The sequence below is a fragment of the Budorcas taxicolor genome, chromosome 19 (genome assembly GCF_023091745.1).
Source record: "Budorcas taxicolor isolate Tak-1 chromosome 19, Takin1.1, whole genome shotgun sequence".
Lineage (NCBI taxonomy): Eukaryota > Metazoa > Chordata > Mammalia > Artiodactyla > Bovidae > Budorcas > Budorcas taxicolor.
Window position 1 is genome coordinate 24,467,042 of NC_068928.1, and position 288,358 is coordinate 24,755,399.

Here is a 288,358-nt window from a genome sequence, read left to right on the forward strand (position 1 = left end):
TCGGAGCCCAGGCTTCTAACCACTGTGCTATTCTGCTTGTGCTGGGTTCCTAGGCAGTGCAGGGCTAGTTTCCTAACCTGGTTCTGACTCAAAGCCCCTGCTCATGACCGCTGAGTTATACAGCCTGGTGATAGCTCTGGGAAGGGGCCAACATGCTGTCAGCATCCTCTTCAAGGTCCCTGCAATGGCAGTCACTCTTGACTGGGGAAAGAACCCCACCCGAGAAGCCCACAGGCTTTAGTTTTTAATCTTAGCTCTGCTGTGTTACCTAGGACAAGTGACTTCACCTCTGTGAGCCCCAGTTTTCTCAGCTGTTGAATGGGTAACATTGCAGTTCTCATCCCACAGGCTTTCTGAGTGCGGCACGAGCTGGTGTATGTACAGTGGCCAGTAGGGGTCTACTGGGCTGTAGATGCTCAGGGCCCATCTTTTTCTTGTGTCCACTTCCAAGGACCCAGCCTGGTTCTACCCTCTGTTCTCCAGGACAGTCCCCCAGTTTTGATCAAACTGTCTGTGACCTGACCAGGAAGCTGGCCAAGGGCAATACCCACCCAGATCCTGGAGGCAAGACGCCAACAGGCGGGAACAAAGAATTTTCCATGGCTCCGCAGTTAATGAGGAACTGACACTCTTCGGGGCCTCAGTTAGTCTTTCATCCTCCTCTCCTTCCCTCCGATTTCCATCACTGGTGATATTTACATTGGAATGCCTCCCAGGACTTCAGGAACCCAGCATAGGCAAGTGGAAAACAATAAAAAAAAAAAAAGAGAGAGGTGTTTTTTTTTTTTTTAATGTAGTGTTGGCAAGTTTGCACTCTTGGTTATAAAACATATTACAAAGCAGCAAGTATCAAAACCAAATGATTTTGTGTTTAAATCAATTCAATTGGGTTTCTGTCAATTTTCAGACACTGCTAAAATACAAAGATGGGAAAGATGTGATCCCTTCCTTTAGGAGGGTCACTGCCGGGCTGGTACATTCTTAAGTAGCAGGTACCGAAGCATATGTGGTAGTTAAGAGTACTCTCGCAGGAGATGGACCTGGGATGAAACTGCTACTAATTACCAGTCAAGTTACTAAATGAGTCTCAATTTCATCATTTGTAAAATGTGAATAACAAGACCCACTTCAGTGGACTGTTGTGAGTTTAACTGATAAAATATATGGCATTATTAGCTAACCCAACAAAGGTGCTTTCTTTTTGCAAACAGAGCCCTGGATAATTTCACTCCCGGTAGCACGGATTTTGCTCCAACCTGGTGCATGAATCATGAGTGATTTAAGCCAATTGCAAGCTTAAATCCTCTTTGCCAGGTAATGGCTTTCTCAGTTCCCTGACTGCTGAGGGCAGCCAGATGACCGACTTAAGGCCAGAGAAGTCTAAGCAGACACCTGCAGAGGGCTTCCTGGATAAAATGCAGATGATGAAACCATTGCTTTCCCTGCTTCCTCCCTATGAAGAGTTTGGATGCCTGGAGCTGCAGCAGCTATTTTGTGGCCATGAGGCATCCCAGTTAAGGATGAGAAACCCACTTTGAGCGTGGCCATGTGAAAGGAGTTTGAGGTTGGGAGGCATTGCTGAGCTGCACAACAGCCTGAGGTTGCCCACACCCAGATTTATTGTTCTGAGAGGTGATTTTAAAGCCCTTTATTCAGAGCAAGTGGGAGATGAGTTATGTAAATGGTAAATGGTGTAGGTCACCCCACTTGCTTTTCCACTCAGTAGGTCAGTGGGAGAGATCTGTGAATCTTCTCGGCCGAGCATCTCTCAGGACCTCAGGGTGCAGATAGCTTTGCGTTTGGGCTTCACCGGAGAAACCAAGACCGCCCCATGCCTGGCAGGAAAGCCAGCTGGCTGAAACCACCGACAAGCACCGGGATCTGGCTCCCCACCCCTTCCTGGAGGGTTTCAAGGGTAATTTCACTCAGCCTCAGGTGTGGCCTTATGCACGTGAGCCGTCTGTGCATCTGAATCAGAACTGCTGCAGGAGCCTAGTACCCACCTGGATGGAACAGCTGAGGTGAAGCCAGCAAACGAGGGGCTGCTAGAGGTTTCCCAGGGAGAACAAAGGGAGCGAAAGGGAGAAACACAGTTCATTTAGAACCTAAGGGGTTAAGTACAGTCTGAATTCATGAACCAAGGCTGTGCCTTACCACAGTCTGCCTGTGGCCTCACGCAGGTCCTAGTCTGGACTTCGCTCAGGCTCTGGGGTGAACGGCTTGACATCTCAAAAGCTGACCCCATTTCACATTGTGTCAGTGAAGACAGTGAGGGTCTTGAGCCGGTGACTACAGGGGCGCCCAGCCAAGGTGAACCCCAAGTCTCAGTCACCGAGGCTTTCAAGCGTTTAGCTACCTGGACTGTAAATATTCTGAACTGGGTTTTGGGGGCTGCATTTTTTTTTTTAAAAAGGAAGCAGTGTGGTGCAGAGGTTAAAAGCGCAGACCTTTTCTCTGTGTCACTGTCTGAGAAATGGGAATAATGCTAGAACCCACCTCATGGGGAGGCGGCAGCACTGAGCGTGCGACCTGCCCTGAAGCACTGTTTTTGCAGTGCAGCTCCACCAGCAGGCAGAGGAAGGTGTTTGGAGCATAGACTAAGAAGGGGTTAATGGACACAGTGCTCAGCCTTGGGGAGTTGTGGGCAAGGAGGGTGTGGCTCCGTCCCTCACCCTGAAAATGACGAAATAGTAGAACCTGGGACATCTGACTTGGAAAGACCTCTGAGTCCTCTTCTCACATCTTCTCTTCTCGTACAGGTGAGACTTGAAGTCCAGAGAGGCCAGGGAGTGTCCCAAGGAGAAACAGCAAGGCCACATAGAGGGAAAAGGGGTCAGAGTCCTGAAGAAACAGGGCCTGCTGTCCGCAAGAAGATTCATGGGGGCTGATGAGAACGATACATGTTTGTGTGAGGACATTTGCTATCATAAATGTCAAGAGAACAGCCACAGAATGGGAACCACGGCAGAGCCACAGAACAGGAACCCTGCGGGATGGCGATGCTGGTGGCAGTGACCTCACATTCTTACTCATGTATGGCAATGCTGGGAGCTGGCACCAGCTGGACCTGTGCCCACAGTGGAGGGAAAACCCGTCCCCCCAGGTGCACCCATGGCAGGCTGTGTCTGGGGAGGGCATAGACTCTCCCTTCTAGTGAAAGAACTGTAAATTATGCAGCCCGAGGTAACTCATATGCCTACTAGACTAACATAAATTAGATGGAAGACTAAAGCCCAGTCCTGTCAGGGGCCAGAGAAAACACAGGCTCTGGCAGGCTCTAGGATGTGCTCATTAAAACAGGGTCTTGGACTTCCCAGGTGGTCAAGTGGTTAAGAATCCACCTGCCAATGCAGGGGACACAGGTTCCATCCCTGGTCTGGGAAGATTCCACGTGCTGCCTGGCGGATAAGCCTGAACACCACAGCTACTGAAGCCTGGGCACCCTAGAACCCATGCTCCATAAGAGAAGCCACTGCAATGAGAAGCCCGTGCATCGCAACAGAGAGTAGCCCCTGCTCGCTGCAACTAGAGAAAACTCACATGCAGCAACGAAGACCGAGTGCTGCCGAAAGTAAAATTAATAAATTAACTAAAAGCAACAACATGATCTTCTCTTTCTGGGAAGCAAGCTAGCCCCATGCAGCCTGGACTGTACCCTTTGATCTGGTCTTTCTAACCTGAGAGTGTAAGCTCTCCCTGCCTCCCCTCTCCGCCCACCACTCCCCTGTCCGCTGCCCAGGACGATGTTGAAACCGTTTCACAGCCCCAGTGCCAGGTTGTGTGTGTGTGTGCGTGCGTGTGCACACGTAAGCGTGCATCATGCTCCCTCCTTTGTCTTCCTGAGCTGAGTCGGCTCTGGATCTTTCCCTCTGACCCAGGGCTCAGCCCAGATCTCAGGAGATTCTCATTGTGATGCCCTGATGGCAGCCCTAGGGTTGACCAGTAAGATGCCGACCCGACACCATGGGCCCTGCCAGCCAGCTCAGCCCATGGGCCCAGCCTGAGGAACCACATGTCCAGTCATCCCCCAACCAGCCTGGACACAGGGTCCCTGGGGATGGGGGGCACTCCAGGTGCCTGGAACACCACCAGGTGCTTCAGCTGCCTCTTTGGTGAACTAGATCATCACAGAGCATCCCTGCCTGGGAACTTGCACTGCCCACCCCTCCTGGGAGAGAAGGGCCGGTCTGCCCTCTGGAAGGGAGCCCACTGCAGGCTGCAGGGCAGGTATGTGGCTTCTCCAGAACTCAGCAGGGCTTGGACCAGCAGGTAAGTGGTTGCAGAAGCTTCTCCCAGCTGCTGGAGAAGACACCTGGCCTTCTCAGGAGCAAATTCTACTATGGTTCTGAACAGGGACAGCAGTGACCTTGCCCCAAGCTGAAAGTATGCAGCCTGCCAGTGACCGTGAATCAACCTCCGGGGCTTCCTCTATAAGAGTGCACCCCGCGGGAGGAGAGGTTAAACAAGGTCCCTCCCGCCCCCATCAGAGATCAGATGAGAGGAGGAGATGTGGGGGAAGGAGGACGGTGGAAGGGGAAGCGGAAGCTGGGGCTCCCTGAACACAGCTGCAGGCCATCAGGCTCAAGTCTCAGCCAGCTTCCCGTTTGTTGGGGGACCTTGGGCAAATCTTGCCTGTCTTCAGCCTTCCGGACTGTTTTGAGGCCTTCCCTTCTCCAAGGGAACTAGGGGCACTGGGCATGTTCACACCTCCACCCGGTCCCAGGGACAGAAATGCAGACAGGTGATCCAGCAGCTCCCCGGCCTGCCCTCAGGCCCCTCCTCTTCACTCCTGAGACTTAGAGAGTGAATATGCCTGGATGCACCTGGCCTGGATGCATCTGGCCTGGGAGCTGGGAGATCCTCATTCCACTCCGCACCTGCCATGCAAATTCTGGCAGATCCCAGCCCCTCTCTGGACCCAGTTCCCCCCTTGCACAGTGGCTGGGGTTGGGGATGTATAGGAGGGATCGGGTGTCTCTAAGGCTCTCCCCTTTCAGTTCCAGGCTGTGATGTTTCACACTGTCTGGGGCAGACACGTGTACTCAAAGGAAACCTTGCACAGAGAATCGGTAGGAGGAATAGGGGTAGGGGCGGAGATGGGGCCGGGTGCCCGTGGAGCCTCAGTTGCCCCGCTACGGTCCCGGAGTGGACAAAGCCCTGCCCAGAGACTGGGTCCTGGGCAGTCCCTGCCCCTGTAGCTGCAGTCACCTTGCTGGCCTGGACACAGTGGGGTCTGGACAGGATGGATTCCCCAGTCTTTTGTTTTTTTCTAATTTTTAAAAAATTTTTGGTTATTTATTCATTTATTTTTGGCGGTGCCATGTGGCATATGGAATCTTCATTTTCTGACCAGAGATCAAACCAGCATTGGAAGGTAGATTCTTAACGACTGGATCTCCAGGGAAGCCCCTCACCAGCCCTTTGAATCTCACTTACTTCATGGCCTGGAGAAGCCTCTCCAGCTGCACCTTGGACCTACTCATGCCTTGGGACCAGGCACCTGCCCTGCCCTGGCCCCCCGACACCTGCACCAACTATCGCCCAGCAGGGTCTCTCCTGGTTCGCCTCTTACCCCTCTAGCCCAGCCTTCTGGATCACCTCAGCCCTCTTAGTCTAAGTAAAGAGTGAGTGATGTAGGCCACCAGGAAGCCAGTCACATGCCTAGGATCTTCCAGAGGAAAGGAAGGGGCATCGGGAGGCTCCCAAGTCCAGCAGTCTGCACCGGACGTGGTGGACAAGTCCTGTCCCTTTCAATTTCAAGGGACACCAGCCTGATTTAAATGGGCCAAAGCACAAGTGGGAAATTTATTGGCTCGTTTCTCTGAATAGCTTAGGGGATGAGATGGCTTCAGAAATGGCTGCATTGAGGGTTCTCAAATTATGAATCACAGAATTTGTCTCTCTCTTCCTCTGGGTTTTCTCTGTGGTGGCTCCATTTTCAAGGGGGTTCTCTCCTCTTGGTGGTAAAATGGCTGCCAGGAGCTCTACACAACATCTCACTTGTGTGGCCACCCCAGAGGAAGGAGATTCTCTCTGCCAACAGTTTCACCAAAAGCCCTGATCTGAGTCTCCTATCCTGTGCTCCCATGGGACAGGGGTCCTGTGTCCATTGCTGAACCAATGCTTGTCATGTTCCAGTTGGCTATACGGAGTCATATGCTCTGAATCAGGGAGATGGGGGAGTGGGAAGGGTGGCAAGGTCCACACAAGGACAGTCGAGATACTGAGGCTGGAGGAAGAGATGCTGAGCAGGCAGGAACATGAAAGGCCACCATGGCTGTGGGAGAATGCCAGGTCAGGGACCTCCGCCATGGACACAAGAGGGCCCGGCTCTGTGTGAGCCACTGTGATGGTCCCAGAGAGAAGAGGAGGGGGCTCCTGGCCAGCCCCAGGCTCTGCAGAGCCTCAGCAGCTGCACATTCCTTGGAGAGGAAGCATAAGGACACAGAGTGAGTGCTGAGCACAGAGCAGCCCAGAGACGAAGCCTCGTGGGTGACAGAGGGCCGAGCAGGGCTGGTGGCCTCGGCGGACAAGTCTCTCTCCTGCGAGACTCTTGAGGGCCATGCTGTTTGATCCTTATTTTTTGAAACAGGAAGTGATAGCTTCCTAGGAGCAAACCAACCTTATCCCGAGGTCCCAAGATGGCTCAGGGGTCCAGCCACTTCCAAAGGCATGTGTTACAAGTCACACGAGGAAGCCTGATTAACAGAGCTGCTTCTAGCCTCCAGCTGATTCATCATCCACTTAAATGAAGGGATCCCTGATCAGGCCCTGAGTAAGGGAGCACAGGTGGTGTGTCATGAGTTTGACCCATCCCACCAAATCCTTCTGTTTCTAATACCGTCCGAGTGGGACTGTCTCCCAAGTGCTAATACCACCATGTGCTAATACCTCCACGTGCTAATTATCTCTCATGGGCTCACACATTCTGTGTGCCAGTGTCTTCCAGGTAGTAGCATCTTTCTGGGGGTTGCGAAGGGCTTTATTTATTTATTTTTTTATATTTATTTTTTTTAATTTAAATTTTATCTTTTTACTTTACAATACTGTATTGGTTTTGCCATACATTGACATGAATCCACCACAGGTGTACATGAGTTCCCAGCCCTGAACCCCCCTCCCACCACCCTCCCCCATATCATCTCTCTGGGTCATCCCAGTGTACCAGCCCCAAGCATCCTGTATCCTGTATCGAACTGCGAAGGGCTTTAATGAAAGTATAGAAAGCAGTACTTGGAACTACACTCAGTGTCACCTGGGTATTGACGACTCCTTGCTCTGAGCAGCCGTCAAGGTCAAAGTCTAGAAGACCAAGGATGAGGGCTGTCCCTGAAGTGTCCTCAACATGATAGCTCAGGAAGAAATTCCTGCTGTCCCTCTGCCAGCCTTTCTGGCTGGGAGAGCAGGGAGCAGAAGGGCTAGAGCCTGGGTGCTGTGCGTGCCCTGGCTCACGGGTGACCTTGGGGAATTCCTTGAGTCAGACCCCCTCGAGCCCCCTTCAGGCCCTCTGGATCTGTGCTGGCAGTCTCCTGGCTCCAAGGTGAGCCCGGGCCAAGCCACAGCCTCCCTCCTCTGGCCTCCAGCTGCCACCTCCGCCCGGCGGTTCCCATGGCGGCGGCTCCGGCGCTGTGTTTACTCTGCTCTGTGTGTGCGATTTTTCCACAACCGGCCATTGGGAACACAATGCCAGCTTCCTCCCAAGGAGGTGCTGAGAGCCCACGCCCGCAGCCAAACAGTGGATGTGAGTCCCCACAGGGAGATGTCTCAGACTCCCACGGCCCCCAGGCCTGGACCTCAGCTTTCTGAGAGGGGTGCAGAGAGCCCGGTTAGGTTGGGGCTCCATCCCCAGAAACCTGTGTGAAATCTGCAGCAGGTCGCCCACCCTCTGAGATGACTCCCAAGCTGTAGTGTGGGTCATGTGCTAGCCTGGTGGCCCCTGTGAGGCCCCATGAACCCACCCCCTGCACCCCCCGGATCCCCCCTGTGGAAGGTCTGCCTCGGCTCCTCCCAGAGGGGCAGCCCATGCCAGGCATCCCCAGGCACGGGGATTCCTGGCAGCAAATGCTTCCTGCCGCAGCTGGCTCCCAGCCAAGTGCAGCCTGGCCATGCTCAGGTCAAAGCAATAGGCTGACCCTCACCCTCAGCCTCCCATCCCCAACCGGGAGCAGCCCCAGGTTAAAATGCCAAGACACAAATCCTAAGTGTCACTGGGTTTGGTGCTCATAAGTGTATATACCATAATCGTAAAAAACCTAAATATGGAAATAATCAGAAAACAAGTATCCTTAAACATCTTGGGTTTCTGGCATAAGAAAGTTACACTTGGCCGGCAGCCTGTGCTGGAGTAATCTGAGCACTTTTTGCCTGACTTGACTCCCTTTATCTCCACTGAGGTTTTCCTCCTTCGACTGTTTATCCGGGCTCACAGAGGCTAAGTGACTTGCCCAAGGGCACATACTTGTTTATGGTAGGCTCAGGAGTTGAACCCTGATGATGGTCCCAGAGCCCAACCGTCGCGGCTGCCTGGAAACGATGACATCTATTGTTTTGAGGTGTGCGGGGGTGGGACCAGTTTTTTCCAGGAGCTGAGAACAGTCTGCCAGGCAGTCTTAGCGTAGCATCTTCTAAGGGTCCTTATCCTCAGGGCCGGCCAGGTTGGGTGAGTGAGGGACCCTTGGCTCCAAGTCTCCTCCTGTCTTCTGCCTCAACCTCACCCCAACTCCAGACTCTCGGTCATTGTTGGGCTCCCCATCCTTCCCAGCCAGCCTGCCTCTGGTCCCCACATTTCAATGCCCACCCGCCTCCCCCAGCTCATTTCCTTGCCAGCTTTGTCTTCTTGTCCTATCTTTACTCATCATATTCATTTCTCCTAGTCCGTCTTTCTTCATCTTCCCAGGCTCAGACTATCTTGGCCTGAACTGAGTCTGGCATTTAGCAGACCTGTCCTTTCCGAAATGGTGCGACTGTGCCCTTTCTTCAAGGTTCTCAGGCAGCTTGGGAGACACCCAGCCCAGGGGTCTGTGTGGCTGGGACAACTGGATATTCACATGCAATAAATTGAAGTTGGACCCTTATGTCACACCATATACAAAAATTAACTCAAAATGAATCAAACAGCTAAAAATATAAATTCCTAAAAGAAGCTGTGCATGCGTGTTCAGTCGTGTCCAACTCTTGAGACCCCGTGGACTGTAGCCCGCCAGGCTCCTCTGGCCATGGGATTCTCCAGGCAAGTATATTGGAGTGGGTTGCCATAGCCTGCTCCAGGGGATCTTCCCGATGCCAGGATCGAATGCAAACATAGGAGTAAATCTTCATAACATTGAAATTTGTAATGATTTCTTAGAGGTGACACTGAAAGCACGAGCAACAAAAGGCAAATAGATAAATTTTATTTCATCAAAATTAAAAGCTTTTACACAGGAGGCAGGAATACGTAATGGAGAAAAGACGGTGTCTTCAGCAAGTGGTGCTGGGAAAGCAGGACAGCTGCAGGGGAAATAATGGAAATAATGAAGTTAGACCATGCCCTCACACCACACACAGAAGAAAACGCAGAATGGCTTAAAGACTTTGAGACGTGACACCACAGAACGCCTAGAAGAGAACATAGGCGAAATATCCTCTGACATAAATCACAGCAATGTTTTAGGCTCCCAGGCAAAAGAAATATAAGCACAAGTAAGCAAATGGGACCTAAGCAAACCTATCAGCTTTCGCACAGCAAAGGAAACCATAAACAAAACAAAAAGACAACCTATGGGATGGGAGAAAATATTTGCAAATGACGTGACTGACAAAGGTTTAATTTCCAAAATATTCAAAAGTTCATACAACCTAAGGTAAAAAACAACAAAACAACCCACTCAAAAAAAAAAAGGGCAGAAGACCTAAATAGGCATTTCTCCAAAGACATACAGATGACCAGCAGACACATGAAAAAATGCTCAACATCACTAATTATTAGAGAAATGAAAATCAAAATTACAATGGGGTATCATCTCATACAAGTCAGAATGGACATCATCAAAAAGTCTACAAATGGGAATTTCCTGGTCGTCCCGTGGTTAGGACTTGGTGCTTTCACTGCTGAGGGCTGAGGTCAGTCCCTGGTCGAGAAACGAAGATAAGGCAAGCCGTGCGACGAGGCCAAAAAATAATTTACAAATAACAAATGCTGGAGAGCATGTGGAGAGACGGAGCACTTACACACTGCTGGTGGGGATGTCAGTTGGTGCAACCACTATGGAAAATAGCATGGAGTGTCCTTAAAAGAACTCAATATAGAGTTGTCATATGATCCAGCAATCCCACGTCCAGAAAAGATGAAAACTCTAATTCAAAAAGATACATGCACCACAATGTTTACAGAAGCACTATGTTTAATAGCCAAGGTATAGAGACAGCCTAAGTGTCCATGAGCAGATGAATGGATAAAGAAGATGTCCAAATATGCATACATAAATGGAATATTACTCAACCATAAAAAGGAATGAAACAATGCCATTTGCCGCACGGTGGATGGACCTAGAGATTATCATACGAAGTGAAGTCAGACAGAGAAATGCTATCACTTAACATGTGATATCACTTTTATCGCATACAATCACTTATACGTGTAATCTAAAAAAATGTTACACATGAACTTATTTAGAAAACCGAAACAGACTCACAGACATAGAAAACAAACATATTAATAGTTACCAAAGGGGAAAGGAGAGGGGATGGATAAATCAGGAGTTTGGGATTAACGGATACACACTACTATATACAAAACGGATAAACAAGGACCTACTATATATATAGGGATCGAACCCAGGTCTCCTGCATTGTAGACAGACACTTTACCGTCTGAGCCACCACGGAAGTCTGAATATATAGCACAGAGAACTATATTCAGTATCTTGTAATAACCTATAATGGAAAAGAATCTGAAAAAGAATATATATATATATATAAATCGCTTTGGTATAACCTGAAACTAACACATTGTAAATTAACCATACTTCAGTATTAAAAATTAAAAACTTTAATGCATCAAAGAAACTATTAGAGTAAAAGGACAACCCATTGAATGGGAGAAAATATTTACAAATCATATATCTGATAAGAGTCTAGTTTCCAAAAGACACAGGAGAAGCAGGAAGTATCTTACTTTTACTCCAAGATTTTTTGGAGACCACATTCTTTAAATATTAAGACATATTAGTAGAGAATGCAGAACTTACACAAAGTTCTAGCTACTGTGGGAGACCTTAAGAAATTTGGAACGTGATGTCAAGCATATAGGGGGAATGTGAGTTCAGCTTCTTGCTCTCCTGCCGACAAGGGGCTCATGTAGGAGAGTTCACAAGATCTGCAGGGCTCTGTGGATGGAAGGATGCAGAGGACAGCCTTAGTGGGCAGACTGGGTGGGAATGCCACAGGCATGGTCAGCCACCAGGAGGAAGCCTGGACCTTACTGGATCTGTCACACCGTCGCTGGGCCTGGCACAGAACCTGGCTCACTGGAATGATGTGGGTCACATACCCAGCCCTGGATGAATCGTGGTAGCAGGGGAACAGAAGGCTCTGATTGGCCAGGTCTGGGTCCAGGCCAGGAGCAAGCATCCTGCTGGCTGAGTCACAGGGAAAGAAAAACTTTTGCGAGGACTTCCCTGGAGGTTCAGAGGTAAAGAATCCACCTGCCAATGCAGGGGACACAGGTTTGATTCCTGGCCTGGAAAGACCCCACATGCCACGGGGCAACTAGGCCCGTGTGCAGCCACTACTGAGCCTGCCCGCCTAGAGCCTGTGCCCCACAAGAGGAGCCACCGCGATGAGAAGCCCGCGCGCCGTAACAAGAGAGTAGCCCCCGGTCTCACAGCTAGAGAAAGCCTGCGCACAGCAGCAAAGATCCAGCACAGCCATAAATAAAGTATTTTTTAAAAAAGTAATGCTTAAAAAAACTGCAAGAGGAGGAAAAATAGCAAGAACAGGTGTTTTACATAGTATTATATCGATACATGTATACTTACTCACATGAAAACGTTTACAAGGTATTACTCAGTGAGAAAACAAATCAGAGTGTCAACAATGTTTTTGCCTATAGGGAAAATATCACATTTGCAGTAGAAAACATTGGTCATCTCTGGTGGTGAGATTATGGGAAATTTTATCTTTTTGCTTATCTGTATTTTGAAAAGATTTTTTTACAAAAAATGTGTAGCACTTATTAATAAGAAAGGAAAATAAAGTTTGTTTTTTTTTTTAAACAAACATAAAAAAACTCTGTCTATTGTGAGAGCTTGCTTTTTCAAGTTTTGTTTTTAAATTTGTCACAGGGTTTGGCTTTCTGGGCTCCAAGCTGGAATATGCGGCGGGTTTCCTGCTTGGGGAATTGTGTTTTTCCAGGTTGCCTGAGAGGCACTGGGAGTTTGGAATAAACAGGAGTTGCCCGTTTCTCATGGAGCCCTGACCCTGGGCAGCGCCTACACCTGGGTCACCATGCCACCCTGGATGCTGAATCCCACCCACCAGGCCTCAAGCTTCTATATTTAATTTTACCCTTATCTGCATGAGCTGTTACTCACACAGTTAATGTTGTAAGACTTTTCCTTAAGGGTAAAAATATTTTTCTTATATAAATGGGATTGTTGACATTATTTATAACTCATTTTTTTCATTAATATGTCTGTCTTTATGCCAGTATCCCATTATCTTGAAATTCTGTTGCTTTGCAGTAAATTTTGAAATTGAGAGTGTGATTAACATATATATAATTGATTATATTAAATATATAAAATCAATTACATATTCAATCTATAATTAATATAATTGATTATTTACATATAATCTATTAATGTATATAATAAATTATATTACTATATATTTGTCATGAAAAATCTGAAAATGAAATTAAGAAGCCAATAAAAAAAAGTCTACAGAATCAAGAATAATATAATACTTAGTGAATTTAATAAAAGGAGTGCAAAGTTTATCATGTGAAAACCATGAAATGTTGAAAGAAATTAAAGATCTAAACAGACTTTAAAACATTGCATATTCATAGGTCAGAAGACATTGCTATTAAGATGGCAATAGTCCCCAAACTGACTCACTTTCATGTAAGTTTTATTTAATTAAATTAATTAATTCAATTGAATTTCTATGTTGATCTTATATTCTGCAACCCTCCTGAAGTCATTTGTTAGTGTTAGCAGTTTTTAGTGAACTGTATCGGATTTTCCAGATAGAAGCCCACGTCATCTGCAGATAGGCAGAGTTTTACCTCTCTTTTCCCGTCTGCAGTCCTTTACTTTCTTGCCCTGGTTGCCTCGTCTAGAACCTCCAGGCCAGTGCTGAGCAGAAGTGGTAAGAGCGGACATCCTTGTGTTCCTCCTGATACCGAGTTGAACCCATCCAGTCTTCCGCCAGAAAGTGTGATGTTAGTGGGTTTTTCATACATGCCCCTAGAAGACTTCTTCTATTCCCAGTTTGTTGAGTGTTTTAATGAAAGTGTTCAGTTCAGTTCAGTCGCTCAGTCGTGTCTGACTCTTTGCGACCCCATGGACTGCAGCACACCAGGCTTCTCTGTCCATCACAAACTCCCAGAGCTTTCTCAAACTCATGTCCATTGAGTTGGGTGATGCCATCCAACCACCTCAACCTCTGTCGTCCCCTTCTCCTCCTGCCTTCAATCTTTCCCAGCATCAGGGTCTTTTCCAAGGAGTCAGTTCTTTGTATCAGGTGGCCAAAGTATTGAACTTTCAGCTTTAGCATCAATCCTTCCAATTAATATTCAGGACTGATTTCCTTTAGGATTGACTGGTTTGATCTCCTTGCAGTCCAACGGACTCTCAAAAGTTTTCTCCAACACCACAGTTCAAAAGAAAGAGTGTTGGATTTTGTCAAATACTTTTTCTGTGTCTTTTAATGATCCTGTGTTTGTTTTTTTTTTATTCTATTGATATGTGCTATGCTAAGTCCCTTCAGTCGTGTCCGACTCTGTGACCTCATGGACTGAAGGCTGCTAGGCTCCTCTGTCCGTGGGACTGTCCAGGCAAGGATACTGGAGTGGATTGCCATGCCCTCCTCCAAGGGATCTTCCCAACCGAGGGATCAAACCTACGTCTCTTGCGTCTCCCGCCTTGGCAGGCCGGGTCTTTACCACTCGCACAGCTGATATGATGTACAGCATTAACTGATTTTCAGATGTTTTCAGATGTTAAAACAGCCTTGTGTTCCTGTGATGGTTCCACTTGCTCATAGTGTATAATTCCTTTATATGATATGGATTTGGTCTGCTAGTATTTTGTGGAGGGCTTCTGAATCTGTGTTCATCAGTGATATTAGCCTATAGTGTTGTCTTTTTTTTTGCCTATAGTTTTCTTCTCTGGTGCTATCGTCACAATTTTGGTGCTGGTGATACTGGCCTCATAGAATGAGTTGGGAAGTATTCCTTCCTCTTCCATTTTTGGAATAGTTTGTGAAGAATTATTTGGTTTTAATTCTTCTTTAAATTTTGGTAGAATTCCGCACTGAAGCCATCTGGCCCTGAGCTTTTCTTTGTAAGTAGTGTTTTGATTACTAATTCAATGTTTTGTTAAAGACTTTCTATTTCTGGAAATACCCTGGCAGTCCAGTGGTTAAGACTTGGCACTCTCATTGCCGTGGGCCCAAGTTCAATCCTTGTTTGGGGAACTAAGATCCTGTAAGCCACAGCAGTACCAAAAATTTTTGTTTTTCTATTTCTTCCTAAAGGTAGTCTATATCTTTATAGGAATTTATTTGTTTCTTCCAAGTTATCTAATTGATTGGCATACAATTGTTCAGTCTTCCTTTATAATCCATTCTATTTCTGTAAAGTTGGTAATATTGTTCCTTCTTTCATTTCTGATTCTAGTAATTTGAGGGTTCTTTTTAATTTTCATGGTCAGTTCAGCTAAAGTTTATCAATATTGTTGATCGTTTCAAAGACCTAGGGTTTAATTTGCTCTTTTTTCTCTCTCTGCTTTTCTATCTCTATTTCCCACTCCAGTCTTTATTCTGCTTTCTTTAGGCTTAGTTTGTGCTTATTTGACCATTGTCTTAAGGGAGAAGTTAGGTTGCGGATTTGAAATCATTCTTCTTTTAATTCAGGCTCAAAATTTCTTATAAGTATGCTCTTTGGTGTTTTATTACCTTCATTTTCATTCAATTCGTTTTCTAATTTTCCTTTTGATTTCTTCTTTGACCCATTGCTTATTTAGGAGTATTTTCATATATTTATGAGTTTCCCAAATTTCTTTCACCAGAATTACTAAGAGACACATTTGTGGGATTTCCTTGATGGTCCAGTGGTTAAGACTCGTGATTCTACTGCAAAGGGTGCAGGTTTGATCCTTGATCTGGGAACTAAGATCCTGCATCCCACTTGGTGCAGAAAAAAGAGAGAGAGAAATTTGTGTTCATGTTCTAAGGATACATTCCTGGGTGTGAAAGTGCTGGGCTAAGGGTAAATATATTCAGCATTTGCTTAGATCTCACAGAAATGTTGCATCAGTTTGCACACCCACCAGCAATGTGGGAGAGACCAGTATAAGGTAGCATTTTCTAGTTTTTGTGAACCTCCGGGATAAAACAATTGTTTTGAATTACATTTCAATTATAAATGAGCCTGCACATTTTTTCAAGTGTTTTTTGGCCAACTATATTTCTTTCTCTGGAATTTATGTTGATGTGAAGTAGGAATCAAACTTTACTCTGCAGGTGGCATGGGTTCGATCACTGGTCGGAGAACTGGGATCCCATAGGCCATGTGGTATGGCCAAAAAATAAAAAAAAACAAACAGGCTTTTCAGATCCGCCATCTGTACTGGAACCGCAGCCCAGAAGACTCAGCACCATCCGCCAGACACCAGTGCCTCCCACCTGGAAGTCTACACAGGCCCCTGGATCAAATTAATCCACCAGGGGGCAGACACCAGAAGCAAGAGGAAGACCCCTGAAGCCTGCGAAAAGGAGACCACTGACACAGAAAGATTCTAGAGGAAGAGATGCAAAGTCCGGCCTACCTAATACAGTGACCTGAAAGGGCCCATTTTTAGGAATCATCCATGAGCCCCAGAAAAGAAGGCCTTCTCTTGGGCATGATCTGCATATGAACCCGGGGGCACACCTGCGCTCACTGAATAACAGACCTGGGCTATTAACTGCTGTAAGGCCCTCCTGGGCGCAGAGATGCGGCTGACTGTGCTGTGGCCTAGCCAGCCTGTAAGTGTCATCTAGTGAGGTTGGCTGGCAGGGCCCCTGCAGGCACTGGACACCACCACTGCCTATCAGTGTGGGAAGAACTGGACCTGGGAGAGACAGTGAGGACTTGGAGCAGGGGCTGGTGCAAGGTGCTTTATTTAAAACTTACTGTATTGAAGTACAGTTGATTTAAAATATTGTGTTTATTTCTACTATATGGCAGATATATATAAATTACATATATTATATATATTACAAGCCTATATATATATGTGTGTGTGTGTGTGTGTGTGTGTGTGTGTGTGTGTGTGTATAGGCTTCCCAGGTAGCTCAGTGATAAAGAATCCGCCTGCCAATATAGGAGACGCAGGAGACGTGGGTTCAATCCCTGGGTTGGGAAGATCCCCTGGAGGAGAAGAGGGCAACCCACTCCAGTATTCTTGCCTGGAAAATCTTATGGACAGAGGAGTCTGGTGGTCTACTGTCCATGGGGTCACAAAGAGTCGGATGTGACTGAGTGCACACACACACATATACACACATATATACACTCTTTTTCGCATTTTTCCATCATGGTTTATCCATGAACAGGATATTGAATATAGTTCCCCATGCTCTGCAGCAGGAGCTTGCTGCGGATCCATTCTATGTACAATAGTTTGCATCTGCTAACTCCAAACCCCCATCCCTCCTGGTGTAAGGTTTTTAGACAGGGAAAGGTAGTTCCTGCCCCTTCTGAATCCCAAAGGGCACCCCCTCCCAGTGGAGATCCCCTCTGGCTGGTGACAAGAGCTAATCAGCCACCTGTGGGAGACTTGGTTGTGCTCTGGCTTCTGCTGGTTCCGCCTTGATGAGCTGGCCAGCCCGGCCCTGGCTGTCATGGGGAGGACGGGGAGGGCCCATCTCCATACCCAGCCTGCCGGGCAAAGGGAGCACAAGGCCCCCAGGCCAGCATGACAGGGTCCACCCGGAAGGGGACTCTCAGGGTCAGGAGGCAGGCTTGGGAAGGTCAACTGGCCACCCTCTCAGGAGGGTCTCTCTCCATGGCCTGTCTCAGCGAGGGAGAATTTTGTCATGAAAGCTTCCTTACAAGTCACTTTTTCAAATAACTTGCTGGTAAATTAGAAAGATGTCACCCACCTCCTATTACAACTGAGTTTGCTCAGTTCTCCACACATTTCTATCCATGTTTGCCTTGTGTAATTTCTGGTGGGATTTGGTACAGAAACCTGTTTTAATTGCAGATTACACTCTTTATCCACAGAAAATATTGATCCATAAAGTGGCATTTGGTCCAGTTTACTTTTTTTTTGTCTTGAGTTGCACTGCCTGGAACTAAGTGACCCTGATTTGCTGTCTGCATCTGCTTCATATACTTGTCCCCATTCTTTTCCGTGTAACCTTTTTGTTTTCAGATCGGTTGTTTGGGGGTGTTTCTCTTCACTTCTGCGTGGGGGGTGTCTACACTCGCTAATGGAGGAGGGGCACACTGCCTGACCCAGCAGCTGAGCGGTCGAGCATGTGCTGGTGCGACCCCTGGAGCGCCTGTGTGGGGTTCTCCCGGCACGTCTCCTGCCCAGGAGTCATGGACGCGGTGCTGGGCCCACAGCTGCGAATTCAGGGTCTCCCAGGTAGCTTTGTAAACATGAAGTCAGATCATGGCTAGAAAACACCAGTTAACAACACAGGGAAGAGTCCCATGAAGAGACAGTGACAGGCTCTCAGCACTGGGCAGTCAGTGGCAGGCAGCGGGCAGGTTGGAAAGGAGAGGAGAACCTTCACTTGGTTCTTCACCTTTATCTTTGTAAAAGCCCAAGAGGGAAGCAGAACAGGGGAGGGAGAGGGAGGGTAGGGAGAGACAGACAGACTGACCTGGAATCTAGCTTTGCCCAGAGCCAGGTGCAACTCTTGGACTTTTTCAGGTTTGTTAAGTCAATAAATTCTCTTTTTAAAATTAAGTTAGTTTGGAGAGGGTTTAACTTGCAACTGAAGAAATCCCAGTAAATCCAGGGCAGTGCCTCCAAACTGAGTTTGCAACCTCACTGAGCAGGAGCAAGGCTCTGTTCAGTACCAAGAATCCCTAGAAAAGAAAAGAGTAACTTGTCAATGTTTGCAGCTTAATGCCATCCGTGGCTTGACTGGACACTGTCAGGGGTCTCTCCAATTTTATGTCAGGAATTTTTATGTATTTGCTTTTCCATATATCGTTCATAAGGTATATGATGACACAGAATGACATTTTTTCCAACTATTGGAGCCAAATTGTTGCCTAAATTTAGGTCAGAATTTTTCAGCTCCAAAAAAACATTTTCTCTCTCATTCTCTCTCTCACACATACACACATGGCTGGAGGCTAGTGATTCTAGGGCTCATGCCCAGTGTAACTAAGAGGTCAGGTTTTTCCTTCTGCCCCTTGTTTTTGTCCATGGCAGCAGGGCTGCTGCCTGAGTGCCAAGCATGGTGCCCTCTCTCCACAAAGGGAACAAATAGGGGCCGGGGCAAAATCCCTTCCCCTCCCTGCAGGCCTCAGCTGAATTCTCTTCAGCCTGACTGGGTCACACAGCCACCCTGGCTGCAGGAGGGGCTGGGAAAGTGAACATTCAGCAAATAGAAATGAGGTTACCGAGAGGGACTCAAACCAATCATGACTTTCCTCAGGAGCCAGTGGAAGGTCCTACCTTTCTTGAGATTAAAGCATCACCAGTCATCACCTGCAACAAAATTGGATTCTGTTAGCAGGGAAGGGAAGTGGGTGAGACAAGGTCGTGAGTGGCAGACAAGGCATCATCAGAAGGGGTGCTCAGGGCCATGTTTACGTATGGCCTCAATCTGGAGGCTGGGTTTTTTATTTTTAATAGAAATTTACCATTTTAAATAAAACATAGTCTGGAGAATCTAGTATATGAAAACAAAACACTGGGGACTTAAAATTCTTGAAAGAACAGAATTTAAAGCAGGAACTTGGGTTTTTCACCAGTGGTTTATTTAAAGCACTGATACCTAGCATGCTTCTGACTGGTTGAGTGATCTTATTCATTGAATGAATGAGCGAGCGCCTGCCATGGTGACAGCTTGGGGGCTGGGCGTTAGGAGAACTAGGCTGGTCTGGCCCTGCCACTACTTCCTGTGCAATTTCAAGATGACCTCTCAGAGCTTCTCGTTCTTTCTCAAATGAAGAGGCTCGGCTGGTTGAACTGTTTCTTTTCCGTTCTGAAAGGCTTGAGTTTGAATTGCTTTTGACCTCTGTGACCTTCTATTGTTCGTGCTTTGTCACTCAGTCGTGTCCGACTCTTTACAACCCCATGGATTGTAGCCCGCCAGGCTCCTCTGTCCATGGGATTCTCCAGGCCAGAATACTGGAGTGGGTTGCCATGCCCGCCTCCAGGGAATCTTTCCAACCAAGGGATTGAACCCAGCCAGGTCTCCCTCACTGCAGGCAGATTCTTTACCATCTGAGCCACCGGGGAAGCCCAAGAATACTGGAGAGGGCAGCCTATACCTTCTCCAGGGGGACTTCCCGCCCAGGAATTGAACCGGGGTCTCATGCATTGCAGGCGGAATATTTACCAGCTGAGCTCCCCGGGAAGCCCTGTTGTGTGCTCATAAGCTAATCTCCTCTGCAGCCTCTCTAGCCTAGCTGAGGCTCAGACAGATTGAGCACAACTCAGGCTCTCGGGGCCAACTTTAAAGACTCAATGAATAAATGTTGCTCAGGCAACACTGCCTGAGTATCAGGCCTGAATATTCATTGGAAGGACTGATGCTGAAGCTGAAACTCTAGTACTTTGGCCACCTGGTGCGAAGAACTGACTCCTTGGAAAAGACCCTGATGCTGGGAAAGACTGAAGGCAGTGAAGGAGAAGGGGATGACAGGATGAGATGGTTGGATGGCATCACCAGCTCAATGGACGTGAGTTTGAATAAGCTCCGGGAGTTGGTGATGGACAGGGAAGCCTGGCCTGCTGCAGTCCATGGGGTCGCAAAGAGCCGGACACAACTGAGCAACTGAACTGAGGCAACACTGCAGGATGTGAGACGGCCAAGGTGTCACCAACAGGCCCTAGGTGGGGGGCTCGGGGGCTGCGAAGACCTTGGAAGCACCAGTTCTGCTGAGCCTCACACTGATCCAGTTCTCTCTGGCCTCAGGGTTGATGAGGGTCAAGGTTGGGTCTTGGGTCCTGTCCCTGGATTCCTCAGAAGGCAGGCTGGGGGCTTTCAGGGGACATGTCAGGTGCTTTCAGACCAAAACAGATGGGCCTGGAAGGTCGATTAAGTCCAGCCCCCACCAGTTTCTCCTCTCTAATTCACGAGACAGCCCTCAACACTAGGAAAGTGGCTGAGGAGGGGGCAGACCAGTGACCTGAAGGAGGAAGCAGCTCGAGACCCCAGGACAGGCAGACATTGGCCTGGTGTGGAGTCAGAAGCAGGTCCAGAAGCAGGCAAGGAGGAAGCCAGGCCCCAGAAAGGTAGCAGCCCTGTGATCAGACCACCTCTGCCATCCTCCCCTTAGCCGGCAGCACACACGCCTTGTGAGCTGTTAAGAGGTGAAGGAAGCCCATGATGGGGTTGGGGTGTGTGTCTGGAGAGGAGGTGACTGGGGTGAGAGTGTGTGTGTGTGTGTGTGTGTGTGTGTGTGTACGCACATGTGCGTAAACCTCTGAGTGACTGTGCATAGGAGGGACAGGCCCAGGGAGCAAGGTCTGAGGATAAGATCCCAGAGCACAGACCCAGGGAGGGGCAGGAGGAGCTACTGGGAGGGGGGTGGGAGCTAAGAAACTTTCTGATTCCTTCCCACCCCAAGGCCTTGGGATTCTAGAATTCCATCAGTACAGACTTGGCAGAAACTCCAAGCATCATATTCATAAGCAAGGCAGAAGGAGGAGAAGAAAGGGAAAAGAAGAAAAGCCCACACACAAGTGTACCTTTTTATATAGAATTTGTACAATATATTTCTCTTCATTTGCATATTTTACCCACAACTTAACATCCTTTTTACAGGCTGAACTTACTCAGCTGATATAATCAAAATTCTTTCTTTCAACCAAATAAGAAAAATTCAAAATCGTAAACCCGTAAGAAAACAAATTAAAAACGATGATGAAAATAAGTCACTCCCCGTAAGGAACAGCGTCTGTCTGTACAATATACATGGTTTGGAACAGATTTCTTTATAGATTAGGCACATGTTTCCACAACACCTTCATTCCTGCCAGTCCCACCTCACTCCAGGCAGTCCCACCTCCTAAGAAGGATCAGAGGGATGTCGGTCTAGATGGAAATCACTTTCAGATGCTGAGGGCCCGGCTGGGGACCAGGGGCGTGGGCCTGGCTCAGCAGCGCCACCCAGTGGCTGGTAGCAGAGGCGATGGGAGGCAGGGCGCTGGGCCGAGCAGGGCGCTGGCAGGAGAGCAGCAGTTGTGGGTGAAGGGAAAACCAAGGCTTATTCTATGCAGACTGAATACAGAGAGACCAGGGGCGGTGTACAGAGAGAAGCTCTGAGGAGTCCAGCGTTTTATTTACACTTTTATCTCCCTAGTGGGAGGATGGAGGGCAAAGCCAATGGCTGCTGCCATGAGGGGTATGACCCCTGCAGCTGCTGCCAGTCTGGGGGTTTAGGGGGGGCATGGTGAGGGCAAGCAGTGAGTACACCATCTCTGCATCAGTGAGCCCAAGCCTCTGGCAGAGACCTCTCCTTGCAAGCACAGTGATTTCTGTGATTTTCCTCATCACTGGGAGACAACCACCTGGGGCTGGGCGGTATGGACCCTGGGGCCTTCTTTGGGGATGCTAGCAGAGCAAAAGGTGAGAAGGGGTTTCTACCAAGCCAGCAGCGCTCGTCTACTCAGACCCCAACTCCACGGGAGACTGGGCCAGTCCCGGGCTGTGCCCATGTCAGGGCCTTGGGCTTTAGGTCACTAAGCCTTGGGTCCTGTTCTGTTTCTGTCTTGTGAATTCTCCCTTCCATAACAGCTCCACGTGCTTGGGGCTGGGCTGAGAATCCAATCTAGGGCTGCAGAAGGTTGCAGCAACTCCGCTTCCTGGCCCAGAAGGCAGAAGTGCCCCAGCAATAAGGAGATTCCAGGACCCGCAGCCTTGGGTTCTGCAGAGGGGGGGCTTCCGGGGCCGTGGCACGTGGATCTGCTCAACCCCGCCTGGCTGTGATGAGCCTTCCGTGGGTTTGGCCCTGTATGGGGGGCGACATGCTTGGGCCCAGATCCCCGCCCTTTAGTGGCAGCTGGCTCTAAGCTTCTTCAAGTGATGAGTCCCACTGAGGCTTTGTCCATGGCCCACTTGCCAACCCAGCCTCACACTCCAAAGCATGGCTTTGGAAAGAGGACAATCATCAGCACTTCAGGGCAAGACTACCACCACAGAAAGGAAAGTGGAAAATAGCATTCATTGGAACTGATGTAGTTATTGCTAGAGACAGGTGACAGCCAGATAACCATGGAAAGTCCCAGAGGCGGACGTGATGGATTACCATGACCGTGGAGCAGAAATACAACCATGTGGTTTTTTGTTTGTTTGACTTCTAAAATAAGATCGCCTCTGATAACACTTTTGAGTCTTTGGGTACAGACGCTGGAGAGTATTCTTCAAGATCTGCTCCTTTCACACAAACCAGTGTGTCCCCCTGAATGACCAATCTGCCAGTCTTGCCCCCCGAGGCCTCTCAAGGGAGTCAGTGTGGTTCTCTCTAAAAACATGAGGTGGAAACTGAAATATGTGTTAAAACAACAACTAAAACAACGCGGCTGAGCTGGGAGCCGTGCACAGTGGACGTGCGTGGCGGCCTGCTGGCTGTTCCCAAGGGCACTTGTTCTCACCAAGGAGTTCTCTGGGACGGCCAAGGCTACGCAGAGGCCAGCATGGCAGCAGGTCCTGTATTGAATGGTTGGGACTGGGTGGTGGCCGGGCTCTCACTGGTTTTGGTTTAGACAAGCCGGTCTCAAGAAGCAAAAGTGAAAGAAGAGCTCCCAGCCAGGCTGCTGCTGAAGGTCCTGCTGAGAAATGTGAGTCCGGGCAGACTCTGTCATCCCCTGAAGGGCAAGTGCAGGCAGTTCCAGTACAACGGAGACAGAGCCCTTCCCAGAGAGGCTGCGGCTGGGTCTTCAGGGGCTGCAGCCTCTGAACAACATTCCTAAAGGCCTGCAGCTGGCGCTTTCTGAATGATTTTGCATCACTCTGCTTATTCTTACATGCTATGGGACGTGCAGGTGCCTCGCTGTGACACAGGACATTCTCGGAGACGTGGCTGCTTGGCATTCTAGTCGGGGTGGAAGGGGGGAGCTCAAGGAGAGCCGGGCACCGATGCCACAGGAATCTTCCCGAATGAGTGCAGGCATCTGCTCTAAGATCCTCGTGGACAGATTAGCGAGTTCCATGCACGCCACATCAAGGGCTAACACTCAACGTTCCAGAGGCGGGTGGCCTTGTTTGGGTAGTTGATGGCCAGGCTGATAGCAGCAATGTTCTGCAGAGCCTGTGGAAGGAGAGAGTCATTACCATGGTCAGGAACTCATCACCTTCTGGGTCATTAAGTGCTGATAGAACAAGACTGGCAGCTGAGCACTGGAGGGGTGCAGGGGAGAGGCAGATGCAGGCCAGGTGGTACCCCTCACCCGGGGGGCCACAGTCTAGAGGGAAAGAAGCAGTGATCAAGACACATGGAAACTCCACGGGCAGGCAGAGTCCTCACTGCCCTGAGAGGGGAGCAGGGGCAGCGCTGGGGCTCAGAGGACACCTCGGGGGTGGGGGAGCTGGGAAAGCTCCAGGGAGGGGGACAGCTGCACAAAAGTGTGGACAGGGAGAAACAGCCAGTGGTGGGGCCCCAGAAGCAGCGCTGGGAGGGCAGCCGCCCTGGAGCCAGGCCAAGGTTGGTCTCCAAGCCAAGGCAGCAGGAAGAGGAGGGCGTGGATGGGGAAGAAGGGGTGGAGGCCAGGAGAAGCAGCAGAGCACTGGTCCACAGTGGACTGGCTGGGGGAAGTTAGGAGAGAATGAGGGTTAGAGACGGAACACCAGGAAAGGCAAGGGGGAGGGGCACAAGCGATGTTAAGCTTTCAGAGTCATGACTGTCAGACGTCAGGACTGTGTGCTGGGATCCCACGGGTTGCAGTGGCAGCGCCGGGAGGCAACTGACGGGAGCTGGGGTGGGGAGAGTCTTCACTCGGCCTACAGGTCTCAAGACAATTCACACAAACCCCTCTGTAGTGGACGGGGGGTGCCCACTTTTCTAAGCTGCACACTGACCCTTTTGTGTAGGAGGATGAACCTACGGTTTGGGAAAACCTGCCAGAAAGGGAGTGCAGGGCTCTGGCTGGGAGTCCCAGCTGGATGGAGGCCTCCTCGAGACTCCGGGCACACCTCTCCCCTCCTGGCGCCTCAGCATCCCCATCTGTCCACTGTGGATGCAGACGGCATGCTCTACCATATCCAAGGACTCTGAGCCTGAGGGTCTCACCATGGAGTCTGGGGCCTAGGAGCTCCCGAGACCCTTCCAGAGGCTCTGCACTGTGAAAACCCTTCTCACAACAATACCACTGCTTTTCTCACTTTCATACTCTCGCGAGCATCGACGGCGCGCTCGGCAGGTTACTGTGTGACGTCACAACAACCGGAAGCAGAAGCAGCTCCTCGAAGCCCGCTGTCTCCCATGAAGGCAGACAGGAAAGGGAGCTGCAGAAACGGAACCCAGCGCCGCCCTTCTCAAAAACTGTTTTGTCTTGAAACACAGTCGGTTTTCACAACTGTGGTGCTAAATATAATGAGATGATTATTTTTAAAAATAAATCGACAAATAAGTGTTTAATATTTCAACTTCTAACTTGATGCCTAAATTTATAATATACTCTCTAACAGTATATATCAATCTCTATAATGCACATAAACACAAGCTCTTGGGGATCCTCAGGAATGCAAAAGTGGAAAGGGGCCCTGAGGCCCAACAGCTGTCAGAGGAGTCTAACTCTATGGAAACTTTAGGGATTAGCCAAACTATAAATTTAAGGCACTGGTTGTTTTGGTTTCAAAGACACAAATTCTTGCTGGTGTCTCCTGACCGTACGGTTTACCATGAATGACACTGATAAATGGGGCTCGCTGCTGTCTGTGACACCAGCAGGAAGTGGCTGACTGGGAACAGAGCTCCGTGTAAACCCGGGGTGGAGCCTGCACCGGGGCGCAGGGAGCGGGGCGGGGAGGAGGCGGTACCTGCGCGGCGCAGCGGAGAAGGTGGTCATCAGTGGTTAAGGCCAGCAGGTAGTCCTGCAGCAGGCCGAGCTCCTGCGGAGAGAGCAGGGCGCAGCGGTCAGAGGCCACCTCCCGGGGATGACGCCCACCCCCCAGGGATGACGCCCACCCCCCAGGGATGACGCCCACCCACGACCCAGGACCACAGGAGCCTTGGTGGGACATGGCTGCTCGCTCTGTGGGGAACTTCACCGCCCACCTTCCTTGGGTGCCTCTGAAGGAGTGGGATGGGCGGAGCCACGTGTCCGGACTCACCCGCAGCCTTCTCACTATAAACCTAGGGGATAGGCTAGCGAGCTCTGAAAGGCCCTTTCAGCTCTCCTGGTCAATGAGTCTATTGTGCTGAGGCGGGGAAGAAAGGAGGAAGAAACAGCCCGTTGGTTTGTTTTCCCAAACTCATTGCTGTCAAGGGCTGTTTCCCTCTTTGGCATCAGGCCTGAGCAAACAGACAATCTCAGGGCAGACCCGGCTCCCTGGGGTGGGGCAGAAGGGAACCCCGGGCCCCAGGCCAGGCCCATCTCCCTGCGCAGTTCTGCTGGGACCCCAGTGACACCCCAGGGCTCCTGGCGGGGGGCAGAAGCACAGACCCTCACCTGGGCACGGTTCTCGGTGACAAAGAAGAGCTCGGTGAGCGCGCGATGCAGGGGCAGGAGGATGCCGGCCTGGGTCACGTCCTCAAACAGGCTGTACTCCATCTGGGTGAAGAGCTGCCACAGGGGCTTCAACAGCGTGAGGTCACAGAGGTCGCTGTGGGAGGAGGGGCGCAGCTTCCTGGGGTCATGCCCGCAGACAGAACTGCAGCTCTGAGGCTCCTTGCCACCCTGACATCTAGTAAAGTCAGGCCAAGCCAGTCCCAATCACCACCCCCCCCCCAACACCCCCTAAACAGCCCCAAATAGTTGCCAATGGCAAATAAGAAAAGGGGCAGAATCTCAACTTCAAAGCAGAACTCTGGGGACAAGGAGACCCTCCGGCACATTCACACCAATCACCTTAGTGGGTCTTTAAATATGGCTGTTAAGAACTTCCAATGACAGCAGGAAAAAACCACCAGATAAACGCTAAGTAGAAAAGACCAAGATACGCAACATAAAATTGCAAAAAAATTTTAAAATGCATGTGTAGTATTGTGTGACCATATTAAAAAAATCATAAATAAACACACCAAAAATCTTATCAGTGGCTGTCCCTGTCAGTTTTCTAGATTTTCTATAACGCTCATCGTTTTAAATAATCAGAAAGGAAAAAAACATCTGATTTAAAAGATAATGGCAACCATTGTTATGATCTTAAGCTCATAAAACAAGAAATATGCCTATAAAGTTGCTCAGGACAGAAATCTTTCTATATAAAACAGAGTCCTCCTCACTAGACAGAAGCCTCTTGAGATTGCACTGATGTTTTTTACTCAGAGGAAGATTGTACTTTAACTCCAGTTCAAAGTCCTTCCGAGGAGACACATTATGATTTCTTGGACACGATTTTATACATTTATAATCTACAATGTTGCCTTTTCTTTTTAATATATGATTTTTAAAAGACTCCTGATTATACATTTAAGTGTGATCCTGGAGCGAATCACTTTCTCCCAGAGGAATAAGACTTCATAATGTAAACCAATGAGAAAACATGGGTTGATTTAAAGAGACGGCGTCATGGTTGAGTTTTCAGGACAGCACTGGAGCAGGAAGGAAAACGCGCCTGCAAACTCATGCCTGTGGCAGAACTCAGGCCTGCGGCAGAACTCAGGCCGTCATTCTGTAGCCACCCGGCCCCTCGGGCTGCCTTTCCCCTCTGCCCGCTCCAGTCTCGGCCCCTGGGATCAAGGGGCTGAGGGAGTGTCCTTACGGGGAGGAGGGTTGGCGATGGCCAGCACACTGCAGAAATGCACCCATGATGCAGCCGGGAAGGGCCCTCCCGTCTGATGACAGGAGAGATGGGACACATGCTTCATACACATCACACCGTACTCAAAAATCAACTCAAAAATGCATTAAAGCCTTGGAGGTAAGACCTGAAACTGTAAAACTCCTAGAAGAAATCATAGGCTGTGGGTAAGCTCCTTGACATTGGTTTTGGCAATGATTTTTTTTTTTTTTTGGATTTGACATCAAAATCAAAAATAAACAAGTGGGACTACATCAAACTAAAAGGGCTTCTTCACAGCAAGGAAAACAATCGACAGAGTGAAAAGGCATCCTGTGGGCCAGGAGAAAGTATTTGCAAGTCATATATCTGACAAGCAGTTAATATCCAAAATACACAAGGAACTCATTCAACTCAATAGCAAAAGAGAAAAAAGAGAAAAATAGGCAAAGGACCTAAAGAGACGTCTTTCCAAAGAAAGCATACAGATGGCCAGCAGGAGCATGACAAGGTGCTCGATATCACTAACCAACGGGGAAAATGCAAATCAAAACCACAGTGCGGCGTCACCTCCCCTGTGTTAGGATGGCTTCCACGCAAAAGATGAGAGAGAACCAAAGCCAGCGAGGAGGCGGAGCAAAAGGAGAGCCCTGTACACTGGTGGTGGGGATGCAAACCGGCACAATTCGAAAAACAGCATGGAGCTCCCTCAAGAAACTCAAGGACTACCAGATGATCCAGCAATACCACCTCTGAGTATCTCCAAAATAAATGAAATCACTGTCTCAGAGAGATTATCAGTATGCCAGCGTTCACTGCAGCATTATTCCTAACAGCCACATGTCTGGAAATAATGTCTCCTGATGGATGAATGGGTAAAGAAGATGTGGTGAGTATGTACACAATGAAATATAGTTGAGCTATGAGAAAGAAGGAAATCCTGTCCTCTCCAGCAACAGAGATGACCCTAACAGAGATGACCCTGGAGGGCATTACGCCAAGTGAAGTAAGCGAGATAAACGGAGACAAATACCGCACGGCATCGCTCTTATGTGGAACCCAGGAACAGGCAAACCTGTAGAAACAGAGAGAGTGGTGGTTGCCGGGGGCTGGGAACTGTGGGAAGCGGGGAAAGGCTGGTAGAAACTTTCAGTTGTGAGACGAATGAAGTCTGGGGATCTATTATACGACCTGGTGACTACCGTTGAGAATAGTGTATAACATCATAACACAGGACAGAAAGTTGCTGAAAAGCACATTGCAGACAGAGGGTAAAATTTAAGCGTTCTCACATACCACAAAGAAGGTAAACATATGAGGTGATGGATGTTAGTTAACTTGACTGTGGGAATCCTTTCATAATGTATTGATATATTCTATACTTTTAATACACTACAATTTAATTTACCAATTACACTTCAGTAAAGCTGGGGGGTGGGAGGAAAAACTAAACTCAGTCTAAAATTTACATGGACATACAGGGTCAAGTAGCATCTTCAAGACAATCTTGAAGATGAAGAACCAGGTTGAAGGCTTTATACTGCCAGATACGTAAATTTGCTGTAAAACTATAATATATAAGACAGTATGGTACTGGCACAAAGATAACCAAAAAGACCACTGGAACACAAGCAATCAGGGATGGATCCGTGTGTACAAGGACACTTTTCTGTGACAAAGATGGCACTGGAGTGTGCGAAGGGAAAGATGGGCTTTAGAGTCAAATGGAGATCCATAAAAGAAAAAAAAAAACAGTAAAAAAATGTGTGTAAGAGAAGCTTAACTCTATCCTTCAAATCATGCACTAAAATTCATTCCATGTGGATTGTTGCTCTCAATATAGAAGAAAAAATAATTAAGCTTCACCTTCATGACCCCGAGGTCAAGTGAGGCAAAAATTTCCTAAACAGGACAGTGAAAGCTCTGTCATAAAGGAAACAGGTGAACTGGAAGACACTAGAACCAGAAACTTCTTTTCATTAAAGACACCACTAACAGAGTGAATGGCAAGCCTCGAAGTGGGGGAGATATCTGCAATACAAATACCCAGCCAAGGAATCGAATCCGGAGGGCAGCTTACCTGTGGGTACAGCATCGCACGATCCTCAGGAGCAGGTGGATGGCTTTCAACCGTTGATGACCAGTCTGGCGACAGGCCACACCCACCAGCCATTCCCAAATTTTGGCCAACGGGAGGTGTGGCACAACTCTTTCTTCTGACAGCATCTGCTTCAAGATCTCGAATCCTGGCAACCCCCACAAAACAGATATTTTAAAAAAGACATAAACTGCTCAAGTTTTAATAAATAGGATGAAACCACTATGCTCATTTAAATTTTGCCTAAAATTATGCCTTATGGAAAAGCAACATGGGAACATTTTCAGTTCTTCCTTTTTTGCAAAATATCCTGGTGAATTCTAAGAGAACCAGCATCTTTCCTTGGTCCTGACAGGTAGCTCCTCTTTCTGGCCATAGAGAAGTTACCACCTCCCAATTCTAGTACATTCACAAGTGATGCGTGTGGCGCTTGTGAGAAAAATTCTTTGAAGTCTCACAGAAAGGTATCCGCTTTGATTTTAGCGAAGACCAGTGACTTAACGGTACTGACACCCACGGAGTGTCCTGTGTAGGGAGAGCATGAGAATGGAGGGACCAGTGCACACACCTGTCTGGAATCGCCCCAGGTGTCCGGCCGTCACGGTGAATCTGTAGCCCCACTCGGTGTTGCTCATGTCAGAGGTGAAGCGGTAATACAGAGTGTCTCCTGGGCACACAAGAAGCACAGACAGGTCAGGACACTGCAGACAGGGAAAGGCCCGTGAGGACTTCCCACTGAACAGATAAAGCCCAGTTCCAAATCCTTCAACAATTTCCCTTCTCAGTACTTAGCATTAAGAGTCTGTATTATTTGGTACTTCTTTACTACCTGGAAGCTCAAAATCTTTCCACTTCTGTTGAGACCCACTGAAATTGTGTCGGTCCTGCTGGAAGTCACTGCTGCTGGACATGGCTAGTTCGTCACAGCCTTCCTCTGTGTTGCACTGAGGGTCGAATTTGATTGAGAGGTAGATGGCACCAGGAATGTGAACTTTGTCCTAGGAGGGGAAACAAGGACACGCCGTCGTCCTTGGTCACTGGACAGTTCCCGAGGGCTTCCTCATGCCATGTCCTGCAGGCAGAACTGTGCCCGAAGAAGCACTGAGTCAGGGCCTCTGCCTCCAGGAGCTCTCAGCCCGGCTGGGTGGGGAGGATGCACGCGGGCTGCCAACACGGCAGGAAGGACACTGTGCAGCCTGGGCACAGCTCAAAGGAGGGGAGGCAAGGGAGGCAAGGGCAGAAAAATGTCCCAGGGAAGGGATGCCCCAGTTGCTGGGCAGACTGAGGAGGACGGGAGAGGACTGTCAGGGAGGAAGGAATGGAGGCCGCGGCGAGACATGAGCACGTGGGGATGTGTTTCAGGCAAAGGAAACAGCACCGGAAAGCCTAATGTGTCCAGGGGACAGCAATGAGCTTGGGGTGTCTGAGGTAAAGAGTGAGCTTCGCATGCACACATGCTAAGGAGATGGGGAGGGGGTGACGTGACCCTGCAGAGGCTGGGAGGAGCAGATGGAAAAGGAAGGCCATGTGTGCTAAAATGAAGTGCCGAGACTTGTTTGGACAGCAAGGGGCGCCCGGGAAGGCAGTAAGCAGGAGAAAGCCTGGATTAGGTTTGTGCTGTACCAGGATCACTGCCAGCTAGGGTGCGGCAAGGCCAGGACTAGGGCAGGCCAGCACTGGGGGAGGAGACAGGAGCAGCCAGAGGGATCCAGAGAAGGGGAGGGTTGGGGCGGCGGCGAAGGTAAGGCGATCCCTCTGAGGTAGAATGTAGTGGCTCACTAGGTGTTTACAGGGCAGGGGTGGGCGGGGGGGGTGAGGGTGAGGACAGAGTCCAGGAACTGCGGGAGAAGAGGCTAAGAGGGTAGAGAGTGAGGAGGTTTATATTCTGTAAAACAAACTCTCAGCTGTCAACAAGCACATTCTAGATGAGTCTCTCTGTCACCCAACTACTCAGAACGACAGCTCCCATATTTTGAAAGGAGCTGAAGAGACACAAGCAGCATCAAGCCTATGAGGACCACTAGGCCACCCCCACTTCTGCCTCCAAAGGGGGCAAAGCCCTACCTCTCTCTGTCCAGGTACAGAGTTAAGGATAAAACAGATGAGGCCTCTCAGTTCTGGGTAATCAAACAAAGGGGAGGGAGTCCCCTAGGTGTGGCTGAGTCATCAGGGGAAGGATAGAGTGAGGATGGAACCCAGACCCACACTCAAAGTCTCTGCCAGAGACACGGAGGTCTCAGTCCAAGGAGCTCACTGCAGGACAGGTAATCTCTCCTCCAGCGTTGGGGGCCCTCAGGTTTTCTATCACAACAAGGTCAGGAGAAGAGAGGACTTGTTTGTACAGAATCCTGGGATTGGCTTCAGGGAGGTAGATGGCTGCTGAGACTAAGAGAGCACTTTCTAGGCCACGTCTGTCGGGTGGGGGGAAAGAACTGCAGGGGGCGGTGATGAGATTCGTGCCACTCGGCAACCCTTGTGGGTCCTGCCAGTCTCATGCCCTGACACTGGGCGAGGCTGGCCGACCCTGGCTCGTACCTCAAAGTTGGTGTTGTTGTTATATGGGTGTTTCGACTCCCGCACTTGCACCTCCATTCCTGGTTCCTCCATGAACTGGCAGGCAGCCAGGGCCATGGTTCCCAGCATGTTCTCCCGGCAGCCTTGAAGCACCTTCTGCAGGATCTGGTGGGAAACAGGCAGAGAACATGGCAAGATGATGGAGCTCAGCGGGAGACTGTGCCCAGGGCTCCTGAGCTCTGCCCTGGGTCCCCCGACTCTACACAGCAGGAGGTAGAAGAGATGCTCCCAGCCCTGTGAAAGTCTGCTAAGCCAGCACCACTTTGAAAGGCTCAGCTGAAGATTTGATTTTACAAACAAAAGATGGTCACCACCTGAAAACTTGAAGTATAAATTAGAGCACTGGACTGAAGAGAATGCAAAGGCTCTGTAAGATCCCATGTCTGTCGCCCAGCAGCTGGGAGCCTGGGCAAGCCTCCTGGGTTTGATTTCTTCACCAATAAAATTCTGCCTGGGTCATGATGTAACACAGGTGTAAGCGCTGGCAGAGTGTCTGACCTGGAGCAGATACACTAGAAATGATGGTTTAAAACAGAAGACATAAACCTTCCTGGAAGGTTTCCTGTATTATGGGAATAGGCTGTCACAGTCGTAACTAACCCTGTCCCCTGGACTTCATGCTGTGTGAGACCCCAGGGGACATGAGAAGAGACAGGCCAGCAAGGAGAGTTGGACTTCGAAGTCTAAAAACAAAAAAAGGAGACTGCAAGGGCGAGATTCGTGAGATTGTTATTTCAAATACTCTCCGAGCATCCAGTCTGCCTGGGCCGTGAGTTTGGCTCCAGGCCAAGACTTGGGAGACTTCAACTGTGACCTGAATCAGCTTTTGTGGGGTTCACACCTATCAGGTTCACACCTATCGAGGGGCTGAAGAGCCACACAGATAACCTCACTCCAGGAAGGGACTCCCTAGAGGAAGCCTGCTCAAACCCCGCCCCCCCCCAGGGGTCTTGGGGAGGGGGACAGAGGGGAAGAGGGAGCGGGGTGAGTGCCCAGCCCAGCTGCCTGGTCACCTTCTCCCACTGGTGCTTGTCCTCCAGCTGCATGAACATGTCCAGAATGTAGGTCATGTGGGCTGGGCCGCTCAGCTCCAGGATGTCCTCGCTCACCGGCACGTGCCCAGGCCACTCGGCAAGCAAGGACGCCAGCACATGGCGGGCGTACAGGACGGCCGTGGCCTCGTTCACACGGAAGAGGTAGTCCCGGACGGCCCTCTTGCTCTTGCAGTTGAGCTCCTTGTGCAGCAGGGCGGCGCTCTTGCTGCGCCGCTGCTTGGCGTAGCTCTGCTGCAGCTCGCCTTCTGTGCTGGAGATCAGCTTCTGGGTCACAGGGTTCGACTCGACGATGGCCTGCTCGCAGCGGACAGGCCTGGACTGCAAGCCCAGAGACCACTGTCACTGGGGCTGGTCATCCCACGACTGGGGTGGGGGGCGGGGGCAAGTAGACACCCTCCTTCCCAGGGGTGGGGTCGGTGGTGGGGCCCACGTACCAGGCAGGGCAGGATGATCATGTCTGTATCTACGGCCTTGGCACTCTGCTCGTCCAGTCTCAGACTCCGGCTGGGCTGCCACCGCTGAGCCAGGGTCCGGATCCTTTCGTCTGTGGTGAGCTCGTCCCCGTCAAACCTGAAGAGAAGGAAGGAGCACAAAGCTGGGCATCTGTGTTCCAGAGAGGTGAGAGTTTAACCTTCAGTGAAACTTGCAGAAATGCTAATCAGTTATTTTCCTGTTACTAAGGAATTAGGTAGTATGGTCCACACTTCCAACACCAGACTCACAGTGCTAATCTACCCGAGCAGGCATGCCCGGACGCCTGCAATGGAGATGGAAACTGTCCTTTAGGATCCATTCTCCCTTTCATTTAGAAACAAAGTTCCCTGAAGTTTTAGCAAGAAACACAATCACCCGGGTGGAGACATGGTTCCCAGTCCTCCCAACAGCTGGATACAGCAATGCAACCGGGGTCATGCCAATGGGAGGCCAGGGAGGTGATGTGTGCCACATTCGGGGCCTGCCCTCAAGCGGCTGGGTTAAGGAGGCGCTCCATTCCCTGCCTTCCCCCTTTCCTCTGGGCTGGAACTAAGAGCGGGTGTGGGAGAGCCTGCCCTGATGACACAGAGGAGGACAGCGCCATGGGGACACAAGGTCACCTGCGAAGCAAACTACCCATCCACCCTGGGCTGCTGTCTACCTCTGGACTGTGGCAGGACAGGATAACAAATTTCTGAGCCCTAACTGAGGTAATCCTGCTTCATTTCACAAAGGATTTGACGCTGTAGATAAGAAATACATATGGGAAAAAAGAAATACGAAATAACAAAAGAAAACTAAATTGGAATTGGAACTAAATTAGGATAAGAAGTCAAAACCAGGATGTGGGGAATGGAAGAGGAGATTAGATGCAGAAACATAAAATTCTCCATAAATTTAAGAGCTAGGCTCAAGAACTAGCTCTGAACTTCCTGGCCAAGATGAAGGGTATATTGTTTTAAGATACCTTTCACTGATATACCTTGAGGAAAAAACAAGAAAATAATACATACAAGTGAAAAAAAAAAGAATACTTTGACCACAATGTACCAGAAGTTCCTATTCTACACTGCTTGCTCCCTGGATTGATACAGGAGAGAAACCTTGGTGTCTATGTCAATCTCTGCATTCATAACTAGTTTACTTTAAGAGGCAGACTGCGAATATGAAGTTCTTCCTAAAGGAACACACAGTACAACTCAAAGACGAGCCATGCCACGCGGCGCTTTATGAAGACCTGAAAACCAGTTCTCCAGCTGCTCCTGGCCTCTCAGATCTTGTCAGCAGGAGGTAGACAGAGTCCCACCCTCACTTGTTTCCTTGCTCCTTACACTCTGGCTGCATCCTTACCTCTTCTGAACCTCCAGGAAGAAAGAGTCGGTCCTCTTCATCTGCAGTTCGTATATGGCCCGGAGTATGTGCAGAGGGGCATTGAGGGCATCATGAGCCATCTGGAGGCCACGAGGAAGAAGCAGAAGAGAGAAAATTTGAAGTGTTTCAACACATTACTGATAACCTGAACTCAAAAGTGATAAAACAATTATTTTCTACAGTTACTACAAGTTATAATCTAAGACCATCACATCACTTAATTTAACACCACACTTCATGCATATAAGATTATAAGCTCCAAAATATGGATTATAAAATCTGCATTACTATTATAAATCCAAAGGAAAATCTCCTAGTTCTGAAGTCCATGTTTTTGGTAGTTTACTTTTATTTGTGCCAGTTATCTGTGATTGTGCACTGCATTTGTTAAAGATTATATAGATGAGGGGGTACAGCATGCTATTTTAAAAAAGGAAGAACAAAGAAGCAAATAAAGATGATAATTAGAAAAAAGTTATACCAACAAAATGTAATGCTAGTAGTCAATAATTACTCACCAAATGGTATTTATTCATTGCTAGCTTTCCTGCAGTAGCTGCCTTGCCCTCAAGTATGACAACTGGCACATAAATCTAAGTACTAGACTTTCTTTTGATGTTTTTGAAAAACTGTATTTGCTTTTCTTACATCCGCCCCATAGTCTCTGTTTACTCTTAACATAGTTAGAGCCTTTGAAGCCCAAGCCTCTGCCCATTTTCACATCATTTTGAGGAAGAGTGGATTATCTAGGGAAAGTAAGGATGTACTTGAGAAATTATGAGGACAGATTGTCACTGGAGGCTTATGGATGGGCCTGACATTATATGCCAAACTTTACATATAAGTATTTGCACACGTAGTTTATGGGAGAAATGATCTAAAGTTTTTGGGTCCACAACTCCTAAACATTAAGAACTACTGTTGAAAGGGCTTTTCCCTCCTTCCAGGTCAGTTCCGTACAATATAGACTGAGTTTCCCAGAAGCGCATTCACAGGACATCAGCCTGAAGCATTTCCATGTGGAGGCTAAAACTCAGTCCAAGCCAAAGAGAATCCATTCCTGAGTCCCTTCTTCATGCCACACCATGACCTAGGAACATACCAAGAAACATATCCTGGTGGGCTCATCCAGGCTCTCGAGAGGGTCTAGCTTTTTCTGCTCTTGGTCACCAGGGCTGCTGGCCGACCGTTCCACCTCCTCCTCCTGGTCCCCTCGCTCGTCCAGCTCCAGCCCTCCATGCTCAGCCAAAGTGTTGATCTCTTTTTTTGAGGAGTACAGCATGATGGACAAAATCTAGATAGAACAAAAATCAGGCAGGGCAGGAACCTGAGTGTTTAGTGTGTGAGAAGACCTTTAACCCTCAAAGGGTAGAAAATATTTGACTTGACTCTTTAAAAAGACATCAGAATTTACAGAAAGAGTGTAAAATTAGGATTTCCTGGTGGTACAGTGGATAGGAATCTGGCTGCCAATGCAGGGGAGAAAGGTTCGATTCCTGGTCCGGGAAGATCCCACATGCTGCGGAGCAACTAAGCCTGTGCACCACCACTACAGAGCCCGTGCACCTCCGGCCCGTGCTCTGCAAAAAGAGAAGCCAGTGCAATGAGAAGCCTGAGTGCTCAACACAGAGTAGCCCCCCCTCACCACAACTAGAAAAGCCTGAGCACAGCCACAAAGGCCCACCACATCCGAAAAAAGTAATTTAAAAAATGTATTAATTAGTGGATATGGAAGCATGTTCAACTGTACTTATAACCAAAGACATGCTAACTAAAACTGCAAGGGACCTTTGTGTTTATTAACTTTGCCACTGACAGCGTAAATTGCTATCATCCTTTTAGAATGCATTTTGGTGAAATGTAAAGACCTATACAAATGTTCATAACCTTTGATTTTGCAACTCATCTTTTAGGAATAATGTAAAATGTGTAAAAAGTTATACTCATGATATAGTCAATGAAGCATTTATTAATGGCAAAAACTGAAATCCAGCTTTATGGATCATATGCAGCCGTTAAAAATGGCGGTTATGAAAACCACCCAACAACTTAGAAAAATGGCCATCACAAGACTTCAATTTATTTCAGTAACGTGCTCCCCTATACAATCCAAATCTATGTATGCAATACAGACAAAGAAGGAAAAAAATCAGAAAAGGGAAATACATGAAATACTAATAGCAGGTGTGTCGGGGGGGGGGGGCGGGAATTTGGAGTTTTTCCTTCTTTTCTACTTTTCAAATTTTCTCCACAAAAAAAATGTAAATTTTTGAATGCAAAAAATTTTAATTACGAATTTTTTCTATTTTAATTTAGAATTTTTTCTATTTTTGCTCTATTTCCTAAACAGCAAGAGCGGAAATGCTCATCAGGTTATCCTTGAATATGTTTCAGCATATTTTCCCAAAACCTAATTAAATCCTCTTGTGACAACTGAGAGCTGTTTCCTGGACTTCAGGCCTCTGTGTGACTGAGAATGGTCAGCTGAGCACCTCCCATACAGCAGCAGCCTTCCCTGCCCTGAGGCTGGCACTTGGCACAGAAATACCCCAGGGAACCACAGTAATTCCACTAAGAAAAATCTAAGGCTTATGGGGAAAAGCAATAAAATGAGTATTATCAACTGAAGTCCTACATAAAATAAACATAAGTGCAGGACAAATTTAGAAACTGATTTTAGCTCAAAGGAACTTAAAGGGGAAATAATAATTCAAGGGCAGATTTATTACCATGATATAATGGTCAACCGTGTGTTTCCACAAATTACTTCTCTTCCAATATTCTTTGGACAAACATCAAATTCATTTTCCCTGACAGGGGAGGACAGGTGTCATAATCTCTATTTCCAAAAGGGAAGACAAATGTAAGATACTGTTTTAACAACTGCACCGGATGAGAGTGCACAGGGCAGAACCAGCTGTGACTGCCTGGCTGCTCTGACTCCCAGGCCTGTAAATCTGCAGCAGGAAGCGGTAGCGGGAGTCCCCTCGTCCCTTACTTCCAGGTCCCGGAGGAGCCACGTTTTACTGAAGCCAGTCCCTTTGCTGCACTTTTTCACCAGTAGCTTCAGCAAATCTGTCTGTAGGAAGGTAGCGTGCGTCTCTTCAAAACCATGAACCTGCCAAACAGGAAAAGAATGATTCGCAATTGCCTCAGAGTGAAGAAAGTCAAGGGTCACTCAGGGAGAAGCAGGCCCCTATCGGAGCCCAGTCTCAGCTCTTGGCCCAAGCCCACCTTCTGGTGAAGATTCCAGAGTCAGCAGGAAAGATGAAACTCTGAACCTGAGTCGTAACCTAAGTCTGTCCACTCTCTAATTCATTCACTTGACAAGTATTTCTGAAGCCTCGTACATTGTACGTGCTGAGTCCTATGCTAAGAACAGAGGTTTTATGTCCCTCTCCTGCTCTCTGCCTCCCCAAAGCTTCCCACTGTCCTGCAGACTGAAGTCTGAGTCCCTGTTCATGGCTGACAAGGCCCCTGCAGGCTCCCTGCCTGCCTCTGTGTCTCCTCTCCTCCTTAGCACTGTCCCGAAGCCCTGAAGTGTTCCTTCTGCACCTGGAGTTTGCTCTCTCCCAGCATGCAATACTCTGCCCAGACTCCTTATCTACCACCTCAGATTTCACCTCTTCAGGAAGGCTCTTTCTGACTCCTGTGGTTTTCCTTGCAGGCTCCCTGGTGTCTCCCTCACAGTTAAGGCTGAAAGCTCCATGACAGCAGGGACCTTCTCTCTAGTTCAACACTACGTAATCAGTTCCAACTGGCACCTGGTGCTCAACAAATATTTACGGAATCAAGGATCCAAAGGCATAAATGGTCTCTGCCCTCAGGGAGTTTACTTTCCCAAACCTACTGTAATGCAAAACCACTGATACAGCAGGTTGTGGTGAATGCCATGAAGCCGACAAACAGCAGGTGCGTGGCCTCAAGCCTGAAACCGTGAACCCTCAGGGATGGGCCAGAGCCGAGATGCCACCTAGACCAGCCTCCCTGTGGTGCTTGGGTCCTTTCATGTCCTCCTTGCCAGTGCTGCCCAACTCACAGAACTCATAAGTCTTCCAGAGGAAATCCTTCTTCTTTGGCTAGTTCTGTTGGGAAGGTCATCCTTAAAGTGATCCCTCCCTCGTTCCCGATGCCCCTCAAGCAGTAGAAGAATCATGTTCCCCACAAGTCAAGGCTTCCCATCTCCATGTTAGTTACTGCCCAGCTCTTCAACTTGTCTGCCTTCTCTCACCCCAAATGCCAAAGTGAAGTGAAGTCGCTCAGTCGTGTCCAGCTCTTTGCGACCCCATGTACTGTAGCCTACCAGGCTTCTCCATCCATGGGATCCTCCAGGCAAGAATACTGGAGTGGGTTGCCATTTCCTTCTCCAGGAGATCTTCCCAACCCAGGGATTGAACCCGGGTCTCCCGCACTGTAGGCAGACGCGTTACCGTCTGAGCCACCAGGGAAGTCAAACTAATCATCGCCCAACGTGGGGCTTGAACCCATGACCCTGAGATTAAGAGTCTTGCACTCTACCGACTGAGCTAGCCAGGCTACAGATAAATGCAAGTGAAAGTCCCTCAGTTGTGTCCAGCTCTCTGCGACCCCATGGGCTATCCAGTCCATAGAATTCTCCAGGCCAGAATACTGGAGTGGGTAGCCTTTTCCTTCTCCAGGGGATCTTCCCAACCCAGGGATCGAACCTAGGCCTCTCTCATTGCAGGCGGATTCTTTACTAGCTGAGCTACTGCTTAAAGATCCCATAAGATGTTACTCTCCTTTTTTCTCCCTATAATGAACCAGAGGGAGCTGTGGTTCAGAGGGAAGCGAGAAACTGTTGTCAATTTTTCTTCTCATCTTCCAAGGTTATGTGCCCATAAGGTAGTAGTGCCTGGTTTCATGAGGCAGGACTGAAAAATTACAGAGAACCAACTACTGGGAAAATTCTGTTTCTTCCTTAATGATATCCTTGTGCAAGGCCCCAATCATTTCTAAAAATAATCAAGATCCTATGATCCTATTCATTGAAATCGGATGATACTTCCTTCTAGTTAATACCCTGCAGGTGTTAGATCACAGCCAGACTGATTAGCAAATGGAAGAAACTCAACATTACCTTTAGCGTTTTATATAATCCTTTGAGGGCCAGGGATAGGACCCAAGTTGCTTCCACTGCCTCGGGACAATGGCTGTCCATGCTGGTTTGCAGAAGGTGACTGGCAATAAAGGCAAAGTGCTGAGAGTATTGGCTTAGCTGGGCCTGGGAGTCACTGCCTTCCTGTCCTCCTCCTTTCTGGACCAGCTGGTAGTCCTTCACTGAAGGATTAAGAGAAAAATCTTAAATGTAGCCAGAGAAAAGAGACACATTTTGTTTATTAATATTTTGGCTATACTGTTTATAGGATCCTAGTTCTCTGACCAGGGATTGAACCCAAGTCCACAGTAGGGAAAGCCCCAAGTCCCAACCACTGGATCACCAGGGAATTCCCCAAGAGACACATTTTGAAGAGTAACAGAGAATTATGGCTGACTTCACAGCAGAAACTATGAAAGCCAGAAGAAAATGGATCAATATCTTTAAAATATGCTAAGAAGAAACTCTCAGCCCACAATTTTCTACCCAGAAAAATTGCCTCTCAAAGACGAAGTCAAATCACTGATTTAGACTTCCACCTTAAGAAACCAGAAAAAGAAAAAAAGAGCAAATTAAACTCAAAGCAGAAAGAAAGAAATAAATTAATAATGGAAAGATAGAAATTAATGGAACAGCAATCAGAAATAACAGAGAAACATCAAAGAAACCAAAAGCCAGTCCTTGGAAAATATCAAATAAATTGATAAATCTCTGGCTAGGCAGTCTATGCAATGAAAAAGAAAAGACACAAATTACCAAAATCAGGAATGAGGGAAGGCAGCTTATACCCCATGCTAGGTTCAGAGAAACTAAAGATGTACATTTTATAAGACCTAAATTTGTTTCATAAGTGAATGGAGAGATGTACCATGCTCCTGAATCAAAAGACTCAGTATTGTTAAGACATCATTTCTCCCCAAATGAATCTACAGATTCAATGTTATGTCAATCAAAACCCTAGCAAGTTCTTTCATAGAAACTGATAAGCTGATCCCAAAATTTAAACAAAAAGACAAAGGAACTAGACTAGCCAAAACAATTCTGAAGAATAACAAAGTTGGAGGACCTGATTTTTCTCTCAACACTCAGGAGAAATCTATAACACTCAAGGGCTTTCTTCTGGTGGCTCAGTGGTAAAGAACCCTCCTGCCAATGCAGGAGACTCAGATTTGATCCCTGGGTCAGAAAGAGCTCCTGGAGAAGGAAATGACAACCTACTCTAGTATTCTTGTCTGGGAAATCCTGTGGACAGAAGGAGCCTGGTGGGCTACAGTCCATGGGGGTCACAAAAGAATCAGACTAAACAACAACAGTCAAGACAATACGGCATTCAAGTAAGGAGAAATATACAATATACAGATTAATGGAACATAATAAAATCCATAAATAAACACCAAGATATATGGGTCAATTAATTTTCACAAAGTTACCAAGATGATTCAATGGAGAAAGAATAGTCTGTTCAACGAATGGTCCTAGAACAGTGAGATTCACATGTAAAAAAATAAAATAAACCTTGACTTTTACATCAAACTGTATACAAAAATAGCATAGACAGTGCCTAATACTGAAGCTAAATGATAAAGCGGATTATTTCAAGAGCAGAAGAGGGCTCATAATAATAAGACACTCCAGATCATTTGGGATTTGGCAAATTAAATCAAAAGGGCACTTTATGATATACTTTCACTGTCCTATTGATGAAGTTACTTTACATTCCTGTAGCCACCATATGTTTAAATTACCCACTAGAAAACAAATGATACTGGCAAATGGAAAAAGTAGATATTCAGAATCTAAACATCTGGCCAGTCCCGAAACAAAGAGTCATAACAACATAGAAAGAGCCTTCAAAGCGATCCCAACTCAACCACATCATTTCACAGATGAGGAGAAAGAAGTTACATGTCACTTCAGTTGTGTCCAACTCTTTGCAACCCTACATGGACTGTAGCCCACAAGGCTCCTCTGTCCAAGCGTTTCTCCAGGTAAGAATACTGGAGTGGGTTGTCATGCCCTCCTCCAGGAAAAAGAAATTCAGAGAGCTATAATTTGTTTTTTTTTTTTTTTAAATCCATGTGCAGGGGAAAGAACAAAGATATTTTAACTGATTATAGTGTATACAGAAAATTTGCTCTGATTCTTAGATAAAATAATTATGCTTGGGACCTGTTTTCCTCTTCCGGGTTTTGACATCGACGATCACAGCTCTGTTCTTCTCAGTAAAGTGCTTCAAGATGATCACATTATGTGGTTCATTGGCATTATCCATATACACACAGCGGGTCCCCACACAGAGGACCTAAGCACGACAGAGAAAGAAGAGGAAACTCAGCAGCACATAGAACACAGTCTCTTTTGCTCGTGCCGCTGACTTCAACAGGCAGTCAGGGTCAGGATTCTTCCCTTCTATAAGTCCAGGGTTGGCACAGGCCTGGCACAGAACTGGTTTAAGTGCTTGCTGAATGAAGCCATGTTTTCACAGTCTCCATTGTTCCAACTAGTTGAAAATTAGAAATGAGATCAAGCTGAAGGCCAAAGTGAAGAACAATCATACTTTGAAGTTCTCTGTAACTTATTAATAGGGTATTAGTTACCTATTATTCAAAGCCAACTACCGGCTAATAAAATGAGTCAAATGGCTAAACTGTTAAAATGCAAGTTGAACAAACCATCCCAAAATCTTGAGAATATACCAGTACTGTAAAAGCAAATTATGTAAGGGAAGAAAAAACTCCGCAGGATATATGCTATAGGGACTTTGGTATGTCTGATGAAGACAGGAAGAGGAGACCAGGCCTTCAGAGAGGTGTACCTGGGGGAAGCCAACCAGCACCAGCAGTGTGAAGATGTTGGTGTGTTTTAGCTGGAAAGGCAGCTGCTTGATGCAGTGGTCTGTGAAGGTAGCAACGACGTCTCGCCACAGAGGGGCGCTGTTGAGCGACCGCAGGATCTCCGCCATAGAACACGCCCAGTCCAAGCCCACGCGGCTGGAAGGCAAGAGCGCCCTCAGGTGGTGGTGCACAGGCTCCAAATGCAACGCACCAGCTCACCGCACTCCAAGGCAGACCCATAAACATGCCAACGAGCCATTCACTGATTAGTTTAAAAACTACCACAATGATGCTTTTCAGAAATGATAAGTGGGGGGAAAATAATCAAGATTTATACTTATATACTCAGTCTATCGTTAAGGTTTTAAAAATCTCTATAAATGGTCACACATGTGCACTTATGCACACTCATATGCATCCACAGAAAAGAAGCTTGGAAGGAAATATATTTTAAAAAGCACCAGGGAGTTCCCTGGTGGCCTAGTGGTTAGAAGTCTGGGCTTTCACTGCTGTGGCCTGGGTTCAATCCCTGGTCAGGGAACAGATCTGCAAGGGGTGGTGAGAGGCAGGGCTGGGTAGGGGGAATAAAATAGCACCAGACACACTGACAAGGTGCAAGGCATTGCTTTTATAATGAAAACAGATCTATTTTGTTCAGCCTCAAAGCCTGCACCTATTACTCCCAGGAAAAAACAAACCAGAATATATATCACTAGAGAGCTGAATCAGCAGACAGAACCCAGGTGGCAACAGCTGTTCTAACGTGGGTTTTAAGCACAGCTTTAATATCAGTTGATAATGTTGCTAATAAAACTAATTCTAGTCTCACAGAAGAGCCCTAGACAACACAGGGGCAAAGACAGCACCGAAGCACACTGAAATTAATCAACAGCCAGATCAATGACCCAAAGAAATGAACACCAAGGAGGGATAGAGTGGGGGTGGCTACCTGTCCAGACACACAGCCCCCAGGCTAAAGAGCAGGTGGGTGGTCTTCCAGCCGTCTGGCACGACTGAACTGTCCCCAGCTGCAAACAAGTTGTGTTTGGCTGAGAGGACCTTGGTCACGGCAGCATCTACCTCCGCTGGTAAAAGGCGGATGATTAACTGGCCGAGGAGACCCAGGGTGAGGTGGTAGGTTTCATTCAGGTGGCCTGCGTTTGAGATGACGACCTGGAACATGAGCGGGAGCACGTGCTCCAGGTCTATCAGGGGGACTGTGGGATCCTGTTAAGAGAGGAGAAAAATCTGTTCAATAAGACAGCTAGGTAACCACACCAACCAAACACTCCATTGTCTTCATGTATTATTTATAACTGGCCTGGTGCCAGGAGAATTATGCAGTGTCTTTCACAAATGGCTTAGGTACAATTGACTGTAAAATAAACATTCTCAGGCATCATCTTACAATCTTACTTCCAATTCATATTCTTATCCCAAGGACATACAGATGACCGCAATTAATATTTCAGTATATGGCTTTCCAAAAATTTTTTTATGCATAATACTACCCTCTCATGCACTCTTTCTCCTTTTATTTTTCCTTTCTCTCTCTCTCTCGTTTTGTCTCTTACCGAGTTTAAGGGAGGTAGCATGGCTGCTAGTAATCCCAAAATCCTCTTCTGGGAGCACTCTGCAAACACCTGCTCAGGGCTTGGAATAACTGCCTTTTCCTCAATGGGCTTCTGGGAGGATGCTTCTGAATTTTCAGCATCTGAGTTGTAAAATAGCAAGCTATCAGATTTTGCCAGGTTCCATGCATGTATGAAGAGGCAGGTAAATCACTGTACTGCCCTGTGCCACTACAGCATCAAGTCGAGACTTTAAAAACCTATTACTGAACAAGTCTTACTCAAGGAAGCCTGTCCCGATCACCCTGTTTTAATGTCGAGCCTGCCCTCCCATCTCCCCAAACCCCTCTGCCCTCTCCATTCCCTGCTCTTTTGTGCTCATGGCATCTAATTACCTTTTAAAACACCATATCCTTTTTTTACTTGTTGGTTATTGTTTGACTTCCCTTCTAGATTCCCCCTCTCCGCAGTAATGTATCACAAACACCTAGAAATGTTTCCGAAGCACAGCAGCAACTCAATAAATCCCTGACGGCTAAAGCAACTGTACGTGACCAGGATGCTGATTCTCAGCTGGGATCAGACAAGAGTGGGTTTTGATGATCTGGACTGACATGGAGTGTCAGACCGCTTCCTGAACTTAAGTCATGATCTGCAGAGACGAGCATCAGCCCCTTCTGGGACAGGGCAGGACGCTGGGTGCTCAGCCCTGCCTCTGTCACAGAACGGGCACCAGGGAAGGACCCTGCCTCCCCAAGGAGGAGGCTGACATTTGCTGCCAGTCTCCTCGGTCCACAGCACCTCCATCTCCTGGCTCTTCAATTGCCCTGCAACACAGCTCCGACCTCACTGCCATTCCCAGCAGGCAGCCCAGGGCCTCCACTGCAGGGTGCAAGCACCCCTCCACTTCCCTATTTCAGGGCTCCCACTCCCTCCTCGTCCTCCCTACACACCTGCCCCACAAGCTTCTCCCTGGATTCCTTTGGGGGTTTCCTCTCTGGGGCTTTGCTCCTCTTGTCCTTTCTGCCCTGGGTGCCCCTCCCCCCAACAGATCCCAGCACTTCTGAGGTCACATGCAGGCCTTCTTTACAGGGGCTTTACGTGGACACAACCTGTTCAAGCTGGATCCCCATCACTGCTACCACCCACTCAGGCCTCTCTTCTGGACAGAAGCACATCCCACCTCAAATTACAGTTACATGTACCCCTGTCTGAAACCCTCCCAGGCTGCAGGCCTCATGAAGGCAGGAGCTATGCGTGCATTTGTCTGACCTGGTCCCTGCTTCATCCCCAGAGTCTAGCACAGTGCTTGGCACACAGAAGGCACTCAGTGAATCAGGAAATAAACAAGATAGGAAATTAGATAAACAAGATGAAGCAAAGATGACTTTCGTGGTATCAGTACTATCTGAGGCAGAACTGAGAAACCATGCACCCTTGGGTGCTAATCAGTTACCAACTATGTGTAAGAGATAACTCAGAGATGGGTATGTACACATTTTAAGATGAAAGAGATCAAGGTAATTGTCAGAGTTTTTACCTGGAAGTCCTGTAGGTGTGCAGGCATCTGCAGGTGAGTCTGAAATTTGAGTCAGGCAGGAAGGATCCTTCCTTAATGATATACCTTCACTGGCCTTACTTCTCTGTTTGCAATCTAAAGGTCTGAATTCCTTAGGAGCATCTCTCTTCCCCTAAAAACAAATTAGAGAGTGAGTAAACTTTTATGTGAAAGAAATTTTTTTACATTCAGACAATTTAAAAAATCACTAGCCAAGGACTTCCTTGGTAGTCCAGTGGTTAAGAATCTGCCTTCCAGCGGCTTCCCTGGCAGTGCAGTGGTTAAGACTCCACACTCCCACATTCCCAGGGCAGGAGGCGTGGGTTTGATCCTTGGTCAGAGAAGCAGGATTCCACTCCCACGCAGCACAGCCAAAAAAAAAAAAAAGAATCTACCTTCCAAGGCAGGAGATACAGAAACTGCAATTTGCCACACAGAAGACTTAGAGAGCCAGGGGCAGGGTACCCTGCGGGCACACAGCTACTGATTTTAAAAAGACTCAAAAGGTATGGATATCTCAGGAATAAAAAGAATGCCCTGGGGGTTCCTTAGAAAAAGGCTGATTCCAATCCCTAGGCAGGGAAAGCCTAAGATAAGCCTGAAACCTCTTTTTGTATCAAAAATAAAAGAAGTGGTCAAAGAATAATCAAGACATAGCAAAAGACACAAAAGTGGAAGGAGCTTCCACTGGCCAAACATGGGACAACTTGAGCATCAAAATCCATAGTAAAACTAGGATTTTAATTCACTAAATTAAAAAATTCAAGTCTATTTTGATAAAAATAAGTGAGTAAGTAGATACATAAGGAGTGCCATGCTGACTGGTGGCACATTATAAGATGCTGGGGGCTCACAAGAAGATATGATTATTCTCAGGCTCAAAGGCGAAGAGAAGACTGCTGATTTACCCTGACCCTGCTGATGTTTTCCCTGTCCCACCACAATCTGTGGATGGGAACAATGCTGCCTGGAGAAGGGGTTTTGTGGTCAAAACAGGCTTGAGGGTTATTACGTCGCCTGTCCTTGTGCTGGCTTTCTGGCTGAACGAAGCTAATGGAATTTTCAAGCTTTTGCCATCTCTGCTTTTGTCCTCCTCTAAAAGACGACAGGATCCCAGGGAATAAGCACCAACGGGGATCCTTCATGACAGAGACAGGGGATAGAAACAGCAGCAGCTCCTGAGGCAACGCCGGGGCGCTGACGGCACCAACTCAGGCTCTGAAGGCAGCGTCATGGAGGCTCTGCTCTTGCACAAAACGATCTTCAGTGTCACTGTCGCAGGTTCCATCTGGACCCAGGAAGGCTTTCCTTCCACTTCAACAAGCACAGGTAAACACTCATAAACTACCTATGTAAACTACTTGGTAAGTACTAAGCACTTAGGATCACCTATTTGTTAACTGAATATAAAAGTGGTTTCACGTCTATAGTGTTCACCACGGGCCAGGAAGGAACCAACCTCTTTAGGTGTGTAATCTTACTCAGTCCTTATAAAAACCACAGGAGGCGGGGAACAGGAGTAGTGTACACCGATAGAGCTTACCATGAATGCTGCTTTAAGCACTCTGTGCATTTACTTGCTTTTGGCTGTGCTGGGTCTCAGCTGCAGTACTGGGGGGTCTCTGTTTTGGCATGCGGGCTTCTCTTGAGTTGAGGCACCAGGGCTCCAGAGCCCATGGATTCTACAGTTGTGGCGTGAGGGCTTCTCTCTAGTTGTGGTGCACAGGCTCAGCTGTCCCATGGCATGTGGGATCCTAGTTCCCCAGCCGGGGACTGAATCCGTGTCCCCTGCATTGGCGGGTGGATTCTTAACCACTGGACCACCAAAAACTTCCCTGAGGACTTTAGACATTAATTCGGTGTGTGTGATGCATGTAAATCCTCACAACAACCCTAAGGGATAGCTATTATTATTCTCCCTTCATTTTACTGATGAGAAAACTGAAGAGATGTGGTGATGTGCCCAAAGTCAGACAGAACAGGGACCCACACCCCGGCAAACTGGGTCACAAACCTGGACCCTTCACGTCGCTGCTCCGCTCCCTCACGTGACAGCTCTGGGATCACCTGTGACTGTGCACAAGAAAAGACTCTTACTTACACTGCGGTGCCCAGCAGGGCCTGCGTGGGCCAGCTCCGCGGCAGCCTGCACAGCTTTCTTCTCTGGCTGCTCCTCTGACGTCTGGGTGGGCGCGGTGACTGGCAGGGCCTGGTTTTCTGGAGGAGAGCCACCATCTGGCAATACACCAAGCAGAGCTAGAGCTTTAAGACCTAAACGTGGGAAGCAAAAAAGAGGATGGTTGAAAGTTTTATAAGAGGGTTATTCCCTGCAAATGCCATAAATCACTTTACTACCATATGCAAAGAGATGGCTGAGCTTTTCCACAAGCTGAACCAGAGTACTCAGTCCAGTCCCCTCCCCGCATCCCACACATCTACTCAGCTCCTGACTTCAGACACTAGAAGTTTCGATAGCAGGGGACACCTGTGCTTTATTAACAACACAGGACAAAAGATACAAGAGGACTGCCTGTTTAGAAAATCATAAACATGAAAATTTTATAGAGCCCTATACAACTAGATTTTTAAGTTCTCCCTGGCAAACAGTTAACAAGACAGATCTGAAGGACCAGTGTCACCCACCGCTACTTCAGCCGAGTCTGACTCCCTCACGTTTACTAGAATGAGGAGTTGGTCTGTTATTCTGGAAGGAATTTAAATGTCTCGGGAATTTAACATTCACATTATTCTTCTCCTTGGCACCCCTCAGTAAAATTAAGTCATCTAGACATTTTATTAGTCAAACTAATTTCATTATAAATAGCTCTCATTTAGAACACAGTTGTGTGGAAGTGGTTCTGCACTCCAGGTTTTTTGTTTTTTTGTTTTTTTTTTAAAAAGGCTGAATTGCTTTGGCAAAGTTAAGTCTGGTGTATTCAAATAATTTATCCCCAGACATTAAGAGTTTTAATTATTCATTTTTTTTCTCACCTTCACGAAATATTTTAGAGAAACTAAATGCTCCTTTAATGCCAATGTTTCTCTCAAATGCATATGCAGATTTAAAATTAAGTTCCGGGGGGACCTCCTTGTTGGTCGAGTGGTTAAGACTCTGAGTTGCCAACGAAGGGGGTGCAGGCTCAATCCCTGGTTAGGGAACTAGATCCCACATGCAGTGGGCCATTGCCAAAAGATTAAAAAAAAATCAGTAACAATATAAAAAAATTTTTTTAATTAAATAAATAAAATTAAGTTCCACTCCATGGTGAGCATCTCTTGTGGAAAACTGGATTTTGACACCTCCACACTGAGCACTGCGTTTCACTTCTGCTGCGGCTGTTCCTTCATGAGCAGTTTAGGGCTGGTTTGGTTTCCAAGCCTAAGGAATACCTACCTTTTCCCTGGTGAGCCTTCATCAGACAGTCCCCGACGAGCTGTAGGCACCGGCTCCGCAGGGTGGCGGCGCTGCTGCGGACCTGTGGGTCCAGCTTTTCGCCGTCCACGTCCTCGGCGCTGGCCAGGTGGGCGCTATAGAGAGCCAGGGCAGCGAAGAGCAGCCAGGAGTAGTTGTGGATGTAGGGCTGGATGAGCCTCTGCCGGTCGCTGATCCGGATGGTCACCATTGGATGGGCAGTGATGCTGTGGGTAGGCAAGTGGCTGCAAAGGCAAGATATTTTTAAGGCCTGAAGGCCCTTGTGAGCGTCCGAAAAGGAGAATGGGGCCTCAGGGGACCACATGCACGGTCACAGGTGGGCATCAGTTACCTCTAAGGCTGTTACTGAAAATTTAAAGATAGGTATTAGCCCTCTCTTCAGAAAAATTAATGAACACAAACACTGCACAATCCACTTCAGGATTTCACAACCCCTAAAAGACTGTCCATGGAAACCAAGTGAAGTAAGACTTCCTTTTTGTGAAGCTTCACAGGGTACGCTTATAGCATTTTGGTAATGTGAGGAAATGCCCATAATTTTTTGAGATGGATATGAAGTATGTAGGAAGGAAATGACTGAAGGTCTGGAATTTGCTTTAAAATACTTTTTAACAAAGCAGAAGAAAAAAAGAAAAATCGAAGCACACATAGCAAAATCTTCCTAATTGCTGAGTCTGGGTAAAGGGGACATGAAGATTCACTGTACTACTCTTTTTACTTGTGGGTATGTTTGAAATTTTTTATAAGATTTTTTTTAAAAAAAGCAAGTGAGTACCAGTTTGCTGGGCTGGAGGTCACGTGAGACATACCCGTAGGAGTATTTCTTGGCCGCGTAGCATCCATAGCACAGGTCAAAGTCATCGCATACATTGCAGTGCATCCTCCGGCCTATGATCAAACCCTGGCAGTGGTCACACGTGAACTCCATGTTGACCATTTCGTGGTCATCTCCATGACCCTCAGGCTTCACTCCACCTGGGGGAAGCACAGCAGCGTGAGGTGGACTGGGCGAAGGGCTCTGAGAAGGGCTGGTTTCCAAACCCAAACCAAACCCAGAAGCAGAGTTGCTCCCAACAGATCGCTCAGGATGTCAGGGACCACAGGCATCTTTCAGAGACTGATGCATTCTGCCCAGTGGTTCTCAGCATACAAATGATACTCTCGGCACAGAAACTTCTTAGCAGTGGTACCATGGGCTGACTTCCCTTTTTCAGTGCAATGTAGAGCCTGATCAAATAGATCACCAATTCCCATTATGACCTCCATTTGGCAGCACAAGTCGTCATGCCAATTTGTAAGGCATCTTCCATGAACCCTCCCCAGACATATCTAAGCATCTATTGGTGTATTCTTGTTAACAAGCACTGAGAACTTATCAGGTATTTGCTTTTACTTTTTCATTCCCGAATCATAGGTGAAAAGCGACTCCATAACCCCAGACCGACTGAGTGAGAAAGAATGTGAGTCATGAAACAGACTGACGGCTCTGGTCTCCTTCTCACTTTGAGTCCGGTGGGGCTCCAAGCCCCATCACACACTCTGCTGAATGTTCCTCACCTCTGACCCACTTCTGTTCCCACGGCCAGAAACCTAGTCCAGGCACGAATCCCCTTGTCACTGCTGTGATTTCCTAAAGGAAGCTCTTACATGGACAGCTTCCTCTAGCATTGCTCTGGTCATGTTAATATCCTGCTGGCAAAACTTCCCCTTCTGTTTGTAGACTCATTCAAATTCCTGAGACTGGCATCTCTGGATCCCATAACCTGGGCCCAGCTTGTCTCAATCCATCACTCAGCTGTGGACATTGGTAAGTCCATCAAAACACACTGCAGAAGCTCACTCCTCTGGCCCTGGACTCGCTCAGTCTTAGGATGACACACCCTCCACTGTTAACTTTCTTTAAAACCCAATTCACATTCTTAGGGGCTTCCCTCATAGCTCAGTTGGTAAAGAATTCGCCTGCAATACAGGAGACCCCAGTTCGATTCCTGGATGGGGAAGATTCACTGGAGACGTGATAGGCTACCCACTCCAGTATTCCTGGGTTTCCTTGTAGCTCAGCTGGTAAAGAATCCACCTATAGCGTTGGAGACCTGGGTTCGATCCTTGGGTTGGGAAGATCCCCTGGAGAAGGAAAGGCTACCCACTCCAGTATTCTGGCCTGGAGAATTCCATCAACTGTATAGTCCATGGGGTTGCAAAGAGTCAGACATGACTGAGTGATTTCACTTTCACATCCCACCTCCTCCACCAGCTTTCCTTCAACAGCAGCCTTCCCTCCTTCTGAACTCTCCCAGAATAATGTGCACTGCTCATCTGTAACTCAGCAGAGACACTCCTATCCTGGAATACAGCTTGCATGAGCAGGTCCCGTCTCCTGCCACAGCTGTAAATGCTTCTGGGACAGGGGCTGTATTTTGTACAGCCAGGCGATACGCACACTAACAGCACTCAGCCGCTAACTACTGTCAACCTGCTTTGTCTCAGCACCTGTGAAGTGAGAGGATTCAAGAATTTCTGAAGTTTGCTTGTGTGTATTTTACTTCTATAAACAGCCTGATTCAGAGGGCAAAATCATTTCCTGAAAACTCAACTGGATGGACATTCACTGGTGCTGAGAGTTTATCAAGTGTCTACACACAGTGAGGTAGAAGGTGGAAGCTTGTCAGGTAACAGAGCTCTGGAGTTTGTCACTCAGCTGGGGAAGTGAGGTCATATTTGCCGACAAGACAGAGAACACTGCTGGGCAGTGTTGTCACTGTACAGTGGAAGGTTAAAAAACGACAAGATCACAGAAGATAGAAATGCTTCTTCCTCGTGGGGATGGCACACTCAGGCCGTGAAGTTTACCTAGGAAGCAAGTCTTGCAGAGATCCATGTCGCTGCACTGCAGACAACGGTAGCGATGCCACGGGGCGATCTCATCACACCCATCACAGGAGATGTCCACATTTAACAGGTCACAATAGCGAGCAATAAACATGTGCATCTATAAGGTGAAATAAAACACAATCAACCAACAGACTTTTAATGTGGCCACTATTCATTCATCAATCCATCCTTCAACAGCTACTTAAAACACTCCTGGCATTGTACTAGGTGCTCAGATTGGGAGACTAAGGAGCTCAGTGTCTAGCTGGGAATTCCCTCAAACAAACAGATGACAGCATACAGTATGATGTATGGACAGCCAAATTCAGGAGGCTGAGAGAGCACGTGGAGGTTTCTCAAAAAGAATTAATTACTCAGGTGAGACCTGAGGGGCAAACAGGCATCGGCTGGGTGGAGATGAAGGCGATGAGCATGTGGGATAAAAGCAATAGGAAGTTCTGTGGGAGACCACAAAAGGATCAAGCCGGGGGCTTGTGCACTTGGAAATAATTCCGAATGTAGAGCACACTATGGAGCCAGGCTAACCGGATACAGTTAGAAAGGTTAAACTGCAAGAGGCTGGGATGGACGAGTAGCATGATCAGATCTGAGCATTCTGAAAGCTCCTCTGGTCACTGAGTGAGAATGGATCAGAGTGGGCACGACTGGAGCCATAGAGACTGGCCCTGACAGAGGCTGTTAGAGCAACCCCCTGACTGCTGATAAGGGCAGGACTGGGCAGAAAGTGAGACAGTGAAAGGGGGGCAGATCTGAGTGGTATTAGGAGGCACAGGTGAGGAACCTTGGGGGCTGGCTGGTTATGGGGGCCAGCGAAAGCCAAGGGTCAAGAACAACATCCAGATTTCTGGCTTGGGTACTTGGCTGGACAAGAGTCGGGTTCAGATACAGCAAACCCTGCAAGAGAAGCACTGTTGGCTGGCACTTTAGGAGAAAACTTTTCTGGGGAAAGACTAAGGGCCCCGTGTCATGAGCAAACAGTTTTATTGCAAGGTCCCTACAGGACGGTTTATCTTTATGGCCTGGAAATAAGGGACATAAATCACCGAGTCAGCATATAGCAGCAGAATACAGCAGATATGCCAAGCCACCTTAGGACTAGAGAATGGCTCCCAATAAGGTGTTAACATACAAGAGAGAAAAATCACAAAGGCCAAGGTGGTGTGTTCGATCCGAGCACCACAGAGAAGCTACATGAGCTAGGTAACTGGCACACAGTAGGCATATAAGCTAAGAAAATGCATGCATCTGAGGCAGCAGACACCTGGCATAGTGTGGTAGTGACAGATAAAACCCCAATGTGGAGACAGACGTGGCAGGCTGGCTGAGTCTGATGACGTGTGGGAATCAGGTAGCTGATTCTGTGCACATATGCGGCTTCCATGCTCACCAGGCGACCTTCTGACTGAAACGTGCCTTCCTGTGTTGCTTGCCTACAGGAAAAGTATGTACCAAGGACACCAGAGTCCAGGGCCTTCAGCAATTCTGTTTCTCACTGTAAATTATAAACTGGCACCTAATTATTTTATTTCAGCCTCATGAGCCAATTTCCTGTGAATCTAGTTCTAGGCGAGGGAGCCACTGCCTGATGTGGCCAAGCCAGGATTTAGGACCTTCGGGTTAAAAGACCAGGCTCAGTGACAGCCACTCACTAGGGTATTGACTGCCCCATGTAGCCCTCTCAGGAGAGAGCCTGCTGGCACGCCCCAAGGCAGACTTTCATCTCCAAACTCCCAGCAAATCACTTCAGATTACCCTCATTGAGAGATCTTACTTTCCTCTGCTTCTCTGGATCTTCCTGGGCTATTTTTTCATACCAGGCCTCAAACATGCCATCCTGACACTCATCCATCCATTCTGAATTCTGCTTGGCATCAGCAAGCTCATCTTCTTCACTCCACTGGCTGAAAAAAGGACATAAACAGAGAAAAGCATGCCTCTGCCAAAAATCAAGGTAAGTGCAGGTTAGCAGACTCTGTCCTACTGGTCTAGTACCCAAGACTCTTAGAGACTTCTGAGGGCAAGAGGGCAATCTGGTTTTCAAAGCTCCAGGGTTTGCCAAATGTTTGATAGATACATACCAATAAAAAAGGGGGGAGGCCCTTCCAGAGCCTACTACCATGGGTGAGGAATTGGAGCTTGAAAGGTTGTACCTTCATGGCAAAAACCCACTCAACAACCATTTGTGGTGAACCTGCGATGTGCCAGGCACCAAAACACTGGTCTGAACTGGACACGCTCGGCACACCCGAGTGGCGGCAGCATGAGAAGGGAGCCAGGAGACCCCAGGGTCTCGGCCCGCGCGGGCTGCTCTAAGACCTGGACATGGCACTCGGCCCTGGTCCTCAGTTTCCTCAGGTTTGACAAATAATCTCAGGGATTCCTCTTAGATGCAAAAGTATAGATTTTCATAATTTCAGTCAATAGCTTGCTTCAGCAACTGGAATTTTAAATACAAAAGCATATGCTCAACAGCAAATGCAAAGCATCTACCAACTGACAGAGACACATCCATTTGTTGACGTGTTCCAACTAACTGATTTCGGGGCTACTCACACTGAGCTTTGGGCCAGGGGCCGTGGGAACTGGTGGGGAAGGTGCAGTCCCTGCTCTCAAGACTGGCTCGTGGAGCGGCAGGTGAAGCTTGAAACAAGGAGCAGACTGATAGCTTAAAGCTGACCACCCACCCCTTCCTCCTATTGCGGGTCCCCTCCCTCTGCCAAGAGCGCCCTCTGGCAGCAAGGGCAATGGCTGAGGCTTGGTAAATGAGGAGATCACGTATTCTATCTCCTTTTTCCTACTTCTGAGAGAGGGAAAATAGGTGTTGACTCAGATCTTTCATTTCCTCCTAATTCTCTCCTCTTGCTCTTCTTTCCCCTTTCTCCTCTTTCTACAGACATGTGTGATCAATGTGTAAGTGGACTTGAGTAAGGTGGAAAGACGTTCATTAGATGTGGAAAGGAGGAACTTCCCTGGCGGTCCAGTGGTGAAGAATTCGCCTTCCAAAGCAGGGGATGCAGGTTCGATCCCTGGTTGCAAAACTGAGATCCCACAACCCACAGGGCAACTAAGCCTAAGCTGAAACCAGAGAAGCCTGTACGCCACAATGACAGATCCTGCCTGCTTCAAAGGAGATCCCGTGTGCTGCAACTAAGACCTGATACAGTCAAAAAAATATTTTAAAAAATAATAATAATATAAAAGAATAAGTGGAAAGGAAAAAAAAAACAAAAAACCTTTGTTACTATTTTTTCCCCTTATACCTTAAGTTCTTACAATGTACAAGAGGTTATAGTGGCTGGAAATCACACACACACAGAACAAAAAACTACAGCAAAGGATTCTTCAATTCAACAAGCTCTGAGGATCTCCACAAACAAGGAGGTTCCTCATGCTGAGTTCACAGCACCACTGCTACCAACTTATACACACCATCATGCCCCAGACACCATGCTGAACGCTGAGGAGAACTCTTTCATTCTTCACAGCAATCCTACAAGGTAGATACTGTGATTACCTCCAGTTCTAAAGATGAGGAAACTGAAGTACAAAGGAATTTAAATAGTTGTCCGAGGCCATCCAGTGAGGGCGTGGCAATGCCAGGATACCCCTCAGAGAGCCTAGCTCCAGGCCTGAGCTCTAACCCCTGTGCTACTGCTACGACCCCTGACCTCCAGGAGCGCCTGAAGAGATGGCAGACTGCGGATTGTGTCCTTACCTGATCACACTGTCATGGGCACTTATGTTTTCCTGCGACATTTTCATGAGGAGATCTGGTAACTGAATGTCAACAAAGAAGGTGAGATCACTGGGTTCCCAGCCCATGTCCAAAAGGTGCAGCAGGGCCGTCTGGATGCAGGACAGGGCAGGCAGCAAGGACCTGAAGAGGCCGTGAAGGTGAGAGTTACCAAAGCTGCCCATCACCCATGGGGATGACAGAGACAGTGGGAGTCAGAGACAGGGTATGTCCGTCAGCGGAAAGCTGAAGGGAACCCCAGACTGCTGGTTTGGGTTCCTTACGATATCTTTCCAAATTTCTCAGACTCCATACAAACCCTCTTCAAAGAACATCTTAAGCAAAAGAGTTCTGAAAGTATCAAGTAGCAAGGTTTCCACCCTGCCAGGACTACTACGGGAGACATTTTACAGGAAAGGCCTGAATAACACAACTCAGCTCTGATCAACAGCAAGATCAGGGCCAGCCACAACGAGCCCGGGTCATGCCGCTCAGGCGCAGAGAAGAGCCATCTGATTTGAGGTTATGTCTGCACCACTTACTATGGAGGAGACTCGGGGGTGGCTTTCAAGTTTTTAAAACTGAGATAATGGGTTACAGATTCTTAGATGAACCAAGACCCATCTGCTTTAAAAAACTGTATATACCATAGAGAAAAAAGGCTAGGAGAAAATATACTGATAAGTTAACATTAGCAACTAGCTCTAGATGGCAAGATTAGGGGTTATTTTTATTTTACTCTTTGTGCTTTTCTATATTTTTAACATTAGACATGCATTTCTTTAAAAGTCAGAAAAAATGGGAATGATTTTTCTCTAGAAATTATATTAAACTCTCTATACCTGTCATTTTTGCTATTGAATCCTTTGACTGCTTTGACCAAAAACAGAACAAACTGATAGTAAGTGTCTCGAATTTCTTTGTGTAGATCTGCACCACAGCCTTCCAGGTGTCCAAAATAACTAGAAACAGAAGACATGACCAGTCACTTAATGGCCAAAACATTTACTTAATAATCATTATTCCTTACACGAAAAGAGCGAAGAAGAAGCAAGCTAACGAAGTGGTGGAGAAACTTAAGTAAATATAACCAGTGCAGAAAGTGAGCAGACAAAACAGCAATGACTCATCTGCTTGTGTCAAGAAGGCCACCCACTAGGAGTAAAAAAAACCACCCTTCCCACCACTACCAGAGTGCCTGGTACTATGTGAAGTATTCTTTACAAATGTAATCCTCTCCTCTTATCTCCATTTTCTTGACATATTTACTTGGGTGTGAAAGAAGCAGTTCAGGGCTTTCCAGGTGACTCAGTGGTAAAGAACCTGCCTGCCGAAGCAGGAGACATGGGTTCGGTCCCTCGTACTTTGGACTTACTTGGTAAACTCTTTCTGGCAGGTGAGGAGTTCCAACAGGAAAAGGATGTAAGGTGGGTGGAAGCAGTGAGGCTGCCCAAGGGACTCCGTACAACACTGGATGATCCTCAGCACCTCGAGGATGCTCCAGGCTTGGGCCTTCCTCAAGGAGAGAACCTTTACAACACTGGAGACAGAACTCAAGTCAGGAACACCCAGAGCACTCGCAAGCTGGGGCAGAAAGAAAACAGACCCCCGCCCAGAGTTCTGAGGCCATATTAGTGAAAAGGAAATACTGTTGTGAGGCATCTTGTCTGCTGCTTTTAGCCATTACTCAGCAACATTACATGTCACCTCACTGTTTGGAAGCCCAATGACTCACGTTAAACAATTAATTGATTAAAAAGGAACTTTGCCTCTGTGCTAAACAGGACTAACTTCAGACAGGAAATTAAAACATGCAACACTTCCAGAGGTGTAGGCTCACTGACAAGTAATGTTGTCAGAAAACATCAAATCCAAAATTTCTCCCAGGGTTAAAATAAGACAGATTTATTTTGGCAGCTACCAAATGTTTCTTTTTTTTAATCCAAATAGTACCTTACTGAGATATAATTTACATATAGCATAATGTACAAATCTCAAGTGAAAAAAATACCTCTTTTTTTTGTTTTAAAAAGCTTTTTTCTTGAAGATTCTAAGACAAATCTTGGTCTGTCCTCCAAGTCGTTAGTATTTGCTCATTTTTATGAATAACATGAACTTCGAGTCTCTGATGAAACTGGATACCTGCAGGTGAAAAGAGAAGGTGCTCACCTCTCGTGGGAGAGTGACTGATCTTTAATGAAGTCCATGAGGTCCTTCAGCACCGGGTACTTCTCTTTCACAGTGGGCGCCGGTCTGGCTTCCTCCATCGAGCGGAAGGAGAGCAGCCGGAGTCGCCCCCGGGTGAAGGGAGGCCGCCGGGTGGGAGTGGAAGGTGAGGAGGGCTCCTCTGCTGGGACGGAGGACACTTCCAAGGCAGGAGGGCCACTGCTGGGGGCCAGCGTGGGCTGCACGTCCGGGCCGGGGCTCCGGTCTCCCGCAGTAGGGGGCGCTGCTTCAGTGGGTGACGCCGAGGCTTGGAAATGCTCTTCCACCACAGAGCTTGTTCTCTGGCGCTTGTCCAGTGGCTGCAGGTGATCTGTGTCATCCACGGCCACCGACTTGTCACAGCTTTCTTTTGACCCTCCACCCGTGGGCAAAAATGTCAATAGTAGAAGACTCTTCTGATAACACTCTTTCGCTGAATGCGAAAAAAGCAATAGGAGAATGAAAAAAAAAAGTCCAAATGAAACTTGTTGCCTACTTTGGAACTGAAAATAATCTACTTAAAGTCTACAATTTAGGACAGGAAATACCTCCAATAATACAGGGATGTACATGTCCATCGAGAGAAGAGAATCGTATTTTCTCTCATTATACATGTCAAAATCTAACACTATCAGCACACTTAAAGTTTTATTGTGTATATTTTCACACGTATTAATATAATATAGAGAGAATAGTACAAGGAGTCCTCCATGTACCCCTCACCCAGATTTAACAGCTATCAATTCAAGGACAGTCTTTCCTAATACCACCACCCCCATCCCCCTGACCCGCCACAACCCCCTGGGTTATTTCCACGCAGATCCCAGGCATCACATTATTCCCTCTGCAAAATCTTCAATGTATTTCACTAAAAAGAGTTTTAAGCAACAACATTACCAAGAAACGCACACTTTTTGAAAAACATAATGAGCTGTAGCTCATAAAGCACTTGGTGCCTCCTAAGAGAGGTATTTTTAAAAAAGGCTCCATGTGGATCATACTAATGAACAACTGGGCTTCCCTGGTGGCTCAGATGGTAAGGAATCTGCCTGCAATGAAGGAGCCCCCAGTTCGATCCCTGGGTTGGGAAAACCCCCTAGAGAAGAGAATGGTGACCCACTCCAGTATTCTCACCTGGAGAATGCCATGGACAGAGGAGTCTGGTGGGCTACAGTCCATGGGGTCTCAAAGAGTTGGACACAACTGAGCAACTGATGCACACACACAATGAATAATTAACAACTGGCACTTCCCTATTTGTGACATGTTCTTGGAAACATGGAAGCTTCTCTAGGTAAACACAGCTTCAACTAAACTAACCCAGAAGATGGGTCGCTGGTTTCCTATGAAATGGGAACGGAAGGCCCAGAGATAGACGACAGCTGCAGCTGGCACTCACCCAGGCTCTCGGGGTTCGCCTCAGCAGCTTCTGGCCCGCGCTGATCTTCTGCCTCACTCCCCAGGTTCATCAGGGACTTCTGCTTCATCTCTAACTGGGGGAGGGTTTGAGCCACATTGTTATGTTGTCCAGACAGGGCAGGAAGAGCAGCCACAGCAAACTATTAACACTTCAAAAGCACACAGTGTTGAGATCCCAGAGAACTTTATAGCCCTATGGTGAGGACACAGGACCGAACTGCTTTCATTTGTCCTAGAAATAATCCAGAATTTGAAGCTGCTTAAAGGTCTATCTGCAAAACTACCTCCTTTTCAACTATGTGTTATATGGGAGGGATTTGTAACCATGATCCTATTCTTTAAAAAAAGTTCTAGAACGCTGGAGATGGAGGGGCCCTTACCTAAAGCTAACCTACTAATAAAGAAGTGAGGTCTTGGTTAGGACTAGCCTTTAGGACACTGTGTTTCCACTGTAAGTGGCATGGGTTCGATCCCTGGTTGGGGAACTAAGATCCCACAAGCTGTGTGGTGTGGCCAAAAATCACACATGCAGTTTGCAGCAGAGGTTGAAATAAAGCTTGATCTCTATCCTGCTCTGAAGGTGAGGCTGCCTCTAAGTGACGCTAAGACTGCTGGGCAAAGAATGGTGCTTCTGGCACCAGCACAGGCGACAGTCACAGTGTGGGCCACAGTGCTGACAGCCCAGGCAGAAAGAAGACCAATGATGCATGGAGACCAGGGTCTTCAGAGAAAAGGCTGGCATCTTGTCCAGTCACCGGCAGTCTGTCCTGTGCTGAACCAGGAGCACAGTCTACGATATGCTTTGTCCCAGCTCCCAAACCCTTTTCACTTCGGCTGTCTGTGGGAGGGAGCTGACTTTATCAGACACAGTTTCTTTAACTGCGGGAGGAGAAGGGGGCGACAGAGGATGAGATGGTTGGATGACATCACTGACTCAATGGACATGAGTCTGAGCAAAATCCGTGAGAGAGTTAAGGACAGGGAAGCCTAGCGGGCTGTAGTCCATGGGATCGCCAAGAGTTGGACATGACTGAACGACTGAACAATTGCCTTGGGTTCTCTGTCAATACACTGTCAGTACACTGATTCTCTTCCCACCATTCTGATGATGCTATCTTTAAGTTTCTTTTGAGAGATCCTGTTCATCCAGGTCTCCACCTATCTATCTAGTCTACACTGAGCACCAACTATGTTCTCATCATCGGGGACTTTGTCCAAGGCTGTCTGTTCCTAGAAAAATGCAAATATATATTTTAAAAACTATTACCAATGATTTGAAGTCATTCTTACCTCTGCCTTGAGATGTATATTCTTTCATATTTATTAAATTCTCCAGCTAGATATCTTAGATAACCTAGGTGTCCTCATACTTAACATGTCCCAAACTGAACTTAGCTCCCCATTCCCAGATCCAAGACCATTCTTCCTACTCTGGTTAATACTTTTCCCACTCACCAAGTCACCCCCACCAGGAAACGAGAACAGTCCTAAATCCTATCTGCCTTTTCACCATACCCATCAATCACACAGTCTAATTATCTTACCTCCCAAGTAGCAGAAGCCATCCTCATTTAATTATCACAACAAGTCTCCTGCATTCAAGCTTTTTCTTTTCTTTTTTTATTTCTTGGCCTCACAGCATGTGAGACTCTAGTCCCCCAACCAGGGATTGAACCCATGCCCCTTGCAATGGAAGCACAGAGTCTAACCCGCTGGACCACCAGGGAAGTCCCCTCTTGCTTTCAATCTTATTATCCACCCTCTACTCATTTGAAGATTGCTTTCTCAATTATTATACAATATTTAAGATGGTTGTAAATATATATAAATAGTACTACCTACTCATCTCCACACCTAAGAAATAAAAAGAATTCTCCTTTACTTGTTATCATTTCCAGGCATTTGTGTAATTTTACTATGTATTTATGTATATGACAGAGAGATCTGGCTTATGTTTAAGTTTTATTTGAGGAATACCCTACCTATGCCTTCTACAGCTTGCTGTGTTTTCCTCATCATCACACTTGTGAGCGCCATCCCTGTTAATAAAGGCAGCTCTGCTTCATTTACTTTCACTGTAATATAGTACAGTATGGTAATATAATATCCCCTACGAATGGCTGTCTTGCTCTCCCAAGTTTATTGCTGTCACAAAGAATGCTGCAGAATCAGTCTTCCAAAATGCAGAAGGCCCTCTCCTTTGAGAAAGCCCTCCTCTCTGCCTAAAACCATCATTGGTTGCCCAGAATCAAACGCAATGCTTTTTCTCCTCATCTACCAGGTTAGGTTCCACCAAGCAGCCTTTGGGTTACAGAAGAAGGCAAGTAAGGGGGGCTCAACTGACTCCTGTGTACTCTGACAATCTAACTTTACCAAATTATGATTTCAAGGGCCCTAAATTATTTTTTATCATTTATCCATTTGCATCACTGAACTTTAAGTTCTGAAAAACATTCCTAAAGTTATATTCTTGAGAAGAGAGCTACTTACCTTAATTCAAAGATATGGTAGAAAAACTCAAAATATATAAAAATCACAAAAGAACATCTTACCATCCATATTCGAATTCCATCAGCCAAGGAATACACCTGTGCAAACTCCTCACTCAAGGCTGTCTTGCCCCCGCTGTTTACTGGGGAAAGGAGAGGTTACATTCAGTTAACACAATTCACTACTGCAACATTAAGCCCAAAGTCACTTCCCAATCTCTGCACAGGAAACCTCTTCCCCTGACACTTGCACATTGTCTGTGATAAGAGAGGACTGGGGGGAAAAACCATCAGTAAACTACAAACACCTGTAATGGGTTCTCTATGTTACTTCAAACTAACTTTTTTTCAAATGAACAGCATCTGAAATGGATACACTATTCAGGTAAAATATAAAATATAGTAAAAGCAAAATAAAAATTATTAAAAGTAAGAAATAATTATTAACATGAAAAAAAATTCAGGGTATATATTACATGAAAAAGGTCGGTTATGAAACAGTATATACAAAATTATATTATTTAAAAAGAGTATACAGGACTTCCCTGGTGGTGCGGTGGATAAGAATATGTCTGCCAACTCAGGAGACATGCGTTTGATCCCTGGTCTGGGAAGATTCCACATGGTGTGGAGCGACTAAGCCTAAGCCCATGCTCCAGAGCCGGTAAGCCACAACTATTGAGCCCATGTCCTGCAGCTACTGAAGACCATGAGCCCTAGAGCCTGTGGCTCCACAGAAAGAAAAGCCACTGCAATGAGAAACCCTTGCACCACAACTAAGAGTAGCCCCTGACTGCCACAACTAGAGAAAGCTTGCATGAAGCAATGAAGATCCAGCGCAGACAGAATAAAATAAACAAACAATTTCAAAAATAAAGTAAAATATACAGAGCATATATATAAAAACATGGTATGTACTTACACGTATATATACATATAACTAAAAAGCCAGGTAGATACAAAGAAAAATGTTCTTGAAGTGGTGAAATTATAGTCGATAATTACTTTAAGCTTTTCTATACTTTGTAAGTTTCTACATGAATAGGTATTATTTTTATAATTAGAAAAAATTTTTTTAAGTTTTTTTTTTTTGGTAATAAATCCTATGAAGTCTGTCCGTTCTCTTCATCTTAAAAGCAAAGGAGGGACTTCCCTGGTGGTCCAGTGGCTAAGACTCCACGCTCCCAATGCAGGGAGCCCAGGTTTGAGCCCTGGTTGGGGAACTAGATTCCACATGCCGCAACTAAGAGTTCGCACGTTGCAACTGAAGATCCTGCATGCTGCAACTAAGACCTGGCGCAGCCAAATAAACAAATATTAAAACAAATAAATAGCAAAGGATACTATACGAGAACAGGGTGACACTCTCTGTTGACCCAATGTTGATGCAATGAATTTTCTGAACACCTAGAATGTGCCAGGCTCTACATCAGGTACTGGGAATGCGATGCTAAGAAAAACAAACATGGCCCCTGCCCTCAAACAGCTTACAGTCTAGTTGAAAAATTCCCATACATTTCTAACTCAAAAAGGTGACAATTTTTTAGACAAAGATAAGCAAGTTAGCGAGGCAAGGACCACTCTCAAAGTAGATCAGTCTTGAAGAATCCACAAATAGTCCCTTAGAGGCAGGGACAGAAAGGACTGGGACCAATTGTGCCTCCTTCAAAGCAACAGCGGCAGGTATTCTAGAAACAACTTGTACACGGTGAAATAGTTCTTGTTCCCACACTTGATTGTGTGTATCTCAAGAGCAGATAGGTATGAACATGATTGGAAAAAGAGCTGGGGGACCTCTCCCCCAGCCGGAAACCTTCTGTATCTCAGCTTTTTACTCACAAGGCTTTTATCCTTCCACTGACAGCTTGCACAGGTAACAAAGATTGTCAAGTTCTCTTACTACAATTTGACTATGAGAACATATACTGAATTTTTTTTTCCCAAAACCATGATGATGTCAGTTCACCCCCATCCCATAGCAGAGATAACACTCTTCTGTGTGACAGCTGTTTCCTTACGTCACTCACGCTTCAGCATAATTTTATTTATTTGAGCAGCTTCTTAAAGGAAATATTAAGGTTTGAGCAAGTAATCGAGATGTTTTAGACCTCAGGAAATAAACTCTGCAATGTGAGACACAAAGATCTAAGCAATAAAGGTAGCAGTGCTAATAATATCCTTAGTAGTAATAATAATACTTAGAACAATAATCAATTAACTACTTACTCTAAGGAAGGAAGCATTTGTTTCTGATAATTTCATTGGCACCATGGAAAGAACAGACATCCTGCCAAAGTGCTTGGGACAGCCATACCCTGTCTTTACACTGGGTTTGAAATGTTTTTCCCCTGAAAGATTATGAGTAGGGAGAGACCCTCCCTCTTTGTGGTTCCTGTTAAGGCTCTAGTCTATACTTACTGTAAATACACAGAGATGGTATGCCTAGGGGACATGAGGGAAAGCAATGGCAAGGAGCGTGCTACTGACAAAGGAAGCTGAGCAGGGAACATGCTACCAAGAAGCCGCAAGTCTAAAGATAAGAGTTAATACCTGCATTTTTCCTCCTTGGTTAGTACACATTCAATAATCAAAACATCTTTGGTTTTGACTGGAATTTCTTAACATGTTAGAGCTTATCAACTCTGAACTTTACAGATAAGGATACTCGGGTGCAGAAAGGTTATCTGATTAATCTGAAGCTGCACAACTTCTAGTTTGTGAGCTGGAACTACAACCCAAGTTAAGTTTTCTTTCCATTAAACTTCTCAGCAGTCTTCCATGAGAATTCCGGATAAAGATAAATTACCTGTTGATGAGGAAACCCAAGGCTACTTGCTATATATTGCAATCTGCTGACTATAAATTGGTCACGAATCTCTTGATTGGCACAGTAGGAGTGACAAGATGAAGTCTATAGTTGTAGAAGGATGTTTATGTTCCAAAGTATTTTAAAACTTTCACTTAAGAAACGCTTTCTTAAAACTTAGCAATTGGCCTTCAGATCAAAAATATTCCCTGTAGTATAAGTTACCATATTTTTGCAGCTTCTCATATAAGTCTGGAGTGCGATACACCAGAGCAGCAAAGGTGGCGTTCACAGCTTGATCAATAGTGGAACCAGCAACTATATCTGTCTTTGGGGCCTGTTTTCTACATGCCTGTATGAATCCTTTGAAAAGTTCTGAATATGGCCCACAGAAGTTCTGGGCAGGATCTGACTGTGCAAAGTCAAGAAGAAATTGATGGCAGGGATCATCAGGGATGTTCTTAACCTGGGAACAATAAAACAAGAAAAACCATCATGTTTAACATATTCATTAAAAAAAAACTAAGTTTACTGAACAACTACTAGGCCAAAGCAGAAGTATAAAACACAGTGCATACTCTCAGGAAGTTTCAGTCTATTTGGGGGAGATCAGACAGACACACGGGTTATTAAAAAAAAAAAAAGTAAACATAAATAAAACGTTAAAAGCATTTAAACTACCACTACCATAAAGCATAGAGATTATCGAGTGCCAAATGCCTAGAAGGGACACCAATGCTGAGAATTCACAGGAGAGAGCTCCTGGCAGGTTAAAGTAATTAAGAAAAGCCTTCTGGAGGGGATGGGCTTTGGTCTGGACCCTGAAGACTGGGCAGGTTTGGCCCTGAGGAACACAACCGTTAGCAGAAGTTAAGAGCCAGTGGGGAGACTGACCTGGCCTGAAGTCTCAGCTGGGGAGTGGTGGGAACTAGAGTCAGATAGGTAAGGTGAAAGGAGACTGTAGAGAGCCTTGACTGTCACACTGAGGAGTTTAGACTTCACCCTGTGGGCAACGGGGAGCCATTAATGGTGCTTGGCAGTGGAATGACAAGATAATGCAGTGATTTAAAAAAAAACAAACAAACTTGGTAGGTACCAATGTAACAATGCAAGTGCAAGATGAGGGCCTGGATAAAGATGGAGACAGAGGAGACGGAAAGAGATCTCAAGGAAGAATCCACAGGGCTTGCAGCTGACTGGAAGGAAAGGGGAGAACAAGGTGGGGGTAAAGGTGATGCTAGGTCGCAGCGGCTTATGCCTGCGAGAACAATAATGCCAGTAACAGGAGCAAACAGTCTGGGGAGACAGCCTGGTTTTACACGTCTGAGTTAAAGGGAGTCAGAAAACTGAAATGGAAATACCTAACGGGAAGATAGGCATATGTGACTGGAGCCTGGGAGAAGAACCAGGGCTGGAAACTCATTCTTTAGGTTTTTCCCACACATATGTGACAGAAGAGAGGAGACAGGATAACATCTTGGTGGGTTGCAGGAAAGCAAAGAAAGCCTGAATGAAGCCCATTTTTTATAGAAGAAGGAAAAAGAGAGGTCAATAAAGGAGGCCAGGGGAGTAGAGACATGTAAGAGAAGACAGTGGACTGCCATGGAATACAAGAAGAAAGGGTCTAAAGGAGCAGAGATGTTAAGAAGAGTCCCTGGATCCAGCCACTAATTACTGAAGAACTGGGGTGGGGGATAGTGGGAAGAAGGGAGAAAATAGAACTGAGAGAGGGGGACAGAGAGATGAAAAAGACATAGTGGCCAAGCTTGTTTAGTTTATATTATTATAAGCCTAAATAATGTGCTACTGTCCCATGGAGAACAAATAAGCATAGCATGCACCATCTGTTCTTAAGTGTGACTCAGCAGGCACAGGAAATAAACTCAACTCATTTAAACAAGGCCATCAAGAGAGATTTACTGAGCACCTACTATATGACCACAGCAGAGTCTGCCAGTTGATAGTTCTGAACACCCGTTACCCTGGCCCCTGTGAGGACCCCAAATGAACAGAGGATAGTTTCTGCCCTCGAGGAGCTAATAGCTTCGTGAGGGGGGAATAAGATACATACACAGATGTTTATAATTTAAAGTAACAAACATTAGTAAACATTTATCATTCCAAATACAAAGATAAGTGAAAAGTAAATACCTCCTTAATATCCTGGGGTGGGTGAGTGGGCCAGCTTGCTTCTAATCCAAACTCTGGATGTATTTGGTGCCTGAAGACAGGTTTCCACAAGGGGGAGTTTAGGACTAATGCCATTTTTGCCTGAGGTACTGCCATGTTACTGCCTAACTCTGCAAAGAGAAGAAGGCGGCTTATGAGAGTTCTATTTTTCCCTTAATATACTGAGAATCTTTGAACTGATGAAGGAAAGGCTTAAAAAAACAAAAAACCTGGCTATTAAGACTTGCAGGGAATCACCCACATGTAGCAGAACCTAACTGTGATCCTTCATAAACACACACCCTGGTGAACTGAAACCATCAGGCAGTCCCAAAATGCTGCCATTCTGTATGACAGGTCCAGGCACAGATCCCTCTGAAATAACTAAGCCATGAAGCAAACTGAAAACAGAATGAGAACCATCTCTTGGGTACAACAAGAGACCTCTTAGAAATACCATGTTCATAATTTGTAAACTGAAACTTGTAAAAGGGCTTCCCTGATAGCTCAGTTGGTAAAGAATCCGCCTGCAATGCAGGAGATTCCAGTCCGATTCCTGGGTTGGGAAGATCCACTGGAGAAGGGATAGGCTACCCACGCCACTATTCTTGGGCTTCCCCTGTGGCTCAGCTGGTAAAGATTCTGTCTGCAATGCAGGAGACCCGGGTTCAAAAGATTCCCCGGGAGAAGGTAAAGGCTCCCCACTCTAGTATTCTGGCCTGGAGAATTCCATGGACTGCATAGTCCAAGGGGTCGCAAAAAGCATGACTGAGCAACTTCACTTTCACTTTCAAGCTTCTAAAAAGAATAATAGTAATAGAAAAATACCCACCATATATGTGTTTATGAATAAACAAAGAAAAAAGACTAGGTAGAAATAGATTAAAATATTAATAATAGCTATGTCTGGGTATTAGGATTAAAAATGCTTTTTCCCCTTAGCCTTTTTCCATTATGCAATTTTTTCCATGACATTTTACTTTAAAAAGGAGAAAAACTCAAGAAATGACACAGGAAAAAGATTACACTAGAAAGCTTCATTCTATTTGTTTCATTCATTCTTGGATGAATTTAACACATAAGTTGAAGAAATCACTTTAAGGTAAAATCCATGTTCACATATTTACACATGTTCACATAAATAGTCACATAATCACAGAATATACAATTAACTTATTCTGAATTTCTACCTTCTTGTTGGAGGGTATCAGAACTTAACAAAAAAAAATGAGGACAGTGTTGCCAAAACCAGCCCCCTCCCTGACTTGTCCTCCATAGACAGGGAAACCACTGTGGCCCTGGTGATGTGCCCCAGTGTCTGAGTCAAGCAACTAGACGAAACTGGTGTCAAGGGGACATTTTACTTTGGTTGGCTTTCAAGGAAACTGACGGAGAAGGCAATGGCATCCCACTCCAGTGCTCTTGCCTGGAAAATCCCATGGACAGAGGAGCCTGGTAGGCTGCAGTCCGTGGGTTCGCGAAGAGTCAGAACACGACTGAGCGACTTCACTTTGACTTTTCACTTTCATGCACTGGGGAAGGAAATGGCAACCCATTCCAGTGTTCTTGCCTGGAGAATCCCAGGGACGGCAGAGCCTGGTGGGCTGCCGTCTACGGGGTCGCACAGAGTCGGGCACGACTGAAGCGACTTAGCAGCGGCAGCAGCAAGGAAACTGAAAGGGAATTTTATCAGTCCCTCTGCTCTGCCACCATGTGGAGACATCTTACAGGACGGGGGTACCACTTTGCTCTTCAGTGTGGCTGTAGCAAGGAGAGAAGGGACAGTTCGAGGACTTACGGTGCACAGACTTGAGTGCCATGCACTGGGAAGCAAGGCGTCCCATCAGCCGGGACACCAGGAGCTGTAAATCCAGCCCCCAAGACACAGCGACATCAGGCAGGCCGTAGGCGGTGACGGTGAATTTGTAGCCCCACTCATTGTTGCTGCTGTCGGAGTGGAAGAGAAACTGCAGCCGGGGACCAGCCTTAAAGGTCACTTTCTAGAGACAAACAAAGTCATGTGGTCAAACCAATTAGAGAAGGCAGCATTTCAGTAAGAAGTGTGTTCTTCTTGACTCAAAAAAGCCTAAATTTAAAACTGGCTTATATTCTCACCATTATGTCTTATCACCCCCTCTGAAAGTACTAAAGGAGAAATGAACAACGGAGTAATGAAACAGAAAATTCACCACTGCACCTTATGAAGAAGCAAAGTTGAAAACTGCTGGTCGGTTTCCTAAATCTCAGATGCCCATCTGCCCACCACCTACTCAGCCAGAGACCATCCTGCCTGCTCCTCTGCTGCCAACCAAGACCGCTGACAGTGAAGCAACACTTAACTTCCCAGCCCCAGAGACCACGTGGCCCTAACTATGAGGGGATCCTGGCTTTCACCACCATGGCTGGGGCCTTGCTGGACCGATCGGCCCTTCTTACTAAGGATAACAATTCGCCATGTACTCTGGAGTATGTGATACAGACCAGGGGCAGCAAATTGTTCCTATGAAGAACCAGAGAGCAAGTTATTAGACTTTCTGGGTCATAAGTCTCTGTTTGGTGACTCAACCACTCCCCCACCATACCAATGCAGCTACAGACGAAACATAAACAAATTGCCATGGCTGTACCCCTCAAAAACATTAATCACAAAACAGGTGCTGAATTCTGATACGAACACTTGCTTTCACAAAAGTGTAATATAAGTGCTTCCCGTCAAGGACCATTATCTCTGTTATCCCCTGAGGCTGGTAACAGGAGAACTGCTGCAGGAGCAGGCCTCCTGTGAGTCTCTGGAAACACCGCTCACCTTGGGCCACTTGTCAGTGCCAACTTTCGTGTCATAGCGTGTTTTCCCACCTCTGGCGTCGGTAAATTCCAGATAATCATACCTGTGAAAGCACAACCTCTATCACTTTCCTTCTCTCATTTTTGATCCACTATTGCTCGGGGAGAAAAGAGCAGACAAGCTGTACCTTTTTTCAGTCTCACATCTCTCATCAAATTCCACCTCGAAATAGGTTGCCCCTGGGCTGACAAAGACAGACACTTCATGGCAGTTGTTTTCATAGTTGTGGGCAGACTCCTTGGTCCACGTATGTAACACCACAGGGCGTTCCTGCTGCCAAGTCTCGACATCCAGCTAGGCAGACAAACGAGTCAAGAGAGGAGGGTTTTTGTCACTCTACATCCATCCACACGCAGGAAGCTGGGTCCTGCATCAGCGGCCCCGATGGCAGCCTTTGACACGCCCACACAAATCACCACATGGGCTAAAACTACACCTGACGTTCTCATCTATGCATATCGACCAAGATACACTATACGTTTATTCAGCAGAGTAGACATGGGGTTTCTGTTCCACTATAGTTAACTCTGATTAGCTTTTATTTTTTTAATTATGACTATCTGTGAGAACTATTTCTTACAAACCAGTACTAGTGTTCCAGCAGTTTAAAGAGTTGACCTCCCTATTTGGGATGTTGGCAAACCTGAGCCTATCCTGTCTTCTCCCTCCTTTTTTCAGTCTTTGCTTTTTTTCTTTAAAATGGGCTTTTAAATATATGCCCTTTGAATTCCCCAGAGTTGTGAGATCCAAAAAAGACATTGAAAAAACTTTGAGTCCTGTCAGGCTGAGAAAGGAAGAAAATGCTTTTAAATAACAAACCCTCTAGTTTGCCTTTCAACAACAGATTTTCCCTTCTGGATTTCAATCTGATTAATCATTTATAAGGTTTTTATATAACATCATGTGCTACACAATGATGAAAGTAATCTATGTACAGCTTCCTCGGTGTCTCCTGTCTAATGCTGACCATGCCAAATCAACTCAGACTGGCAATTATCCTTGTTGGCAAAACCAACACTGATAAAGTTGATAAACACTGAAAAAATACTGGTAAGACAGAGGGAGCTCTTCTAGAGGCAACTTATTTGTGTAGACCTGTACTGAGTGGTATGTCTCATGACACATGGGCACGGTGCTCTTGAGAGGGGCTACAAGGCATGTTCAAATGCCAGCTCGAGGTACCTTGTTCACTCCTCCATCAGGGTCACTGCAGAGCTCCTTCAGCAGCTCTGTCAGGGCACTGAACTCTCTCAAGAGTGTGCAGTGTGAAATGTCCAGTGTGCAAAAGTCCAGCAGAAAGATCACCTGAAGGAAGATGAATGACGCACTCAGCGTCCGCCTCAGAGTCAGCCAGGGATGCAGATGACCAACCCCTCTCCCGCCTCTTACAAACGGCTGCCGTTCTGTCTTACCAGCTGGCGAGCTGCCATCGACAACACCGAGTTACATAATTTTTCTACTATGGTTTTCCCGCTATACTGTGACAAAAGGGATTCCAAAATCACTCTCATGCGTGCCAGAAACTGCCCCACATCTGCCAAAACATAAGGAGAAGAGTTAATAGTTTCTATGGTAGAAACATCACTTGCTTGGTCACCATCAAGGACAAAGCTGGAGAGGGTCACAGGAGCTGTGGAGGGACTTCATCAGAAAGACCATGAGGTCATCAGTGAAAGTGAAAGTCACTCAGTCGTGTCTGTCTCTTTGCAATCCCATGGACTATACAGTCTATGGAATTCTCTAGGCCAGAATACTGGAGTGGGTAGCCTTTTCCTACTCCAGGGGATTTTACCAACCCAGGGATCGAACCCAGATCTCCTGCATTTCAAGCAGATTCTTTACCAGCTGAGCCACAAGGGAAGTCCATGAGACCATCAAGTGTCCTACAAGTGTTTTCCGCTAGGAGGGAAAACCACTGCGAACCTCAGTAGAAGTTTACTCTTAAAAGTGAGGGATTTTTTTTTTTTTTTTTTTTGCCTTTGCTACTTTTCAATGGGATGGAGGTATGATTTTTATATGAAAGTACATGGCTGACCAAGCCAGTTTTGGTCTGCCTTTCCCTTTGTTTACAAAGGGCCCGTCTCCAGGTATACCATTCAACAGGCCAAACTTGAAGAGTTAGGACTCAATACTGCAAGCATTTTTGACACAGCTCTGAGATCAGATTTGATGGAACTGCTTTTTCCGCATACAAATTCCAAGAACTTGTTGGGTTTCCTATAATTTTCTGGGGATTTATGGGACATGAATCTGAAAAATTTCAGTATCAGCAAGGATCACAGAAGTGCTCACATATACCATAGATTTTGAAAGCTCAAGACTTCCGTTTTTAGATAACTTGATTAAAAGAGGGAAGACAGACTGTACTGAAGAGGATGGTACAGCACTCATCTCAGAGTGTTGTGTGACTGCAGAAGCAATGTTTGGGCTGTGAAACGACTCAGCCCCTCAATAAACACACTAGGGCACACTACCACCTTCAGAAAGGAAACTCAGAGCAAAAAGACACGCTACAGAATTCTATTTTAAGGGGAAAAAAAACAAAACAACAACAACCTGAAGACAGACCTGATTTGTAATAATGAAATGAAAACCACATACACTCTACAATATGCATGAAGTACTAAGATGAGAGCACACACACAGAGCCAAACCCAAACACCTATCTGTTTTCAAGGATTCTGTACGGACACTTACATCGGTCAGTGAGGTCGGCGGCAAGATCCTTGGCTCCAGAGTCCGTGCTCTTCAGCTGCAGGTAGCACCAGGAGAGCAGGCTGCCTTGGACAGACCAGAACAGGGAGGACAGCACAGAGCCCACCTCCCTTTGAGCTCCATCAGCCATCAGCAGCTCACACTGCACAAGAGGAGACAAACGGAGAGTGTTTACAAGGTCACTTGCAGAACCCAGCTGGGGCGGGGCGTTCTCTAAGAGAGCAGCTGTCAGAATGAAGAGATTTAGGCAAGTGGGGAATAGTTACGAGAGAGCTTTCAACCCCAAAGTGACTGAGAAAGATGGTACTGTGAAAACTCCTCTCTTGCCCTCTGGCTTTTCAGAACCTTTACAGATGGTTTTGACTCTGTGGGCCATCCCGTTCTGCCCCTTAGGAACCCTACACCCTAGTTATCTCACCTTTCTCTCTCTCTCTCTCTTTCTCTGTTTCTCTGTCTCTCCTCTCTCTCTCACCTTCAAAAATTCCTTTTTTCTCTGGCTCCTTCCTCTGAGCCTTCAATCAAATCTCTCGCATTTTAGATGGTCATGGACACATTGCTATATTTAAAACAGATAACCAACAAGGACCTACTATATAGCATATGGAACTTTGCGCAATGTTATGTGGCAACCTGGTTGAGAGGAGAGTTTAGGGGAGAATGGATGCATGCATATGTATGGCTGAGTCCTTTTGCTGTTCATGTGAAACTATTCCCAGGTGGTGCTAGTGGTAAAGAACCTGCCTGCCAATGCAGGACACGTATGAGACATGGGTTCGATCTCTGAGTCAGGAAGATCCCCTGCAGGAGAAAATGGCAACCCACTCCAGTATTCTTGCCTGGAGAATCCCAAGGACAGAGGAGCCTGGTGGGCTCCGGTCCATATGGTCACAAAGAGTCGGACACAACTAAAGTGACTTAGCACATGTGAAACTATTACAACACTGTCAATCGGCTATACACCAATCCGAACTAAAAAACAAAAAATTAAAAAACACCCATTTTACAAAACGATTCTTTATCCCTCTATGGCTCTCTAACCATCATCTCTATTCTCCAGTTTCTCTAGAGATAAATTCTTCTATCTACAAAGCACAAAATATGTTATTTCCATGTAAATGCCCCAAACTGGAAACAACCCAACTATCCCTCCAAAATAAAGTGGATCAATAAATCCCAGCAGATGTGTAAGGGGAACATTGTGAACCAGTGAAGGGTGGGGGAGGAGGGCGAACTACAGCACACACATCAACATGGATGAATCTCAAAAATGCTGAGTGAAAACACTTGTCCCAGAAGACTGCACACCATATGACTCCATTAAAGCCCAAACCAGGCAGAACGAGCCTGCTACGTAGGGATAACTAGAAACGAAAGCAAGGGTATGATGACTATGAACTTCAAAATGGTGGTTCCCTCTGGTCAGGAAGAAGGAAGGGGAGCCACGGAAGGGCACAGCGGGTGAGAACAGACTTCAAAAATACTGGGAACATTCTGGTCCTTAAAATAGCCATTTCTTTAAATTGTCCATCAACATACATTTTTTTGGTACATGTATTCCATTTGAAAGGGTTGCTCACACCTGCTGCCCTTGCCTTTCCCCTCCCTGTCATTCTACCCTTTCGGGCCCTACCACTCGCTGATACCGTTCCTCAAAGGCATTGGTCACTGCCCAGAGAAAGCCTCCCCATTCGACCTAAGTCCTGAGGGCTCTGCTGACTACTGTCCTTAAACTCTCTCCTCACTCTGCTTCTGTCTCTCCTGAATTTCTTCCTGCCGGGCCTTCTTACTCTCCTGGCCACCCTATCTACGTAGATGCCTACAGGTGAAGAGAGGTCACCAACATTTACGGCTTCAACCAGCGCTAGCTGGTTAATGATGGCAAATCTCCATTCCCAGCACTGACTCAGCTTGAGTGTTCAACGAGACTTTGTCACGTGAAGTCCTGCCAGACCAGAAACCCAATGTGCTCAAAGTCTAGCCGTGATCACTCTCCTCTTCAAATTCCGGCTCCTCCCCATCTTGTCACTGGTTACACATGCTGTTCTAGCAGGAACATCCCTCCCTCTCTGCCTGGTCAGATGCTACTGGTGGGCTCATGAGGAGCTCCAGTATCACCTCCTCCAAAAAGCCTTTCTCAAGCTTTTCCCCTTCATGTTAAAAAAGAAAAAAAAGGAAAAAAGTATTTTAAAAATCATTAGCACAGAAAAGAGATCATCCTTTCAGATTTGATCAGCCTGCAGATGTGCAAAGTAATCATAAATTTTAAAAAAAGTTATAAGTGATTTCCCACAGAATTCACACCATAAATACATGACTCTGTGCTGGGTTCACTGACTGACACCAGGGCACTGGTGGGTAAGTACCCATTCTTCTTCAAAGGGAGTCTTTATGGGCACGTTTGGGTATTTATTGCTGGCCGACTGCCAAGAGGCAGGGAAGCGTCCCCTCACTTGTTCGGGGCAAATCGTCCCCTTAGTTGACTTGGAGCAAAGGCAGGCGGGGAAGCTCTGTGCTCACAGGCATGGAGTTACAGTCACACCAAAAACGAGGGCTAAAGCGGAAGGAGCCATGACTGCTCCTCCCTGTCTCTAAAGAAGCCGAGGAAATGGAGCGGCACTGGTTACCTCTCGAGCGGCAACAGACAGCAGGGTGTTCATGACCGCCAGCACTTCGCTGATGTCCATGTCAGCCAGCTCGCCTTTCTCAGGCAACAGCAGAAGGCCGCCCGGATCCTTATCACTGGAAGGACACAAAGGAGTCATGACACCTCGTGTCAGGAAGGGGATTTTCAAGCTTTCTACCTCAAATGAGAACCCAGCAAGTTTTCAGTGTCAGTTCTATGGCATGTGAGGGGTTTGAGTCAGAAAAGGGTCAGGGTTCCAGTGGCGTCCGTGCCACTGTCCATCCACAAGTCCTTATGTAAGCACAGGCCCATAAATCTTCGAGTCCTTAGAAAAGATGCCAGGGAATAAACATGATGAATAAATCACCTTGGCTACCAACAGGAAATACACCTAATTTCATGACTGCTAATTTGACAATCCAGGCTAAATATTCCCTGCATCTTTAAAGGCTCTTCACATGAGCCCCAGGTCCTTTCATCATTCTTGATACTTGATTCTGAAGACATCTTATAGAATTCTCTAAGCCTGGTGTCCATACAAGGCACAGTCTACCTGCAGACAGCTCAGGCTTTAATCCCCTCCCTCCTTCAAGACTTCATTCCTCCAATAATGCAACCTATAGACCCATAAGCTTCCCTGGTAGTCAAAGCAGGTAGCAGTCTCCACGTCACCGCTCCCAGCACACTGTTTGCTGAACTACCGCTCTGTGCCTCTGTAGTTGGGCTTTCACGTTGTTGGGTTTTTAGACCAAACTCCTGCGGTTTCTATTTTTGTCTTCAAAAATTACGTAGAAACTGAAGTGTTCAAGGAGACTCCCAGTGAGCTCCACTCTAAATCGTCTTACAGTGACTGGGATTTGGAGCAAGCTCTTGACAAGACTATCTTTCTACCACTATTTTAGTCACGTCGAAGGCCAGTGATACCTCATTCTAGCAACCTGGCTGAGTGAGGGAAGCACATGGTTACTCCAGAAGCACCTGAAAGGAAGGGAGAGCTCAGGAAGACAACGTTGTGAAGATCTGTAGTATCGGACAGTTGAGAAGAATTATAAACTCACCTAAAATACGTGCAGAGGGAGCGGAAAGTGAGCTGCATGGACTGCTTGCGTTCCTGCTCGGTGACATGCTTCTAGAAAACAAGAAACTGCACATTCAGGAAATCTGCTCCATGGATGTTCCAGAGCACCTGAGCAGAACAAAATACCATGGCCCACTGTTCCCAAACACGATGAACGCTGGGGTCGGCAGACCACCTCATGGGCCGGACTGAGACCTGGCCTAGTGCTAAGAGGGAGCAGAACTCCCTGCCTAAACAAAAGAGGGCAGGCAGGTTTACTTCTGTTCACTGCTGAAGCTGACATGCTGAAGCTTTCCTGCAGGAAAGCCTGATGCAAATGTTTAGGAAGGTGACTTCCAAAAGATGTATACTTTCATCACTGGGCATGCCATCCTGAGAAGAGGGGCCAGAGATGGAGAGCATTTTTTATGAGCTTCCTATTTTTTTTAAAAACAGGATCTAAGCTTTCTCTGTGTAAGTCCAAATAGCCAATGGTGACAGTTACAGAAATCACACTCCCTGATGAGGCTCTGGGTTACTTTGTAGAGTTTTTTTTTTTCTCTTCTTAATTCAATAAACGTATTGAACATCTACTGCTAGCAAGGCATGGTGGGGGGCGATTTCCAGAGAATTTAAGACCCAAGGCCCTGCCTGGCATTAGAGGGTGGGAGAGAGAAGATATGGTCACAAAGGATAGCAGTTTAATTCATCTGCATGAGAAGAGAGAAAAAATACAGCCCTTAAGATAGATGGACAAAGGAAAACTTAATGAGCTTCTCTACTAACAGACAACAATGTCATTCAAAAGGTCGTGCATCCTCTTTCTATTTCTCTGTGTGGGACTCAGGCTAGCAAAAAAAAAAGAAAAATTTGCTCAGCTGCCTGGTAAACGCTTCCAGCAAACAAATAGGACAGAGACTCGCCCACAATCCAATGGATCATGTCAGCTGATGCTGTCAGCTGCTATACTCACAACGTGAAAACTGATTCAAAAGGAACCTCATGCATTATTGGTAGGAATATAACTGGTGCAGCCATTAGGGAAAACAGTAACAGCTTTTGAAAGTTCTCAAAAAATTAAAAACAGAACTACCACGTCATCCAGTAATTCCACTCCTCAGTATTTATCCAGAAAAAACAAAAACACTAATGAGAAAAGATATATGCATCCCAATATTCATTGCAGCATTGTTCACAAAAGCTGAGATATGTAACCAACCTAAGTGCCCATCAATGATCAGATAAAGAAGATGTGAAATATACATACATTTGGGCTCCAAAATCACTGCAGATGGTGACTGCAGCCATGAAATTAAAAGACGCTTACTCCTTCAAAGAAAAGTTATGACCAACCTAGACAGCATATTGAAAAGCAGAGACATTACTTTGCCAACTAAGGTCCGTCTAGTCAAGGCTATGGTTTTTCCTGTGGTCATGTATGGATGTGAGAGTTGGACTGTGAAGAAGGCTGAGTGCCGAAGAATTGATGCTTTTGAACTGTGGTGTTGGAGAAGACTCCTGAGAGTCCCTTGGACTGCAAGGAGATCCAACCAGTCCATTCTGAAGGAGATCAGCCCTGGGATTTCTTTGGAAAGAATGATGCTAAAGCTGAAACTCCAGTACTTTGGCCACCTCATGCGAAGAGTTGACTCATTGGAAAAGACTCTGATGCTGGGAGGGGTTGGGGGCAGGAGGAAAAGGGGACGACAGAGGATGAGATGGCTGGATGGCATCACTGACTCGATGGACACGAATTTGGGTGAACTCTGGGAGTTGGTGATGGACAGGGAGGCCTGGCGTGCTGCGATTCATGGGGTCGCAAAGAGTCGGACACGACTAAGCGACTGAACTGAACCGATACATACATCATGTGAACGAACGTGAAGTCGCTCAGTCGTGTCCAACTCTTTGCGAGTCCCCATGGACTGTAGCCTACCAGGCTCCTCTGTCCATGGGATTTTCCAGGCAATAGTACTGGAGTGGATTGCCATTTCCTTCTCCAAGGGATCTTCCCAACCCAGGGATCGAACCCAGGTCTCCCGCATCGTAGACAGACGCTTTACCATCTGAGCCACCAGGGAAGTCATAAAACCATAGCCTTGACTAGACGGACCTTAGTCGGCAAAGTAATGTCTCTGCTTTTCAATATGCTGTCTAGGTTGGTCATAACTTTTCTTTGAAGGAGTAAGCGTCTTTTAATTTCATGGCTGCAGTCACCATCTGCAGTGATTTTGGAGCCCAAATGTATGTATATTTCACATCTTCTTTATCTGATCATTGATGGGCACTTAGGTTGCTTACATACATCATACATATATGTATGTATGAATATTAGCCATAAAATCTTGCATTTGTGACAACATGGATGAACCTTGAGGGTATTATGCTAAGTGACATGAGTCATACAGAGAAAGACAAATATTGTATGATTTCCCTTATATGTGGAATCTAAAAAAAACAAGTGAACAAACATAATGAGACAGAGACAAAGTTATAGATACAAAAGCAAACCAGTGGTTCCCAGAGCTGAGAGGGGTGGAAGGAGGAAAGAAATAGATTATCGAGATTAAGACTACAGACTTCCAGCTGCGAATTAGTCACAGGTATGAAAAGCAGTGTGGGGAATACAGTCAATAACTCAATAATATTCTCATATGGTGACAAGTCACAGACAGCATGGTGATCATTTTGAAATGTATAGAGATACTGAATCACTATGTTGTATAACAGGAAGTAATGTAGTGTTGTAGGTTGATTATACTTCAAAAACAAAGAGACTCATAGAAAAAGAGGGTGGAGGCAGGGATGCGGAGAATTGGAAGAAAGTAGTCAAATGGTATGAACTTTCAGTCATAACACAGGTAAGTACTGGGGGTGTAGAGTACAATATGACAAGTGTGATCAACACTGCTGTATGTTACATATCAAAGTGGACGAGAGAGTAAATCCTAGGAGTTCTCATCACAAGGAGAAAACTTTTTTCTATTTCCTTGATCTTGTATCTCTATGAGATGATAGATGTTGATTCAACTTATTGTGATAATTATTTCATGACGTACATAAGTCAAATCTTTATGTTGTATATCTTAAACTTATACAATGCTGTATGTCAATTATATCTCAGTAAAACTGGAAGAAAAAAAAACACACCTGATCCCTCAAGCTGATATGCACGTTTTATAGACAGCTGAAAACAACCAAAGATCCTCTCTCCTCTCTGAAACCTTCCTCAACCACTTCACAGAACTCTCCTCTAAAACGCCTATTGCAACTTGGGGTCAGTTCTTCCTTGCAGCAGTGTCCCCAACTGTACTGCAGTCATTTGGCAACAGGGACCACATTTTATGCTTCTTTTACTCCCTCTTTTGTTTCTACAGGGCTTTATACATCTGACAGGGCACTTCTGTTGCATGTGCTAAGTAGCTGTTACATACAGAAATGCCTTTTTAAAATGCTGCATCTCGTTTGCTTCATCAGCTCTTCTCAGTAATTCCATTTAGTTGCTTGTCTAAACAGACTAATAATGATTGTATGTTTCATTCTTTCTGTTATTTTTAAAGTTTCTTTTCCTTGCCCTACAGCAGTGGCTAGGCCTTCTAATACTATATCAGGAGAAGCAGTGACAGTAAGCACCCTTGGCTTATAGCTCGTTCTTGAAAGTGATGAGTAAGTGATCCAAAGACCAGTACGTTGATTTTTGTAGGTTTTAGGTACATGCCCTCCACCAGATTAGGGGCGTTTGTACAGGTTTTGTTGTTTTAGTCATTACCAGAATTAAATCCTAGTAAAGTATCTTCTGTAGTTGTCAATATGATTTTTTCCTCTCTGATTTCATTGACTGATTTTCTAATGTTAAACCATCCTTTCATTCCTAGGATAACTCCAGCTCAATCATGATTTTGGGTGAGAGGATGCAGCTGAGGATTAAAACTTAATTGTATTTTCTTTATAGATATAAACTGAAATATTAACGAATACGTCAGGGATTTACTTTGATATAATAATGGTGTGGGGAGAGGAGTATGTGAGGTATATAATGGGTGAAACAAGTTTAGCTTGAGTTTGTAATTACTAAATCTAGGTGATGAGTACATTTGAGGGGTTGGAGGGACTGATATGTATTATTTAGCCTAGTTCTATATTTAGATTTTCCCATAATAAAAAGTTAAACTGTTAAAAAGAACATTTGGTTGTAGGCATGTCATAAAGATGAAGGAGACTAAACCCTCCCCTTGTGATCCAACAGGTTCTGAAATGGAGGTTGGGATTATCTGTCATCCCCATCTTGAGTATAGTGCTATGTCCTTAGATACCTGTGTCCCACACAAAAGTCTGCATACAGCAAGAATTAAATAAACCTTTGGGAAACTGAAACTGAGAGGATATCAGAGAAAACAAAAACTACTAAGTTTCATGCCAAGATAAGTCAAGAGTGGAATCTCCACTTTTAACATAAATAATTACCATCATGGTGAAGAGATGATTCCGCCGGGTAAGTCGATCAGGAAAGAAGATGGCAGCCCCATTGAGAAGGGTATTCCTGACTTCTTGTTTTAGTATTTCCATGGGCACAGAGTCTCCATCCAACCTATCCACCACTGATAAAAATGAACAATCAGCTTTAATATAGCCCATCTATTCACTTACAATATATATATTTGCTTTAGCCCATAAACTCACTACTAGAACAAAGAAATACCTCTGCACAAACTAGGCAGTGTAAAGAAATTATTTTTTTGTTTACATTTAACAAAAATAAAGACTCTATGTTCCAGTTTTTCTTTTATTATTTCTCTGTTCTTTTGAGACACAACTTGCAAAGCCTTAAAAATAACCAGATAATCACGTCTTATTCTCAATCAACATCACCATTTTCCCCCTTCAATCTATCAGCCTTATCCCTGTGTCTTAGCTGAAGTAAAGATTGAATGTTGTTGTTATTCCGTCACTAAGTCGTGTCTGACTCTTTGCGACCCCATGGACTGTAGCATGCCAGACTCCTCTGTCCTCCACTGTCTGTTGGAGTTTGCTCAAATTCATGTCCGTTGAGTCCGTGACACTATCTAACCATCTCATTCTCCACTGGAGAAGGAAATGGAAACAACGCCAGTGTTCTTACCTGGAGAACCCTACGAACAGTATGAAAAGGCAAAAAGACTGGAGAGTGTGATAAGAATTACTCTCAGTATAACACAACTACAAGCCAGAAACCAGGAGGAAGGCATTGAGGAGGACTAAACCCTGAGCTCCAAACAATGATTCAAAGAAGACTGAGGAAGCTCATTTTCCAAAGACACAGACCTTTTACTGGGTTTGCATGATCAAAGAAACCCCGGTTCTCTACAGAGAGAGGCCCTGCAGGCCACCAGAACAGGGTCCCAGTGAAGAGGAACCCCAATCCTACCATTGCACAGGTGCGCGTAGAGCTCCTTGGCAGCCTCCACTGGCCTAGGGCGCGGGCTTGGAGCCTTGGCGTCCTCAGCGGCGGCAGGAGCATCCCCTTGCAGCACTGAGAAGCAGCTCTGGAGGAGCTGCAGAAGCAGAGTTTGGGCACAGATGCACTCTTCCCTGGGGCTACAGAAAGACAAAGACCATCAGAGAGCAAAAGGGCCAGCTGCTTTTCCCTCGCAGTCCCATAGCTATCTACAAAGGACTCTCCCCACTAGGCATCAGGCTCAGTAAAAATACCAATTGAGAGGCAGAAAGGTGGAAAGGAAAGAACAGTGTACGAGGTATGGAGTCTGAAGACACAGACCTTGTCTGACTGCCTACTCTGTGGCAAAGAAATGCATTTCTGACTCTGTTTCATCAGCAGTAAACATGAAGACACTGTAATACTTGACCTGGCTTTTACAAGGTAATATAAAGGGCAAAATGCTTGCAAAAACACTACCCAAATGACGTATTTTACAGAAATGTAAGATATTATTTTCAACAATAACCAAATTTCTCAAATCAGAACAAGATAAACTAGTAGGAAGTAAAAAATCCTGGGGGGCAAAAAAAAGCCCAACTGCTCATTTAGAATAGCAAGACTCAAGAGCTTTCAGCTGTGTCTATATGGCTATCGTCTTTATCATCTGAGCCACGAGGGAAGCTCCACATGACTATCCTCTTGTAATAGATTCCGACTTACTTTTGCTTTAATTTACTGTAAAAATTCCAGAAGATCTGCAAGTCAAGACCCGCAAAGTCCAGAAAAGATTTGTATTTTAATCCACTTTCTTTCTGTTGTACCTAAAAAATAATAAAGACCAGAAAAAATAAAACGGAAAAATGCATTTTGAAAAATATCATTAACGGCTCATTTACTTCCCATTATTAAGGGGTAAGGTAGCTCCTTGTGTGAAAATCCCAACATTAACTGATGTGACCCTTAAGTGACAATCTGTGGACAACTATTTTTGGGTGTGAAACTATAAAATATGTGTATGTGTGTGTGTGTGTACATGCATGTGTGTGTATACATGCATGTGTGTGTATATATACATGTAACACACACACACACATCCCTGTGAAAGCTCCCTGACTTCACAGATATGACACCGGGGACATGAGGGAAGCTTTACTTGGTGATGACTACTGTCCAGGATCGTACTGCAGCTTGTTTTCATCCTTCCCTGAGCACAGGCTGAAAGATCAATCCTGCTGTAAACGCTCTTGCTACATCTAAGCGCCTCTCTCTCATCTGCTGTTTTCTGCTGTGACAGGAGAGCTCCAAACACCAAACAATGCACGTAGAAATGGAGTTATCAGTCTCTGAGTGTGCCACGAAGCAGAACGAAGGTGAAGAGGATACACTGTGCATCCCACACACGAGAGGCTCCATCAGATTCCTGAGACATAAGCCACATTCTCTATGGTGACAACTGCAAAAATCTTTGAGTGGGTTGTCACTGTGCTTTTATTAGTGACTGTAAAAGCTGGTATTGAAAACACAACGTTCACAGCAGCATTACTGACAATAGCCAAGATGCGGAACCAACCTAACTGTCCGTCAACGGATGAACATATCAAGAAGATCTGACGTATATATACATAGACACACACCGTGGAGTATTAGTCAGCCATAAACAGAACAAAATTTTGTAACAGCATGGATGGACCTGGAGTGTGTTACTCCAGTGAAGTAAGTCAGACAGAAAAAGACAAATACTGTAAGCTTTCACTTATATGTGGAATCTAAAAATGAAACAAACAAATATAATAGAACAGAAACAGATTCACAGATACATAGAAGGAAACTAGTTACCAGCGAGAAGAGGAGTGAGGGGAAGGGCAAAATAGGTGAAGGGGATTAAGAGGTGCAAACTATCAAGTATAACATCAATTTTAAGTTATAAGAATATAATATATATCAGGGAATATAGCCAATGGTTTATAATAACTTTGCATGGAGTGTAACCTATAAAAATATCAAATAACTATGTTGTACACTTAAAGCTAATACTGTAAGTCAACTTTTAAAAAATCCTGTTATTATTTCGGGAGTTCAAATAAAGAGACAGAACTCACCTATACTTCAGGAGTACTTCTAGGACTTATAGAAGACATAAATCCCATAAATGTGCTTTGGCTCCCCAGTGACCCCTGGCAACCACAGCTGGGCATCTTTAAGATCTCTGTGCAGGTCTATTCCAGGAAACCTCAAGAAGGTGATCACAGGCCACTTCATCTTCCACTTACTGATGCCATCAACGCCCCATACCGCACTCCCCTTGAAATCCCAACATCAACACAGCAGTGACACCTGCCATCCTCATTCAAACTGCATGGCCTCAGCAGGGTCAGGTTTCATGGGATGGTGTTCCTTCCCCCAAACACACCATTTACTTTTCCCAAAGGAATGAGGTTTAACAACTGAGTAAACGTTACCAGGTCGTGGGCGAGCTGCTGGATGAACTGAAGGGTCTTGAGGAGCAGTGTGGCCCCGCAAACACTCTCCTCCGTGCCCTTTCTGCAGTGAGCACAGACAATGCTCTGTTCAGCTTCTGCTCTCGCGGGCCGGAGGTACCCACTAATGCTCAAGCCTTGTACTCCCAAGCGCTCTGCCGACTCCTGGCGGGTGCAGAGGAACTTCACCATCAAATACTGGAAAGAACAAGAAAGACGTGATGAGAAGGACTCAGAAGCTCCAGGTACTGATGAGAGGGAGGTGAAGGTCATTCTGGGCAGGTCTCCTTGTGACTTTCATGATTAATGAGGTCTCACGACACCTAGCACTGGGGACACCAAGTGTAAGTCTAGAATCTATAGCAAACAGGAAAGAGACAATACAAATGCTGGAGTCAGGTTCTGGGAAAGATCACAATATGAAAAATGGCATTACTTCCTCTTCAAGGCAAAAACAGGATAAGACAGGATAAATTAGGGAAAGATGTCTGCTCTGTGGCTCAGTCATTTTGGTTTCTTGTTTGAAGTTTTCTCTTTTTAAAATGTGGGCCATTTTTAAAGTCTTTATTGAACTGTTATAATACTGCTTCTGTTTTTGTTTTTTTTTTCTTAGCCAGGAGGCATGTGGCATCTTAGCTCCCCAACCAGGGACTGAACCCACAAACCCTGCATGGGAAGGAGAAGTCTTCACCACTGGACCACCAGAGAAGTCCCAGCACAGTCATTCTGAGACAGAAAACAGCTATACAGTGAAAACAGTCCACGACTGCCCTAACGGATCACCTCAAAACCCTCCAATTACAGGAAACCTACATGCTGGGAGCCTAGGACACAGCCTTGTCTTCGCAAAGCTAAAGCCATTTTCAAAGCCCAACTTCTATCTTTGCTTATTGTAGTGAAAGTTCCTTTGTTGAGGATCTTTCAGAATCCACTACTCAGTTGCATAAATATTTACTGAGCAGCTACTATGTATAAACCCTAAAGACAGTTATTTCTTTTATTTGAGCTTCTTACTAAGATTTACAATGGAGGTTACAAAAAATTAAGTAGTCAGATAATCACTGTTTCTTTCACAGCTACAGGAAGACATCTCTCTTGCACTTATGCCTGGGGACTTAACTGTTCTCTCAGCCTGAGATGCCCTTCTCCACACCTCTCAGCCTGGCTGAAGAAGGCAGCGTAATCAACTTTCAATGCTTGGCATCACGCCAACTTTCCTGGGATGCCTTCCCTGGTGAATTCCAGACTGGGTAAACATTTTCCTCTGGGCTACAACACCCTGTATGTCTCTTTATCAGCCCAATCGCAGTGTCTCATATGTCTGTGTCTCCCACTAGACTCTGAAGCCCTTGAGGGTCATGATCATGTCTGATTCACCTCCAGGGCACCGGTGCTGGCATAGGTCTGGCACACAATGACCACTCAATAAACACTTAAAGACAAAAGGAGGGGATGGGACTTCCTGGTGGTCCAGTGGCTAAGACCCTGTGCTCCCAATGCAGGGGGCGAAGGTTCAATCCCTAATCAGGGAACTAGATCCTACATGCCACAACTCAAAGTTCCTGCATGCTGCAACTAAGACCTGGCCCAGGCAAATGAATAAATATCTAAAGAAAAAAAACAAAAACAGACAAAAGGAGGGGAGGAGAGGGGAGGTACGTGAAGGCCACAATTCACTGATGCTTACTTTGGCAACTCTGCACTGCTGCAACTTGACATCTGCTTCATCCCACTCTTCTTCCAGCTCAAACCAGCCAATGGGATCATCTTCACCAAGGATATCAGACGAGCAACCGATCCTGTAAACACAAAGGTACTCACAAAACTTTCTCCCTATTTCTCATCTTCTCAAGAGTCTAACAAATAAGGCACCACTTACATGGAACTTGGGCTTCCCTTGTGGCTCACCTGGTAAAGAATCTGCCTGCAGTGTGGGAGACCTGGGTTTGATCCCTGGGTTGGGAAGATCCCCTGGAGAAGGGAAAGGCTACCCACTCCAGTGGTCTGGCCTGGAGAATTCCATGGACTATACAGTCCATGGGGTCACAAAGAGTTGGACATGACTGAGCCACTTTCACTTCACTTTCACTTTACATGGCATTTAACTTGTTTAGATGGCCTGTCTGTTAACAACAGGCTGGGGTGCGCCACTTGGTGCCTGAGTATACAAGGGAGGTGCTGGTAACTTCCTCCCCACTTCTCAGCTTCCTTATCTGAATGATGGGAACTATTATTAGCCCCAAATATGACCTGAGAATTCAGGAGAAAGTTTGCTTCTCTGGATAACTGGATTATCTGAAGAATGAGACCTGAAGTCAAGGTATCTAAAATGAGCTATTCAGGAATAAAGTCCTACACAACAGCTGGTATGTGTTTCTGGAAAGAGTCAAAGGAGAGGCAGGTTCAGTTTTCTTTCCCCAGGACTGGCTAAAATATCCATGACTGGCTTGAGCTTCATACTTGCAACAGCTGAAGGGTAAAAGCTGGGGAGCTTTTGGATCCTGGAGCTCCAAAAAAGGAAAACTTCAGCCTTCACAGGCCTCAGGATTTTTTCTTATTCCTTAAGAAGTCCTTACAGGAAAGCATTTCAACCCAAAAGCTGAAGAAGCACAACTGTGTACCATTTCTTTTTAAAAGCTGGATACATGAATGGTACTTCCTTTTTAGGAATAAAATATCTGAGAAGGAGAAAATGGCAGTCTTTTCAAGTAACATTCCTAAAACTTTATTTAGTCTGTGCTACAGCTAACAGGCTAGCCAACACATGCATAATTCTGTATGGATTAAGATAAACAAACACAGGGATTTACAACAACAGGAAGGAAAAAAACAAAGGACCCAGAATAAGTTCTATAACAGAGAAAGAAAAAACGTTCTCTTCTGACCATGTCATTCTAAGCATGAAACACTCATGACATAGTTAAGCCTAAAACCAGTGGTATTCCATCTAAGCCCAAAATTGTGTCAATGACTCTTATCAGTATTGAGTGTTTGAAGACTTTTTAATTCACTCTGGGAGTCATCAAGGAAATCTGTGAGATATAAAGAGCTGGCAGGGTGTCAGAGAGGGGTAGAAGCAACCTTGCTTACTATATCAATTCATAGGCAGGGTGGAAAAAACAAAGCTGAATATGTATAGCCCTTAAGTATGTATAGCAAGCCCAAAGCTGGTCCCAGAGCATACTGACTAACTGACGTCTGATAAGAGGGCAGGGAAATAAAAAGGGCAAAAAGACAGATGTGTGTCTTGTTAACATTTTGATCTCCAAACTGGAGAGGGACCGATATTTTATGTAGGCCAAGTAAATGAGGATTTCAGAGTAGCTCAGACTGGAACCAGGAGCTAAAATCAGCAAGGGACTAAACCTGTGAATAAACCTGTATTTAGGTTAAAAAAAAAAATCATCCTATATAAGATGTGGAAGATCTTGTTTAACAGCAGGTTTAGGGAAAAAGACCTATATTAATATGTGCCAAGAGTGGGACACAGCTACTTAAAAGCAGTGTAATCTCTGATCATTATTTTAAAAGAAAAGCATTTTTAAAAAAGCATGTATGCATGATGGGAGAGAGATGCTTCATTTAGAGGGCTGGAATTCGGACCATTGAGTTGAGATTACAGCTGCAAGATTTCAATTGAACGAGTCCTCATCACTGAGATGCAGTGAGTGCTCCACCACTAAGGACATTCCAGGGAGGCTGAATAAGCATTTGTCAGAGATACCACCATAGGAAGCCCAGAGGAGAGAGGAAGTTTGTCTAGAACCTTGCTATTTCATGTGTGATCCATGGTCAGGGAGCACCAGAGTCGCCTGGGAGCTTGTTAGAAATGAAGGTCTCAGGCCCCACGCAGAACCATCGAATCAGAATCCACATTTGACACAATTCTCTGTGGTTCATAAGTCCATGAAAGCCCAGGAGTAGAGTACTCTGTGTTAGTCACTCAGTCGTGTCTGACTCTTTACGACCCCATGGACTTTAGCCTACCAGGCTCCTCTGTCCACGGAATTCTCCAGGCAAGTACAGTACTGGGTGACAGGAAAATCTCCAGCACCCCATTACCTATGAAATACAGGAGCAAAAAGAGCAAATCTCAGGCTCAGCTCTGTGAGTTTGCTACTACTGCTAAGGGAGGTAACACTGCCCAGGAGGTCACCGATGCCCTCTGCAGCTAAGTCCAACAGACTTAGCTTACTGCATCTAGGCTTATCTTACTAATTCCTGGGTGACCTCCAACAGGGCTGCCCACTCCCTGCCTCTCTAACCACGACTTTCCGTTGGCTTTCCTGCTGCTTCTCTGGCCACTTTTATCAGCCTTTCTCTGTTGCCCCTGAAATACTGGTGCCTCTCAGCATGTTGACCTCTCTGTGCTCTTCCCAGGACACATGCTCCTCCAGAATGATCTCTTTGAATTCATTTTAAACCGTTGCTGAAATGTTTCTGCTCTCTATGCCCTCAAGACAAAGTCTCTTCCAGGCTCCTGACCTGCTTATCCAACTAGCTGCGGGACATCTCGGAGGTATCCTATAGCCTCAAAGCCAACAGGGCCAAAACTGAGCTCATCATCTTCTCACAAACCTGTACTCCCTGAAGTATGTTCTATCTCAGAAAAAGGCACTACCAATGTCCCCCCTGCCAAGGCAAAACCCAGGACTCGTAGACACCTGTGCTTTCGCTCCTCTCCTGCTCTACATTTAGTCACTCACCAGGTCCTGCTGTTTCCCTGGCCGGCTACAGTCCATGGGGTCACAAAGAGTCGGACACAACTGAGTGACTAACATACACACACAGAGTCCTGGTGGTTCTACCTTCCAGCATGTCTGCAGTCGGTCCACACCTCTCCATTGCTCTTGTCGCAGCTCTGGGTGATGTCACCCATACTCTGGCCCCCAAGGTGACAGCAACAGCTTTACCCATTGCACCCTGCCCCCTGTTCACTCTTCTCCAGCCCTGCCTCACACAGCAGGCTCCAGAGTAGTACTTCCAAACCACACATGCGATCTCCTCGTTCTTCCTGAAACTTCTGGATAGCACAATCCCCACCGACTCCCTTCCCCTGCCCCCACTGCTTTCAGGATAAAGTCTCAACTCTGAAACAGAGACAAAAGGCCTTTAATGACCTGACCCTTTCCTCTCTCCAGCGTCACCTCACCCCATTCTCTGCCTCACCGTACACCTCAACAAGGTGTGGCTCGCCAGTCCCTTGAGTAGGCCAGACTCCACCTCTGAGTTCTCAACTCTGTTCTGCTCTTTGCTCAGGACATTCTTCTTCCACTACTTCAAGGGGTTAATTAACTTTAACTCCTCCATATTCAACACTTCCTCCAGGAAGCCTTCCCTGATCAGGTCAGGTGCTCTGCCTGCGCTCCTAGAACACCTGATCCCCCCTACCCACCTTGCCTGGACAGCACAGTGACTCTGCAGGCTTTACCATCTGTCTTCTGAGCAGGCTCTGTAGAGCAGAGACTGTGCCAACTTGCTCATGAGTGCAAGGCATCTTTGGTGCCTAGCAGCAGGCCGAGCAAATCATAGGTACTTAATAATTATTTTCAATAAAAGCACAAAAACAGGAGGAAGGAAGTTGGGGCTGGGGTACACTTCCCAGGGGCTAGATAAGACTAAAGACCTCAGGCTGCCCACAACTCACATGGATATCATTACCCAGCCATTTTGAAGATCCATATACCTGGTCACGAAACAGACCAAGTAAAAGTCTATGAACAAACTAAAATGCATGTCTTCACACATGCTGCCAGAAAGCAATGGGTGTTCCTGGCTACTAAAGACAGGTTAGTAGCAACTCTTCTATAAAGAAAATATGTCACCAGTAAGAGAATGTGCATTATCTTATTAACTAGAAAGATGTTTATTCTGTTCCTTACCTGCTTTTTACAAATTGCCTGAACTCCTGAAGCTTCCATTTGTCATATTTTTCAAATCTTTTGAAGTGTTCTTCCGCATGAAATTTATCAGAAGATGAATTGTAAGCAAACACCAAGCCACACTGGGCACCAATGCCACCACGTCGAACCTGGAAACAGAGGTCTAAATAAAGAACGTTGAAGGGGCCAGAATTTTGTGGCCATTCTGTTCCCATATAATGTGGTCAAATTCAAAGAGCTTAAAGCAAAAATGAAACCAACAAAGAGAAATTTCAAATACATTAAATCCTGGAAAAGTAAGAAAGTTGCTTCCCAAGAAAGGATTCCTCACCGTTTTTGATCCTTACACTTACACCATTCACAGACTTAAAATCTATTCATCCTTGTGCCCCTGTGTCTGCTACAGGCCTGACACAGAAAAACCACTAAAATCAATGAAAAGCCAGTGACATGGACTTCTGCAATGCAACCCTATTTTTAAAACTAGTAGTGACATTTCTGAAAGAAGACAGCAGAAGAATTACCATAACTCTGATCTGAGTAACTTGGAAGGCAGATTCAGTTCCTGTAGAAAAAATAGTGCTTGCTCTGGTTTTCCCAGTCTCTGTAAGAAAACCTACAGAAAAGAAAGACTAACATTAGGATGACTGATACATCTGTAATAACCCTGAGAACTAAGACCAACAAAACCAAGGCATATCCTTTGAGGCAGAGGCATCTAGCCCATCTGGTCCTCTCATAAAAATTAGAAAAAGAATTCCTCTCTGGGCAGATGCAACCCCGCTGATCAACCACCAGGTAACAGATAATGGGCCAGGTATAACTTCGTCAGAGCACAATCTTTTCAACTATACAGGCAACCCTGCTCTGAGGCAACAAGAAAGAAATTAAAAGTTGATAAAGATTGTGACTTTAATTCAAAGAGACAAAAGACTAGACAGTTAAGCATCTTTCTGAACCCTTCCTGAAGCCACGACTGATGTTTGGCTGGGCTGTCAGAGGCACGCAGACTGAAAGGCCGAGAGGAATCAGCTTCTCAGATGCTGTCGGGAAAGACCGAGTCTTCAAAATGGGCAAGGAAAGAATGTGTGTGTTGGAAAGTGTCCTCAGTCATTGACTCTTTACAATCCCATGGACTGTAGCCCACCAGGCTCCTCTGTGCATGGGATTCTCCTGGCAAGAATACTGGAATGGATTACCATTTCCTCCTCCAGGGGATCTTCCCAACCCAGAGACTGAGCCCACGTCTCCCGCGTTGGCAGGCAGATCCTTTACCACCGAGCCACCTGGGAAGCCTCCCCAAAGTGTTTATTTAACCCACTCTTTTGAGTTCTCTCCACCTTTCATTGTCTCTGAGCTACTTGATAATTCTATAAATTGTACAATATGACAGTAATGCAAATGATTCTTGTCCACAGAAATAAAAATTGTGTCTAAAGGAACACAGCTGATTATTCCTTATGAAGACTAACCAATTTTGCAGCTATCTGTAGATTCATGTTAGCATTCTTATTGGTCTCCATGAGTTCTTAATGAGTTCTCCTTTGACCTGTCTGTATAACATCCTAGTGGTCCCCTCCCTAAAGTATAATGTGAACATTCAAGTACTTTTAAGTTGTTACAGGTGACTGACACCTAGCAGATGGCAACACTGTAGTAAAGAAATCACACAAACGGTTCAGGAACCACTCATGCCAACTGAAGCACACCGGCAGTGAAGACTGCACGTCCTGAAAGTTTCAAAGACCACAGTGCGGTTCCACAGGGCCTCTAGTGGCCGTCTCCACTCACTGAAACCCCGCAGGTCCACCACTCACCGTCCCTCGTCCATGGCTCAGCAAGGAGGTTTTCAGGTCCTGACTTCTCTTCTTTTCCCTTGACATCACAGGCCTGAAGAGTCAATTGGAGAGGTTTCCCTGATCAAAGGAAAGAGAGAAAGCGAGAGAGCCTGAAGCTAGCACTATGAAAAAATGAAAACTAGAATGCTCATCAGTGGAAACAGAAAGCCTGTGGCCACCCAGATTGCTAACTAAAAATTGACCCATTTCAAAGCTAACATAGGAAGTAATATCAGATAAAAGGTGATACCACCCTTTTCTGCTCTCCTGAAAGAAACAAAGAATAAGTCATTCCAAAAGAATCACTCTAGAATAACAACCAGTCAGAAACAAGGCATATTGTAAGACACAGACTAATAACACAGACTTAATACAGTCGTGTGTTGAGCAGGAGGAGAAAGGAACTCCTAAGACACTGTTTGGGAGTCAATAATTAAGTTTATTGTAACTGCATTTAAATATATAAATAATGAAAAAACAAATATCATATATTAATGCATATTTATGGAATCTAGAAAAATAATACTGATGAACCTATCTGCAGGGTAGAAATAGAGACTCAGACACAGAGAACAGTCTTGAGGACACAGCGGGGGAAGGAGAGGGTGGGACGAATTGGGAGAGTAGCCCTGACAGACACACGCTGCCCTGTGAGACAGCCAGCGGAAGGTGCTGCGCAGCACGGGCCCAGCCGGGCGCCCCGTGACAGCCTGGGGGCGGGACGGTAGGGGCGGGGTGGAGTGGCGGGGTGGGCAGGCTCAAGAGGGAGGGGATGTATGCTCACTCATGACTGATTCATGTTGTCATATGGCAGAAAGCCACACAACAATGTAAAGCAATTACCCTCCAACTAAAAATACATTTAAAATACATCAATAAAATAAAACATACATAAATAATGTCTTGGGGTTTGACGTCTTATTTCTTAAAATTATCTCCAGGCAAATTTTGGAAGTTTTCAAAATTATATAGATCAACTTTTACTATAATGATCTAAAAACATTTTCTTTTGTTTTAGTAATGTAATGAAAACTCTATAACCCTATTAACCTATAAACCAAACAAGAACTAGAACATTATTAATAATGAACAGCCCCCCTAGGCGTTCCTCCCCGGTTTGGGCTTTCTGCCCAAATGACAGCTAAACTGAATCGAAAACTTTTCTGGAGAATATTTTCCAGATAGATCCCTCCCATCTGGCCATGGGTCCCAACCTCTCCAAAAAGATGATCTTCCCAAAACTGGGGAGGGGGTAACTGGATTTACATGATATCTATTCCCTGACTTAAAAAATTAAAAGTAAACTATTAGGAAATATTAAGGCAAAGGTACAAATATCATCTCTGGAGAAGGAAGTGGGAACCCACTCCAGTATTCTTGCCTGGGAAATCCCACGGACAGAGGAGCCTGGAGGGCTACAGTGTGTGGGGCTGCAAAGAGTCGTACATGACTGAGCAACTGAACAACAACAAATACCACAAGGAATGAGCACAGTGCTCTGATGGGATGGGATTCAGAGCTGTACTCTGCGGACAGAAGCTTCAGCCCCAGAGGCTAGGACGGCATGTGTCAAGTGCAGTCATCTGGGAGTAGCTGTACAGACTCCTGTGTTGAGAAGGATTAAGAAAGAAGCTCCAACCTGGATCAGTGGAAAAGTGCTAAGATGGACTGCCACTGGGCCCAGGAGGCAAAGTGGTGGCTGGCATGTATGTCTGCCCAGATATGTCATTTCAACCAGCTATCAGCTATCACCAGGATGCAGAGGGATGCATTCCAAGACAAGGGTCTTTGCGCCAGGTCTGGCTTTCAAATGGCCACCAAGCCTCAGTCATTAGGTCAGTAAACCCTGGGAGTGCAGTGCAGTGGACACTCACATTTCTTTTCTGCTAATGCATCCATAAATGAACCAATATCTCCCTCCTTCCCATCAACCCTAGTCAAAGAAGACATGTTCCTCCAGAAAGCACAGTATAAGTACAATGACCCAGCCCACAAACTACTACTCAACAAGATAAGAAGATGTCAGAAGGTCTCCCAGTTGGTGATGGTTTTATGCATCTTTGTGCACCTTGCTGAGGTCACTTACCGTATTTAAGGAGCAGGTTCTGCCTGACCGATGCCATGGATGAGATGAGGGATGAGGCATCATAGTGTGTGTCCAGGTGATCAGTGACAGTACATAGAGAGCTCAGCACTTTGGCAACACTTCCTCTTGCTAGTGCAAAGGCCAGAAGAGTCAGCTCCACCTCTGGTGTAGAACGGCAGCTACAAACAAAGAGCAGGAAACATTTCACTTCTTAAAACATGAGAAAACTCAGGTAGTTCAAACTTTGTGTAACTGATCACCAAAAGCAAAATCAACCTGCCATACGCTTCATCCATTTATCAGAAACACTTTTTCAAAATCCTTAAAAGATATCCTAAAAAAAAACTAAATCAGTCTGGAGGAATAGGAAATAAAACCCTCACCTCTGTAACCTTAATCTGTAAGTATAAAATAATGCTATCAATTTCAAGAAGTCCAACTTCATAAACCAAAAATAAATAAGCTGTTGCAATAAGCGCCTGCTATCAAGAAGTCTTGAGTAATCACCTGGCTTGCTCAGACAGCTAAGGGCTTTTTCCTTCAAGCACTGGTAACGTATTTTAGATCTACTCCATGTCACGCTTATCTAGTTTCTTAAACACATTACCCTGAAACTTTCAAAACTGTCTAGATGTCTCAGGGCCTGGTTTGTACTCTAATACAGTAACGTCCTCAGGGCTCGCTGTGACAGAGCTGAGTGTCCCCACACTAACGGACTCCTCAATCAGCTACCAGGGTGTCCTTTCCCAGGTCCATGGACAACCAGGCTTGTTAGGCCTGCCCATGGAAGCAAGCAGGTGCTGGGCTGGGGATGTGAAAGAACGGAGAGGCTTTGAGTTCTGGACTGTGACACCTCCGCCCTGGCTGAATCTGAGGACTACTCCGCCCCTACCCCCAATTCCTGAGGTCAGGGGACATTGCTAGTTAATGGAGGGCACCGTTATTTCACTTTCTCTTCAGTCACTAAAAAATGAAATACTGAAAAAAATTAAAAAAAAAAAAAAAAAAGACCTGACAAGCACATATGCCCTCTATCTGCCACCAACACTGGCCCCCCATCTCCCCCTACCCCACTTATCGACCTTGAGTTCTTACCTAGTAATCCTTATGAGGAAGCTGTCCACTTCTTCCAGAACGTTGGGAGACAGGAAAGTGGAGAAATCTGTAGATCCTGGCGAGAGGGACAGCGGAGGCATGTGCTGCAGTGCCTTCCTAGGAGTGTACGGTGCACAATCAGAACAAACCCGGGCCAACGATAAATGTTTTAATATAATTTTAGACCAAATAAAAATACATTGTTGGAAGCTTGTTTGGATTAAACTCTTACTAAGAAACAGTGTTCCTACAGAGAACCTGGTACCTAATATAAATCAGCCTTTTTCCTACAGGGGTCCAGTGCTAAACTGTTAAATGGGATTTCTTTTCTTTTTTTTTAAGAGTTCCTTTAAGAATTTCTTGAAGAGTTAAAGAGTTTAAGAATCTCTTAAAGAGTTTCTTTAAGAGTTTTCTTTAAGAATACACATGACTCTGGTATTCAGTTTGTCACTTCACGTGAAATTTTGGAAGTCGAGTTGTTTAACTCAGAAACACCTATTTTTAAAATTTTAGACTTGAGAACGGCATTCTGAATACTGTCTGTAGATAAAGAAGGCATCCAGCGAGAATCCACCTAACCTGTTGTGAAGGCAGTATCAGGCATATAAACTTTAAATATATCCGATCTTCGACAACTTGGCATAACTCCACAAAAACAAGGTAGGAAACTCATCCTCTTCTCCTTCCTGAAAATTTAGTCCACAGAGTAGGGCTGTGCAAGGCAAGCACTCTTGCGTGCCTGCGTGGGGTGCGTGGTGGCTCAGTGAGGTACTGGGGCAGGGTACTGAGCAAAGAGATAGCCGGGCATGGAATGCCAGCCCTGAGAAGGTAAGGAGGGAGTTCAGGCAAGGGCTGGGGAGCTGGGAGGCTGGTTACATGGAGTGGGACTCTTTAAATAAGTAAACATACTAGGGTTGATGGGAGCCAAGTTTCTCACAGTCATAGCAGGGAGCTACAAACACAGAAAGAGAGACAATCAGAATGAACGTGGTAGTACCGGCTTAGAAGTGTCAGTGTAAACTCAAGAGTTTTCAGTGCTACAGACAGAGAAACAAATGCAGCAGGCAATGTGTCTATGTATACACATGTGTCTGTCACTCATACACAGACATATATTTCCCAGCCGTGTCCACTGAGAGAAGGAACACGCCGACAGCGACTAGCTTAGTTTGTTCAGTTCCTAAACACAACTCTCCACTAAGAGTGACCACAACTCTTGAGAAAAAAGGCTAATTCTAGGACTATGGGAGGAACAGTCAAGGTAAGCCTGGAATATTTTGTTGTAAGAACAGTTCCAAGATGAGGACATGTCAAAGGACACACAAACCAGACTGTCTGAGTTCCTATCAGCCAAATCTGGGCCAATCTGAGAAGCAATGCTGTGATAGATAACAACGCCAGGAGTGAAATAGGAATCATGAGTCACGTCAAGTAAAGTATAATGAGGAATGTGATGTTTACAGAGTCTCCAAGTACCTCCTCACAAAATGTGAACTTGCACCGTCTGAAATGCAAGCACCAAGCCTTAAACACTGGACAGCCAGGCAAGTCCACCCTAACACTTTTTTAAAAGAAAATTTCCAAAGGTGCTTTACGTTAAAAAATAGACTAGTTTGGTGTCCTTGAAAAGATTTGACTCTTGCGAAAAGAGCCTTCAACCTAGGGCTGAGGTCCAAAGACCTCCAGCTAATCCACCACTGCTTGGTCATGTACCCCAGGAAAGGTCACAGTACACTTGACTGTAAAATAGGGATAATTTTTACACATACATATTACAATGTAAGTGGACAAAAAATATATAGTATCTGAAGGTGTTTTATCCCATGTAAATTACTATGTAAATGCAAGCAGCTGTTCCCCAGTGGGTAAGGGCTAGGAATGGCATTTGTGGCCCAGCCCCACCCTCCCCCAAGACCGAAGCTGAAGGCACAACCAGGAAACAACAGGGCACCCGAGGACTGCTGCTGACTGAGTCTTGAGGGTCAGAGGGCGCTCAACGACTTGTCCTCCAGGGCTGGAGAGAGAGCACAACGTGGCAGGCCCGGAAAGCACAGCGACTTACTGAGTGTTGCGCAGCACTGTCTGGACAAAGGCAGGATTTGTCTCCATGGAAGCCGTCACCAGAGATGTCAGGAGAGACCAATACCATATTGCAGAAGCATCTGAGACTGAGACCCCAGACTTCTTGACTCTCTGAAAGCCAACAGCCCTCAGACCGTGAATTCTAGTGTCACATCCATCACTAAGACAACGCTTTATGTTAATCTGGACATCTGTCAAGCGCAAACAACAAATTCAGTATTGGATTAACTTCTTCAGTTCAGCAAATGCTAGGCTTCCAACTAAAAGCAAAACAGTAATTCACATTTCAAAAAGAAAATGCTAAAGATACATTTTGATGGCAGAAATAAATGGTGTGTGCAATGGAGCAAGTATACAACCAATTAGTCAAAAGAGCAGTGACCAATCTAAGGAGTCAAAAGTATCACGTGCAAAATTAAGGGTGGCTTAAATCTTTACATCACAATGCTTCATAGGAATTTATGACTCTTGAAAATCAACACAAACTGTATTTTTAAAATCCTGATTAAACACATGGTAAGAAAACGTCTAGAATTTTTCCTAGAGTTCCAAAATTTAGATTTAGTTATAAAACAGCAGCTGGCTCATAGCCGTTGTGAGGATTTCTTTTTAATAATCAAGTCCAAATAGATGACATAGGCATGACTCACTTTTAAGAGCTGTCAGAATTTCTTATTTGGGTTGGAGAGGAGGAGGTGGGAAGTTAAAAAGGACACAACTTAGAGAAAAGACCACCACAGTGTAAGACAGGAAGCTGCTACTCCACAAGCTTAACTACTTCTTTGCCTAGGGGTGAGACACAAAGACTCTACCTCCCTAGGCCTCAGTTCCTCTGAGCAAAGTAAGAATACTTCTTTTGGCCCAGGAGAGCATTAGAAGAAATGAGACAAAACATGAAGCATTCCGGCTCCCTGAATGAAATAAGCCTGGAAAGAAATCACAGAATTGTGATTATTTCCAAAATGCTCTGTGTGAAGCAAGGTTATAATAGTATAAAAATGGAAACAACTGAAATGTAAGAAGCAAAAGCTTCTTAAAATTAAGGCACAATCTTAACAACACTAAGTAAAGGTGTGCATGGATGTACGGTAAGACCACGTTAAAAAGTTACAAAAGAGCATGAATGAAGTATCACCACTTTTGTAAAAAGATACGTAAAGATATGCATATATATGCAAACCTATTTTTAAGTTTTCTTAAAAAAAAATATATATGTCTGTCTGTGTGTATTTATATACATACACAAATATAAGAAAAGGTCTGGAAGGATGATCCATACCAATGAATTCACAGTTACAATCCCTGAGTAGTGGGATTTTGAATAATTTTTGTTTGTGTCGATATTTCTAATTTTCTAATAAGAAAAAAAATTTTTTAATTTAAAAAGATTTTACTGCTTTTGTATAACTTTTCAAAACACTGAATAGGTGAAATAATGACCACTTTGAGGTACATGATGAGAAGCAAATCAGATCTCCAAAGAAAAACAAACAGCCTTTCTACTTCAGAGATTTTCCTGCCAAAAAACAGGACCTTCCTTCCTCCCCTCCAGTCCTCTTAGTTAGAAGGGCAAGATGCCTCTTGGTTGACTCACAGAGCTGGCTGATGTTGGCATTTTCCAGCAGTGTCACATAGCCAGTGACATTGCTGGGAATGTGCACGTCGCGGACTTCCTGAAGATCGCCGGCCGTCCTCCCCACAGCTACGGTCACCTGCTGCGGCATGTAGCTCTGGTCAGTGGCCGCCACGGCAATGGACAGGTGCCTGAGTACGACGTCTGGCTTCATTTTTAAACTGGAAAACACGAAGAGAGAGTAGAAACGACAAATGTTTATACAGGCTGAGAACTGGCAGGGCCCACAAGTCTCACCTCCAAGATCTTGTAGGTGATATATACTCAAAGACTGACTCCCCTAAAAGCAACCAACTTGAAAAGCTGGCTACTAGTTTCAAAGTTCTTATGACCTTCCTAAGTTTCTAAAATTCCTTTCAGTTCAAGATCAATCTTCTAGTTCTTTTTTCTAATGCTTGTACTTTATTTATGTGAGTATTTATTGTTGGCTATGCTGGGCCTTTGATGCTGCCCGGGCTTTTCTCTAGTCGTGGCAAGTGGGGACTCCTCTCTAGTTGAGGTGTGCGTGGACTTCTCACTGCGGTGGCTTCTCTTGCTGTGGAGTTCAGCCTTTAGGGGTACAGGCCTCAGGAGTTGTGCCATGTGGGCTCAGGAGGCTTGGCTCTCAGGCTCTGGAGCACAGGCTCAATAGTTGTGGCGCACAGACTCAGTTACTCTGAGGCATGTGGGATCCTCCCAGATCAGGCATCGAACCCATGTCTCCTGCATTGCAGGCAGATTCCTTACCATTGAGCCACCAGGGACACCCTCTATTTCCTTTTAAGAAACCAGTACAGGCAGGAAAGTATAATATGAACATACTAATAAAATGCCTTTACCCAGTATGAAGCAAGTTCTAACTGTATCCAAAGAACTGAGTAGCTTTGCTCATGTATAGATGGCTAAAGAGCTTATTTATCCTTTATGAGAAAACAGTAAGTATTTCTATTTCCACCAACTGAAATCAGCCCATTATCTGACGGGACAGGTGATATTTTAGACAGCCACTTCAGAACATATAGAAACATCACGGTTGATTGTCATCAGCTTCACTTCAGGATTCTTGACCACCCATTCCCTCTTTCTCTACCAAACTGGCCAACTTGGTTGCATACACTAGATGTGCAGAAATGATCTTAAAATCACATCAGACATAAGTATCCCCTATTCCTTGTGACACTAACCTTCCTGAAAAACTAGTGAAAAAGATCTCAAGTCAGTATCATAAATACTAGTCAAATGTTAATTTTCTCCCTTAAAACACCAGTAAAGAAATTACCCGTATTTATGAATATAGAAACATGGTTATATAATTTCATAATTCTTTTAACTTGATTCTTATACCATCTTCACAGATAATCACAAGAAGAAAAGAACTAGGCAGTTAAGTTAAAAACTAGTCCAAAATTTTAAAAAATGATTTTTTTAACACAGTGACAGGGTAAGAGAAAGAAAGCAGGTAATTTACTTGGACCTTCACCCAAGAATCAAGTATTATGGCACCCACCGAATCCAGTGTGAGCGGGCACTGCCATCTGACTGCCAGTAGGACGAGGTTTCTCCATTTGTCATCTTGTCAATGTCTGCAGGGTTGGAGGATGTTTCTATATAAGCGTAGCACTTTGCGACAGACTTGAGTTTGTCCATCTCTGGGCTTCTAGTTAGATCTCCAGGGCTCTCTGTGAGAAAAGCCAGATTTTATCATGGCATCTTCTTCACAAAGCATTTTTTAAAAAGGTCATTTAAAATATCTAACAGAAATATTCCTGGTGCTTTGGCCCTAGAAAAATAAATGCTCTGTAAAAATCTCCTTCTAAACTGGACAACATGTATAAAGAAGAAATTGGCCAAGGACTGCTCCATGGGTTGGTGGTAGTACCGCATAAATCACTGATATATTTGCAAAACTAACCAAGAGATGAAAATGGTGACTTACAGTTTTAACTTCAGTTCAGTTCAGTTCAGTTCACTCACTCAATTGTGTCCGACTCTTCGCGACCCCCTGAACTGCAGCACACCAGGCCTCCCTGTCCATCACTAACTCCTGGAGTTCACCCAAACCCATGTCCATCGAGTCGGTGATGCCATCCAGCCATCTCATCCTCTGTCGTCCCCTTCTCCTCCTGCCCCCAGTCCCTCCCAGCATCAGAGTCTTTTCCAATGAGTCAACTCTTCACATGAGGTGGTCAAAGTATTGACGTTTCAGCTTTACCATCAGTCCTTCCAAAGAACACCCAGGACTGATCTCTTTTAGAATGGACTGGGGTTTTAACTTACATTTCTTTAATTATGAGTGAGACTTTTTAAGCCACTTGTTTGTAAGTCGCTTGTGTTTCTGAGTATGGCTTTGTCTATCCTCATCTACTTGTTACTGGGTCACAAGTCTTATCAATTTATACATTTTGTATATATTATGTAATGTATATATACACACACATAAGAAGTAATATTTACTGACTGTTTACTGTGAACCAGGCATTTTTCTACACATTTTCTATGTATTAATTCATTTTAGAGATGAGGAAACTAAGGCAATTAAGTAATTGCCCAAGGTCAGAGTTAGTTTAAAAAAAAAAAATACTGTCACAATGTTACAAAATATACCTTTGTTCTGTAAAATGTTATTTGTCTTTTGACTCAATGGCACCCCACTCCAGTACTCTTGCCTGGAAAATCCCATGGACGGAGGAGCCTGGTAGGCTGCAGTCCATGGGGTCACTGAGAGTTGGACAGGACTCAGTGACTTCACTTTCACTTTTCACTTTCATGCATTAGAGAAGGAAATGGCAACCCACTCCAGTGTTCTTGCCTGGAGAATCCCAGGGACGGCGGAGCCTGGTGGGCTGCCGTCTCTGGGGTCGCACAGAGTCAGACACGACTGAAGCGACTTAGCAGCAGCATGATATGTTTTCGCTGTACAGAACTTTAAATTTACATACAGTCTAACTTACTAATCTTTTCTTCTGTAGTTTCATGTCCTCCTTAGAGAGGTTTTCCCACGTCAGGGCTTTTATAAAGTGGAACTCCTTCCTTCTGCACTTTTTCCTACAGCTTTCTTTTTGGTTGAGCTTTTTAATCCATCTGAAATTTATTTGATTAAGTGGGGTAAGAATCTAGCTTTATTTTTTTCTCCAAATGTCTAACTAGTTCCCTAACCCAATTTGTAGGCTAATTCACTTCCTACCCTGACTTGTAATGCTAACTAACTACATCTGGTACCATGTTCCCACATGCAGCTGGGTCTATTTCTGGACTGTGAGGCTCCACGGACCTGCCAATTCGCATCATCAACTTTTGCTGTGGTCACCAGTGAGTCTGTAGTGGCTTCCCTCGTTTATTCAACAACTATTCACCGAGTACCTACTGTGTGGCAAGCATAGTTCTGGGTCCCAAGGATAACGAAGCAAATAAGACTGACAAAAATGCAAGTAAATAATAATGCTACAACTTCAGGTAATAAGTGCCATTTAGACTTTTAAACCTGCAAAGGGGATTGTGACCAAAGGGGGGAAGTGGTGGTCATGGGGGCATCAGTCAAGAGTAATGAGGAGAGGCCTGCCACATTCGAGCAGAGACTGGGTGATGAGAAAGCAGCTGGTTTAAGAATAAAGAGAGGGGGAGGGGAAGGAAAGGGAAAGGGAAAGGGGAAAGGGAGAATGGTTCACATTCTTCTGCTACAAACTGGTCACTATGTTTTCAGAAATAAAAGCAGGGAGGAGTGCCGGTTCATTCTGTCAATAAACACTCACTTGGAAGAAATGATCACCAGGCATCCTCAAGAACAGCCCCACCCCCGCGCACATACCCTTTTCTTTTTGTACCAGCTGATCCAGAGACTCCTTCAGAACAGAGGCCCTCATGGTGCTCATGTTATTGCAGTGGTCCAACATGGGGTAGGGGATGACGGTGCTGGAGAGCCGGTTGCGATGCAGGAAGCGCAGGATCATTGCCGCATGGACATCCAGGCCCTCCTTGGACTCTGAAAATATGTCTATGAAACCTAAGCAGAAAAAGTTCATTTTTGATGTTTTTGGGAACCTACCACAATAGGTTCCACATCCCCTGCTTGGTGGCCTAGCGGAATTATCTGAATCAAAAGCAGCCATTAAGAATCCTCTCTGGTAGTTTCAGCTTTAATCATTTAAAAATGTAAAGACGTTTTTAAGAAATGAACCAGTGGTAATCTCAATTTCAAAATTAATTTCACTGTAGTTTCACAGAAATTTTAGAAGACTTAGAATAATGATAATTTCTTTCAATCCAAGCTTCCAATTTTTATAAGTTTAATTTATAAATTTAAATACTAACTAGAAATTTTTGAAGAAGTTTTGCATATTGAATATAGGCTAGGAATAATGTTTATCACGTTAGAGTGTAATGGCGTAACTGCTTTTATACTAAGCTACAGAAAATAACAAGAATGAAAATACAACCATTAACCTGACCACAATTCTTGAGTGCATTTTATAGTTTTCAAGGTCCTTCCACAGACATCATTGCAGTCAGTCCCCATAATAAGTGGTGGGGGAGAGGGTGGGGAGGAGAAGGCACCAAAGGCTCTGGTGTCCTCCTCTTACAAGCGAGGAAACGAGGCTCGGGTGGCACGCCAAGACAACACCAACGGGAGGGGCTGCAAACAGTCCCTGCACTGCTTTCAAGCGCTGCCTCCACCATTCCAGTCTTTCCTCTGCGGGGTGGCTCCTCGGAAGTCTCCTCCATCTGTCCCTCCCTCTGGTCACTGTCCAGACTCTGGCCTCAACACCTCCATTCAAACACCCACCCGGATATCCTAAGTGGCTCCCCTGGCTGCATTCTGTCTGATGTTAACCTCAGTAACCTTTCAAAAACACAAAACAGGCCATGTCTGAACTGAAGTGAAAGTCGCTCAGTTGTGTCCGACTCTTCGCGACCCCATGGACTATACAGTCCATGGTATTCTCCAGGCCAGAATACTGGAGTGGGTAGCCTTTCCCTTCTCTAGGGGATCTTCCCAACCCAGGGATCGAACCCAGGTCTCCCTCATTGCAGGCAGATTCTTTACCAGCTGAGCCACAAGGGAAGAGGCAGAATGAGATGGGCCAGTTCTAGTGCACAATTTCTCCTCAGTCTCATGGTTAGCTTCAAAAATTAAAGCAGTTTCCTTCTGCTCTAATAAAATCTTTTTGTTTCACACTTAAAAGCAGTTTCTCCTGCAGACTTCTGGAATCCTGCTCTTGTTATTGTAGGTTCAGCTACAATAACATGCTTTCAACTGAGGTGCACATGACCCAGACAGTTAAATGAAGAGAGAATAAACACGGCAGCTTTTCCTGGAGCTCAGACATGCTTATAGATCTGGGGAGGGTTTTCTTTGTTTGTTTGTTTCTCTTTCACTTCCTAATTAAAACAAAAGTACATATATTATCATTGTATTACTGGATGAACTGTCACAAGCTGAGCACACCCAAGTGAGTGGCACCTAGAGCAAGATTCCAGAAGTCTGCAGGATAGACTGCTTTTAAGTGTGAAACAAAAAGACTGTATTAGAGCAGAAGGAAACTGCTGTAATTTTTGAAGCTAACCATGAGACTGAGGAGAAACTGTGCCCTAGAAGTGGCCCATCTGGTTCGGCCTCTACACAAAACCAGGAGGCCCTGGTTTGATGTCCTAAGCCCCAGAAGTTTATGCCATCCCGCATATCTCCTCTTACAGTTCTTCTTAACGGACACCTAGGGTAATACCCAGACTTCATGTGATGACGCTGCTGGTACTGCACTGATCTGCTCCGAACAGACTGATGCTTGTAATGGGAAAACTTTTATCACATGGTGAAATAAGTAATGAATCTGGTAAATGGGCTGTCTCTTTTTTAACCATTCAGCACTCATACAAAGAGATACGAAAGGAGTAAGTGTCAGTTTAGGTTAGACAGAGGGACCCAGAAAGTGGGATTCCACCAGAGAGGTGAGCTCAGCTCACCAAATTTCAGCCTAGGATTATGATTTAAAAAAAGAAAAACTCTTTTAAGTTAAAAGACAAAATATTTCAGTAGAAAGTCCTAAGTCACAACCCTGCTAGAGAAGGTCTAGACCCCCAATTAGGGATCTGGACCCCTAGTTTTTCTAGCCTAATCCCCACCGCTCCTCAGGATCACTCAGAGCAACAACGCACTGAGTGCTGGTGGATTCCCTGGTCACCACTCCTGTCCTCTCCTCCCAAAACACCTCTTTAAGGTGTTCAAATAAAGCCCCTGATGCTAGCCATATGCTGCTAATACAGAGGTGGGGGCAATACAAAATGCTAAAAGTTAGCTATGCATAATTTAAAGTGTAATTTTTACTGCCATGAGAACAGTAGAAAAATTAACATGTACAGGCCATCTATAATGCTCTATAAAAATTACATAATTCAAGACAATCTGAAGAAGAGCAGAAGTAGGCATTCTTCATTAATATACAGAAACTCTCCTTCCCTAGCTCAGTACATCCTCAGTAGGAAGCCAGAAAGGTCAATCAGAGTTACATTTATGGATCCAACGAGTCTATTTGCCTCCTTGCTGCCCGAGATCCTCTGTGCTAAATATTATGACTCCAACTGCACAAAGCAGAAAAGCTCCTGGATAAAATGAACGGAACCAAAAGGGTGATATGCCAAGTTTACTTTTTTCCTTTCAAACTCAATTGCTTTCTCACTAGAAAAAAAACAAGAAAAGGTAACTTTATTTTGATTCTGTTTCTGAGCTCCCTAAATAAAACCATCAGAAACTACAAAGTTTTTTCATAGCGACAATGCAGAGGTACAGTTTGATTTTAAGCTATTTTTATTCTCACGAATTTCAGAGCAATGGCTTTCTAAAAATTAAAAAAACTGGGTGCCTACCAAGTGCCAAACTACTAAATGTAAGGACTCAGCAGAAGTAAAAGAGAAGGTTCCCTGCCCTCATGGAGCTCATAGGATAAAAGTGAAGACAGGTATTTACAAACAAGTGAGTAATAATTAATTAACGAGAACAGTTAGATGTTGGAAAAAAAAAAAACAAATAAACAATGCTAAGAAAGCCTACAACTGGGGCCAGGGAAAGCTTCTTGAGAGAGTGAAACAGAGAGATCCAGTAAAGAAGGTGGCCTCATGACAAAGGTTCGTAAAGGTTCGTATAAAGAGGGGAGAACTGCTCAGCCACCACTGTGTGGGGAACACAAGAAATGATTACACTCAACACACATTCAGATCATGAGCTTAATGAAGGCTATCAGAAAATCATGACTATTTCACGGTGCCCACAAGCTTGTCTAATTACAACCCATATCACAGCAAAGCTCATTCTTCAGCAGTCAGCCCTCAGATGAGGGCCTCACCTGGAACAAGAGAGCACGCCTGCAGCTGTCTGATGATGTGGCTCAGCTCTCCCTGAAGGTTAGCTCCACTGGAATTCTTGAGGGCCTCCAACATGTTCTCAGCATCAACCGTACCATCACCCTCAGCATCAAACTGGGCAAAGGCCTACAAGACAAGAGATGCAAGAAAATCAGGTATGGGTTCCAAATTGTGAATAACTGACACTTTTTAAGACCAGTGATTTTTGTTACTGTTGTGGGAAGAGTTCATATATATCATTCAAAGAACAAATAAGTTCAGGACAGTAACTCATGATGTTCTGTAGAACGTGTGTGGACAAGTATTGCTACCTGTAGGCACAACATCCAACATCATCATCTTGTCTGTTTCAAGAGAGTAAGCCCCCTGTCCCAAAATAATTTCAGAAGAAAGCAATCGCCACAAAAATGTTCAATTGGTTACAAAATGCAAAAAACAAAGCATTGGCTTAGGGTAGCATCTCAGGTTTAGTAGGGCTTTCTATTTTAAACTCTCTTTGGACCCGAGAGCTAACTTGGTTTATCTACTTTACAGCCCTGTTTACACTAACCTTCAACTATAATCTAATTTCACACTGTTCATGTCGGGGAACCAGGTACAGCATGGGATTTGGCTTGAATCCTGCTGTCACTAACTGGCCATGTGACTTCAAAAACACACTCCCTTGCCTCCATAAGCCTCAGCTTCATTTTTTTGTTTTTGGCTGTGCTGTGCAGCATGTGGGATCTTAGTTCCCAGGTCAGGGATCGAACCTGTGCCTGCTGCATTGAGAGTCTTAACTATTAGACCGCCAGGAAAGTCCTTCATCATGTTTTTCCTCTGATTAGACCCAATCAGGAAAGCTGAGTTTACTTTGGAAGTCACACACCCAAAGTAAATAAGATAGAAGAGATCAGAAGAAACAGACAGTGATGAAGACGAGACTAGAAATTGCCCTGTGAGAAAAGCCTGGAATCTCCAGTGAGGAGAAAAGATGACTGGGAGTAACAGACTCCGTTTCAAACATCTGATGGGCTATTACGGGAAGGAGCAGTTATAATTAAGGTCATCAGATGGAAGCTAGAGGGAAAAGCTCATCATAAAGACGGATGCATCTGTTGTTGGTGGGGTGTAAAGATGGATTAGGAGGCTCCGGAAGGAATGCCCAACTCATCCCTCAAAGCTTCAGTTAGCAAAAGCTGGACAAGGAGCCATCAAGAGTGTTCACAGACGTCACACTAAACAAATGCATTTACCTCTGCTCCCTCCGGAAACTCCACTAAGACAATATTATAGAGGGAATTTTATTTTAAGTACAAGGACAAAGCAAACAGGAGATATTGCAACAGCAACAAAATTTTGGAAGCTGGGAGGCAGATGGATTTGTGGGACAACTGGATAAACTGGAATATGGACTGGGTGTTAATCAAACAGATATTAACAGGACAGTGAAGACTACTAACTGAAAAAACTAAGTTACAGAAGAGTATTAGAAAATGACCTTATGTTAGTTTAAACAAAAAGCAAATACGCACTTTCCACATTGGTACCAAACATACATAGATTTATCAGCAGAGAGTCCCTTGGACTGCAAGGAGATCAAACCAGTCAATCCTAAAGGAAATCAACTCTGAATATTCGCTGGAAGGACTGATACTGAAGCTGCAGCTCCAATACTTTGGCCACCTGATGCGAAGAGCCGACTTATTGGAAAAGACTTTGATGCTGGGAAATATTGAAGGCCAAAGGAGAAGGTGACGACAGAGGATGATATTGTCAGATAGCATCACCGATTCTATGGACATGAATTTGAGCAAACTCTGGCAGATGGTGAAGGACAGAGGAGCCTGGTGTGCTGCATTCCATGGAGTTGCAAAGAATCAGATACAACTGAGCAACTGAATAACAATAATAATCTGAAGAGTACATATCAAGATATTAATAGTGGTAGTATGCCAATCTACATATGTTGCTTTTATAGTGATAAAAGGGAAATTATAAACATTAAAACATCTGAAGCATACCCTAATATGAAGCGTAGAGCCAACGGGTGTGGAGGGAGGGAGAGCAGAAGCACAGCTTCTGTCTGCCCTGACGCCCAGGACGTGAACGCACAGCACCACTAACAGCTACATCCCAGCTCCCTCACCGTGTAGCACAGTAAGGAAACAGAAATACTGTATGATTCAAAGTCTGAGGGGATTAGCATAATGGTAACCCATTCAATGCGGAATGACAGATGGTTTGGGAAGCTCTGAATTATTATTTTAGCACTCACTAAATTTTAAGCAGTGCACAAACCATTTATTCCACATAACAGCAAGATTACTATTAACCTCCTCATTTTAAAGTTGTATATTTTACAGAGAGGTCAGAAAACTTGCCCAAAGTCATACAGCTAGTATTTGACTCCAAGGCTCCAGAGCTCATGTTCTTCACCACAACCCATTTTCCTTCCTTTGACCAGATAACCCCTAGGGTTCCTTGCTGTCCAAGACCAAGTGCTCAAAACCTCTCTCTCATCCATCCCTTTCCTCCATCTTCTAACCCTTGCTCTCGGCACCTTGAGCCCAGGCTTACTCAACATCAGCCCTAAAGCTGAGACTCACTCTCTCTAAACTGCAGGCAGCGCTCAAGCCCTACTCCCACCAAAACTTCTGCACTTCAAGTGCCACCTGCATCTCAAGTGCTGCCTGTTCCCAACTTCCCACACAACTCTTACTGTTTAGGGCTGGTAAAAATTCTATATGAGCAAGGCTGTATGAATAAGTGACATTTTTCTATTTTTAACAGACTCTGTTGATCCGTCAATAGTTAATGCATATGATCAAAAGAATTTTCAAACAAACGAAAAATAAAGACAGTTTGGGTGAGAAAAAAAAACCCATCAGAACAGTGCTGCTAACAGCTTCACTGAACAAATATGTAATTTCCTAACACTCAGGAAATTGTCCTTAAAAAAATGCAGAGGTTTTGAAACCTACCACTTAGCATCTAGTTAGTCTCACAGGAGCCAATTTACTTAGCACCTATTTAACACCAGCTGACAGGGAGCCACTTATGCCTGACCTGCGCTTGGCTCTGTGCATACTGGGATGTCAGGGTGGAATCCTGGCTCTCCAAAATCCCCACGGCCTAGGAGAAGACAGATCCACAAACCAGCAGCAGCAATGTGACGAGTGTGATCGTTACAGTAATAGAAGTAATAGCATAACAAGTGCAAGAGCTAATACGAAATTCCACAGTCCTAAGGCTGGTACCATCACTTTAACTAGACAGGGAAAGAGAAGTAAGGGATTTTGTTCAAAGTCACATGGTTAGGACTGGTAAATGATGGAGCCTGGATGGGAATTCTGGTATGATTTGGGACCCCACACTGTCAACCACTGTGATCTGAGCTAACAGACACTCTGGAGGCCAGAAGCCCAGGAGTGGTAGAGGCATTGGGGGAAATGGCCCTCAGAAAAATGGGGAGCCACTCAAGTTCCTAAAGCAAGACAGTACACAGTGAAGTGGTAGTCTGGAAATCAGGGAAAGGCCAAACAGAGCAGTGACCTTTCCTTCATAGTTCTCGGGGATCATGAAGCTCTCCACAAGAAGCCAATACCATCATGTCCCCCACAGCGAAGCATACAGAGCCAGGACCACCTCCAGTTCACCCAGGATGGTCCTCTCTGCACTGCCTCATCACTATCAACGGCCAGCGCTCACTGAAGACTTCCTATGTGCTGGAGGAGTGCAGGCAGGTAGCGGGGGCCTCGGCGCCTCACGCAGAGCAAGACCACACAGTGTGCTCTCAGTGTCAAAAGACCTGTCCAGAACAGGAAATAAGAGCCTCAAGGGAAGGAGTGAAAATATGACGATACAGAAGCCATCTGAATCACGCCACAGGACAGGCTTGGTCCCAACTGTCCTGACCAGGTGACGGGGCCACGGAGGGGAATCTTGGAGAATGCACAGAAGAAAGGTCCACACACCAGACAAGGCAAGCATCCCATGGGGGACAGAAGTAGGTGAGGTCAGACAGGGAGACAGGCCAGCCTGCAGCCTCCACCTCATTCCGAGGAATATATACCTGGCCCCTTTGGCAGTGAGGGACGCTTACAGGCTCTCAGCTGAGGGTAAGCCCGCTTCGTCTTCGTGGTGCACACACATGGCTCGCATACTCTGTCTTGAAAGGGCACAGAATTACATCCGCATGACTCTATTTGCATAGTTCTTGGGCTCAGAGCCATTCTAAATTAATCAATACTATGACATGATAATGCCAAGATGGTATTTTTCTCCAAATTTTCTCTAAACTCCAGCAGTGACTAAGAATCTTTTTAAGTTTTCACTAAAACTATATTTAACTGCTTCCTCAATGTCAATAAATATCTTCTTGGGAATTTTCTGGCAGTCCAGTGAGAATCTGAGCTCTCACTGCTGAGGACCCAGGTTCGATCCCTGGTTGGGGAACTAAAATCCCACAAGCCATATAGTGCAGCCAGAAAAAAAAGAAAGAAAAGGATTATCTTCCTATTAAAAGGTAACGGATTGAATATAAAATATGAAGCTGGAGAATGAGGACTGTCAAATCGGACACTGGCTCTGAGCAGGGACTGTGCTAAGACAAGAAATAAATGAATAAAAAAAAGTCCTTCCTTCAGACTTTACAACCCTACAAATTTCACAAAGCAGGCACCAAAGCTAATATGGCAAATTAATCAAATAAGACCTGTTCATCCTAAATCGCCAGCTTCAAGCCATCTGCTATCATCCTGTGCTCAGCGCTTTTTTCCTGCTCTAGAGCATATACATGACCTACTGGAAGCATATCATAGTAAGAGCACATATCTAATCTCTGAGTCAAATAAGAATTTAATTTTAACTCCAATCCTCTTCTGCATAGGAGTCAATTAAATCCAGCTCCTTGTGAGCAAATCAAAGACTCTCTTCCCATGGGCTACACCCATCAAGAGAAGAGGTGTGTTGTAACTATAAAATGATAACGTTTCAGACTTTGGTCCCCGGTATAACTTCAAGAATTTCTTTAGGACAACACCTCAAGCAAGCAAGGTCACAGGAAGGTGAAGGCAAGACAGCAAGATAGACATGGATGGCAGCAGGAGCTCAAAGAAGCAACACATACAACATGGAAATTCTCACCATTACACTAGTAAATACTATACCCCGATGAGAACCTGCTCTAAAATTTGGCACTGCCTGCTTCCTAGCCTTGTTCTCCTTCTGCTGCGAACTAGCCATGTGAGTCAAAGATGGCAAAACTGTAACCCAATATCTGTTCTCCTTTCCCTCAGTAATTTAACTACTGGTTTTTAGCTGAATATACGGCCATGGAATAAGGGATCTTTCCCAACCTCCCTTGCAATTAAGTGTGGCCATGTGACTGGGTTTGGTCAAAGGGGTTTGTGGCCCTCTCCTTCCCTTTCCAGCTGATTGTGGAAAGCAGCAGCAAAGGAGTCATGTGGGTCACTAAGTGGAAGGCGACTGTGGAAGACGACAGCACCAGATGGACAGAACCAGTCCCTGGCAACCATGAAACTTGCATATATCAATCCTGGACTGCCTACCTGGACTTTTACATTAAAAGCTTCTTTATTGTTTACAGCACTGATGCACTGGATTTTCTGTCCCTTGAAGCAGTTTGTAGCCCAAAGACATCATACCAGTCTTCCTGATTCTCTGTTCTGTGGACATGGGGCTTGTGCGCGTGACACCCTCTGTCTGAAACAGGGCTCACACCTGCTCCTCGTCTGCTTTCAGTCTTCACATCTGAGCTGGAAAGTTACTTTCTCAGGTATGTTTTCTTTGACACCCTGGATGAGGTCAAATACTCCTGCTATTGTTTCATTATGCTTTCCCTTGAATAACTCACCACACCTATAAATTGCTGGGTTAATGTGCATCTCTTTCAGTATTACTCTTTTTTTTTTTTTAATGTAGACCATTTTTTAAAGTCTTCATTGGATTTGTTAGAATATTACTTCTATCTTGCATGCCTGCTCAATTACTAAGTCCAGTCTGACTCTTTGCAACCCCAAGCAAGAATACTGGAGAGGGTGGCCATTCCCTTCTCCAGGGGATATTCCCAACCCAGGGATCCAACCAGAATGTCCTGCATTGGTGGGCAGATTCTCTACCACTGAGCCAGCTTCTGTCTTATGTTTTGGCCTTTCAGACCCAGGTCATGTAGGATCTGAGTTCCCTGATCAGGGATTGAACCATACTCCCCTGCACTGGAAGGTGAAGTCTTAGCCACTGGACCACCAGCGAAGTCCTAAGCAGTAGGTACTCTTTAAGGGTAAGTACCTTGCTTTGTCCACTGTCATTCAAGACCTTGGCACTCAGTATATGCCCAACAAGCATTTGCTCAGTGAAAGAAGAGATAAAGTCATTGCCCTTGCGTGAATTCTGGACCACACCGCAGGGACGTCTTGGCCTTACATTACAGGACTTTTGAAGCTCTATTCCTGTCAGACACTCTCACAACTGTAAACACTTTCCCTCCATTGTCTTTGGATCCTTCAAGATATCTGCATAGCTCTTTCTGACTGCTTCACTTTCTCACTATACGTCTAGGACTAGAGTGGAAAGTACTGGGAATTCCCTGGTGGTCCAGTGGTTAGGACTCTGTACTTTCACTGGGAAGGACCCAGGGTTTGATCCCTGGTCAGGGAACTAAGATCCCACAAACAATGCAGCCAAATAAAAAAAAGCAAATTCCTGGAGGTTGAGAAAAAAGGAGACCTTTCACTAGGTAACATGACTGACATTTTCAAAAGCCGGATGCCTTACAGGTATTCTTAAAAGGAAAATATAAGATACACACAAACTACATTGTCTGAACTCTGGGCATGTAGAGGAAAACATTTTTAAAATATTTGAAAAGCCTCTGGTTTTAAAGTGTAACCTAGTCTCTAATGGCATTAAAATACCTTGTCTGTTTATGTACTCATCCTTCATTGACACTGAATATACTACATGGTATACCCATTTTCACAAATTAAGTACCTTTTTGTTATAACAATGTGGACTTAATGAAAGAGGGCCTTAAGAAACTTGTAGTGTGACATAAGACAAACAAACAAAAACCAAGAAATCTGAGTGACAGTATCAGTTTCATCAATGACTCACAGAGTGATGCGGGATCAGTTCGCTTCTTAATTCTAAAATGAAGTGTCTGGTACAGATAATCCCTAAGATCCTTTGCAAGGAAAATACTTTGTTGCCATATCAGCTGTTAATCACTTAACAAAGATGATATTGGTGATTATGCCCCAAACTATATAATCACAAGTAATCACAGGAAACCTGGTATTTGCCCATTAGTTGTAGGTTCTAGGGAGGTTTAAATGAGACTAAAATATGATCCTTCAAAGATCTAAAAACCTATGTGGGTTTTGGAAAAGCTAGTTTCTGCGAGATGGGAATGGCTTTCAGAATGTGAATTTTTCCAATATATGTTATTCTCCTCCCACATTCGTTAGGACCCCACACTGGACTCAGAAGGTGCCTCTGCAAAAACCCACTGGCCAATAAAACCGTGGTTTTCATGGCCACTCCCTTGATCCCTGTACTACAATCCCCTTAGGCCATCCTGGAGGGCAGCTGATGCAGCATCAGGCAACAGCACAAAGGTCTGTGCTACAGCAACATGCAAAGACATCTTATCCAGTACTTCTGAGCCAGAACGGCCCAGCCGAAGCTTTCCACAGCTCTAGTAAAGGTTAGAGAGATTGACAGTCGGCTCCCGGAGTGAACAGGCTGGAAGCTCCCACTGTGGGTCCCGGCATACTCAAGCTCCTATTCTCAGAGGCTGCCAACCCTACGGGTTCCTGCCCAGCCTCTCGAAAGCCACTGCCTACCTCTTCATGCCCTCAGTGCTGACCGCCCTGCCCCCGCCCCACAATCGCTAGTCAGTCCTGACCTCCTCGAACCGCTCGCCCGAGAAGCCGGCGCCACGAGCCTCCAGCAGCTCCCCGAACTGCTCCAGGGTGACGGACTCTTCGCCGCGGCCCAGGCGCTCTTCCAGCCAGCGCAACAGCGCGCCGTGGTGCCTGGACACCAGAGACTCGCAGGGCGGCGTGGGCCGCAGAGCAGCCGCCGCCTCTCGCAGCCGGGCCGGCTCCAGCAGCGCCGCGGCGGGCGGCAGCGCCGGGGCCGCGGGGCCCTGGCCGGGGGTCGTGCACGAGTCCGCGGCCCAATCCTGGTGCGGGCCCCAGCCCTCGCCCCCGGAGGCTGCCGCCTCGTCTTCACTGCTGTGACTCGGAGCGTTCCCCATGAGGTCTCCGTCTTAGGCGCCCGGCTCTGCTGCCGCCGCCGCCGCCTCCCCGCCACGACCTGTCAACCTCCGACGGCACCCGGCGGGCGGGGACCGGGAAGGGACGACGGCGGCGGCTGCGGCTTCCGGCTTCCTCGCCGACAAGCGAGGACTTCTGTCGCAAAGGCGCCGTTAAGCGGACACCACGAGCTGTCGTGAGACAGCAAGTCGGGGACAACCTGATTTCCAAGAGGGCGCTGCTGTCATTACGTCTACGTAACCCGCAGCCTCCTTTGCTACCATCTTTGTTGGGGGCGGACAACCTGCAGGCCAGAATATCCTCTCGCCAGTCACTTCCTTAGTATCTCTCAACAGTCGCTAGCTATGCTAGAAAAATACGAGGAAGGTTGGAGCCAAGGAGTGAGCTTTTCGCCAAAGACTTTCCCTTCCGATGCCCCATTGGCCCCTAGTGACATGCGGACCCGGGAAAGCGCGTGTCGCGCCGGTGACGTCGCGGCCGGTTCTCCGCCATCTTAGCTGTGGACGAGAGGTGGCAACTTCGGAGGAGCCAAGAGGGGTACGGCTGCGTAAATGCCGGGGCTCGGCGGGCGTGGGCTCTGGTTGGGCCTGGCCGTGGCTGTGGCGGCGGCGGCGGCGATGGCCGTACGGCTGATGGGCTGGTGGAGTCCCCGCGCCGACTTTCGCCTTTTCATACCCGAGGAGCTGGCCCGCTATCGCGGCCGCCCAGGGGACCCGGGCCTCTATTTGGCCTTGCTCGGCCGCGTCTACGATGTGTCCCCTGGCCGGAGGCACTACGAGCCCGGGGCCCACTATAGCGGCTTCGCAGGTATTAGCAGGGCCGTTCACGCCTTTTCCTGCTACGAGGCGGGCGGGTAGCCGCCTGCGCTTCATTCATGCACGTATTCATTTATTCGTGTGTTCATTTCCTTTTTTCCTCCCCACATTTCGTCAGACCTGCGTGGGTACAGCTCATTTCGTCAGTTGCATCATCCATCTTGGTGTTTTGACTATGGGCAACTGCCACCGGCCTCTATTCTCCCTGTCTTTCCCCACCGCTCCTCCTGACTAGGTTGGAGAAACACATCACTTGCCTCCTGTCAGTTACTCTTTACCGGCCTGCAGAAGCTCCAAGACCTGCTTTGTGCCACACTGCGCGACTCTCAGGGCACAGAGATGAGTCGCTGCCCTCAGCGTTCCCCAGCTGATTCCAATCATTTCTTCAGTGTGTCCCAGTGAGAAGTGACTTCCTTTCCCCCATCCCAGGTTTCCCTAAAAATAGTACATTTGGTTTGCTCCTAGTACAAAAGCTTTATCTGTCTTCCTTAAAGAAGTTTATCAGGGGACTTTCGTGGGACCCAGGTTGGACCCTTGGTCAGGAAACTATACGTCTGAATGCTACCCACAGGGAAGGCTGACGATCCCACCTGCTGCAAGGAAGATCTGGTGCAGCCAGATAAATATAAAGTTCATCAGGCTAGAGCACAGGGAAGGAGTCTGGCCATCTTTATAGTCCTTCAGTACTTAGAACAAAGTTGGGCATATATTAGGCCACAAAGAACATTTGTCAAATGAGGCTTATTCTAACCCTGTTTTGCAGCCAAGGAGGATTGGAGAATGTAATTTGCCTAAAGCCCTCACAACTAAGTCCTCACTAGGACCACCCCTTTTATAGATGTCGCTTTACCAACCCAGAGGAATGACCACCTCCCAGATTAAAAGAGAAAAAGTAAATGAGGAGCAAGCCTAAGGCCAGTGACTAAGCTGATATTAAATAAGCATTGTCCATTTGTCATTATCTCTGGGGAGTTGGGAAGCTGCCTCTGGCACTTAAATACAAGGCACGTCCCTGTCTCTAGGGAGAACTTGAAAAGTAGAAGCACTAACAGAGAAGGAATTACGTGCAGTTGATGGTGCTGACAGGTCCTCAAACAGTCCGAGAGAGGGAAAGGGCTGCCCAGGGAGTGAGAAGCAGAGATGCAACTGGAATCAAGTGTTTCATTCACCTGCCAGGTGAGGACACTTTGGGATGTACTCCCGCCACGCCCTGATGCAGCTCTCATGGCTGTATGCCCATGTGAGCAGAACCGCTCCCTTTCGGGGGTGAGTTTTCTTTTGCAGTGTGCTCTCCTGTGGAGTGAGTTCGTGTCCCATGTTATTCACCACCCATTTATTAACCACCGCCCCTACATACTCTCGTAGGGAAGCAGATACATTCCCTTATTCATTTGCTCAGTCAATATTTTTATTAAGATATTCAGACAGTATAAAATCCACCCTTTTAGACAGTAGAATTTAGTGGTTTTTAACATGGGAAGTTGGGCTTTCCTGGTAGCTGAGCTGGTAAAGAATCGGCCTGCAATGCAGGAGACCCCAGTTCCAGTCCTGGGTCAGCAAGATCCCTGGAGAAGGGATAGGCTAGCTACCAACTCCAGTATTCTTGGACCTCCCTGGTGGTTCAGACAGTAAAGAATCCACCTGCAGTGTGGGAGACCTGGGTTCGATCCCTGGGTTGGGAAGATTCCCTGGAGGAGGGCATGGCAACCCACTCCAGTGTTCTTGCCTGGAGAATCCCATGGACAGAGAATCCTGGTGGGCTACAGTCCATGGAGTCACTAAGAGTTGGACAGGACTGAGCAACTAAGCACATACAACATGGGGAGCTGTGTAAATATCACCACTGTCTTATTCCAGGGCATTTTATCACCTCCCCAAAGAAACCCCATTTTTGTTAGGAGTCATTCTCCATCCCCTGTAACTACTTGGCCCCTGACAATCAGTATCTACTTACTGTCTCAAAATATTTGCCTCTTCTGGCATTTCATGTTCATGAGTCATACTTGTGACCTTTTGTGTCCGGCTTCATTCACTTGGCATAACGTTTTCAAGGTTCATTCATGATGTGTTGGTGTGTATCAGTACTCTATCCCTTTTTATGGCCCAGTAATATTCTGTTGTGTCGATTTTGTTGATCTGTTCATTGTTTCTTGGATATGTAGGTTCTTTCCATCTTTTGCTTATTATGAATAATGCTGTCATGAACGTTATGTACAAGTTTTGTTGTGGACATGTGTCTTCAGTTATGTGTATACACCTAGGAGGGGGAATTGCTGAGTCTTATGGTAACTCACGTTTAACTTGTATTTTTTGGTTGTGCTGGGTCTCCATTGCCGCACGCAGGCTTTCTCTAGTTGTGGCAACTCTGCGTTGTGGTGCACAGGCTTGTCACTGAGGCGGCTTCTCTTGTTGCAGGCCACAGGCTGTGGGGCACACAGGCTTCAGGAGTTGTGGTGCATAGGCTTAGTGGCTCTGCGGCGTGTGGCATCTTTCCAGACCAGGGGTCAGGGAATGATCAATTTGTTTAAAATATCAGTCCAAGTGTTATACAGAAAATAGATTAGTGGAGGACAGAAATAAACACAGGGAGACCTTCTGGGGTTTACTCTAATAGCTTAGATGGGAGATGCCGGCAGCCTGGGTTTGCTTAGTGGTAGATGGAGCCAGGTAGTCTGATACAAGAGCTATTTAGGAAGACATTAGGACTTGGGAACTAACTGGAAGTGAGGGATGAAGGAGGTGTCAAGGACTGCTCTTCTGGATTGAGCAACTAGTTATTAACTGAGATAGGGAGTATTAGATTGGAGGCAGGTTTCCAGGGACTGGGGATGCCATTTGGACATTTTGAACTTGTGATGTCTGAAAGTCCTCTAAGGAATGTTGAGCAGACAACTGGATATACAGGTCTGGAGCTCAAGATACAAATTTGGCACCTTTGGTATTGAGGTGCTACTTGAAACCACAAGAGTGGATGAGATCATCAAGGGGAGGGTATGGATGGAACAGAAGAGGTGAACAAGAGTCGATCCCCGAGACTGGCAGAAAATGAGCTAGAGGGGCAGGGGGAAAACCAGGAGTGTAGTGTCACAGAAGCCAAGGGACTCCGCCGTATGAAATGTTGCTGAAAGTCAATGAAAGAATGGGGTACGTGCCAGAATGTGTGTCCAGGATCCAGGAGCATCTGTCACCGAGGAGGGATTGGCTTTGCTTGGGACTGGGGAATGAGGGTTTTCAGGAGATATTTCTCAGAAAATAGATTCTTGAGTTGGTATAGTGTTGGTGATTTACAAATTAATCTACTGGAAACATCTCTCCTGCAGGCCGAGATGCATCCAGAGCATTTGTGACCGGGGACTACTCTGAAGCAGGCCTTGTAGATGATGTATCCAACCTGTCATTTTCTGAGATGCTGACACTCCAAAACTGGCTTTCATTCTATGAGAAGAATTACAAATTCATTGGTAGGTATTCTGCAGGTCATTTCCATAGATTTCATTTAGTTGTCTTGAATTTGTCGCACTGCACTGCATGTGAGATATTAGTTCCCTGACCAGGGATCATACCCATGCCCCTTGCATTGGGCGCTCAGAGTCTTAGCCACAAGACCACCAGGGAAGCCCCTGGGTAAACCTCCTAGAAGTGCTTTCTGCTGCTTCTCTTGCCATATGACAGGGGCTGCTAGTGAAGGCCACCTGCACTTTGGGACTTGGAGATAAAAGTCCCTGCATCTAAGAACGGGCACCTTCTTGGCTCTGGCCTCCTGCAGCTGCTCTTGCTGCCATTGCTTAGACCTCACAAATTCTGACAGGATTTTAAACTAAAACCAGTCCATGCAATGTGTCCGCTGAAGGACTGAGCCAGAAAAGAATGATGGACGGGGGAGAGCATGAGCTTGGGGTCAGACCTGCTTACTAGCTTCAGAGACTCCCCAGCTACTTCATCTCCCAGTCCGTCTCCCAGGACCTTGGGCACTGATTTCTCTCTCATAGCGGTGTATGAGGATTACAAAACATTGGTAAAGTGCCAGCAAAGCTCCTGATACTGAGTGAATGCTAGATGGATGACTTATTTATGTTACATAAGACAAAATAATTCAATGTGGGGAAGAACTTAGCTACAAAAATGTTATGCAATAAGTAATTCATTCATCAAGCATTTATTGAATACCCGCTCACCTCAAATGCTATGAAACACTGAAAAACGAGTGACAGGTGGTTCCACTCTCAGGGAACTGATGTCTGGAAGGGGGTAAGATTTTATGTTTTCTGTCCTGGAGGTCTCTACATCCAGAACAGGGAGGCTTCTATCCGGAGTGGTGTAAGGCGTTGAGAGATGTCGGGGCAGAAGGCGCCACGAGTCCTTCCAGCCAGCTCCTGATAAACCAGCAGCCAGTCAGCCACCATAGAGCCCCAGGGGCAGAGCTCTCCTGGGGACTCAAGCTCTCCTGGGGCTTCTGCAGGAGAGGCCTCTGTCCCGCCCCCTCCCACCGCTGCGCTGACGTCAGCTTTCCTGCCGCCATAGGAAGGGTGATAGGAAGGTTCTATGGAGAGGATGGGCTCCCCACCCCAGAACTGACCCAGGCAGAAGCCATGATGACCAAAGGCTTGGAAGCAGACAGACAGGAGCTGACAGAGAAGCAGAGGTTCCCACCGTGCAACGCTGAGTGGAGCTTCATCAGGGGTAGCCGGTTCTGGTGTTCCCAACAGAGGTAAATGGGCTTCCCATCTGTTCCTCCAGCCTCTCCCCCCAGATCCAGCTTCTAGGTCACCTGATCTGAGTTGTTCCCTGAGGCCATAAGTTGAGAGTTAACCCAGGAGAACTTTGTCAAGACCCATGTGCCCTCGGATAGTGATTCTTAAGCCGGACAGGGCTTCTGAGATGCTCCCAGGCCAGTGAGGGTGGGGGAGCCTTTCACTGGGAGGAAGGAAGGTGGGGCTGCCTCATGGGAAGGTAGATGGCTGGGGCCAGGGGGAGTGCAGAGAAAGGAGGACTCTGCCCTCAGAGGGGAAGCTGGAGGAAGCTGGGGTGGGGGGTTGGGGAGAGCATGACAGTTCAGGTGAACACCGCAGACCATCACCTTGGGAAAATGCCAAGATGGGAAGTGGAATGGTGTCCACTTTGCACAAGGCCTGGCTCACTGCTTCCCTCCCCTCTCCAGAGACACTCAGGAGTTAGTGCTTCTAAAAAGCCCTCTTTCCTTCTTTCCTTAGTGGAGGTGTGAGCAGAGACTGGATCGGCGTTCCCAGGAAGCTGTTTAAGCCAGGTGTCAAGCCCCACTGCGTGTGTGTGAGAACAACTGGCCCCCCGAGTGACCAGTCGCCGGAAAACCCTCTGCACAGAAATCGTGGGGACCTGGACCACCCCAACTTGGGGGAGTACCCAGGCTGCCCACCCCTCTCCATCACATGCTCTGTCCCCCTCTAAGCTGTACCCTGTGTGTCCATAACCCCCAGGGAACCCTGCCTAGAGCCCTAACAAGCCGGAGGATGGCTCCTATGTGAACAAGAGGGCCTGGAAGGACTGGCCTACACTCTGCAGACGGGACTCATGCCCTCTCCGCGGGCTCACTGTCTGGTGACTTAGGCCAGCGCGTGGCCACCTGCCTGGTACTGGTCAGTCTGTTGTTGCCGCTGTTCCTTGGGTCTCTTCCTCTGGAGCTGGCAGACATTCATTAATGGGCACAGATATGACCAACTCGAAACTCACTGGACCGACACACAAAAGGACTCTGTGTTCCAACAGCTTCTTTCCCAGGGACTCCCGGGCTGCCAGATCAGCCGCTGGCCTGGCCCTGCTTGTAACGCCCACCCTGGTCAGGGATCAGGGGCTCTGGCACTCCTTCACCATCCAGAAACAAGCAGACACATCCAGAAAGGCCAGATGAATGAGCAGTGCTAACACAGCCCTGTTCCCGTTCCCCACGTGCTATTGTGAGCCCTTTAGCAACCATTCTTAGATTTAAGACCTGTGCCCAAAGGCAAACCTGCATTGACAACCAAAAGCCACACTGAGTTAATCTGATCTGGACCCATATAGAGGTGAACCGGGACAGGCTGATTCTGGAAATGGAAAAGCTTTTGCTTGTGTAGATGCAGCAAATCCAGATCTCTCTGAACAGAGCAACAATTTATGTAGTCCTTTGTGTTTTTAATTAAAAAAAAAAACTGGCTGTGCTGGGTCTTCGCTGCAGCGTATGGGCGCTCTTGTGCACGGGCTCAGTTCTCTGTGGCATGTGGGATCTTAGTCCTCTGTCCAGGGGTCAAATTCGTGTTCCCTGCACTGAAAGGTGGATTCTTAACTGCTGGACCACCAGGGAAGCCGCAAAGCAACTATCTAAAGCAAGGATACACTTTCTTTCTTCAACGCTTCAAATTAGGGGTGTGCATCTGTATGTACACACGTGCTCAGTTGTGACTGGCTCTTTGTGCCTCATGGCTGTAGCCCATCAAACTCCCATGGAATTTTCCAGGCAAGAATACTGGAGTGGGTTGCCACTTGGGATGGTGTGCTTTCAAAGGGAGAAGTCTGCATTTTCAGCCAAAGGTGGTTTTCACAGCCCAAACACAGACACTGGGAAGCACAACATCCCAGCCTGGGCAAGGCTGCAAAAGCCAGTACCAACAGCCTGGACAGTGGGTGGTGTGTCCAGGGTCATCTGTAATCTCCCACACTGGGCCAAGTTCATGTATTACCTCCTGGATTCAAGTCAAGCAGCTGGGGGCAAGGAGTGTGCCCACACTACAGATGAGGAAACGGACCTGGCATGAATCCAGGCTCAGTCTCCCCGTCTGCACCTTCACCTCGGCACCTCCCAGTCCCCTCAGCTGTTGACCTAAACATTCTCTATCCTTCCTTTCTCTGTCTCCTCTCCTTTATCATGCATCTCATTTAATAGCTTCCCAGGTCCCCTGACTAGAAAACAGGCCGCCTCCCCTTAATCAGAGTGTATGGCTGTCCTATGGCCGCAGCTGCTCTTGACCCCTGGACCCTGCTCTGAGCTCCCTTTGCCACCCCGGATCTTCCTCACCTGCCCTTCGGGACCTCTTCCTGCCTCCCTCAAGTCTGCATTCAACAGCACACTTCCCTCCCCTCACGCCAGATTCCTCTCAAATACCGTATCTACCTATCTCCTGTCCCAGCAAAGATTTTATATTAATTTTAGGAGTAAAATTGCTTTATGATGTTTGTTTCTGACGACAAAGTGAATCAGCCATGTGCATACACATACCCCCTCCTCCCGAGGGCCACCCTTCCCACCGCCCACCCCAACAAAGCTTGACAACACCGCACATGCTCACTGTCTCTGCTGCTCAGCCCCCATTTGCTGTGGAACACAGTCGCCCGGCTTCTGCCCTCTGCTCAGCAGCAGGCTCAACTCCATGCTGGCAAAGCCATTCCACATTCAATGATTACCTACTTGGGCCTGTCACATTTGAGGGCCTTCATGCAAGCGCCCCTTGGCTTTTTCCTCATTTCCCTTATTTCCCTCCAGCATTCCTTCTCGGCCTTCTGTCCTCCACACATGCTTCTCTCCAGCTTCTCTCCTTCAGCTGTCATCTAGTTCAGGCAGCCTTCCTGATCATTTCTGCAGGCACCGCAGACTCCACAGTCCTGGCATCCAGTATTTGTCTTCTTCCTCGAGATTCTTCTGGTTCCCCTGGCTGGTCCCACCATGGCCATGTTACAGCAGCCCCATCACACCAAGGACTCCTCCCAACCAGCCGCCAGGTCCTGGCAGTCCCACCCCCTTCCCTGTTCCCAGCACTCCTCTGGCTGAGGCCTTGCTTTCTCACCCGCTTTAACTGGACTCCCTCCAGCTGCAACCCCGCAGCCCCCTACTGCCAAGCCCTTTCCTGCTGATCAGGGCATTATTCTCCAACTAACCCTCTTCCATGGCTCCCGCATCTGTAGAGATGAGGTGCTAGCTCTTCAGCAGCACAGGAAACCCTCCTGTGGCGTGTCTCCTCTCGGCCTCCATTCTCTCTCCTACCACCTCCCACGTGCTGAGCCCTCCAGCCTTCACCTGCTGCTTTACGTGTGCAGCACCTTCAGCCAGGCTGTCCCTTCTGCCCGGAATGACACCTCTTGTGCCCAGTTTGTCTAGCTCGTTTCATGGTAACTCAAGTCAACCGAGAGGCCTCGCTAACTGTCAACCCACCAGTGGACTTAGATGTGCTTTCCTCTAGGAAAATAATTCTGGGTTCACTTCTAAAGTAATGACCATCACAGTGCCGTCACTATGAACTTCCTGCCAACCTCTCGCGCTGGACTGCAGACTGTCTTTTGAGACGGGGACTGTGTAGCCGTCTGTAGCCCCACGGCTACTGTACCTAGCACATGGGAAGTGTGCTATTCGCTCTGTTTGGCAGATGAGGCAAGCATGGCCTAAAGAACTTAATAAAGGCACAAAGCAATGAAGCCGAGCCTAGAACTCAAGGCTCTGGTTCTGATTCAGTGCCATGGTCCTGGGTCCACAGTTTGGTGTGTGTCTGCCCTCCTGGAACAGGACAAACAGTAGGAGGCGAACCTGAGTGAGGACCCTGTTCCAAGTTCCACACACCCCTTGAGCACAGTGGTGCCTGAGGCATCCTGGTGACTCAGCCCCAGGTTAAAGGAGGACTAGTGTCACTGATCTCCTGAGTTATTCAGTACTTACCAAGCGCCTGTGTCCCCTGGGGTTGAGGCTGGGAGGACAGTGAGGCTCCTGCCCTCGGGGCGCTCACAGTGTGGCGGAGTGAAACCACTCCTGGGGGAGGAATGTGGGGACAGCTTGGGGGCCAGGTCCAGAGGCAGATCTTTCCAAAGACAAACTGAGAAAGAAAAGGAATGAAACGAGGCATACGAGAGCCATCCCAGCCAGGTATGGACTAATCTGATTTCCATCCTCGAAAGCACTTCTACTACCCGGGCCCTCAGACTCCTTCAAATGGGCGGCAGACATGACTCCCCCGGCCTGCACCGGGGAAGACCTCACTGTGCACACCGCGATTCATGTACTTGCCCAGGACGGAGAACGCATCACTTATCACAGATCACCTTCCTCAGGGCAACCCTGTGAGCCAGGAAGAACCATGGTCACTTTTATTTTATAGACACGAAAACTGAGGCACAGAGATCATGCAACTTGCCTGTTTTGTACTCACTTAGTATTTACTGACATAATATGACCAATGTTCTCCTCAAGGATGGCTGTTAGGATTACTTGGGATTGTTTCACGAAAGCCCCTAACAGTGCCTATTAATTATGCGAAAAGCCACCAGAAAAGATTTATCAATCACTACATCTGGCCTGAACAAGGGGTGAACAAAATGGAGGTCGGGTAAAGGAAAGGAAAACACTAGCTCAAGAAAGCGCGAGGGCCAGGTGAGCTACTGGATTTGTTCGACTGTTTGGGGGGGCAGGGAATGGATCACTAGACTTTAACTTGCAAACCCCTATTCCTGCCTTAGTTTTCTCTGAAACCCACAGTTTAACAGTCCTTCCTTCAGACCATAGCCAGCAGAAACCTCACCATGGATCTTCTCGAGTCGCTCCTAAATAATGGAGTCAGGGAATTTCCAGGGTCTGCAGAAGAGCTGCAGTGGGGTCAGGGGGCTGAGCCGGAGCAGCTGTGGTCACGGGTGTCACCATGAGCTGAAGTCTGGGCCAAGAGCACAGTATATCCAGGCAGCCGGTGGTTATGCCCACAACAGCTATTTTTTCACTGCTGCCAACAATGTGTTTCTGAAGAAAGTGTTGGAAATTCAAACATTCCTGGACGGTAGTTGTTAAAGAAATGTATTCACATGTCAGGAGTTTAAAAAAATTTTGTATATTTGTTTTTAATTCTTTCTGGTACTTTTTGCATTAAAAGGAACTACAAATGTTATTAAGGTTGCAACTTTAAATGCACAATTTTACCTCATTTTATTTATAAGGACTTGTTACAGAAAATGCAAATATCAGTATTTGAAAAATACATTCCATTACACAAACTCCAAAGAAACAATGCTGATAAGTGCCATGGTCCTACTGATGCCCTTGCCCCACACTGACCACCACCTGGAATGGCTTGGAAGCCAAAGTGATCGACCTAAACATGTGCCTGCGGTTTCTGCCCAGGCCTCCCCCTTGGTAGAACACACAGGGATGTATGTCATGGTTACAGCCAACTCCATGCATCTGCCCCAAAAACGATGTTAAGTCATTAAGTTGAGCAGGCTGCCAACTCAAGACTCCCTAGCTACAGACCACCAACATTGTCCTTTTTAACAGGTTAGTATATTGTTTATGCCACACAAAAAAGTAACTGTATAGGGAATGATCTTTCAAAGAAAGTCTTTAAGGCATCTATGATAACTTCTGGAAATTTAGTAAGTGTTTTAGTCAAATTAGTCAGCTCTTCACTGAATTACTTCCACAAAATGAGAACGTGGCTTCCAAACCCCTTTAGGAAATTGTTTGCCCTCGGCTTCTTCCTCTTCATGGCTGGGCGTGGGGAGCTTTGGTGCCTCAGATTAGAAGGGCTGAGCTTGCCCAGTCTGTGCCAACTTCTCCTGGGGCTGGTCCTGAGGGGAGTGAGCCCAGGTCCCAGAAGCAAGCTTGTCTCACGAGCTCTAGGCGGGGCTGTCCTGGAAGCATCCCACCGACTTGCTCATGCTACTGTAACCTGGGGAGTGAGTTTGCCTTTCAGATCTAATCACTACATAGCTCAATAGGGTTTTCTCCTCCAGATTAAAAATAAAACTGAGATGGAGATCAAGGCTCTCCCCTGTCCCAAGGCTTTTCGTCCACTTCCCACTTATGGACAAGATGAGCACAATCCCATGTAATACGACAGGTGGGAGACGTGAACAGGAGCGGCAGTGAACCCACAAGCACGTTGAGCTCCGTGCGAGGAGCCCATTCAGCGGGAGGGGGGAGGATGCGGAAAAGGGTGGTCACAAACAACCCAGGGCTCTGAGGTAGAAGGCGAACGGCCATGTGGACCCCCACTCCTGGAGAGAGAGAGGCAGGTGAACTGGGCGATCTGATCCGGCCTCAACTGAATCGGCGACTGGGGTTGACAACGCACTGGCAACAAACTCCAGACAGAACACACATTCTAACATCATTCAGTGAGACCCTACTACAAAGAGAACTGGAAATTAAGAAGTCCTAAATGCAGGCACTTAAGTTTGTGGGAAGTTTCCTGTATTTGAGGATAACAGCAGGTTAGTTTTAGCCACTCTGTTTAAATGTAGCACATGGTTTGTACCTTCATCTTTAAAAAAAAAAAAAGACTTAAGAATACACTGTCTCACAGCTCTGATGAGCAAGCGGCAGTTAAAAAGTTAACTTAGCGTTAACAATGTTGACTGATGCAGCAAATTACATTTTAATCAAGTTTAGTCTTCCTGTTCTACTCACCCACAATTGGCAACTTTCTGAATGAATAAAACTGAGTTTTAAGCTATGGATTAAATTGTGACAAGAACAGCCAGGCAGTTCTAGAGTCAAGTTTGATGGCTTGGAGAACACAAAGAGGATCAAGAGCATGTCAAGTCCCCCCAGAGCAGCCACCATGCGAGGAACTGAGAGTGTGGCCCTCCCACCCATCGGCATGTGTCAGGGAGGGCCTAAGACTATGGAAAGGTGCTTCTTCTAGTTCTACGAGAATGCACTCTGAAGATGCTGCAGAGCTCACAAAATGTTCCCCCCAACTCGTGGAGGCTAAGTACCATCACTATCCTTGGACTCTGTGAAGGTAAACAAGCTTGACAATTTCAAACATGATTATAAGATTTTTTTAGAGTGCAATTAGAGGCAAGATTGTTACTGAGAATGGTATATAACGACAGGGGCAGGACAACCAGCCTCATCCCTCACTGAATTTCCATCCTCCTCTCTCCACCACGGATGGTGAAAGAACAGGCATAAAAGTACCGACCACCTCGATTCATACCTGAAGCATAATTAACTTACTTTTCAATGACAGAATCAAACTACCTGACTAAGGTCTACTTACTCAGGCCCTGTTCAAGCAATAGAAAATGGAAACTGAACACATGCTCCACATGGTCAGGTGTTTGCCAAGACCAGCTGTTTTTCTAGAAAAATTCGGTATGAAATAGGTCACAGACTTTGGGGGATAGGGAACTCTTGTAATTAATTTTTTTCTTTGAAACACTGTGCACAAGCTCATATTAACATAGAAAGCATATATATCTTATAAACCACAGAAATATTAAAAAAAAGTAGCACTCTGGTTTATCAGCTCATTTTACACACATATTTAGGCAACAGGATGTATAAATTCTACAGTAACATGGAAGACATACCCACTATCCAAACAAAAAAAAAAGACTGCTGCAAAAAAATATTTAGTCCCTTTTACACATATATGCACACTTCATTAATGCAAAAAAAAATGTAGTGGTTACTAAATGTCTGAAAAAAACAGTATATATGATTGAGATTGTTAATCTCTGAGTATAGCTGTACAACACATTGTTCATCTCAAGAGTGTTTTTTTTTTTTTTTAAGCAGTGGTATAAGTTTCTCTCTAAATGTGCATTTTTAAAAAACTGGCCAAACCTTCAAAAGAAAAAAGAAGTTTAACACGTCAGGGTTAATATATATGTACTAGCAGCGACTAAGGCCTGACAGGTTCCGGGGGCTTCATTCAGCACATGAGCCTTCCAAAACGGGGTCACACACGCTTGGCCAGGGCCTTTGGCTGGTGGCTCTCACAGGGCAGATCAAGAACTTACGCAGAGCTGGGACCCAGGCATGAGGGCGCTCAGAGTAATTGGGAAGGTTTCAGCAAGAAACACTCATGTCAAGGAGATGGGACCTGCTGGTCTGAGGCTGCAGATTCCCTCTCTCCTTACTTGGCCCCGTGTGACTCTCTTGCTTCAAAGGACACTCCGAGGGAGTTTTCCGTTTAAGACTTAGTGTGAGCTGAGGTCCAGTCAAAGCTGACTGGTAGAATCACTGATGTACAGATATGTGAGGGTACTTTTGAATATGGACTTTTAAATTGGAATCACCAGTAATGCAGCTATATAAAAAGTGCAGCACAATAAAAGTGCATTTTCTCTACCACTGCCTAGCGGCAGGTAACTGAGGACTCCACAGACAGGACACGGCAAGATGAGAGAACAAGACGGCTGCTAGGAGGTGTCAAGCTGCCGGAGTGCAGCTGGACACCTCAGTACATGAATACTGGTAAAGCTTTCAGTTGTTAAGGCCACAATTTTTCAACTCTCATCTTTGAACCCTGTTTAGAAAGATTTCACCTTTTTTAAAGGGGTAGTTCACTAAAAATACAGCTTAGCTTTTCCAAAAAACAAAAAAAAAGAGTGAGAGACTTCAGGCCAAGAGGATCCTATTTACCTTTATGAAAACACTGTGCAGAGAAGTCCACAGCCACTCACCCTAGAGGAAAGCCAGCTCTTGTGCAGCCAGACACCGGCTTCCTATGGTCAGGCTCAGCCTGGGAAGTCCGCCCAGGCAGAAGACGTCATGAATGCTCTGAGATGGACACTAAGCTACTGGAAGAGAAAATGGGTTTCAAGTGTCCTTGTACATTGCTAGCAGAATGGGGTCTAATTCCTATCATATTTACCACTTAGGCTAAAAGGCCTGGTCCGACTAGTGAGACACCTAGCGACTTCGATCATGGTCTGACACACTGACAATCACACAGCATCATCTGAAATGGGGTCTATCACCCTGGTCCATAACCGTGCCAGTCTCTTGCCGCAGGAAGATGACTGCCAGCTCCTGCTCTAGGTGCGGTCAGGCTGGTGAGCAGAGCAGCTGCTGGGGAGGCGACTGAGGATGTGGTCTGGACCTTCCTGGGGGCTCACTAAGAGACACCCCCCAAAGTCAGGACGTCAAAGCAAATGTTGCAAACTCGCACAGGCTTGTTCAGATCAAACTTTATAATAGGAATCTCCTTGGTCGAGCATTTATGGCAAAGAAGACGTCCGCAGTGACGACTGTGGAGGCAAGAAAAGAGGTGTGAGAGGGGTTCTCCAGAGTAGACTGCAGCTGGGCGCGTGAGCACTGTCACGGCAGCCCCCGCAGCGGGCACGCGAGCCTGTCCTGGCGCTCTGCAGTCAGCTCTGCCCCTTGCCGGCTCACTCACACTGAGGCCTGTATGACTGACAGTCCGTGATGACAAAATTCTGCCCGTGATTAAGTTAAAGTGATCCGGAAAAAGCCTCTTGCTTTAAGGCTCAAGACAGGCTCAGCAAGAGCTAGAGAACTCTCACACTTGGGGAAGATGACGCGAGGCCTGACGGGCTGCCTAGGACGATGGACCCCAGCATCCCACAGGAAAGCCACCCGTCTGAGTGTCCACTGGCCTCCCTACGTCTCTAGATGTGGGCAGGGTCCCGTGGTCAGGTTTTTCCCAGGAGAGTACCAGGTCCTGGCAGGTTCATGGCTTATCATGGGGAAAGGCAGAAGCAATCCGCAGAGGCCTCCTTATTTCTCTGGCGGGTGACTGGGGGTGGGTCTTACCAGTGATGTTTGCGCGTTGTGACTCCAAACTTGGCAGTGCACTCGTAGCAGTTGGAGCCGTCGCACCACGGAGGCTCCTTGGACAGCATATCTGCACCACAGCACAAGACCAGCTCCTGTCAGACGCTGACTGTGTGCAGCCAGGCCACGGGCAGGGGGAAGGGGACTGGACAGCAAGCAAAGGGCCACATCGCAGGGGGACGTGAGGGACAAGAGGGTGACAGAGCATGCCTGCTTCCACTGCGCTTTCCAGATACCGTAATCTTTTTCACAAGTCGAAGATCTGTAGTGACCCTGCATGGAGCATGTCTATTGGTGCCATTTCCCAACAGCATTTTCTTACTTTATGGGGCTGAGTTACACTTTGGTAATTCTCACAATATTTCAAATTTTTTCACTATTATTGTATCTGTTGTGGTAATCTGTGGTCAGTGATCTTTGGTGTTACTATTTTAATTGTTCCGGCATTTTTTTAGCAATAAAGTAAAGCATATATAAATACACTGGTTTTTAGACAGTGCCACTGCATGTGCAACAGACTACAGTATTAGGAATGTAACTTTTACATGCACTGGGAAGCCAGAGAGCTTCGTGTTGACTTCCTTCATAGCAATATTCACTTTACTGTGGTGGCTGGAAACTGACTGAGGTCTGCCTATTCTAACCGTCACACAGGGGAGGAAAAGCCAGTGGGCTAAACCAAAGGCCGTTATGAAGGATGGAAAGATTTGGCATCAGCTGAAGGATGAAGGGTGTGCAGACATGTAGCCGGGAGTGCTGGGGAGACCTGCCTGGAGCCAGTGGATTTCCCGTAGGATCTGGGGAAGCGGGAATCTGACGGGGCCCCAAAGCAGGACATGTTGTAAAGAGACTGCTAACAAGGACAGTCCCCAACCCTGCTCAAAGGCGCTTTGCGGGATTCACAGACAAAATCCTAAACCATGTGGTGCCTCAGAAACTACCATCTCAGATTGCACAGCAAGTCATCCTGAGATTTCAAGACCACCAGTACGTCTGGGTAACAGACACTGCCAGCGTGTCTGCACTGTTGGAACTGGACGCAGGCCACTCACCTAAGAGTCTAAAGAGCAGCTGCTTGGTAGCGACCTGGTAGTTGAAGATGTTGACCCCTTGGTTGTTGTTCACCCCCAGGCGGGCCCCCGAGCGGACGATGGCACGGCACAGGTTGGCATTCCCTTTCATGTATGCCAAGAGCAGCACTGGAAAACAAAACCACACACAGGGCTACTGCCCATCCAGGCCCAGCCTGGCCCTGCCAAAGGGCCAGCAGAGGATGGCCAGGGGCAGGACACAGCCCTGGCAGGACATTCGTTAGCAAAGTCCCCACGACACGCAGGGGGCCCAGAGCTCCACAGAGGATCTGCAACATCTTGCAGCCAAGCACCAGTCATGAGCCAGGGTCTCCAGAGCGACTCTCCGGCTCCGGAGACACACTCTTGCCCATTCAGAGCTTTGCCACAAGAGAACTGAGGAGGGAGCAGATGCCACGGGAAATATGCACCACTGTCTCTGCTGCCTTCCTCCTGCACAGAACACTCTCCACACAATGCAACAAATTCTAGACTGGTGAGGTGTGCACACGGAGAAAACCATAAACCAGTGTGGTGAGACTGCTCCAGAAAGTTACTCGACCCCAGGGAGCCTCTCTCCTGTGCCGGCAGTGGACACCCCCAGGCTCTGGCCAGCCCACCCTCCTGGTCCTCCCTATGACTACAGCTACCAGCAGCTCCTTTTTGCTTACATTTCACAGATACTTTATTTAAATTCTTTAATTCTGCAAATGATTCACAAAAATTAGGTTATTATTTCAAAGGAGGAAGCAGGCATAGAGAGGTTACAAAATATACCTGCTCACCCTGCTGGAATATGATGGAGCTGGGTCTGAAACCAGGTCTGTGTAATTCAGAAGCCTGTGCGTGAAGCACCTGCCTGCTTGCTGGCTCCTGGACCACGCTGCTCGCTGGAGCAGGTGCTAGGCCAGCAGCTCACTCCCAGGGCTGACCCCGCTGAAGCTTTTAGGCTTGCCACTGCCGGCTTAAAAACATGTCCATGAATCAAGGCCAAGAATTCTTCCCAAGGTCAAGAAGCAACGACCAAATATTTGGTCCCATGCAGAGGTTTGGGCTACCTCTCGGTGACAGCACTGCTGTCAAAGGCCTTGGCGTGAACGGGGACACAGCAGCAGTGAACAGTTCAGACAGCCCTGGGCTGGGAAGAGAGAGACCTGGGTTTCATCTTTTGTTTCCTTACTTGAAACGTGGGAACACACGACATGTACTGCTTACCTTACATGGTTATTGTGAGTATTCAGGAAGAAAATGAATGCAAAAGTACATCCAAAGCACTATGAAAGCTACACAAGTTAACACAGTGATTGTGGGTGGTGAGAATACTACCATGAGACAGGCCTGTTTATCAACCCCCTCAATCAAACATCAGCCTTTATCTGTAGAGAACATGCCTTCTCTGTGAATATGTACTAGGGTCCATTTCCTCCTTCTGAAGCACCTATGAGGCAACTGTATTTCCTCTCTCTCTCGGGATCTGAAGGCTTGGGAAGGGACCTAGCTGACTAGATACAAGGCAGATGAGGCCAAAAGAAACAGGTGGGCCAGCCTGTCTGGACATGGGTATGGCTTTGGAGCACTAGATACGCTTTAGATGTGCTTGTACCTAAAGTCAGACACTGCCAACTTCCGCCTCAGGGATCTGTGATGATACTCGCAGAGCCCAGCCAAAATGCACAGGGCTGAGTGTCCTTCAGTAATGACACGTGTGCCTGGGCTCCTGATTTTCTAGGAAGCAAGGAACACCGGTGAGACAGGACCGACAAGAGCCTTACCACGTACCTGTGTTTCCTTCTGCATCCGGTTTATCCAAAGGGTACTCGGGCATGCACTCCAAGAAGAGATCAAAGATGGCTGCAGCATTCTCCTTGCCATACTGTCCCAAAATGTGCAGTGGCGACTGGCCTCTGAGAAGACAAACTGGAAAAGTTAGGTGTGTATCTGCCATAGCCATCATGCATCAAAGAAATGGGACTGTCTGAACTCTATGATGCTGGATAAATCTAAAGGACACAACAGTCATAAAAGTTTTCCTAAAACGTATTTTCAAAAAGAAAAGTTCCAGGACACTAAAGGCTGGTCAAGGGCCCTAGTGACCAGTTCTGCATTGGGCACCCAGGGCTCATGTAAGATGCCCGTGACCACCAGCTCGGAGGGGTGCACCAGGGGACATGGAGTCCTGGCCTCTGCCCTGAACCACACACACTCACCGTAGATTAAAGGCTTCAGCATCCACGGTGCACTCTGTCAGGAGGACCCGGATGTTGTTGAGTCGGCCATGCATGACAGCAAGATGAAGAGCTGGGGAGGAAATCCTCTTACAGCGCGAGCCCAGACGCACACACAGAGCATCTCAACTCTTCTCGGCCTCACAGATCTCCCACTGAATGGGACCCAGTCAGAGCAGCCACCATCTGCTCACAGAGCCCTCCTTTCCAGTCTTCACTGCCCCCAAGAATAAATCTAAATGCAACCTCCTAAGATTTGCTTTGTGCCTCTGCAGTTATCCAAAGGTGAGATTTAATGGTTTCACAAGAAGCCATTTGGGTTTCTAGGGTCACCATTCACATCAGGAGGCTGCCCAGGTGCCTGTCAAGGAGCAGGCTGCATGCCCAGCTCAGGGCACTTCCTGTCACAGCCTGGCCCCTGTAAGAGCCAATCTCCGGGATGGGGAACAGACCCAGCGGTGCGCGCTGCCCTGCCACCCCAGAAGGAAGGGACTGCTTGAGGCCCTTGGCACCGCACACAGGGAATGCCTGGGAATTACCATTATTTCCATTCTCATCCACAGCAGCAAAGTCCACTCCATTCTCCAAGAGGACTGAGCAGATGGTGGGAAGGTCCTGCTGGGCAGCGAGGTGGAGGGCGGTCTGGCGGTGCTTGGTTAATTCATTCACTTTGGCACCTGCAAGAAGCTGTTGAAGTTGATTACATGAGCAGCCGCTCTACTACCACTAACCAAGGTCTGGTGTAAGGGGGCAAGCCTGCCAATCTCCTGCCCTCCAGGGTTTGCCCTCCTGGTTAAGCTGGGAGCTAACTCCTAGGGAGGCTTAGGCCTGCAAAATCTGTCCCAAGGGGAAAGTGGCAATTACCAAAATGTCCAAAAAGCTTCTCCTTAGGAGAAGGAAATGGCAGCCCACTCCAGTGTTCTTGCCTGGAGAATCCCAGGGACGGGGGAGCCTGGTGGGCTGCCGTCTCTGGGGTAGCACAGAGTCGGACACGACTGAAACGACTTAGCAGCAGCAGCAACAGCAGGACCCAAACATACTAAGACTATGGGATATAATAAAACTACACAAGACTGCAGTGATCTGCACCGTCCTCACGCACAGTGGACACAAGGATGTCCAAGGAGAGATAGAGAAATGTGTACATACATACACACACACACACACGCTGAAGACGTTTAAAAGCACATACATCAAACTCAAGGCAGAGTTGGGAGTGAAAGGGAGATACTAACCGCTTTCTGTCCTTATGTGTTTTAAGTCTCTCCACGATAAAAATATACTATTTTTGTATTTTTTTCTAAAGAAAGAAAGCAACACAGAGAAGTGCAGAATCAAAGGAAGAAGGCCCTTTAAATAATATATATTCATTTATCATCCACTTTCTAACAAAGTTTCAAAGACAGCTGCTAATAGAAAAGACTACATAGTGAATAAATACTGTAGCATATATTTGAAAGTTGCTAAGAGAGTAGATTTAAAAACTCTCAGGCTTGCCAGGTGGTCCAGTAGTTAAGAATCTGCCTTTCAATGCAGGGGCCACTGGTTTGATCCCTGGTCTGGAAAAATCCCACATGCCACGAAGCAACCAAGTCCAAGGGCCACAGCTACTGAAGCCTGTGTGCCCAGAGCCTGTGCTCTGCCATAAGAGAAGCCTCTGCTTATGAGAAGCCCACGCCCCACAACGAAGAGTAGCCCCCGATCAACTGCAACTAGAGAAAAGCCCACGCGCGGCAACGAAGACCCAGCACAGCCAAAAAATAAAATACGTAAATAAATCTTTAAAACAAACCAATCCTCATCACAAGAAAAACGCTTCTGTAACTATCAATGGTGAAAGATGTTAAGAAGATTCGTGGTGATTATTTTGCAAAATATACAACTATCAAATCAATATGTTGCACAAAATATACAACGAAACACAGTATGTTGTGTTTAGTTGCTCAGTCATGTCCGACTCCTTGTGACCCCACGGAGTGGAGCCCACCAGGCTCCTCTGTCCGTTGGATTTTCCAGGGAAGAATACTGGAGTGGGTTGCCATTTTCTCCTCCAGCGGATCTTCCCAACCCAGGGACTGAACCCAGGTCTCCTACATTGCAGGCAGGTTCTTTACCATCTGAGTCACCAGGGAAGTCCAATATGTTGTATACCTGACGCTAATGTTGTCTGTCAATTCTGCCTCAAAACGTTAAGTGATAAAGACTAATGACAAAAAGAAAGAGAGCACTCCCTGGAAAGCGCCAGCTGAGAGCCTGGCATGGAGTAGGTGGACAGAGACATGATCTCGCCTCCTGATGCCCCCCGCCTACCTCTGCCGCCCACAACCTGCCTTCCCTCATGGCCTCACCTCAGCATCTGCCCCAGGGCGCTCAGGACATGCTGCTCACAGACACACCTGCTCTCCCGAGTGTCCTGGCTGCTCCCTGAATTCCCACTGGCCTTTCCCAATTCCTGGTAAAACACCTGTGACAAGAGAGTCTCCACACACCCTACAACATGCTTACAGCTTACAGCAGTAATGTTTCAGGGACTCACCAAGTTGCGGACAATAATCTCCGAGCCTGCCTGGACAGCAAGGTGCAAAGGGGTCAACTTGGATGCATCCTGGACTCTGGAATTGACGTTAGCCTGGACGCTGATCAGAAACAGGACGCTTTCAATATCAGAGTTCTGAACTGCCACGTGCAGAAAATTCCGGCCCTTGTTATCCACCTAAGGCAACAAGTGGGAAGCAAAATGTTAGTGGGTGCCCCCCGCAAGAATGCCTCCTGAGCACCTGTGAGCTGCACTGACCACCAGAGAGGCCGCACTGCAGTCCTCCCAACCCCAACCCCCAAATTACAGACTCACTCTGCCTATTTGTCCAGAGGACTGTGTGTGCATGGCCACATTCATGTGGTCAGAAAAAGGGAGCTAAGCCAGCTGCCCCGGCATCCTCTGCAGCAGGAGTGGACCTGGAGGGCCAAGCAAGAGACCACCTGAAGGACAGGGAGAGGAGGCCGGCAGAAGACTGGGCTGCACGGGGCAAGGCACAGGTGACGCTGGCCATGGGCGTCTCCTGCTTTGGCCGAAACAAACACCCAGCGCTCGAACACCACAGCCGCAAGGCCAGCCTGACCCGAGAGCCGCCAAATGAGCCTTCAGAACCTCCAGCAGAGTCTCCTCTTTCAGTGAGCTACAGGACATCAACAGTACATCTCAAACTTTGTTCCACTGATGTACAGAGGACAGTGGGTCATTCAAATCCAACCACAGAGGGTATGCCAGATACCAGGGCTGTCATGCCAGTGTGAGGGCTGGGCAAGAAGCAAGGGAGACACACATGCTACACACACAACACATTCCTTCACGTCACACACACCCCCGTCCATGCCCGACACACACACACACCCATCCACCCCCGACACACACACACCCCGATCCACCCCCCGACACACACACACACCCATCCACCCCCCGACACACACACACACCCATCCACCCCCCGACACACACACCCATCCACCCCCCGACACACACACACCCCCATCCACCCCCCGACACACACACACCCCCATCCACCCCCCGACACACACACACCCCCATCCACCCCCGACACACAACACACACACACACCCATCCACCCCCCGACACACACACACCCATCCACCCCCGACACACACACACCCCCATCCACGCCCGACACACACACACCCCCATCCACGCCCGACACACACACCCCCATCCACGCCCGACACACACACACCCCCATACTCCCCCGACACACACACACACCCCCATCCACGCCCGACACACACACACCCCCATACTCCCCCGACACACACACACCCCCGTCCACCCCCCGACACACACATACAACCATCCACCCCTCGACACACACCCCCATCCACCCCCGACACACACACACACCCCCATCCACCCCCGACACACACACACACCCCCATCCACCCCCGACACACACACACCCCCATCCACCCCCTACACACACACACCCCCATCCACCCCCCGACACACACACACCCCCATCCACCCCCCGACACACACACACCCCCATCCACCCCCGACACACACACACCCCCATCCACCCCCGACACACACACACCCCCATCCACCCCCGACACACACACACACCCATCCACCCCCCGACACACACACACACACACACACCCATCCTCCCCCGACACACACACACCCCCATCCACCCCTCGACACACACACACCCCCATCCACGCCCAACACACACACCCCCATCCACCCCCCGACACACACACACCCCCATCCTCCCCCGACACACACACCCATCCACCCCTCGACACACACCCATACCCATCCACCCCCGACACACACACCCATCCACCCCCCAACACACACACACCCAGCATCCTGCACATCACACACACATCCACCCATCCACCCCTGACACACACACACACCCATCCACCCCCCGACACACACCCACACCCCCATCCACCCCCCGACACATACACACACCCATCCACCCCTCGACACACACACACACCCAGCATCCTGCACATCACACACACATCCACCCATCCACCCCCCGACACACACACACACCCAGCATTCTTCACATCACACACACATCCACCTATCCACCCCTGACACACACACACACACCCACCATCCTTCACATCACATACATATCCACCCATCCACCCCTCCGGACACACACATCCAACCATCCACCCCCCCCGGACACACACACACACACCCATCCACCCCCGACACACACACACCAAGCATCCTTCATATCACACACACACACACCCATCCACCCCCCGACACACACACACACACCCATCCACCCCCGACACATATACACACCCATTCACCCCCCGACACACACACACACCCATCCACCCCCGACACACACACACCCCCATCCACCCCCAACACACACACACCCATCCACCCCCGACACATACACACACACCCATCCACCCCCGACACACACACACAACCATCCTCTCCCCGACACACACACACCCCCATCCACCCCCCGACACACACACACACCCATCCACCCCCCGACACACACACACACCCATCCACCCCCGACACACACACCCATCCACCCCCGACACATACACACACACCCATCCACCCCCGACACACACACACAACCATCCTCTCCCCGACACACACACACCCCCATCCACCCCCGACACACACACACCCCCATCCACCCCCCGACACACATATACACTCAGCATTCTTCACATCACACCCATCCACCATCCACCCCCCGACACACACATCCACCCATCCACCCCCCGACACACACATCCACCCATCCACCCCTCGACACACATATACACTCAGCATTCTTCACATCACACCCATCCACCCATCCACCCCCCGACACACACATCCACCCATCCACCCCCCGACACACATATACACTCAGCATTCTTCACATCACACCCATCCACCCATCCACCCCCCGACACACACATCCACCCCTCCACCCCCGACACACACATCCACCCATCCACCCCCCGACACACATATACACTCAGCATTCTTCACATCACACCCATCCACCCATCCACCCTCCGACACACACATCCACCCAGGGTGTATCTGCGCTGGTTTCACACTACATGGGCAGGAAAAGGTGAAAGGACTGTCTCCATTCAAGAACATTTCACCCCGTGTGAGCAAGGGCAAGGTTAACACCTACACAATCAGTCACACCGAGGCAAATGCTCAAGAAAAGGGATGCATGGAAGCCTCAAGTACAAAGCCAAAGTCTTCATCCATGTTAAGACTTTTGCTCAGGTCCCAAATCTCCATTTCACCTTCATAAATGGCTACTCAGAGATCTCAGCAGTATTCTAAGAGCTGGATGGAGAGACACATATCTGAGGACTGACCTGACAAACCCACGTCAGCTCCCACCTCAGACCAGTTGCCACAGTCTCCTGGCCCAATCTGCTGCTGCAGGTCCACAGCTAATCGTCTAGAATGAGGACAACTGAAACTGCTAAGCTGAATCATGGCAGCTCCTCTAAAACCCAAAAGCTCCTCCAGGTCAGTTTAAGCCTTTCTAAGATATTCATTGCTAGGGCAAGTAAAACACCAAGAAAAAGCAAAGGGTGCCCGCAGTTCTGCAAGATGAGAATTCCTGTCACCTGGCCCCCTTCCTTGTACACGTGGCACCACTGGGTGGCTGACGTGCAGGATAGAGCAGGCGCATTCCATCCAGCAGTGACCAGGCACCTGAATGGCCAAAACTGAAGAAACACCTTTATACGGAAGAGACCTGTTTAGTTCGTGAGCTGTGTTTAGCCTGCATGTCGCTTGCTCACCTGCTCGGCAGCCCCGGACTCTCGTTTCAGGATGGCCTCAGCCGCCTTGTTGTTCTTGCAGGTCATGGCGCAGGCAAAGGGGGTCAGGCCCTGCCGGTCTCGCATGTTCAGGTGGATGTTGGGGTGAGAAATCAGCAGCTGAATGATGACGCCATGTTGGTTGCTGATGGCCACGTGGACAGGCGTTCTTCCTTCTGCATCCTTTGGGGACCAGGCACAGATTTCAACATCCAGGTGAAGATAAAATCCAGGAAAAATATGACATGGAAAAAGTTTTAAATCAAATTCAGTTCTGAGAATCAACACTGCCACTCTGAATCTGAAGTCATCTCTTCCAGAGGCCAAGCACAGGATGACTGACAGCCACTCTACCTCCATGCTCCAGTAACCCAGGGAAACAAACACATTTGGTTTAGAGAAGCTGCAGTCAACCTCACCTTTAGGTTAAACCACTACTCATCTGCCAGATGAGTAAAGCAGCGCACACAGGCTAGAATGCTGAAAAGCATCAAGGAACGTGACTCAGGGATGTCCCACTGAGCTACTGAACATTTTCTTAAATACAGTGCTCAGTTTGGGACTAGAACAAATTCTCAATGGAAATCTATAACTAATGGGGACAGGATAAGTTGACTGAACAAACCTTCTTCATTTTGTAGAAAGGACAAAGACACAGAGGAAAGAAGTTTTGACCTGGAATAATTACAATTATGAAACGGGCTGTGGGGGCTTCCTGGTGACTCAGTGGTGAAGAATCTGCCTGCAGTGCAGGAGATGCAGATTCAATCCCTGGATTCCCTGGGTCAGGAAGAGCCCCTGGAGAAGGAAATGGCCACCCACTCCAGTATTCTTGACTGGAAAATTCCATGGACAGAAGAGCCTGGTAGGCTACAGTCCACAGGGTTACAAAGAGTCAGACACCGCTGAGAAACTAAACAACAACAAGACATCTGTATGACCCAGGAGACAGTCACCTCCTGTGTCTGTCCATTTGGCCCCTTGATGGTAAAGCAGGGGCCCAGGACCGGAGACTGCAAGGTGTCCTGACATTAGAGGAGATTTCCCTGATTCTGGGGTGACCATCCCTCTACCCGGAAAAGAGAGACCCTCCATACCTGTGCATTTACATTGGCACCAAACTCCAAAAGACACTGGACCGTCTCTTCCAGCCCCCAGGAGGCTGCCAAATGCAGAGGGGTCTGCCCATCTCTGGCCTCTTCCTCTCCTTCCCCATTAGCACCAGGCTGTCTGGGACTATTCACGTCGCAGCCACTGAAAGGAAGGGGAAGTGAGAGGAAGGCATGCTGACAGGCATGGAGCAGCAGCCTCATCCAACCCCACAGAAAGCCTGCTGCCGCCAAGGACTGTAGTTCTTGGTCTCAAACACTGCTGTGTCCTGCTGCCATAGATTCTTCAGCAACTGGTCCTGGAGGCAACTTGGGTATCAGAACTCTTAAAAGCTCCCCAGGGGATCTGTGTGCATGTAAAGACCGAGAATCATGGCTTGAACGCTGTCCTGCACAACCTCACTCTGCACTCTCCCACACCCCCTGCACTCTGAGGCCGTGGAGGCCGTCATGGCTCCGGCATCGGGGTGGAGTCCGGCAGAGGCCATTCGGTCTCCTCCACACCAGCCTCTTGGTCTCACTGTGTGAACGGGTCTGATCTGATGACAGGGGCCAATATGGTTACCAAAGCAGGAAACTGGCTTAGTTTTTAGACTCTCTGATCTCGGCAAACAAACTCCTTTCTTCATCAGACAGTCAAGTCCCTGGCTGCCCTGACCTGACAGAACAGTGACCCTCTCTAGCCTTCAATATGAAGGTCAAGCCAGCTACAGGCACGTCAAGACTATAGTTGGAAAAAGAGAGAAGAGAGCCAGTGTGCAATAGTCCAAACAGGATCTGAAGGGATACCCAGGCCTCTCAGACCTGCGAATGAGAAAGCAGGCGATGGGCTCGTTGTTCTCATCGATGGCTCTGTGCAGCAGCGTCTGGAGGCAGCCGCTCGGCCCTGGGCCCCAGCACGTGGCGTCACAACCGTGCCTGACCTGCAGGGAAGCAAGCACAGGTCACTCTCAAACGCTGCCTGGCAAAGCTGAACATGCTTATTACCGTCTCTCAGCCCTAAGCTACCATTACGTACATTTTTCAGATAAGATCCAGCTGATAGTTAACCGGTAATTATTTTAATCTGTACCATTCACTCATTTTACAAACACTGATTAAAATCTGCTTTGGTGCAAGCTTGTGCACTAGGTTCTGCGCAAAGGATTTGAGCAATAGAAGAAAGATGTGTCTGATCAGCACCTTCTAAAGCTGTGTCCTAGAAGGGACAGAAAACACAGACAAGTGCCTGCACACACGCACGTGCACACACACATACACACACACTCTTACTTATAGCCCCCAGTAACATATACTCTGCAAAGAACTGGTAACCTCAGGAACAACTGGCTAAAACCCTCAGGTGCAAAATGTCTTAAAAATCACATTTCAAGCCCTTCAGAAAACTGAATGAGCTTTCGAGGTTACGTCTGCTTTTGGGCTCTGTCTTCCGAATAAGGGGGACACCCCTGAGGTTTGAGAACTTATCACTGTGGTGATAAGCCAGCTAAGCCACCTCAGGAGAAGACCCCAGAAGAGGGGCCTCAGCTCTCATACTTTTTGGTAGTTTTCTTGATAAAGACAGCCTGAGAAAAGACATGGGCCCCCAAGAAGTTGAACCCCAAGTTTCCTGAACACGACTTTCAAAAATGCTCATTCCTGACCCAATATGCTACTTGGCAGATCTCCTGCTCGTTATGATCACAGTAGAGGTGTCAAATCCATCTCTGACACAAATCACCCCCCATGTAAGTGGAGCGGAAGCTGAGCTTGTCTCACCAGAGTGGATGCTATGTCCTCCAGGTTATTTGCCAGTGCAAGCCACAGCGGGGGGTTCCCCTGCTCATCCGGCACAGACATGTCAGCTCCTCGGGTGCATATGGCATCCACGACGAGGGGAAGCTGATTCCTGATAGCCAGCTGGAGGGCTGTCTCCCCATCCTGAGTCCTGCTGGGACACGGACACCAAAACAAACGTGTGGAGCTGGGATCAAATGACAGAGGGTGCCCTTCTGGGCATCCTGGAGGCCAGAGTCCATTGTACCCCAAACACGCTTCACTTACACCCATCAGTATTCTTTCAGAGAAATTCAACCTGTCAATAGCATCTGTCCCTACTGCCTTTTAAAAAAAGAGTATCGCCATGCTATCCTGCTGCACCCAACTGCTCAGCACACTGAAGTCTTATAGCTGCTTCCACAGCCTCTGGATAAAACGCCACCCTGACCACCCTCTTGACAAACCACTTTCATCCATTCTGTCATTGCAGGTCAGCTGACACTGAAGATAAATTCGTTTAAAAACAAAAATGGTAAAAAAAATTTTACCTGTGTATTTTTGCCCTGCAAGCCTTCCCTCCTGTTTTTTTTGTTTTTGTTTTTTGCCGCACTATGGATCTTAGCTCCCCAACCAGGGACTGAACCCAGGGCCCCTCAGTGGAAGTGTGGAGTCCTAACCACTGGACTTCTGGGAAATTCCTCCTTGAGCCTTTTGATAGCTCATTTGTTGGAATGTTCTTCATTATTAAGTGAAATCCCTACTTAAACAATTGATTTCTGGATTGTCCATTTTGGTAAGCTTTGTGCCATACTGTGACCTGGTCTCAAAATGTTCAATTAAGACCAAAGTACACAATTCCCCCTTTGAGTTCCCCTTCTCAACACTGTACCTGCACTTTTTGAGAATTACTGTTTCTCTTCCTTTATTTAACAAGGAACAAAAATTTTCGCTACAAGTGAGGCCATGCGTTTGAACCATGTCAATTAAATGTGACCTGGTGCAGTGGCGGATGCTACTCCAGCCCACCTGACGTTTATGTCCGCCTGGTGCTCCAGGAGGAAGAGGGCGCTCTTGCTGTCCTGCCTCTGCATGGCCATGTGCAGCAAGGTCTGCCCATCTGACATGGTGTCATTGATGCAAGCCCCGGAGCCCAGCAGCTGTGCTGCGATCGTGTGCATGCCTGCAAGAGACAAGCCCCGATTAATGCTGGCTCAGCTTCTCCCACTTTCTCAGCCTCTTACTACAGCAAACACGCCCTCTCGACTTCGCAAGGCCAGCAGTTTTCCACATTACTATAGGCTTAACCCAAACAGAAAGGCTAGTCTACACAAACCATTAGCTCCAACCCTTCCACCTCCCTCTCTCGCACACCCACCCTCTGGCACACGTCTGTCTGCAGCCACTGTCACTGCCTTACCAGTCCACAATGCCAGGCCCAGCACAGTCTGGTCTCGAGAATCCTTGAGACTGAAGTCCGGAATAATTTGCAAGTTGTTGGTGGCATGAAGAGCATTAGCTACATTTTTTTTAAGGAAAAAAACACCCGATTTCACCATCCCGTGGATCATATTCAAAGTACTCAAGAGAATGCAAGCTCAGTTTCAAACTGACTGACTGATCACTTCTATACAAAGAGAAGTGATAGACCTTGTTGTGGGAAGTGGAAGCCAAGACATTTGATAATTTGGAGCAAAGCTTATGAGGAAAATGAATGGCTGTAAAGGTTAAAACACTGGATGTTCACAAAAGGAAAACAGGCTCCACTATGGAAACACATTAATTTCTTGATTACCAAAAAGGGATCAAACAATGAACTGGCAACATTTTTTTAACACATAAGCCCTACCATCTTATACCTCCTGTGTGGGCAAAGAAGGCAAAGCCTACCTCCCACCCCACTTCCTTCCACAAGCACAGTGCTAAAGGATGCTGGCCTTAACAAGGATGCTACTACTGCTATTTAGTCGTTAAGCTGTGTCCGACTCTTTTGTGACCCCACAGACTGTAGCCCAGCGGGCTCCTCTGTCCGTGGGATTCCTCAGGCAAGAATACTGGAACGGGCTGCCACTTCCTTCTCCAGGGGATATTTTGGACCCAAGGATTGAACCCTCGTCTCCTGAAACAGGTGGTTTCTTCACCACTGAGCCACCAGGGAAGCTCCAACAAAGATGCAGGCAAGAGTAAACAAACTTCAGGGCAGGAAGGAGAAAAACTGGAAAACGACATTGAGGGAAACCAGCCTCCCACATGTCAGGGGCTTCCGTGGGCCCCATTTCTGGCTCCTCTCATGGTTCACTTGCCAGGGAGGCTCAGAGGTGGACGAAAGGGCTGACCGACTCGTGGAAGACCGGTGGTAAGAGTTCTCAGAGACAGTGCTCACAATGCGGCAAAGCTCTGCTTGACCTGCCCCTGAAGTATGTCCTGGGAAAACCCCCCAAAATAAGGGAGGGGAAGTACAAGGTTTTAACACCTTAACCCCACAGGTGAAGTGGGCAGGCCCCATTCTACAAATGTACACAGGAAAAAACTGTTGCCAGAACCAGACTATACACTTATCTGGTTGGACCTCGAAGGATTTTTCGGGTAAGAAAACTCACCAAAAGGAGAAACACCAACTGTGTCACTACTCTAACCACTGTTCGGAGGTCACAGTGATGGGTAGTGACCCCCATCTTCTGGGGACTAGGACCCCCAAATTCCCACCTTTTTGCTCCAGGATGACAGACACCACATCCGGATGATTATAGGCGATTGCCATGTGCAGGGGCGTCTGCAGGTAGACGCTGCTGTCCGCGGAGCTGGGCAGGGACACGGCCTCCTTCGGGGACGGCAGGGCCTCCTCCGTCTGCAGGTTTGGGTTGGCCCCCTGCTGCAGCAGCTCTGCAGTGAGGTTGGCCAGGCCATGCCGACAGGCTGTGTGCAGCGGGGTTTCTCCCTGAATGGAAACAAGTGGCCCTGGTCAGAGCACTTCAGACTGGGAGCCCCTTTGCAAAGGGATGAAGCCAGCCTGTGCGCTGTGACACAGGTCCCCAACGCCAGATGCAGCCCCGGGCTCATCCTGTCGCCGGTTCCATGACCTCTGTCCCACGTGCTCCTCAGGTCTCCTTTCCCTCCCCCACACTGTGCCATCGTCCCAGATTCCTCCAGTGTCCTCCCCAGCATCCTCCAAACACCCTGGATCCTCATCTTCTGCATTTCCACCCTTTACTTTGCTTTTATAATTATTTTGCTAATTATAAAAATAATACATGATTGTTATTAAAGAACTCTCACAGATGACCTCCAAGCGTCACTAATGTGGTGCTGTCTGTCGACCACCACACTAAGCCCTGCATCTCTGACCAGTTCATATTAACTTCATCTGTAACTCTGATGAAGAAAAGAGCCCCTTCTCCCACTTTTAAAAATTAGAAACATTGTAAACTGGCATTACAGGTACCTGATTCAATATTCAAAAGGTACAAGAGAATACAGTGAGAAGCAGCTTCCCCCCCTGCCTAGCCCCCATCACCCAGTTATCTTCCCCTGAAGGCAGTGTCACTGCCAGTTTCATATTTCTATCAAGTGACAGAATAGCCATAGGGAGACATACACACACGTATGTATGTGTGAATGAATATGCATACCTGTACACATGGAGACACACGTGCGGTTTTTCACCCAAATAAATGGAAACAACCATCAATACCCTGCTCTGCACCAGCTCCTGTTGAAGCTGCTGCTGCTGCTAAGTCACTTCAGTTGTGTCAGACTCTGTGCGACCCCATAGATGGCAGCCCACCAGGCTCTGCCGTCCCTGGGATTCTCCAGGCAAGAACACTGGAGTGTGTTGCCACTTCCTTCTCCAATGCGTGAAAGTGAAAAGTGAAAGTGAAGTCGCTCAGTCGTGTCCGACTCTTAGCGACCCCATGAACTGCAGCCTACCAGGCTCCTCCGTCCATGGGATTTTCCAGGCAAGAGTACTGGAGTGGGGTGCCACTGCCTTCTCCAAATTGAAGCTACACATACTTATTGAACAAGTCGAGTCCAAGAACTTTACTTACAAGGTTTGCTGTGAAAAATAGCAAGAACCCACCTTCTTTTTCCTAAAAAAGAAAATTTTCTTTTCCCAAAGGGGAAAAAAAAAAGTGAAGTAGCTCAGTCGTGTCCGACTCTTTGCGACCCCCATGGACTGTAGCCTACCAGGCTCCTCTGTCCATGGGATTCTCCAGGCAAGGATACTTGAGTGGGTTGCCATTTCCTTCTCCAGGGATCTTCCTGACCCAGGGATCGCCGCGTTGCAGGCAGACGCTTTACCGTCTGAGGCACCAGGGAAGTTGCTTCCCAAAGGGAACCACTTTGAACTCTCTGAGCTGGGTTTTGTAATTTCCTTATTTCTACCTAACGACTTTTATTTCTGCCTCTTGATTTTCTGGGTCCTAGATTTCCTGTAGGATCTCACTGGGTGACAAGGATTTGGCTCCCTCCCCCAACCAGCCCCAGGGGGCTCCCCTCTCCCCATAGAGCCTCCTTCCCGGGGCAGCCCTCTGCTCCAGCCCTCTCCCCTACACAGCCTTCCTGGGTTCGCTTAGCTACCCCCATGGCTTCTACCAGGACCTACAAGTAGGAGACTCTCAAACCCAGCTCCCCAGCCCTGTGTGTATACCCAATTTTCCCACTGCTTACAGAATACTCCCACCTGAATGTTTAAAAAGGAGTTCTACAATCACAAAATGGAATTTGCCCTCCCCACAACAATTCCTCCCCTGGTCAGTTCCCTCCTTCTCTTCTCAGGTCCAACAACTCTCCAACCCTTGCCCCTGAGAGCCACAGAGGTCCCATGGACCATCACACTTCAGTTCCCACTGAGGCCCATCCTGTTGGGTCCAAACCCAGTATGAGAGGTTGGGATAAGCCATTGCTTATCCAGATGATTCCCTCCTGGCTCCAGCCTGGACCTCCACTCTGCCAGCCAAAGGTGAGAAGGTATAGCTGGGAGACATTGTGGGCCTACGGGAGGAGGTTTTTCAAGTTTGAGAAGCAGCAGAGCATGTCTGTAGCTATTAGAAATGAACAGTGGGTGGAAGGGACGATACAGCAGAGAGACAGACAGAGGCAGAGACACATGATGGCAGGAACAAATCCAAGAAACCAGTCACTGGCGCCTACAGGCCATGCCATCATTCTCGATGGAGAGCAGGCCAGCCGCGGGTTTAGGAGCGGACGGATCAGTAGGTATTTAACGGTGAGAAAAAAGCGGCTCTGCCCTCTCTCCTGTGCTTCCATGACACACTGGATTGTCTTCTACACCAAGCTTACCGTTTACTGCCCTGCCCAGCACTGTTGAGAGAAGTGCAACTGCGTGTCCTAGGGCCTGCATCATAATACTGACCCTGTTACTGACAAAGTACGTAACTTATGGTTAAGCCACTTAACCTCCCAGAGTCTCAAGGCTCTTGACTCTGAAACGAGGGATTTAAAGATGGTGTTAGTGTCTCTTCAATACATGCTGCTTCTAGATCCACTGTGAGAACTGAAAGGGATAATAACCTTAAGGCTCCTGGCACAAAGTAGTTATAAAATGAACATGATCTTAAAGATGAGCACATCCTCCCTGTCTGAAAATTATAGAGTAAAAATAACTATCATGTAGTTTCTAAAGTCCCAGATGCTACACTAATAAACACTTAAATTTATTTTTTATCTTATATTAAAGAAATAAACATTTCATCATATATTAAAGTATGATTTTTAATTATACTTCCTGAAATCAATACTAAGCTCACTTTACAGATGAGAACTGAAGCTCAGAAAGGTCAAGCAATTTGCCTGAGACCACATACAGCAGAAAGGGAAGTGGGAAATCTGGTAAAGCCAGAAACATCTGACTCAATCCACCACCCTTTAACACTGCAACATCTGCCTTAGCGTAAGACGCAGACTAAATAAACATGCACACAGGAAAACCTTCAGTTCAGTCGCTCAGTTGTGTCCGACTCTTTGTGACCCCATGGACTGCAGCATACCAGGTTTCCCTGTACATCACCAACTCGCACCCATCCATTTTGCATTTGCTAAGGAAAACCTGAAAACCTTAGCAAATGCAAAATGTGATAAAAAAATTAAGATGCTAACATGATAGGTTTGTGTCCATGTCTGCTAATCTATAGTAGCTGTGAAGTCCACAGTGTATTGTTTAGGACCTGACATCACAAATGCTTAAGAAGTGGTTGTGAATGAATGAACCAACCAATATTTGAAGACAAAAGCATCTGATACATGCTGGTTTTTAACAATGTCCACGTAGTCTTCCGCTTTGCCTGGCTGCCCTGTCACACTTACCCACTTGTTCCTGTGGTTGACGTGGGCACCACTGGTTGCCAGGAAAAGAGCTGCTGCCTCATTTCCTGCTTCAGCTGCCCGCTGTAGTAAGCAATTTCCTAGGAGAAAATGGGCATATTCATTCTTCTATTTGCATAAAAATCAGGTCAAGTTCACATTGCAACACACCCTGCCTTCCCCACCACCTTTCACAGCTTACCAGCCCACACCAGAAGTGGGTACCACTGAAGTCCACACAGGCCCTCTCTGTGTGTGGACCCACAGACTAAGATGAGCCTGGGTGGGGAGCAAACACTTGGTCTAGAAGTCAGAAGATAGGCACTCCTTCCTGGATTTGCCACTAGCCACCGCCCAGGACCAGAGGGAAGTTACATCTCCTTACCCGGGTTGGTAAGAACATTTCTCAGCAGCAGTGTTACTGACTTCTTGGGCCAGCTAATTCTTTGCTGTGAGGAGCTGTCCTGTACACGGTGTGATGTTTAGAAGTATCCCTGGCTTCTGCCCAAGAGATACCAGTAGCCCTCTCAACCTTACTGTGACAATCAAACTGCCAACAGGTGTTGCCAAATGTTACTTAGACAGTGAGGGCTGGGAAGTCATCTCTGAGAACCCCTGGGGTAGATAACCATTCTGAAGACACTGTGAGCTGAAATTCTATCAGAAAATGCTCCTTAAACACTTGTTTTACTCCTATAGCCTTAAATATGTTTATTCTTGGCCTAGAAATGTTTTAGGTAGCACTGCTTTCTAAATAAAAGTCTTAGAAAAAAAAATTAATTTTTTTTTCTCCCTTTCCTCGCGAAGTGGTTTTAGTCCCAAAACACTGTCTCTTCCTATTAAAATTTATGCCCTTTTTGGATAAACACGAAGTCTCGTGTTCTACAGCTGTTATTTACAAGTCAAATTAAATTAAATACCAGTACTAAAAACAAGGTAAAGCAGTGAGACAAAATACTGCTATGTTATTACATGTACGTGAAAACTGCAACAAGGAAAAAATAATATTCCTGAATTTCTATTAATACTCAAAGTATATAATGTAAAGTTGACAAAACTGGCAAGAAATGTTAACAATCTTGCCTGCAGCACAGTGCGGACAAAAATAAATGAATTAAATAAAATTCTGTGTGACAAGTAAGAAGTATGCATGAAGTATGTTACAACAGCTATCACAAAGGAAAGCCATTATTTTAACTGAAAACTGAACAGTTTTTTTTTCATGGAGCACCATTTTTACTTGAAAGAATGACAACTAATAAGCTAGGTTATTCAAAAATGGTTATTCAAAAATGTCTTTAAGACATTTTCTTAAAGTGAGCCTCTTTAAGAAATGTGATTCTAAATAAACGATCATTTTGAAGATCTGCACAAGCCAGTAAAACAAGATTTTCCAAACCACTAAAGCATGATGTCACAAAATCATGTATGGAGAAAAGATCCATTCCAAGCACATACAGGCCACGGATTTTAATATAACAGAGTACAAGAAGTTCATGATATAGCTTCAGACTCCATACTGCAACTAACTTTAATCCTTTGATAAATTGTTTGCTACAGTATCAAACAAATACATCCACAATTATCTGAAAAGGCTCTCAAAATATGCCTCACTTTTCCCACTACTAAGTGTGTGATGGCATATTTTTTTTAACCAAACAATGTAGCTCAGAAGACTAAATATAGCTGCAGGTATTAGAAACCAGGTCACTCTTCCAACTAAATTTTGTTTTGAAAGTGATTTTTCATAAAAAATGTTATACATTAACATAAAATGGTTTGTTATTATTATTAATACATATTTTAAAAATTTCTCAGTTTAAATTTCTAATATGGTAAATACCAAGGATATCCACTTAAACAAAAGCCCTTTGGGATATAACTTTTAAGAGGGTAAAAAGAGTTCTGAGTCCAGAAAGACTGAATCTCACTGCATTAAACAAACAGAAGTGTTTCAACTTAACAGACTTAACTTAGGGTCTGGCTCAATTTTTTGAAGCCCAAGATAAAGACTTTTTACTACAGTTAAAATTAAATACAAAATAATTCCCGTAACAGCATTCCTCTCAGTTTCTCAAGTTTTGGTAAAAACACTGACAAGTATTTCATGGAGTCTCAGACTCGAGCACCAGCTCTTAGGGGCCTTCTGTGCTTTACCTGTTACTGTATCAGGGGCATTGGTGTTGCTGCCACGCTGAATGAGCCTGGCTGCAAAGCTGTTTTCATCAAATGAAGTCCCGTTCACCACAGGGAGGTCTTCGAAGGGGTTTACGGACTGGTCGGAAGACACAGTGATGTACTGCACGGCAAGCCATAGAGCTGTGCTGCCCTCGTGGTCTTTCAGCTCTAAATCTAACCTGAAATGAGGAAGCAATGTGAACACCAAGTACAACTGTCTTCAGACACTTTGTACTGTCAACAGTCTCATTCTGAAGGACTTTTTTAAATCTTACTTTTATTTCTTAAAATTGATAATGCTAAAAGACATTTTAAGAGCATTATCTTTCACTCACAATCCCACCCTCCCAACAGCTCTTTCATCGCTCCAGGGCTCCCTACGTACTGTTTACACTGCAGCAGCTGATTGAACACGTATTCATTCCTGGCCATGATAGACAAGTGTAAGGGAGTCCTATGGGATGAAAAAGAAGAGGTGTCAATTCTGGACATGCCCAGTTCAGGACTACTCACAGCAGGAGGTGATTAGAATCCACAGGAAATTCCACATTTCTGCCACAGTCTTTTTCTACCCTGGTAAACAATTTTCCAAAGCCATGACCAAGCATCAAAGGATGAAAATGGATTTGATTATATGTTACAATTTATTCAGTAGCCAAGAATACAAGAATGAAAGGAAAAGACATAAAAAATGCTGACTCAATGAATGTGTATATACTCATGTTTTTAAAACAGCAGTTTCTGCCATAGGTATGTCTACTTTCACCTACCTATCCTCCACAATTTTGAAAGTTTTTTTCTTCCACACTTCTCTGTTAGACTCAAACACATTCTGAGTGGCAACAGGCAGGAACTGACTAAAATGGCATTTTATCACTTGTCACTGCTTTTATTTAGCCCTCATGTGCCCTGAGGAAGACACCACCACAGAGCACAGGGACTCCCGGGCTGGCATCTATCTCAGAGCTACAGAACATCACAGTTTATTGCAGCTGGGAGGAAAAAAATTAAGGACAATCATCAGAAGGAGAAAAAAAAAAGGATGCAATTATCTTGAGAAATGAGATAATTATGACATTATATTGAGTCCATGGAGAGCCACCTTATGTAAGTACCTTAGCCATCACACAAATCTGTTTTCCTATTCCAGCAACCTCACGGCTATCTTTTTAGAGGGTTTTTTGAAGGTATAAAATACTGAGCTGCTAGGATAAAAATTGGGTCCTCTATTGATGATTCAGGTGGCTTAACTCCCCTTCAATGCCTCCCGCACTACTGTTCCAAAGACAAGCAGCCCTTTCTCAGATTCTAAAGTATAAGGAATCCTCAATCAAATATTTCTGGGAAGGGACGAAAGGAACACAACACAGCTGTCAGTGCGGAAAGGGACGTGCTGTGGAAGACAGCAAATTATGCACATAGAGATGTCTAAAGTGGCAGTATTTACAAGAAGGTGGAACTGGGATTAATACAATTAGACCTCACAGAAATGAAACAGATTGCTTTGCGACAGTGGTATCCGATTAGCTCTAAAAAAGATGAAGGAAGAAAGTTCCCTGGAGGAGACGGACTGGATGACCACTCTGGAGATGCCAAAAACTGCTTAAAAACCCAAGGACCGTAGTTACCCAAGAGGGAAACAGCTTCCCCCTGTGCCTCTGACCTTAGTTTTCTCTCATTTGCAAAACAAATCAATGTTTGTGACTTCAACAGAATTCAGACTGAGTAATGCTGGACTAAAAACCACGAAGTCCCCATCTGCCAGTAATGTGCCAGAAAATAACACTCTGGACACCGTGCTCAGGGCAGCCGACCTGCACCCCAGCTTACCTGCCCTTGCTGTCCTGCATGTTGGGGTTCGCGCCAGCCTGCAGGAGGGCCTCTGTGAGCTGTGCCATCTCAGACATCACAGCTGCCGAGTGTTTCTTTGAATTGTACGATGCGACAAGATGCAACGGTGTCTCCTGGGCACCCAATGTGGCAGCATTGACCAAGGCCCCATTCTTAATGAGGAAAGTGGCAGCAAAGAGATCTCCTTGAAAGGAAACAAGAGAAGAAATGGTCACAGATGACAACAGTCAGGGCGAGCTATTCTGACCAGTGCTTCCTCAAAGGTACTGGTCAGTAAGTGTGGACAGAGAACATCTCACCATTGCGATCATGGACTTAACATACTCGAATTCAGCCACCGACTGCCTGCTGTCATCTGTCCCAGGCCCTCGCTGCAGCACCACATTACAGTCTTAGTATACCAGGCTTCTATCCTTCAAATCCTTCTGGTCATCAGCTCTCCTAAAGAGTTCCGAAGATTCCTCCCCAATGCAACTTACCTCCCTGCCTCATTCCTGACCACAGTCTGTCCCCAAGCAGTACCTGCCTGCCTTTAACCTGTTATACTTGCAGTGGCTCTTACAAAGGCATTTATGAGAAGTTTTCTTTTGTATCTTGCAATATCATTTCATCTTCTTCGACCACACTTCTGTGCTCTGAGCATTGAGAAGGGGGTTAGAATTTCAGGAGTGACCAACCTCTCAAGTCTGTTATCTGGATTCCTGTGCTCATTTGCATCTGCATGAGTTTTATCTAGTTTTCTTAAACATGGAATTTCAAAATCAACTGGAATTTCTCACCCACTCTAATCCAAGGGACTACCTTGCTACTGGAGTGTGTAAGCTCTGGCAGTGAGGGTGGCTAGTTCTGGTAGGACCGGGTCTGATTTCCTTTCTTTTTTTATAGCTTAAAAAAATTTTTTTTGGCTGTGCTGGGTCTTCATTACTGTGCAGGCTTTCCTCCAGTTGTGGTGAGCAACGCTTGGGTTTCTCATTGCAGTGGCTTCTCTTGTTGTAAAGCATGGGCTCTCGGGCATGCAGGCTTCAGCAGTTGCAGCGCATGGGCTGAGCAGCTGCGGCTCCCAGGCTCTAGAGCTCAGGCTCAGTAGTCGCGATGTGTGGGTTTAGCCGCTCTGCAGCACACAGGATCTTTCCGGATGAGGAATCAAACCTGTGTCTCCTACACTGGCAGGTGGATTCTTTACCACGAAGCCACCTGGGAAACCCTGATTTATTTTTTTATCCATCCACTGTCTTATATGTAACAGACATCAGGGAAATGTTTGGGAGGAAAATGGATTAACAGGTTGAGGCTATAAGGTTCCACTTTAACTGAATGGCCCCAATTCCAATCAGTTATGATCTTGGGTAACTGAAGAGCTCTCTAACCAGCCTGTTCTGAAATATTTTCATTTGTCCCTGATTCTTTTCTTGGGGAGGGCAGGGGAAAATACAATCTTTACCAGAATTGTGTGCAAAGGACCAAAGCTTAGATTTCTTTACAAAAAGATGTCGATAGAGCTCTGAAAGCAACAGGTAACATGTATATCTGGGGACTAGGCTGGTCACCCTTTGCTGTCCATATGCACATAGACATTTTGGGGTTCTCATCTGTAATATGGACAAATCCCACAGAGATTCAGTCTAGGAGAGAATATATAAAAACTATACATCAGCAACAAAGTAAACTATCTTAGAGAAAGCCACCTACATTCTGGAAGTGGAAAGAAAATTTAGAATTATGAGGACACAGAGCCTTAAAATGACAAGCCTGATATATAATGTACTGGAGGAGAGGTGAAATATGATTTCATTACCTGTAAGCTTGGCATATATTCCAAACTAAATAGTTAACAGACAGTAAAGCTAAAGTAAGATGTGTCAGTGAAACACTTATAATACACTATACACACAGAAGATAAACTGGGGCAAGACTGCGTACAGAAACAAGGGTACAGCATCAATGGCCGGATTCAGGTGGATGGCATAATAAATTTTTTATATATCTTAAGCCCTTTTAAAAAGAATCATAGTTTTTAGATTAGCTTTACTCTATTAGTAAGAGCCAAAGTTTTTTTAAAAGTTTATACATATATGAAAATGAAGTCACTCAATCGTGTCTGGCTCTTTGCTATACACTATAGCCTACCAGGCTTCTCCATTCATGGGATTTTCCAGGCAAGAGTACCGGAGTGGGTTGCCATTTCCTGCTCCAGGGGATCTTCCTGACCCAGGGGTCGAACCTGGGTCTCCCACATTGCCAGCAGACACTCTAGCCTCTGACCCACCAGCGAAGCCCTTATACATATATACATATATACAATATATGCACCCCACACAAAGAATTATTTAGGAATTATTGGAAAACTGAAAATTGACACTGTTTTACATTAACAGAAAGTCAGCCCATGGATATAAAACCTACAGGAAATAAACAACTGACATCAAACAAGCAGAACGAAGGGAGGGAATAGAAAATGCCCAAAGCACCATTTATAAAGTGTTTTGACAGTAAGATAACTTCTAATACATTTTAGAACAGTTTCCCTCAGAAAATCGTTAAGAAAAAAATTGCTTGGTGCTTAACAGTTCTGGTTACTTCATCACTTCACTCCTCAACACTGCCAAGGAAATGAGGCATTACTATAATGACCTGTCCATGTAAAAATATTCCTAACAATGCAGTTAATGTTTTAAAAAATATCCACACGCAATTTTTCTTTCAATGAAGCTCTCTAACTGAAGTTTCATTCAGGGACCAGGCAGTAACTTTCATTAAATTAAATAATTAAATTTCATTAAATTAAATAAATCCAGTGGCTTAAAGCAATACAAATTTATTATCTTGCAGTTTTATAGGTTGAAAGTCTGGTATAGGCACCCCCCATCTAAAAGTTTTTCTGCTGTCAAAAACCAGATCCAGCTAATCAAAGGAGATTGCGTCTCTCTGGTCACATGAACATCCCCTGTAGGCTCACTCACAGACTCATTCTTTTTTCTTTTTTATAACAATCTCCCTCTTTTATAGACACATTCTTGATATAAACTGATCAGTACACTTGGTTATTAGGATGATCACTGATTCTTCCGGTGAGAGATTCTAATGTGTGCCCACAACCAGAGCAAAATCTCATGTATTAAAGAGCTTCACTTATATGATAATGAACTTAAAGTAAGGTTAACAGTCACATTTTAAGAATATTACTCAATTCAGTCATGTGGGCAGGTCAACAGACTGACAGCTCAAGCTGAAGAAGGAAAAGTGAAAAAAGATCCCTGCAGAAAATGAAGTTGGTGATGGCATTTCACACAGGGAAGGGATGAGCCTGCCACACGGCAGCCACTGGGTGAGTGTTACCGACTCACAGGCTCCCAACAACCAGTAAAGCGAGATAAATTCTCACTTTACAGGTGAGGAAAAGGAGACTCAGGAATGCTTATGTGATTTGTCCAAGAGCACAGAGTACGTGGACAAGCCAGGATTCAAACTGTGGTCCCTCAGGCTCCAAGGCCAGTGCTCTGTCCTCCACACCATGCCACACTCTGCCAACTGAGCAACAATCAAGCTTATTATGCCCACACTGCAACCCCCATGCTTGCAAGCAACTCATAAATTCAGAGAGGAAGACTGAATCATCTGAAAATAAGCATCAAAAATGCATCACCAATTCTTGGCAATTCTTGTAACCAAGCAATCATCAAAATATTTAATAACTCATCAAAGATGTTTTTTCATCACACATAAGAAGTTAAGTCCCTAAGAGGAAATTCTGGTACATGATTCTGAGATTGTTTTTTTAGAAACAAGTGTATCTGTTTCCAAAATAAACATCTCAGACACTGAACAGTATGGGAAAGAATAGTTCCCGATGCAGTGGAAACTTTTCCCACTGCACACACACTCAGTGCTAAGCACCCAGTGGCTTTGTGCAGTGCAGAGGGATGCTTGGGAAAAAGGCATCTGCTCTTGACACTCACATACTCTAAGGATTTCCTTCTCAAGGATGAACAAAATTTTCCTCTTCATCAGCCAGCACGCTTAACACTCTAACACATGACTTAGAGGGAGATTTATATTAAAACTTGCCCCGAAAGGGCAAAGCCACAGCTGCAACAGGACCATATTTGAAGTAACTACACCCCACCAGCTAGGAGCAACTTGTGAACAGCAAAAGCACAGCAGAGATAATAATAGAATAATAATGCACAACTGGAAGGTTAAATACACATTATTAAGATGTGGAGAAACCAGTGTGTCCTATTCTTGATGTCCACGTGTAAACAAAATGGGGCCATGGCCAAGTACCTCAATCAAGTCATCCATCCCTCTACAGAATGAAGGCTCTGAGTCATCTGAAAGCTTTTAGGCCATATTGGAACTCTACCCCTATATGGCTTCTCACTTTCTGTCAAAAAAATGACTACTGCAGGGGCTTCCCTGGCAGTCCAGTGGTTAAGACTCCACACTGCCAATTCAAGGGATGTGAGTTTGATCCCTGGTTGGGGAACTAAGATTCCACATGCTGTGTAGCAGGGCCAAAAAAAAAAGACTACTGCAAAGTAGAGTCAGGCAGGATCCATTTGGGACTTAAGAATTAAGGCCATGGGAAAGACTAGTACTTTCCCCCCTTTAATTCAGTAAGATGAAAATGCTTTGATTGTAATTCTGCCCCTTACATAACTTCCCACTATTAATGACAAAGTACTCGAACAGAGCTATAATTTCAAATAACTTTCCTAGAACAAAATGAAATATTATCACTTTGCCATGCTAGATGAGAAATCCAGTTTGTAAAAGTGAAAATTCTGAATCCCAGAATAGGTTGTAATATTTGTGTTCCCGGAACTTTCCTTCTCTTGCAGTAACTGATACCAGTAAAGCCTTCCTTGCACAATTTCTGAAAAAAGTAGTATATTGGATGAGCAAGTAACACATTGACTGCTTACAAGTAGATGGTGCTTTTTTCTCTAAGTGCCATCTCTCTAATCTTCTGGGGGTCCTGATGGCACTCTGAAGAGCCTAACCAACAAGGCATGAGGCAGCAGGTCTTCCATCTCTCCTCTGACCCACTGACCACAAATTCTAAGTTTGCTGCCTGCCCAGTACAGACTCAAGAAGGCTTTGAGAGTCTATGGAACAGGATCAGAGAGTCTTTGAAAGTTACTTGGCTAAAAGTAAAACTGCCCACAGAGAAAAATATAAAATACATTTCTTCCTACCTCTTTGGATTCCTTTATGTAACAAGCTCCAGCCGTTCTTGTCCACCATGTCCACGTCAGCTTTGTGATTAACCAGCGTGGTGGCGATACTCTCCAGACGTCGGGAAAGGGCTAGATCTAATGCAAGGTCTCCGTTACGATCCAACTCATTCAGTTTCCCAGGGAGCTGCATAGAGAAATTCCTACATCAGCACATAGTCAGTAGAGAAGACAACTGACTCTCGGGCCTTGACTCTTCAATATCATCTCACACAATATCAGATTTTAGTCCTAAAACTTACTACAGCTTATGCTCCGAATTCAACTGAACTCACAAACTTCTCTTGGGCCTCCTCAGGGCACATGCCTTTCCGGGAGCCCAGGACTAGCAGGGATCACAGAGCAGGTGCAAACACCATGGAAGATGACACAAGAGGGACACGCAGAGGCTGCTGCGGGAACACAAGTGCCAGGATGGAGGGTCAGACAGCCTGATGGGGCCCAGCTCACATCTTCATGGAAGACTGTGGCTTAACTACCTAATTCCTCCTGGCAGTTTAAGGTCTCCCCCAACTCTGGACACCCAGGATAAAACACACGACACAGCCACCTGTCTAGAGCAGCCCCATTTCCCCTAAGGCAGTGCAGTGAGCAGGACCGTTTCCAAATATGTCCATGTCCTAACCCTTAGAACCCGAGACTATGTCACCTCACATAATGAAAGGCCCTCTGCAGATGTGATTAAGGTTAACGACCCCATAATGGGGAGAGGACCCCGGACCTGCAAGGAGGGCCCAATCTATCTACTCACGTGAGTCCTTAAAAGCGAAAGAGGGAAGCAGAAGAGTAGATCAGACAGATGTGACATGAGAAAGACCGGATCCGACATCTTGGCTTTCCAGAGGGAGGAAAGGGGCCCTGGGTGAAGGAACATGCTGGCCGCTGGAAGCTGAGAATGGCCCTGACTCAGCTCACAGCCAGGAAGATAATGCGCATGCTGGTCCTACAGTCACCAGAAACTGAATTCTGCCAACAACCCAAACAAGCAGTCTTCCCTACAGCCACCAGAAAGGAACACAGCCTGCCAACAACCGGACTTCCAACCTATAAAACCACAAGGTAATAAATTTGCATTGCTCTAAGCCACTGGGTTTGTGGTAAATTTTTCAAAAATATCTATTTATTAATTTGGCTGCTCTGTGTCTCAGCTGCGGTACACAGGATCTTCAGTTGTGGCATGTAGACTCTTAGTTTGGCATGTGGGATCTAATTCCCTGATCAGAGATCAAACCCAAGCCCCACTGGGAGCAGAGAGTCTTAAGTCACTTGGCCACCAGGGAAATTCCGGTTGGTGGTAATTTCTTCTGTGTGTGTGTGTGTGTGTGTATTTATTTATTTTTATGGTAATTTCTAACAGTGGCAAAAGAAAAACTAAAACAGGTATTAGTACTTGAAAGTTAAGTACTGCTGAAATGACTACCTAAAAATGTGGAAAGTGTCTTTGGAAGTGGGTGACGAGCAGAGGCTGGAAGAATGTTAAGAAGTATGAGGGGAAAAGCTCAGGTGGCTTTGAACAAACCACTGGTAAAAACATGTACATTAAAGACCAGGAATGGTTCAGAGGAAGTGAGAAGCATTACAGAGAAGAACAAGCGAAGCGCAGTCTGGGGAAAAGGCAGAGTACCTGTGAGTCCATTTCGATCAGATAAAGAAAGACCACGTCTTCTCTCTCCACTTTGATAGCTTTATGCAATGGGTACTCGGTCTTGGACTTGATCATTTTGTATAACAACTGAGCACTCATGCTGCTGAAGTCCTCCTTCCGTAAGTCATCCTGCGGATTAAGAAGACAGCGAAAAGCAGAGCAGAACCAACATGTCAACAATAATGACAATGCACATTTCTTAGGAAGCACTTGGAAAGTGTCTGGGCCTACTTTAACATTTCCCAGCTCACTGAATTCTCACAAATCCCTGATGTAGGTACTGTTATTATCCCCATTCCCAGATGATGAAAGTAAAGCAAAAAGAGGCCGATTAACTGCACAGAGAGTGAACAGCTGAGCGGGGATCTGGAGCCAAGAGCCTGCCCCATTTCCCGTCCCCCACCCCACTCCCGAGCATGGATTCTTCACCACAGCACCACCCGGCCTCCAGGTAAGATGGTAAAGCATGAGCAACGCTGACATCCCACGGGACACAGCCGCAAGGAGCCCTCTACATGAGAGCAGACTCCTCCCCGCTTAGCCCCACAAAGACGGTAACAGAATTAATCAGAACTTCCACAAACAGTTATCGGTTTCTACTGCTACAGATCTCTCAATCTCTACCTATTTGAGCAGAAAGGTTCCTGTTTCAATTCTTCAAAATCCAGTAAGATACTTTTTCTCATAGTGTTGCTGAATACCAAACAATTTACAGAAACTAAGTTATAAAACAGCACTAGCCATGATTCTCTTAAAAAATGCAAAACAGACAACCAAGAACTGCAAAACCTCTTCTTTATGATGAAAGCTACCTAAGCGAGCAGATCTAATTTAACAATTCTCTCCAGACACCGAGAAGGCAGAGAAAGCCCGGAGGGGGCGCTGCTGAGCACACAGGCCTGCTGGCCCCACAGCAGCACTTGCTTGTGAGGCTCGGCCACGGCTCCCGCAGATGGAGGACGAGGGAGGCGTGTGTCCCTTCGTTCCAAGCCTGCTTCTTGGCCTGGGCTATCTTCTGCCCCTCAACTCCGAAACCAAAACTAGGAGGCTTTCAGAGCCAAAAAGAATCTAACAGATCATCTAACGCAACTACTTAGCCTTCAATTTTGTTATAAAAGGAAACAAGGGGCCAGAGAGGTAACTTTCTATGGAACCAGGTCCCACGCCCTGGTCTCCTGACTTTCAGCAAAGGTGCTTTTTTCCCCATACTCCTCAGCCTCACACTCACCCAGTGACTTGCAATAATTTCTGCACAGTAGTTCATCAATGTGCTGGCATTCAGCTCCTCTGCAGTCTGATAGAAGCGAATACAGTTCCTGACGTTCACCAGAGACATCACACCCTTCTCACATCTACGAGAGAGTATCAGTGATCAACAGGATTGTTAGGATCAATATATTCATAAATGAACAAACCAAAGCAACAATCTGTGTACTGGCTGGCTATGTCCAATAACAAGTGTAAGGTTTAAGCAACGCAGCTATGAATAAACTGTAGCTGAATTACTCTAAGTACCAGAATTTCATTATTGTATTGCTCATTCTGGTCAGAATCCAAATAATCTTTAAATAAACATGTTAAGCATAACACCCCAACTGCCTTCAAAATAACCACATGAAACTCACTGATCATACACACAGGCGATTGTAAAGTCAAACATGAAATGCATCAAATTCAGTCCTTCAGTATTTAATCGTATGGGACACACTTGCAGTTCCCACTAGCACAATTCTATCATGCCACAAGTGTGGCTTAGAAATAGCTTCAAATATGAGGCTCCATGCCTCAAAATGAATACCTCCTTAAAAGTCTTCCCATATGGTGATCTATATGGTATGTGAATTGTAACTCAATAAAGCTGACTTTAGAAAGCCCACTTTAAAAATCCATCATGTACAGAAACAACTGAGTTAAGAGACAAACTACAGAACACCAAGATAGAGAAGAATTGGCTACAATGGTGTCCCACAGAGCCTGGGAACAGTAACAATAATAACAAGATTCTGAGAATCATTAATGAGAGAGCCCCAACTAGGTCAGGGAAGACAGGGCTGCACACAGGTCTCTGGTAGCACAAAGCAGGCACACACCCTAGACTACAAGATGCAGAACAGGGAAGCCCCAAGTTTCCACTACCCTGGGATTCCCAGAAACCTTGGTGAGCCTCCACAGCACCGGGCCTGGGAGGAAGGAGGCGGTGACACAGTCCTCCCACCTCCCTTGCCTGCACATCTCCCTACAAGTCAAATTCACCTCCAAGGGCATCCAAGAGGCCTCATGTGGTCTCAGGGAATACCCCGACACCCCACTGCTGCTTCTGTCCCACAGTGCCCACAAAAACCAAGTTCTCATCACAAGGGAAGGTAGTGATGGACACAAAGAGAATCATCAGCTAAGTGAGAAAGACCACAGCTGACGTCCACTGCATTTGAGGGGCCCAACTACATGGGCTCCCTGGGCTCCCCCTCTCCTCCTCTGTGAAATAAGGATAACGCTCTCTTTCAGAGGTTCAGAGGATCTGTGAGTGCTTTTCAAGATAAAGGAAAATTATGTACAATCTGCACAGTCTGAGGTACATAGTAGGTATGCTTGCTTACTAGTTGAGGTCTTCCTCAAGGAAGATGCATAATTTAATAACTAATACAAAAGAGATTCAGTCCTACTATAAATGAGAATAACTGGCTAACAGATAACTCCCAACTTTAACAGGTGAGGTTTGAATACCAAGAGGGCAGGGGAAGATGGGGGAAGAAAGGAGGAAAGTCACAAGACAGACCTGAGAAGGAGGAGGAACACATTTTCTAAGCCTCACAAATGAGACTTCAGCCAGGAGCAAGAATAACCTTGCAGCCATTTCTCCACCTAGCAGTAAATGCACGCCCTCGTTTAATTCCAAGACCTGTGCTTATGTACTCTGTGTTTCAGCAACATAGCTTGGTGTAAAGAAGCACCTCCCCCAGGGCACTTTTAAATCAAACTGGCAACATATCTAAGTCAGTCACTACAATAACGAGCAAGGATGCTCTCTACTTCTCAGCCCCTGCTGCCTGCACACTAGTCTCCCCAGACTCTAGCATGCTGGCTGCAATGTCTGATGAAGTCATTCTGACCCTGGCTAGGAAATCAGAGCATTCCAGGAGAGATGTCCTCTTTTCGGATACGTGAAACTTTTACCACTTTTACACTGACAAATATCCTAACGTCCTAAAACATGGTGTGATCTCAGGGAGTACTGACTCATCTGCAGAGCACCTCACAAAGCATTTTTATAGACAAATGCTGAGTGTGAAAATGCCATTCTCTTCCTTACTACCACCAAGAGACACTGCACCAAGACACTCGATGCTTCACGAGGACAGATGTTTTGTTACAACTGGCAAACACTTCATTTTCACTAAACTCTGGGATCCCCAAAGTGCCATTCACAATGTGGATAGCCTATAAATAGTCACTGGCATGACTTAAACAACTGAAGGACATGTAATCGTATTTAAAAATTCAGATTCTCAGTTCACATCTTCTCTTTGAAAAGCAGCAAGGCACACTGACTTTTCTCTAAAGGGATTTTTGTTGCTGTTAATACAGGTTTTTCATTTTAGAGTATAAAAAAATACAGATGCACAAAAGAGTACATCTAATTTTTAAAGTCAAGTGTATGATTAAGCGTCCCACAAACTCCTGTCCAGTTTTGTGTCATCTGTGCCTCTGAATATAAGGCAGAAAAATTACTGAAAGGATAAACAGTAAAAGGTTCAGTTCAGTTCAGTTGCTCAGTCGTGTCTAACTCTTTGCGACCCCATGAATTGCAGCATGCCAGGCCTCCCTGTCCATCACCAACTCCTGGAGTTCACCCAAACCCATGTCCATCGAGTTGGTGATGCCATCCAGCCATCTCATCCTCTGTCGTCCCCTTCTCCTCCTGACCCCAATCCCTCCCAGCATCACAGTCTTTTCCAGTGAGTCAACGCTTCACATCAGGTGGCCAAAGTACTGGAGTTTCAGCTTTAGCGTCAGTCCTTTCAAAGAACACCCAGGACTGATCTCCTTTAGAATGAACTGGTTGGATCTCCTTGCAGTCCAAGGGACTCTCAAGGGTCTTCTCCAACACCACAGTTCAAAAGCATCAATTCTTCTGCACTCAGCTTTCTTCACAGTCCAACTCTCACATCCATACATGACTACTGGAAAAAACCATAGCCTTGACTAGACGGACCTTTGTTGGCAAAGTAATGTCTCTGCTTTTCAATATGCTATCTAGGTTGGTCATAACTTTCCTTCCAAGGAGTAAGCGTCTTTTAATTTCATGGCTGCAATCACCATTTGCACTGATTTTGGAGCCCAAAAAAATAAAGTCTGACACTGTTTCCATTGTTTCCCCATCTATTTCCCATGAAGTGATGGGACCAGATGCCATGATCTTCGTTTTCCGAATGTTGAGCTTTAAGCCAACTTTTTCACTCTCCTCTTTCACTTTCATCAAGAGGCTTTTTAGTTCCTCTTCACTTTCTGCCATAAGGGTGGTGTCATCTGCATATCTGAGGTTAAATCACAGATGATTTACTTTTGTTATTTGTATAATTCCATACTTCCTAAATACCACACACTGAACATGTAGCTAACAATCAGGAGAACAAAAATTATTTAAACTGTCAGTTGTTAGCATACACTATTAATTATCTCTTTTTTAAGACTATTTTCCTGATAATACTTACACCCAAAACTTCCCTTTCCCTTTTCATCAACCTGGTGACCGCATTCCCAAACCAAGATCCCTATATGATAAACATCGGCAACACCTGCTTCACATTGAACTGAATACATCCATGTGTCAGAGCCCTTTCACTTACTATTTCAAATGTGTAATTCCTTCTGCAAACAGCAGTGGGCACTCTGTGACCATTCAAAAGCCAACATTTGACTCCATGGCTGGGTCTCTTCCATCCCAGCCCTTAACAAAGTCTTGACAGATAAACTTAATACCCACATCCAATAATAAAACACTGAGCATCTGGTAATGTTGATAGTTATGAAGCCGAATCAGTTAATAAACAATAAACACTTTAATTAAAGAATCCATTACACAGATTACAGCTATCTAAACTACTCCTAACTGCAGGGCATTTTTATCAAAGCGATTCAATTTATAAGCAAGAAAATCAATCTGAGAAAGCTCAGGAAGTCTGAGGGGGGGGGGTGTAGATATCAATCACATTCAATCTAATTAAAATCATGCTCTGATTTCACTCTGAGATGATTCAAAAACTCACCCAAAGAAAGATCTTTACAGTAAAGCTATCCTGGCTAACCTAATACTGTATGTACCTACAAATCCTAGACCCGGTTTGGTTTTTAGGTTATTGGATTTAGGTATTAATATGGCCTCAAGCCCACATCAATCACAGATAATTAGGAGTAACCTGTGTACTGACTCATGTGGGGCACAGTGGGCTATCTCAGGGGAAGCAGCCAGCCTCAATGAAAACAGAACAAGCGGCTCTAGGTAGTCAGGTCTCTCTTGACTCTGCTGCTGTGCCTATTTAGTTGCTATGTCATGTCCGACTCTTTTGCTACACATGTCCATGTGACCCCATGGACTGTAGCCTGCCAGGCTCCTCTGTCAATGGGATTTCCCAGGCAAGAATACTGGAGTGGCTTGTCATCTCCTTCTCCAGGGGATCTTCTGGACCCAAGGACCAAAACTGAGTCTCCTGCTTGGCAGGCAGATTCTTTACCGCTGAACCACCTGGGAAGCCCTCTTGATGCTGAGGGCAACACAACAGATGGAATGCTATCCCTCCGCCCACCTAGGAGCAACGCCATTCTTTCACACACACAGAACACAAAAGACCACTAAGTGATGTAAAAAGCACTCCCTCTAAAAAGCTGACTTCCAGGGGCTAAATCACCAACAAAAAATAAGGGCATTTTGTCTGCTATCACCTGGTGAACACTGTTCTCACTGTGTTCTGTAGGGAGAGCAACAGAGAAAGTGCAATATAAAAAACACAGCAGGCTCTCTCCTTGGAACCTAAAAAGCAGTAACAAATGAAGTGAGGCCTCAGAAACACTAGGAAATTTACTGAGACAGACTCTCATGTACTAATTTAGTCATTAATGTGTTTGTAACAAGAGAATATGACCTTCTTCCATGGTCAGAAGAACTTCTTCCAAGCAGACAGAAAGTAGAAGTGAAAGGAAATGATACAGGAGGGAAAGTTGAGGGGCTGGACACTGGATTATATTATTTCACATTCAGTTCATCAGTTCACACATCTATGTAATCACAGGTAGTAAATCAGTGAAAGAAGAGAGAAGACCCAAAAGCTTCAGCAAAGTTTAGCTTACAAGACAACAAAAAGCAAGGGAGACAAAATTCTCTCCCCACTATTGCCTTTAAAAGAACACCTTGCAAAAGTTATTTACATTAGCAGAAGCAGCTGTTTTCCCAGAGCTTGGCATAATTAAAGCTCAGCCACCACCATCTGAGGTGCTTGACTGTATCTGCTGTGACTTGCCTCTCCCTAAGGAGCTGTAGCTGAAACCGATTAGCTAGTTTCATCAGCTCAGTCAGGAACACATCGTCTTCTCTGAACTCCAACTCATCCGTATAGATCCAGCGAAGCATTGTCATCGTCACCTCAGGGTTAGCATCTGGTTAAAGAAAGAAAGCAGAAAAACTGAAGACAAAGCACAGATGACACAGTCAAGGCCCTCCCGAGGACCCTGAAAAGCTAAGGCTACAGAGAAACTTGTGGTAGATCCAGCTCAAAGAAATATCACACAGCCATTAAAAAGGGTAGTTAAGCATTCTGGGTACCATCTGATTCCAGAAAAGTGTTAAAAGTTTTGCAAGGGGTAGTACATGGGGGAAATGAACCTATTAAATATGTAACTCGAATAAACTGCAGGAAAATATTTTAAATATATGACAAAGAGTTTACATTCTTTTTTTGGGCACCTGTACCACATCTGTACAGGCAAACCTTTCACTTCACTGCACTTTGCAGGTATTGTGTTTTTTCTCCACAAATTGAAGGGTTATAGCAACCCTGTGTTACAAAATGATGGTTAGAAATTTTTAGCCATTAAGTATTTTTAAATTAAGGTATGTACATTGTTTTTTCTAGACATAATATTAATACACACGTAACAGGCTACAATATTGTGTAAACATAACATTCATATGTACTAGGAAAGCTAAAAATTCACATGACACACTATTATGAGTTTTGCTCTTTACGGCTGTGGACTGGAATTGAACCCAAAATCTGTCCGAGGTCTGTCCATATACCACAACTCGGTTCATTCAGCCTTATGCTGGGAAGATAACTTACTCCTAACAATGAGGGCATCGCAACATCACCACCGTCAAACATCTTCTCTGTGGTGGTTTCTTTTAATTTTATTTTAAAATTTCGCTTGGTTTCCTTTAATAATCCTACGCAAATTGTCCAAACCAACAAACTTGTATGATGAATAAACCCAAATCTGAACAGTTTTTAAAAAGTTTCTAAAAAATGACATTAGCAGAGATGCCCCATAACCCTCAAAATTTCAAATAAAGATTTGAATAAAAATCTTCACATAAGATTCAAGTGATCACCAAACTTTCCCACTCCTGCCTTGATTCGTCCCTTAATCTCCAAACAATAAACTGAGAGTGATCCACTCTGAGTCTCATACTAAGCAGTGGGCAGAGAACAATGAACCAGAAGGTTAGGTGCTTCTGTGTCAGTCAGCTCAGTCGCTCAGTTGTGTCTGACTCTGCGACCCCAGGGACTGCAGCACACCAGGCCTCCCTGTCCATCACAACTCCCAGAGTTTATACAAATTCATGTCCATTGAGTCAGTGATGCCATCCAACCATCTCATCCTCTGTCATCCCCTTTTCCTCCTACCTTCAATCTTTCCCAGCATGAGGGTCTTTTCCAATGAGTCAGTTCTTTGCATTAGGTGGCCAAAGTATTGGAGTTTCAGCATCAGCATCAGTCCTTCCAATGAATACTCAGGACTGATTTCCTTTAGGATGGACTGGTTGGATCTCCTTGCAGTCCAAGGGACTCTCAAGAGTCTTCTCCAACACCACAGTTCAAAAGCATCAATTCTTCAGTGCTCAGCTTTCTTTGTAGTCCAACTCTCACATCCACACATGACTACTGGAAAAACCATAGCCTTGACTAGATGGACCTTTGTTGCCAAAGTAATGTCTCTGCTTTTTAATATGCTGTCTAGGTTGATCGTAGCTTTCCTTCCAAGGAGCAAGCGTCTTTTAATTTCATGGCTGGAGTCACCATCTGCAGTGATTTTGGAGCCCCCAAAAACAAAGTCAGTGTTTTCACTGTTTCCGCATCTCTTTGTCATGAAATGATGGGACCGGATGCCATGATCCTAGTTTTCTGAATGTTGAGTTTTAAGCCAACTTTTTCACTCTCCTCTTTCACTTTCATCAAGAGGCTCTTTAGTTCTTCGCTTTCTGCCATAAGGGTGGTGTCATCTGCATATCTGAGGTGACTGATATCCTCCCGGCAATCTTGATTTCAGCTTGTGCTTCATTCAGCCCAGCATTTCGTATGATGTATTCTGCATGTAAGTTAAATAAGCAGGGTGACAATATGCAGCCTTGAAGTACTCCTTTCCCAATTTGGAACCAGTCTGTTGTTCCATGTCCAGTTCTAACTGTTGCTTCCTGACCTGCATACAGATTTCTCAGGAGGCAGGTCAGGTGGTCTGGTATTCCCATTTCTTTAAGAATTTTCCACAGTTTGTTGTGATCCACACAGTCAAAGGCTTTGGCACAGTCAATAAAGCAGAAGTAAATGTTTTTCTGGAATTCTCTTGCTTTTTCCATGATCCAATGGATGTTGGCAATTTGATCTCTGGTTCCTCTGCTTCTTCTAAATCCAGCTTGAACATCTGGAAGTTCAAGGTAAACATACTGTTGAAGCCTGGCTTGGAGAATTTTGAGCATTACTTTGCTAGCATGTAAGAAGAGTACAATTGTGCAGTAGTTTGAGCATTCTTTGGCATTGCCTTTCTTTGGGATTGGAACAAAAACTGACCTTTTTTCCAGTCTGTGGCCACTGCTGAATTTTCCAAATTTGCTGGCATATTGAGTGCAGCACTTTCACAGCATCATCTTCCAGGATTTGAAATAGCTCAGCTGGAATTCCATCTTCCAGCTTTGTTCATAGTGATGCTTCCTCAGGCCCACTTGACTTTGCATTCTAGGATGTCTGGCTCTAGGTGAGTGATCACACCATCGTGGTTATCTGGGTCATGAGGATATTCGTTGTACAGTTCTTCTGTGTATTCTTGCCACCTTTTCTTAACATCTTCTGCTTCTGTTAGGTCCATACCATTCCTGTCCTTTACTGTGCCCATCTGTGCTTGTGTATATCTTTTGGCAAATGATGGCAGTCTACCCGCCCCCAATCTATTAAGCAAGTGGCCATAAAAGTCAGATGACCCAATAAACCAGAAACTACTTTTAAAAGGAGTAGACTCTGAGAAGTGAAACCAGCTGGCATTCATCCTGCCTGTTGTATCTGCTTCTAGAAGCCATCACCCCTTCACCAGGCCCAGCACACAAGCTGGTAAAAATCCATGACTGTGAGGATGAAAAGTCACACCCAACCTTTCAACTTCACTGTGGTCCAAGATGTGTGTAGTCATGCTTTGGAGAACTTGGAATTTTCTATGTGAGCTAGTTTTTTTGTTTGTGTGTTTGACTGGCTTTACATAAATGTTTTTGGAAAACATTTGGAAAGAATGGGAATAAATTCATCCTTTTGCAATCAACCAACCATTAAATGAAGCATACTGAGGAAATTAACTTTGTTACTTAAATCCCCAATCTGTGAAAACTGAGAAAGAGGACTTCTCTGGTGGCACACTGGATAGGAATCCACATGCCAAAGTAGGGGACACAGGCTTGATCCCTGGTTGTGGAACGAAGACCTCGTATGCTGAGGAGCAAGTAAGCCCACTCCCACATTTTTCGTCACATAACTAAGATCCAACATAGCAAATAAATATAGTAAATCAAAACAAAACTGAGAAAGGTGTTTTGAATCTCCTACTATGACTCTGGTTTGTCCTCAAGTTTCCAACTATTTTTTATCTACCTTACATAAGTTTTTCACTCATAAAATTTCAAAATCATTATAGGCTATACTTTTTGTTGTTGTTGTTCTGTGCCTCAGGATTTGTGGGGTCTTTGTTCTCCAACCAGGGCCCCAGCAGCGAAAGCGCCAAGGCCTAACCACTAGACCATCCCCACAGACTTCATCTTTCATCAGTGAAAACATACTCTTCGGTCAGTTTAAGGATGTACCCTTAAATATAACTTCTAGAAATAAAAATAAACCCCATATCGTACTTCTAAATAATCCCAGTGTCAAAAGAGAACAGAGGGTCTAGTTCTGTTATGGGAGTGTGACAACCCACACTATTTTAACTGATTACCGCTAAAAACTGTCGACAGAGGGCCAAAAGCAACTACTAGAGGATTCCGAGAGTCAACAAAACCACCTGAAGTGCTCTGGGAGGCACCCTTGAAGAAGCAATGGCACTGTATCAGTTTCTCGAGTGTTTTTTTCCTCTTTATGGCTTTGCGCTGAGGGTAGATCTGTCCAGGAGGAACACGGCTGTCCTGACCATAAGGATGCCTAAAATTCCAATAAGAGCACCATCTTTCTGGCCAGATGAACCAGAAGATGAAGCCTAAAGAGCACTGAAGGGTAAGGGGAGAATTCCAGAGAAAAGAGTCAGAGAAGGACATTTCTTAATTCTGTGTACGAAGCCACACAGGCCTCAGCCTCGCCTCTGAGCCATTCATGCATGGAACAGTCCTAGCCCAAATTTAAAAATCGAAGTGAGGGGGTTTCCCTGGTGGCTCAGTGGTAAAGAATCTGCCTGCCAATGCAGGAGACACAGGTTCGATCCCTGGTCCCAGAAGGTCCCACATACCGTGGAGCAACTGAGCCTGTGTGTCACAATTATTGAGCCTCTGCTCTAGAGCCTGGGAGCCACAACTACTGAGCCCACGGGCTGAAACTACTGAAGCCCGTGCGCCCTAGAGCCCGAGCTCTGCAATGAGAGAAGACACTGCAACGGCTTCTAGAGGCCAGAAGACTAGAGCCTGGCCCCCTCGCACCACAGCCAGCGAAAAGCCCACACAGCGACGAGGACCCGGGACAGCCAAAAACAGACAAATGAGACTGCCTCAAAGAAAAAGCTGTAGTGATATGTGAATCACTATCCACAGAAGGTGAAACAGAACCTGTGATTTGCACCTGAAGAGATTCAACATCTTCCAGAGGATGGCACACAGGACCAGAGTCGACAGAACATAATGGCAATGTCCAGGACCCAGTCTAAAATCATTTGTTATGGAAAAAAAAACTGGAGAATATGACCATTTTTCAAGGGAAAGGACAACCAAAATATGCTAACTTCAAAATGACCCAGATATTGAACTTATCAAAGAACTGAAAACACTGAATATAACTATGCTCCAGAAGGTAAAGGAAAACACACCGGAAATTAAAAGATAAAAATGCTCAGCATATAAACTGCAAGAAAGAACAAACAGAAATTATAGAAATGAAAAATACAATACATGGAATAAAAACTTACTCAGTGGGCTCAAGAGCAGGCTCAAGTGCAAAAAGTTAGTAAACTTGAAGATAGATCAATAAATTTATCCTATCTGAAGAATAGACCAAAAAAAAAAAAAACGTCAGGAGGAAAAACAAACCAAAAAAAGCCTCAAACAGACCTGCTGGATAGTAACAAAGGGTCTAGTATATATGTGACTGGAGTCTCGGAAGGCAAGAAGAGACCAAGGAAGAAAAGTATTTAAGAAATGATGGTTAGCAGCTTTCTGAATATGGTGACAGACCTAAATCTTTATAGATTCAAGATTAGAGCATCTCAAACCTCTAGCAAAACAGACCAAACCACAGTAAACAACCAGTACGAGTGAGTACGTGGTGAAGCTGGAACCCTAGTGCACTGCTGGGGAAAATGCAAAATGGTGCAGACCCTATGGAAAACAGTGGCTCAAAAATTTAAAAATAGAAATTCCATGTGACCCAGCAATTCCACTTCTGGTATACTTGAACTGAAAGCAGGATCTTGAAGAGAGATCTATTCACTGCAAAGATTATTTACAGTAGCCACTAGATAGAAGCATATATGGTTAACCAATAAGATGGGAATAAACAGTAGTTACCGCAAAGTGTTATCCTAAAGATAAAAGAGTTAACACTGTAAACTACCACCACATGGTAACCGCTACAGAAAAATTTGCTATGATTATTATCAGAACAGACTCTTTAAACTAACACACAAGATGAATTTAGCATAACCAGAGATTAGAGGGAAAAACACAAAAGCCATGTTAGGATGGAGTAAGGGGACATGACCACAGATAAAACAGATCACCTGAAGCTCTAAGATAATCTCAGGGTGGGGGGCAGATCTCAGCTGTTAGCAGGAGGCCACAAGGCCGTCTGAGTGTCCTCATGACACAGCAGCTAACCTCTCCCAGAGTGAGCAATCCACAAGGCAGAGCAAGGAAGAAGTCACAATGCCTTCTAAGATGTATCTCTGAAGTAACATGTTATTATTTACAAGCTCAGTCGGCCTGTACCTAAGAGGAGGGGAATCAGGATCCACCTGGGAAGGGAGGAATATCAGATAATTTAAACTACCATGGATATCAACAAAATACTGAAACCAAACAACCTAGAACCAGGAGTTTTCACTCTCTCTAACAGATATTGCTGAATTTCTCTTGAAAACGGGAACTACCACTGTCCCGTGAGTTTGCTTGAGCACCTTAGTGTGCCTGAGCACAGAGTCTGGGACCCTAAGCTCCTTTCACAACACAGTGCGACCCCCCAGGTCCGTGTTCAGTGTGCAGTTTTCCTGACTGGACTGAAAAGGAGGGACGATGCTTTCTGGTTTTGGAACAGCTTGACAGGACCCAGAACACATTCCAGGAAAGCTGAATGACTCACCATAAACACTCATGCCAGGGAACCATAAGATCTCTGCTGGAGGAGGCATGCAAGAAACTCAAGCTTCACAACAGCTATTCTATGGCACTGGAACTGCTCAGTGTCAGCTGCTACTGCTGAAGTGACAGAGGGAGGCTATCAACAAACCACTGAGCCTGAAGCAGACTGCTTTACTTCCTAAAGAAGTAAATAGCGTGCATCAAGATTTGCTGTACCGTGTCGCGCTAATGGTTATATCCTTTCTCTTCGCACCTGATCAGTCAGTGTCTTTATAAATAAAATAATCAAGAAATAAAAGCAAATTCATACCTTTTAAAGCTTCATATTTTGAAACAATGTGAGACTTACAGAACAGGTGTAGAGTTCCCATGTACCCTCCACTGATCCTCCCCTAACATCAGTATCTAGCATAACCAGGGCACAATGATTACAACCAGGTGGTTAGGACTGATACAATACTATTAACCAATTACAGACCTTTACAAACTTTGCCAATTATCCCAATAATGTCCTTTTATGGTCCAGAATCCAATTGAGGGTTCCACCTTGAATTTTATTATATCTCCTAAATCTCCTCCAAAATATAACAATTTCTAAGTCTTATCTTGTCTTTCATGACCTTGCCAGTAATTCTGCGCAATGTTCCTCAACTTGGGTTAATCTGATGCTTTCTCACAATTAGATTGAGGTCATGCATTTCTGGCAAGAATCTTACAGAAGTGACTGTGACTTTGTCACTGGGTCAGATCAAGCACACATTTTACTTCTTTTAACAAGGTATGATTTAAGAAAATTTTCTTTATGTCCAAATACCTTTTAAATACTTGGTATATAATGCCTATTGTATATTCCTCAACATGGGCTAAAATTCTTAAAACAATTAACAGAATTAAAGTTGTGCTGGGACTTCCTTGGTGGTCCAGTGGCTAAGACTCTGTGCTCCCAATGCAAGGGGCATGGTTTGGATCCCTGGTCAGGGAACCAGATCCCACATGCTACATACAACTATAGATCCTGTAGGCCACAACTAAGACCTGGTACGATAAGGTAAACAAATTAATTAATTAAAAAAATTAGGTGGTGCTTATTTTGAATTTTAAGAAATATTAATTACAAAAGAATTTCAAACGAAAATGTGAGGCTTAGGATGTCAATCTAAGAATGTAAGTACCATGCAAACAGGAATTTAACTTTATTCACTGTTATATCCCTAGTACCTCGCAAAGTGCCTGCCACTGAGCATTTGTGATATTAATGGAATAATTATGAAGAAACAGAACATCAGTAGATCCATAAGATGATTTTACCAAACCCACGAGAGGGGACAAGGTTCAACCATTTAAAACACAGCTTTTACCCTATTTATACACTTGTTTACAAGAGCCTATTTCCAACCTCCCTCAGTTGCAGGTGGCCACGGGCAGTAGTGCTTCCAGGTGTCACCTAACACACAGGCTTGTTAGGCAGTTTCAGCTGCTGTGAGTCCAACTTTAGGCAATCACACCCATGCCCATCCAGGCAACTCCGCAGGGCTCGGGGCGAGACACACAAACCTGAGCAGGTCCACGGGTGCCGCCACCTCCTTGGAGCCCTTTAAGTGAAGTGAAAGTCGCTCAGCCGTGTCCAACTCTTTGCAACCCCATGGATTATACAGTCCATGGAATTCTCCAGGTCAGAATATTGGAGTGGGTAGCCTTTCCCATCTCCAGGGGATCTTCCCAACTCAGGGATCAAACCCAGGTCTCCCACATTGCAGGCGGATTCTTTACGAGCTAAGCCACAAGGGAAGCCCAAGAATACTGGAGTGGGAAGCCTATCCCTTCTCCAGCAGATCTTCCTGACCCAAGAATCAAACCAGGGTTTCCTGCACTGCAGGTGTATTCTTTACCAACTGAGCTATCAGGGAAGCCCTCGAACCCTTCAAAGATAAACTTTATAAAGGAAAGTAAAGATGCCGTAAGTTCTACCATAGATATCTTAGTAGGTGCCTGATTTACCAAAGCCACCAAAAATTTTGGCTCTGCAGCTGCTCATTCCTCAAAGCAAACCTTACAGCAGGGATCAACCATGGCAACGAATTTTTTGAACAAAGACATAATTCAGCAGACTTTTCACACAGCCAATCACTTCTGCAAGTAACTCATATCTTAATGTGTGGGTATGCTCCTTACCATATGGTATCAGTCTTTTGATTATTATTTTCTTTAAATATGAAAGTATAACACATTTCAGAGAAGGCAATGACAACCCACACCAGTACTCTTGCCTGGAAAATCCCATGGACGGAGGAGCCTGGTAGGCTGCAGTCCATGGGGTCGCGAAGAGTCGGACACGACTGAGTGACTTCACTTTCACTTTTCACTTTCATGCATTGGAGAAGGAAATGGCAACCTACTCCACTGTTCTTGCCTGGAGAATCCCAGGGATGGCAGAGACTGGTGGGCTGCCGTCTCTGGGGTCGCACAGAGTTGGACACAACTGAAGCGACTTAGCAGCAGCAGCAGCAGCAGCATAACACATTTACAGGAGACTTGTAATTCTCTTGATTATTAACAGCAGAATTGAATTTAAAATTTGCTCTTTTGTAGCAGCAGTTAGGCAAATACTAAGTGAAAATGCAATTTTGAAGTGAACTTTTGAAAATGATGTTTTTAGGTTTACTTAACCACCATATTTACCCAAATTCTACAAAATATATGTGCCACAAAAACAATAACATTAAACAGTTTAAGCACTTAAATTCTGAAGATAGCTGGTCATCCTTTGATTGTAAAGAAAGAATATTCTTATTTTTTGCAGTAACTGTTACTTCTGAATTCAGTTCTTACAGACCAGGAAAAGTATTTTGGCAGCTAGGGTTAAATTGTAACCAGCTGAACAACAGCAGGACTTTCTCTTATTGGAAACAAATTTTTTTTCTACATATGCTCTCATATTTATAACATACTACTATATGAAAAGTTATATGGAGAGATATTATTTTATAAATTATAAGAATACTGTAGTTCCTCAAATATTTATGATTTTTTAGCCAGATATTAAACAGAAGTGTCCACAAAGTACTACCTAATGACTCACTATTTAACTAGTTTATGGTTACCACCAATTCGTGAGAGAAGCAGTCTATTTCCGCTAAGCCACAAATATCTCAAAGTGGCACATCATAACCTCCTGCCAAGTGCTCATGTGCCGGGAGTTTTGAGTCCCCAGCCGCTCAGAGGCTCACCTGACAGGTCCAACTCCTCGGTGGAAGACAAACTGGCCAGACTCCAGCTGTCACTCCGGGCCGCCAGGACAAACTTGTGGGCGTTGATGTGCCTGCTCCCAACCTTTATCTTCAAGTCACTGATGAAGAAAAATACCCACAGGTATAAAAAGAAAGACTATCATTATAACTAGGTATAGCTGGAATCCACAGCTAATCAGTATGTGAGTACTGACTGACCAACATTCATCTGTGAAAGAAAGAAAAAAAAAATCACAGCAAAATATATGTCTATGCTAGCACTGATAGGTCATATTTATAATGCATTGCTAGACATGTTTACCAGAGAAGGCAATGGCACCCCACTCCAGTACTCTTCCTTGGAAAATCCCATGGACGGAGGAGCCTGGTAGGCTGCAGTCCATGGGGTCGCTAAGAGTCAGGCATGACTGAGCGACTTCACTTTCACTTTTCACTTTCATGCACTGGAGAAGGAAATGGCAACCTACTCCAGTATTCTTGCCTGGAGAATCCCAGGGACAGAGGAGCCTAGTGGGCTGCCGTCTGTGGAGTCGGACACGACTGAAGCGACTTAGCAGCAGCAGCAGCAGACATGTTTCCTATTTCTAACTTCTAGCTTTTAGTTCACATGGGATACTATGCTTTCAAAGACATTCCCTAATGTCACCCCCATGATGGTGCAGCCTCCAAGTTACAAAGGATGACTAATATTCATATAAAGAGTAGAAGAGGTTTTATGTAGAAAAAATCAAGATAAATCGTCAGGGAGAAATAGACTAAAAGACTAAAGACTGTGATAAGAGCTCTCAGCCTACCGTGCTATGAAGCTCCACACCGTATTAATGTTTAGGCAAGGTTAATCCAAAAACTATAAATAAATTAGCTTTGATAAAACAATCAAGAATATGAAACATGAAACCCAATATCTGGACTCCTGTTCTCATCAGAAACACTCAGACCTAGTATTGGCCATTTTTTAACTCAACCATTTATAAAGAAAAGGGGTGAGGTATCTTTTCTTCAAACATGTTTCCATATATATGACATACCATTTTATGAAAAGAGCTTTCCAAATAGTTATTCATACTTAACTCTGAAATGTCAGATGTCAAGGTAGCAGAGCATCTGGGCAGTTAACAAACACCTAAGGATGACCCACCAGGCTGACAGAAGCATGTGCCATATGGCTAGCTGGCAGCAATCCACAGTCACCCATCGTCATCTCCTTGCTTGTATTCGTAAGGCTTTTCACTTGCATATTTCCCTTGAAAATAACTTGTTAGGTTGGAAAGCCTTTAGAAACTAAATACATAAAAACTATTATGTATGAGAAAAGGAAGAAGAAAGAAATTTTTACACAGATTAACTCATGCGCTTAAAAGGAGACACAAACAAGAATATGGTTTCAATACGATGCTTGATGCAGACACATTCTGCTCCACAAAAGCAACCTCTAGAACATACATTATAATTATGTGAGCATATCAACAATTCCAGTTCTATTAAACAACTAACCAAGCTGCAACGAATTATCTTAGATTAAAGGAATAGGGTATTTATTAATACTGTTAACACGGAACACTATTCATAAAGAACAGAATTGATATTCTATTTAAAGCAGAACATAAAACTGTCTCATATCATATCCTGTGATAGTTTAAAAAATATAACGAAAACAAAGCACAAATAACTTTTAAACTCTGAATGTATTTACGAAGTATTACATTCTAAGAATGTAAATGAACAGTCACTGCTTACTATTTCTACCACGTATCTTGTTTAGCCACAAAATTATAAAAATGAATGTTTCTATAAAATTCCTACTATTACTCATGAATGTCAAGTCAAAGTTTTTTCTTTTATAGTCTAATATCCCAAAGAGATGGAGAAGGAAATGGCAACCCACTCCAGTACTGCTGCCTGGGAAATCCCATGGTCAGAGAGGAGACTGGTGAGCTATAGTCCATGAGGGTTGCAAGAGTCAGACACTAAACAACAATCCCAAAGAGAAATAAATATAAGAATTTCACTAATAATCTCTAATAGTAATAATTTTTAAAAATATAATTCAAAAATGGAAACTTGGGACAGGTCAAGTCTTTGAAGACTCTATGCAGAAACAACTGGGAGGCTAGCAATTTTGTAAGGTTTTCATTCTAGTCATTTAAAGGCATTTCCTTTTAAAATGTGGATGCAAGGATGTTGTCACTGGAGAGGAAGCATAAAGAGCTTGTTGCTAGAGTGTCTTAAACACTTAGACAGGAAAAATTATGTTTGGTTGTAAATAACTACAAAGCAACTAACACTTTCACTTTCAACCATCATTTTTAAGTATCTTATGGGACAAAGCCTTCTCCCCTGAACTTTAGCTAAGAAGTGCACCAATTTCTTCCACATTGCTCAATTTGAAAATTTAACACTAACTCTCCAATTACTCTACTAAAATGCACATAAAAACACTATTTAAACTCTTCAACAAAACACATGTTCATGGGACAAAAGGTTTTTTTTTATCCCTTATCTTGGTAAAAGAGAATCTGCTTTAGAAATTTATATTCTACTTTCAGTTATTCCATTTCAAAAGCTCAGTCCTCTTCAAAGTCTCCATTCCCCATCTGATCACTGTTTGTAGATAACAAAGGCATTCAGCCTTCTTTTGATAAAAGGACAGGTTTTAGAAGCGGAAGAGAGACCCACTAGAACCCTGGGACCATTCCACAGCTGACCAGGTAAAAAGTTGCCAGAAGAGGAAACTGCCCAGTCTCATTCCCACTGTCTCCTAGAAGGACTACAGTGCAACTGTAAGAGTGCAGTCAACTGTTACGTAATAGGGAAAGTAAATGATGGGAATTCTAATGGGAAAGAGCCCTGGACAGTGAGAGAGCTGTGTTGGCTTCCTGGAGCCAGGGAGAACAAAGTTTTCACTTATCCATGGGAAAAAGAGAAGGAAAAAAAGAGAGAGAGACAGTGACCTATATTTTACAAGTAGCTACATCCATTAGATTTAAAGAAAGGGCTGTCCTTTACTCAGAGTGTGTAATTCTCATTTTTTGGTATTCAGTTTTTCTTTTCTTTTAGAAATGATTAAGATGGTAGATGGCAGTTCTGGATTTTGATCTATTTTAAATGTCGTATTTCCACATTTTACTAAATCATCTATTCCATCTTGCCTCTCTGGTAGGCAAATCCTTCCCGGCACATTCATGTCCTTGTCTCTTTCCCACAACTGCAGCCATCATCCCAGGTCAGTCCTTCATCACTTCCGGCCTGATTCTGCTCTTGTTCTCTCTATAATCTTGCCTACATGATGTTACCAGGCTAATCTGCCTGAAACACCACTTTATGACATCCCTGTAAACTTGGAAACCCTGTTTCACACTTCTAAAGGATCAAGTCCGATATCCTCACCTTGGCATCCCAATGCAACCCACCCTACCGTTCCCACCACTCCAGGGCTCCTCTGCATGGATATGTACCCTAAAATGCCCCCTCCTCTAAATCCTCCACACATTCCCATCTGTGAGTCTGTTCTCAGCCACTCCCTCTACTAGTGACATTACTGTCTTTATTAAATCCTACTCAGCCTTTAACACTTACCATAAAACTCACTTAAAACAGTAGCTTAAAAACTGAGCACATACCAAATGCCAGACACTGTTTATCTAAGTGCTCAAACAGTATTTATTAATTTAATCAACACAATAACTCTAGCTCAGTTCAGTCGCTCAGTCGTGTCCAACTCTGTGTGACCCCATGGACTGCAGCACACCAGGCCTCCCTGACCATCACCAACTCCTGGAGTTTACTCATATTCTTTGAAGTCAGTGATGCCATCCAACCATCTCATCTCAATAACCCTGAGGTAAATAGTATTCTTATCCCCATTTTACAGATTAGGAGCCTAAGGCACATCACATAGCTCCAGTTCACATAGCCAGTAAGTGGCCAGCTGAATTGTGTGACCCCAAAGTCCACCCTCAACCATCATGCTACACTAACCAGTAGCTCCAAGGTGCCTTCTTGACCAGCCCAAGAGAAGGTGACTTCTCCCCCCCAGAATCCCTGAACTTGCAAGCTAATTCCTATCTGTACGAGGGATGCAATCACCAGGACACCCATAATCTGTGCTGAAGATAAGCAGAAAACAAGAGAGAAAGCCAAAGGATTTGCTTCCCCAAACTGGCCCCATGTCAGCTCACCTATACTGCTCCTGCTCGTACAGGTCGGCCACGATCGTCAGCAGGCGGCTGATGAAGGACTCATTGCTGCTTTCTTTCTTTGCTTGTGCAGCTAGAAGAGTGCATCTCTTCTCTGTCTCTGCCAATTTCCTCTGCAGCTTGACATACTCTTGTCGGAGAAGCATCAAGTGCTTCTCCAACTTGGCCACCTCCTCTGCAAGGAAGACAAAGAATCAAGTTTACCACGCTAGGTGTAAAGAGACAGCACGCACTCATCCCTCATCCCACAGCCAGGATGGGATGACCAAAATGACCACAGCTGACGCTTGAACAACACGGTTTGAACTGCGTGGGTTTACTTAACACACGGATATTTTCCAGTAGTAAATACTATACAGCAGGGGCCCCAAAGCAACTCCATCTGAGGTGGAGCTGATGTAATAATAGAAATAAAGTGCACAATAAATGTAATGCGCTTGAATCATCTGGAAACTCTCCTCCACCCCTCAGTCCATGGAGAAGCTGTTATCCTTGAAACTGGTCCCTGGTGCCAAAAAGGTTGGGGACAGCTGCGACACCATCTGCAGTTGGTTGAATCCGAAGAATCAAGGTCACGGAGGGCTCTAAGTTACGTGCGGATTTTCCACTCTGCCGGAAGGTAAGGCAGAGTTCCTAGCCACTGATATTGTTCAAGGGCCAACTGTAGTCACATGATGTTCCTATTATTTCTTACTGATACTCCTACAAGACCAAGAATGGTGTTGTTCAGGGTGCCATCACAGTGCCGGGATTTCTTCTCAATTTCCCTGAAGATCAGTTTCCAAACCGCTAGTAGGGATTAGTAACTTCTACATGTCACATGCTGTTTTACAAGTTTTCTGTGAATTCTCACGGTGACCCCATGGGGCAGGTACTATTATGACTAGCCACTTTACAGAGGAGGGCACGGGGTACAGAGAAGTTAAGAATTTGTCCAAGGTCACGAAGCTGGTGAGACGTGTGGGGCTGGGACAACAGCCCAGGCATTCAGTGGCTTATCAGCCACTATCCCACACTACCTGACACCTGCCCTCCCTCGGGAAGGCTCAGGGCAGTCAATAACCATTCAGATGGAAGAAGGTCATATCCCACAGGTGTGCTGGGGGAGATCCTAAAGGTTGAAAACCACTGTTTTTGACTCATTCAACATTTACCGAGTATCTGTGAGGGGCCTGATAGTACAGTACTTAAGCAAAATCAGACATATCTTTCCTCAGAGCTTTTAGTTACTGGGGAAGTAAACGTTTATAATTATAACAACTGCAACAACTAAATGAAAAACTACAACTCAGATCAGTACTAGAAAGAACAGAGCTCTGAGAACCTATAATGAAATTTTTTTAAAAAAGAAATTTAACTTAGGACATTAGGGAAGGCTTCTCTGAGGAAGCAAAGTCCGGAAACTTCTCTCTTACCTGCAGTTTTGGTGGGGATTCAGGCAATCATGCATAAATCATATCCGTGGAACCACAATGCTGCTGTGGTCATCCTCTGGGCCACAGAACATTCACTCCTCTACTCCCCACCACAAAAACTCCAAATCTGGACACAGCCCTCAGGGCCATCTCCTACCTTCCTGGACAACGTCTTGAGAAAACTGAGCAACTACCAACAATCCCCACTGTACCAAAAGCGACTCCCATCTACCCCTGCCTTCTCAGAGACTGCAGCTCCCTCCCATGGAAGCTTACGCTCCCTCCCATGGAAGCCTCCTCTGCTCCCAACCCTTCACTCTCCCCAGGTCCTTTGCTTTATCATCAACCGCTCCAGCTCCAGCAACTTCAATCTCTTTCAGCGGGAACCCTCTCATCAGCACGAACACAGGCCTAGGTCTCTATCAACAGCAAAACAAAACTCTCCTTTCACACATCTGATCACCTCTGCCCTTCCATCTCTAGCTACCACACACATTTCCTCACACACTATCACCCTGCCATTCCCTCCGTCTCCACTGCCCCCTTGAAGCCCCTCTCACCGATGACTTCCTAATTGCCAAATCTAAGACACTTGCCAGTGGTTCTCCTCTCAGCACAGGACACTGCTGTCCATCCTGCCTTTTCCTTCTTTCAACAACCACCGTGCCACCTTCCCTCCAATCCCGGTGCTCTGTCACTTTCACACACTTCTCTGCACATCCCTCCAAACCCTCCACCACTGATCCTCCCCAGGAGGTCTACCCTTGGCCTTCTCAACTGTGCCACCTTCCAAGGCAGCTGTATCAGAGCCTTGGTCTGTGGTTAAAACCAAAATCTACCATCAGTGATCCGTAGACCCTTCTCTCTATGCAGATCTCTCTTCTTAGCTTCAAGGAAATTGCTCCTCTTTGTATGGTCCCTGTATTAATAAATGACACACCATCTATTCCAGTTATCTGCATAAGAAATGTGGGAGTCACCTTGGATGTCTCCCACTCACTCGTATGGCTCCAACCCTAAGCCAGCTCAAAAAGAGATGTTTCCATTCAAAAAACAGGAATCAGTGGCACATAAGAGTGAAGTTATTATGCAACTATTAATGTTTTCCAAGACATATGTAATACTAAATACACACATTCAAATTATAGGTAACAGAAAAAATGAAGCTGTGAAACTAAATATATTTTATAATTTCAATTTTATTATAAACATTCAAATATATGAGGAACAGAACAACAAATACCACAAAATATCAGGTTTGTTTTCTTCTCTGCACTTTCTTGCGTATTTCAGGTATTCTATAACAAATGTGTTCTGCCTTCATAGTTCAGAGAAGACAGTGGCAGCCCACTCCAGTGCTCTTGCCTGGAAAACCCCATGGACGGAGGAGCCTGGTAGGCTGCAGTCCACGGGGTCACAAACAGTGGGGACATGACTGAGCGACTTCACTTTCGCTTTTCACTTTCATGCACTGAAGAAAGAAATGGCAACCCACTCCAGTATTATTGCCTGGAGAATCCCAGAGACAGGAGCCTAATGGGCTGCCATCTATGGGGTCGCACAGAGTCGGACACAACTGAAGCGACTTAGCAGCAGCAGAAGTCAAAAAACTAGATATTATCTCAGGTGTAAATCAGCATTCCTGGGCAAATAAAGTAGAAGGCACTTGCAAGATGAAAATTTGCTTACAGCTGCTGATCACTGTGCTTATGAGTTATGTATCAGATGAGAATTCCTATAACTAATCTTTTTGAAAATACTGCAATTTATTTAGCCTACTAATATTTAAGCCAAATATTGCTTAAAAAAAAAAAAACACCCACTGGCTTAAAGAAAACAGTACTTACAATGATCCTATTGTAATATTTTTCAAATCTTAGCATTTATAACCACAAAATTCCTTTGGCAGGACTCATATCTACACTTCTACTCTGGTATGACAAATTTACAGGTCACTGGTTTTGAAGAGTTATTTATAGGTACTCAGACTAAAGAGCCAAGAAATTGCAATTATTTACCTGAAACGGAGATGCACAAAGCAGTAAGTTCATGTGATTTTATAAAATGTATACTTATTTTTCCTACAGACAAAGATATGAAGTTGATGGCCTCTTTAAAGAAAAACTGGCACTGATTTTCTAGATGTGGTTAACAGAAAATGTTAAAGGACATATGAATTTAGGAGTAACATTAAATTTTGTCTAAAAGTTGCTGTCACTCGGAGCAAAATGAATCTATGGAGTCATGATAATGCTTCTCTTGGGAGGAACGGCAGGAGAGTGGTAACTGGGACAGCACAGCAGGGGTGCCCTCTAGGAGGTAAGATTATTTTTTTGTTATTAACTCAGTGGTGGTTACATTTTAAATATGCACATTCAAATTATAAATAATTTTTATTTTGGTAATTCATTGGGCTCATGCTTTGAACTTCTTTGCATGTATCTTATGCATCAATTAAGTTTAAAAAAACTGATACATACACTTGTAGTAGCTTCTGGAGTTGCAAGTGATGGGAATATAAATCCGTTTAGTAACTAGCTATGGGGACCATGGGCTCAGACCACCTCTCTCAGCTTCAGTTTCTTTATATGTAAAATAAGAGGGGGGATCTTCTACTCGGTGCTGCTGTGAAAATTAAATAAAATTACTATAACTGGCACATGCGTGCAAAATTGTCAGCATTTCCTCCACACCCCTTTTATGCTTTCCACAATTACATAATTATTGGTTAAATAATTTAAACTACTGTAACTATTTACACAACATTTTTTTGAGTCATGAAAAACAGAATGAGTTTCAAATTTTTATTGACCAAGGAATTAAGACTGATCAATTAAAATCACAGCAAATCAATAGGACATCATCAGAAAGATAAGGTGATGAACAAAAGGAAAAACAGGAATGGAAAAACACTGCTAAATAATGAACGAGCTATCAAGGCTTTAAATACTTCATCACCTCATATAACAAGTCTGCACTGACAATTCCCAAACCAAAGAGTAAAGCCTAACATGCTTTTAAAACTCGTCATTAGGGAATTCCCTTGTGGTCCTGTGGTTAGGACTTAGTACTTTCGCTGCCATGGCCTGGGTTCAATCCCTGATCAGGGAACCAAGATCCTGCAAGCCAAACAAGGCAAAAAAAACACACAAAAACCTTCATTATTATTAATTTGGAAGAAGTGCAAGTTAGTTAGGCTGTATCTCAAAAAAAAAAAGCTCTCCAGGAGGCAACTCCTAACCTGCCACAGGAAAAAGTCAGTCAATGTCTATCACTGATCCATCTAGAAATGGCAATATTACCCCTTAGAGGTCAACAGAGAAGAGGGGAAAGTAGTCTGGGACGTGGGTTCTGAGGGATGGCAAAATTTTATTTCTTAAGCCTTGTAATATTACTGGAGTTTTAAATCGATGTGCACTTAGAAAGCAAATATATTATTTTATACAAATTTTAAAGATTATGGAAAACAATTAAACTATGAGGGAAAGTAAATAATTTTCTAATACCCAAGTGTAAGGGTTTTTACACATCACGAAACTTTAGGAAAGGAAGGAACCTACAGACCACTTCTTCTGGCTCAATTCCCAGACAATGAACTGAGGAGCACAAAGGGGACAGGCCCGTGACCCCTACCCACTTCCAGCCTCAGACTGCTCCTGAGGACATTACTCCCAGACTGGCTGCGTAAGAATCACATGGGCAATCTGAACTAGAGAGAGAGCACCCAAATTCAGCAGATCTGGAGCGGGATCACAGGAAATGTACAGTGCTTTCAGATGACCCCAGGTATGGGGAAGACTGGCCTGGAGAAAAAGCTCAGCCCCCAGGTCACACACAGTTAGACTGCTCTGGGAATACTACTGTTTAGATAGAAGATCAACAGTACTGCAATTTTTTGTGTGTTCATTCATCAGCTTATCCAGAGATTTGCAACTCTTAAGAAGGCAACTGTATAACCTAGCAGTTCATTGAAAATTTATAAAGTGCCAGTGTGAAAGTAAAAAAAACCATCTTGGCACACGTTTTTCACAAAGTTGCTGGGTAATGGAGAAGACAGGCAATTAAAAAAGACAAGCTGAAACCTGAAAGCACTCTGACAAGGGATACAAACACAGCAAGACCACCTGGCCTTAAGGCAGTGCAAGGAAAGACATCTCAGACATGGCGTTTCACCCCCAAAAATTTAAATAAAGCCTGTCAGTGTCTGCAGCATACTACGACCAGAAAATATAAGGGAAAGGCTTCAGTGATTTACCTTCTCAGTCAGATTTTCCTTTTAAATTAGTATCAGTCAACAGGTTTGTGGGCTAGGCACAACACTAGGCTCCAGGAGAAAAACAAATCATTAGAAAGCAAGACCTACCCTTGCCCTCCATAAAAGTCACCGGCAAGAAGGCCTGCAAGTCACCTGCCTCTGCCTAAGTCAATTTAATGGATAACAAGAGGACACCTTATCTTGCTAGTTGAAACAGGTGGCTATAGTCACATCTTACTTGCCCAAGAGACAGCTGCTAAGTTTTCACAGGGGTTGCCTGTGGCTATGGATTGCAGATTTTTCTTCCCTGAAGCAAACTGAACCTATTAACCTTGGTTTCAACTACACCTTATTCTAGCCAACCTTTTGCTCTAGAGTCCCAAAATCCACCGACACTATAGCAACCGTAAATATTCTGCATTTCCGCTTCACTTAAACTATCATTCTTATGGAAGATCAGCAGTTGCCCCTTGAAGTTTTTTAAAAAGGGCAGTTTAATTTGTACATTTTCCAAATAATATAGCACCAAAGTAGTGCCAATGGAGAAGGAAATGGCACCCCACTTCAGTACTCTTGCCTGGAAAATCCCATGGACAGAGGAGCCTGGTAGGCTGCAGTCCATTGGGTCGCTAAGAGTTGGACACGACTGAGCAACTTTCACTTTTCACTTTCATGCACTGGAGAAGGAAAGAGCAACCCACTCCAGTGCTTTTGCCTGGAGAATCCCAGGGACAGGGGAGCCTGGTGGGCTAACGTCTATGGGGTCGCACAGAGTCGGACACGGCTCTGTGTCCGACTTAGCAGCAGCAGCAGTGCCAAATATAGAATCTATATAAAATATAGAAGTAGTGTCTACAGGAACTCACAAACAGGAGGGACAAGAATGAAACTAACAGTCACAAAGAATCTGGATATTGATTCATGTGGGGGGAACTATGAGGACATTTGCCTCAGAGAGTAGAAAGTTACAAATTCCAGATCATAAAAGTTCTATTTCAAAAATGTTAAGGAATCTTTGTAAATTCCTCTGGATACCAGTTCAGTTCAGTCGCTCAGTCGTGACCGACTCTTTGCGACCCCATGAATTGCAGCATGCCAGGCCTCCCTGTCCATCACCAACTCCCGGAGTTCACTCAAACTCATGTCCATCAAGTCGGTGATGCCATCCAGCCATCCTGTCGTCCCCCTCTCCTCCTGCCCCCAATCCCTCCAGCATCACAGTCTTTTCAATGAGTCAACTCTTCACATGAGGTGGCCAAAGTATTGGAGTTTCAGCTTTGGCATCATTCCTTCCAAAGAACACCCAGGACTGATCTCCTTTAGAATGGACTGGTTGGATCTCCTTGCAGTCCAAGGGACTCTCAAGAGTCTTCTCCAACACCACAGTTCAAAAGCATCAATTCTTCGGCGCTCAGCTTTCTTCACAGTCCAACTCTCACATCCATACATGACCACTGGGAAAAACCATAGCCTTGACTAGACGGACCTTTGTTGGCAAAGTAATGTCTCTGCTTTTGAATATGCTATCTAGGTTGGTCAGTTACAAACAGGTAAATCCAAAATCTACAGCAATATCCCTAGTAGCTCTCAGAATTACTGACACAAATTTCTACCTGCAGCCTTGACCCTAACACTAGTTTTAGTCAACAGTTCCCTAACAATGTGTGTGTGTGTGTGTGTGTGAAGTTGCTCAGTCGTGTCCGACTCCTTGTAACCCCATGGACTGCAGCCCACCTGGCTCCTCTGTCCAAGGGATTCTCCAGGCAAGAATACTGGAGTGGGTTGCCATTTCCTTCTCCAGGGGATCTTCCCGACCCAGGGATTGAACCCAGGTCTCCCGCATTGTAGGCAGATGCTTTACCGTTTGAGCCACCAGGGAAGTCTGAGACATAAACTACAAAGGTTATGATCAGAGAAGAGGTGAGACAAAAGGAAGGTGTTTGGATACAGGTTCTCATTCATGAAATCACAGCTGCTCCCTGTCTTGCGTCTTTTGCAGGAGAAAACTCTGATCACAAGTGCACTGAACTGCAACTGCCTCGCCGCCTCCTGATATAACAAAGCAGTACCCATGGCTGAGATAGTATTCTGTGGCATCGTGTCTGCTTGCAAATAGCAAGCAAATGTGTCCTTGAAGTACCAGCAAGCTGTAAAGCTCTTACAGGAAGAAGTATACAATTATCATTCTGAATAATAATGGAGAACCTACAGCTCAGTGCCGTGGTGAGGGGGCACAGGCTCTGGAGTCAGATCCCAGCCCCAGCACTTACTAGTTGTCATTCCTCAGGCAAACGCCTCCTTCTCCACCTAGGTTAAGTATGTAAACATAAACAAGGACCTTAGAAGCACACCAGCCCTGCAGTAAGAGGTCAGTACATGTGCGCTATTGTTCTGAGTCTGAGAAAGGCAACATGATTTGCCCTTAAGACAGTGTGCTCTGGAGCCTCACTCGCCTGGACTGCAACCCAGGCCCGCGCAGTGGATTTCCTAGCAGTGTGACCTTAGCAAGTCACTTCTTTCTGCGCTTCGGTTTTCACAGGTGGAAAGTAGCAATAATAACAGTATCTGAGAATCCTGTCGAGGAGTAATTAAGATATATTAAACTACTCACAACAGTGTCTAGTTTAAAGGTTTACTAGGACAGGGAGGCCTGGCGTGCTGCAATTCATGGGGTCGCAAAGAGACGGACACGACTGAGCGACTGAACTGAACTGAAACACTTATCAAGTGACTAATTTTCAGCTGTGGCTTCTTTTTTCTCTTTCTCCAACTTTCCCTGTGAAAAATAAGCCTAGACATTTAAATAATACATAAACCTACAGTTTCACCAGAAGAGCTATACTAAGTATCAGTGAAGAATATCAGTACTTGCACCACAATTTCATTGTTTTTTTTTTCCCAAATAATACCCATTTACTCTTCACCAGTGCAGTTGGAGGTCAGATATTTTGATGCGTTCTCTGGTAATTCATCACTCCTCACCTAACCAAAGATGCCTGGGACAAAAAGAAAATCTACATTCACTAGGAGTACCCTAAAAAAAGAGACCAACATCAATTGCTATACATACATATATATATATATAATTTAATCAGCAAGTCACAGGACAGAAAAGGAACCAACCAAGCTTCTTATAAGACTCCTCCTTCTAGGTCAGGAGTTGGCAAACTTTTTCAGTGAAGGGCCAGGTAGTAAATATTTCAGGCTTCAGGGTTAAAGCACATCAGTGGTTGCCAGAGGTCAGGGGAATGGGAATGCAAGGGAGTTCGAGGAAATTATTTTAACATTATAAAAATGTTCTACATCATGATTTAAGATCTTAAGCCAACAAAGCTCATGCTCATCCCACTGTGCCATTCTACCTATTTTCAGTCTCAACGTCAGGACATCAAACAAAAAGTTATTATTAATTCACTGACTTAGGAATTGAATGTTCTTCCCATTCCCTACCTTAAATGTGACTTCTACTCCCTGCCTACTCCAATTCTAACCCACAGTGTATTCATTAAATCCTTTTAGATGAACAAAACCCTAATATTTCCTTTGTCTACATTTCTATAGTTCTTTCCAGCCCCCAATTTTCACACTGAATTAGTGTTCTTTGTGTAATTCTGTAATTACTAAATGACTTTCTCCCTACTCTGCTTTAACTATGTCCATTAGATAAAAGAAAAACGACTGTAAAACTGGTAACATCTCATTTTGAGAACTACAAAAATAATTTTGTTTCAGTCTTCTACATAACAATATTTCATTAAAGCACATATCATATTCCCAGAGAAAACTATCTTCCTTGCTGGCATCATAAGGAACATAAGGTCCTCGCAGGTAATGAATTACTACCACAACTACTTTCCTAATCGTGTCATATTACAGATGTAATTTTTCTTTCACTAGGATTACTAGCACTAACTATAGTGCTAATTCTAAGAGAACTGTTTAACAGAAAAGAAGTAAGTGGATGTATTTACTGTTGAAATTCACGTTCACAAAATACCCTAATGAAAAGAGGAAGGGAGGGAGTTCCCTAGTGGCCTAGTGGTTAGGATTCCAGCCTTTCACCACCGTACCGGGGTTCAACCTCTGGTCAGGGAAGTGAGATCCTGTAAGCCACAAGGCACGTGCGAGAAAAAAGAAAAGAGGAAGGGTTAGACAGCAATAGCATCTGGAGGAGAGTACAAAGGAATAGCAAGATACCTCTGCCAGTCTGTATCCTCCCAGTTCGCACACACAGACACAGACAAAAAGTTTGGACATAATAAAAACAGGGTGGTGCTAAAAGATATTTCATATTTTGACTTTTCACCCTTTAAAAAGTCTAGCAATTCTGTTACAACTCAAATGCTTTAACAAAGTCGAAAAGCCATTATTTAACAAAAGTTGATTTTAAAAAATCCTTTTACTTCATTTACAAATAACACCTACTACTGAAGACTTCTTAGTTAGGAAAGATGACCTAATTTTATGTATGTATATGTGTACATATTATATACATGCACAGTTATAGTTGTTTTAAAAAATGATTTAGTAAAATCCTCTTCTATTCAATAGTGATTCAGATTGAAGAAAAATTGTTTGCGGGATATACTGATTTTCACTGAAGGTGACGCATAAATCTTGAGTTTTTAGAAGCTTCCCAGGTGATTCTAATATGCAGGGTTCTCCAGGTTGAGAACCACTAGCCCGAACTACCAGAATGACAGCAGAAAGGAAACATATGTGAGAGCTTTATAAGACCCACAGGATTTGGTGCTGACTACAGAGTTAGAGGGACTTCCCAGGTGATGTGAGTGGTAAAGAAGCCGCCTGTCAATGCAGGAGATGAAAAGAGACGTGGGTTGGATCCCTGGGTTGGGACGATCCCCCCGGAGAAGGGCATGGCAACCCACGCCAATATTCTTGCCTGGAGAATCCCATGGACAGAGGAGCCTGGCAGGCTATAGTCCATAGGGTCACAAAGTCAGATACAACTGAAGTGACTTAGTACAAACACACACATGCACAGAGCTGGGGGAAGTCAAAAGTAGAGACATAACTTTCAAAGCAATGATTTTTCCAGTAGCCATGTATGGATGTGAGAGCTGGACCATAAAGAAGTCTGAGCGCTGATGAACTGATGCTTTGGAACTGTGGTGTTGGAGAAGACTCGAGAGTCCCTTGGATTGGAAGATCAAGCCAGTCAATCCTAAAGGAAATCAACACTGAATATTCACTGGAAGGACTTATGCTGAAGCTCCAATACTTTGGCCACCTGATGCAAAGAACTGACTCACTGGAAAAGACCCTGATGCTGGGAAAGACTGAGGGCAGGAGAAGGGGATGGCAGAGAATGAGATGGTTGGATGGCATCACCGACTTGACTTTGAGCAAGCTCCGGGAGTTGGTAAGGGACTGGAATGCTGCAGTCAGGCTTGCTGCAGTCCATGGAGTTGCAAAGAGTCGGACACAACTGAGTGACTGAACAACAACAGGGATGATCACTAGGTTACTGACCTTCAGCGTTCAGCTGGACAGTGGTACGACTCATCATCAGTGCAAAGGAGAAAACTCAGTAAACTATAAAGTACAATGTGAGAAACTTTGCCTTCCCCTCTTGGCTGCACTGACTGTGTGTTGCTCACTCTGTCATCCCCAGCATAGCTGCCTGTGTGTGTGTGTGTGTGTGTGTGCTGTGTGTTCAGTCATGTCTGATTCTTTGCAAACACCAGGGTCCTCTGTCCATGGAATTTTCCATAAAATACTTTTTTCCTGATTGTGATTCAACTGATGAGACTTGTCTACAAGTCAGTGGTGTGACTTACACATTTTTCAAAACCTCACTCTGCAGCACTGATCAGAGGTAGAGCTGGCTGCATAGGAAATACTCAACAAATACTAGCTCATTTGCTAATTTTCACACAAACACCAGTCTGACTGGAAATACTTCCAACTGCTTACTAAGCCATAATCCTCTAAAGGTATACTGGGCATGGCGAAATCTGTCCACAACTGAGGTAAAGATATTTGTTCTCAAATCTGTTCCTTCTCTTCCTGTCAACAGCCCAGCCATTATCTGAGTCACCCAGACAAGAACCCTTGAGTCATCTTTGATTTCACCCTCTTGTCAACATGCAAACAGGTTTCAACAGCCCTATGTTTCATGCCATCTATAGTGAATGTCTCTCATATCAGTCCTCACCAATGACCCTTCTTACCAAAGGACTCGTCATCAATTACTACAGTCTCTGTTCCAACCTCCCTCCCTCCCAAATCCATCCTCTACATTATAGCCTTGTTCACTTGCCTCAGACAATTCTAGTCATGTCACTACCTTGGCAGATACCTTTTAGCAGCCTTACCCCATGGCCCACAGAGTAAAATCTAAATACTTATTTAACCAATCCCTTCCTAATCTGGCCTGTCACATACTTTTCCAACCTCAGATCCTGCTATTTCTTCCACTGAGAACTGTGACCTCTTCCCAACCCATGTCCAAAAGAGGCCTATTTTCCAAAGCCCAGCCCAGAGAAGCCCAGCTTATCTCCTGCAGTACAGGCTCCCCTCGACACCCCAAACACTGCCCCCACCACTTTTCTAAAACATCTCTTCCCAGCCTGAGTATCATAAGCATTTTTCACGTTCTATCCTACAATGCAATTTCTAGCACACATACTCTTCATCTTCTTTCCTGGACTGCTGCATTCCCTATGAAAAGGCTCTAGGTCTGGCTCTTCTTTTGTACTTCTCCCTCCACCCCCACTCCATGCTCCTCCCATCCTCCACCCTACAGTGTCTTACTTACTAGGTGGAGTTCAATAAATACCAGAAGTCTCAGGCCTACTAAGATTTAACGAGAGAGAGACTGTGTGGCAGGTCAAAATGTCTGGGACTGTGATAAAAGGGTTCTTGAGACACTATTTCTTTTGAGATAGAGATGATCCCCCTTTCAAAGCTGAGGAGACCAAGACTGAGAGCAATTCACTAGCTTGCCTGTGATCACAGCTTAGTAAAACTAGGATTCAAACCCATGTCCACCTGCAGAGATTGAGGTCTTAAATACTGCGCGACTGCTAAGACTAAACTGGGCTGGATGAAAAGTGGGTTAGGTAGCTCCCAGCAGCCTGATATTAGTATCAGATAATAATATCAGAGCACATTAATACCTGGACCAGGCAGCTTACCAGACAAGAGACTAAGGATGTAGCCAGACAACTTTTCATTTTTTAGATTTTATGTATTTATTCATTTTGGCCAAGGCACACAGCTTGTAGGATCTCAGTTCCCCAACGAGGGACTGAACCATGACCCTCAACAATGAAAGTGAACAGTCCTAACCACCAGACCGCCAGGGAATCCCCAGCAACTCTTCTTGATGTCTGGTAAATGACACTCAATAATTTATCCATTCCTTCAACCACAGGCATGATTCTAAGTTGGGAGATACCGCAGTGAACAAAATAGAAAAAGTCTCTGCCCTTGTAGAGGTTCATATTCCAGCAAGGGAATTAAAAGACAAACAAAATCTAGGGACTATCTCTAAAGAGGTGAGAACTGAACAGACACCTGAGTGAATAAAAGTCGACTGGCTATATGGAGAAACTGAGGAAGACTGTTTAAGGCCAAGGGAACTGCAGGACAAAGATACTGCAGTAGAAGCATGCTAGGAATGTACGGAGAATAGCAAGGACGTTAGTGTGGCAAAAGCCTCGTGAATAAATTAAGAAATAAGACTGCTGGGACCTGAAGGTCACTGGAAGGCTTTGGAATAAGATCGCTGAGAGCCACAGAAGTGGGGAGAGCATGGGGAAGGTAGGTGTACTGGAAAGAATGAGAGAGACATGATCTGATTTATGTTTTAAAGGGAACCCTGGAAACAGTAAAAATAGGTTGTGGGGAAGCAAAATGAGGGAGCAAAAGTAAAAGCAGGAAGACCAAGTTGGAGGGACTTTTCCAGGTGATGAAGGACACTTTCATTAGCAGTATAGCTTCAGGGAAGTAGAGTGGAAATTGAAATTAATTTTAGGACTTTACTTAAATATATACAGTAAAAGCAATATCCACGGATGGATGGAAGGAAAGAAGCTTGGTTTCTACACGAGTCCCACTAAGAAGTTACTGTATAGGTCAGTCTAGGCAGGTTGTGTTTACTATTTCTAAGTGCCATTTCCCACAGGCTCACACACTTGCATCACCAAACGAAAACCATTATCAGGGAGGTTCCCATAGAGTGTGCTTACAGAGCATCCAATTATTACATGACATGGATTTTTTGCTATTTGCTTATATTTAAATGAGTATTTCTAAACAAGCATAGCCAGCTGGATAAATTCTGATTAAAGTACAAGCAGCATTAGACAAGTTAACACCGGGGCAAAACACTGTCCAGCTAATCTTTCCTTCCTGAACATAACAAGCACCCTCAGTTTAAAGAGGTAACTGGATTAGAATGATCCACTCAGAATCTTCCCAAAATTTGCAACACTGTTTCCAAAAAGCTTAAATCAGAACACAGAGAAGGAAACTGGAACACAGAAAAGACAATAAAAACTGTCAAGTCAGAACCTCCTGACTATGCCTACCTATCTGTACTCCCTTGCCAATGTAACCCTGAAAGGATGCTTTGTTTAAGGTGTGTTCTCCAGGAGCTGGATGTCTCTCAAGGTTACCCTAACACAAATCTCAAGGCACCTGCAGGATTACGGATCAGCATATTCAGCTAGTAGGAGCTCCTCAAGCTGGAATCAGACTGACAGACACAGCAGGTGCTCAGGAAAACTACTGAATGAAAAACCAGCTGCTCTCTACAACTTCAATCTCAGTAATGTACTCCCAAAACATTCAACTTCTGTAACTGATGTAAAGGCGCTGGACAACATCACCCCACCTAAAGCCTTCCTGAACCTTTCCACTCCAACTCACTGCTCTGGGCAACAAGCTCCATTTCACTGGCTGCTGCCCACTGTGTTAAAACAATATTAAACAACACTCTGATTTATCCAAAAAACTAGCTTCAAGGGATGCCTTAGCTTTCTTTCTATTCCTCTTAATCCTCCTCTGTTTTCATACAATATTTATCTGATGTTTCCCCTACAGCAGGTATAGCTTGGCAGAAAGAGCAGACCAACAGTGGGTACTGGTCCTGGGTATCTCTAAAACTCTGGCCTCAATTCCTTTATCTGTAAAGTGCAAATGACACCCATGTCAGGCCTCCTTCACAAGGCTGTTTCCAAGTCTAATCAAATGAGAAAAGGCTGCAAACTGTCAGGTGCTGCCCAAAGAGAAGATTCAAGTAAAGATGGGTTCAGACAAAGCTTAGCTCAAAATCAATAGGCGAGGCGGGAGCACCAGCCTATTGCATCCATACGCAATCATTTAGTCAAAGAAGCAGTCTTTTCCTCCAATAATGGGATGAACATGAGGAGCACACTAGCCAGGTCCGACAGCATCACTTTAGGGTCCCTGGCAGGTAACTCCCATCTCTGGGTCTTCTTTCCCCCCAGCTGTACAAGGCTTTGACAACGAAGGATTCTAATTCTCCTACGTTAAGGCAGACAGAATGGGAGAGGCCAAACTGCCTTTACCTGCAGCGTCATAAAGAAAGCAGCAGAAAGCAGGTAAGGATAAGACTGAGAGGCAAAGGAGCCGAGGTCTAGTTTAGCACATCTTTTAGGAGCAGTGTGACCTTGGCCAACTACTCTACCTAGCAAACCCCCTCCTCCTGTCCACATCTCTAAACCTGGGGAAAGAACCCCAGCCGACCCGAATCTCTCGGGGCTGCTGGGAAGCCCAGAGCCTACAGCGCCCGCCCGTCTGGCGCGTCGGCCAGTGACAGCCCTGGCTCACCCCCACCCTCACGCCGGGAAGAGTCCCAGGCTCTTCCACAGGCAAGGGATGTACCCCTTCCGGATGCGGGACCTGCCAGGGCAGCAGTTTCGATTTCCTTAGAAGTGTTACTTCCCCAGCCGTCCCAGCGCCGCTGGTAATCAAAGGAGCCTCCCCGAAGGCCCTCGGGATCCCAGCAGCTGCACTCAGTCCCGGCACGCGACCTAGTGACCGGCTCCGGACCCCGCAGCGGTCCCCTGGGGTCGGGGACGCCGGGAGGGGCGTTGCCATAGTAATAGCGCTCGAGACCCCCGCCCGAGGCGCCCGGCAGAGGCTGGACAGGAAGGCTCGCGAGACCCGCTGTGCCCCATGCGACCATGCCCGGTCTTTCCCTCTCAGGGCTGCTTGGCCCAGCCAGCAGCGCCCCCACAGCTCCGCGCCTTCCCGCGCGCTTCCACAAAAACCCTACCTTCCGCCATGTCGGGCCCGGCCCTGCCTCAGGCTCGCGAGATGTGCACCGCTCAACTGGAGCGGCGCGTAACGGAGGCCCTCAAGTCTCGCGAGAGTCATGGAGGCCAGACAGGGGGAGGAGTCGAGACGAGGTAAGAGCAGTGAATGAAAGTAGAGGGGGTAGTTGCGTAGGAACTGAAATTCTGGCTCTCTGCTCCTAGTGGTTTTGAGGCTTTGGACTTATCACATCCTGACTAGGCTCTATCATATTCCACACCCTAGGGAGGGGACTGAAAAAGATGAGCGCAGCGAGCATGGACTACCCTTTGGGAACATATGGCCGTGAGAGAGTCGAGAAAGGGGTTTTCTTTGGTTTTAGGTGTTTGTAAAGATGTGAGAGGCTGAGAGAAAACCAAAAGAGACGGAAAAGCTAATGAAGTTCAAGGTCCTTGGGGAGGCAGGATGCCCTGCAGGAATTTAGGGGAAGTGATATCTGTAGATTTCAGGCAAGTCCCTGTTTTCTACCAAGACATTAGAATACAAGAATGTACTTGTGGATAGATGTGAAAGAGGGAAGAGATAAGGAGATTGCTTGATGCCATCGATTTTATGGTTGAAGTTCTTAGACAAGGGAACCAAAAAAGAGTGAAGAAAAAGAAGTTGGAAGGCCTGGTTTCAGGCCTCTCAGAAGACACCTGTCTGCAGAAGCAGAGAATAAGGGGGAAAGGGGGAGGATCTGAAGATAAATTTTCGGTGCTGCTTAGGTTAAGCATTACTGGATGTGAGATGGAATGGAGAAGGAATTTGGAAACAATAGTCATGGGGTTAAATTTTTGAGGAAGGAGGAGGAATTCTGGATGAGGGATACCAAGGCAATGAAAGGGGAGAGGGTATTGAAATGTGTGGGAACAGTGGTGTGCTCAGGGAAGTGGTGTCCTCGTTGTGACAAGACACTGAAGATGTGGGAGGAGGAATGGACAGGGAGGTATGTAGAGCTGCACTAAGCAAGCAGCCCTTAGACTAAGGCGGGCAGGGGAGTACTTGCCAGACCCAAAAGAGGTGCCATAGCTCAGTGCTTCCATGTCAAGAATGGTGAGCCCTTGGGGCCATTAGGGTAGCCAAGCAGAGGCAGCCTCATCTGTTATCCTAAGCTGCTGCTGCCAAGTCGCGTCAGTCGTGTCCGACTCTGCGACTCCATAGACGGCAGCCCCCCAGGCTCCTCTGTCAGAGTGCCCTACAAATATATTCTAGGTCATAACCTAAAAGTGGTCAGGAAGTAATGCCATAGCTGATGGCTGGGTTTATATCATACGACTTATTTTTGCCCCTTCACCAGCACTAGCCTAGTGTCTGGCATACAGCAGGTGCTCAGAATATTTGATGAGCTGTTGCTGTGAGCTATACCAGGAGTCAGGAGAACTAAGTTCAGACTTGGCTTTGCTGCTGATTTGTAGTGTTGATCATGGGCAAATCTCTGCAAGGTCTAGGCTGTTTCATCAGATTCTCCATCGATTTCAAGAGGGAGTTAGACTAGGGGGATTGTGACTTCCTTTTAGAATCTGATGAAAACCAGGGATCCTCTGCTTTAGAGTAGTACACAAGTAGGAGCAAACAAATTTTGCTTGGACTAGATGCCCACAGTCAAACAAGAACTCATCTTAAGGGATTTAATCAACTCAAGGGCTTTACTACCTTATCACAGCCTAACTTCAAGAAACCCTCTAACAGAAGTGAAAGCACTCTTAGTGATATCTGTAATATTAATACAGCCCTGTCTCTGGGCCCTTGTGTTCTGAGTAGACTTACTGGCATAAAAACTCTGGACTTAATACATCCTGTGAAACTAAACATCTGGAGGACTCAGTGAATTACACCCTATAGGCTTGGATGGAGCTACATTAGATGTGATCTAAAATATAGACATTTTAGACCTAATTCACATCTTGTCTGATATGGAAGAACGTTGTGTGGAGTTGTCTCCGACAGGGAGCATGAAGTGCATGAATAGTTAAATGCTGCCTGCCTTAAGAGCACAGGAGAACAGACTCTTTCTAGGGAGGCAGTGTCATTTCACGGTAGAACGGGAGGGAGGCAATCACTAGCCTGGTAGTCCCATGATTTGGGTTCAAGTACTGGCCTCAACACATTAACTCTCTATGTGACCTTGGAAAAACTGTTCCAAAGCTAAGAGGTAAAGCACCAAGTAAGGGAGTTCGTGAAACTGAATCCCGGCCATCAAACTTACTTGCTCCAGTCTTCATAAATTACTCTGAACCTGTTTATGCCTGTGGATCCTTCTTAGGATTTGACTAGATCCCTTACAAAAAGAACATCTAGCACAAGCCTGCCACAAAGTGGAGGCTCAGTGAAGAGGAACTTGACTTCTGGTGCTCGTTAGGAATAAGGGGAAGTCACTATGCTATTACAGTTCCTTACACACACACTACTATTATAGTTGTTCCTAAGGAAGACTGCTGGTAAGGGAAAACCAAGTACCTGTCTGTGACCTTCTGTGCAGCTCCTGTGTCCAGGATGTGTCTGGTTGCCTTTTGTGAAAGCCTTTCCCTTCACCTTCAGTTTATTTCACTTATGTGAATAGGATTCAAATTCCTTCTTAATCGTTTCAGTGCAGCTCAGTGGGGTGTGCAGACTCAGTGGAACAGGAAGCCTTGTCCTACCTTGGCAGCCAGGTTACACCATCTGAAACTGAGCAACCAAAAGTTCCTTATCCTGGAAATACTTAGCTGTGAGAATTGAATCCTGTTGAGGTTTGCAGTCCTCCAGAAAATGAAAATTTTTAATTTGGTGAAGTGTTACCAACTCTAGAGAGAGATGGAAAATCAACGGGTCCTTCCTCAAAGCCTAGGGCATTGCACACAGTAGGCACAGTCAAGAACTGGTTCATTTGCATTGGAAATGGCATCCAAATAAAACTTTATTGCTATGTACCTTGAATAGATCATTATGCTTAAAACTGACATTTAAAGTTTAGGAACATCATCTAGACCTTTCTATAACAGTTTTATTTCAAATATATTTTTCAGAAAAATTAAAACTGAAAAACGAGCCACCATTTTCCCCAAACTACCCTGAAGGAGGATTTTCTTCTTGTGATTAAGAGATCTGGCTCCTTGTTCTTTTCTGAAGAGGCCTTTAAACCACTGGCAGCTTCTATCAAGAAAGACAAACTTTCAACACCTCCAAACCCATACAAAACTATATTTAAGGATGCAGGATAAAAAGCTGAATATTCACATCCTGAATCCTGTTGGAGTTTGCAATCCTTCAGAAAAAAATGTTAATTTGGAAAAATTAAGGGGAAAAAAGTACGCAGGTCTTGCCGCATTTGCCACTAACTTACTGATCCTGGGCAGGTATCTGGGTCAGGTTTGCCCATCTGTTTAGAGAAGGGAAGGTGGTGACTGAGATGGTGCCTCTGGGTCTCTTCCAGTTCACTCACATCTGAGTCTGGGTTCTTTACCTTTTAGCTTATTTTCATGGTTGAGCCAGTTTAGGCTACAGACAAAATCCCCAATAATGCTCTAACAGGTGCTCTTTTTATTTTACTTAAGGTTCTAAATCAGCATGCATGAAATTCTGATGATGAATGGTGGCTGGCCCCATACTGGAAATTTTAAGACTATTATATGAGATTGGAAGTCAAGTGAACTTCCTACCTTCTGGTTCCTTCTTTAAATGAAGTTTTAAAAATTATTTATCAAGATTCCCCTGTGGACCCTTTGGTATCATGTGCTGTTTATATAGAAAGAATACCATAACTTACTTTGGAGACCTGCACCCTAAAACCAAAACAGCTCATGATACAGCCTCTAAGTCATCATTTATTGATTCATAGAGCACCCATCACATGATCCAGGTGCTTTACAATACAGTAAACATCACAACAGAACTCTCATATAAATACAATCAACAAATTACATGAAAAAAAAACTGGAATGAAGCAACATTAGGTCAAATTTCAAAGATGCTGAGAAGTGGCAGTACACAAAAGGTAATTCCACCAACTGGAGACCAGATGGGCAAAGATACACAGGCATGACAATCCCAAATGGGCAGATTTGTAGAGGGTGAATGAGCATATAAAATAAAATTTCACAACCAACAATGAAGGCCATTAAAGATACTATGACACCCGAGTGACCACAGAACTAGTCGGAAAACCTCACAAAGATATTACCTTGTAATGACAAGGAAACCAACCTCATTTGGATTTTAAGCTCACCAAAAGAGGCCAGAAAGCCACGGAAATCGTCCATCTCATTATGAGCCCAGACTGAAATCGATAAGCCTTTACAAGAAATTGGAGTAAATTTAGGAAACAGCCAACAGTTCTACAATCCATAAGACTATACAGGTGTTGTTGATAGTTGGCACGTGGTCAGGGAGAAAAATCCTTTCCCTAAAGCAGAGGACTCACCTCACACAAAATGATGAGGCATTGCTGGGACAAAAGCCACCGGAATTAGTGTCACCTGAGTATGGTTTAATATCAAATGTAGAGCCATTTAGATTCACACTGTCAGATGAACGCTGGGAAAGGCACAGATGACATCTCTGACAGAGGAAGCTGAAACATCTCTGGAGGTTTGTGTTTCCATATGTAGCATGGTCAGGGCACCAGGTGGTAAAGGGCATCAAGAAGTTTGCTCATTTCTGGCTCTCCAACTCCTCAAGATCTAGCCCTAAAAAACATACGATTACACCAAAGTAACTGCAAAAAGTGGCACTTAAGAGTTTAAGAATAGTTGTCCCTGAGTTACTTGGTCCTTTGCTCCTCCCTGAAGAGTCAAATCCCAGGTTTTAACTCAAGAGATTGCTAGGAGAATTACAGCCACAAGAGAGCAAAATTCAGACTCCATCTTGCCACGAACCACCATCACGCGGGAATTTAAGAATAAAAGGGATGGCATTCAAAGTCCCAGGTAGGTATGCAGTACTGGTACTTCGGGGAAATAGTGCTGACAGAGTCTTTGAAAAAGTAAAGTCACAAGCGAAGTTCTCGGAGAAAACTGGCTGCAGTGACTCAAAACAGTTTCACATTCAGCCATCACACATTTACAGGCTTGCTTTTTGTTTTTTAATGCTTCAGAGTGAAGAAGAGGCTGAGATTTAGAAAAATCACTCTCTACTCTGACTACATCCTCAATTATTTCACTTTAAAAAGGACACACAAAGTTTTTAAAGGACTGGCTACTTGCAGGAATCCTTTCATTCTGTCAAATAATTTCTCCAAACCCCACAAAGGAGAGATGTACCAGTTCTCACTGATTCTCACAGTTAAACACCATGTCTCATCAGGTACTGTCTCAAGTTCTGCCCCTTCTATGCCAAACACTGTCCCAGTCCCAACTTCACACCAAACACAGAAACCTGGGCCCATCTTTAACACTGCACATGCTTATTTTACCACTTCCTGAAAACTGTTTTAGAAAACTTATAGTATGAAATATATTTATGCTCAAACAGTAAGAAAAACCCAAGTGGACTATGTCAGTGACAGAATCTGTATGTCAAACAGCAAAGCATTTATAGCCCTGTAATGCTTTGAGATTCATATAAGAATCCACAGAGAGTCCAATACATATACTGCCATGGCCGTGTGATTTTCAAGTATTAAGTTTGTTTGCATAAGGAATCAACCTGAGATTTTTCTAAACTGCACTTCTCTGACACATTATTATAACCTTCATTCAATACAATAAAAGCCAACAACTTGACAAATTATTGGAAAAAAATTATATTTTGGAAGAACTCACTACATAAGGTGACAGAATTCCAAAATCAAATTACATGAAAATATACATCGCAATTTCTTTGTACAATAGGTGAGAAAATTCTGCAGTATTAGAAGAATAGAGGCAAAGAAATATGAAGGGCTAAGGGGAAGGGTATGAGGGTAAACAGCATTTTTAATGGCAAACCCAGAAGTTAAGTAGAAAGCCTGTAGCTGTGCATGCTTTATTCATCCAACCTTCACATTAGGTAACTGAGGGCAAAAATAAAACCAAATCAGAGTTTTGTGTTGTTGGGAGTAAATTTCAATCATTTAAAATCTGAATTGAGTTCAGAACTAACTCTTGTTAGTTCCTAGGGATAATGACTGAATTCAAGAGCTCTCAACGACAGAAAAATGTTATTGCTGTATCCAATCTGAGAGATGGGTGCAGGTACAATACAAAAGGGAGAAAGCACCTCGTGATGACCGCTCCTCTGAAGTCATCATTAAAAATCAAGTAGTTGCTTACTGAGTACTTCGGTATTTGAACTAAATGATTTGAAAACTTTCTGGCAGACAGAAGAGATAAAAGCAAAGGGGAGTGTGTCAAAACAAAGAAGATACAAAAGTTTAGTAAGTGGAAAGAGTTTAATGAAGCCTCAATGGTTTAAAGGAAATTAAATGGAAACTTTTAATCCTAATTGCTGTTTATCTGACATGCTTTAAGGAGTCTTTTAAAACTGATAAGAAACAATGAATAGGGAAGAAAACCTGCTAAATTTTTTAGAATTTACACGATTCTTATTCCACTACGAGAAAGCATTATTTGGTACAAGGTGTATTTGTGGATGTACATGAACAGTATATATATTATCCGGGTCATGTTGTGCTATGTACAGGTCTTTACAATTCTTCCTGAAGGTTAAAACAGTTCATTAGAATTCAAAATGCGTAATCATCTGTAAGTTGGCACTTGTTAGGCTCTTGTCAGCACTGATACTGGCATGTTTTATTGCAGCCCAGTTCCAGCCAGTGTTTGCCAACTTGTTACAACAGAAGTCCAGCAATAGGTGGGTAGAGTGCAGGAAAAACAGTGCCATGTTTCTCAATTGGAGACCTACAAGAAAGCAAACAGCATTATATAATGAATTTTAAAATTATAAAAGGATTAATTGGTTAGCAGTTTTTATTTGTATTCCACTTCTTGGGAAACAAATTCTTCATTTCACTTTAAGCTCACTTTTGCCCATGTCCAATATGGTAGCCACATCCAACCATTTCATTTTAAATTCAAATAATAGTTCATAAAGTTTTAAATTTAGTTCCTCAGTCACACTACCCACATATCAAGTGCTCAGTATGCCTAGTGACTACCATACTGGATACTGCAAATATAGATTATATCTACTGGTGAAGAAGGTTCTATCACACAGACTTAACTTACAGACTTCTGCAAGTTTGGTCCAAACCTATTTTATCCATCTAGCCTCCAACAACTGATCTTCTCTCCCAATTAGAGTTTTCTATCGTTTTGTATCTGCTGATCCCATGTCTTCAATTAGACTAGAAGAACCACAGCTAAATAAAAACACCCGTCACCTTATGGAGTGCTTATTATGTGCCAAGCAGTATACAAAGTGCCTTAAAAACTCATCTCATGTAATGTGCATAATCACCATATAACGGGTTTTCCCCCATTTTACAGAGAAAAGAAAGACAAGGTCACAGAGCTAACAAATGGCAGTTCTCTGTTCAAAAGGTTAACAAAACACTTGTTTCAGTTAAAACAAAATCCAGTGAAATGATTAAACTTTTTAGAGCTTTTATTATATGAATGTGTCCTTTGAAATATGTAAGGGGAGCACAAGAAAGGGGCAAGGGAGAAAAATGCCTATTACTGTTAGATCAGATCAAGCGCTTCAGAAACTCAGGAGTCTGTATCACCTGCCAAGCCATTGTTGGTCACAAAGAAGACTCATACATAATGACTAGGAATCCAAGGGATAGAATTTTAAACTAACAAAGAAGCCAAATGTACTTATTAGAGCCAGCATGGCAAATATTTAACTTATACCAGACATATGAAAAGTTCAATGTGTCTTCTAAATCCCCAAATGAAGTTATCAATATTACAGTCACCCAAATTCAACCATACCAAAGCTCTGCAGTGGGCAGGAAGAAAGCTGTGGGATATCTATGGCCAAATAGGTGCCTGTTTCTAGAATCTAGACTACCTCCTAAGACAGCTCCTGAGAAGTAGAATGACTGCTAAATTTCTCCCCAAAGGGCTCGTACCAACCAGTGTAAATGATCCCCCGCAAAGCTCTGAATCCACCAAACCTTTCGCCAGCACCAGGTTCTATCCTTTGCACACAGATACACATATACGTACATATTTTATTAGAAAATCTAAAGGCACAGACTGACCCTCAAGAACAATTGTAATGAACAGGATTGTAATTTCCAGGTTATGTTACTTAAAACATTTTTCCAAAGATTATATACCACACTCAAATTAATCCCTGGCCAGTTAACTTCTCAGGGCTGAAAAAGAACTGGGTATAGAACTTAGGCATTCAGTAATCATTCTCTTATTATATGAACAAGAAATTTCAGGGCCACAAAACAATCATTTAAAAACCATTTCCAGGTGAGGTTTTAAAGAAAAATACTCCAGAGAAGACTGACTACAGAAAGTCATTAATTACCTAATATCAGACATTCAAGCCGTTTAATAGTGAGGAACCAGCTTTAAATAGCTTTAGCTTCTTCAGCAGGAAGAGGAAAAAATCTATTTCCTCTCCTTTGAATAAAATATATTCTAAACAGAAAAAAAGCCTTGGTACAGCACAAAGCAAGTTTGTTGTTCTTTTCTCTAGAAAGAAAAATTCTAGAAGCTAAATTTACCTAATACTCAAATAAATGGTGTTGATCTAAAATAGTCATTTTAAATATATAAGCAGATCCTATTTCTGGTTTAAAATAAATCTGTGTGGTGGTGTTAAAAATCACACTATTTTTATATCAACTTTATGAAATAAGTATCTATTTTTTGCCTTAAACCTAAGTCTTAACTATTCTTGATTCCTAACCTACAAATCTGGAGATGGTTTAGCTTCAAAGTGTCTTATTCCATTTATTTCTAAAACTAGAATCATATCATTAATTTTCCATGTGGCTACACATTTTAATCTTTTAAAAGGCCTAAAAAATAAAAAGCAGACATGCATGCTGTAAAAAAACAACACACAAAAAAACACTTTTTGATGTTAAAAGACAATAATGAAAGTCATTTCTCACTCAAGGGTAAGTGTCCCAATAATCTCAACCATTCTTAAGTGAAAGCAGTCCATAATTTAAACAGGTTTATATCAAGGCATTACCTTTCTTCCAGAAGTTCCAGTTCATTCTACACTGCCACCAAGTGTGGTGGCACTAAACAACTCTCCCCCACCACCAACCCATCCTCCCCCAAACTGAACTATTCTTACTCTTTCCCTTATGTCATCCACTTTGGACCATTCACACACATTTCCTTTCTGAAGTCTGTAATAGCTCACTCTCCTAGCTCTTCTGGTGACGACCCAGCCCACATATTTCTGTCCCCAGCGTCTGAAGGATGCTGTCCTTGCCCTAGTAAGTACTGCTCTCTGTACCAAATGAACATCTCTACTCTGGAGACTTCTAATCTCACTCACAGCCCTACGTTTAACCTCCATCCTAACCATTCAGTATTAGCCATGTGCTGACTTAAAGCCATGCTCTGCTATTACTCCCACTAAAGCTCTCCATGTGGTTTGACATTTCTGTGCCTGGTCTAACTGGCCAGGTGAACAGTTCTTTATTGGCCTGGATACTATCTATGGTACTCTAGAGAACCCCTTCTTTCCCAAGAGAACAGTGCCTTTGGAAATATTCATTAACAAGAAATGAAATGAGCTCAGGGTGTGCTGTTCTTGGTGTTACCTCTCATTCCAAGATATAAATCTTAAACCTTAATAACATGCAACTGTTAAAAGGGAAGCAGATATATATTACTGACATTTGATATTAATAAAATATCAAAAGACAACTGGAAAGCACAGAGTGGACACTATGCATACACGTGTGTTATAGACACAGACAAATAAAATCACACTTGTATGTACATGGGTGGTGTTGGTGGGGGAGATTAGATTTCTGAGAGATTAAACTGGTTACTTCTGAGAACTGGTGCGCTGAGATGGGAAAGAGGTTTACTTTTCCTTACATACAGCTGCAGCTCTAAAGGTAGCAGTCAGATTCAGAGGAAACCAAGCGACAGCCATGATATTTATGGGTATGAGAAGATGTTTCTAGAAGGGAGATCAATAGTCAATTCAGTTCAAATGCTACAGAAATTAAAAAACCGAAAACCTTTCCTAGAGGTCCAATGGTTAAGACTCCACGCTTCCGCTGCAGGGGACACAGGTTCATTCCTGGTTGGGGAACTAAACCCCTCATGCCACAGCCAAAATACAAACAACAACAAAAATACGCTCATCAAAACTGAAATTAAGCCTTTGAATGTGGCAAACAGGCAGCCCCTGGTCTCCTTACTACTTTAGTATTCTATGGAGAAGGAAGATAAGCACAACATGCTGGAAGACGGACAGTTAAGAAAAAAACAAGGCAAAGTTCTTTTGTTTCCCAGGTCCCTCTCTTCCTCCCTAAAGTACTACTGCAAAATTTAAGAATTTTATGTATTTCTTCTGGTCCTTTCTTTATAAAAAACTTTCATTCTGTCAGATAGCTACAACAGAATGGTGGGTTTTACTTTATAATATATGTAAATGGTATCATTCTTTTTTCTTTTTATCACATTGCTTCTCCTATTCAAGACTCTGTTAACTATGTGATTACATATAACTAAGTCTACATTATGTATTTTCATTGATTAACAATATTGTAACTGATTAAGTGATTAATTCTGATGGGCCTTTTAAAAATTACGCACAGTACTATAAGCAGTATCTTTGTATCATGTCTCTCTGTATACAGTTTCTCTTAACCTATACACCTAAATTGCAGGATAGGTGTTTTCAAATTGACTAGATATTACCAAATCACTCTCCAGTGTTGACAGAACAGCCTCACTTATGCCAGGAGTTCAAGTATATGCCATTTCCTGAAATCCTCACCAACACATGGGTTTCTTGGACCTTTTGATTTTGACAACCTGATGAATTTGATGTCATCCCCTGCAGCTTTGTATTTCTGCTTATAAATGCAGCTGAATTACTTGTGGCATGCCGAACAATTATCAGCTTTCTTTTTGCTTCTATTATCTATTCATATCATTTTCTTTTGTGCTGATATTCTCATTGATTTTCAAAATTTTGTTGTAGACAGTAGATAGAAATCCTAAATATTAGATTAGAGAAATATTTTCCCAGTTTGCCACTTATTTTTCTTTTGCCTTGTCATAATATTTAAGTTTTGGGTTTTGATGTAGCTAAATTTATCATTTTTCCCTTTTATGGGTATTATTTGTGCCTAATAAATCCTTCTCTACTTTGATATTCTCCTGTATTTTGTTTCAGTAGTTTTGTTTTTCATATCTGTCTTAAGTTTTAAAACTTATTGGAGATAGCTTAGCCTCCTCCCTTTCTCAGTCAGCAAGACCACTACGGATCACCTGTATCAGTGGCCGTGAGATGGGTGTGTCCTAAAGCCCACTGAGGAGAGTTTTCACTTTTCTTCATAATGTTACTGTAGCAAAGGAGATAAGAAAGGCTCAGCATTTCAGGAGCCTTAATTTTTAAGGAGATATGGGTGAGATGTGGAGGCCAATCCTTAAATGATCCGAATATGAAACCCATCAAGGGTGTGGTCCTATTGAGATAACCACATACTGTGAATGTGGTCTCAAATAAGCAGGGGAGAAAAGACAGCTGCTTAGGACAAACAGAAGCCATATACAGATCCATATGTACTTCTACTTGTGAGCAATGGCTCTAGATTCACATGTACACACATGCAACTAGGTAAAGCAGTGAGTCTTCTGTCCTGCTGTCTTGGGCACAGTTCAGTTCAGCTCAATTGCTCAGTTGTGTCTGACTCTTTGCGACCCTGTAGACTGCAGCACACCAGACTTCCCTGTCCATCCCCAACTCCTGGAGTTTACTCAAACTCATGTCCATTGAGTCAGTGATGCCATGCAACCATCTCATCCTCTGTCGCCCCCTTCTCCTCCCACCTTCAATCTTTCCCAGCATCGGTCTTTTCAAATGAGTCAGTTCTTTGCATCAGGTGGCCGAAGTATTGGAGTTTCAGCTTCAGCATCAGTCCTTACTCTCAAGAATCTTCTCCAACACCATGGTTCAAAACCATCAGTTCTTTGGCACTCAGTTTTCTTTATAGTCCAACTCTCACATCCATACATGACCACTGGAAAAACCATAGATTTAACTATATGGACCTTTGTTGCCAAAGTAATGTCTCTGCTTTTTAATATGCTATCTAGGTTGGTCATAACTTTTCCTCCAAGGAGCAAGAGTCTTTTAATTTCATGGCTGCAGTCACCATCTGCAGTGATTTTGGAGCCCAAAAAAATAAAGTCTGTCATTGTTTCCCCATCTCTTTGCCATGAAGTGATGGGACCAGATGCCATGATCCTAGTTTTCTGAATGTTGAGTTTTAAGCCAACTTTTTCATTCTCTTCTTTCACTTTCATCAAGAGGCTCTTTAGTTCTTCTTCGCTTTCTGCCATAAGTGTGGTGTCATCTGCATATCTGAGGTTATTGATATTCCTCCCAGCAATCTTGATTCCAGCTTGTGCTTCATCCAGTCCATCATTTCTCATGATGTACTCTGCATATAAGTTAAATAAGCAGGGTGACAATATACAGCCTTGAAGTACTCCTTTCCCGATTCGGAACCAGACTGTTGTTCCATGTCCAGTTCTAACTGTTGCTTCTTGACCTGCATACAGATTTCTCAGGAGGCAGGTCAGGTGGTCTGGTATTCCCATTTCTTTAAGAATTTTCCACAGTTTGTTGTGATCCACACAGTCAAAGGCTTTGGCATAGTCAATAAGGCAGAAGTAAATGTTTTTCTAGAACTCTCTTGCCTTTTCGACGATCCAATGGATGTTGGCAATTTGATTTCTGGTTCTTCTGCCTCTTCTAAATCCAGCTTGAACATCTAGAAATTCACGGTTCACATACTGTTGAAGCCTCACTTGGAGAATTTTGAGCATCACTTTGCTAACGTGTAAATGAGTGCAATTGTGCAGTAATTTGAACATTCTTTGGGACTGGAATGAAAATTGACCTTTTCCAGTCCTGTGGCCACTGCTGAATTTTCCAAATTTGCTGGCATATTGAGTGCAACACTTTTACAGCACCATCTTTTAGGATTTGAAATAGCTCAACTGGAATTCCATCACCTCCACTAGCTTTGTTCATAGTAATGCCTCCTCAGGCCCACTTGACTTCGCATTCCAGGATGTCTGGCTCTAGGTGAGTGATCACACCATCGTGGTTATCTGGATCATGAAGATCTTTTCTGTACAGTTCTTCTGTGTATTCTTGCCACCTCTTCTTAATATCTTCTGCTTCTGTTAGGTCCATACCATTTCTGTCCTTTATTGTGCCCATCTCTGCATGAAATATTCCCTTGGTATCTCTAGTTTTCTTGAAGAGATCTCTAGTCTTTCCCATTCTATTGTTTTCCTCTTATTTCTTTGCACTGATCACTGAGGAAGGCTTTCTTATCTCTCCTTGCTATTCTTTAGAACTCTCCATTCAAATGGGTGTATCTTTCCTTTTCTCCTTTGCTTTTCACTTCTCTTCTTTTCACAGCTATTTTTAAGGCCTCCTCAGACAACCATTTTGCCTTTTTGTATTTCTTCTCTTGGGGATGGTCTTGATCACTGCCTCTTGTACAATGTCACGAACCTCCGTCCATATTTCTTCAGGCACTCTATCAGATCTAATCCCTTGAATCTATTTGTCACTTCCACTGTGTAAAGGTAAGGGATTTGATTTAGGTCATACCTGAATGGTCTAGTGGTTTTCCCTACCTTCTTCAATTTGAGTCTGAATTTGGCAATAAGGAGTTCATGATCTGAGCCGCAGTCAGCTCCCGGTCTTGTTTTTGCTGACTGTATAGAGTTCTCCATCTTTGGATGCAAAGAATAGAATCAATCTGATTTTGGTACTGACCATCTGTCTGGTGATGTCCATGTGTAGTCTTCTCTTGTGCTGTTGGAAGAGGGTGTTTGCCATGACCAGTGCGTTCTCTTGGCAAAACTCTATTAGCCTTTGTCCTGCTTCATTCTGTACTCCAAGGTCAAATTTGCCTGTTACTCCAGGTATTTCTTGACTTCCTACTTTTGCATTCCAGTCCCCTATAACGAAAAGAACATCTTTTGGGGGTGTTAGTTCTAGAAGGTCTTATAGGTCTTCATAGAACCGTTCAACTTCAGCTTCTTCAGCATTACTGTCTTGGGTTACACAGTGCCTTGTGTCCTAGTCAGGTTGCCTAGGAAATAGATTCTGAGACAGGTGTTTGTGTAAGGTTTACTGCGAAGTGCTTTGAAGAGCAACAGTGAGGGAAACAGGTCTAAGCAGATCTAGCGCAGCTCAAATACAGGCTTCAGTCAATCCCACACTGGAATGGCCTTTCAGATAATCCCCAAATTCAGAAAAAAACCCAAGTCTTTGTACCAACCCATTCTTTCTCCAAACCAAACAGTCCATGGATGCAAGTGGCTTCTGAGGAAAGGGACTAACTTGGGCAATTGATCTCTTAACTCCTAGAAAGCAAGTCAGCTATGAGTTATCAGCAGGCAACATTCCCAACAGGCTGGAGTATGATTATTTCCCTCTGGACAGGCAGTAACATCCACCACACCCAGAGCTTATCTTCTCTTACCATCTTATTTATTCCCTGGTGAAGCCAACCAATATATTGTGAGCTGACCTATGAAGAGGCCCATGTGACAAAACTTAGGAAGAACCCAGTCAACAGCCTGTGAGGAACAGAAACCTGCCGACAACCACATGACTGAACTTGGAAGCAGATCCACCCACAGCTGAACCCTGAGATAGATGGCTGCAGTGCCAGCCAGCACCTTGACTGCAGCATCATGACGAACACAGAGCCCGAAGATTCGACATGGATCCCTGGCCTGTGCAAAGCATGAGATAACAGATGTTGTTTTAGGTCACTGAACGGGGTAATTTGTAAAATAGCAAGGAAATTAATACAGTCCCTCTACCCTTGATTGGAGAAGGCAATGGCACCCCACTCCAGTACTCTTGCCTGGAAAATCCCATGGACGGAGGAGCCTGGTAGGCTGCAGTCCATGGGGTCGCCAAGAGTCGGACACGACTGAGTGACTTCCCTTTCACTTTTCACTTTCATGCATTGGAGAAGGAAATGGGAACCCATTCCAGTATTCTTGCTTGGAGAATGCCAGGGACGGGGGAGCCTGGTGGGCTGCCGTCTATGGGGTCGCACAGAGTCGGACACGACTGAAGCGACTTAGCAGCAGCTACCCTTGATACAGAACCTAAAGAGAGAATCCTTTTGCCTGGTGGTACAGAATGTGGCCATGTAGCTAATCTATGGGAGAGGGAAGATTTTGTTTCTCCCTTTGTCCCCTTACTTCATCCTACAATAATAACTTTTTGGTAGCAGGGAAGAATCTAAGACACAGAAAGTAAAATCCACACAGGAAAAAATTAAAATTCCACTGCATTACAATTAAGCACCTCTGTTCACCCAAAGATACTATAAAGAAAGTAAACTGACAAGGATAGAAATCAATAACCCAACTGAAAAATAGGAAAGACCAAAAAAAGCACTTCACAGAGGAAGTATCAATGGTCAAACACATTATAGTATGCAACTGCACTGGCAACTAGGGCAACACACGTCAAGTCTATAATGACATCTCATTTGACACTAGATCAAAAACTTTGGGAAAGGACCTCCCTGCTGGTCCAGTGGTTAAGAATCTGCCTTCCAATTCAAGGAACGCAGGTCTGACCCCTGGTTACAGGAAGATCCCACATGCTGCAGGGCAACTAAGCCTGCACACTACAACTAGGGAAAGCCCATCCATCGCAGCGAAGACCCAAAAGAAAAAACTTTGGGAAAACAAACAAGACTTTCAAGAAGTCTGATAATACCAAATGTTAAAGAGAATATGGAGCAAATAGAACCCTTGTCCTTGCCAACAGGAGTATAAATAGATCCAATATTTTTAAAAACAATTTGGCATTATCTAGTCAAAGTGATGTGTATACACCTTTAACTTAATTCCACCCGTAGGTATACCCCCAAGAGAAACTATTTTAGTACATCTACAAGAAACAAGGATAGCTACATTCTCTGTAATAGAGAAAACAAAGCAAAATAGGGAAATTCCCTGGTGGTCAGTGTATTCACTGCCCTAGGCCCAGGCTGAATCCCTGATTGGGGAACTGAGATCCTAGGAATCAGGCAGTACAGCCAAAAACAGGAAACAGCCTCCCCCAAATAAACACAAAACAAAAACAGAAACAAGAATAAGCAAAGACAACAATAACAAAAAACAAAAACCCCACTCCAGAGAAATAATGAAATGAGAACCAAGAGTAAATTTATCTAATGAAATAGTGAACATGGAATATAACTGTATATAACAAAGGACAATTTCAACAATATAATGTTGAGCAACAAAGTCACAAAAGAACATGATCAAAAAAAGACATTATAATTCCACATATATTCGGCTCAGAAACATGCAGTATGTTGTTTAGGAATACAAATTGATGAAATTGTGAAGAAAAACAATGGCAAACATACAATTGGGAATATGAAAAAAGTACTGGTAGAGGAGGGGAATGTAGGAGATGTAACAGTTAATAATAAAGCTCTTTTTCTTAAAATAGGTGGCCGGTACAAAGATATAGCATGTACTCCGACTTTTTTAGATGCTACGTTTCATAAGTAGGTTTTATCACCTCAATATTTAATTTAAAGCAAGAAAAACCAAAGAACTTAAATATCACACATTTGGTCAATTCATCAACACCGTGTCTTCTTCTAAGCCAGATGGGTGCCTACTATCTTTGGCTCCTTGATAGACTTAAAGCAGACTTGTGGACAGATGGTATACAAGAAAAAGAAAAATTTTCCTACTGGCCCTGTAAGTAATGAGCAAGGAGATAAAGATCAGCTAAAACAAGAAAGGTAGATATTTAATGGTCTTATCAATATATTACAATCTATGGTCTTTCTTTTTTAAAAAAAACTAGGAAAAACTTAAGTCAATCTTTACCACATATAGCACAGTATGAGAAAATGTAAGAAATTTTAATGCCTAGTTTAGTCAAAGATGGCAGACCAAAAGGTAAAACACAGAAAATGTAGCAAAAACAAAAGAAAAAACAAAAAAGCCCTCTATAATGAGAAATTTTACCAACAGTGAACTACTACCATACTAAATCAGTTTAACACGGAATATCTAGTTAAAAACAGCTGGATTTACTGAAGGAAAAAGCAAGCAGATGACACTAATCTGCTGAGAAACAGCAGATTACTGGATAGTACCACTGAAAAATGAAGCCAATGAAAACAAGCAATTCAAATACCCAAAATCACACATTTTCTAAAAACACTTATGTCATGTATAAAAACGGCAAAAGAGTAGGACAATTTTTTTAAATGAACTTACCCTGAAATAAGTGAAGTTACAGCTGTTGAATAAATGTCACTCAAAAGCAGTCTCTTGGCTTTTTCTTACACAGCGGGCAACTTTCCTTTTGAATTCTCCATTTCTGTCTTCCCTCCATTCTTTCTGTAAGTACAAAAGTAATAGCAAGTGATTTTATGCAAACTCCTCTTACAATCTCAAATACCTACTTTAATTTTGAATGTAATGCTTTAGCAATGTGAACACGTTTAAAATGTTAAACAGTTGATAAGGTAGAAAACACTTTTGCAAGGCACTCTGCCAGGATACATACAAATCACTTCTATAGGCAAAGTCTCTTTGAAAACGGAAAGGGCCATAAAAAGCTTTAGCAATTTTGTATTACACTGAAAAAAAGGCTACAACTTACAAATAAGATATCCAGGCTATCTGAACGATCACCAACTCTACTGGAAGCAACCAGAAAATAACGTAGACAGAACTGTGCCTCCTATGTCAAGTAGATGGGTGTAATGCATCATATTGAGATGATACTGAGTAGTATTTCTAGTAGGGGAGGGGCCAGGACATGACAGTAACAAAAACACTATGACTGCCAGGCACATGGAAATGGAACACAAAACAGCACCAGCATCCTTTCACATGAGAATAGAGCTGATTTTTACTTAGCATGTGAGCAGCAGGGAATTCGCACTAAAATGCCCGGCCTATTTTTTTTCTCCTGTATCGTCCATGTAGGGACAGCAAAGACTGTAGAAACCTTCAACACTTGTTCCTGCAGAGGAAGAGATCTGAACAATTTTCTCCCTCAAAGCAAGGCACCCCAGTAAGCCAATCATTATAGTAAATTATGAGGTAAACTATAATGTGGAAATGCAGAGAGATTTGTAGATATTTGATGAAGTCTTTGTGAATAAAATGTTATTGTCTCTAATTACGTCATTATCATTTCTAAGATATTTTAAGAAACAGCAATTCCAGTAAAGAGGCGAAGTCAATACCAAGGAGAAAAAAAATCACCTAAAAAGCACACTTAGCAGAGGGAATTAAGACTGAGAGCAAGGGAGATCAGGCAGAAAAGTATTAAAAAGACCACACTGGAATTATTATTATTTGAGTGCACCATGCAGCATGTGGGATCCTAGTTCTAGAACCTGTGCTCCCTGCATTGGGAGCGTGAAATCTTAACCACTGGGGCCATTAGGGAAGTCCCTGCAATTACTTTTGTAAGATATAAATCCTCACTACCAAAGAAAATGACAGTGAAGTCGTCTAATAATGGGGGGAAATTTTCCCTGGAAGACCAAAAGTAGATGAAAGAACAATGAAACATGCAGCAGAGCAGAGAAAGCAGTAGCCCAGGGAAGTCTCAGTGGGACCCAGCAAAGAGAACCCCAAAGTTAAAGCTTGGAAACGGCAGCTTGAAGTCAGTAAAAAGTGGGTTTGAAAACTGAATGACAGAAAGTTTGGCCTTTCCTTCTACACACACCCCAAATTTTAATGCCTTCCTAAAGTAGTAATGATGATATATAGATTTTATAAAAATATCTGAAGACCACTAGAATTAGAGCTCTAGGTATGGGTATTTGGTATGGAAAGTAATTACTTCTTCATTTTGGCATTTGACACCTCTCTTCCTCCAACTCTTACTTTTTTTGTTTCACTCTTAGTTTAATATCTGGCTTATCACTCACACACTGCTGAGGAGAACCAATTCTGCACACATACACTCCTTATGTTGTTTGGACTGATACTTGACTAAGCATAAAGTTAGAATGATTTTCTGTCAGTGTTTACTTCAATTCAATTACTAAATTCAAAAATTCAAAGCCAGAGATTTGAAAGGTGGTTATATTGCTCCTTGGCCTTTTGGCTAAGATCAAATGAAAGGTGGTTATATATGTAGTGTTTTTCTACAAGTAAGATTTTTACCCCCAAGTTTTTATGTAGATCTGAATTAATAAGAGGAAAAAAAAAAAAAGGTGAATTTAACCTGCTGGCTTTCACATATCCTAACAAAGTTTCCAAGAATTAGAACAAAAGGATTTTTAAAGAGGGATAGATGACTGAGGAACTAGGACTATTCTAGATTAAAAAAAAGACTAATAAAACATGAATACAGGACTTCCCTAGTGGTTAAGACCCCAAGCTTCCACTGCAGGGCTACAAGTTCAATCCCTGATCAGGGAACTAAGATTCCATATGCCACATGGTACAGGCAAAAAAAACAAAAACAAAAAACATAATTTTTTTAAAAGGAAAAGAAGGAAGATTGAAAAATAAAATAAAAAGAGTAATGTAAAATGAGAAACCTATAATAAAATGATAGGAAACACCATCCTTTAAAAAATAAAAAACTAGGTATAAATAAATAAATAAAACATGAATACAAAATAAAATAAGTTCCTAAATTCTGGATTCTCTCTCGCCCCCTCTCTTTGTTCTTAGGAGATACATGCTGAAGTATTTAAATATAAAGATCTGTAAAGCCTTCTCAGTTTAGCAAATAATGACAATAACGTTAATAGTAACAACAATGCTGCAAAATCTCCACAATTGTGAATCTATGTGTAGGGTATAGGGTAATCCAACGTTTTGTAGGTCTGAAAGTTTTAAAAATAAATGCTTGCAAATAATATGGACCTAATAGCGATTAGATATTAAGTATAATAATAGTTTTACAATTATGTAGGATAGCATCCCTATTCTTAAAAGGTGCAACTTCTAGCAGTAAAATAAGATTTATGAGAAAAATAAATGAAAATAAACAGATATGTCAATAAATATCCACAAACACATACATATAAAAGTATATAGTTTTAATCAAGCTTAATTAAAGGGGAGAGCAGGTGTGTCCATGTGACCACCTTACCGCAGCATCAACATTAGCAGGTGAGTCTCCATTGGGGTCTGCCAGCATAGAAATGACACTAATCATGATGGTTTCCACGGTGTGAATAGGCAGCCAGCGTTCCTCTGGCTTTTCATAACCATATTTATCTTCTCCAGGTTCGTGAAGAATAGAAATGCATACATCACCATTTTTATCAACTGCAAAATTAGAGAGTAAGATTACAGTTTCAAATACTTTAAAAAATTGGCTATACATAAAATACATATTATTTGATATGATCCTGATTCCCACGGTATTTGTATAAGATTCAGTACCACTGTTCCACTGAATAGACACAGAAGTTAATTTCCAAAATGGAACCTGTTAACCTTTTAGGAAGGCCAGAGATTTTACCAAATAGGATCCACCTGACAAACCCAAAAGAAATGTAAGCTATCTTTTTTATTTCTGAAAAATTTCAAGTTAATATGTAGATGGTACCTAGCATTTACATGTAATAAACATAATGAAATAAATGGTACCTATTGAATCTGTTCATTTATACCAAATATATGGTCCAAACACCAGAACTGAGTTTCTGTTATGATTTCCTAGTTTCCCTAGCAACTTACTGATTGAAATTGTTGACAGTCAAAGGTCTAAGACTTTCCTAAGAAAAAAAATGAAAAATAACACCATAAAATACTTTTTAAATCACATAAAGGCAAAATTATATTTTCAGGGAAAAAACACACACAAATCCACAAAGTGAAGTGTCCAACTCTTTGCGACCCCATGGACTGTAGCCTGCCAGGCTCCTCTACCCATGAGATTTTCCAGGCAAGAGTACTGGAGTGGGTTGCCATTTCCTTCTCCAAAAAGACCATGTTATATTGCCAGTGAAAACTCATCAGCATACATTCATTAGGTCTCTAATCTATAAACCTATTTTAAAATCCAAGCCATAAATTAATTGTTAATCAAAAGGGGGAACTGGGGTCCTATATTCCACTAACTTCTTTACATTACACAACCAAATCTATAAAATCCTATAAAAACGAATAACAATACTTATGTTCATTTCTGACTTCCTACCTAAAGTCCAACAAATTTATGATAGGCATAATGTTATAGCATATTTTTCACCCCTGGGGAAACAGCATTAAAGCTTGTATGCATTGTGGCTCTACGGCTAATGCTTTCTGAATGCATGCTGTATACCAGCCACCCACACTTGACACAGGGAGTTTAGCAGTGAGTCCAGCATTTAAGACCCATGCCTTCAGTGCACTATACATGAGCTATTCTGCAATTAATGCTCCTTATCCCAACTCACCTACACCTTCTAATACAATCTGTTAACTAAAATGAAATGACTAGACCAAGAAGCAAGAATAACAACAATAAAACTTGTAACAGCACTATGAAGTTGAACAGAAAATGATAATATAGTGTTAAGATATTTTCCTCACTTACCACATAATATAAATTTTTCCTTGAGAAAAGGAACTCATATGTTTTTGAGAACATTTAATATCAAATGTTTGTACAAAATTCTATCAGACAGAATCGATTTAAGATCCATTTTCCTTTTATAGAAATTGTTATAATTTAGCATCTTTAAAATTTTAACATCATGTCATTTCATTTTAAACATACAGAAAACATTTTAAACCTCTTAGAACGAGGCTTTTATGCTTAATAGCTATTACCTATTAAAATTGTAGTATCTTTTTTAAAGGCAAGATAACGGAGTGAAATAATTGATCTGATAATCGAGTGAAAAGGCCAGTGCTATCATTCCTCTTAATAATTAGAGTCCATGTATTGCTTTCATATATATATGCTCTCCTGTAACTCACAAAGAAACTAAGGCTCCAAGAGGCTTTACCAACAGTAACATAGGCTAATTCATGCAAAAGACAGCATTCAGAAACTTTTTGTTACATTTTCCTTTCAAACAGGTGCAAAAAAAATTGACTATTACACACTGAATAATTCAAGAGAAGGCAGGGGAAACTGCCAAGAGCCTAGGAAGAAATGAACCATATGTTCAAGCAACAAGGGGCAGATGTGGTCGATTCATGCGTCCATACATTGTGCAGGACTATCACTAATGTGTTCTACCAGAAAGAAATTCTTTTTTTCCCTTCATACTGGTGCAAAAAATAACTATGTCTTCTGTGATCACTGCTACCTAAGATGTGATGAAATATGGTGGCCTCCTTGATTCCATAGTTTTCCATTCATCAGTTCTAGTCTCTTCTAAGACTCAGCTGTTTTTCAGGTCACTGAGTTCTATTACATTTCCTTGTAATAAAGCCTTGGTTTATTCATGCATGCATTACTCTCACTGATTTTTGCTTAAACTAATATAGAAGGGTTTCTCTTCCTTGCAACACAATGTCTGGGTTATGAGAAGTAGAATGCAGACTGGTGTTAATAGTCTAAAAAGACAACACTGATTACAAAATACTTACAGTCAAAATACTTAGGAAAGAAATTCTTGCAAGCTCAATCATACAAAACAAGGCCAAAAGTTCAGGGAGACTGTGTATAAACATAGTTTATCTAGACTAACCTTTGGCTCACAAAGTGAATTTTAAATGGTTGTACAACTTTGGGTAAAAAAGTCAATGTCACCATTTTATGCACAGCACTGTTAGATACCTTCCAAAGATCTAAACACGCAGAATTTATCTCATTTGACCCTATCAATCATCTTATGACATTAGTAAGACATTCCTTTTTCTTATGAAGAATATACATAAATAGTTAAGAGTGTCCATAGTCTAGGAGCTAAGATGAGAAAATAAAAATTAAAAATCCAAGTTTAACTACTTCTGTGTTCTCTGTAATAGCCAATGAAGCACATCATACCTTGGAAATAATCTCCTCAATTTTAAGACCTCTATTAATGCTGAGTATCACCCATGAACTCATGAACATCTCAGCTGTGAACATCATAGCTGAGAACTAAGTAAATAAACAAACTTTTTCCATTTGATCCATTACTCTTCTTTTAGAAGGAATCTAATCCAAGACCATGTATATACCAAACACAATGAACCTAGTATAAAAATTCCAACACAATTTCACTGAAAACTACATCTTACTTATTGACCTTGAAAACTTCAGTGACAGGCTTGCAAAACTTCAGTGTCATACTTGCAAATGTAAAAGTAAAACTAGATAAACTTACCATTTGGATGCCAGATTTCTGTAATGAATTTCATTTTAGGAGGCCGAAGGGGATAATCTTTGGGGAAAGTGAGATGAGCTTTAAAAACACCACCTTCACTGGAAAAACAAAAACAAGTTCTTGCCTATAAGTTCCTGCTTATAAGTAAGATAATTATTAAAACAAACATAAAACAAGGATGCTTAAAAAAAAAAAAAAAAAACAAGGATGCTAGTGCTAACATTATAAATGAAATAGATAATCTGGATTTCAAGCAGTTTACTTACTCAAATACCAAGTTTAATAAACTGTCATACCTACCACCTTATTAAACTCTCAAAAAACAGTAAAATGAAAGAAACAGCGTTAAAAAGGCACCCAGATGAGATCTCGCTACTGTTGTGCTACACACATCTTTTTATTGCTTCCCACTGCACTTAAAACTCAAATGTTTAACATTGCCTATCAGGGTCAAGTTGTCAGTTTCTCTATATTGATCTCAACTTGTCACTCTTCTCTCTCATCCCAGTCATTCCTCTTTCTGTTCTTTAAACACAAGCTTTTTCTCATCTGAGAGCTTATGCATTTTCTTTATTGCCTCTCTGGAAACAGTTGTGCTGACCTCCAACCATCCATCCATCCATTTATTCATCTTATCATTTAACAAGTATTTATTCAGTCTTTATGTGCCAGACACTGGGAGTTCAGCAGTGAACAAAGCATAGTCTCTCAAGCAGTTTATATTCTGGTGTGTTTCAAAGTAGTGCTGCGCAACAGAACTTTCTGCAACTGGAGACGGTCTATAGTTAAACGTTCTCCAACATGGTAGCCACCAACCACTTGTAATATGGCTAGAGAACTTTTCGGGCAACCCAATACAGCTGATGAACTGAATTTTTAATCTTGTTTAATTCTAATAGCCACAAGTGACTAGTGACTGCTGTGCTTAGGAACTGTTCCTAAATAATGGTCAAAACAACACAAGTCAATGTTGCAGAAAACCAATGGAAAAAGTCAGCCTTATGGGGCAAAAATGACAAAGTTCCTGACTAGTGACCTTGGTACCGCTGTTTCCTCTGCTTCAAAGGCGCTTCTCCCTTTGTTATATTCAGAACTCAGCCAAAATGTTGCCTCTGAGAAATATTTTACTTGGCTACCAATCCTAACTAGCCCCTGTGTCCCTCGATCATGTGGACTTCTTTTCCATTTCTTTACTGCAAAAGAAATTCACACCTCTGATTCTTTCATTATAAGATAAATACCCCATAGAGCAGGCTCAGATGCAGGGTCATCTGACTGTGTTTGTTTCAGATCAGTAATAATAGAATTCTAAGCTCATTAAATGGTTTTCATTCATTAAACAAACAGGCATTGATTATCTACCTAGAGAAGGCACTGCTGTACTTAAAAGGATATGACAGAGAACAAGACATTCGAGATCGCTGATTTACAGCACTTACCATTCCAGGGTCAGAGGAAAATACCAAGTAAAGTATCAGTAATAAACACTGGAATGAAATGAGCTATCTATTGTTACATTTCTGAAAAGTATCTACAGAAAGAGCCCATTTGTCTTTAAGAAGAAAAAGTGAGGGTATGTTTGTATAGAAATAGAAAAATGTCTGGAAACATGACACCAATACACAAAAATGGTTAACTCTGAAGCACGGGATAATGAGATTTTTTACTTTCTGCTTTGTACATTTTGCTGTCACTTCAAGTTTTAACCAAAGCAAGTATGTATTCTCATTACTTTTTTCTGATCATAAAAGCAAGATGGCAGGACGGTGTTAAAGAAAGGTAGATCATTAGCACCAAATACTTCTGAATTCTTAGGAAAGGCCACTGGGCTCCAAGTAAGCAACATGTTTCTCTTTATGCTTACATACATGCTTCTTTCTATGAAGTGTATGAAGTATACAGAGGGTCATAATGTAAAATATTTCTGATTATGGGTTGTGGTTTTAAAAAAATCACTTCAAAAGCCACAAATACAAAAACTAGGCAAGAATCCATGTAAAAGAACATCAGAACAGCTACCACAAAAAACTTTAAATCATTGGTAAGGCTATACCCTGATACTACGTTAGCTCTCCTCGGTCCCTAAATTTTGACTGATATCAGATCCACTTAAAAGCTTTACAACAGCTGATTGAAATCCCTACCATGAAAAATTACCTTAGTCTATTAAAAATTTTGATAAAATTTAATTAAACTTTTAAGGATAATCCAATTAAAGTACACAATTTTTTTTTTGTCTGCAATGTCCTTATCCATTCTGAATCAATCATGAAATTCTTTAGTTTTTTTCCTACAGGTGGAATCCTTACACCTGTGAAAATCCTACTTTTTTTTTAAGCCTAAAACTCAAAACATAGTGTACAAAACATAGTTAAATAAATATTAAAATGTCACATATTCACTATTTTTCAAATACATAAAGATGCTACTATGATGAGCAAAATCAAAGTTTTATGAAAAGCATTAATGGTTTAAATGATGCTTTCCTGCTTTCTCTTCACAGATATTAACAGTGTAAGAGTATAACTGCTATATAATTACAGATATATCATATTACATATATGATTACTAGCATGATGTTCTAGGCCAGTTCAGGTTTTTTCTATTAGACTTCCCTTACTGTCTTTGTATTAAATGTATAAAAATCTTACAAGGATAAGAGCCTATCATTCTACTTTGTCAGATCCTATCAGCCATATTTACTTTCTTTAAATGATATACCATATGTTGCCATCAACATTGTTCTTTTATATATTCCTTTTCACATCTGTCTTCTGTTTATTCATTTTTACCTGTCACAATTTATCTATTACCTTCATAAAATATTTGATGGCTTCCAATGTTTTTACTACTACAAACATTAGAACACTGAACATTCTGAACACTTTCTAGGCACAAGGTTTTACCCTAGAAATGAAACAAGACGAAGTTTAAATAACTGTTAAAAGTCACACAGATAATAACAGTAGTAGACTCAGGGAAGTAAACAAAGATAATCTCCAAAACTCACATTCTTAAGCACTAAATGATAAATGATACGGTACTGCCATTGATCAATCAATTTCTAAGTCACATGGGCACCAGGTTCATTCCTCCCAAAAGTTCATTACAAAATATATAGCTTGTGCAGCTAAGTTTTAAACAGACTGTATAAGAATTTTGTTACTGTAAAAGAATATTAATCTGAGAATTTGGTTAGTCAACTCTTTGTTTTCTATATCATCAAGGTAAGGCAATAACAAGCTACATATAATCTTCCAAGATCCTACAAATTGTTCACACCATTGCAGAGGTAGGAAACAATATAAAACATACTTCTTGAGCACACCAGCCAGGACTGATGAAAAGAGATGCAGCAAGAGTTACCCGCCATTTACTAATGCAAATTTATAAAATTTATAATTCACAGTGAAACCCATATCTCCTAAAGTTTCTTTCAAAACCTACTGCTGCTCCTACCTGGTATTATTCTTTCCGTGGATATGGGCAGCTAGTCACACTACTTGATAATCATTAGTCTGAAAATAGCAGGTTGTCACACCAGTTTCAGATTATTTTTCATAGAGAGAAAACCTCAAGAATCTATTTTTAAGAAGAATCTATTTTAATATCTCCAGAAACATTAATTAATGGCAAGTGTTAGTTGCTCAGTTTGTGCCCGACTCTTTGTGACCCCATGGACCGTAGCCCACCAGGTTCCTCCGTCCATGGAATTTTCCAGACAAGAATACTGGAGTGGGTTGCCATTTCCTTCACCAGGGGATCTTCCTGACCCAGGGATCGAACCCAGGTCTCTTATATTGTGGGCAGACTCTTTACTGTCTGAGCCAATGGCAAGAGCAGCAATAAAAAGTTAATACTGTGTAAAGATAAATGTAACAGCTAAATTAATACTCAAAGCAACTATCAATAAAGGAATGCCTGAATATACCAGTTATTGACACATGGATTGCAAGGAGTGTGGGGCGCCCTCTGGTGGCTAAATGAGGGTTAATGACACCACCATGAACTACACTCGTTTTTAAAGAATTTTAGTACAGCAATCATTCATTCTATTATTACAGAAATGACCTATTTAATTACTAAGTGATGGATCAATCACTTAGGTTTGCTCACATTAACTACTTTCAATACTATAACGCCTCCTCCCATTACCAGCCTCTCTATTTCTCCTCTTACTTACACTTAAGATCTGTGTTTCAAGTAACACTCATCTGACAACCACAAGAAGGCCTCTGCCCTCTTCACTCCACTGAACACCAGTAATTTCCTTACTGTTAAATCAACAAACAGCGTTAAATACCTGATTCTTGGTGGCATTTTAGAAAGCTTCCTTCTATAAAACCTTTTGTAAGATGTCTGGCTAACTTCCTCTGCTTTTCTCAGGGCCCTGTCCTAGGCACATGTGTGCCATCCCCTGAGCAAGGCTGTTGATCTCCCTACTTCAGTCCATTTCTTACACTATGCATGCACGCATGCTTCGTTGCTCAGTTGTGTCTGACTCTTTGAGACCCCATGGAGTGTAGCTCAACAGGCACCTCTGTCCCTGGGGATTCTCCAAGCAAGAATACTGGAGTGTGTTGCCATGCCCTCCTCCAGGGTGTTTTCCCAACCCAGGGATGGAACCCCATCTCCCGCACTGCAGGCAGATCCTTTACCATCTGAGCCATCAGGGAAGCCCAAGAATACTGGAGTGGGTAACCTATTCCCTCTCCAGGGGATCTTCCTGACTCAGGAATCAAACCAAGGTCTCCTGCATTGCAGGTGATTCTTTACCAGCTGAGCTATCAAGAAAGCCCCTTCTTACACTATAGATCGCCCCCTCCAATTTTTTAAAACAATAGTTTAAAACATTTTACTACAGAAATAAAATACAAGTAAGCTGAAGGAAAATAAAATTTATAATTCCAAAGTTATGATACTTAGAATCTGATGCATATTCTAAAATATAAACCTGACAACTCTTGATGTAAAACTCCCCAATGGTTATGCTTTGTCCTCAGGACAAAAGAAAAATCCTAACTCCCCTGGTGGACTGCCGTCTAAGGGGTTGCACAGAGTCGGACAAGACTGAAGCAACTTAGCACCAGCAGCAATAACAGTGTTTACAAACATTTTCTAGCCCTCAACTCTCTAGCCAACCTCATTTTTTGAAACTCCTTATAGTCGTTTTGCTCAGTTGCCATCCCCTTGTTCTGTCCCTTATTTTCCAGGCCTATGTACACAAACATTTCTTTCTCCCTATGAAATGCTCAATCCCCAGCTTCCCTTCCACTTATCCCCATCTCCTACTTATCCCCATCTCCTAACCCCACTGCTACTGCCAGAGTATCTGTCTAGTTAATTCTTACTCTAGCTATTGACAATCCAAAATCTCTTCAATCCAAGAATAATTAAACCAAATGTGGCAATCTCATTCATCTTGCCAGTTACTGGGTAAGGAATGATGAAGCAACTTGATTCCAACAAATGAGACAAGAGTCTGCTGGAGAGCTTCCAGAAAAAAGGCTTTTCTACACTAGAATACATAAAAAATTACTTTTCCTACTTTTTTGACTTTAGCTCACTAAGACTTTTTTTTAAATTTTAATTGGAGGCTCTATTCTCATTTCTATATAAGAAATACATAAAACACAAGCAGAAACTACTTTCACTTCTTCCTTTTCAGCATACTCTGAAATGCTCAAAACTGTTGTAACCATTTTACTATCTCTGTCAAGAAAACAAATTTCCTTATTTTCTAAGCCAGCTAAAATCAGATTTCATTTGCTTATAGCTGGAAGCCTACTAATACAGTAACTAACTCTTCAGTTCTCACTTTAGACATCTCCTCCTCTGGGAAAAATTTCCCAACACACTGAAAACCTGCCACAAGCCCAGTAAGTTCTCACCATATCCCAATGCCTCCCTCCATCATGGCTGTCCCCAAGTGTATTAAATAACTACGCAATGAGCAGCTTTGCCAACTAAATTGTAATGGCTTTGGAGCAGCACCTATTAACTGATTTCAGCCATGTTTGTAGCATCTAGCATAAGAGTGCTCAAAAACATTAAGGAAACAAAATGAATGAGTAGTGTAAATGCCTACAATGCTTTATTTTTGAAACAATTCTAAATGGGAAGTTGCTAAAAGGGTTGGCCAACACTCAATAAATCTTAAACCCACCTCCTGCAGGCTTTATAAAGAATTTCATAACTTCCAGCATGTGAGTTTTAGAAAAGGTCATTCATAAAAAGGAATCACATCCAGGTAAATTTGGATGATAATTATAAGGTCTGTCAATGGCATTAAGGCTTCATTGTTCACAGGATGTTCAAAGTATATTTGGCACTGAGGTTAAACTGTAGCCTGGGTGCAGTCAGTGCTCTCATCAGTAAGGGACAGTGAGGAAGTGGCAGCCTGTCAGCAACTCCAGAGGAGCTGCCACAAAGGTTTCCGTTATCCACGCCTCAGATAGACAGTCAGCACTTTAAAAATGAATATGAAAGGCCAGAAACAGGTTTTCATTGGTAGGAAGGATGGCCTGTTAATTAGTACAATGAGTATTAAAGTGTCTTTCTTTCGTGAAGCTGAAGGGACACAACATGTATATGGACCAGCTAGTAACATTTAGAGATGCTTGCCACCATCTCATGAAAAAAGTACAAAAATTATGTGAGGTCCTTCGAGATGTGGGGTCAAACCTGGATGCCTCACTCATTTTCTACTCAGACATTAGTTTAGAAGAACTTCTCTTGTTATCACACACCAACTTTAAGATTAACAAGATTCTGTCACTGGAATGTTGCTGTGTCTTCCTTGAATAAACCTTCATGCAATGGGTTTTGATTTAGAAACCCAGAACAGAACCTCCTCAGGCTCAGAAGCCAGGCACAAGTATGATTTTGTGTGCAAAACTTGGTAAGAAATAATATTAAGGTTGTGGGGGAAGACCTCTAGGATAGCTTTCATTGACTACTGTTATCTACCAAACTATCACTGTAGAGTGACTACACTGAGTTATCTTAGCTTACAGCAATTACCAATGCAAATGTACCATTGGGAAATAAATCAGCAAAAATTTTGATCAGCAATAGTTGTGACAAAACCTAAATCATTTTTTTTCAGACCTTAGAAAACCTACCAATCAATACTACAGCTCAACTGTGTATGTCATATACCAGTTTGCTCTGGTATAGAACTAGCTCTGAATTTTCTCTTCCATCAGGTTGGGCAGGTGCAGAGAGGAGGCAAAGGAGTTACCATTCAGAACATCTAAAATAAAACTATTTCACTGTCAAAAAAAAAGTCTTATGTATCCAAATTCTCGCTGCTTAGTACCATCAAGGACCAAGGTTGAGTGACCAAGAATAGTTCCCAAGAAAGACCCTGCTATCCCTCAGTTGCATGGCTTTGAGAAGGTTGCTGCATTTTTTCCCAACACCTCAACTTCTATAAAAAGCATGCAACTTGTACTAGTCATTGACATCAGACAGTCATGATCCATCTTACAGAACATTAAATATTAGTAAGTTTAAGTTGACCTGCAAACACATGGAACAGAAAATCAGACTGTGTGTGGTCTCTGAATCTAAAAATGTACTACATATATAAGAAATCCATCTTTTCTTTGCTCTTTGATAACACCACACTCTGTTGTCTATCTTTGTATCAGTTAATAACGATTAATTAAAAGTGAGTAACAATCATTCTTGTAAACTGGGAAACTTCAGTTTGTCAAAATAGTTTATATTTCAATTATTAAAAGAGTCCCACTTGGATGTCAGTTCCATTATACTTACTAAAGTGTATCTGGAGGACCAATAATAAGGACTTCCCATCGGTAGAGATCATTGTCATCTATTAAACCTGCTGAAAAGCCTTCCACTGGATTTTTGTTGAGCTCTGTGGAAAAAGAATAGGTTTATAAAAAAATTTAAGTACAAAATCTTCACCCAACATTCATTACAGAACATTAAAAATTCTAAACTATTAAATGAATACACCTGGACCCATTAGCAAAATGCTACCTGATGTCAAAACCTTTCCATTTCTATAACACAAGGAAGCAATGGGTAAAGCAAGCTATCCAGAAGATCAACTTCTACCTCCCTTTTACATCTACCCTGGTTTCCAGCAAGGTTCCTACCATTCTAAGGAGCTCTCTGGTGGCATACAGGTATAGTGGGTCAGAGAGCTTATTAAAATGCAGTTGGCAGACTCATCCCTCAGAGATTCTGGTTCAGAGGAAAATCAAACCAGTGTTTCTGATAATTCTTATGGTATGGTCTTTAGGGTCTTTGGCCTTTCCGAAATACCAATAGAGTGCCTGGTACCTTTTCACTGGAACTCGCTATATAACCAATTTTAATTTATACTAGTAATTATGTATCTGCATGACTAAGTGCTCTGCATTCTTGGGGATACACGTCTACAGCTGGTGTCCATGTGTGGCCCAACAGACTCTTTGAGCACACAGAGAAGACAGACTCCATCTGTCCCGCCTGTGCATGTCGAACTTTTCGCTGGTCACAGTTTCCAGCATTCGGGAATGGCTTAAGAATAATAGCTGGAGCACAGAGACAACACTAGCAACATGAGATTTTCCTCTTCCAGAGAGAGTGCTCTAGCATGGATAGAGAATGATGGGGGCTGGGGATAAGCACAAAGGCAAAGAACTAGTGAGGTGGGGGGATGCAGGCCATTAGGGCCCCTGAGAGGGGCAGGTGAGAAAGAGGGCAGAGTCTGAACAGTTCCTGGAGACACAGGGTTTAATAAAGTAATGACCCATCGATGGTGGGCATCATGTTAGGATTTTTAAGAAAGCTTTGACAAGATATAATTAACATTCAGTAAATTGTAGGCATTTAAATTATATAATTTCTTACACACTGATATATGTACACAGCTGTGAAGCCATCACCACTGTCACGATTAAGTGTGTGTGTGTTGTGTATAAATACATGAATCACCAACAAGAGGTGCTAGTTGGCTCAAACTGAAGAGAGAGGACAAAGCACACAGGAGAGCAGCTGAGAGAAGCTGCTGGGCAGCTGAACAGGGCTGTAATCCTCACATAAATCCTGCCATCGTCCTCAAGGAGCTTGGTCCCATGGTAAGCAAGTGCAACACAACTCAGAGTGCTATAAAAAACTGAACAAAGCGTGTTATTAACTGAGAAGAAAATATTTAATTTTTTGAGGAATCAGAGGTGTTTATTTCAACAACTAAGATTTAACACCTCAGCATGCCAGTGAAACCCAGAGAGAGCCAGAAGTGAAAGTTTATTTACACTTAAACATGAATGGCTTCTTTTCTCAAAATCTGAGGGAAGTTCTTTTTTTTAATTTCTAAGTCTAATATTTTTGCCTAACTGGCAAAGCAGACTTTTATAAATAGTTTTAAATCAGTACCGTGTTGCAAAATATAAGAAATGCAGTTTTACTTTTAAACAGCCATTGTAAGACATTCTTTAAATGCTGAAAATGCAAAGAAGTTGTATTTCAATCTGGTTATTTTATTTATGAATGCAAACATTCATGAGTGTCAATATGCTGCAGACATTCTGGAAAAGATCTGCAAGTCCCATTTTTACTGTCAACTGAGGGGCGAGCAGAGCATCGACAATCGCAATCTGCACCGGTAATTTCTGCACTGAGTTATCTCATTTCTAACCTTTCTCTGGACAAACACTAGTATATTACTCAGACCATTTTCTCCAACAGTAGCTGTAAGAGTCTCGCAGAGATTTTATAATTTATCCAGAAATCACCTAGTTATTGAATCTTGCATTAGAAGTCCAGTGGAATTTTATAAACATAGGTGGTTAAATTCTTAAATAAGCATATATGGTCAAAACTACCTTTGAAAACTTCCTCATCTATAAAGTATGTTATTGCTTCTCGTCATATATTTCATCAGTGCACAAGTTCTATGAAAGTCTTCTACATGTTCTTTGCATTCTTCTCTTCTACAGGAGTGACTGTGTCTACTGCTCGTTTCACTAAGTAATACAAGTGATGCTGAAAGATACCCACCCATCTCGGTTTCGTCATGGTTTCTGCCCCTTGCATGGCTCCTCATGTCCTAGATCCATGGGCATTTAACAGATTTAATCTACCTATAGAGGCCAGCCATTATCATGCTTTTCATGAATACTTCCTTCAAGGTCCAATTCAAGTACCATATTCCTCCTCCATGAGGCCTTCCCTAAATAATTTACCAAATAATCTTGTCTTCTGCTAAATTCCTATTAATCCTACTTTTAGTCTGTAGTGCATCCCCTGGCACTTGACTATTAACTCCTGATTCTCACAGAAGGAAAAAGACGATTACAATGTGTATTAAATGGCCCAACATCAGTACAAGAATTTGGAGGGGCACAAAGAAGAGCACAATATAATCAAAAAGAGACAAAAGGGCTTCTAAAAAGAGAAGAGATATCTGAAATACGACGAAGGATTTGGGTGGAGTAACAGCAAGGCTTAGACAGAAGAATATATACTATATATACTACAAAAATCTGAAATATGGAGATCAGCATGGCGGCAGAGGGCTGCAACACACCATGTAGCTGAAGCTAGACAGAATGTCAGAAGGAGGACAGCAAAGGGCCTTTATAAGCCTTGTGAGTTTAGATTTTACCCAGAGAACAACTTTTGTTTGCATTTTATTTTGCTTTCTTTTTAAAACAAAGAGGTCATCTCATGAAATTTACATTTTCAAAAACCAATCTCTCAGAATGTGAAAAGTATGTGATAGAGTAAGGCCATGTGATGACAAAGAAGCCAAAAAAGGAAAGGAGGCTATTAAAGTAATCCTGGAAAGTGTTATCTTCAGTATACAGTAGTGGGAATAATGATGGAAAACACGGATAAGAAGGAGGCAGAATCAACCAAACAAGATTGGTGATATAGGGAGTTTAAAAAGGCAATAACGATACATAACTCCTCAAAAAGTTTATAAGCACAGTTACCACATAACCCAGTAATTACACTTCTAGGTATATCCCCAAGAAAAATGAAAACGTTTATTCACAAAGGAATTTATACTCAAATGTTTTATACTGCAGCATAGTCAAAAAGTAGAATCCAAATGTCCATCAATGAATGAATAAACAAAATATAACATATATACATACAATGGAATATAATCGAGCCATAAGAAAAGGAATTAGGTGCTGATACACGCTACAACTAGCTACAACTTTGATTGTGGCATGTTGGTTCTCAATGAACTTCAAGAACATCAAGCTAAGCGAAAGAAATCAGACACATAAGGCCACATACCCTATGATTCCTTTCATATCTACAAATCCAGAGACAGAAAGCAAAATGGGGGGTGGGGTGGGCGGTGAGTGCAGTTACTGAATGAGTCTGGGCGTTTTGCGGGGTGATGAAAGCGTTCTGAAACTGAAGAGAGTTAAGAGTGGCTGCACGACACCGTGAATCCCACTGAACTGTACACTTTAAAATGGCTTCATGTTATCTGAGTTTCAGCACAATTGTTTAAAATGACAAATAGAGGTTTCTATGCAGAGAAACTGAGTAGGAGTCTATTCTTTTTCTGAAATGGGAATTATAATAAAGACGTGCTGAATTTAGAGGGAGGGAAAGAAATGATAGGTTTGGTTTTGTATACCTATGGGACATAAATACATTGTTTCCAAAAGAAATTTCAGCTAGAGACCTGGGGGTTATCACAATATTGCTGATAACTGACGCCATAATACTGATGGTATCACCCAAGGATGAGCCTAAGTGTGAACTGTGAAATCTAACTGAAGGAATTCTAGAAAATACCAATATCAGGGGGATTTAAAAAGAAACAGCTACAAATATGACAGAAGTAGGAAGAAAACCAGGAAAAAGCTAGATCAAAGAAGCCAAATAAGATGCATTCCAAGGAGAAAGTTGCCAACAATAAATACACACTGTTTAGGAAAGAGGAGGCCTAAATTCAGTCTACTGCATTCAGTTCAAAGAATGGCAAGGCTGCCCTGGGCATAGGTAGTTTCAGTGTAATTGTAAAGCCATGCAGACAACACTCAATTGACAAAAAGAAGGTGAAGTAAAAAATGCAGGTTGAAATTTTCTCTAGAAGTTTGTGATGAAAAGTGTAGTAGCCATATGTAGATGAAATTCCAGTGAAATTCCATTTTAAAATCCCCTTTTTAAAATGGGAAAGGCCAAGGAAAGATGTTTAAACAGGCTACTACATTTAAATGCTAACAGAGATACCTCATACTGTATTTGAATACAAATACAAATAAATAATAAAGTCGGCTGAAAAAAAAGATGCAGATTTATTTTTTAACATACTTTTAGTTGGAGGTGGCATTCCTAAGCAGAACACAAAACTCAACAGTCAGAACATACTACACAAGGTATTTTAAATTCACTAGAGCAATTAAGTTTAAATACAAATGAGAGACTGGGAGAGAATATTCACAGCACAATAGGTAAAAGTCTAATATCCCTAATACAAATAGATTTCCTGTTAATCAAAAGAAAGGGGAAACATGCAAAGGGTAAAAATACAATGAGGGGAAATGGAAATTGCTAACATACACAAAAATCTATCCTGCTTAAGACAAATATTTAAACCAAGAAGTGTATATGCCTGAGTTTCTACTTAGATTCCTAAGATATTACAGAGAAGTTTTGAATGTGAAAAAGATAATGATACTTTTTTTCTGGATGCTACCTGGACATGAGTAAAGTTGGAAACAGCTAGAAAGAGCTCTCTTTTTCTCATATCACAAATGCTCAGACAAAATTTTAAAGTTCTAAAGCAGGCAAAACTAATCAGTAACATTAGAAATCAGGACAACAGTCACCTTTTCTTCTTTTTCTTTCAATGGGGAATGAGTGGTATATGAAAAGAAGAAAGAAAGAGATTCTGGGATGCTAGTAATGGCGTGCTGTACATAATATTTATGCATTTTTCTTTGTGTATATTATACTTCAATTTCTAAAACTCAGTAAATCCCAAAGTATTGCTGATTGCTAAATGAGAGTTATGTATGCATGCTGTGAATCTGGAAATCACTGAGGGCCAAAATGGTCTACAAACCGTGAATTAAAAATGAAATCAAGGACAAAGTAATGTCCTTGAAAATAATGATTTAGATAGGTATAAGTAGTGGAAAATAAAGCATGAGCAGGCTTGCTATGATATAATCATTATTCAAGAATAAGACTAAAAGAGAAAAAGGAAAACACATGAAAAGTAAAAACTCTTCAATCCTGAATTTGAATCAGAAGTATCCATATGAACTCACGAAAAAGCTTTAAAAATGCAGAGCTCTGTCCACTAAAAAAGTCAAGAAAAATGACCAACTTTGCAGCAATGAGTGTCCCTAGTGCCCAGAATATAGTCTCCATATATGAGCTACACTTAAATGGAGCAGGGCTCTTCAGAAAAATGGGTGATTCCAGGTCTGGGGCAGGAAGTGTTCCAGGCTCAACTTTCATATCAGATAAAAAGGAAGCTATCAAGTAATACTATGGTCATGTTAAAAGGACTCAAATTGACTGATCCCAGTATAGGATGCTAATACACCATTTTGTTATTTTGAAAACCACTTTTTTCCCTTAAAAAAAACACACACACAAGATTTATTCTTCCTTTTCTCTACAAATAGCATTGTCAGGAAATCAAACAGTAACTACTGTTTGATCAAATGAGGTATCTCTCCCTACAGAGATAGTCCAGTTAAAAAATGAAAACTTACTGAAACCTTGCCATTTTGTTATTTTAACCTAGGCATTTTAGAAAGGACAAGCAGACATTAACATGCCTCCTGATAAATAAGCCACCACTTATGAAGTGATCTCACCACACAAACCAGAACCCCTAGACACAATTACCAATTTATAGAAAACACAGAGAAATATGTTTAAGAATATTCCCAAGATACAATTAGCAAAATCTATACTTTGGGAAATTCTAAAAGGCAAGGTCTAGAATCCTCAGTAAGTATACTGCAAGAAGCAACAAGAGAGAGGACTGAACTCAGACTTTTAAAACTGTATGACGCATGCACAGATTTAGAGGGTACTACATCTAACAATATTAAACTCTGTTAATTTTTCCAAGTGTGGTCATGCCGCATGGTTTTTTACTCCCTCTTTTTTAGGAGGTACAGAAATCTTTAGCGTTACTGAAACATTTACAGACAAATGATGATGGCATTTGGGTTGTGCTTCAAAATCACAAGGGAGTGGGCAGAGACTGGTTGTGACCAAGTAACTGCTAAGTCTAGGTAAGCACATGCAGGTTCACTGTACAGTCAGTCTACTTTGGTGTTATTATATTCTTAAATTTTTTTCTCCATTAAAGTTTTTTTTCAAATGCTAAACAGTTTCAATGTAGTCTAAAATAATGGTTTACAATATTCTGTCAACCATGTGAAAATAAACCTTCACTGGGCTTTATCAAAAATACAAGGTATCTCAGGGTAACAACATTCAAAGGCCCAAGTACATGTCATTCTATACTTGGCTATTAAGAAAAAATAACCTACTTTAATCGTAAATACACTTTGCCAAGACCAATAGTTGACTAAGTTAAGTTACAAAGCCAAACATATTTATAGCGTAGCAATGACGTTCCTTTGTGTCTTGATGGTTGTGGTCTTCTGCTCCTGGGAATGTGCATTTCTGTCAAGGTTATTTATCTAACACACAGCTGGTTGTAAGGTGCATTTCTGTAAAGTGACTATTTTTACACTGGCTTCCGTTCAAACTGTTGAAGTCTCAGATAGAACCTTTTATCCAGACACTACCTAATTACTCCTAAGTACTGAGATGGTTTGTCAAAATAATTTTGACCTCATTATCAGATGAATAAATTGCCACATTACTTTAAAACACACATATCGCCAGAAAGCTAGTTACCAGAATTAACTGGGAAAATATCCCTGGTCTTGCAAACTTCCATTAAGTAATTAATACTGAAAAAAGTAATGTTATCAGCAAACAACCAAAGGTTTGCTCATATTTTATAAATGCATCAATTAAATCAACTTAACAGATTTCTGGTAAACTTTAAAAGTTTGCTTAAAATTAGAATTTTTTTCTTTACACCATGTCCTAGGCTAGGGCTAGATAAGGCAAGCTGATTTCCTAATCAAAAACATTTTCAGCCTAGATGAATTTCTTTTACTGTGCCTCAAGCACATAAGGAATATGGAGCAGATGAGCAGAAGAGCCCAGACATCCTATCTTGCAAATATTCAGCAATACGCTTCTGAAAGGATTTGCTGGGCAGAATTCCGGACCACACTCCTAAAATAGCACTTCGGGAAGTTCTGCTACCTGCAATGTTTCACCTTGCTTACATCCTCTTCAAACACTTATTATCTAAGGGCTCTTCAACAGTAGGCCCTAAATATGGCATTGCTTGTGCTTAAATACAGCAGCTGTCTCATATGTCCCTGCCAAGATTTACTATGTCAGGAATTCCCCACAGGGCATAAATTGTTAGGCCCTGACACTACAACTATAGTCTATTATTTTATATAAACTTCTCATTTATTTTTTAGAAATAAGCTGATAAAGACACGATGCAGAGGTGAGAGAGGCATGTGAATTTCACCTCACAAGAGAAAACACAGGCCACAGTTTGGGCACAGAGCACGGTATTATGTCAGTAACACCTGGGTTTGAATGCCAACTCTCTCACTATCCTTAGCGTCTTAAACACGTCATGACTCTTTTTTGAGTGTCCTTTTGCTCATCAGTAAAGTACAGTAAATCCCATGGCAGTGCTGCAGGACAGAGGAGCAATACTGCAAGGCCGTCCGTCCCCCTTAGAGTACAATAAATGTCAAGTGTCTGTTTTTCTCCTTTAAAATTGCTCATTAGACTATAGGCTATAAAATGAATAGTGTTCTTCAGAATCTCAAGAACAAGCCATACCTTAAGTACTTCTTTTGGGAAATACTACCTACCCCTGAATATCACACACAACTACTTGTTTTGCCGTTGCTTGTTCTGTACCAGTTTACTCTGTACACCATACCACTGGGACATACAGATGAGTGCAGGAATACCTGACATGCCAAGAGAATAAGATCTTACTGAGAACTTTTCAAATCGGCATTAAACAAAAGGAATTCCAATCCATGGGGCAGGCCCACAGCTCAGATCCCAAGGAGAAAGCAGATACGCGAAAATGAACAAAAGCAAGCAACAAGGAGAAAGGTCCTAACAGAATTCTAGTTCCTTAAACCTGGTACCACTCCTGCCCTCTTCTATAAATTAAGCATCAAATTTCCTGTTTTGTCTAAACTTCAGTTCAGTTGCTCAGTCGTGTCTGACTCTTTGCGACCCCATGGACTGCAACACGCCAGGCTTCCCTGTCCATCACCAACTGCCAGAGCTTGCTCAAACTCACATCCATCAAGTCGGGTGATGCCATCCAACCATCTCATCCTCTGTCGTCCCCTTCTCCTCCTGCCTTCAATCTTTCCCAGCACCAGGGTCTTTTCCAGTGAGTCAGTTCTTTGCATCAGGTGGCCAAAGTATTGCAGCTTCAGCTTCAGCATCAGTCCTTCCAATGAATATTCAGGACTGACTCCCTTTAGGATTGAATGGCTGGATCTTCTCATAGTCCAACGGATTCTCAAGTCTTCTCCAACACCACAGTTCAAAAGCATCAATTCTTCGGCACTCAGCTTTCTTTACGTCTAAGCTTACTTTATGTCTAAAACACTGTCTAAACTTATCCTAGTTCAGTTCCTCTTGCTAAGAGTACCCTTTTCTCTATTCAGAGAGTCATATTTTTAAGCTTACATCCCAGTTGGTCTCTAGGCAGTTCCGCCTCTAATACTTTCTGTACAGCAGTAGTTCCTAGCTTTCCTTTACTCTCAAACCACATACACAGAGGCTACAACATTCTCAGCAGGGCTGGTAGGGTATGATCGCCCCAGGAGGTAGAGGAATGGGGTAATCTGTTCACTCTGCCACCAGCTGAGGGTGAGAATCATTAACTACTTCACTCCATGCTGATTTCCTTAAGTACTACTCAAAGTAAATTAAGGTTTCTAACAGTTCCTATCACCTTATCTGTGTGTTTTGTGTAAAACTAGGTAAACCGCTCTGCTCCTTATATCAATACATGGGATGTGTATATATGTATTGTTTCTTCCTTCATCCTGGCTCATCAATAAGTCAATGGGTTATACTAAAAGGGACTCAAAACTATTCAGAGGTTTGTGGAATTTTCTTCTCTCAGCTTCAGAACCCTTTCAGGAATTCTTTCTGGCAGTAAAAAACATGTTTGTAGTAACACAGATCAATCATATGTATAATAGTATCTGAGTTTTTTCTTTAGTCAAATGTAACCAACTTTATTAAAAATTTATGCCACATAGTACAGAAAATGAGGTATCATTTTATACCTTAGTCACTCAAGTATACTATGAACATTAGACAGTTTCTGCCCCCTTCATTCATTTATAATACTGCCATAAAACATTTCTGTACTGTCCTGTACATCTGTGGAAGTACTACCTAGAATCTAAGGTCCTGTAAGTCGAATTGTGAGTCAAAGGAACATACATATCATCCATCAAAAGTTCAATTTATATTTCCAGAAACGCTATAGGTATATATTTCTCTACAACCTTAGATATTATCCTTTTCCTGTTGACAACTCCCTACATGCATTACCTGCTTGTATTCTTTGCCTTTTTTTTTTTTTCTAACATTAAGTGATTCAGCTTTTTTCTTATTGATTTGGGTGAGCTTTATAAGCATTATGGCTGTCATACTGCCATTTTTGTTTTAAAATGTTCTTGATTTGTGTTACCTCTTTAAATTCTCATTTAAGAATAAGTTCAAGGAGTGCAAGTTTTTTTAAAAAGTCAATCTTTTTCATAGCTCTTTGGTTTGTCTTGCTTAGAAAAAAGCCTCCCTCCCTCAAGCCCAGACTAAAATAATATTCTCAATAAGTTTTACTTCCTCATGTGTAAAGTGAGGATACCACTGTCTACACTTCGCAGGTCTGTCTGAGGAACATATTCATGCACACGGTGCGCTTGGCACAGGGTAAGCCAGCACTCAGAAACTATCCCGATCCTTTTATAATTCATGTAAACATAAACACATCAATCATTTTCCTCTCCACCTATCCCCAGTATGATAAACCAGTTGTTCCAAGGCATTTTATTAAATAATCCACTTTTCCCCCAAGAGTTAAAAGCTACCCATTGGTAGATCTTGGACTTTAAGGTCATTGAAATCTAAATTCACTGCTTCTTTCCACTATGGCACTGAATTCTGACTTTGGTTTCATATTTGTATATAACAGCATTTCCTTATAAAGTGTTTGACTCACCTTAAATCTACCAAGAAAAGAAAAGCACCCAAATTGATAGTTCCATTTTTTTTATTTGTTATACACATAGATAAATTTCTAAATTGGCTACAGAGCACAAAAAAAGAAAGTATCCCAATATTAAAAATTAAACTCCCTACATTTCTCCAAATTTTCTATAATACTGATTTCTATGATTGGGAAAGCTTGTTTTAGGTAGAGAAAATAAGAGTTTATTGGCAACGAGCCTTTTCTTTAATAAAAGTTAACTTTGCCTACACGCTCACAAAAGTATTTCAAAGTCTCCAGTAGTTTGTGAATGACAGGGGGTAAAGAATCTGGCTGCAAGGCAGAAGGCACAGGAGATTTGGGGTTGATCCCTGCATCATAAAGATCCCCTAGAGAAGCAAATGGCAATCCAATCTGGTACTCTTCCCTGAGAAATCCCATGGACAGAAGAGCCTGCTGGGCTACAGTCCATGGGGGTCACAAAGAGTCAGACACGACTGAGCGAGCTTATGATAGAAACTTAAAAAACAAAAATTAAATAAAACTCAGATAAAGTGACCGAGAGACAGTAAAACAGACTATTTCTAACTGCATGAAGAACACATCCCTAAAACAATACAAGGAAAAAATGGACTTAGTCAGAAAAGGAAAAAGAAAAAAAAAACCAGACTTAAACCCAGAAAATGAAAAAGAAAGAAGCACCAAGACTAGAAGCAGATGGCCACTGACCATCTAGATGGAAGGTTTAAGTAGTTATTACAGCAATCTAAGCAAAGAGCTGGCCTCTAAGGAACAGAAAATGTTTCCCATGCTAACTAACGGTTTGACTTAACTGCATCCCAATGGCTTAGAGAAATGAGAGGCACTGGCATATGCCATCTGATGAGGGTTAGAAAAACATACTGATTGAACTATGTGGTGTCCCCTTGCCATCTCATTTCCAGGATAAACTCTAAACACAAAGTTACAAGACTGTGTGATATTTCAGGGCCAAATGCACCTGATACTTACAATAGTCAAACTATCATCATTTACTTAAATAAGAAGTTAATGATTCATTATACAAATCTTATTATATGCTAGCATGCAAAAGTCAAAAATTCTCTTGCTGTGTCCTCAATTCTGTCACATTTAAAATAAAAAATCTACATATTAGTGTATTATCAATCTGAATGATTGATAGCTTAGTCAAATTTAGTTTTTAATTATGAAAATTCATATCCATCTTGTGCTTACTTGTACTCTAAGCAGAAAATCCTTTCATAGTTTTCCTCATAAATGAAGAACAGGTAAGCACAGGAAGTATGAAGTCCTAACCACTGGACCAGTGTCCTAACCTGGTTTGTTTTTAAGGATAAAGGACAGAAGCCAAATTTTTTCAAATGCATTTTCAACATATATTATTAGTGATCCACAATCATGGGACTGTTTCTTCCCTAATGTATTAGAAGACAGTGGCATCTACAGCATCTATAACTGAGACTGGTCCAGAGTATCTCTGTGTGCTGTCAGATTTTGATATTGGACACAGGCTCAAAATGAATCAGAAAGCTTTACAATTTTTACAATAGCGTAACTAAAATAAAGAGGGATATGTACCAGAATAAACAGATTGCTAGATCATGCTAGAGAAAAGGAAGCTCTTTGGGAATTTATAGAATTATCCATAAGGGGAGAGGGGAATAAATCTAAGACTTATATCATATTTACATATAATGTAAATATTACCAAAATAACTTAGTTTAACAAAAAAAAAAAAAATTTTTTTTTTTTGGTTGGACTAAGCAAGACATGAATCACTGAAGTCATAGAAGGGGACTTCCCTGGCAGTACAATGGTTAAAGACTCCACAATTCCACTACAGAGGGTGTGGGTCTGATCCCTGGTCAGTGAATTAAGATACCACATGTGGCATGGTGTGCCCACCAAAAAGAAATCATAAAAACAAGAACGACAGCTTTGTCTACATAGAAATGTAGCTACTTGAATGACGGGGAAATTACTGACATATGACCAAGCTTTAATTTGCCTTTAGTGCACATAAGTAGATTTATATTATGGACACAAAAACAGCAATGCACAAAGTAAAAACTGGAATTGTTAACATAAATGTAAGATGTTCTAACTCACAAACGCATATTAAAACAGCTTGATTTCCAATTCTTCTATTTCCTCTAAGTAGGCCCAATCCCCCGGCCCATATTCTTGCCATAGGGGGGGAAAAAAATCTAAACAGCAGGCTATTCCAGTTCCATTCCAAGCCTTCTTCCAGAAAGGAGAATAACAGTTGTGATTATGTGGAAGCAGCAGTGATAAATTGCTATTAATTCCCTTTCTGGTATATCTCACCATCACGCCTTAAACACCTCCTCAAACCTTTACCTAAGATGTGCTCTTTGTAACCCCATGGACTATAGCCCACCAGGTTCCTCTGTCCATGGGATTTTCCAGACAAGAATACTAGAGCAGGTTGCCATTTCCTACTTCAAGGGATCTTCCCAACTCTGGGATCAAACCCACGTCTCTTGCACCTCCTGCACTGGCAAGCGGATTCTTTACCACTGTGCCACTTAGGAAGCCCCCAGATCCTCCTATAAACCTTACCAAATCAGGAATGTAAATTAACCTTCTCATCTGTGCTCCCTAGTATTTTTATATTAGTGAATTTGCCCCAATTTAGATATGAATTCTGTTTGTCCTTATAGCTCAACTGTAATTTAAGGGGTTCAAAGGGAACCATTTATTTGTGGGAGGGAAGAAACAAAAACTTCTAAAAAGAAAGCTAAAGCATATGAACCCTGAATATAAACCATGTAGTTTTAAATAAGAACCATACTAAACATATTTAATAATTGTTAAGTACTTATCATTACAGTTTGCCAAAATGACATTTAAATCTAGGCTATCCAACTGGATACACAACCACACTTGACTTTGATTATGTAAAGAGCTTGGTGTTTTGACAGTAGTGATTAGTGTTCCAACCAGATCAACTTACTCTGTTTCAAAATAGCTTCAATTCTTATTACATTATGACTCAGCTTTAATAGGCACTGCTTTCTAGCTACATTACTCTTAATCCTATTCCCTCTTAATCCTGGACAAAACAAACTACAAATTTAGTATTTTCAGATTTAGACACTCAAAGATTCCCTACTCTCCCTACACCACCAGGCTCTAGGAAATCCTGTCCGACTGTGTCCCCAGGGCTCCAATTCCCTACGTACACACCCCCAATGCAGTATTCTTCCTAGTACACCCTGAGAAACACGGTTCTGTTTTCTGACTTCAGCTGACAGAATCACTTGATTGGCCATGCTCAGTTTAATTGTTTTTAAAACTATACACAACTATTTCTTCACCGAGGTAGTAGCTACACCTTGCTTTATAACAACCCTTTAAACCATGCATGTTTTATATTGCATCACACACAAAATACACTGTTCTACAGATGTGACTATACAGTTTAAGAATAAAAAAGACAAACATTAGAAGCAGATTGAGAACTTTTACATTTCAAAAAGAGAGAAACCTTTGAACAACTGAATCTTTTCCTTGAACAATCTTAAAGAAGAACAAAGTTGGAGGATTCCTATTTTCTAATTTCAAAACTTATACAAAGCTGTCATAATCAAAACAGTGCAGTGCTGGCATAAAAACACAAAGTGATCAACAGAATAAAATATGAGCTCAGAAAAAAAAACCCTTGCATACATAGTCAAATGATTTTCGCCAAGGGTGTCAAGACCCTTGTCAGTGCAGAAAGGGCAGTCTTTCCAACCAATGGTGTTGGGGAAAACTGGATATCCACAGGCAGAAAAACGAAACTGGACTCTTTCCACACACTAGATGCAAAAATTAATTCAAAATGAATCAAAGACCTAAAGCTAAAACTCTAAAATTCTCAGGAGAAAACACAGAGGGAAATCTTCATGACATTAGATTTGGCAACAAAATTACTTGGATAGTAAAGCCAAAAGGAGAGGGAACACCAACATGTAGTATATACATACACTGGAGTATCAGCCTTAAAAAAAAGAAGTTCTGAAAATATGCTAAAATACAGATGAACCTGGAAAAGATCAAGGTGAGACAAGCCAGACACAAAAGGACACATTATTTGTGATTCTTACAAGGTTTCTGGAGTAGTCAAACTCATAGAGACAGAAAGTACAATCGTGGTTACTAGCGTACTAGCGGCTAGTGGAAGGCCAAGAATGGGTTAAACTGTTTGGTGGGCACAGAGTTTTTTCAATTGGAGATGATGAAAAGGTTTTGGAAACAGTGGGGATGGTAACTAAATGGTGTGCATAAACTCAATGCCACTGAACTATACACTTAAAAATGGTTTTAATGGTCAATTTTATGTTATGCGTATTTCATCACAACACAAAAAGGTCCAAATATACAAGTGAGATCAATGTGGAACACCTCAAATAGAAATCAATCATCCTCTTAACCACTTTGTGTGACAGATCCCTATGTACAGATTGAGGATACCATTGTTCTTAATCACTCTCACACCTTGGATGTGATCCACATTCAAGGAAGGAACTATTAACAACCAATCATGGAACCCAAATTTTCTTAATACAGTATTCAGGAGCCACTCCAGCCAAAAAAACACAAGATGAAAGACATCTGCTATCCTTGTCTTAATATGTGACCTTTGGAAACAAACCTGCCCTTCTTTTCCTTTGTGTGAACCCCTTCTCCCTTGTTTTCTGTGGAGCTTCTCCTAAATGAAGGGCCATTTCAGTCTGCGTGAGGTTCAAGTAAGCCAAAACCCTCATTCTCACTGTTAACAACATATATATGAAAAACAACTCCAAATGGATCACCAAACAGACTTCGTAGGTTTGTGAGGGATATCAAATTGCAAGTCATCATTTTTATAGAGTGGGAACTTGAGGCCTAGACTAGAAAAGTAACAACTAGTTTGGTTCTCCCAACTGAGAACTAGAACAGGAAGATAAACTAGTCTTCATTTAAATTAAAAAAAAAAATAGAAATACTTTTCACAAATTATTTAAATAAATATACACATTGCAACTATTTTACATTCTTCAAAATACTGATATACTGATTTTTTGTCTTTTTTTGGGCAAAGCACTTTAGTACCTTACACATATCGAAAAGCTCTCATGAGCATAATAAATGCCAAGAGAATTAACAAATATTTAGCTAACAAAAGTACAGTAAAGCTAAAGATTGTGATCTGAATTCAATGCCTTGCACCCAGACTACTGGAGAGAGGGGAAGAGGATGAAACAAGATAAAAGGATGCTTCTTTGCTTCCAGTTTCATTCCTCTACGTCACTGGCTCCCCGCCCACCCCCCCCACCACCTCCTGCTACAGTTATCTGCTTGAAGTAAAGAATCTGTGAGACAACTCTGAAACCACTAATATATTTACTCAAATTTTTAAAGGAAATCTAAGCACCTACGTGAAAAAGTAGAATTTAAATTTTTTCAAAACATAGTTTAAACAAAAAATTATGTGACTGCCACTGGGTGGGCTGCGAAAGTGAAAGTGAAGGTCGCTCAGTCATGTCCAACTCTTTATGACCTCACGGACTATACAGTCCATGGAACTCTCCATGCCGGAATACTGGAGTGGGTAGCAGTTCCCTTCTCCAGGGGATCTTCCCAACCCAGGGATCAAACCCAGGTCTCCCACAAGGCTCTAGTGCCACATTAAAAATGAAAGTGAAGTAAAATGAAAAATATTTCTATTACTAAGTACAGTAACACATGATTATGATGAAATATATTTAAAAGGTTGGAAGAAAAAATACAAAAAACCGTAAGTAATAGCTTTTGGGTGAAAAGAGAGTGACATTTTCTCTCTCTCCCCAATTAATCCACTGCTCATGAATAGGAATTTCTATAGTTTAAAGATTCAGGAAAATTCAAGGCATTTTTATAATGATTAAGGATTTCAATAATCCCAGAAAACAGAGATTCCTTCAAAAATAACACTGATCTATCTTCTGTAGTCAATTCATAAACCAATCTTTCTTTTCCTAATATAACTTTTACTATGAAGTCTGGTCCACTGCCATTTAGGCTTTTTTACGGGCTTTTTTACAAAAAAAATTTTGTTTTATAAAATGTTACAATGCTACTTATAAATAGCTTAAAAAGTCAGTAAAGTTCTTTCTGTCTAAAATGAAATTAATTTTTCCCCAAAAAGGACTAAACTATTGCCAGCATAAGTTCCTAATGGAATTATGCCAAATAGTGACAAATTCCCTGGTAACATTCCATGACTCACTAAAAGAAAGCTTAAGCATTATGCCCTTTGTAGAAAGACTAGTTTAGCCAGATTACCCAAGCACAGAATTACTAGTACTAATAACATCTCATATATATGCTGTCCTTTGATGGACAGATTTAATAATTTAACATTTTATAGCACAAGGCAACTGATCCTATTTAGAAGCAGCAACAATTCAAAATCTAAATCATGATAGATTTTTCTCAATACAAGCTGAAGGCCAAGTGTTTCTCATCAACTGTTTTCAAAAGCTTCTCCCCCCCGCAACCCCACCCATTTCAGAGCTATCTTCAAATTTTCCAGTTTTATCTGATTTTAGGAACAGGAAATATTCTAAGTGTCAAAGAAAACACAAAGAAAGCCTAATTAATTGAACAACTGAAAAAGAGCACCATGAAAATTTACAAAGGCATTGGCAATTCCTCAGTGGTCCAATAATGGCCAGGACTCCACACTTTTCTCTTCCAGGGCCTGGGTTCAACCCCTGGTTGGGGAGTTAAGATCCTGCAAGCCACTCAGTGTGGTCAAAAAAAGAAAGACAAACAACTACTCCTACAAACCTTTAAAACAAGCCTCTCCTTCTCTCCACACATACAATTCAAAACTGTCAAGAAGCATTCAATTTTATTGGAAGTTTTTAAAATAAAAATATTCTCTTTACCTAGTAGAATCAAGCCTTTTTTAGAAGTCTCTAATAGTAAGAACGTAACAAAAAATGGAATTTTAATACAGTGATAGTGGGACTATTACCTTCTAGGTGATATATGTTAAGAACCTCAAAAAGATACAAACTTCCAGTTACAAGATAAATTAAGTACCGGGGGTGTAATGTACAACACAATGCCTACAGCTAACACTGCTGTATGGTATAGTTCTGAAAGTTGCTGAAACAGTAAATCCTAAAAGTTCTCATCACAAGGGGAAAAAAAACTGGAGTAACTGTATAACATGATGAATGTTAACTATTTTTACTGTAGTAAGCATTTCACAATACAGTAAGTCATTATGCTATATACCTTAAACTTACACAGCACTGTATATCTATTCCATCCCAACAAAACAGAAAAAAAAGAACCCCAAAAATGTTTATCTTCTTTGATTCAGCAATGACTGCATCTATATATTTATCCTAAGAGAAATAATAAAAAGATTATGTATAAACATTTTTTCATAGGGAAAATCCACAGCAGCATTAGCTATAATTTAAATAATCTGTAATACAACAACAACCTAAAGTCAAAAATTCGGGGAATCCTACGGTATTTACATATGAAAGAATGCTAAATATCAATTTTAAATACTTTGAAAAAGTATTTCCCCACATAGGAAAATATTTATAATTTGTTTTTGAAAGATAAAATATTGTTAAGTATATCTCTTAAAAACATATACACTACATGTATTTAAAAAAATGAGGCCAAAAAATTTGACCTAAACCTCTCCCTCTAATCTAGTTTCCAACTCAAGGTGCCAGCGTGAGCAAGTGTTTATCCTTTCTCCTTCACTTAACTGAATAAACTTCTCTAAAGAAATTTTAAAATAACCTTTTGTTTAGTTTTATAGTAAAAAATACACTTTTTAAAGATATTTTTAAAAATACCTAGGTGGATTGCCCATGGTTCTGAGAAGATGGAGAACGGATGGAGGAATGTGAACTGATTAGGCACAGTGGAGGGAGACGAGCAGAATACTCACAGAGGGGGAGCAGCGGCCGAGGAAGGCTAATCTTCTGGGCAGAACCCCAGAGAGGCACCAGTTCTGTGACCGTCGTACGAGGAAGGTCAGTAGTGAGAAGTGGGACTGAAAACATCTGTCATAGCAAGAAGTCAACAGAGAATGTCTAAAGTTGATAAACCAAAAAATAAACACTATAAGCATATTATTTAGAACATGGAGCGAAGCCCCAGGAAATCTGAACCAAAAAAGTTTCTTTCAAAGTAGTTGCCTCTGGGGAAGTGGGGCTCTTCATTATTAGGCCTTTGGTATCACTGATATTTGATTACTTGATTTTTTAAGCTAAGTGTGGATAGAGTATTGATTTTAAGTTTTCATCCTTTCCCACTTTATACTTTGTTCATTTTCCTTTAATATGCAACACCCTACTTCTACTTCCTTCCCACCAAGGCAGAGGCTGCGTCTCATTTAGCAGTTTTTCAGCTATAAGTTATACAGTCATGAAACAGATCTAGTGGGACATAAATAACATTTCTTTTTCCTAATAAAAAGGGAAAATAAAATAGGGATATTATTGATGACGCTTTCAGTTCAGTTATAAATGTTTACTTTAGAGCGTTTACCAGGGTACTGTGAGGTGTCTCCTTCTTGTTGTCTATTCTCAACCCAGCATCCACAGGGTCCTGCTGAACTGTGAATTCTGATCATGTCAGAACTCCAACGGCTTTGAGTTCTGGCTCAGGCTAATGAACAGCCTGCATAACGGCCTAAAAGGTCCTTTAGAATTATTCAACTTTCTGCCTTCATTTGGCTAACTGCTCTCCTTGTCTTCCTCGACATTCAAGTCTGTCTCTATTTCAGGGCCTTTGTGTTTGCTGTAGCCTCTGGACAATTCCCATCCTCAGCTAATTCAATTACTCAAACGTCACCCTAGTTTAAATTATACTCCCCACACTCTTATGCTGTATTCCCTATTTTATCCCCTTATTCCTTATTATATTATTATCCCCTTATATTCTTCATACTTCCTACTTTATTCCATTTTACTTCTCCCAGAGCATACAACTTTCTCTTAAATTTATCTCCCCCACTTCCACAAGAATGCATGCTCTAAAAGAACATGGATTCTTATCTGTTTACTGCAGTAGTCCAGCACCTGTTACAGCTCCTGGCATGTAGCAGATCCTCTGTAAATTCGAATGGATAGATTAGTTAAAACATATGTATTATCTTATGAAGATACCACACTATTGGCAATCAAGCACAACAGTCTGGAACCTTTAAGATGTTCTGATAATTTCAATTATAAGGATAAGCTATGATTTAGACTCTGAAGTGGAGAAGGCAATGGCACCCCACTCCAATACTCTTGCCTGGAAAATCTCATGGACAGAGGAGCCTGGGAGGCTGCAGTCCATGGGATCGCTAGAGTCGAACACGACTGAGCGACTTCTTTCACTTTTCACTTTCATGCATTGGAGAAGGAAATGGCAACCCACTCCAGTGTTCTTGCCTAGAGAATCCCAGGGACGGGGGTGCCTGGAGGGCTGCTGTCTATGGGGTCCCACAGAGTCGGACACAACTGAAGCGACTTAGCAGCAGCAGCAGCAGCAAACTCTGAAGTAGTAAAGTCATTCACAATACTGAGTATGTTGCTGGCATACTGAGTCATACTGACTGTGCAAGTCTGCTGAAATAATTTAAATAACCTTTGTTAACATCAACAGTAACAATAAAAATGCTGGTATGTCAGCTGTGATTTTTTTTAAAAAAGGGTTGGGGGAGAACCTACTCTCTAAACAACAAAGACACTTTAAAGTGAACAAGTCTTGTACATTTTCTTAATGAGTCACAGGGAAGGTCTCATGCTCGAGTAATCACAATTTGCACATGTTCTCAATTTCCACCGTTTCCTTCAACCCCAAATGGAGACCAAGGGGACACTGTTGATCACCTTCATTTCTTCAGAATAAAAGAAAGAGCAAGTTAGCATTCCCGCAACACTCACGTAGCAGGTCTTCACTGTGGCACATACGGATGACAGAGCCTGTCACTCATGATTTTCTTTTCCAGTGAATTTTTTTCTAGTCTACATTACAACTCACTGACTGAAGAAAAAAATCTTCAACAGATTTTCAATGATTAATAAGAAAAATCCTCGAACACTTTTCCCTCACACTCACAAAAGCACACATGGTAAAACAGATTTCTACTGAGTACAAAAGAAGCTTATCCAACTGCAAAAAGAAACGTCTTTGAGCCTGCAAATGAATAACGCTCTTTCCATATTTCATGCCATTAATAAAGCTCATTTAACAGCATGTCTTGATAAAACAATTTCACTAATCACTTGTTTTTTGTGTTGAGAATAGATTTTTATATTAGCTGCTTTGCAACTGGTTTTACCCATCCATCTTCTCAAAAAACAAGGTGGTTTTACTTGCTTTTACCACAAGAAGTAAAGGCTTTTTTAAAGAGGGAAATAAACGAGACAAGTTGCAAGGGTAGCTCACAGACATAAATAAAACTGAATAAAGTACACAAGCCCCTGACACAATGAAAACTCCGTCATATAGAGGACCTATATTGATAAAAACAAATTTATGAAATAAAAGATAATCTCAAGAAAATTTCCTAGAACACAGCAGAAGAGAACAAAGGAAGCATTTAGAAAAATAATACAAAAGGCAGGAAAATACAAAAGACAGGAAAATACCAAAGACAGGAAATGAAGGTGCACAATGATAAAACTGATGTCCTTTGAGGAAAGAAAAATAAAAATGAAAGCATATTACAAAATATATAAGAAAATATTCCTGAGTCACAGATTGAAATGGCTTACCATAAACAGGAAAATGTAACAGAGAATCACACCAAGACCGAGATATATCCTGATGAAGTTACTGAACTTCAAGGATAAAGAAAGAATTCTACCAATACCCAGGCAGAAGTAGGTCACCTACAAAGGGGAAAAAAAAAGTCAGGCTGGCCCCAGACTTCTCTAGAGTAACCCAAGATGCCAGAAGATAATGGAGTAATGTCTACTGGGTATTAAGGGGAAGGTAACATAGCAATTCTATAACCAGCCAAAATATAACTTCATTTGTGAAAGCCACCAACCTTTTTAAACATACAAGAATCCTGAGAATAGAGCATTTAAACAACCATTCCTCAAACAGAAAAATCGATTTGATAAACATAATAGATTTAAGTATATTAAAGCTACAGCTTTATAATAGACACAGAACTATAAACTACCATATTTCATCTATCCTAAGATGTATTTTATATTTTCACATTTTACAATATCTGAAATCAGCATGCATATTACAATCAGTGTCATGTCAGTTTCTTTGACAGAGTTTAACCATGTTAATGGTTGTCTAAATAAGGCATCCTACAATCAACGGTACCTCAGACATAATAAAATACAGTATATAACTGCCAAAATGAGAAAAAGGAAAGAAAAGAAGCCATGTAGTTTAAGGAAGAAAAAAGAAAACTCAACAAAAAGATAGGCAATGAACAGTATTAAAGAAGCAAAACCAAACATACAACATTAATGTAAATGACTAAAAGCATCTCAGATTGGGTCTTAAAAAACTAACCTTTCTTTATCCAACTACATGAAGTCTACATGATACAAATCTAAAACAAGAACTTGGAGAGGTTAACACTAAAAGGTTAGACAGAAGTATACGAAAAGTATAAACACTCATCAACTGGGTTCAAAGCAGAACATTAAGGTAGCAAAAATGGTCACTTTTCAGAATGCTCAAGATTACAATCTATAAAGAAGATATAAAACTATATACACCAAACCTTCTCTCTCGTTCCCAACATCATATACACACATATATGGATATATAGTAGAAGGCAATCACCATTTCAGTTCTTAAAAATCAAACAGATTAAATGGGTGAACATATAATGTGATCAAATTCCTATGTAACAGTTTATAAAAACTGATCATCTAATTAGGCCATAACATGTAAAAATTTACAAAAGTAGAAACAATAGAGACCATGAAATCTGAAAATGAAACAAATGGTCAAGTCTCTTCCACTAAGGGGAGGAAACCCGACCATTTACGTACTCTCTCTCCCTAAACTACTCCATTCAAAGATGGATATTAAAATTAATAGAGTATCTAATAAACAACAATTATAAAAACTACCTATATTAAAAAAAAAACCTTTGATACACACAGCTATACTCAAGAGGAAGATCCACAGACTAAATAAATCCTATCAACCGATGAATAATTAAAATTAAATAATAAGCATTCAACTCAAGGTTTGAAAGTAAATAGAACTAAAAAAAAAAGAACAGAGAGAAGGAAAGGAGGAGGGTAACTGGGAGTTTGGGAGTTAGTAGATGAAACCAGTTTAGTATAGAATGGATGAATAACAGGATCCTACTGTATAGAACCCTAGTGGCTCAGTGGTAAAGAATCTGCTTGCAATACAGGAGACCTGGGTTCGATCTCTAGGTGGGGAAGATCCGCTGGGGAAGGGAATGGCAACCCACTTCAGTATTCTTGCCTGGGAAATCCCATGGAGCCTGGTGGGCTACAGTCCATGCAGTTGCAAAGAGTGGGACACGACTGAGCTAACAACACTGTATATATAGCACAGGCAACTATATACACAATGTTATGGGATCAATTGGCTTCCCTGGTGGCTCAGATGGTAAAGCGCCTGCCTGCAGTGAGGGAGACCTGGGTTCAATCCCTGAGTCGGGAAGATCCCCTGGAGAAGGAAATGGCAACCCACTCCAGTACTCTTGCCTGGAAAATTCCATGGACTGAGGAGCCTGGTAGGCTACAGTCCTGCTACTAAGTCACTTCAGTTGTGTCCAACTCTGTGCAACCCCATAGGCGGCAGCCCACCAGGCTCCGCTGTCCCTGGGATTCCCTAGGTAAGAATACTGGAGTGGGTTGCCATTTCCTTCTCCAATGCATGAAAGTGAAAAGTGAAAGTGAAGTCGCTCAGTAGTGCCCGACTCTTAGTGACCCCATGGACTAGAGCCTACCAGGCTCCTCCGTCCATGGGATTTTAGTACTGGAGTGGGGTCCCATTGCCTTCTCCAGGCTACAGTCCATGGGGTCGCAAAGAGTCAGACACGACTGCCATTATGGGATAAATCATAATGGAAAAGAACATAAACAAAAACGTCTGTGTGTGTGTATAACTGAGTCACTTTGCTGTACAGCAGAAAGTACTGTATATCAATTATACTTCAATTTTAAAAAGCAGAATAAAGTAATTAAAGAAATTTATAAGTTACTCAATTAGAAAACAGAAGCTAGTAAGTTTAACTCTAAAACCTAGGAACTGCATTTTGAAGGGAAGAAAAATTCCAAACAAACTATTCAGTTCAGTTTAGTCGCTCAGTCGTGTCCGACTCCTTGCGACCCCATGAATTGCAGCACGCCAGGCCTCCCTGTCCGTCACCAACTCCCAGAGTTCACTCAAACCATTAGCTAAGACTAAAAAAACAAATATATAAAATTAAAACCAAAAAAGAAGGAATAAAATGATAGAGGAAACCAAAATAAGCCTCCAGTAAATTTTTAAGTTACTATATGTTAAAATCTAGATAAAATAAATGGTTTTCTTGGAAAATACAAATTGTCAATTGGAATCAAGTAGAATTAGAAAGTAAATACCTCACTAACCTCCAAAGAACTGAGTAAGTTATCTCTCCAACCATTCTACCACTACTAGACATGTTCACTGTAAAAATTTGAAAGGTAATTTCTTTATTAAAGTATATCCAGAAACTCCAGGAGTTGGTGATGGACAGGGAGGCCTGGCGTGCTGCAGTCCATGGGGTCGCAAAGAGTTAGACACAACTGAACGACTGAACTGAACTGATCCAGAAATGAAAGTTTTCTACATTTCATGGAGCCAATTGTGCACAGACAGCACAAAGGATACTCTGACAAAAATTCTGAACAGCGAACACTAACATAGTATTTACTATATCCTAAACATTGGTCTCTGATGGGCAATTACATAAATCAACTCATTTACTCTCAAAGCAACCTGATGAGCTGGAGAACCAAATATTTAACAGCAGATCCAAAACAGTCACTAACCCATGAGAAGCATGCCAGACCTCGGCTATGTAGGATCCTCCTAGAGCCCCTCTTTTTTGGCACACAGTACCCTGTTAGTTGGCTAGATCACAGGCAGGAAGGGTAACAGCCACGGAAGGGAGCAAGTAGTTTAGACACCTGTGCATCCATCACATTAGTACTAGTGCCTACTGAGTGATTATCATGACCTGCCTATGAGCTGAGAATTATTTGTTATCTCCACTTTACAGTTGAGGAAACAGACCCAGAGAAGTTAGACAAATGAGAGGCTAGGGCACTTAACTTCTATGCTATACACCCTTTCTAAAATAAAATACTAGTAAATACAAGAAGCAACAGTATGTTCCCTGTATGGAACAACTGACTGGTTCAAGATTGAGAAAAGATTATAACAGGGCTGTCGGCTGTCACTGTTTAACCTATATGCTGAGCACATCATGAGAAATACTGGGCTGGGTAAGTTACAAGCTAAAATCAAGATAGGTGGGAGAAACGCCTACAACCTCAGATATGCAGATGATACACTCGAATGACAGAAAGCAAAGAGGAACTAGAGGGCCTTTTGATGAGGGTGAATGAGTAGAGAGAAAGAACTGGCTTAAGACTAAATATTAAAAAACTAAGATCATGGCATCTGCGCCCCTCCCCATTACTGCATGCCAAACAGAAAGGGAAAACAAGGTGGAAGTAGTGACAGATTTCCTCTTCTTGGGCTCCAAAATCACCGCGGATGGTGACTGCAGCCACAAAATCAGGAGACAACTGCCTCTTGGCAGGAAAGCTATGACAAACCTAGACAGCGTGTTAAAAAGCAGAGACATTACTCTGCTGACGAAGGTCCGTATAGTCAAGGCTATGGTCTTCCCAGTGGTCACATCTCCCAGTGGTTTTGAGACCTGGACCATGAAGAAGGCAGAGCACCAAAGAACTGCTGCCTTCGAACTGCAGTGCTGGAGAAGGCTCCTGAAAGTCTCTTGGACAGCAAGGAGATCAACCCTGAATATTCACTAGAAGACTGATGATGAAGCTGAAGTTCCAGTATTTTGGTCATCTGATGCAAACAGACAACTCATTGGAAAAAGTCCCCAACGCTGGGAAAGATTGAGGGCAGGAGGAGAAGAGGGCATCAGAGGATGAGATGGCTGGACGGCATCACTGATGTAATGAACACGAACTTAGGCAAACTCTGGGAGACAATGAGGAACAGAATGTGCTGCAGTCCATGGGGTCATAAAGAGTGGGACACAACTGGGTGACAAAACAACAAAACAAATACAATCCAACAATAAGCTTAAAAGGTGTGTCACTCTTCCTCAAATGCCACAGAGGCTCAATCTTTGCGCTAACATCACATTGAGATCAAGCGAGAAAGGGTACTCATTTTTATTGTTGACATTTTTTCATAAAATGACAATACAGAGACTTCCCTGGCAGTCCACTGGTGAAGACTTGGTGCTTCCACTGCAGAGGGTGCAAGTTCAATCCCTGGTCAAGGAACTAAGATCCTGCATGCCTCCAGGCAAGGCCAAAAAAGTTTTAAAAATAAAAGAAATGCAGCTATTAAAAAAAAAAAGTGCCATATACACTCCCGATTAAAAGGAAAGAGAATCTCAATAAAACAGAGGTGGATATAGTACCAATATTTTGAAGAAAGACATACCATATAATACACATGAAGCTGTATACTATGATAAGGATTTTACATACACACATAATATATTAAGCCCGTAAGGCAAAAAGTATTCTCACTGAAGTCTAGTAACAAAACAAGGACGCTTGCCATGACAGCTATCATGAACGCAATTGAAGATGAGTAATCATAAAATTCATTTAAAAAATCACTAATTTTCTTTGAGAAAAGAAAAATAAAAATGAAAGCATATAACATTTATAGTTTTAAAAAACTATTATTAATAAATAATAGTAAAACATTTAACAAAGTTTTAGAAAAAATAAGCAATGTATTCAGGTTTAAAAACATATTTAAAGAGGAGATATGAATATGATTATTGTATAGCTAGGAAAACTAACAAAACCAAATGAAAAACTAAACAAAGAGGGCAATTACAAAATTAAACAAATAACAGCTTTCTTATACATGTATAAACTAATTTTAAAAAGTAGAAAAATAATCCTGTGCCCATAAGCAACTCAAGTCTAACAGAAAAATGTCGAGCTAGTCTTAATAAATAAAATGCCCACTGAAAGCTGGGATTACATGGGAAGCCAGATTTTTGTTCTTGTCCAACCACCCTTAATCAATCTATAAATTCAATGCAATGCACTCATTCAAAACTGCAAAGTACTGAAGGGCAGGATGAGGGATAGTGGTGAGTAAAACCTGACAAAATGATTCTAGAGCAGAAAGATGCCAGTGTTTTTTTCACTTAATATCAAAATACCAGCATTAATATTTGCATTTTAAACTGCTCAGAACTTTTAACAAGTTTGTAGAATTTGTAAACATAAATAATCATCTCAATGCAAAGTGCAATATCAAGAAAATGTACTTTCATTAAAATATATGTTAAATATACAATCCACTATTAACTGATAAAATCAAAATAAGCTATTGAAAACTAAAACACTAAAATTTTACTTAAAATACACACAAAAAGAAAAATATTTTAAGTTTGAGCTAAAAAAATACAGCTACAGAATCATCTGAATTGTAGAAAAATTTTTCTAGCTGCTAAAACTATTCTAACTACAATTTTGAATAATCCCATCTCTTATTCAGAAAGGCTGAGAGCTGCAGTTTTGTGTCAGAGTGAGCCTGCTACAATAAGAGTCAGATCATTTCTGCTGAAAACTCTTCTCAGCTCTCCACCTCACTTAGAACAGAAAGGCCCATGTCCTTATAATGGCCCACATCCTCCCCTTTAGCTGTCTGATGCATCTCCTACTTTCCTTCCCACTGCTCACCTTAATCTGCCAACATCAACAAGTCTATCATCCCATTAACATAAGTTTCAGAAAGAGGTAACATAGAAAACACAAAGGAGGCTCATTTGTTTTTAAGAAATCTAAGAAATGCTATTCCAAGAAAATTTGACTTAATCTGTTTTGTTGCAATTTTTAACAAAACTAATTTTAATTTTAAAAACTAAGAACATAAATTGGCCACGGTATTTTTCTCACTGCTTACAGTTTTTTTCTTCATTCTATATTCCTATGCTTTTCAAGCATACTCTTTCATAATTAAAAAAAGTAACTTCTTTAAATGGTTACCATAGCTTTCTGCTTCACCCTTCTCAACCCTTTTCCACTTCCTACTCACCTCACCCACAAACTTCCAAAGGATTCAATGGTGGATTAAAAGAAAGAAGAGGGGGGAAAAAAACTGTTCTGAGACATTTATTTGGATTTAATTTTAACCTGAACTATTTATAGGACTACTCTTTCCTACCCAACACACTACCAACTCTTTCCTATCATTATTAAATGTTCTGTTATCTAAAATATTCTCATCAACACTTTTATCTTCCATTTTCAAGAGCCATTACCCAATGCTACTTCCCCCATGAACTCTTTTTAACTGAAGGTACCCTCTTCCTCTTATAAAAACCTACAGCACAATAACTTTTTATTATGGTATATTACTTCCTTGATATGGTTTTGTTGACTACAGGGTCCATGTCTAAATATTTATATCTTAGAATATTGTCCAATGTTGAACATTCAGTTAGCAAGTGATGGATACTCAAAGCATAATTTTACGTTTTTATATATTATAATTTTATAAATACAAAAATAATTTAGGTGCAAAGGTGTTTCAAACAGTAAATTTTAAATTCTTACCAATTACTGGCCCTTGATTTAAATCTTTAACTTCCTCTAACTTCCTCTCTCTAATTTCCAACTTTGCCAGGTTAGCTAAAAGCCTTCTAAAAGTTTTTACATTCTAGGTCTTGTCTTTTCAAATCTATGTATCATAGTTCTATTACTTGCTACACAACAACCTGGTCAGAATCTGGGGTTCTATATGCCAAGATCTGTTTCTCCATCAGAGAAACCCTGCCTCTAAAAGAAGCTCTGGGTTCACTGATCAGACTTCCTTATCTCCTTTTTTAACCTTTTACCCCCCATATCACTCTAAAATGATACTGATGTACTTGTCTGTTTTAAGCATACTCTGTCTCATTTTCAAAATATTAACATAACTAAAGCCAGGAGAGAGGCTAAGTAGATTTCCCAAGCATCTCCAGGATCAGTTCTCCCTCTAATATTCCTAGATTAACTACCCCAGCTTTACGATCAGTCCTAAAATTGTGATTACAATTTATATAAATATATATTATTTCTCTGTTAACTTCTAACCAAAATATAAAAAGGATTTTTTTCTATTCAACAATTTTGATAAAGGGACTTTTACCCACATACTAAAGAAAGCGTACCACTTTCAGAACTATAACATAAAATTACAATGTTTCTGATTAGAACTATGAAAATTCTGTCTTTCTGGGATGTGCTTTAAATTAATATTCTGTGTGAGTAGCACCTCTAGTGGCCAGCATCTTTGCAAAGAAACGACAGCATAACCAGAAATTATTGAACTGATCCATCTAGCTCAAATGAACAGCCAGAATTTCCAGAATTAGGGTTTGCACCTAACCCCAACAGTTAGGGGTTTGGAACTTCCCTAAGTTAGGGTTTGGAACCCTAAGCACCCTAAAGGTGCTGCCCAGTTTGGAAGCCTTAGCTACCCATGGGCAGCCAGCTCATTGGAGTAACACAAGAGAAGGTGGAGTAATGAGTCCATGGGAAGATATTCAGGAAGAGGATGGTTTTGTATACAGTGTGGAAAATTTTAGTACTTATCTCATAGGATAAGTACTAACCCCAACCCAACTTCCAGAGTTAGGGTTTGCACTGAACCCCAACATTTTTGCACCTAAATTATTTTTGTATTTATAAAATTATAAAGTATAAAAACATAAAATTATGCTTTGAGCATCCATCATTTGCTGACTGAATGTTCAACACTGGACAACAATATTCTAAGATATAAAATAAATATTTAGAGATGGACCCTGTAGACATGGTCCCTCTTAAACACAAGAGATTTAAATTAACTGGTCAAGTAAATAACCCTGTGACTTTATAAACAAATATTACAACCTTAACAATTTCATACACTAGTTTACAGTTACCTGTACAAGTGATGATAATAGTCAACAATTATTGAGGGCTTTGCTATGTTTTATAGTCATCCCTTTACAAGTATTAACCTACTGAATACTCACAAAAATTATGAGATAAGTACTAAAATTTTCCACACTGTATACAAATCCACCCTCTTCCCAGAGTATCTTCCCATGGACTCATTACTCCACCGTCTCTGGTTTTACTCTGATGAGCTAGTTGCCCATCCTCCTAGCTAAGGCTTCCAAACTGGGCAGTAATTAGATCCCATCTAATTTCCTCAACTCAGACATTGCTGAAGAAATTCCTAACCTCTCCTGTGTCATCAGTTCTTCCCTCTCTACTGAATTCAATCCCATCAACATACATGTAATCATTTCCAAGCTTTACAAACACACAAAAGAAGCCCACACTTGCTCCAGTTACTGTCCCATTTCTCTGCTCCCCCAGTTTAGGAACACAACTTTTAGGCGTTATCTGCATTCCTGGTCCCCAGTTCCTCCCCTTCTATTCACTCAAGTTCACACCAGTTTGGCTTTTGCCCCACCACTGGCACTGAAACTGTCCTTTGCCAAGTTTCCACTCACCTCTACTAGTCATTTATCAAGCCTTGTCTCACCTGATCTCCTACTTGACACAGCTGATCTTCCTCCTTCCTAAAATTTCTTAACTTGGCTTATAAGGCCACCATATTTTGGTTTTCCACTTACCTCTCTGACCACTCTCCCTCACTCTCCTTCCCTAGTTTCTGATAATTTCTCTGACTTTTTAGTGCTGGTGTGCCCCAAGATTTGGTCCTTAATCCCCTTCTCTTACTGACCCCATGCAGTCTCATGGTTTATACACAATCTATACACTAACAGTTCCCCAGTTTATGTGTCTAAGCCATATACTTCACTGAAAGTGAAAGTCGCTCAGTTGTGTCTGACTCTTTGCGACCCCATGGACTACAGGCCAGAATACTAGAGCGGGTAACCTTTCCCTTTTCCGAGGGATCTTCCCAACCCTGGGATTGAACCCAGGTATCCTGCATTGCAGGAGGATTCTTTACCAGCTGAGCCACACTCTTCACTGAATTCCTGATCGTATATGATAAACTGTCTATATGACTTCTTTCAGTTCAGTTCAGTTCAGTTCAGTCGCTCAGTTGTGTCCGACTCTCTGCGATCCCATGAACTGCAGCACGCCAGGCCTCCCTGTCCATCACCAACTCCCGGAGTTCACCCAAACTCACGTCCATCGAGTCGGTGATGCCATCCAGCCATCTCATCCTCTGTCGTCCCCTTCTCCTCCTGCCCCCAATCCCTCCCAGCATCAGAGTCTTTTCCAATGAGTCAACTCTTCGCATGAAGTGGCCAAGGTACTGGAGTTTCAGCTTTAGCATCATTCCTTCCAAAGAACACCCAGGACTGATCTCCTTTAGAATGGACTGGTTGGATCTCCTTGCAGTCCAAGGGACTCAAGAGTCTTCTCCAACACCACAGTTCAAAAGCATCAATTCTTTGGCACTCAGCTTTCTTCACAGTCCAACTCTCACATCCATACATGACCACTGGAAAAACCATAGCCTTGACTAGACGGACCTTTGTTGGCAAAGTAATGTCTCTGCTTTTGAATATGCTATCTAGGTTGGTCATAACTTCCCTTCCGAGGAGTAAGCGTCTTCTAATTTACGGCTGCAGTCACCACCTGTAGTGATTTAATGTCAAACTGCGCTTGTGCTTCCTCAGTCATGTTTAACTCTTTGTGAACCCACAGACTGCAGCCCGCCAGGCTCCTCTGTCCATGGGATTCTCCAGGCAAGACTACCTGCAGTGGGCGCCGTGCCCTCCTCCACCTGAGTCTCTTTTGGCTCCTGCATTTACAGACAGACTCTTTTACCTCTGAGCCACCTGGGAAACCCATCTTGTCAAATGAAATTTAAACCTTCCAAATCAGCTAAGAAAAGAAACAAACAAAAAGCAATGAAGAAAACAATCCGGCACAGTCAAGAATGGACAAAAAAGAGACGAAGAGAGACAGAGTACAGAGGGAGGGGCAAGAAAGATCATACGGGCAGAAAGGAAAAGAAGGTGGGAAAGTAAATTCAAATATATCAAGTTATTACTATACATTTAAATGGTTTAAACTTAATTCTAAGATACAGACTCATTAAATTTTTTAAATTAGACATTCTACATTCTAGTTCTATGCCTAAAATGGCACAAAAGATTGTATGTAAATATGGAAACAATTTAAATATTCATCAATAAAGATGTCAATTGTCATTCATATGCAGAAATACTCTACAGTAGTTAAATTAGGTCTATAAGTATTAAGATAGACTAAAAGTTATATTAAATTAAAAAGCGACTTCTAAAAGATACTGATAATTTGAAATATGTAGTATAAATTTATATATTTGTAGTATCTTAAAACTCACAAAATACTAAGTAAAATTTATACATGCATATAAAGTTATAAAAACACAGACACATATTAATTTCAAAAAATGATTAGCTCAAGAGGAGAAGAGAAAGTAAAGAATGGAACTGAGGAGTGACTTTTGTAAATTACTACAAATTTTACTTAAAAATATCAGAAGCAAATACAACAAAAGTTATTATTTGCTATTTTAGAATGTGGGTACATTACCGCTTGCCACAGTAGTTTTCTGGTATACTCAAACTAATTCATAATTTTATAATAGGAAAGGAGAAACAGGTAAGTAAACATGTTATTAGATAAACAAATGCCTATTTTTGAAAATCAGCAGGGAAATAAACCACCTTAATAAGATATAATAATGAAAATATTAAAATATATGGCAAAAAGTGAGTTATTAAACACTTACTAGGAAAACTAATTGTAACAAAAATATTGTCACATGTTTGTCACATTAGTTTTAGGTGTATTAGAAAAGTTAAATGCAAAATAGGATTTAAAAAATAAACAAATAATATTTTTAAAATTTTCTGGGTCAAAAATAAAGCAACTTTCAGTCAATATAGGTCATCTTACTCCCCTAACCCTAAGTTTTACTTTTGCACTTCAGGCAGACCAGCAGCTTAACCCTCACGAACCATTCAGGGAAACCAAAGCACCTGCTGCTCATACGTTCTATGAAAGGTGAACCTGGCTTAAAATTGGGGTACAAACTAGTACAGATTTTATGATGGGCTGAGGTTCCCTGAAGGAATGATAAAGGAACCCCAATCAAAATCGGTACATTCAGAACTGAGCCCCTAGTAATCCCTCCGTCTTGTCCTACAGTCTTTTCCACTGCAGTTAATAACAACTCCATTCTTTCAGCTGCTAGGCTAAAAACTGAAGTCATCCTGGATACACTCTCTCTCTCTCTCTCTCTCTCTCTCTCTCTCGCTCTCACACACACACACACACACACACACACACACACACACACACAACTGAAGTCATCCTGGATACACACACACACACACACACTCTCTCTCTCTCTCTCTCTCACACACACACACACACACACAACTGAAGTCATCCTGGATACACACACACACTCTCTCTCTCTCTCTCTCTCTCACACACACACACACACACACACACACACACAACTGAAGTCATCCTGGATACACACACACACACACACACACTCTCTCTCTCTCTCTCTCTCACACACACACACACACACACACAACTGAAGTCATCCTGGATACACACACACACTCTCTCTCTCTCACACACACACACACACACACACACACACACACAACTGAAGTCATCCTGGATACACACACACTCTCTCTCTCTCTCTCACACACACACACACACCACTCCACCTAAAGTCTAGCTCATCATAAATCCTGACCACTCTATTTAGCAAATACATCCCCAAACTCAACAATTTATCATCTCCATTGCCACCATCCTGGTCCAAGGGAATGTCCTATCTCTTCTGATTTATTGCTCAAGTCTCATAGACTTTCTGTCCTTGTCTCTCTGCAGTCTATATAGTAAGCATCACAAGTCAAGTGTGATCCTGTTAAAATGTATATCCAATCATGTAAACTCTTATGCTGAAAACCTTGTAATGGTCTGTCTCAGCATAAAAGCCAAAGTCCTTACCTATAAAGACCGTACTGCCAACACCATCTTGCTGTCTGCTGACAAACCAGGCCCCTCCTCCCACCTCAGAGCCTCACTGCCTAGGAAGCCTGGCCTCCAAGACACCAGTGCTCCACCCTCAACTTTCCATCTTCTTTCCCCATTTTATTTCCTCTTCAGGGTACTTCTTATTTAACACACCACATTTTAACTTAATTATCCAGTTGATTATCTGTCTTCCCATACTAAATGTTAAACTCTGTACCAGCAAGATTTTTATGTTCTGTTCTTTAAAGTACTATAATGCTTAAAAAAGCAGGCACTCAAATATTTGCTAAATGACTAGAGAATTAAATTTAGACATTAAATTTGATATGTCAGCACTTTGAGTTGAACGTGCTATGTGAGGTAGCTTTCACATGATTCAACCACTTAAAAGTGATAAAACTTTAAAACAAGGCCAAGTCCTCTTTGCCTATATAAGAGAGTAAGAGATTTCACTATATTCTTCCTCAACCTTTTTTTCAAGAAGGGGAAAAAAGCACGTATTACTGGCAAATTTCTCTTTCATTTCAACAGATATAAACTCTAGAGACTAAAGCTCTAGGGATGTCCTTGGAAAAAAATAGCAATGACTATCAGCCAAAAGAAAAAACTGAGGCAAACAAATATGCCGGTGCTCCTGCTGGTTTCTAAAACAGTGCTATGTCCTTCATTTATTGAAGGCAGAGGCAAGGTTATCCTCGGTAGTAAAGCATGTTAATGAGGAACAATAGTAGTCAGAGAGTACCTAGTTATTGCTATTAACACTGAGCACACAACACCACATCTATATTTCAAATAATCTCCAAACAAGAAGCCCAATCAATAACCAAGCAGCTTTCACTGGCAGGGCCCGAGTTCGATCCCTGGTGGGGAAACTAAGGATGCCACAAGCTGTGCAGCATGCTCCCTGCAAATCTTTTCAAACCAAGCCCCAAGCAGATTCAAAGTCTTGAAAACATATAAATGTTGCCCAATTTGAATTTTAACAGACCGCTTCACTTTCAGTTTATAATGAAAATGAAGATTAAATTTGATTTGCAAGACTTCTTTCAAATTCAATAGCACTGGCTTATTTCCAACAGTGTAAATATTTCGTATGTATTACTTTCATTGATCACTTTTAAAAGGTTTAAAAACTAAACATAAAGAAAATTTAAAAAAGAAAATAAAGCTTCAATAATACTATAAAAAAATACTTCTGGAAATTACTTATCAGACATAAAGCTAGCCATTGAATTTATTATTGAATTACCTTTATTCACAGTACCAAGAGACATACAGTACAGAACTGCTTTTATCGAAAAAAATCTCAATAAATGTTTACTGACTTACTAAGACTTGTTTACTGGTCTAATAGTCACCTATTACACAATTCTCATCTTACAAGAGAAGATCTCTTGTTGATCTTCAGAGCATGAAATCAGAGACAGCTTCAGTACGCAGATCCACAAGTAAAAATAGAACAAATTCCACAGCCTCAAATTGAGAAGAGGGAGGAAGAACACAGCCATCCCTATTTAAGTAAACAACCTATGGCTCTATTCAAAATCATAAAATAGATATTTCCCATAATTTGAAATAGAAGTATTGAATAATTCAAGACAGCACTTTTCAAACTATTTTCACATTATGATTACTAATAGGATGCTCATATATGCTACTGAGGTTTCAATAATACAGTATTCAGAACTTCTTTATAACTTACCACTTTATTCTCTTTATAAAAATGTATATAAAATACAAGTATCATTTACTGCCATAACTGTGAAGACTAATTTTAATTCTCATCTTAGGTGTATTTTCTACCCACTGAAAAGTCTTTAGGTGTAAATTATTCTTTACAGTAATCCAATAAACATCAAATATTAATGCAAGTCAACAGTATGAACATTACATCCAAACCTCAACTGATATAATCCTAAATATATGGATTAAACAGCCAACAAACTCAGTTTTCATGGTCCTTCAAAGTAGGTAAGATACTGTGAAAGTGAAAGTGAAGTCGCTCAGTCGTGTCCGACTCTCTGCGACCCCATGGACTGCAGCCTGCCAGGTTCCTCTGTCCATGGGATTTTCCAGCTAAGAATACTGGAGTGGGCTGCCATTTCGTCTCATCTTAACTCATACTTTAAATAAGAATTTAGAAAGGAGGAACAGAGAGAAAATGAAGAGAGATGCCTGAGAAAAAGATACTAAAGAGGAAGGAATACAACTGTAGAAATTTGAGAAAAGGACTACTTAGCTCTTCTAAAGTTGATTTTAACCTTCTAGCAATTCCCTAACATCCCGACCAAAGATTTAAACTTAGCAGCTACTTGAACAATGCCATCCATTCAAGCTATATTTTCTGAATGCCTACTATATGTCAAGCAAAGTACTATTATGTGCTGGTAATATAATGCAGTAGTCATTAACGCTGTTGCCAAATACTTCTGGTTCTCTTCCCATGCAGGCATACAATTAACATACATTTCTTGGCCCCCTTGTGGTTGAGAAGCCCCGTGTCTAGAATTGGTTGGTCAATGACTTCTAACTGAAGCGCCTCCATTCACTTCTGGCCAGAGCATTTAACTGCCAATTGAACAAAACATCCAGAAAACCACTACCTCTCTGGCAATATCTGAGATGGTGGCTGCACTACTACTGAGTAATCTCAACAAGCAGAGACCTCTGTCAACCTGAGCCAATTAGGAATAAACATTTGTGTTTGAAGCCACTGAGATTTTCAAGTCTGTTTTTTTAACCACAGCATAACCTAATTTATTGACCAACACAAAGAGTGATCAATAGACGTCTTTTTCTTTCAAGCTACTTATCACTAAGCTAGGTCTCCCTAACTTCACCCTGAAAAAGCTTTTTTTTTTAAAGACAAATACAATTATCTATTATTTTAGCAAATTTTTCTGCCCAACTATGGAAAACTAAGTCCTTATTTTATCAATGAACCTAATGGTTATTCAATTCCTTTGATTCCTACAAACTTAATAAATATATTGATGTCTTCATTCAAGTGATAATTTTTTGGAACTAGATCAATTAAGTTCAAGAACCCCGATGCAAACTAGTAGACTGTCCTTCGTGGTTCTTGTGAACCAATCAAACATCACTACAGTTATAACCGTTCAACTATCCAAGCATCCAGTCTTCCATATGGTTACCATGGTTGTCAGTAGCTTAACAGAATCACTACAAAAAATTAAACATGACTGAGGAGAGAAGGACAGGAATAGGGATTAAGAAATAGGATCCTAATAGCAGACTGACATTTAATAATCATACATGGAGGCAAAAGCAAACGTGTACATAACAATCATCGTCAAGTACAAAGTGCTTTAAGGACAAAGAAAATACTAAGTAGAGAAGGTAAAAGTTCACTAAAAATACATCAGACCCTACTTGAGACACATGCTCAATGCCAACAAGCCAGTGCAACTTATTACAGCAAGGGACATGGATTTCTAAAAAACAAAAATATCTGGTCCTTTACCTTAAAAGATGAGTTTATTTTACTAAGCAAAGATGGGGAAAAGATGGGAACACCCCCAAATAAAATGTATGTTTGTTACACAGAGAAACAAACAGGACAGAAAAAACATTTTTCCAAAGGGAAGTTGCTAAATCAGAATGTTTAGGGTTTGTTCTTAATATCCTGTCTTGCCCTCAAGTGCTTTACAAAGAAACATAGAACACAAAAATATATAAATTAGAAATAGATGAGAAAAAGGGAAACAACGTAGGAACATTAAGTGAAATCAGAAATAAGAGTAATATAAAAAATGCATTAAAAATACATATCACAGTCCTCTTCATTCACAAGGTTAATAGCTTACAATTTCAGCTCCAAGCTAATAGGTGCTTAGTTTTTGATGAATGACTAGTTCAATTAATTCAAGATTTCTAGCAACTGATATGAAAAAAGAAATATAATCAGATGGTCACACAACTAATTACCACTAAGGTTGAAAAAATTATTTTTCTGATTAAATAGAATTATGTGCACTGCTAACAAAAAATGCACTTACTCCTAAAGGGCTGCTTAAAAAGGACAGTCTTCTAGAACATCTTTACAACTCTCAATGAATTCCACAGGGTTGCTGCTGACAGCATTATCTCCACGGGTGGCGACAGGAGTGATCTCTCCCCAGCCCAGCTCAATAAAGAAAGACACCTCTGTGGAGAGTAGGTGTGCAGCAGGGTAGGTGTTGAGGACAATCTAAGGGCATCCATAACACTGATATTTATTTCGTTGCAGGAGGAGAGGACAAAGGGAGATCAGCAGGCAAGTGGTTTCAAACCTCAGAATCTAAATTAAGAGACAGATCTTCCTCTCCCTCCACTAAATGTACAATTTTGAATATAAAATTTCAGAGGATTCCAGACGACGCTATCCATTTAAGAATCCCCTGCACTTCCCTGGCAGTCCAGTGGTTAAGACTCCTCCCATCCAGTGTTGAGAAGGGGAGGGTGATGGAGTAAGTAAAGTTAAATAAATAAGTAAAAATTTTCAAAAAACACTCTAAACACCCCCTCTATAAACAGGGAATGGGTTTTTTGGTTTTTTTAATAAAAATAAAAAGAAAGAGACTAACTGCAGAGACTTCAGTCAATCCTCAAAAACTGTAATTTAATCTTATTTATTGTAACTGAACATGGTAGCAGCAAATTTCAGACTATACTCACTAACCAAGTATCAACAGTGCAGATATGTATGCTCCATGTGACCCACAGAGCAAAAACACCGACAGTAGAACACACATCTTCTAAGGAGCCTTAACGAGCTCTTATTACTAAAGAGAAGATACTCCAACGGATACTTACAATGGCTTAACCGGCTTCACTGACGCAAGGCAGCATCACCCCTAGCCATTCTGGACCTCTTTTTGTTTACTCAATTGTCCTGGCCTTTTCAAACATCTGGCTAGTTCCTATAACCATCCTTTAGTCTTAGCTTGGATAGGTACTTCCTCAGCAATGCTCCTCCCAACTCCTACTATATGAGCCTGTATATCATGGCAATTACAAATTTAACTATCTTCCGTGCTAAACAAATGAACTTCGTTCAAGAAACAATTTTTACAGTGTCTCCCAAGCCCAATAATATTTAAAGTCAGCATTCAAATACTTACCTGAAGAACAAGACTACCTCTGATAAAAAGTAAACTAGCATTGCAGCACTGTTTATAATAGCCAGGACATGGAAACAACCTAGATGTCCATCAGCAGATGAATGGATAAGAAAGCTGTGGTACATATACACAATGGAGTATTACTTAGCTATTAAAAAGAATACATTTGAATCAGTTCTGATGAGATGCATGAAACTGGAGCCGATTATACAGAGCGATGTAAGCCAGAAAGAAAAACACCAATACAGTACACTAACACATATATATGGAATTTAGAAAGATGGCAATGATGACCCTGTAGGCAAGACAGCAAAAAAGACACAGATGTGTATAGCGGACTTTTGGACTCAGAGGGAGAGGGAGAGGGTGGGATGATTTGGGAGAATGGCATTGAAACATGCATACTATCATGTAAGAATCGAATCGCCAGTCTATGTCCGATGCAGGATACAGCATGCTTGGGGCTGGTGCACGGGGATGACCCAGAGAGATGTTATGGGGAGGGAGGTGGGAGGGGGGTTCATGTTTGGGAACGCATGTACACCTGTGGTGGATTCATGTCAATGTATGGCAAAACCAATACAGTATTGTAAAGTAAAATAAAGTAAAAATTAAAATTAAAAAAAAAAAAGTAAATTAGGCCTAGAAGTTTTTCGATATCCTTTCTTATATACAAATGAGCAAATTCCTATCCCTTATAGTATGGCTCAGCTAACTAGCTAACAACGCTGTCAAGACATCCCCTTGAACATTTCAAAACAAGTAACAAAGCATTCACAGAATGCCTGGTTTTGAGGAGTACTTTCTGCTGTACTCCCCCAAATTAAACTATTTATAAAAATTTGCACCCAGGGACTGAAAGAAGCAACTTATAATTAAATGGCAGGGCCACTGTTAGTTATTTAAAACACTCTTTAGATAATATAACCATATCATCTTCAAGATAATACTGCCTTCCCAATCTCTACAGAGAAAAAGTTTCTATACAGCTCATTCATAAGTGGAATTAGATCATGAAGGAACCATTAAGAAGACTGACCAGACCATTCCATCTTTTTACTCCAGTGTTAATTATTACCTGGCCCATAAAGAAACAGTCTCCAAGGACCCTAAGAACAAGCCATATGGTAAATAGAAACATTATCAGTCAAGGTTTAGGGTGCAGAAAACAGAAAATATATTTGGTGCTTTAAGGAGAAGGAGCTTAATGAGAACTTTGGTGCTTACAAAATTATTGAAATGGCTAAAAGAGTTTGAGTTAGAGAAAGAACTTCCAGCATGACAACCATGGAAATGCAGAACTGATCTAACAGCAGCCCTGGAGCTAAGAATTCAAGAACAGAGGACCGCAACAGTGATCAGATTCAGAAGCATGAATCAAAGAGAAACCACTGTGCTGATTCTATGCAACACTGTACTGCAAATCATGGCCAGCATAAGCAAAAGAAGTGTTTTAAAAGCATAAAGATTGAAGAAGTAAAATGGTATTTATGTGGAGATTACAGCTGTCTATTTTAAAACTCCTAAGGAAAATAGAAAAAGGCTACTAGATCTAGTAATTCAGCAAGGCTGCACAGTTCAAGGTCAAAATACAAAAAAAGAGTCAGCTGTTAAATGTCCATCAACGGAGGAATGGATAAAGATGTGGTACTTATGTGTGATGGAATATTACTCAGCCAGAAAAAAAAGAAATGCTGCCATTTGCCACAACATGATGGACCTAGAGACTGTCACTCTAAGTGAAGTAAGACAGAGACAAATACATGACATCACTTATATGTGGAATCTTTTTTAAAAAATGGTACAAATAAACTTATTTACAAAACAAATAGTCACACACGTAGAAAACAAACTTATAGTTATGGGCTGGGGGGGTTGTGGATAAACTAGGAGATTGGGATTGACATATGAACACTACTATGTACAAAACAGATGGCTAATAGGGAACTACGGTATATAGTACAGGGTACTCAACTCTATACTCTGTAATGGCCTATATGGGAAAAGAATCTAAAAAAGAGTGGTTGTATGTGTAATGGATTCACTTTGCTGTACACCTGAAACTATAACATTTTAAATCAACTACATTTCAATAAAAATTTTTTAAAAAGAAAAAGAAAAAATATCAATTGTATTCCTACAGGAAATACTTAGGGATACACTTAACAAAGCTGCAAAATCTATACAGCAAAAAAGACAAACTTGCTAAAATTTTAAAAGACTCTAAATAAATGGAGAAACATACTATGTTCATGGAAGACTTCATATTGTTAAAATGTCAATTCTCAAAATCACAGTAAGTTTTTCTGTAGAAATTGTGTCAAACTGACTTGAAAAGACCTTTAAAAGACTAATTTTTAAAGGAAAACAAAGTTAGAAGATTTACAATATATGATTTTAGAGCTTACTACACAGCAATAATCAAACTGTGATACTAGCATAAGGACAGACACATATATCAATGGGGAAGAAATGGCAACCCACTCTAATATTCTTGCCCGGGAAATCCCACGGACAAAGGGGCCTGGAGGGCTATACTCCATGGGGTCACAAAGAGTCAGATACAACTTAAGAGACTAAACAACAACTGAATACATAGTCTCCAAAGACCTACAACAGGTTAGTCAACAGATTTTCAACCAAAGTTCCAAGGTAATTCAATAGGAAAAGTTTCGTGTTTTTAACAAATGATGCTGAAACATATGCTACAACACAGATCAGTTTAAAAATATTATGTCAAGTGAAAAAAGCCGTAACAAAAGAACCCACATCTTATTATCTCATTTACATGAAATGCCTAGAAAAGGCAAGTTTAGGGGGACTGAAAGTAGATTAGTAGTCGCCTGGGTGTGGGGCTGGCAAAGGGGAGTGTCTCCAAATGGGCATAAGGTTTCTTGCTGAGGTGAGAGAAACGCTCTAAAATTACACTGTGAGGATGGCTACACAACTCTAAACATACTGATTGTACACTTAAAATGAACAGATTTTATGGTATGCAAATTAAGCCTCAATAAATCTGTCATAGAAAATAGACTTTCACTGGGAAGGTGGAGCAGAGACTAACCTCTTGTAAATTAGAAACACAATTGCCAAATGAAAATTAAAATGGCCAGTCTAAACAAAACAGGCATGGTTGAAGACCAAGTCACTAATGTGGAAAAAAAAAGTGCAGGACATCTTTTCCATGATATAGTAACCAAAAACAGAAAATGGGCAATGGCAATAAGGAGACAAAGAGGAGTGATCAAACACCTGACGAGCATGTGTGGAGCAAAGCAGCTCGAAACACAACACAGGGGAACGTGGACGAGGACAAAAGAAGACAAGAAGGAAGTTTCAGAACGAAATACAGACCTAAGCCTTCAGCCTAAAAGAGCCCATTGAGAGCCTAAAACAATGAATGGAAAACATTTACACTTAAGAGACACATACAGGTAAAATTTTAGAACTCCAAGTATGAAGAATATCCTTTAGAACTTCAAAAATTTATCTACACAGCAACAATACTTAGACTGACATAAGCCATTCTTCTTCACTGTCTTCTCATAAGGAATTCTGGATACTACAATGAAACAACGTCACCAAAGTTCCATGGGGAAAAAATTTTCAACTCAAGAATTCAGTTCCCAGAAAACCTATCAAATGTGAGAACAAAATAAAAGCACTTTTCATTACGCAAGGACTCAAAATTCACCTCCCATTACACTATGAATTTAAGAAATACTAGAAATAGGACAACATGGGTTATGAGAAAACAATAATTGCATATGAGCCAGAATAACTAAGTGAAAAGTGAAGGAAGTAAGACTTTGATACTTAAAGATTCTCCATTAACAAAGTTTCAATGACTGGAACTACAGCACCTGTTAGGTACAAAAACATATTTGGTATTATAATGAATACACTGACAAATTATATAAATGCTGTTTTCTAGTTCTTCTTTAAGACTAGATAAAACATTATTTCAGTTATAAAAAAAAGAATATAAATGTTATAAAACTTGAGAATATAAAAACAATTAAAAGCTGCATGGAGGGGACGGAAACCACTGAACAGTAAGTGAACTAATTTCTTTAACTTTCATAGCAAGAACTCCTATGTAAAGTGAAAGTGAAAGTCGCTCAGTCGTGTCCAGCTCTTTCTGACCCCATGGACTATAGAGTCCATGGAATTCTCCAGGCCAGAATACTGGAGTGGGTAGCCTTTCCCTTTTCCAGGAGATTTTCCCAACCCAGGGATCGAACCCAGGTCTCCCGCATTGCAGGTGGATTCTTTGCCAGCTGAGCCACAGGGGAAGCCCTTATGTAAGGTAGATAAATCATTAATAAAACCAGCCATTAGAAGAGCTACATATATAAAACAAAAACCAGGAAAGGGAATTAGAGTTTAAAGTCTACATCTTTCTTTTTAATGGATTATTTATTCAAGGATCTTGGGGGGGGGGGGTCTCAATTATTTATTTATTTGGGGGCCAGGCCAGCACACGTGGGATCTTAGTTCCTCCACCAAGAATCGAACCAGAGCCCCCTGCATTGGAAATGCGGAGTCTTAACCACTGGACCACCAGGGAAGTCTTCATCTTTCATAGTGAGAAGTGAGTCATGAATTAAGAGGTATCCTATAAACTATCGTGGTAACCAGAAGCATGAACTACAAATTTCCTTTGGAGGAGGAAAAGGAGGGAGGTGAATGGATGGGAGACTTACTTTTCATTTTATTCTCTCTGGTAGAACTTATATTTTTGTCATGAATATGCAATATTTTTATAATTTAAAGAAGTATTTTAATAAAAACTGAATTTTGTTTTGGCCATGGAATGGCATACTGTATTTGAAAAGAGCAAGTTTCTATGTACCAATGCATAAAAATCAAGTGAAAAATCAAGAGGCAGAACGACACATTAGGATAGTATCATGTTTAAAACAAAATGTGTGATACGGCCACGGTGGAAGACAATTTAGCAGTGTTTTATCAAGTTAAACAGTCTTACCATACAATTAGCAATTGTATCCTAGGTATTTATTCTAGGTGGTTGAACTGTGTATTAACGTTCACAGCAGCTTTATTCACAATCACTAAAAATCAGAAACATCAGTATGAACCTAGGGGTAACTTAATACATATATAGATAGACATACAGAAACAGGATAGATATGTATGTACCTAAGTTAGTTAAATACACCTATCTGTGTATGTGTGTGTATTTCTGTCCTATAAGGTAATGAAGTCCAGTAGCTATGAGCACTTTCAATGTTCAGATCTTGGTTTCTGGATATTATCCATGGAGAAACAGCTAACTTGAAGGCTGGGGCAGAGAAAATATAAGATAGGCCTGACACATCCTATAGTCATCAGAAAACAAGGAAGTGCTGAAAAACTAAAAGGCTGAGTGCATGTCAAAAGAACATAGAAGCGAACCTGAAAGAATTCCCAATGACCAAAGCTGCAACAATTTAGGGACCACATTAATGATAGAAGGAATAAAATACATATATGATGACTAACTTATGTCAACATTCTTGGGCCATGGTACTCAGATTATGTGGTCAAACTTACTCCAGATTGTTTCTGTGAAGGTGTTTTTTTTAAATGAGATTACAATTCAAAGCTGTGTTGGTCAGGTTTCTCCGCTGCAGAGTTACTGTTTTTCCTGATAGCTCAGTTGGTAAAGAATCCGCCTGCAATGCAGGAGAACCAGGTTCGATCCCTGGGTTGGGAAGATACCCTGGAGAAGGGAAAGGCTATCCACTCTAGTATTCTGGTACTCAGATTATGTGGTCAAACTTACTCCAGATATCTCTGCGAAGGTGTTTATTTCTTTAAATGAGATTACAATTTAAATCAGCAGACTTTCAGTGAAGCAGATTACCCTCCATAATGTGACTGGGCCTCATCCACTCAGCTGAAGGCCATAATTCTTAAAAAGACTGACCTCCCCCCAGAGAAATTCTGCCAGCACTCTGCCTTAGGAGTTGCACTACAAGGCAGACTTACCTCCAGGCTTCCAAGCAGCCCTGCAGAATTTGGACTAGCCAGTTCCTACAATCACATGACACAGATATATCTGTGTATCCTCCTCCTGGTTCCACTTCCCTGCAGAACCCTGCCTAACACATATTTTAACCCCCAATTATAAAATATATAAACCCATGCTAAGTAAATGACTGAATTAACAAATAAATGGGAGGAGTGACAAATCTCCCTTACAGATGAATTTGAAATAATGTAAGTAGATAGGGGCCCCTTCAGGAAGTGAGGCCTAGTCCTTCCTTCCCACATGAGTGGGGACTGAAATTTATAAGTGAGTAGCAAAGATAAGATAGGAAAAGAGAAAAACAGTAACTTTGCAGTGGAAAAACCTGGTCAACACAGCCTGAAACAAAGGGTCAAGGTTCCCATCGCCAGTGCTGTGGTGTGGTTAGGACGGGCATGTGATGAGAAGGGCACTTTACCTCTGCAGTATTCTTTTTGAAAACACCAGTCTAATCAAGAAAAACACTTTAGACAACTCCAATTTGAGGAACATCCTACAAAATACCTGACTGGTATTCCCCAAAATTGTAAAAGACACAGAAAACAAGGAAACTGAGAAACTCTCCAAGAACAGACAAGACTTAGGACAACTAAATGCAATGTGGTTACCTTGGATGGGAAACTGGAACAGGAAAATGTATATCAGGTAAAAACTATGGAAATCTGAGGCTTCCCTGGTGGTCCAGTGGGTGAGACTCCATGCTTCCACTGCCAGGGACATCCCCAGGTTTGGTCCCTGGTCAGGGAATTAAGATTCCCACATGCCATATGGCACAGCCCAAAATAACTATGGAAATTTGAATGAAGAGGGAGTTCAGTTAATAATAATCTATCAATACTGGTTCATTAATTGTGACAAATGAACCACACTAATGTAATGTGTTAATAACAGGGAAATCTGGGTACAGGGTATATAGGAACTCTATCTTTAGAATTTTTCTGTAAATCTAAAACTCTTCTAAAATTACATTTATTGCAGGGGTGGCAGGGGGAAGGCCTATCACAATGGCACTGCTTCCCCCAAGAGCCACACCGTACGCCTTAGGCCCTGAAGAGGGCAGCAGGAAGCACAGCACCCTCACCCGTGCCACGGCTGCACCCACAAGAGTTAAATATAAACCAAACTGGATAACGACGGTTTTGTTCTTTTTCCACCAAGCAAATGCTAAGGGTAGAAACTGCAGCAAAGGTATAATCCTAAGGGAGAGATGTAAAAACAACCAGAAGAGACACTGAAAACATACAGTGTTTCCCTGAGGAATTACCACACCACAGATGTGCAGAGCAGTTTGAATAAAGAAGTGAGCACAGCCCGAAGTCCTAGACGGCTAGTGATGACAATATAAACCATCCTACGCATTACTAAACACGAAAAATAAATATTATCGTAACAGGTAAAAGAGTATTAAGGAAAGTCTCAGAGTAACAACTCTCCTGACATGAGCCATGAATAGATATTTTAGTCTTAGAATCCTACAGCATAGAAGTTGAGAAAGGCAATCTCAAGATATCAAGTGAGGCCAGGAGCAATATTAGTTCTCCTTCCAAAAGTCACAAAGTTTTCAAAGTTTAAACATGCCATTGTATCAAAACCAGTAGTCTTGGTAATAAGATGACCTGAGTTTAAAATCTGAGTTTAAAATTTCTGTCATTTACTTGCTAAATAAATTTGGAAAAAAGAACTCCTTGATCTTTAAGATTTCTTAGAGAATCAGTATGTAAAAGGAACTTTAACTAACTCTACTTTGAAGAGCATGATTTTCACTAAAATCCTTAATATTAAAGGTTCTTCTCTCAGAATTTCAATTTACCAAAAAAAGCAAAATGCAACAAAAAGAATCAAATGTTAAGAGGCTGCAAAGGGGTGGTTGATCTTTGTATCACATTTTATCTTTTCCAAATCTATAATGAATAGGTTCGTTTTATTCATTAGAAAAGTTACATTTTAAAACATTTGTTGTTGTTGTTCAGTCACTTAAGTCCTGTCCAGCTCTCTGCAGCTGCACGGACTGTAGCCCGCCAGGCTCCTCTATCCATGGGATCTCCCAGGCAAGAATACTGGAGTGGGTTGCCATGCCCTCCTCCAGGGGATCTTTCTGACCCAGGGTTCGAACCCCAGTCTCCTGCCTTTCAGGCTCCTTTACCCCTGAGTCACCAGGGAAGCCCCATTTAGTCAAAGCTATACTTTAAACAAGTGAAGGTGGGGATGTAAGAAGGGTAAGAATGTCTATACAAATGTGATGAAGTATATATATTCTAATGATCAACCAGTATTTGTTTATAAAAGTCTACACTCTATTCTAATTATCAATCAGTATTTGTTTATAAAAGTCTACGCTCTACTCTAATTATCAAACAGTATTTGTTGATAAAAGTCGACACTCTCCACTAGACAGGGAAGCCAGGAATTGTATCATGAATCTTTGGATCCTTAGGGCCTGGCATATAGAAGGAACTAAATGTTTACTTTATGGAAGTTTCTAATTGTCTCACTTTCTACCTTAAAAGGTTCAGTTCACACGTGCTAAAGTAATGGGGCGGGGAGGCAGGTGGGGGGGGTGGTGGAGGTGGATCTAGTGCAGTAATTTTAATCCATCTAATAAATATTTATTGGTTGCTTGCTGTTTCACTCTTCCAGGCATCTGCGATGTCAGTTAATAAAAATAAAAATCATTGTCTTTATGGACAGACTGTAGTCTGGTATCACTCTCTACTCTGCCCAAAGCAGTGCTAAAGTGTGGTCCATTAACTGGTGCCAATGTACCAAACTTACTGGTCCGTGACCGTCAGCCAGAGCAAGCATTTAGAAACTCAGACAGCAATATGATAGTCATTTTATCTGATGAACCTAATATTATAAAGTACTGACTAGAATCTATCTTTATTTCATTTTTCTAATAATTTGTATACTGTATTTTAAAGAATCATTATATAATGAACTGGAAAATTTATTAAACCTGGTTGTTCACCACAGATAAGGAGAAGCATTGGTCCAACACACTTTGATCACATCATTTCTCCCCTCCTTGGTAAAAGTCTATGCTTTAGTACCTTTATGGTCTTCCACAAATGAAGCCAACCCTTCCAAATACTGTTTTCCCACTAGTTCGGTTCATCATATACTCCAACCGCAGTGAACTGTTTTCAGCGCAAGACTTCTGTCTGGCTTGCGCTTCTCTGTCAGCCTTAAATACTTCTTAAGTTTACGTGATCAAATTTTACATATCCTTTTCAAGTCAAGCACAAATGCCACCAACTCCCTCAAAGCCCTCTAGGTAGAAGCAAACATTCCCTGACTTCCTCTGGCACAGTGTTCTAAAGCAGCCCTCTGATAGAATTTTCTATAGACTATGAGTTTCTGGAATACAAGAATAATTTATTCATTTGGCATCCCTATATAACACACAAAACGGTCATCAAATTTGCTGAATGAATGATGTAAGAGACAGCATTACACGTGCAGAAGTCTCACTCAAGAGATCAGAAAATCCTCTAAAATTATACCCCAAACTGTGTGTGCCTTTTCCAAGGGCAGCTCTAACGCTTACTAGATTCTCAAAGGAGTATAAGAAGCCCCAAATGTTAAAGAAACCACTGGTAAGGAAAGGGTTTCAATTTCATTAGCAGATCTATTTCTGCCAGCCAGCTCCATCAGGGTTAGCTCCAGGGAATACCGGACATAATAAAAACCTCAATTGTGCTCGGTTGTTCAGTTGCCACTCTATGGACTGAAGCCTGCCGGGCTCCTCTGTCCATGCAATTCTCCAGGCAAGAATACGGAAGTGGGGTTGCCATTCCCTCCTTCAGGGGAGCTTCCTGACGGAGGGATTAAACCTGCGTCTCCTGCATAGCAAGTGGAATCTTTACCTCTGAGCCACCAGGGAAGCCCCGAACCTCAATTTCCTTATCTCAGAAAGTGATGTTTACTCCAAAGATTTGCCATAAGAACTGAATTTGACCACATATGGAAAGTCCTAAGATCATGAAGAGTGACTTGTTTCCTTTCTGTCCTCCTTCCACTTTTATATACTCGTGAAGTAAGCAAGCAGACAGGTTCTATACAAAATTTCTTAAATTACAAATTACTGCCATCCCTCTAAAGCTGGAAATCTTCAACAGGGTTATCAATTCAGTTCAGTCGCTCAGTCATGTCCAGCTCTTTGCGACCCCATGGACTTCAGCACACCAGGCCTCCCTGTCCATCACCAACTCCCAGAGTTTACCCAAACTCGTGCCCACTGAGTCAGTGATGTCATTCAGCCATCTCATCCTCTGTCATCCCTTTCTCCTCCCACCTTCAATCTTTCTCAGCATCACGGTCTTTTCTAATAAATCAGTTGTTCGCATCAGGTGGCCAAAGTATTGGAGTTTCAGCTTCAACATCAGTCCTTCCAATGAATATTCAGGACTGATTTCCTTTAGGATGGACTGGTTAGATCTCCTTGCAGTCTAAGGGACTCTCAAGAGTCTTCTCCAATACCACAGTTCAAGACCATCAATTCTTCTGTGCTCAGCTTTCTTCACAGTCCAACTTTTCCAATCATACATGACTACTGGAAAAACCACAGCTTTGACTAGACGGACCTTTGTTGACAAAGTAATGTCTCTGCTGTTTAATATGCTATCTAGGTTAGTCATAGCTTTTCTTCCAAAGAGCAAGCGTCTTTTAATTTCATGGCTGCAGTCACCATCTGTAGTGATTTTGACTACAAGAAAATAAAAATTTGACTCCAAGAAAATAAAAGTTTGACTACAAGAAAATAAAAGTTTGTCACTGTTTCCCCATCTCTTTGCCATGAAGTGATGGGACCGGATGCCATGATCTTCGTTTTCTGAATGTTGAGTTTTAAAGCCAACTTTCTCACTCTCCTCTTTCACTTTCATCAAGAGGCTCTTTAGTTCCTCTTCCCTTTTTGCCATAAGGATGGTGTCATCTGCATATCTGAAGTTATTCATATTTCTCCCGGCAATCTTGATTCCAGTTTGTGCTTCATCCAGCCCGGCATTTCCAAACACCTATTTGTTTTAAGTCTCTCAACATTAGATTTCTGTCATGCCAAATAGTTCTAATAACTAATTTTTCTATACTGATAAATGCCAAGAATTTTTAAATATTTAAGTTAATACTCTTAAAGAAGTGAAATCTTGATTCTGCTATATCCAAAATATAGCTCTTTCCCTATGATTTCCCAACTTCACTGTACCCTCCCATATTAATACTCCTTCCTCATCTTTCTCCTCCTTCCACTTGTGTTTATGTACTTATACAGCATTATATTGAAGAAATTAGGGAAAACGACGAGACCATTCAGGTACGACCTAAATCAAATCCCTTATGATTATACAGTGGAAGTGAGAAATGGACTTAAGGCTCTAGATCTGATAGACAGAGTGCCTGATCAACTATGGATGGAGGTTCGTGACATTATACAGGAGACAGGGAGCAAGACCATCCCCAAGAAAAATAAATGCAAAAAAGCAAAGTGGCTGTCTGAGGAGGCCTTACAAATAGCTGTGAAAAGAAGAAAAGTGAAAAGCAAAGGAGAAAAGGAAAGATATACCCATCTGAATGCAGAGATCCAAAGAATAGCAAGGAGAGATAAGAAAGCCTTCCTCAGTGATCAGGGCAAAGAAATAGAGGAAAATAATAGAATGGGAAAGACTAGAGATCTCCTCAATAAAATTAGAGATACCAAGGGAATATTTCATGCAAAGATGGGCTCAATAAAGGACAGAAATGGTATGGACCTAACAGAAGCAGAAGACATTAAAAAGAGGGGGCAAGAATACACAGAAGAACTGTGCAAAAAAGATGTTTATGATCCAGATAATCACGATGGTGTGATCACTCACCCACAGCCAGACATCCTGGAATGTGAAGTCAAGTGGGCCTTAGGAAGCATCACTATGAACAAAGCTAGTGGAGGTGATGGAATTCCAGTTATTTCAAATCCTAAAAGATAATGCTGTTAAAGTGTTGCACTCAATATGCCAGCAAATTTGGAAAACTCAGCAGTGGCCACAGGACTGGAAAAGGTCAGTTTTCACTCCAATCCCTAAGAAAGGCAACGCCAGAGAATGTTCAAACTACTGCACAACTGCACTCATCTCACATGCTAGCAACTGCTGCTAAGTCACTTCAGTTGTGTCTGACTCTGTGCGACCCCACAGACGGCAGCCCACCAGGCTCCACCATCCTTGGAATTCTCCAGGCAAGAACACTGGAGTGAGTCGCCGTTTCCTTCTTCAATGCATGAAAGTGAAAAGTGCAAGTGAAGTTGCTCAGTCGTGTCCGACTCTTAGCAACCCTACCAGACTGCAGCCTACCAAGCTCCTCCGTCCATGGGATTTTCCAGGCAAGAGTACTGGAGTGGGTTGCCATTGCCTTCTCCACATGCTAGCAAACTAATGCTCAAAATTCTCCAAGCCAAGCTTCAAAGGTACGTGACCCATGAACTTCCAGATGTTCAAGCTGGATTTAGAAAAGGCAGAGGAGTCAGAGATCAAATTGCCAACATCCACTGGATCATCAAAAAAGCTAGAGAGTTCCATGAAAGCATCTATTTCTGCTTTATTGACTATGTCAAAGTCTTTGTGTGGATCATAATAAACTGTGGAAAATTCTGAAAGAAAGGAGAATACCAGTCCACCTGACCTGCCTCTTGAGAAATCTGTATGCAGGTCAAGAAGCAACAGTTAGAAGTGGACACGGAACAACAGACTGGTTCCAAATAGGAAAAGGAGTACGTCAAGGCTGTATATTGTCACCCTGCTTATTTAACTTATATGCAGAGTACATTGTGAGAAATGCTGGGCTGAATGAAACACAAGCTGGAATCAAGATTGCTGGGAGAAATATCAATTACCTCAGATATGCAGATGACACCACCCTTATGGCAGAAAGTGAAGAACTAAAGAGCCTCTTGATGAAAGTGAAAGAGGAGAGTGAGAAAGTTGGCTTTAAAACTCAACATTCAGAAAACGAAGATCATGGCATCCGGTCCCATCACTTCATGGCAAAGAGATGGGGAAACAATGGAAACAGTGAGACTTTTATTTTCTTGTGCTCCAAAATCACTGCAGATGGTGACTCCAGCCATGAAATTAAAAGACACTTACTCCTTGGAAGGAAAGTTATGACTGACCTAGATAGCATATTAAAAAGCAGAGACATTACTTTGTCAACAAAGGTCCGTCTAGTCAAAGCTATGGTTTCTCCAGTAGTCATGTATGGATGTGAGAGTTGGACTAGAAAGAAAGCTGAGCACTGAAGAATTGATGCTTTTGAACTATGGTATTGGAGAAGACTCTTGAGAGTCCCTTGGACTGCAAGGAGATCCAACCAGTCCATCCTAAAGGAAATCAGTCCTGGGTGTTCACTGGGAGGACTGATGTTGAAGCTGAAACTCCAATACTTTGGCCACCTGATGCGAAGAACTGACTCATTGGAAAAGACCTTGATGCTGAGAAACATTGAGGGCAGGAGGAGAAAGGGACAACAGAGGATGAGATGGTTGGATGGCATCACCGACTCAATGGACATGAGTTTGGGTATGCTCTGGGAGTTGGTGATGGACAGAGGCCTGCCGTGCTGCAGCCCATGGGGTTGCAAAGAGTAGGACACGACTGAGGGACTGAACTCAACTGACAGCATTATAATTTTGTTTACATGTCCATCAATGCCTATTAAATGTAGCACCTCAAGGCAAGAATACCAGGTCAATTATCTTTTGCATTCCCTCCGTGTTTCTCAATGCAACTAAACAGAAGTGCTCAATAAATGAGCTTTTATGGTGATCCTTTCTCCCATTTTCCAAACAATAGCACAAGAAGTTTAAACAAAGATTATTTAAAATTAAGATGGAATTTCTACCTCAAAGTACAGATTTCATTCAATTGCAGCTTCCTATTCCTTGAAAGTGTTAATATGGCAACTATGTTGCTACATTTCTAAGTATGATGTGAAGGTCTCAGTCCTGTCAGGACTCTTTGTGACCCCACGGAGTCCAGGCCAGAATACTGGGGCGGGTAGCCTTTCCCTTCTCCAGGAGAATCTTCCCAACCCTGGGAATCCAACCCCAGGTCTCCCAGATCGCAGGTGGCACTGCAGGCACACTGCAGGCTTATCTAAGTATGATAGTAAGTTTATTAATAAAAAGGACTTCTTTACATGAAAAAAGACCGATAAAAATGCTCTGGTTACAAGTGGCTTTTTTAAATTTTTTATTTTGATATACAGTTGTATAGGGCAATGGAAAAATAGAACAGAGAGATTGCTGTGAATCTAAAACTGCTCCAAAGGGAATTCCCTGGATGTCCAGTGGTTAGGACTCAGCGTTTTCACTGCCAGAGTCCAGGTTCAATCCCTGGTCGGGGAACTAAGATTTCACAAGCTTCACAGCATGGCCAAGAAATGAAATTAACTTAAAAAATAAAATAAAAAATAAAACTGTTCTAAAAGTTAAGTTTATTTTTAAAACACAGAACTACCACATGAACTAGCAAACCCACTTCCAGCTATATATTCAAAAGAATTGAAAGCAGGGTTCTGAAGAGATATCTCACACCCATGTGCATGGCAGCAATAATCACAGGAGATGAAAGCAACCCAAATCCACCTACAGATGAGTGGATTAACAAAATGCAGTATACGTACATACAAGGGAGTATTATTTAGCGTCAAATGGAAATCCTGCCATATACTACAACATACCCTACACTAACAATCCAGTCACAAAAAGACAAACATTATATGAATTTACTCATATGAATCAAATGCAGAGAAACTGTAAACATAAAATGGTGGTTAGCAGCGGCTGGCATCAAAGTGGAAAGGGAGATTTGCTTACTGAATTTCAGTTTTTCAAAATGAAAGAGTTATGGAGGGTTTTTTTTTTTTTTTCACAACACTGAATAAACTTAACACTACTGAACCATACACTGGAAAATGGCTGACTGTCAATTTTATGTTTTTTACATCAAAAAAAGAATTTTATATAAACGGAATCACAGAATATGCAACCTTTTGAGATTAGCTTTTTTTCATTCAGCATAATTCCCTTGAGATCAACCAAGGTGTTTTGTGTATCAGCAGTTATTTCTGAGTAGTATATTCCACAGTACGGATGTACCACGGCTTATTCACCCACTGAAGGACATCTGCGTTGCTTCCAGTTATTGCTAATAACGCTACTATGAACATTTGCAGGTAAGTTTTTATGAGGATATCCGTTTCCATTTCTCTGAAATAAATGCCCAAGTGTGTACTTCATGGGTTGTATGGTAAGTGTATATTTAGTCTTACAAGAAACTGCAAACTGTTTCCATAGCGGCAGTACCATTTTACATCCCCACCAGCAACATGTGAGAGATGAAGTTTTTCTGCTTCTCCTGTCCAGCATGTGGTGTTAACTTGTTTTAATTTAGCTGTTCTAAATAGGTATGTGGTGATACCTCAGTGGTTTCAATTTACATTTCCCTGATGTTTAATGATGTTGAACATCTTTTTATTTGCTTATTTACCAGCTGAAATGTCTGTACATGTCTTTTGCCCATTTTCTAAACAGACTGTTCATTTTCTTTTACCGTTGAGTTTTAAAGAGGTCTATATTTTCTAGAACAATCCTCTGTCAGATAGTCTGTAATTTTGTTCTTCCAGTCTGCAGCCTGCTTTTTCTTTTGTGTTTCACAAACAGAAGTTTTTTTATTTTGACGATGTCCAGTGTACCAATACTCCCTTGTATAGATCATGCTTTTGGTGCCATGTCTACCTTGTCTAGAATTACTTTGTCTTGAAGCATAAACTCTTAGTTAAAATACATCTTATATAAGAATAGAAAATTGATAATATAATTAAAAGCATAAACACATTTAATAAAAGGTAAACATTTCTACTTACAAAAATTGACTTCAAAAATTTTCTAGGACTTAACATCATGAAGAGAAGTACACATCTCTACTGCAACAGCAATAAATTACAGAATTTTTCCTAGCAGTTTCTCTGAGGGCCAAACTCTATCAAGGGAACAGCACTGATTAAAAAAAAAAAATGACTTAGGAAATTCCCTGGCTGTCCAGTGGCCAGGATCTGCACTTTCATTGCCAAGGACACAGGTTCAATCCCTGGTCAGGGAACTAAGATTCTACAAGCATGACACAGCTAGAAAAACAAAATCTGATTTACCTGAATTAGTCTAATAGTATCTTGAACTAGTGCAAAAAAAATTGTAATGCTATATTTTAACATATATATATATACACACACACATATAAATACATACATACACACACAGAGAAAGAGAGAGATAACATCTTATTTCCTAAAGATGCACTTTATTCTTATCCCCTCATTTATCTGTTCATATCAAAAATTCATGTTCATTACCAAAATTTGCAAAATATTTGCTTTTTCTTATTTGTAATTTCCTGTAGTTGAAATGCCTTCAACCAGATATAACTATGTCCGCTTGGCCAGAATGGTTCCATAAGCATTTATTAATATTATGCTTTCTTCTCTGAAAAGTTATTTCCTACAAACTAGTGAAAGTTGCTGTTCAACAGATTTTTGGAGGTCAACTAGTGTTTTAAATTCTAACAAAAATACTTCTCAGTAATCTAGAAATGAAAATTTCTTCATCCTAAATTGAAGTCAGTTCACTAAACAAAAGAATGCTTAGCATTTTATTTGCTTGAAGCAAAAGCATAGCCTGCTACAATTTACAATAAACTAGTATCCCTGCTCAATAAAATCTGCACTAAAGTAAACAAGATCAAATAACCCGAAGATTGAAAATCTTGATACCTGCAAACACGCTTCACCTGAAAAGTCAAAAAGGAACAATAATATTGAAGTAGTGAAAGGATTTTTATATTTTCCATACTCGGTATCACTCTATTAATACTTAAGGCATGTTTGGGACTTCCCTATAGCTCAGATGATAAGAAATCTGCCTGCAATGCAGGAGACAGGGGTTCTAACCCTGGATCAGGAAGATTCCCTGGAGAAGGAAACTGCAACCCACTCCAGGATTCTTGCCTGGAGAATTCCACAGAGAGAGGACCCTGGCGGGCTAGAGTCCATGGGGTTGCAAAGAGTCGGACAGAACTAAGCGACTAACATACACAACATCACCATTATATACACACATATCACCAAATATAAAGTATATTAACTTATATAAACTATATAATAAAACCATATACTTTAGTACTACTTTACAGTAACTACAGATTATACTAATAAACTAATATGTACAAATTATAGGTAAACAAATGTTTACCTCAACATTTTGATATATTCAGTAGTACTTGAGAAAGTGAGATCAACTGTTACACAATATATAGAAAGCATGTTTCATTCTAAATTTAAAATTAAGCTACCATTTATTTTAAACTACCAATACTTATAAAACACTAAATTGCATTATGTATCAAAAATATTCACTGAGCAACAGAAATTATAACTTAAAATATTTACTCCTTAATGTCAAGAATTAAAGATTATCCTTCCAGCTTTACTGAGATAGAACTGACACATAACACTGTATGTAAGATATACACATAATGACTTAATATATGTATATATTTTGAAGTACGATTCTGTAACATAACATTAGATGCTTAATTCCTGGATGCTCCCCCTTGGCTACAGGGATTATAAGTCATCTAACATCCCTTCTTCAACCACAATGTTTGTTTGGTTTATACTTTTTTTCTGACAGCATATAGTAGCTGCATTGTATCTGGAACAGTGTAATGATTTCTGGAATTAAAAATTCCCCAAACTCTATTAAAATAAATAGTAATTTGATGCAATATAAGGCTTACTTTTAGGCTTTTCTTCCATTTCTAAATATGTGAGTTTACAACCATTAAGAATATTAATATTGTGCTCATCACCTTAGATTCTTCTACCACTAGGGTGGTCCCTTTCAATAATCAATACTCTATTTTTTCTTGTTTAAGATTACTAATGAAATTTTATGTCACAGTGCCAATACATTCTAGAAAGGCCAATAAGAAATATTAAATCTAATTCCTCCTTTTAAACACCATTCTTTCAATATCCTATGAACACCACGGTAACGAAACACAGCACCCCACAAAAACTGGGAACAGGACTACTTGCAGAAGGCCCTCCAGAGGGATGACAAAATAGCTGAGGGAAACTGTTGAAGTGTGGGGTTCAGAACACAGTTTCACAGTCAACAAAAAAAAACTGCTTTAAAGACTTGGCTTTGTTGGGCCCCATCTGGACATGTAGACTAAGATTCTGTGGAGGTAAAGCCAGGAATCTGTATTTTTAACATACTCCCATGTGATTTTGTTGCACATTAAGTCTGAGAAACACATATAATTCATCACAACCTACTTACATGGGTAGCCAAGGAGATACAGGAATGTTCCAGATTACTTTAAAATATACAATCAAACTTTCTACGATAAAAGGAGTTCAATTTATTTATTGTTACTGCATAAAGAGATTCTTCTTCCCAGTTTTGGAATGACAGGTACCTATGAGAAAGCAACTACTGAAAATCTATGTTGTCAATGTTAAAAAACCTCAAGTGATCTTAAAAAAAAAGATTCTCTTGTTCTTTATAAATGCTTGTCATAAAGTAAAAGTTAGTATGGTTAGAGTAGGGAATAAGACCAATTCATTTTCCCCAAGTTAACTGCTAACAGCAAAAAGCTTAGTGCTGCTTTCAACCTATGACATTCTGCAGAATGCTGCTCCTAAACTAATAATGGCTAAAACATCCTTTTATGATTACCTTAAGAATATCATTTAGATTGTAGAGTGCATTATTTTGTGCATATAAAACCATATTTCACAGTTATATTAAATTGCTGCTCCCTGGAAGACAACGCTGCAAATTAAAAATAAAGCCTCTAACAGGAAGGTCCTGAATATGAATAGAGCAGCACCACTTACTACCTGTGTGACCTTGGATAAGTAATTTACTCTCTTAGCCTCAATTTCCTTATTAGGAGGATTAAATGAGATATATACATAAAGCTCTCAGCACAATTCCAGGTACATGCTAGTCCTCAGTAAACATTAGCCCATATAAACACACAAGACCCCATGGTGTGCTGCAATCCATGGGGTCACAGTTGGACACGACTGAGCAACTGAACTGAACCAAAACACACAAGAAACTATCAATGATGGTTGCTTCTGGAAAAAAAAAAAAGTAGGCTAGGTCAAGGGTGGAAAGATGATACCTTTTCTATACTCTTTGTATTTTTAACCAGTGCTTATACCTTTTTGAAAATTTTAAATCATCTCTTTCGCTGCGGGATTTCTTAGTATTTAGCATTATGCACTGCAAAAGCTGAACTGTGACTGCTGAATTTGCAAAGCAGTAAGTCATAGTCTAATAATACCCACAAAGAAATACAACCTATCTGATTTCATGAATCTATTTCTTACTTGCTTCACAACGGCCATTCTGGTCTTAACCAAAACACCTTAAACCCGAGGTTTTTCGACCTCGGATGACTTTGTCCCTCGGGGGACATCTGGCAAGAGACATTCCTGGTTGTCACAACTGAGAAGGTATACTACTGGCATCTGGTGAGTAGCGGCCAAGAACACTGCTAAACATTCTATTACATAGTATATAGGCCTGCACCACAGTAACTGCAACCCAAGGAACCATTCCACTTCACTCTCAAAGTAACCGGGTTCTTCATTACAATTACCAACAAAACAAAACACACCCACAAAATAAATTCTCCCCTCAAGTAATGAAGTAAAATCCTAAGGACTGGCAGACTAGGGGCTTAGTAAACTAACCACTGTTGGCCACTGTTGTAAGTTTCCAAAATTCTACCACCTAGAATGGCTTAGGTTTGAGTGTCTACTCAGTTCAATACATTACAAGATTTTTAAAGCATTTATTACTAAGCCTTCCAAAAGTTCACTCTACATGATTTTAAGAGATTACAGTTTACCATTTTTCCTGTTTTCAAATGATATCTGAAGAACCAAAAAGCTCAAACAATGTACTACTAAAGCCTAAACAGGGCTTTTATTTCAGTATGTAGTTATCAAGTCTTTCCAATAAACTTGATATTTTCACATTTCCCTTAATGCACCGGCCTTGGCCTACTTCATACATTCTGAGTATGTTAATTAATATCCTTCAAAAACTTAAGAAAATATTAACAACAGTCCTTGTTTCTGAACTAGAAGGCAAGAAAAGTAATCTGCAGCTAAGCAATTTTATAATAAGGCATGGAAGATTACAAACTAAATCATTCTGTCCTCCACCTTAAAGCATAAACAAAAAGTCATCCATTAAGAAAGCATTTTGGAAAATGTCTTTATAATCAATATTTGGGATTAATCTTTAAGAGTGCAAAACTGAACCAACTGGCTATCAAAATTTAGAGTCTGTTCACAAGTAGGTTGGAAAGAATTTTGAAATACTGCTACTGCTAACAGTTATTAGTCATACTTTACTTTCATAGCAACTGCTTCTTTTACACCTTTAAATATATATACACACACACCTTTCCCATTATGTAAGAGTTGAGTACTGTTTTAATACTTTAATACTGTTTAATAGTTCACCACATAATTTAAAACTTATTCTGATTAAGGAATTCTTAGGGAGACAAAAGAACATCTTAATTCCTTCCACCAAAACAAACCAAAAAAAAAAAAAAAATACACAGAACAGTAAGCTGTGTTTGCAACTACAAGATACAATAAAGTTGTTATTCATTCAGTGCTTGTCCAATACATTATTTGCGATGGACACAGAGATCACCAGAACTTCTCTATTCACTCCAGATCACTCCCCCTGACCATCCAGAACTTCAGTATGTGTCCAAACCTGCTTGCTCATGGTCTAATAATAAACCTAATTATACAACCTGTAACAGTCCCTGACAACCTTTTCCTTAAGAAGTCACAAAGGTGATTTAACCAGCACCTCAAACTCTTTGTAAACCTATTGCAAAGACAGATGTCCATTCCAGCCCTCTAGGTTCTGCCGAGGGCTCAGGGCCTCTGGCGGTAGAGCTGAGAGGTGAAGATCCGCCAGAATCGAGAAGGACAGCCGCCGGGCGTTGGGCAGCAGAAGGTAACTGCTGGTTCATTTCTCTTTAAATCTGGCAGCACGTGGGGAGGCATTGTGAAGCCACCAACCCGCCTCCCCCTCTTCCACTCCGCACACGTACGTCTCCAGTGCGCATGCTCCGCTCACACAGTCCTAGCAGAGTCGGAGCCAACCCCCTAAAAAGTCAACCTGGAAGCCGCAAACGGCCGGAGGCCGGGACAATGGGGGAGGGGGGACGCAGGCACCTCTGGGGAGGCAGACCCGGCCGCCGCCCCAAGCCAGAGCCCGCGGGCCGCAGCCCCGGGGCCCCGCAGGCCTGCACAGGAGCCGGAATCGCTCGGAGCACAAAGCCCCGAGCTGGCCAGCGAGCGGCTCTCGGCTCGGCCCGCTCCTACCCTCCCCCAGCCGGGCGGCGCAGCCGGAGCCCGTGCCAGGCGGAGGCAGGCGAGGCGGCGTCCCGCGCCCCGCCGGGCTCTCAGACCCCGTGCGCCAGCAACCAGGCCGCAGAGGCCGGCGCTTTTGTTGTCCGCCACAACTACGCGGACCCGGCGCTGCCTGGGCAGAAGTTTGGCGCGCCTCACCTACCCGCCCCGCGGCCAGTTCCTCTCGCCCACCCTGCCCCCGGCTGCCCGCCCGCGGCTCGGACAGCCGAGCCCGCGACGCGCAGCCAGCAGGGCCCAGATGTTCTACCTGCCTCGGGGGGTCCAGCGGTCTCGGGCGCACCTGAGCCCGGGCCCGCCCCTCCAGGGAGGGTCCGCCGGGACAGGGTACCCACAGCCCCTCCCCCGCAACGTCCCACCGAACAGTGGGGGAGGGGACAGGCTCCTCTCCCTCCCTGGGGGTGCCAGGCCCCGTCCGGGGGCCGAGGCTGGGCCGCGCCCCCGCCCCCAACACCCTCGGAAAGCCGGGGAAGAAGTGATGGGCCCGGCCCGAACCGGCGCCCGGGCTCCCCACTCTCGCAGGCCCGCGCCCGATCTCGCCGGAGCCTGCCTCTCCCCTCAACCGTCCGGCCCGCCAGCCCGGGAGCGCCCGGGAGGAGGGGAGAAGCGGGCAGCTGCTCGCCGCGATCGCGGCCCGGCCCGCCGCCCAGCCGCCCGCTCGCTCACCTGCCAGCTGTCTTCGCA

General features: G+C 43.3%; 4 protein-coding genes and 2 non-coding genes across 9 annotated transcripts in view; 2 read left to right on the plus strand and 4 right to left on the minus strand.

Moving 5' to 3' along the window:
- Window positions 1-21,125: 21,125 nt before the first annotated feature.
- On the minus strand, window positions 21,126-114,468 carry ZZEF1 (zinc finger ZZ-type and EF-hand domain containing 1). 2 transcript variants are annotated; one of them, XM_052657065.1, is made up of 55 exons: window positions 114,115-114,468; window positions 106,187-106,331; window positions 102,658-102,852; window positions 100,360-100,531; window positions 98,835-99,034; window positions 97,221-97,431; window positions 95,159-95,275; window positions 94,064-94,242; window positions 91,957-92,055; window positions 90,664-90,755; window positions 90,140-90,288; window positions 85,945-86,056; window positions 84,240-84,455; window positions 82,501-82,601; window positions 81,769-81,938; window positions 80,829-80,962; window positions 76,366-76,436; window positions 75,309-75,423; window positions 72,667-72,826; window positions 71,382-71,503; window positions 71,152-71,274; window positions 70,097-70,263; window positions 69,931-70,012; window positions 68,923-69,124; window positions 67,107-67,255; window positions 65,181-65,421; window positions 62,213-62,292; window positions 59,641-59,734; window positions 58,206-58,674; window positions 57,412-57,576; window positions 56,879-56,998; window positions 56,019-56,180; window positions 54,075-54,204; window positions 52,262-52,400; window positions 50,221-50,386; window positions 49,373-49,635; window positions 48,080-48,249; window positions 45,961-46,111; window positions 44,424-44,563; window positions 43,799-44,076; window positions 42,831-43,005; window positions 42,185-42,317; window positions 39,998-40,197; window positions 37,898-38,017; window positions 36,002-36,193; window positions 34,879-34,979; window positions 33,489-33,624; window positions 33,013-33,372; window positions 31,961-32,104; window positions 30,255-30,423; window positions 29,994-30,092; window positions 29,408-29,573; window positions 26,055-26,208; window positions 25,423-25,494; window positions 21,126-23,695 (listed from the first exon to the last, which is right to left on the minus strand). In XM_052657065.1, exons 1-55 carry the CDS (start codon window positions 114,466-114,468, stop codon window positions 23,615-23,617), a joined length of 8,907 nt encoding a protein of 2,968 aa, XP_052513025.1. In that variant the 3' UTR covers window positions 21,126-23,614. The 2 variants fall into 2 exon arrangements, with proteins under 2 accessions (XP_052513025.1, XP_052513026.1); XM_052657066.1 differs by lacking the exons at window positions 100,360-100,531; window positions 102,658-102,852; window positions 106,187-106,331; window positions 114,115-114,468 and adding an exon at window positions 28,361-28,402 and having other exon boundaries at window positions 95,159-95,271; window positions 98,835-98,961.
- On the minus strand, window positions 39,363-39,435 carry TRNAK-CUU (transfer RNA lysine (anticodon CUU)). The gene has a single exon. It is a non-coding gene; the product is annotated as a tRNA-Lys (tRNA).
- Window positions 112,792-112,865, plus strand: TRNAE-UUC (transfer RNA glutamic acid (anticodon UUC)). Its single transcript has one exon. It is a non-coding gene; the product is annotated as a tRNA-Glu (tRNA).
- Window positions 114,469-114,739: 271 nt separating the features above from the next.
- On the plus strand, window positions 114,740-121,465 carry LOC128065054 (neuferricin). The gene is made up of 4 exons (XM_052658149.1): window positions 114,740-115,294; window positions 118,623-118,763; window positions 119,824-120,010; window positions 120,513-121,465. The coding sequence occupies exons 1-4, from the start codon at window positions 115,039-115,041 to the stop codon at window positions 120,724-120,726; spliced, it is 798 nt and encodes a 265-aa protein (XP_052514109.1). The 5' UTR covers window positions 114,740-115,038; the 3' UTR covers window positions 120,727-121,465.
- A 3,717-nt stretch (window positions 121,466-125,182) lies between these two features.
- ANKFY1 (ankyrin repeat and FYVE domain containing 1) lies at window positions 125,183-196,021 on the minus strand. Of its 3 annotated transcripts, XM_052657495.1 has the most exons (26): window positions 195,965-196,021; window positions 180,007-180,199; window positions 175,808-175,926; window positions 166,072-166,207; window positions 160,785-160,908; window positions 159,536-159,685; window positions 158,663-158,800; window positions 157,873-158,038; window positions 152,654-152,858; window positions 151,209-151,277; window positions 150,803-151,002; window positions 148,649-148,746; window positions 145,031-145,262; window positions 143,745-143,843; window positions 143,354-143,507; window positions 142,328-142,496; window positions 141,374-141,492; window positions 140,558-140,714; window positions 139,443-139,643; window positions 135,646-135,822; window positions 133,649-133,796; window positions 133,092-133,182; window positions 132,664-132,788; window positions 130,867-131,013; window positions 129,794-129,884; window positions 125,183-129,267 (listed from the first exon to the last, which is right to left on the minus strand). In XM_052657495.1, exons 1-26 carry the CDS (start codon window positions 195,972-195,974, stop codon window positions 129,135-129,137), a joined length of 3,651 nt encoding a protein of 1,216 aa, XP_052513455.1. In that variant the 5' UTR covers window positions 195,975-196,021; the 3' UTR covers window positions 125,183-129,134. The 3 variants fall into 3 exon arrangements, with proteins under 3 accessions (XP_052513455.1, XP_052513457.1, XP_052513458.1); XM_052657497.1 differs by lacking the exon at window positions 158,663-158,800; XM_052657498.1 differs by lacking the exons at window positions 125,183-129,267; window positions 129,794-129,884; window positions 130,867-131,013; window positions 132,664-132,788; window positions 133,092-133,182 and having other exon boundaries at window positions 133,715-133,786.
- Window positions 196,022-199,338: 3,317 nt separating this feature from the next.
- Window positions 199,339-288,358, minus strand: part of UBE2G1 (ubiquitin conjugating enzyme E2 G1) — an 89,718-nt gene continuing 698 nt past the window's right edge. Inside the window, exons 2-7 of the mRNA XM_052657874.1 lie at window positions 288,341-288,358; window positions 227,168-227,270; window positions 219,386-219,483; window positions 216,223-216,401; window positions 213,372-213,494; window positions 199,339-202,799 (exon numbers count right to left, since the gene is read on the minus strand). The exon at window positions 288,341-288,358 is cut by the window's right edge and continues 228 nt beyond it. Of these exons, the coding sequence (XP_052513834.1) occupies window positions 213,408-213,494; window positions 216,223-216,401; window positions 219,386-219,483; window positions 227,168-227,270; window positions 288,341-288,358 (485 nt within the window). The 3' untranslated portion in view covers window positions 199,339-202,799; window positions 213,372-213,407. The remainder of the gene's footprint in view (window positions 202,800-213,371; window positions 213,495-216,222; window positions 216,402-219,385; window positions 219,484-227,167; window positions 227,271-288,340) is intronic.

Coding starts and splice junctions, on each gene's coding strand:
- ANKFY1 (XM_052657495.1), bottom strand. Junction 158,801..159,535: donor TGATCGAAATGGACTCACAG/GTACTCTGCCTT, acceptor GGCCATTCTCAG/CTTCCAGCGGCCAGCATGTT. Junction 142,497..143,353: donor CAGGCGGACATAAACGTCAG/GTGGGCTGGAGT, acceptor GTGTCCCAGCAG/GACTCAGGATGGGGAGACAG.
- ZZEF1 (XM_052657065.1), bottom strand. CDS start 114,468: ATGGGGAACGCTCCGAGTCACAGCAGTGAAGACGAGGCGGCAGCCTCC. Junction 92,056..94,063: donor GAACCTGCTCCTTAAATACG/GTAAGTGACCTC, acceptor TCCTTTGATCAG/GGAAACCTCTCCAATTGACT. Junction 90,289..90,663: donor TTACTCAGATCAGAGTTATG/GTAATTCTTCTG, acceptor CTCTGTTTCCAG/GTTCGACGTGGTGGCATTGG.
- LOC128065054 (XM_052658149.1), top strand. CDS start 115,039: ATGCCGGGGCTCGGCGGGCGTGGGCTCTGGTTGGGCCTGGCCGTGGCT. Junction 115,295..118,622: donor CCACTATAGCGGCTTCGCAG/GTATTAGCAGGG, acceptor TCTCTCCTGCAG/GCCGAGATGCATCCAGAGCA. Junction 118,764..119,823: donor GAAGAATTACAAATTCATTG/GTAGGTATTCTG, acceptor CTGCCGCCATAG/GAAGGGTGATAGGAAGGTTC.